Raw genomic sequence first — 271,378 nt, 5'->3', positions numbered from 1 at the left:
TCCCTTTAGTGTATAGAGTGTCCTTAATTGAATGCAAGACACGTCACAATATATCAATGTCTCCATTCAGGAAGCGAGTTCTAAAAGTCGTTAAAAGGGCATGCTCCAAAACCTGGCCTGAGCTAAGTGCTGCCTTTCCCAAAACCCAGCATCTTTACTTGCTCAAACTCTGGCTCAGCATTTGGTCTGGCATCACTTCTTGTTTCTCCTTTTTCTCCTCTAAATGATATGATTTTTTACATATATAAAAGTCTATTCTTTTTAAAATTATCTTTTTTTTTTAATTATCTTTACCTTTACAAAGCTCTAGTTTAAGTTATAATTCAATATTCAACATCTTTTCTTTTCATTGTTTTTCCCTTGCTTTGTGCAAAAGAAAACCAACGTTTATTTCCTGTTTGCAAAGATATTTCTAATTTGATTGATACCTATCTTCTTTCCAGTCCTTCGACAACATATGTACATTATATTTATCATTTCCTCTCATTGGCCATATTCTCCATAGTTGCTTCTCCGATGATCAATTTCTTTAGATCCAAGTATATATACAAAGTGACAGGTTTTTTTTTTCATGGTTTTACATTTCTTATTCTTATACATTAAATGCAGTGGAAGCACCGTGAGTGATAAACTACACGGAGACTGAATAGTCAGTGTAAGTATTGTTATTTGTTGAAAGACTCGGAGGAATAATAAAACTCATTTTTTTTTAAAAGACGGAGTCGTCACCCTATATATAGAGCGTGTCTTTGCAAGATATTTCATTAGGCCTACATCGTTTGAAAACATCTGCAGATAAATATCTCATCTATTTATTCCACACAGAAGGTAATGTGCTATATTTTACCATTAGTACAGCATTCGGGTCAATTACAAGATTACTGCTCATACTTTTTTTTTTAGCCTGAACAGAATATTCATATTTGGGGTTTTTTTTTCAAACTGTACAGCAGCGAAAGCAACACTTGTTTTAACAGACTCTCGATATATACATTCTTAGGAAGTGAGTAATAATGATTGGGTGCCATTTGTCCTCTGTCGTCATCCCAACAATGATGCACTGCTTCAGACACGTGACTGAAATTGAATCTATACACTTATGATATTTGTGATATGAATTCATGTGGTCTGGCTACTCGTGGAAACATTTCTTAAATAGATTTCCTAAATATTTTCATGTAAAACTTTGAATTCCCATTTTTGTCCCACCCTTGTCCCTGGATTCATAGGACGGAATATCCAGTTTAGATATTGTTATGTGTTTAAACGGGTCAGAAGCTCAGAAAAATATCATATTAATAAGTATAGGTCATTTACATATCAGATTTACATATCAGATCTCTTATGCCTTTGGTGTGGCAAGAGTCGTCACCTTATTTTAAAGGTCTGATCAAGATATTTCATTACACAGCTTGGAAAGAATTCTGATTGGATGTCTGCAGAAACAATAAATGACTCATCTAATTCATCGCTAAACTAATATCATGATCCCCATTCTCCCATTCGTACATTCGAGTCAACTGCAAGAATACTGTTCAAACTTGTTTTAGCAACGACTGAACAAAATATACATATATGGAAAATTCTTTAAACTGAGTTGCAGCAATAAAACATGTTGTACCTTCCAAATATATTATATATTTTTCGATATTTTTATATTCAGGGAATGTGTAATGTTGATTGGGTGTTATTTGTCCTCTTAAGTCATCCAGCACGATAGTGCAATATAATGTTCAGACACGTGCCAAAAAAAGCGTTTTCATCTTATAACAAAGATGCTCAAAGATAATGAGTCCATAAATAGAAAAAAATCTTAAAGATTAGACAAGATAAATATATACAAGAAGGCTTAAACGATGATTTGGTGCTTAACTTCAGATTTGTCAACTCAATATTCAAATTTATTTGTGGTCTTTAAAAGTTTTTAGGAGGCCTCTCTCATATATTTTTCTCCAATATCTTTTTATGCGAATTCTCACTTGAATTCAAATTAGGCTACTAACATGCTATGGATTTGTTTTCTTTGCTTTGTCTTTCTTTTCTCAATTGAATGAAATGTTTCATTTTTCTGATATCTTATATTTTCTTTTACATAAGCTTTGCATTAATAAAGTTACAGTAGCATAATACAATATGAAGCTTCTCTTCTTTGCTTTATGTAGAGGAAAACAAAGCCTATCTCATGGTTGTAAAGATAATCATTATTTGATTGATTCCGATGTTCTTTCAAGATAATATATACATAATATTCATCATTTCCTCTCTCTCCATGTTCACTTTATCGATGATCAATTGTTTTAAATATGTAAATATAATGACAGTTTTATTTCACTGTGTAGTATTTAGATACCAAATCAAATAAATATATATATTGTTTAATTATTTTGTTAAAATAATGATTGTACACACAAGTACTCTGAAGTTGATATTAAAAGATGCTTGAGTTTCTGATTGACAATATCATGTAGTTTTTGGAGACCAGGTATTCCAACAATCTGTTGGAATTCCCTTGGGTACCAATTGCGCCCCGTTATTAACAGACCTATTTTTGTATTCATATGATGCAGAATTTATTCAAAAACTTTTACATGAGAAGAAGAAAAACACTTACCGTGGCCTTAAACTCGACATTTCGATATATCGACGACGTATAATCAATTAACAATTAGTTACTTCCATTCATATGTCGACTCGATATATCCCAGTGAGCAGAGCTTGAAATAAAAGATACCACAGAGTCTTACACATCTTTCATATTTGGACATTTTACAAGAAAAAGACGTTAATGGTAACCTAGCAACAAAGCTTTATGATAAACGTGATGACTTCAACTTTTCAATCGTCAACTTTAATTACTTATGTAGCAATAAACCCTCATCATCTTGGGTTTATGTCTCTCGGTAGATTCGATACGCAAGAGCATGTTCTACGTACGAACAATTTCTTAAACGAGGCAAGCTATTGACAAACAAGTTGATGAAACAAGCATATCAACAATCTCGTTTGAATTTATCATTTCGCAAGTTTTATGGTTGATACAATGACCTTGTCAGCACACACAACCTATCATTGAGTCAAATGCAGACTGACGTTTTACATACTAATTGTTAGGTCATTATTTATACATTGAACTGTCTACAGATTTTCCCCGTTTATTTTTTTCGATCATGACAAGGAGCACACGGCGTGTGTGACCGGTCGGCAGGGGAGGCTCACTCCTCCATGGCACCTGATCCCACCTCTAAATTTGGATTTCCGTGTTTGCTCTGCTCCAAATTTGTATCGTTTCATTGGACTTTCGAGATTGAATACCGTTCGTTATCTTCATATTTCATATATATATATATATATATAGAGAGAGAGAGAGAGAGAGAGAGAGAGAGAGAGACAGTCAGACAGAAAGAGAGAGAGAGAGAGAGAGGGTGTTTCACAACTTGCAGCGAACTCTTAGTGGATGTCTGCGAATTGAATAGATGACCTATCGATATCATTTCTCTATTCCCCCATAAGTACAACATTCTTGTTTACTGCAAAAGTACTTTTCATACTCTTTTAGTTTGACTTTGCAAAACATCCATATTTGGAGATATTGGTAACGTGACTCTTCTCAAATGTGTTGCAGCAATATAATTTGCTGTACCAAACAATATTTACTATATATTCCCGATACCTTCATATTTAGGGAGCTTGTAACGATAATTGAGTCCCACTTGTCCCCTGACTTCATCCCACACAATGATGCACTATTCAGACACGTGATTGGTCGACAACACAATTACAAGTGCTACGATTTTACGATTAAGATGGGCAAAGATTATGGTTCCATCGTTTGTATAAACTTGAAAACGACACGACTTGGGAGTGTTTGCATATTAGTATAAATTAGTGTAGCCCTGTTCCTCTAGAGATTTTTTTTTCATTCCCTACATATTCTCATGTAAAACTTAAAGTTCCTACTTTTGTCCCAACCTAGCGCCTTGCACAATGATCTGAAGAAATATAATTCACACTTTATTAATTAAAATGTTTGCATATTTATATGATTTATCATAGTCTAGTGGCTCTTTGGTCCCCTACTGTGGCCTACCTTTCCCTCCCTCCTCCCTTATTCAAACTGTCTTGAATTTGCGTTATCTGAGGAAGGATGCTATCATATGATATACATTGCCCTGTTAATCTCGAGAAGAAAAGTTTTTAACATTTCTACCCATACTAAAAAGAATTGTGACCCATACTACAGTTCATGGACATGGTTTGAACAAATTTGAATCTTTACTACCTAAGGATGCTTGTTTAAAAATATACATGTAATTAATCATGGCCCTGCTCTTCTTCAGGAGAAAAATTTGGAAGAGTTTATTTCCCTACTAATCAGTTATCTTATGTAAAATTTGATCCCCTTTTGCAGTTCCACTTTATACCCCCACCCCCAGGCGATGATTTGAACAAAATTTAATCTGCCATACTTGAAGGTGCTTGCATATAAACATTATCAATCATAACTCTGCTCTCTTTGAGAATATATATTTTTTGAATCTTATATATTCCCAAGTAAAACACTTTGATCCCCCAATTGTCCCCTACCCTATCCCCGGTGGTCATGATTTGGAATTTAGAATAGCAAGTTAGAATTTAGACTCTATGAGGAAGCTTTCATATAAGTTTAGTTTTTCCTGGCTTAATTGGTCTTGAGAAGATTTGTAAATGATCCAACCCCATTCTGCCTGTTTCTTCATTTTTCTCTACTTGGAAAGGTGCATGACATTTCAGTTTAACAATTTTGGACCCACTTTATCCAAGAATTTGTTTTGCCAAATTCAGTTAAAATTGATCAAGTGACTCTGGAGAAGAGGTAAAAATTTTTTTAAAAAAATACCGACGATTGGAGAAACGGATGGACAATGGGTGATCAGGGAAAAGACTAGCTTTAGTTTATATACCATAGCTGAAGTTAGATAAAATGTTATTAAAACTTTAAATGCTTTCTATTATAGAGTATGGGGGAAACGAAACACTGAGGGAATGCAGCTTTATGAATGTTTTCTTTCAGACACAAACACTGAATTAAGCTATAAATTCCTGTCATAATAGTGTATATCTGAACTATATCAAATTCTTAATTACCAGTAATAACAGACAAGTTTGAAAATTTATACGCTGACATTTCACATTTTGTTTTAACAATTCTGATTAAGTAAGTCTTTTAAAGCTCTATAAAAGTTCTCTCTCATGGGGTTAAAACAGGGCTGTTTTCAATAGATCACATAGATACTAAGTATATAATTTATATTACGACCACCAGAAGTGTTTTCTAATCTGGTCATCCGACACCCTCTATCGCCCGATGTTGAAGTACATTCTCGAGCAAATCCACGTGTGTTCTTTCGTGTGTTCTTACGCACTTTTCTGTTCAGTGTATCGGAATAAGAAAAGAATATTTTTTCCAGATTTTTTGCTTATTTTCGGCAGTGAAATGACATTTCAGGTCTCACAGTGAGATTGCAAATAGCTAACTCATAATTAATATAGATGTATAGAAGATAAGATATCTGCATGTATATTGTGTGATTTTATCTTAGTTTTAATTTGCTTTTTTATTCAACACGTTCATGATCAAAATTTCTCAGGCAAGTTTTTTGATTTACACTGTTTTCATATTAGATTATTTTGACAATATAAATTTATAAATACATGGAATAAAAAGTAACAAAACAAAAATTTTCATTCAATCAAATTTTATTGAAGGCTTTATCACAAAATGCAAAAACGTTTAGGAACCCTAGAATTTAAATTTCTCAAAATTCAATGCAGCATTTATCCTCCATTCAAACGAATTAACAGCATGGCATCTGCTCCTTAAAAAGTAAAAAAAAATCAAAGAAAACATCTTTATTGAAGGTTATTCCAGCTATTGACTAGGTCTCATTCTCGTTCCGCTAGATTCTGCGGCTGGAAAAGCTGTCTCATTCTTCGGTCTATCTTGAACCACACATGCTCTGTAGGGTTGAGGTATAGATGACAAGGAAGCTAACCGAAATTGTCTGTGCCTTGCCGACAATATTAAGCCTACAGGACAAACGTCTCCTAACACGCATTCCCCACTCCTCCATTTTGTTCCGTACAGTTTGGTCATTGACTCCCATAAATTTTCAATGTGTATCGTGTAGTTGCACATGCCGTTAGGTTCCTTCCACAATAGTGAGTAATTCTTATGAAGCAGTCCTCTTGATGTATCGTTATACTACGTCTTGGCCAAGGAGGAAAGTCTACACTTCCGGTTCCAGTGAATTTCCAGAAAAACCCTGTGATGATTTGTTGTTTCTGTTAAAAATCTAGCGACTTTTAATAATTGTAAGTATTGTGACGGTATTTTTAAAGGTTGTAAGCAAAATAAACACATATAGTAAACTATACCCAGCTTGGACCATGTAAACTTCTCTTGCACATTATTGTGCGGACATGCACCGCATTTGACTCAATTTCATTTTTGTTTTCGTAAACAACTAAAGGTATAGAACACATGGAAACAAAAAAAATGAAAAATTCACCAAAAAAACAAATGGAACTCGCACTTTATGCTTTACAACAAAAACGGTCACGGTAGAGTAATCACACCTTGACAGGTTAGCATTGTAAATTTTAGATAAAATTTTAAGCTACTTATAAATTGATATAAAGGTTTTTAAATTTTGGGGAAAATGTGGGGACTTCGAAATATTGACAAGTATATATACTCTCCAGGCTTGTCCAATGAAATGTGAAAATCAAACTAATAAAAACGCCTTTTTCACTTACTGAATAAGGAAAATATAAAAGCACAGAATTATATATACAATGTATTATACATTATATTATACGAGTGTCATCCAAAATTAATGCCACAAAATCTATAAAATCCTTAATCAACAAAATTTATGATACTAATACCCATATTTTGATTTTTTGCCTTAAAATCTCAATCGATTATATAATATACTTTTTAAGATATGAAAATAAACACAACATTAGGTTTTTGTCTATCGCCGCACGGCAAGAATGTTACCGACGAAGTTATGGCGTTACTTTTCGGCACTCATTTTCAGTTCATTCGCATATCTTTTTCACCTCTCACATCCTTTGGTTTGAACATATTTTATTGTCTATAAACTTTACAACTGGGATTGGGCAAAAGTTCTTAAAACTTAATACGCCCTCTCCCTACATATGAATTATACCAAAACATATTTACATATATGGGTTTCAGCTTAAAATGAATAAAACACAGAAAAGCATAATAATCAGAGAAACATTATACAATATACAAGCTGTATAGAATTTGCAAGAAGTAATTATTGCATCAACCAAAACGACCTGACTTTTTAATAAATGTTTGTACAATAGAAAATAAGTATTCATTTTCAACATTGTTTTACTTTTCATCTCCCCAGAGTAATGTATGAGTATCGACAGTATGTAATTTTCCCATTCGCAGAAATTTATCGAAAAATTCTTTTCTGGCTTCTGTATATTTTTTGCACGAGAAGAAATAATGATGGGTGTCCTCTACTCTTCCACAGGAACATAAGGGACTCAAGATTATATTACATCGAAAAAGATCGCTATTAAGTACACAGTTGTGTTGAAGCCTTGTATGTAATATATTTAAGCGTCGATTTCCGTAACTGAAGTAAGAGGGTGGCATAGTTTTATTATAAGAAATAGACTTTTTAAAAATAGATAATGAGGAAGAATTTCTTACAACAAGAGGTAATGAGTTCCATTCATCAATAACAAGGGGAATGAAAGTTGACTTGTAGGTTTGTAATCTGCATTTGGGTATGTTATAGTTATGTGAATTTCTCGTACTGTAACTTGATGAGTTACAACGCAAATTTGGGATTATATCAGTCAGATACTCAGGAACTTGATTATTATAAATTTTGTACATTGTAGTTAATCTAGTATTTTTCCTTCTTTCATTTAATGGTTCCCATCCAGTTTCAAAGTAAAGTGCATCTTTAGAAGCTAACAGAGTTAAGCCTGTGACAATTCTAGCAGCACATAATTGTAATTTTTCTAATTTTTCGCTTTCACCTTCATTACACCCACCCCACACCAGTGAAGCATATTCTAATTGTGGCCTAATAAAGGTTGTGTACATGAGTGAAAGAGTTTTCCGATTTACTACAAATTTAAGTTTTTTTAATAAGCCCAATTTTTTATACGCATTAGTTAGAATAGTATCAATATGTGTAGACTAACTAAGATCATGTGAGAAAAAAATCCCTAAATGTTTATGCGAAGAGACAAATTCTAGCTGACTTTGCTGGAAGAAGAGTTTAGGATAATTAACACTTCCTCTCAAGTTGAAAAATATTGCTTTAGTTTTAGAAGAGTTGAATTTAAGAAGCCATTTTTTCGACCAAATTTCTAGCTTGTTAAGATCATAATTCAGTTTGTTTTCGATAGTATTGACATTTTTAGATGACTGCTGAAGGGAGTTATCATCTGCAAATAGTCTACAAAAACTTGTCATTTCTTCAGCAACATCATTTACATATATAAGAAATAATAGAGGTCCTAACACTGAGCCTTGAGAGACACCCGCATATAAAGGTTTTTTGTCAGATAATAAGTTTCTGTATAAAACTCGTTGTGATCTACCCTCTATGTAACTCTTTAACCATTGAAACAAATTTCCTTCTATACCATAAGTTCTGAGTTTAAACAAGAGACCCTTATGCCATACACGATCAAAAGCTTTAGAAAGATCACAAAATATCATGCAACAATGTTCACCGTTGTCAATAGCTTTAACAATAGTATCATATGTTTCAATTAATTGATATACAGTGGAGTGACCTGGTAGAAATCCAGCTTGGTATTTATAAAAAAGTTTGTTATCATGAAAGTGATTATACAAGTGTTTAAATATGATTCGTTCCATTACTTTACCAATACAACTTAGCAATGACACAGGTCTATAATTAGACATAATAGAAGGATCATCTTTCTTAAATAAAGGGAGAACATTAGCAACTTTCCATTTACAAGGAAAAATACAATCAACTAATGACCTGTTAAACAATAAACATAACGGTTTTACAATAGTATACATTGTGGATTTCAACATCTTGTGACTAATATTGTCTGGGCCTATTGCTTTATTTACAGGTAGAATTGAAATAATATCTATGATTTCTTGTTCACAAATACAGATGGTCTCAAATGTGCTATTGCAAGCAGAAAAAAAATCCGGTAACACAGCGTCGCTATCATCAATACAAGTAATAGAAGCAAAATAATCATTTAAAACATCTATTTTCTCTTCATTTGAAAAAGCAATAGATGCATCACCATTAATAGAAGTATACTGTAGAGGGGGAATGTCTGTAGTTGATTTAACTTTAAATATATCTCTCAATAATTTCCAGTACAGTTTCGAATTATTTTTACTTGCATCTGTAATGTGGTGTTCTATATTACTATAATAATTTTCGATCGCAATTTTTTTCATATTGTTAAAATTGTTCCTACATTTTTTATATTTTTTCCAGTCAGAGTTTCTTTTTGTCCTTTGAGCCCTATTAAATAATCTTTTTTTAGTTCTATGTGTTTTACGCAAAGCCGAATCAAACCAAGGTTTGTCTTTTGGACGAATTACAACCGATTTTTCAGGAATACATTCCTTCACAATATTCAAAAATGTTGATGTAAAATTATTTGTTGCTTGATCTATATCCGGTGCTTCACTAATAAGTGTGTTCCAGTCAGTATTTTCAATAAGAGAATTCAATTTATCCATATCTGCATGTTTATATAACCAAACTTTTCTTTCGTATGATTGATTTTGAATAACATCTGACTTAACATAAACATATGTTCCTTTATGATCACTTATAAAATTATCAACCTGAACAGTTCCGGAGTGAAGCACTCTGATGTCTGAGCTAACTAGAATTGGGTCAATAAGCGTGCTCGAACTACTCGTGACTCTCGTTGCTTCGTTGATGATATTACAAAGGCTATGTTGGGACAAAATTTCGTTAACTATGTGAGTGTGTGGAATATCTAAGAAATCTACATTTACGTCTCCAAGGATTATTATTTTGTTGGATATATCAGAAACTTTTTCAATGGACCACATTATGTTTTTCCAAAAGGATTTGTCAGAATTCGGAGGCCGATACAGACAGCAAAGGTAAATATTACTTGTAGGATCGCTTACTTCTATCCATATACATTCAGTGTTCAAAGGTTCAAGGTCGGCACGTCTTAAAGCTCTAAGTGAATCGGATACATAAATAAGTGTACCGCCCCCATATGAGTTTCGATCTTTGCGAAAAATTTTAGAAAACCCCTCAATTGAAATAGCGTTGTCGTCAATATTTGCATCTAAATGTGTTTCTGTAAAACACAAAATGTGATAATCACTGACAAATGATATTAAATTTTCAATTTTGTTTCTTATACTTCTTATGTTTATATGAAAAATATCTAAAGTACGGACTATGTTATTTGTAGGCCCAGGGTTTGATTCAATATCCCCAGACAACAGTAGTAAAATGCTTATAAGTTGAAAAAGAAAATTGACATGCTGAAAATATACTGCGTATTTCATGCAAACTTTGAATTTTTGTTTACAACATTGGTACACTTTTAACAACAAGGAGAATAAATGTATAAATCTGAAAAAACAATAAGTCATGGATTTGATTGTGCATCTATTTCGGAGGTAAAAAATTCCAACTGCGGCTCGATGTTGATCAAGAGTATTACCCATGATCGGTAATAACTAGTGTTTTGGGTTGAAGGAAAATAAAATAAAGCCGCAAAAAACAGCAACGTTGTAGCTTGCAAACATATAAATATTGATATTGTCTAGAAAAACTGAAACCCATTGTAGATGTAATCAAAATAAAAAACAGATTGTAAACAGAGAATAATGAACTAGGGCTTGTTACAAGAACAAGTACTTGTAAGTCAGTCATAACAAACATATATACAAGACTGACTAAGTATGTAAATAAACAAAGCGTGTCTAACAACATTGTTCAGAGAGCAAAACAATACACTGGTATTGGAGAGTATGGAAATTTTTAAATTAATATGTTTTGAGCATGTCCATAATATTAAAAATGTTGATTCTGTATTTTACATGTGACATAAATATATAGGCAGGTGCTTTATATATCTAACCAATTAGTTCGTAGAGGTCATCCACCGAGGTGATTTGAACTCTGTCTCCATCCCTTTCGGTTTTGACAAATATTCTACCGTCGTATGTCCAGAAACTATCCAGTTTTTTTGCTTTTTTTGCTTCTATAATTTTTTTGACCACAAATTGTCTGTACTTAGTTAAGTCTTCCGTAATGAAAATTTTGCTCGGGTTTTGTGGATTTTCCTTTAGATTTTTCTTGGCACTAAAGATTTTGTTTTTGATTTTCCAGTTGCGAAAGCGACAAATTATTTGTCTTAGATTTTGATTATTGGGGTTAGGGCGACCGATAGGATGGGACCTATTGATATCGTCAGCTACGATGTTAACCCCCATTGTCTTACAAATACCAATGACAACTTCGTCCGTATTCTGAGCTTGTTCGTTTGTTAGGTTGACGTTGTGGAAACGAAGGCAAGTTCTTCTGCCGTATTGTTCCAGGTCGTCAAGGCCACATTCGAGATCGCTCACTCTTTGTTCTAAGTCAGAGTTTATTTCTTTAACATTCTTGATTTCATCAGCTTGTTTTTTAATTGTTTCTTGTTGAGTTTTGATGGTCTCTGACATTGAATGTAAACAGCTTTGTATAATAACTTGGATATGGGGTGCTAAAGCTGTCGCAATAAGCGGAACAAGCGATCCAATGAATGCTTGGCTGCTGACAGTCTTTATTATAATATCATTAATAGCAGATGATGGTGCCAAATCATGATTGATAGATGAAGTGTCCTCAGATGTATCAAGAGACCCTACTGTACCAACAATAGGTGAGGAGGTAGCAAAGCCCTTGGATAGGGGATTGGTTTGTACAATGGGACTAGGTTGTTGTCTAGACTTGGAAACGTTATTAGAAGACATTTCTAACCCAATAGATGAAATGTTGGGTAGAGAAGATGAATTGTAACGTCTTCTTAAAGGTTTTTGTTCTTCAAAAGAACTACCAAGAGATCGCTTACGTTTATTTTCAACTTGACGACTCATATGTTGAACATCGCTCACCAAGCACCCAATAGCTGATCACACTTGTTTAAAAGAACAAAGTTTTTCAGAGTTTTTGAATGATAAGGAAGTTTATATTAAGAATATTCTAGGTCTTTAACTTACGAATCACATGTAGACATGTTTCAGACCACACACATGTAAATTATATGACGATTTTCCCTTTAACTCTCCGCCCCCAAATAATCACGTCATGGCGACAGGTGTCACCGGAAGTTCCCTCTCACATCCTTTCTTTTAATAATCTTTACTGCCATTTTGCTATAAACAGTCTTTTTTGATATAGTAGGAATAAAAGTATTTGAACTTTGTCCAAATGTTATTTCTAAATTCATTCCTATATACATGTACTTAAAGCTTATGTATCATAATTCAAAATGAGTGTATAAAGTATTGTATATATCTGAATGAAATTTTAGGACAAATGTCAAAATAAATAGAGTCTATAGTATATAAAGGTTTGTTTTCGATTATTCAAAATTTGATATCAGCTGTGACATTACTTGTTGATCAACCCTGGTGTATACGCAATCTAATTAAAATTAGATGTTAGATCCGCTCGCATACTCGCTACGTTAGTGTAGCCAGTATGCGAGCGGATCTAACATCTAATTTTAATTAGATTGGTGTATACGAGGGCTGTTCGAAAACTTCGAGAACAGTGTTTATCTTTGTTATAATTATAATCAAGAAATTCAAGATCAGCAAATTATCATGTAATGATATATGTTTTGTTGAAGTGCGAAGTTTCAATCCATTTAATTAAATGGAACTCCTGTCTTTAAATTCTATAATTATTATGTTTTGTTACTTCGAAGCACACTTAACAGCATTGAAACGTCAAATACATAACGTAATGAGGGTTTTCTTTTTCATAATTTCATAATTTTCATTTATATTTTGTAATTATATCTGGGTATTTTTACACAATTTAAAGCCTCTTTTCTGTATGAAAAATTTTATTGCTAAAAATATCGACTTAAAAAAGATTGATTTGAAAAATGTTGATTTAAGCATGAGAATTAAAGATAGCGATGTAGTTAGCTCGACACAAAACAATAAAAATATATGCATAATTGTTAAATTGATATAAATATGCTAGTATTTCTAAGGGGAAAGTTTGAAAATATTGTTCTCTAACTTCGCGGGAGCGGGAATTCTAATGAAACGTCATATTACGCAGATTTATTGACGGCATATACACAATGTACCATGTGTAAATGTGTCAGATATTAGTTGTATGACTATAGAGAAAAACTTATTGAAGAAGGGGGCGAGAGGGACATAGATTGTCCCCATTGAAGCAAATATCAATTTACATCATTCAATTAAAGAAGAAATATACATGCAAGTCTAGAGATAATTTTATTTTAAGACAGCTGACCCCCCCCCCCCCATTTCATTGTTTCAATGTTCGATTCATATATACATTTAGTATTAGTCCTAGTGGTAGAATCAAAAGTAACATTATTATAAAGCTGACACTGGCTATGTACTTTGTAAATGTTTTATGTTTTAACACCCTGTGGTAAACGTAGAATCTGCCACATAGACGTGAACCTTCGCAGTCTTGACTTAGCTTCCCTCCCCCTCCCCTTGAACTATATATGATATAAAATGTAAAAATATAGAATACATATGATATAAAATGTATAACTATCAGCACACAGATCTTACATATTATTACAAAGTATGATGAAAAAAATGTGCTTCACTGCGGCCAATCTGCATAAGCTTCACAAAGTTAAAAGGGGGAAAGAATGGGGGTCAGCCAAATAAAAGGGAAAAAAAAAAGATTTAATTATCTAACTGCGAGTATTCTTCTTTATTTTCGGGATATATCAGCGGATCTATACAATACTCAGGTAAAAAGAAAATGGAGGAAGGGCACAGATGCTCTTTCCTCTCCCACTCTTTAAAAGTGGTGATAGGGACAGTAACCCCTATGCCTATGATCTAACTGCTAATGCCTCTCCATCCCCCTTTTTCAAAACAAATTTGAATCTGTATCAGTCTATAATCGTATATGATAACAAATACAAGGTACGAGATCTTTCACTGAATCCCGAGTGAAGAGAAGATTCATTAGAATTCCCGCCACTGCGAAGTTAATTCAGTAATATTTTTTTCACTTTTACGGAAGCGTAAAGTACGAAAGCCGGATAGGCTCATTTTTGACAAGACAAAAAAAATATTTAACTCGTTATAACGAGATAATTATCTCGTAATAACGAGTTAGTATCTCGTTATAACGAGTTAGTATCTCGTTATAACGAGTTAATTATCTCGTTATAACGAGTTAGTTATCTCGTTATAACGAGTTATTTATCTGGTTATAACGAGTTGGTATCTCGTTATAATGAGTTAGTTATCTCGTTATAACGAGTTAGTTATCTCGTTATAACGAGTTGGTATCTCGTTATAACGAGTTAGTTATATCGTTATAACGAGTTAGTTATCTCGTTATAACGAGATAATTATCTCGTTATAACGAGTTAGTTATCTAGTTATAACGAGATAATTATCTCGTTATAACGAGTTAGTTATCTCGTTATAACGAGTTAGTTATCTCGTTATAACGAGATAATTATCTCGTTATAACGAGATAAAAATTGATCTAAAGGGTTGATATATCTAAGTAAAGAATAGACCATTATTTATAGGAAATATACAGAAGCGAGTCGATCAGATTTGTTTGAAGTGTGCCTGATAAAGATTTTATGGAACAACAGCATACTAGTTTTTTGTGTTATGCCTTTGATTAGTATTGTTTATTAGAAAGACCAAAGACAAATATACGGAAACTTGTGACCGCCTCATGTTGTTGTGTTATACCTTAAAATTGCAAAAATAGAATTAGTGACATCTTCAAATGGAATGTATTTAAAGTCAAAATTTTGTCAAGGAGATCAAAAAAAATGATATACTCTGGCTGTTTTAACTGCCCTGTTCACGCTGTCTTGACTTTGTTAAATTCATGATAATTTTTGCGTAATATTTGTCGCAGTAAAAAATGCATAGGAATAATCCCATAATTTTATATAATCCGAATAAATCATGTGGATATGAAATCATTTGTTAGGCTTTAACGATCATATTTTGATAATTCCTTGCCTGTTAACAAGGAATACCAGTTCAATTTTATCGTCTTTAAGGGGCAAGATCAAAATTCAATGTCTGACAAAAAACTAAATTCACGTTGTTTTTATCATCAATCCCCCCCCCCCCCTCCAAAATAAATATGATGAATATCAAGAACTAATAATGTACTTATCACTTAATAATTTATACATTTCTTTTGTTTATTAAAAGAAAGAAACATTTTAATTTACCAATTTGGCATGAAATCTCATGTACAATATGTACAATATGTATTTTTTGCGTTATTATCAATGTTGTAGAATAAAAAAAACTTTTGGAGCTCTTTATTCTACGGAAGCCACAACAAAAGGTGAAGGTCAACATTAGTAAAAACAGTTGACATGTGATCCTTTTGGGTATAGAATGAAAGTTTAATATCTAAAGTTTACAATATGATACGCATTAATTAAGGTGTATTTCAAGCATAAATTATGCCTAGAAATGTGTATTGATTTTTGATATTAGATATTTTCACTCGTGCTTCGCACTCATAAAAATATGAAAAAAATCCTGTCCCACTCGTGAAAAAAATTCCATATGAACTACAAAACATTGAATATCCTCTATTTATTACCACTCCCCTCCCCCCCCCCCAAATCATCAATCTCTTTTTGAAATAAATATAATATGCTTGCAAAGTATACATAATAAATATTGTGATGAGGAAAAAAATTAACGACATTGCTTCAATGTTGTATTAATAATATACATGAACATAGGTAGTATTAGGCCTATTCGTTGATCAATTCTAAGCAAAAAGATTAAAAAAAGTGAACTGGCTTTGTAAACTCTGTAAACTTTTTTTTTGCTTTTGTAAACTCTGGTTTGATGTTTTGTCACTATGTGGTAACACAGGATCCGCCAAATAGACGTGAATCTCAAAAAGGTCTCCAAAGAATCTCCACAGCTTGGACCCCCCCCCCCCCTGCAAAAAATATAAACAGTGAATCATGACAGAATATTAGATAAAATGTCAATATCAGCAGATCAGATGTAACGTCATATTACTTAGAAGGATGTAATATCATTTTTTATCATTAAACCAAGTAAAATATTTGACAAGCAAAAAGAAAAAAAAAGATTTGATATTCCTACTTCGAGTATTCACCATTATTTTTGGGAGATATTTACTCAGGTAGAGAAAATATGGAGGAAGGGGCACAAAGATACTCTTGACCGCCCCCTTTTCAAAAGTGTTGGTGTGGACATTAGCTCCTCTATTACTACGCCTATGATCTAACTGCTGATGTCTCACCATCCCCCTTCTTCAAAACATTTCTGAATCTCAAAAGAAACATATGTATCACACTGTAATCGTACATATTATATGTTGCGCATAAACGATATGTTGCACTGTTTCTCTGATATTTAATTTTAGCGGTATAGAAATTGATATATGAAAGTGTAAAAGTCGTCCAAAACATGTCGAAATAGTGTCATTCATCAGAAATAGTTGTAATAAATAAATTGCCAGATTTAAAGCAAGTGTGTTTGGCAGTATCATTTTAAGAAAAATATCGCGTCCTACTGCATCAATTTGAGGAGGCGTTCACGAATTTATGTGTAAATATGTTCTCCTTTGAGTTGCTATACTTATCAAAATATGATTATTGACAGCGAGATAGTTCAAGATTTAATCATAAGAAAACCCCGAGGCAAATTAAATTTTCAACCATTTATCAATTGTTCAAGCTGAATTTGACTGATAATTACTAGCTAAAATTCAATGGCATTAAAAACTACAGCCATTTTTATTCCTATATTGTTATTAAATCTCGAAATGACGAGAAAACTATCTCGTTATAACGAGATAACTAACTCGTTATAACAAGATAATTTTCTCGTAATAACGAGATAACTAACTCATTAAAACGAGATAACTAACTCGTTATAACGAGATACTAACTCGTTATAACGAGATAACTAACTCGTTATAACGAGATAATTATCTCGTTATAACGAGATACTAACTCGTTATAAAGAGATAGCTAACTCGTTATAACGAGATACTAACTCGTTATAACGAGATACTAACTCGTTATAACGAGATAATTAACTCGTTATAACGAGATAACTAACTCGCTATAACGAGATAACTAACTCGTTATAACGAGATAACTAACTCGTTATAACGAGATACTAACTCGTTATAACGAGATAACTAACTCGTTATAACGAGATAATTATCTCGTTATAACGAGATACTAACTCGTTATAACGAGATAGCTAACTCGTTATAACGAGATACTAACTCGTTATAACGAGATAACTATCTCGTTATAACGAGTTAATTTTTTTAATCTTGTCAAAAATGAGCCTATCCGGCTTTCGTAGTAAAGGGTCTCTACACTTGTTCTGTAATATTTTTGTACATTGTCTTACTTTTTATTGTCTTAATATGACATATGAACTGTTATGATTTCTTATTTTCATTTATATGGTGCATTGTATCTGGATATTTTCACATAATTTAAAGCGTCTTTTCTGTATGATGGATTTTATTGCTAAAAGATATATCGACTTAAAAAAATATTGATTTGAAAAACTGATTAGAGCATGAGAATTAAAGATATCGATGTAATTAGCTCGACACACAACAATAAAAATAGATGCATAATAGTTCAATTAATAAAAATATGCTAGTATTTCTATGGGAAAAGTTTGAAAATATTGTTCTCCAACTAATTTCGCGAGCGCGGGAATTCTAATGAAACCTCAAATCACTCAGATTTATTGACGGCACATGCAGAATGTGCCATGTTAAAGTGTCAAATATTTGTTGTATGATTATCAAGAAACACATTTTGAAGAAGAAGGGGTTGAGGGAAGCATGGTCAGTTAGATTGTCCCCATGGAAGTAATAATCAGTTTACATCATTCTAATTAATAAGAAATTAAATATATATGCAAGTCTAGTAATAATTATATATTTTTTCTTATGAATAAAATTCATCAATCTCTCTTTGAAATAAAAATTGTGTGCTTACAAAGTATGCAGAATTATAGAATTAAATATTGATGTGACTAAAATAATTAGTGACCCCCCCCCCCCCCATTGTTTCAATGTTCCATTCATAAATAAATTTAGTACTATAGTCGGGGATGAAGCGAAAGTAACAATATTATAAAAGTGACACTGGCTATGTACACTGTAAATATTTGATTTTTTTTCATTCTGTGGTAGACATAGGATCTGCCACATTGATGTGAACCTCAACAGTCGAAAAAAAAACCCTCCCCGAACTCAAAAACCACAAGCAGTGAATCATGGTAGAATATATATCAGATAATATATAGCTATCAGCATATCAGATCTAACTTCTTATTCCTTAGAATTATATAAAATAATTTGTGCTTCATTGCAGCCAATCTCCATTAGCTTATAGTCAGAAAGTTAAAAGGGGAAAAGGATGGGGGTCAGCCAAATAAAATATTTGAAAAGAAAAACAGAGGTTTAATTATCCAACTGCGAGTATTCATTTTTATTTTCTGAATATATTAGCGGATCTATAATACACTTCGGTAGCACAAAGATACTCTTGCCCCCCCCCCCCCCTCTTCAAAAGTAGTGATGGTGACAGTAGCCCCCTATGACTATGCATATGATCTACATGTAACTGCTAATATCTCTCCACCCCCTTTTTTCAAAACAGTTTTGAATCTATATCAGCCTATAATCGTATACGATAGAAATACATGGTACAGGAGCTTTCACTGAATCCCAAGTGAAGTGAAGATTCAATAGAATTCCCGTCCCTGCGAAGTCAATTCAATAATAATATTTTCTCACTTCTTTCTCGGAATTTTCATATATTTATATCGATACATCTATATATTTATTTTTACATATCAACATCACTATATTGATACGATTAAATATCTTGCTGTGATCAATATCTTAAAATCAATAATTTTTTAAGTCGATAATATACACGTTAAAACAACATGTGTAGAGACCTTTTCGCTTCCGTAGATATTCCTGTAAAAAAAAATTTAAAAACCGCATTTTTGCGCTTGGCTTCCAATGCGATTGAACTGTTGATCAACCAAGTTTTAAGTATGTAAACGATTTCTTTAGGGAGAGATGAGGGCTAAGTATCGAAAGTCATTAAACGTGTCACATAGATAAGCTTCGTCGTTTACTTTATCACTCCTAACTTAAGGAGATATTTTTTTTCTTTTTTTCCCTTAAACTAATTTCAAAACACAAGAACTTTCACTAAATTCACATAAGTTATATGTTTAAATTGGCGAGGGGCTGTGTCAAAGGAAGTTCTTATCGATAGTGTTTAATAAAATATTGCTTGCAAGTTTGAATTTGTTAGTTTTACAAATTGACAAAGACAAGTAAAATTACTTAATTTTTGTTCATATTTACAAATTTTATTGTCAGGTTCGACAAAAAATGAATTACATGCACATAGGATCTGCCATGGTTTGTGGTTGGATTTGATTTTTATTGAACTCGTTGTGCGTTTTCCATCCCAGAGCCCTAGCCGTAGATTTTGCCGCATCAAGGACACAGAATTTAGAAAATATTCCAGACATTATTCTGGATACTGAGTACTGATCAACGATCAGACGATATCATTATCTTTATTTCGAAAGAAAATTTTGGCGTAACACCCATGCAATAAGTAAATAGGGGTTTTCAAAGATTGTTGATGTGAACTTTCAATTAACTAAGAAATTTTCCTCCAATATAGCACAGTGAAATCATTTGATAAAACATCCTGTTTTTATTGGTATACATACACATTTATGTGAATGTCATAAACAATCCACAGTTTTAAAGATAAGTTCATATTTCTATGAACTAGATAAAGGTGTAAATTGTTTGATTTTTTTGTTTTCTTTCATCTAGAAATATGTCGATTATTAAGAAGGCTGTTGAAAATCACATCCTTTACTGAAAACGTATCTTGCATCTTTTATCAGTTTCAATAAAATTAAAACGTCTATGTGCTAATTTGCAGGAAAGGTTCAGCAAAAAATTACACCGAGATATGTACGGGCCAAAGCTGTAGCTCTTAAGTATGTCAGATAAGTGATTATTTCGAATTTAAAAAATTATTGATCTGATAATATTGATAAAACGAGAGTGTTTATGTACTGTGACTTGACAGTTTGATAGTGAAAGTGTAATTCGCTTCTCGTGACGGCATTCACGTAATGCACGCCCTTAAAAATCTAATTGAAATTTACATGCTTGTTTTGTAATTTAAGCAGGTCAAAAGAGATAGGATTTGTGCAATATTTCCTGTCATAGTACATTATTTAGAGGTTTTTCATTCAGAACAGCGATATGGCAAAAATCTTCCTTATAGTTGGCAGCAAACAAAAACGTTATGACGCCGAATTTCCCTGTGTACGTGAGAGAAAACATTATCAAAACATTTTCCATTCACTTTCATTCAGGAGGCTCATAAAATTATTATAGCCAAATTAGCTTTTCAAAATTTACATTTTATTTTCACCTTTGAAGCTTGGTTTTTATTGAATCACCGATGACAAGTTTGAAAGTTATTATAGCTATAATAATATGAAATTTACAGTGTTAGTATAAATGTCTGAACTCAAGCAAATATTAAGAGAAGTTTTGATCTCAGGAATTTGTTTTATATTTAATTTACCCTCTCACTGGAACAATCGATCTCATAAACCTTTTTAGCTTTTCCACAATGGGGACTTTATCAGCAGTCTCTAGAGAGATGATCAGAAATTTTTCATGATGCAATTTATGTAAAATTTCTCAAACTATCCTCAAAAACCATAAGATTTATCACTCATTATGATGAATACATTAAATTTCTATACTAAAACTGTAATTTTGTCTTCAGAAATAAGAAATCAGTCGGAGTATTTGTTCTCAAGTTAAATATATATATATATATATATATATATATATATATATATATATATATATATATATATATATATATATATATATATATATATATATATATATATATATATATATATATATCGATGCATCACAACGTACTTTGATATAAAAATGAAATAGGGAACTGAACGTCGATATTGAAAAAGAACATTTCTTGTGTAAAAATCTACTCAAAATGACAAAGATAGTATTGTTCTGCGCCTACCTTCAAGTCAATTTTCATAAGTTAGCATATTTAACATATTTGAATGATTTTTCATATTTAAATAGATATTTATATGGGTTTTCACAAAATATAACTTATTTTGGAAAATAAATAGAGATGACTCTAAAATTCTGGTAAAACTTGTGTTTTCACTATAGAAATCAATGAAAAGCGGAAAATATTTTTAAAACATCCCCCATCCCCGTGAAATAAAAATTCCTTTACATGTTTTAAGAATTGTTATTTAACAAACTCTTACCAAAGCTTTTGTTATTTCAAGGAGGGGGGGGGGGCATATGTCTACAGACAAAAAACAGCAAAAATGATCATTTTCTCACCAATTCCAAAGGGGTTTTCAACTAAAAACATAGTTTTATTTATCAATTATTAATGTTTAATTCTACATGAGTTAAACATAAGAAAAAGATTTAAGGGAAATTTATCCATATCCAAGAATATTTTAAAATCCGGTGACGCTTTAAATCCTGATTTCAATGGAAATCACCGTCTACCCCCCTTATAAAAAGAGCTGCAATTAAGAGTAATTAACTATTTAACACTGGCATTAAAATTATTAATCAATTAACATTAAACTCTTCTTTGCATTAAAATAAGATTTTTTGGCCAAATTTTCATTAATATTGAATTTAATCACATGGGCGTGAAATGTAGGCGGGAATCGAGAGTTAACGTGCGTAGTTCTTCTGCGATGTGGGGATTATAGGCGAAAAATGCCCAAAGAATTTTTATATCTTTTCTATACCAGCTTACAAAAGACAATAAATGTGAAAGATGTGTGATATTTTAACAATGAATCCATGCAAAATTCTCCCTTTATCCCCTAATTAGGTATCCTTGCACAAAACAAGTGCCACTAATAAAAGATCCAACAGCTTATAGACCAAGATTTGTTGATTTTTCAACCTGCAATTGTGTTTCGCTGCACATTTATACATTGATGTCTTCAACAGATTCTCAATTTTAAAATACTTAAGAAAGAGTATTGTGTATATGAGACCACCCAGAACAATAAACTTGGATGCCTTTAAATTGAAACATTCCAGCAGACATATAACAATTCTTATTGAGGAAGGTCGAAAAATTTTATATAAGACAAATATTAAATATTATATATATATATATATATATATATATATATATATATATATATATATATATATATATATATATATATATATATATATATATATATATATATATATATATATATATTACATTTCCAATGTCTTTGTCCGAGATAAAATTACAAATAGTAAAAATACTTTATTTCTACATAAATCTACTGGTTCATCGATAGGCGGTTAAAAAAAATCACGTGCGGGGCGGGACAAATAGAGACAAAAGCGGGGCTATTAGCACGGGAATTTGCAGAGTCAGGAGCATGTAAATATAAGGAATAACTGTCTTATTTTTTGAATTCATGACGATGATCAATCGATTGGCTTGCGTGATAATTTTATGCATAAACGCCTTCGGCGTTTATGCAAATTATCACTCAAGCCACTCGATTGATCACATCATGAATCCAAAAAATAAGACAGTTATTCCTTAAATATATATATATATATATATATATATATATATATATATATATATATATATATATATATATATATATATATATATGACATATGGCTTTAGGAGACCAAGGAGGATATATTTTCGGCTTAGGGAGACCACTGGATTAAGGCGACCTTTTTCGGTCTCCCTATTATTTTGACCTCATCAGTATTGCAAATGTCTTTTTATAGATAAATAAACAGTCTGCCATTAAATTTTATTAATCTTTAACTCTGTTATTTAACATTCAAAAGTTGTCTAATTTCTATCATCTTCCCTAAAAAAGAAAAGAATTTATAACCTACGTATAATTTCAAAGGATAATTTTTCTGCATTTTGGAGACCATGAAAAACATGCAATTAAACAAAAAATCTAGCATATATATTTTTTCCGCTTTTGATTTGTTCAAATGAGTGTTTCTTTAACTTAGTTTTCCATGTTTTATGTTAAAAACCTAAAAAGGAAAAATATTGTAAATTTATGAACCATGTTTTGAATTCTTAGCAAGTGCTTTCCGTCTTTTGTTCCGAATGCCATCGGAATGCCCCTTCAGTTTTCAGAAAATGACCTCTGAACACCATGGATGTTGAGAAATTTGGGTAAGTAACTAAAATGATACAGAAATAAGTTGTAATTAAGAATACACAAGACAAACATTCGTTTGTTTTTTGTTTTTTGTTTTTGTTTTTTTGCCTAGTAATTTAGCTTTCATGAGAAAAAGTATGATTTTAAATAATCGTTAGACTATAGTTCGGTATATAAAATCCTGAAGGAAATTCGAAATAAAGTTAAATGATAGGCCCCTATATTTTTTTAATTCTTTTATGCAAGTCCACAAACAAATTAAATATTTAAAGATTAGGCCGAACGTCGAAAAAATAGTCTCGCAAGTTGACGCAGCTATTTCGAGCTTAAAAATTTAAATTAAACTTTCTGTAAACATCATGCAGGACATGATCATCATGATATAGTATAAATGAAACAGACCCTGTAAGAAAAAAAATAGCTGTAATTTAATAATTGTTTATTAATATAATGTGGTCCTCTGCTAATAGAATATATATGCTGTAAAAAAAAATCTGAATCAGGGTGAAGCAGATTTGATACAATACATGGCTGAAGGAACGGGGGGAGGGGGGGGGGGGCAGGCCCCCTGTAATTTTGCTGAAATTTAGGTATACTATAGAAAACATTGCTCCTTTATGCTTGGGCCCCCTCAATAATAACCTCTGATGATCTATTTTCTTTTGCTTTTGGGCCCCCTCAATAATAACCTCTGATAATGTATTTTTCTTTTGCTTATTAAAAAATTTTTGGTTTGTAGCCTCCCCCAACCTGAAACTGAAAAATGTTGTTTGGTTGTGCTCACCCCCCCCCCCTCCAACTAAATTACGTACGGGCCTATTCTCCATCCTTTAGGTTTTCTTTCACCAAAGAAAGATTAATTGGTAACAGTTCAGATATAGTATTTACGGAAGGGAATATTCTCGTTTAATTATGAAGATGTGACAGTAACTCAGTCAAAGCCACAGTGAGTGTAACATTTATTTAATATTATTGTTAATGTTTACAAATAGTGAAATACTGATACTGTGAAATTTTAATGGATCAGTCTAGACGAACTCCAAAAACAGCGTTTCCGGAAGTAAGAAATTGAGACTGAAAAAGACTCCGAAAATCGAGTCCGCGCATGCGCACACACACAAAAAATGGCGATTTTTCGGCAAAAATGATGGGTCTACAAAAACTGTCCGTGCAAAGTTTTGGAAAGTATGGCAAATATATCAGTACTCAGAAATGCTAAATAAAAGACTTCGGAAGAGATCGTATTTGTCAGATTTTTGATTTTATTTGCAATAAAGGAGATATTTACTTCCAAAGTTAACGTTTCAAGTCAGATCAATTACAGAGAAAATGATACGTTTTGAGAAGTAAATATGCATAATAAAAGGGATATATATGCAAAATGGGACAATATATATTGTAACTGTTAAAAACTTGACTGAATTTTACACATAAATTAGCATTCTGGTTTTTTATTTGCATACGACATCTGAATTGAACGCGTAAGTTTTTACCATCGTCATTTACCGATATACGAACATATATTATTATGAAAACATTTTTAAAACTATTATCTATCAATATGAAGACTTTAAAAACCACTCTTCTGGATATATTAAGGGCACAACATGTCTTCTAAAAATGAACCCGTTAATATCTCTGCTCCGTGGTGAAAAAAGCACATTTTCTGATTAAAATGAATACAAGTTGCGTGTCTTCAAAAACAAATAAAATTAAGCACCTTTATTGTAGGAACGACATAAAATTTAAATCAAGGAGACAATAAATTAAATAAGAAAATATTTCTTACCGGCAGTATTAAATTCGATGTCGTATATCCAATTCACTATTATGCAAGAGTTTGAAGCAATAAATAAGTCAATTTTCACAAAATAATTTAATAAATGCAATTATCCATTCAACAAAAAATAAAATAAAGTAATAATGCACTAAATCCACAATTGTGCAGCCGTATATTTGGAGAAAGCGAACGACAATCCATCGTTTGTTTACATCGGACGCCATTTTGCCGCAATGCATGATGGAGCCAAAGACTTCGTTTTCGGAGTTCACGCTGTTTTTGGAGTTCGTCTAGACTGTGGATATATAGAAAATATACAAGTACAACCATTTATTGTAAATCACATACATGAAAAGCTTCTTTTTTTTCAAGCAATTGGAAATTCTTCATTTTTTCATGAAATTATTTTATTTCGTATGTATGATAATTTATTTCGTATTTTAATTCAGTCAACAAATCATTGTCGCAGCCTAGTTCCCTTCATTATTTTCAGCAGTTCAGTGACAGAGATAAAATGATCATTTGAGGTTTATACCCCCCCTCCCCACCAAATGAAACTGAAAAATGTTTGGTTTTGGTCCCCTTCAACTGAAATTGATTCCTACTTACCATGCTTACAGGCTTAACTATGAAGATGTGACAGGGAGTGTAATAACAATAATTGTTCGGACGGATACATATGAAGCTGATATGCGTATCAAATTTTAATGGATAGATAGAAATTAATAAACAATTACAACCATTTATTATAAACTACATAAAGATAATTTTTCAAGCAATTTGAAATTTTTCATTTTTTTATGATAATATTTTATTTCGTATCCATATGTTTATAGGTTTATTCGTATCAACAAATCTGTGTACGAGTTAATAACGCAGCCTGGTTCCCTGCATTTCAGTGACAGAGAACCAGAATAAGATTGTAGGGAAATGAGCCTTGTTACAAGGTTTGAGGTTTGTTTATTTTATATTTTAATTTACACTTTTTAAAAATTATTATTATTATGCAAAAATCTGTGTGCAGATGAATATTTACATTTTAATGTTATAAGTCGTTTTGTGGTGCATATTTGCGGTGACTGTCCCACGTGTGTTTACCTGTTTACATTCACCTACTGACCTAGAGTCTTCAAAATGTACCATCTGTAATCATGACTGTTGTAATCTTGTTTTTATGTTAGTTTACCGTATGTAACTTGACTGTTGTATAGATTTATAGCGATCACTGCAAGCTTTTAATATTTAGGTGAAGAGAAATTTCAGACTATCAGTATCAATCACAGGCACTTGTTTCATATACGGTGCACCCCTACTTATTTTTACCACAAGGTATCTAACTCAATTTCAGGCACCCCCGCTTCAAGCTCGTATTTTGTTCATGTATCATTATCAATCATTAACCTACTTTAAAATGACATCGTTCGCTTCAAAAGACTTTTTTCTTGTCAAATAAATCGTTTCAGACGTCTCTGGTCGAGTCTCTTTATTGTAAAGCACTCATTTATTCCACGAAAATTACCTCGATACATTTTAAGACTTTAGATGGGATACAACTTCCAGTTGGGGGTAGAATAAAACCAGAGACTTCCGAGTATTCCATTCCGAGGTCTCTGGTTTTATCCTTCATTTATAACCCCAACCACAAATTTGTATTGAAAATTACCTTGATACATTTTAAGACTTTAGATGGGATACAAATTTCATTTTTTTCACAGGTCACGAGGTTTCAACTTAAAAAATAAAAATTCTCACCGTTAGATATGTTGGAAATTTTAGCTTGATGTGTTGATAATTTGCCAAATTATTATGTAATAAAGGGGACTTTATATGATCACCCGGCGCTGTCGCTTTAGTTCAGTCTTCACAACAATTCTTTTTCAGCACATGCCCTTCGGGCATGTAGACCTATCATTTTTACCCAGCCCATTCAAATTTGTACATGTCCTACTCAAAATTCTTACATTTACCAGTATTGTGCAACAAAAAAAACCCATTAGGTATAAAGGTTTTATATTAATTTTTTCAGCATCGTAAACCAACCATGGCCTGTGATTGCCATTTTCTAAAGCGTTTTTGTTCATAAATAACTTTTGAGTTGCATGCTGGTCATTTGTTGGCCGGTTTAGCTGAACTGAATTTCAGAAATGGGATCATGACTGTAGTGCCACAGTATGTGGCATTGATGAACATCTCGTAATTTAGCAAGCAACTTCGAGAAAACAAATAAGTTAAACTAAACACTTCAATGATTAGATTGACAATCATTTGACAGGTCGTATCGAGAATGTAGACAGGCAATCCATCGACATTACATATAGCAACGTTTAAGCGAATAATGGGGGAAGGACAGAATAAATGGCAAGTAAAGATCGTACAATGAAAGAAGATTCACATATGCCCTCTTCGGACATGTAATTTGGCAATTTTTTCATGCCCGGCTGCAAATTTAACAGGTCCCTGGCATTGGACTCCCGGGTTATTTGGAAGACTGTTAGTTTAGTTTCACGAGGTCCGACAACATTGATTCTCAATGTCTGCTCCCTCTACCCCATACACTTATCTTGATAAAATTATATAAATTATATTATGATATAAATTATATAAACCGGTCTTGTTTATATAATTTTACAATGTCATAAACAGCTGCTTAAGTGCATATAATATTGTAAATGGATTTATATTTAGGATTAGGGAAAGATCCTCACTTGATTATGGCAGCATATTTAGCTTGTAGGAGTTTATTATCTACCACACATGATCAATGTCACTTTTGGACGTGAATGACTTTTGACACCCTAACTTCAGTTCAAATCAACGTTAACTTTATGTGACGTCTCTCTGAATCTTTTTTGGCATGTAACTTGGGTAAAAACAATTAAGTACTCTTGATGCATTTGATTTCTCTTAGCCCGTTTAAACATTTCCAAGGTCTATACCAGTTTTTGCAGGGGCGAAACTATGTAGAAGTTGGAAAAGAAACCCATCCCCTTTTTGACGTATTTGGTTTTCGAGGGGTGAAAATTTTCAATATTACACTCAACTACATGCAATATTTATTATATTATGCTGAATGTTTTATACAAATACAAATAATAGTGAACCTTGAGCGCATAAATCTGCGCAGTCACTATTTTTTGGAATATCACCCGTCGTCAAGCAATGTTGACTGTTGCGACACTGGGCGTGGCTTCATTATTCAGCGGATAATAGTGCTTTTTAATAAATGTTTCTTGACGAATCAGATTACTTCATCTAATATACCTGAAAGTACAATATTAATTAATTGTCATCATTTTCCTATATTAGCATTTTTACTGGTAATGGTTTTGAAACGATAGGAACATGCACTGTTCAAAAAGTCTTAAAATGTTGTTTTGGCTCAATTTCTTTGTTAGATTACTGTGTTGAACTAAGGCAGGTCAATTAAAGTAACATGATCCTATAGATTCCATGTACATTTAGTTCTGTAAAGTAGACAAATTTATTGTTCTCACAAGTAGTTCTCAAACATTGATTTAAGTTGGTCTCCTGAAGGATGTAATAATGCAATTGGTCTGCTTAAGGTACAGTGTATAATATAGACATGCATATTTTATTTTGAATTTGTATTATGTCAATCATTAGAAATATATGGATCTTAATTAAAAAACATTGTTTTCATTAAAATTTAAGATATGTATAATAGGCATATATTCTTCATGCTTTTCCTTAGTTAAGTCCTTTTTTACAGGGTCTCTGCTAGAATCATGTGGACCCCAGTGTAACAAATCTATGGAAAAAGAGAAAATCTCAGCTCAAGGGTCAACATGTCTTTATTCCAAGAAAGGTAAATTGATAATTTTTTCTGCTAAAATACTCTTTTATAAATTATAATATCAATGCAAAAGAGTGAACAAACAATGTACCTAACAACATTTTGAAAATGAAAGTGCAATAACAGTTAATAATTATGATCAATTGAATGGAATGTTAATAATCCAATCAAAGTCCTTGTTGAATATCATTTTTGCTAGGGCTGTGTATTGAGCAAAAAAAAAAAGAAAGACATTTTTTAATGCGATATGCAATATATTGAATTCTTTAACAATTCTGTCAAAAAAGTCTTATAAATCATTATGCATGAATTTTATAAAAATAATAATTGTTTTTTACTCATTTTTAATTTTTTGTCTCACCGTCTTTAAAAATAACACTTCAAATTCAAACTTTTCTTGACTGTAAAATCAACATGTTAAGTAAAGTTGTCTATGTATTTCTATGATTTTGTAATAATCATTAAGATGTGCTACCTCCTTAATGATTATGTCATTTTTGATCAGTTTTAATTCAAAACAGTTACCGGTAAATATAATCTTTGGTGATTGAAATTCCCAAGTTTTTCACAGAATTACAACCGCCTTCCCAAAATGTATTGGAATTAAGTTATTTTTAGCTCACCTGAGCCAAAGGCTCAAGTGAGCTTTTCTGATCAAAATTTGTCCGTTGTATGTTGTCGTTGTCGTCTTTGTCGTTGTTGTTGTTGTTGTAAACTTTTCACATTTTCATCTTCCTCTCAAGAATCACTGGGCCAATTTCAACCAAACTTGCCACAAAGCATCCTTGGGTAAAGGGGATTCAAGTTTGTTCAAATGAAGGGCCACACCCTCTTTCAAGGGGAGATAATTAAGAATTAGTGAAAATTTAGTGGTATCTTTTAAAAATCTTCTTCTCAAGAACCACTGGGCTGTAAAAGTTGAAACTTAGGTGAGACCTTCATTACATAGTGTAGATTCAAGTTTGTTCAAATCATGACCCCCTGGGGTAGGGTGGAGCCACAATGGGGGATCAAAGTTTTACATAGGAATATGTAGAAAAAAAATTGATATGGAATTATCCTCAGGTAGTGCAGATTCAAGTTTGTTCAAATCATGACCCCCAGGGGTAGGGTGGGGCCACAATGGGGGATCAAAGTTTTACATAGAAATATGTAGGACAAATCTTGAAATTGTTTTCAAGATGTTGTTAAAAACAACAAAGCCACAATTAGTCATAATTTATATGGAAGCATCCTCAGGTAGTGTAGATTCAAGTTTGTACAAAATCATGACCCCCGGGCCGGGGGGGGGGGGGGGGGGGGCACAATGGGGGATCAAAATTTTACATAGGAATTTATAGAAAAAAAATCTTTAAAAACCTTTCTCTCAAGAACAACAAAGCCACAATTAGTCATATTGATATGGAATCATTCTTAGGTAGTGTAGATTAAATTTTGTACAAATCATGACCCCCAGGGGTAGGGTGGGGCCACAATGGGGGATCAAAATTTTACATAGAAATACATGTATGTAGAAAAAAATCTTCTTCTCAAAAACAACAAAGTCACAATTAGTCATACTGATGTGGATTCATCCTCAGGTAGTGAAGATTCAAGTTTGTATCAAATCATGACCCCTCGGGGTAGGGTGGGGCTACAAGGGGCGATCAAAGTTTTACATAGGAATATACAGAAAAAAAAAAATGAAAAATCTTCTTCTCAAGAACAGCAAAGCCTTGTTAAGTCATATTGATATGGAAGCATTCTCAGATAGTGTAGATTTAAGTTTGTTCAAATCCTGACCCCCAGGGTTAGGGTGGTGCCACAATTGAGGATCAAAGTTTTACATAGGAATACATAGGAAAAAACTTCAAAAATCTTCTTCTCAAGAACAGCAAAGTCATGTTTTGTCATACTGATATGGAAGCTTCCTCAGGTAGTGTAGATTCAAGTTTTTTTCAAATCATGACCCCTGGGGGTAGGGTGGGGCCACAATGGGGGATCATAGTTTTACATAAGAATATATACGGGAAAAAAAACTTGAAAAATCTTCTTCTCAGGAACAGCAAAGCCATGTTTTGTCATATTGATATGGAAGCTTCCTCAGGTAGTGTAGATTCAAGTTTGTTCAAATCATGACCCGTGGGGGTAGGGTGGGGCCACAATGGGGGATCATAGTTTTCCATAGGAATATATTGGGAAAAAAACTTGAAAAATCTTCTTCTCAGGAATAGCAAAGCCATGTTTTGTCATATTGATATGGAAGCATCTTCAGGTAGTGTAGATTCAAGTTTGTTCAAATCATAAACCCCAGGGGTAGGGTGGGGCCACAATGTGTGATCAAATTTTTACATAGGAATATATAGGAAAAAATCTTTTCATCAACAGAAAAGCCATGTTTAATCATATTGATATGGAAGCATCCTCAGGTAGTGTCGATTCAAGTTTGTTCAAATGATAAATGATGGGGGGGGGGGGGGGGGGGGTAGTGAGGGTCCACAATGGTGGATCAAATTTTTAACAAGGGAATATATAGGAAAAAACTCTTTAAAAATCTTCTGCTCAAGAACAGTAAAGCCATTTATTATATTGATATGGAAGCATCCTCAGGTAGTTCAAAATCCAAGCCCCCTCCCCTTTAAACTTTTCAATACTGAAGTGATTTGTGCTTTTTCCTAGCCAATGTGCTCAGGTGAGCGTTGTGGCCCATGGGCCTCTTGTTTTTGATACGATATATTCATTAATCTAGATATGTATCGATATACAGGTAAACTTCGGTATCTCGAACACCAGTATGTCGAATACCACGGATATCTCGAAGTGAATCAATGGTCCCGGCCGTTTTTATTATATTTATGATTTTAAAAAACCCTGGTATCTCGAACACGGAAATCTCGAATACCTCGCTTATCTCGAAGTAGATTTACGGTCCCAAGTGCTATAAACACATGCGTTATCTCAAAGTCCAACAAATTCTCGCTCCGCTGAATTCACACCTTAGTACACAATAATCCCATTATGCTAATTTTACGTTCTGTTGAACGTTTCCGTTAGGTTTAGCACAGGCTTCATGGGACCATTGCTGATAATCACACCTTATTAGTCCCAACTGTTGTTTTTGGTAGTTAAATTTAATTACGCAGGCCAGGTGATTTGGAGGTGTTAATAAAATGCACTCTCAGAGGTACTATGACACGATAATGAAACAGCAGCTTGGGGACGATTACTGTGCTAGAAATTTAAATTATCGAAAATACACGCTTATACACATCATTACATATCAAAGTAAACACTGAACACATCAAAGTGATATTGACCTCAAGAAATTAAACAATTAAAGACATTATTTTGAGTATAAAAGTCAGTACCAAAAATCAAATCTTCAGTAAATATCATGTCCGATAAGGCAGTCTAACGAAGGACCCGGTAGCCAACCAGGGGGATAGTTAGATTATCTGACCGTGGTGTAAAAAGAAAACTTAAAGTTCATACAATCGAAACAAAGTTTGCTTTTGTTTATTCATATTGGCAATTTCAATAAATTATTGTAGAACGATAATTCCCGTTGTTACATTTAGGCATGTGGGTATATGTACATATCCTGTTAAAGTCTGTGTATCACATTATATCATGATATACTTCAGACAAATTAGTACACCCGTAGTTTTGAATACAATTCATACATTGATTTCATTTGCCACAATGGTCTCTTTAATATTGCAATAATGCATTTGGTCTTCCTAATGCATGTATAATGCAGGTACTGTATATACTCTATGTCCAGCTTATAGGTGAGTCATAAAAAGATTAGTATTTTGAAACCAGGTTAAAACATCAGAGCATTGATTTGAAATTGTCAATTGATTCTGGCAAAAAGTTGTACCGATTTATAAGCGGGTCAATAGCAAATCCCTCCAAAATAACCTCAAAAAATACAACCGACTTATAGGTGGACCACCTTATAGGCAAGTATATATATGGTGTAGTTTTTGTTGAATTTTGCTAACAGCAAAACACTATGAATAATGAATTTTGGAAAAAAAAAAGATTATTAAGTTTAATGATGCATGTATGTAGTATAGAAATATTGTTCATATGCCTGTACATGGTACAAATATGCATTTTACAGAGTGTACATATGCCAGAATCATATGGACCGCAGACTGGCCCTGGTGATTCCGTTAAGAAAAAAGAGGAAAAATCAGTGCTTGTGCTCATTGGTCATTGGACAAAGGTAAATAGATTTATTTCATGAAACTAAACATGTAAATTACTAGGATATTAAAATATCACAATTAAAATACATGTACTGATTTATATATATATGGATATCAGTTGGTCTCCTTGATGGAGTTAAATGCATTTGTTATCCCTTTTAAGTGGATCATTTAAATATTATGCAGTTTATTTAGAAGCTCTTTATTATCTGCACTGTTTACTTTTACAGGGTGTATGCCAGAATTTTTTCAAGAACAGTCTGAATCTGACATGGAAAAAATGAAGAAAAACAGCCTTCCTGTTTATAAATCTACATTCTGACAAAGGGTAATTTTGTTTAGTTCAATTAGAAGTGCACATTTAATTTCAGTTGCTTTCCTTAATGATATATTATAGCATTTTTATTCCCTTATGAACAATATTTATACTTGTAAAGCATGTATCACAAAATCTTCTGCAAACAAAGTTTTGGGTGTATAGTGTTTGTTGTTTAATGTCCCTCTTGAGAATTTTTCACTCATATAGAGACGCCACCACTTGTCGGTGGAGAGCTGCAAATTTTTGTCCTATACTCAGCACTTACAGCCATTGAGCATTGAGGGATCTTTATTGAGCCAGCACCTACTGTGACATGGGACCTCGGTTAATACCTCTGTCTCATTTGAAGAACGGGTCTCCACGTCCCACAGTGGGATTCAAACTCGCGATGTAAGGATCAGCTTCTTTCTCCGCGACTCTAGAGTAGATGCTCTAACCACTGCATCTGCTCTACTTTGGCAACTTTGGGTGTATATAAGCATAGGAATCATCATGTCCATCTGTCTGTTCATGTGTTTGGCCACTTTTATGATTAGTTTTTTTGTTCCAATTCTGGCTGAGATAAATTGATTTAAGTCATCTAGATACAAACAAATTAAGGGAAATTACTATGGTATTGGAATGAACATTTTGGAATACTGTCTAATTGTTCCATTGTAGTTGGTTTCTTTAATGTTGAAATAATGCATCTGGTCTTCCTAATGCATGGCATACACTGTATGCATGTGTAATGTTAAAGTTGGCTGAATGTAAAACAGTTCTTGCATTATGACAAAGGTAAATAGATTTAGTTCATGTAACTAAACATGTAAATTATTAGGGTATTAAAATCTCAAGTTTTGAATACTGATTTACATGTGGAGAGTAGTTGGTCTCCTTAATGCAGTAATAATACATTTGGTCTCCCTTATGCATACTGTATATTATATAAATTTAATGACTGACATGTACGAGGGTTGATCCAAAAGTTCATGGAATTTCTTCATATTTTATTTATTTATTAGTGAAAGTGGTTGAATACTGATTTACATGTGGATAGTAGTTGGTCTCCTTAATGCAGTAATAATACATTTGGTCTCCCTTATGCATACTGTATATTATATAGATTTAATGACTGACATGTACAGTCCCTGAAACGTTCTACTTTCCCATTTTTCCGTTCGCTCACCGTTCGTTCACCGTTCGTTCAGCGTGCGTTCACCGTTCGTTCACCGTGCGTTCACCGTTCGCTCTCCGTTCACAGTTTTGCGTTCACCGTTCACCGTGCGCTCGCGTTCACCGTTCACAAAGCGTTCAGCGTTCGCTCTTCGTTCCGTTCACTTTGCGTTCACCTTGCGTTCAGCGTTCACCTATCGTTCATTTTTCATTGCCATTCGGAACTCCCAAGTGAAAGGACTTATCTTTTTGTAGGTAAGGAGTTACAGATTTTTTTAATTTAATAACTATCATATCGTGTTTGAAGAATCATTATTTCATGGGGAAAAATATTTAAGATATATATTTTTATTATTCTAACTTAGCTATTAGGCTATTTATTAAATTACTCTGGAAAATAAATGTTGTTATAAGCACATTCTGTACCTATGTAGAACGATGCTGAAATATTAAATTTAACTTAGGGCAATGTGCAGATACTTCAAGCACTGCAACATTTTGTTGTTTTGTTAAAGACGACAAATCGTTAATGGAGATATAATTATCCAAGTCAAATAATTACGCAGCAAAATTACGAAAATATTTAATTCTAATGCGTTTTTTTTATTCAGTTACTACAGAAAATATGATAGAACTAGTTCTGAGAGTTATACATAGTACTGCGGATATCCTGTTAATTTATTATCTTTGGAGCGAATTAAATTGATAGTGTGTTTAAAGGAAATATTTATTTAAAATGTAATGCACTACAGAATTTTCGCTACTATAATACATGTATGTAAAGTCTATTGTTATAGAGAAAAAAAAATTCTTTCTTCATCGTAACTTTATATGTTTGCCATTCGATATGATTAATAACCCCCCCCCCCTTTCCCCTAAATCGGTTACTTAGTCAGTACTGTATTTCCAGAAAATTTTAATTAACCTGTTAAAAAAAAGTTAAGGTCTTTTTTAGAACAAAAATTTCAGTCTCAAAACAAACATGCATCTAAAAAAGTCACAAAACAATATTAGTTCACAATGTACACGTGTCGGCGGTGGTATTTGAAATTGGCAGAGAGTATGTTTCAAATTCAAGTGTTAATGCCCAATATATTTTATTCATTTATTATTCAAATGTTGGTATCAAATCTAGAAATGATAAAAATAAATGTTATAACTTGCTGGAAATACTCGCACTTCGTCTTCGATGTGACGAAACTTTCACACCTGCACACTGTCGAATGATTTTGATTGACAGGACAAGCACGTGGACTTCGTGTGAACTTGAAACAGGAAAATAAAAACTAGTAATACTGTCAAACAGATGGATATGATTTATTGATAAAAAAAAAAGTTACTTTCACTGTCTAATATATTTAGAAAAAAATTTCAGAGTTATTGTTTGATATAGGTACAAACATTTAGTGAAGCCTGAAAAGAAGGGGGGGGGGGCTAAAACGGAATATCTCTCTCTCTCTCTTGTCTGTTTAATAAAAATTATAACAGCATATTACTTAAATATCAAGTTCTGAAAATTGAATTTATAACAAATTATATGAATATGTATCTTTGTATTATCTTGTCCGAGTATAATCACGGCCATCTACAGATACATGTAGTAGTATGCTCAATAAATCATCATGAAAAATAGAAATGACACATAATATATTATTGTATTAAAAATTTTAAATACAAGCGTATAAATGCAAAACGTCCACTGACCTTTGTAATTAATTTTTTTGCATTACTTTACATGAAATCGCCTTGACACGGAGAAATATGAATGGATGTTACAATCGCTTTAATTCATTCTATAAGTCAGAAGTTTTCTCTGATTTGTTATCAAATAAGAATAAACATTTTTATTTTCCAACTAAAAAAATATCTTTTATACTTCAGCGTTCGGCAACAATTGCAATGTTTTAATGCTTAAAAATCGTTTGATTAAAAACTTAATGTGCATGAATCGTCTTTCTTACGACAATATTGGAGAATTTATTTTATTTACTTATTTATTCATTCATTTATTGGTTTACTTATTTATTTAATTTTTTTTGGCACCTGACATTATAATACAATAAAATAGTTTCAATGCAAGGAAAAGATCAGAGGCATTCCGAATATATCGTTCATCTTGCGTTCACCGTTCGTTCACCGTTCACTTTGCGTTCGCGTTTGCGCTCCGTTCGCGTTCTGCGTTCGCTCACCGTTCAGCGTTCACACATCGTTCACCAAGTTGCATTCAGCGTTCACACATCGTTCACTCACCGTTCGCTCTGCGTTCGTTCACCGTTCGTTCACCGTTCGTTCAGCGTTCGCTCACCGTTCAAGTGGGAAAGTAGAACGTTTCAGGGACTGTACGAGGGTTGATCCAAAAGTTCGTGGAATTTCTTCTAGTGTTGTACCGATAATCAGAAAACATTGATTGTCGACAAAAAAATGTTACCGATTCCGATGATTGATTATAGTTTTTCATAATCGATCATCGGAAACATACTTCTAATACAATACATTCCGGAATTATCCATTTCTGGTTTAAAATTTATTTCTTCTTAATGAAAGAAAATGGCATCTGCATCTGATACTAGCCAACTAGCACGAAGCAGAGGTGATTAAGAACCGAAGATGCATATAAAGGGCCTAAAAAAAATTATTTTTGTTTCCTGTAATCACCCGACCGACCAATTCAATTTACCCCCGGGTGAATTTTTTTTCTGCCAAATCTGTGTTTGCTCTTTGGTTTGATCAATCAGCTGATTCTTTTTATTTAAAAAATATTAATTGTATCTTTTATTTGAGATATAAAATATGCAACCTAGTCAACATTTACCTTAAATATAGATTGATCAATTCCCCCCACAACTTTCTGAAGTTCGTTTTCTGCCACTAGGCAGCCATGTTGGGTGTCCACTGTAAATATTTTTAGGTCTAGAAAGTGTAAAAGAAGCAAAACAACAAAGAAAATAATATATTATGTATTTTATATATTCATGTTAAAGAAATAAATGAAATTGTAATAGTCTGCTTTTTGTATACAAAACTATGAAGAAATCCGATTATAATCGGTGAAATCACATCAGAAGCAGTAACCGATTCCAACCGATGATTGATTATGAAAATTAACTGATATCTCATCACTAATTTCTTCATATTTTTTTTTATTTATTAGTGAAAGCGGTTGAATACTGATTTACATGTGGAGAGTAGTTGGTCTCCTTAATGCAGTAATAATACAATTGGTCTCCCTTCTGCATACTGTATATTATATAAATTTAATGACTGACATGTATGAGGGTTGATCCAAATGCTCATGGAATTTCTTCATTTTTTATTTTTTTATTAGTGAAAGTGGTTGAATACTGATTTACATGTGGATAGTGGTTGGTCTCCTTAATGCAGTAATAATACATTTGGTCTCCCTTATGCATACTGTATATTATATAAATTTAATGACTGACATGTACGAGGATTGATCCGAAAGTTCATGGAATTTCTTCTTATTTTATTTATTTATTAGTGAAAGTGGTTGAAAATTACAAATAAGAATATAGACACTTGTTGAATTTTTTTAATAAAAAAATATTTTAAATATTAATGATAGTAACTCTATGGCAGTTGCCATAGCAAAGGATGTTTTAAAATGCAGGGGAGACATTTACTCGTTCATTATCATTTTAATTCTTAATACGTGATATAAGAAAAAACCTGCACCAAGTGGCAAATAAAATGAGAATTTTGTCATTATTACGATTGCTTGACCACTAATATACCTGTATGTGAGAGTTTTACTGATTTAACTTGATATTTAGATTATTAGTTGATGATTTCTTGTTCATCTTTTAATTGTTACAGAACGTCACATTTCAGTCAAGTTATAAGTTTTGTTAAAATCTTAGGAACACTCTGACTTAAAGGGGTATACTACTGATACAGGCTGGAGAAAAATGCATTTAGCAACTGATTTTCCAGTGGCGTGAGAAATTTAAGAACAATAGAATTTCCATGGAGGTTGATTAAAGGTGTGGCTGCTTTTGGAGGGTCTGTTTTTCTCGTAGACAAATTAAGCGTTGATGGATGTTGACTGCTGACGTACTGTGCTTGACTTTGCTACTGAAATTGGAACATCATATGGAAAGATGGGGAGTATTTTTGAAATATGAGTGTAATATAAAGATAAGTCGATTGGTGGATACCCAGGCTTTTCTTGAGAGAAAAAAGGAGAAAAAGGCAGAATATTCTGTAGAATTACTTAGTTGAATTGAACATGAGGGTGAGATGCTCCTATAACATGACATGACATACTTAACTTGACGTTACGTCGAAGTCTCCCCCGGATTTTACAACTATCAGTGTTCAGAAAGCTCATGTGACCTTATTGGTAATTGGAACGTGGTGAAATTTTCCAGTATTGTTGCATAATGACTCTATATTATAAATATGCCTATTGTTTGCTTTCATCAAATCACAATAAAATTTTAGAAATAATTAAATTCCATGAACTTTTGGATCAACCCTCGTATTAAAAAAAAGATGGATCTAAGATTGAACAGGTTATAATTCACCTGAGTCATTTAAATTACTTATTGCTATCTGTTCTTGTTCAGTCATCATGTGTCAAGTATTGTCTGTAAACTATTGAACATTTTCAGCTTCTTTTGTGGAACCAGTTTCAACTAATTTCTCGGTTGAAGTACTGTATAGGGGATAATTTCAGGGGTTGTAATTTTCATGTTTTTCTCTCCTCTGACACGATCGCGGTTTGTTGAATTTGCGGAATCGGTATATAACTAAGGTTACATGTACCTCCCTTCAATGTCTATATCCATTTAATCCATAGCATAGCTAGAAGGCATTAATCAGCGTTATGTATTCACTTCACAAACAACAGGGTAGATTTATATATACATCAGCAAGTTCGATAGTTATTTAAATGATTTTTTAAAACCAAAATGTCGATAAAAACATGATAATGCAGGTAACAAATACACGTCATAACATAGTTACGTACGGGTATTCAAAACCCATGACCCTAGTGTTTTGATTGATGAAACATGTAGCGTTGGCTATTAAAACAGTTTTTTTTTTTTTTTTTTTTTTTTTTTACAAATACAGGTTATTATCTGCTGGGTGATCTAAATTAATGTCAAGCGTGATAATTAAAGTAATTGAATGACAGGTACGATTCGTAATTACTGAAATGACCATGCACTGCACGTATATTTACCTATCGTAGTCTATTCTCAAATTTCCAAATATAACATGTAGGTTATTGAGAACTTATTCACTGTTTCTTGAATTCACGGATTTATTCACACCGTGAATATAGCGAATATATACACCGCGAGTTATTTTCCCCCTATACAGTATACAGACTTAATATAGAAATGATTTTATCGACTTTCTCAATCTATCATGAATTTAAAAATGTAAATATAAGCATTTAATTGTAAATATTAAACATTTAGCATCTAAAAACCAGAGTTGGAAATTACTGACTGCCCGAGGCAGTCTGTTTTTCAGGTAGGCAGGGACAAACTTTAGATTAACCTCGGTGGTCGGTTCCTGTTTTCCTTTTTTTTCAGGGTATAGTAAGTCTATAGAAATTAAATAAAATATAGTATATCAAAGGAACACTTCTAGTTAAAAATATGACATGACCTATAGGACCAATATTGGTTTCAGTCTTTAGAAAAAGCTTACCGATATATGTTCCGGTCACTGACTTTAGGTCACATGTGTGTAGTTTCTTGTTTCTCATGTATTGCTTTAGTTCTACATTAATGGTGATCTAACAACCAAGCTTTATGATAAACGTGATGACTTTAACTTTTCAATCGTCAACTTCCCTTACTTATTCAGCAATATACCTTCATCACCTGCATACGGGGTTTATATCTCTCAGTTGATTTGATACGCAAGAGCATCCTCTATGTATGAACAATTTTTAAAAGGAGGTAAGTTATTGACAAACAAATTGCTGAAACAAGAATATCAGCAGTCTTGTTTAAAGTCATCATTTTGTAAGTTCTATGGTCGAGACAATGACCTTGTCAGCAAATACAATTTATCATTAAGTAAAATGCTGACTGACGTTTTTCATACTTATTGTTAGGCCATTATTTACACACTGAATTGTGTATGGATTTTTCTATTGTTTCCCAGTCGTGACGAGGAGCACACAGCGGGTGTGACTGGTCTGCAGGGGATGCTCACTCCTCCATGGCACCTGATCCCACCTCTGATGTTTTGGAGGTCCGTATTTGCTTTGCTCCTATTTTGTATTTTTTGATGGGCTTTTGAGCTTGAATACTGATTGTTATCTCGATATATTTCATTCTACTCAACTGTGTGTTCATGTGATCCTACCTCAGTATTTACAGAATGATACATCCTTTGTTTGAGGGTCATTCTTGATGTCTGACTGAGTAATGGCAATGGGACATAAAACCTTAATTGACCTTACCACATTCTTTTCTAATCTGAAAACCCTCATGCATTTTTAGCATAACATATCGCCAATGCACACATTTTTCCCGAGGAATGAACTGCATCTACTCTGCATAGAACAGTATCTCTCCCACTGGCACAACAGTACTATTACACGTCATTATGTTCTTGAAAGGCAAACACAGCAATTATTGCTCGGCATGATTTTTTTTCATGACACCTGCAGTATCGAGTAACACAAAGTGAATGATTCATGTCCTCGAACAAAGTGTGCTTACAATGAGGTTTAGTTCCGGTTGATTGCGTTTAGTTAAAGAGAATTTATGATCTGCATTTCCATAGATGTCTTTTATATCAACACCAAACATGCATTTAAGGAAGAAAATATATTAAGTAAAATGCAAAAGCCTGTATTAAAAAATCTTTAGTGTTTATACAGGTAAAAAGTTTGAAAAAATAAAAATGTGCCAACAAATGGTTTCGAACCAGGACACTAAAAATGTTCATGGTGAGAGTCTGCGGTCTATCATTCTGGGCTATGCTGACTAAGAGGACATTTGTAATAAAGATAAACCAGTATGATAGAAATAGGTTTTCACGTTTTTTGTAGGTTTTTTTCTATGAATTTCGACCCTAGGCACCTCTAAAAAAACCTTGTTTTAAATAATTGCTTACTAGATCAAAATCTATCAAAATTTCATAATTTAATTTAGGGGCAGGCAAAGGGTGATTATATTGCATCTATCGGGTATAATTTTCTTATCAGAAAATTGTAGAGATATGCAAGGTTAATTAATGACAACATTTATTTTTCCTTTTTGCCTAATACTTTTATGATTTTCACTAATAAATTGATTATTGAAAAAAAGCCTTTAATATGACTGCTGATTTTATCTCCATCTGTTAATTTTCAACACCTTTTCTCGTGATTATAGTAGATACAGAACAGATTATGATTTCTAACATTTACTGTTACAGATCATTTCCTTGAGATAGGTGGAACCAACAGTCAAATACAGACACTTTAAAGAAAAGTAAAAATCTGGCTCAGGTAAAAAAAAAATCATTTACAGTTTTAACAATTAGTAATTTTACCTTAATTAACTGGAAAAATCTTATTTGACGAAATACAGGTCAAGAATGAAGAGTTTAAAGCCTAGTAGGGATTTTGGTCAATCATTACAGGTAATCTGCAGTCCCTTTCAAGAATTTTACACTCATGGAGACGCCACCACTTGCCAGTGGAAAGCTGCAAATTCTGTCCTATACTCTGCACTCATGGCCATTGAGCAGTGAGGGGTCTTTTTCATGCCAGCACCTACTGTGACATGGGACCTTGGTTTATAAGGTCTCATCCGAAGTACTGGTCTCCATGTCCCACAGTGGGATTCAAACCTGCGACATAAGGATCAACTCCTTACTTCGCAACTCTAACCATGGCGCCACGCTTGTGACTAGCTCAGTTTTTAAGAAATCATTCAAGATATTTTTTATCAAACTTAATATGCTGATACATATATAATTAGTAAGACCTATTCAACTATTTCAAAAACTTTTGACCTTTCCTGTGACCTTGACCTCACTTTCCTTCAATTTGCATTTTGCATGGTTTTAAAACCATTTAAAATATTGATATCTAAGGCTATGCATCTATACATAATTTGGTGAGAATTTATCATCTATATCCATTTTTTAAGCGCTAAGCGCAGCGCAAAGCGCTTACTGGCATCTTAATACTACTTCCGTTCGCGATCCAGCGCCACTAAGCAAGTAAGATAACTCCACTGACTCTTCTAAAAATATGCAACTGGAAATCCCCGACTCTCTTTCGGCTATTTTGGTCAATTACTGCGTTACGCGCAGTTCTAATTATAGATGTCAATAAGAGAGATAGAGAGTACGAAATCCGCTCCTAGTGGATGGGCGGTTCTTATCTCTTTACATTGTAGTTCATTTAAAAATTATGTAGGCACACACCACTTGTGTAACATATAGCTAACAGTTACTATAGTGTTAATTCGAAAAAGTTATGAAAAAAACTTCTTTGGTGCAAATATCTTAAAAAAGGCTCATAATAGGTCATGTTATGCAGTGATTGAATACGTACATATTTTTAATATTTGAATACGTACATATTTTTAAAACTCAGAAATTGATTTACAGTGTACTTACGTTCTATATAATTTATATCCATATTAACTAATATTTCTTCTTCTAGACCCTTATTTCAGACAATGTAGCTAAAACATGTCTTTTTATTATCATCCTTGCTCAATGTACAGCGCTATCAATGATGTTGAATTTCGCATCTCAGTACCAATTAATAACAGACTGGAATGCAGTCATGGACTGTCTATACTCGTGTTGTAATATATACGTGTAACACAGATAAAAAAAAATATTATGAAATATGGGGAGATAACGAGCTGTATTCGAGCTCAAACGTCCATTAAACCTTACAAAATAGGAGCATAGCAAACACGGACCTCTAAAATTATGTAAATAATTCGCAAGGAAAGGCAGTTTGTGGCTGTACGTACATGTAGGGCGCAAAGACTTATAAATGAAAACTAATTTCTCGGAAATATTTATGACAAAAGTGTGCATTGCGCAAGATATAGCGAAAATGCAAAACCTTAATTATTTTCAGTATTCCGTTTCACCGAACACACCAGTGCAGTGGATATTTTATTCTATCAGGACGCCATTGAATGTACTTCTTATAAAATCCTTTCTATAGAATCGTAAATTTATAGCTCGCTTATGAATATGCAAAAAAAAAAAAAAATAATAATAATAATAATAAAAATGAAATATACTAAAAAACAATTCATACAAAATATATAGTTGTTTTACGATCTTTTATTCTTAACTTTAATAAATATGTTATCAATTAGGAATTATTTTATCGAAGCAGTAAAAAATAACGTCTATTTTTAAGTGCACTTCTTACAAATAAAATCACAGTCAACAGCCAATCTTCAGTCTGAAACACTCATGAGTTTCACGGAATGAATTTATTATTAACAATTATCAACAGAACATTTTTAGCTGTCAGTGTTGCACATAAATGAGAGGAATAAATCAGCCATTTTCATGTGTTCAAAATTGATCAAAATATACATTTTCTAGCTAATGTATAATGTATGGCTATGTGTATAGTCTGAATTTTGTTGGAAAACTCGTCGACCCCCCCACTGCTTGCAATTTATACGCAAAGCTAAATTTTATAGACTCTTAGGGCGATGGAGAATGGTAGATGTTGAATATAAGTGTAAACCGAGGCACCCCAGGAATCCAAGAAGACGAGCGTCGAACCTTTCAACTTTTTATATACAGAAATTTATATAATTTTAAAAGTCCTAATCACAACGGCTTTTTTGTTTTAAAAAATATATTCAGAACCCACCTAGGAAAACACATAATACACAAAATATACAATCCTGAAACCAAGCGCCTATGGTTGAATACACCGCAATATCCATCACTGTGGGATTTTTAAAAGCTTATCAAAGACTCTTTTAAGACACAGGAGAAAGAAGTGCTCTTGAAATATTTTGCCTAACATTGACCATGTTAACAAAATTTAAGAGAAACTATATGTGATTGTCATATTATATTTTTATACATACTTTACTGATACGAAGTATTGTGGATAAGCCATTTTAATTTGAAGTTTAGCAAATTACGATTGGCTCGAATTTTCTATAATTTTTTTTCTCTTTTTCTTGCGTAATGTCTTTTCGAGAATTTTTCACTCATATTGAAAATACACCACTTGACTGAATTTAGACCTATGGTCGGCACTTATGGCCTTTGAGCAGTGAGGATCTTTTTTGTACTAACACCTACTGTGACACGGAACCTCGATTTATACAGTCTCGTCCAAAGGACCGGTCTTTACTTCCCTTTGTGGGATTCGAACTTGCGTCGTATGGATAAATTCGCATAATTGCAATGAAGTTAAAAAAAAAAAAAGACTAGAAGCGAGTGTTGCTCATAACTGCAAACTAGCTCTTAAAGGAACGTCGGGGCGAAGAGTAAATTTGGATTGTGCAAATTGCTCCAAGTGAACGTTTTTCCATAATAACTTCAGGAAATGCCATTTAACACAAATAGACTTTTTCCATAACTGCAGTATTGCCATTTAAGGAGAAGAAGGACCTTTAGCTGAAAAAATACTTGTCATTCAATTTTTTTTTATATTTTGTATATTTCTTATTAAGTATGTCCCACATATCTTAAAGCAGTTATATCATTAGGTTTCTTACCTTATTTTAGAGATATTGATTGACAAATATTATGCCCTACAGTATCTAAGTGGAGTTTTAATTCTCCATGTGGAGTTTTAATTCTCCATGTTTCCGGGCTCATTACTCTGTCCATAATTGAATTTTTAAAGCATATATAAAAAATATGTAAGTGAACATGTATCTTTTAAAATATTTCAGAGTATGAATTGGTCTTAAAATTCGAAAAGGCAAGTTTCATCTATCACACTGCATCTGGATAGGGAAAATTACGAACTTTTTAAGACAACTTAAACAACAAAAAATGTAATTTACAAAAAATCCTATCATTTAATATTTTTAAATTTACGTTGAAATGCAAGTCCTTCAAATTATTGATTAACTGTAAAAATTTCGAAAGGTGAAGCTGACCTCAATATTGCACAGGGCATCATTAAAGACGACATAAGCAGGACAAAAACTTTGTCATGTTTACATTTCTCGAGTACGGGAAAAACCAACTATGACGTCACACGTAAGCTAAATAAGCGAAATACGATATACCTACATAAGATTTCCGTCATCAGCCATGCAAAAATAATTTTTGTGTTCCACGTTTCTCAAAATACTTCATCATATACTGATTATAACCTGTTTTTACATAATAATACCGCCCTTGTATTCACCGAGTATGATCTTGCTGTACTAGCAGATCGTGCATGAAGTCACCGACTTGTTGGACGCGCAGTTTAAAGAAACAGAGGAGTGGATCAATCTTTTTTCATAATTTGTTAATGTTTACAAGAATGTTAAACTTTTTATTTTTTTAATATAAGATGGTAATTAAGGAAAAAAAATTGTCAAAAATTTATACAAGAACTGATGCTTTACACGTTTTGCACTTATATAAATGGAGACTATGACGTAGTTTAACAAAGTCATGTGACCATGTGTCCTTCATCCCCTTAACACAATTAGACTTTTTTCCATAACTGCAGTATTGCTCTTTCGTGCGATAAACAAAGTAAACTTATAAAAATGAAAAAAAAAGTAACAGACTTGCTTTGATGAAAATGTATAATAAATTTCACTCTCTTTGTTAAATTACGACGTATAATGACGCCATGTGATGACACAGTCTCGAACCTTCAAATCTATCCTTGTGCGGTTAAAAGAGGTGGATACAAGTTTTATTTTAAAGTGAATATGTATCAACAGCAGTTGCACTGTCAACATATTACTTATTCCAATACAACAGACAATTTGAATTCAAAATAAATCTGATGAGTTTCAAATTGCAAACATTGCTTAGCGCTTCCCAGTACTTTCAGTACTTTGATTTTAGATTTCAATTTCAATTTTAAAGAAACTTTTCAAGATATTCTCATCAAACTTCATACACTAACACAAAATTTCATGTTGCATTACTATACACTCGGCGGGCATACATGTCCTATGGACATATTTCTAGTGTATTGCTATTTCTGTTGTTTGTTTACTTCCGGTCAGTAAGTGCCCCCTAGGGGCAAGCCCCAGTCCTGTTTTCTTTTCCAGGGTTGCAACAGTGCCCCCTAGAAAAACAAGTTGCACCATCCAATAAAATCGTATTTTGTGCTGCTTTATGCCAATGAAATTAAGGCTGGACAGCATATGTATTATATTCTGACCAATGGGGTTGCCGTATTTTCAAATAATTAGGATAGACTTACGACTTCAGCATTCCTTTCATCACTGAAGTGATATACATGGTCAAAATTTGACTAACTTTCATTTTTGTGTCAACTGCAGAGCAGAACGACACTTAGAGATCACTTTACCTGGTGTCTGTCTGTCCGTCTGTCACACCTTATATCTCCATAATTTTGAGAGGCAGGGTTTTGATAATTAGCATTTATATATGTTTTTGAGCTCATGATACTATACTTTGAAACTGTATGAAATTCAGTTACCACACAAACTTATATTTAAATACTATGAAAATACATTGGGATCAGTATTCCACAATGAATCGTGTTGACTGACAAAGTGACAATTAAAGTAAAGATAGTCTGAAATTCCTTTCCTCCGAGGATTGTTGGAAGCACCTACATGTGTATTAATAAAATGATAAATAGTTATTCCTCATAATTTCAATTAAATTATTCATTTGAGGACTGGGGAACCATATTTTCTTTGACTGTCAGATTCTATCCCAGTCTTTTAAATACTTTTGGATCTTTTTTTTCCTTGCAGGCAAATGCTTGAACCTCCATGCTAATATTAAATTAATAGCTGACCACTCTTAGATTTATTTACCTCTTTAATGACGATACCTAGCAGGTGACATATACATTCCTTGAAACACTCTAGTTCCTATTTGATTTTCACTAATATAAAGATTATTGAAAAAAGACTAAGGTGCTCTATAGTGATCAGTCTATTCATTCATCTGTCTGTCAAATACACATATCCCTTGTTCAGAATGCTGGTGACTCTAAATACTTCAAACTTTATATTTTTTAATTAGATACATGTAGCTGCTTTGGAACATCTGAAAGGTCTATTACATTATCACTAGTTTTACTAGTTTTCTTCATGTAAGTTGAATATATTTTAAACTTTTAAATTTTTATTTTTTCCAGGTAAGAAAGAAATTCAGGAGTTCTTAAATTGCCCTTGGAGTTCTTGGATTGCATCAAACTGCTAAAAGACCTCAACAAAAACAGCGTATTGAAAATAAAAATGAAAATATTCAGTGAAAAAAAAAATGATGAAAGAGCCACTAAAAAATCTTCAAGCCTTTGAGCTGAAATCTGGAAGTCAATCTGTGGACTTTACTAGTAAGTCATAATTACTAAGTCATCATTTGTGTATAATAAATACACTAAACTGTAAATACTTGTTAAAATGTGTATAATTTTTAGATATAATTTGTATCTCATAGACTTCAATAGTTTCATGTAATTTAAGTAATAATGAAAAATTCCTGTTGTCTAGCTAGATTAGAAACTATTATTGTCCAATTTTGGATATTGTGAAATAATTCATCTAGTATGCATACATGTGTGTACACTTACGTGTAAATTAATTGTTATAGCAAATTCAATCGATCATTAAGTTGAATGTTGACTAATGTTTTTCATCAAAATTGTTTTCACTGAATTGTTTGTGGATTTTTCCATTTGCCCAATCATGTCAAGGAGCACATGGCAGGAAATGCTTTCTCCTCCATTGCACCTGGTGTTTTTAGAGGTCTGTGTTTGCTCTGCTCTAATTATGTATTGTTTCAAATGAATGGACTTTAAAGCTTGATCACTGTTGGTAATCTTCATATTTCATATACTATTAGAGTACTTGAAGAAAACTGTAAAGATTTAACATACAGTATAATGCATGTATATCAGGGATGGGGTAATTGAAAAAAGTAATTGTAATTGACTGTAATTAATTACATTTTTTGAAGTAATTGGAAGTAATTTGTAATTTGAACATTTTTTCAATTACTTGTAATTGTAATTTAATTAATTACACTGACAAAAATACCATGTAATTTCAATTACTTTTTCAATTACATTCAATTACTTTATATAATACACATTCATGATATATTCATGATATATCGTTACCACTACCTCCCCATTTTACTGGTTTTTATTTTATTGTTAAACATATCCTCAATTCTTCAATTATACAACATCTTAGGTTAATGTTTACAAACAAATAATTAAATGATTGACTTGATAATAATAAACTAGTTTCTTTCTAATCATTATGTAAATTTTGAATTTTTTAGGGTCTTCCGTCTTCAGCGGAAGACCCTTCTATTATTCTTATGTTTCTTTTTCAATTTTCTTATTAGGGTCTTCCGTCTTCAGCGGAAGACCCTTCTATTATTCTTAGGTTTCTTTTTTACCTTTATTATTATTATTATTATTATTATTATTATTCTTTTTTCTCCTTACAAAATTTGTGCAGACGATTTCTCGGAGATGGCTCGTTCGATTTTATTCAAATTTTCAAGGTAGATGCATTGACATCTGAAGTTAATTCCGACAAGTCTGTTAAGGGATATTTACTTCCGGTCGAGAGTTATCGCCCTTTTATTAAAATTCAGAGGACCTCCTTGTCTGCGATGGAACTCAAAAACGGCTTAAGCTAGAGCGCTGAAATTTTCAGTGATGATAGAGGACATGTTGCCATTTTGCACCTGGGTTTTGATATTTTCCGGAAGTGCCTAGTATGGAAGCTCGGTAGGGGTCGAAATTTAGGACACGAATCATGAGTGAATTTTTGAAACATTTTATATCATATCTTTTAAAGTATAATTATTTTGTAAAAACATATTGAACAATATTTGTGCAGAATGACAAGATCTTTAACATGATATCAAGAAAAAAGGGCTGACTCGTCATATGAGGGGCCGAGAGGGGCCAAAAGTCTTTGATCGATAACTCTTTAACGATCAATATTTTGGTATACATTACTGAAGCAAAAATGTTTATCTTAACAATTTACAACCATATATTATGATATATACATCATATGTTACATAATTAAGGGCCATAAAGGGCCAGAATGCCAAATCTTTGGCACTCTATATTTCGAAAGTGGGAAATATTTTGATAAGCAATATTGAACAAAAGATGTTCAAAATAATGTTCTAAACAATATGCAACCTTTCAATTTTTGCTAAACTTCCCCATTAAGGAGTTGAAGGGCTGGCCCCGAAATATATCTTTTGCATATAGCTCGGAAACGAAAAAGAATTTCTGAATAGTTGTTGAACAAAAAGTGTTCATAATCATGAGAGCTTTAAAGTGATATGAAGGAAAAGGGGCTGGCCCCTCAAAATAGGGGCTGAGCGGGGCCGAAATTCTTTGAACAATAACTCTTTAACGATCAATATTTTGTAATGCATTACTGAAGCAAAAATGTTTATCTCAACAATTTACAACTGTATATTATGATATTCACATCATATGTTACATAATTAGGGGCCATAAAGGGCCAGAATGCAAAATCTTTGACGCTTTATATCTCAAAAGTAGGAAATATTTTGATAAGCAATATTGAACAAAAAATGTTCAAAATAATGTTCTAAACAATATGCAACCTTTCATATTCTGCTAAACGTCCCCATTTAGGAGTTGAAGGGCCGGTCCCTAAATACTTCCTTTGCAAATATCTCAGAAACAAAGAAAAATTTCTGAGTAGTTGTTGAACAAAGAATGTTCAAAATCAGGAGAGCGTTAAAGTGATATGAAGAAAAAGGGGCTGGCCCCTCAAAATAGGGGCTGAGAGGGGCCGAAAGTCTTTGAACAATAACTCTTTAACGATCAATATTTTGTAATGCATTACTGAAGCAAAAATGTTCATCTCAACAAATTACAACTATATATTATGATATTCACATAATATGTTACATAATTAGGGGTCATAAGGGGCCAGAATGCTAAATCTTTGACGCTTTATATCTCAAAAGTAGAAAATATTTTGATAAGCAATATTGAACAAAAAATGTTCAAAATAATGTTCTAAACAATATGCAACCTTTCATTTTTTGCTAAACGTCCCCATTTAGGAGTTGAAGGGCCGGCCCCTAAATACTTCCTTTGCAAATATCTCAGAAACGAAAAAGAATTTCTGAGTAGTTGCTGAACAAAAAGTGTTCAAAATCAGGAGAGCTTTAAAGTGATATGAAGGAAAAGGGTCTGACCCATTAAATAAGGGGCTGAGAGGGGCCGAAAGTATACAATCAATAACTCTTTAATGATCAATATTTTGTAATATATTACTGAAGCGAAATAGTACATCTTCATACACTTTATCTAAATAACATGATGTTGATATCATATATTACGCAGTAAGGGGTCTTTAGGGGGCCAGATTGCATAATCTATGGCGCAATATATCTCGAAAAGGAAGAATATTTTTATAAACAGTATTGAACAAAAGACGATCAAAATAATATTCTGAACAATATGCACTCTTTCCTTTTCTGCTAGACATCCCCATTTAGGACTTGAAGGGCTGGCCTTTAATATTTCTTTTGCATGCATCCCGAAAACAAAAAAGAATTTCTGACTAGTTGTTGAACAAAAAAGTTTTCAAAATCATGAGAGTTTTAAAATGATATCAAGAAAAAGGGGCTGATCTCTCACATTAGGGGCCAAGAAGGGGCGAAAGTCTTTAATCTATATTCCTTTAATGATCAATATTTTGTAAAACATTATTAAAGTAAAATTGTTCGTCTTAACAATTTATTTATATCATTATATTTGAACGAAAATCTCAGTCAAATTCTTATCTCATCTTATCAAAAATCGGACGGAAGACCCACTCGTTGCTCGCAACGAGATCTCATCTAGTTATTATTCTTTTTTTCTGCACAAATTTTGTGCAGACGATTTCTCAGAGATGGGTCGATGGATTTGCATCAAATTTTCAGGGTTGGTGCTAGGTTATCTGAAGTTAATTCCGGCTAAATATTTTTTTGACAATCACTTCCGGTCGAAAGTTATCGCCCTTTTAATAAAATTCAGAGGACCTCCTTGTCTGTGATGGAACTCAAAAACGGCTTAAGCTAGAGCGCTGAAATTTTCAGTGATGATAGAGGACATGTTGCCATATTGCACCTAGGTTTAGATATTTTCCGAAAGTGCATAGTATGGAAGCTCGGTAGGGGTCAAAATTTAGGACACGAATCATGAGTGAATTTTTGAAACATTTTGTATCATATCTTTTAAAGTATAATTATTTTGTTAAAACATATTGAACAATATTTGTGCAGAATAAAAAGATCTGTAACATGATATCAAGAAAAAAGGGCTGACTCATCACATTAGGGGCCGATAGGGGCCAAATGTCTGAAATCGATAACTCTTAAACAAGAAATATTTTGGTATGCATTACTGAAGCAAAAATATTTATCTTAAGAATTTACAACTATATATGATAATTTTTACGTCGTATGGCACATAATTAGGGGCCACAAGGGGCCAGAATGCTTAATCTTTGACGCTTTATATCTCGAAAAGGGGAAACATTTTGAAAAGCAATATTGAACAAAAGTTGTTTAAAATGATGATCTGAACAATGTGCATCCTTTGAATTTTTCCTAAACAGCCCCTATAAGGACTTAAAGGGACAGCCCCTAAATATTTCAAGTCTACATATCTCGAAAACGAAACGAAACTTCTGAATAGTTGTTGAACAGAAAGTCTTCAAAATTACAAGACCTTTCAAGTGATATCAAGAAAAAGGGGCTGACCCCTCAAATTAGGGGCTCAGAGGGGCCAAAAGTCTTTCATCTATAACTCCTTAACGTTAAATATTTTTATATTAAATATTGAAGCAAAAATGTTCATCTTCACAATCTGCAACTATATATCTTAAAATTTTCTTCAAATATTACGTAATTAGGGGCCATAAGGGGCCAGAATGCTTTATCTTTGAAGCTCTATATCTCGAAAAGGGGGAACATTTTGAAAAGCAATATTGAACAAAAGTTGTTTAGAATGATGATTTGAACAATGTGCATCCTTTGAATTTTTCCTAAACAGCCCCTATAAGGACTTAAAGGGACGGCCCCTAAATATTTCAGGTCTACATATCTCGAAAATGAAACGAAACTTCTGAATAGTCGTTGAACAAAAAGTCTTCAGAATCACAAGACCTTTCAAGTGATATCAAGAAAAAGGGGCTGACCCCTCACATTAGGGGCTAAGAGGGGCCAAAAGTCTTTCATCTATAACTCCTTAACGTTAAATATTTTGATATTAATTATTGAAGCAAAAATGTTCATTTCCCCAATCTGCATCTATATATCTTGAAATTTTATAAAAAATTTCGTAATTAGGGGCCATAAGGGGCCAGAATGCTAAATCTTTGACGCAAGCTCGTCTAGTAATTATTAATTTCTTTAACCTTTCTGAGCAGAAATCTCTTGAAATGCCTCTGTTTATTGGATCTTTCCACCTATCTGTATGACCTTGACCTTTGACCTTGAACTTTGTCCTTGATATATGACCTTGACATTAAGGTCAGAATGTTTACTGAGGAAGTGGAGAGTTGATTACAACTCCCAATGTGTAACAGGCTAAGGATTATTATATAACCCCCCCCCCCTTTTTTCGTGGAAAAAAATGACAGCAGTTGCAACATGCAATATCTCTCTAGGATTGAATTCACACATCGGATCGACACGAAACTTTAGAGAACTGTAGCTGAGACTCCAAAGTAACTTCCTGTAGAGTTTTATGGTCTTTCTCTGAAAAATGTAGAAATTACATTTTTTTTCCGGAAAAACTTCAAAGAAAAAAATCATCCCGAGAGCAATGTGAAATCTTTCTCTTAGTTTCAAATCACACTTCAGATAGATATAAGATTTCAGGGAGTTGTAGCTAAGAACCTACTGGAACTTTCTTAAGTTTTATTGTCCTTCTCTCCCTCTCTCCAAAAAAAAAAAAAAAAAGAATAATGAAAATTATCGGCAAACATAACTTTGGGTTAAATTTCAAACTAAGGACATGCATCCAGCTACAGTAGCAGGTTAAAACATAGAACGTAAAGAATTTTTTTTTTAAATGACCTTGACCTTTGACCTTGACCCAAAGGTCACAATCAAGATTAAGGATGTGGAAGTAGTTACAATTGTTAGTTAAAAAGAAACATAAAATAAATAACTCACCCCCCCCCTTTCTTAAAAAAAAAATCACATCAACAACAACGTAGAATATTTCTGTAAAATTCAAACCAGACTTCGGATCGACACCAAATTTGGTTCCAATTGCATGTAGACCTCAGAGAAACTTTCTGGAAAGTTTTACGGTGAGTTTTATAAGTATATAGAAGTCATGAAGCTTCACGGCAAAAACTACAAGTTCTGTTGTGTTTGAAATTAAAGTGCAGGTGAACGAAGAAATGATCTTAACCTTTTATTGGCTATTTCTTCAGATGTCGTTAATAGCATTCGATTCTCCTGATATGATATGACATTTTAATAACGAGCATTCTCTCTTTCTTTTACATGTGGAATTTATTTGATTTTTATTTAGAATTAATCAGTTTCCAGAAATAGCGATTTTCGATATATTAAAAACAATTCTCGCTTTCATTGTCCTGTTTCCCTTCTAAAAATGTATGTTGGGAGTTTAATTTGTGCTACATATATTTAATATAACCCAAAGAAATGCTTATTTAAATGTTTCATATTTATTTCAGGATATTCAGTCAGAAATGCTAAAATCCCAACCCGATCTTTAAAGCTTTCAACAAAGCTACATGTATTTACAAAAAATTCAGCATGCTCACAATATCGATGAATCGGGCCACAGTCCACTAATACATTTTCATTAGGGAACAGTGTTAACGTTTTCTCACGCAGCCCGTCCCTTCTTATTTTATATACTGCTTGCAAGTTCAGGAACTATTTCCTTTTACGGAACTTCTTTCTTCCCCTACCGATTCTAAAAATACGCTTGCATCTATTCTATAGTCCTAAACATTTTAACTTGCTACTGTTGTCGGAATGCGTGGCCTAATGGTTAGCGCACCTGCCTTTCAACCCAAGGGTTTTGAGTTCGATCCCTGCTTGAAGAGCAATTTTTTTTTTTAAATAGACTTTTACGGAAACATCCAAAAATGTTTAACGACTAGTAATTTGTCTAGGAGAAATGATTTCTCTTGTGTTTTATTAAGATCTTTCGTCTTCAGCGGAAGACCCTTCTATTATTCTTCGGTTTCCTTTTCATTTTTATTAGGGTCTTCCGTCTTCAGCGGAAGACCCTTCTATTATTCTTCGGTTTCTTTTTTACCTTTATTATTATTAGGGTCTTCCGTCTTCAGCGGAAGACCCTTCTATTATTCTTATGTTTCTTTTTCAATTTTCTTATTATTATTCTTTTTTTCTGCACAAATTTTGTGCAGACGATTTCTCAGAGATGGGTCGATGGATTTGCATCAAATTTTCAGGGTTGGTGCTAGGTTATCTGAAGTTAATTCCGGCTAAATATTTTTTTGACAATCACTTCCGGTCGAAAGTTATCGCCCTTTTAATAAAATTCAGAGGACCTCCTTGTCTGTGATGGAACTCAAAAACGGCTTAAGCTAGAGCGCTGAAATTTTCAGTGATGATAGAGGACATGTTGCCATATTGCACCTAGGTTTAGATATTTTCCGAAAGTGCATAGTATGGAAGCTCGGTAGGGGTCAAAATTTAGGACACGAATCATGAGTGAATTTTTGAAACATTTTGTATCATATCTTTTAAAGTATAATTATTTTGTTAAAACATATTGAACAATATTTGTGCAGAATAAAAAGATCTGTAACATGATATCAAGAAAAAAGGGCTGACTCATCACATTAGGGGCCGATAGGGGCCAAATGTCTGAAATCGATAACTCTTAAACAAGAAATATTTTGGTATGCATTACTGAAGCAAAAATATTTATCTTAAGAATTTACAACTATATATGATAATTTTTACGTCGTATGGCACATAATTAGGGGCCACAAGGGGCCAGAATGCTTAATCTTTGACGCTTTATATCTCGAAAAGGGGAAACATTTTGAAAAGCAATATTGAACAAAAGTTGTTTAAAATGATGATCTGAACAATGTGCATCCTTTGAATTTTTCCTAAACAGCCCCTATAAGGACTTAAAGGGACAGCCCCTAAATATTTCAAGTCTACATATCTCGAAAACGAAACGAAACTTCTGAATAGTTGTTGAACAGAAAGTCTTCAAAATTACAAGACCTTTCAAGTGATATCAAGAAAAAGGGGCTGACCCCTCAAATTAGGGGCTCAGAGGGGCCAAAAGTCTTTCATCTATAACTCCTTAACGTTAAATATTTTTATATTAAATATTGAAGCAAAAATGTTCATCTTCACAATCTGCAACTATATATCTTAAAATTTTCTTCAAATATTACGTAATTAGGGGCCATAAGGGGCCAGAATGCTTTATCTTTGAAGCTCTATATCTCGAAAAGGGGGAACATTTTGAAAAGCAATATTGAACAAAAGTTGTTTAGAATGATGATTTGAACAATGTGCATCCTTTGAATTTTTCCTAAACAGCCCCTATAAGGACTTAAAGGGACGGCCCCTAAATATTTCAGGTCTACATATCTCGAAAATGAAACGAAACTTCTGAATAGTCGTTGAACAAAAAGTCTTCAGAATCACAAGACCTTTCAAGTGATATCAAGAAAAAGGGGCTGACCCCTCACATTAGGGGCTAAGAGGGGCCAAAAGTCTTTCATCTATAACTCCTTAACGTTAAATATTTTGATATTAATTATTGAAGCAAAAATGTTCATTTCCCCAATCTGCATCTATATATCTTGAAATTTTATAAAAAATTTCGTAATTAGGGGCCATAAGGGGCCAGAATGCTAAATCTTTGACGCAAGCTCGTCTAGTAATTATTAATTTCTTTAACCTTTCTGAGCAGAAATCTCTTGAAATGCCTCTGTTTATTGGATCTTTCCACCTATCTGTATGACCTTGACCTTTGACCTTGAACTTTGTCCTTGATATATGACCTTGACATTAAGGTCAGAATGTTTACTGAGGAAGTGGAGAGTTGATTACAACTCCCAATGTGTAACAGGCTAAGGATTATTATATAACCCCCCCCCCTTTTTTCGTGGAAAAAAATGACAGCAGTTGCAACATGCAATATCTCTCTAGGATTGAATTCACACATCGGATCGACACGAAACTTTAGAGAACTGTAGCTGAGACTCCAAAGTAACTTCCTGTAGAGTTTTATGGTCTTTCTCTGAAAAATGTAGAAATTACATTTTTTTTCCGGAAAAACTTCAAAGAAAAAAATCATCCCGAGAGCAATGTGAAATCTTTCTCTTAGTTTCAAATCACACTTCAGATAGATATAAGATTTCAGGGAGTTGTAGCTAAGAACCTACTGGAACTTTCTTAAGTTTTATTGTCCTTCTCTCCCTCTCTCCAAAAAAAAAAAAAAAAAAGAATAATGAAAATTATCGGCAAACATAACTTTGGGTTAAATTTCAAACTAAGGACATGCATCCAGCTACAGTAGCAGGTTAAAACATAGAACGTAAAGAATTTTTTTTTTAAATGACCTTGACCTTTGACCTTGACCCAAAGGTCACAATCAAGATTAAGGATGTGGAAGTAGTTACAATTGTTAGTTAAAAAGAAACATAAAATAAATAACTCACCCCCCCCCCCTTTCTTAAAAAAAAAATCACATCAACAACAACGTAGAATATTTCTGTAAAATTCAAACCAGACCTCGGATCGACACCAAATTTGGTTCCAATTGCATGTAGACCTCAGAGAAACTTTCTGGAAAGTTTTACGGTGAGTTTTATAAGTATATAGAAGTCATGAAGCTTCACGGCAAAAACTACAAGTTCTGTTGTGTTTGAAATTAAAGTGCAGGTGAACGAAGAAATGATCTTAACCTTTTATTGGCTATTTCTTCAGATGTCGTTAATAGCATTCGATTCTCCTGATATGATATGACATTTTAATAACGAGCATTCTCTCTTTCTTTTACATGTGGAATTTATTTGATTTTTATTTAGAATTAATCAGTTTCCAGAAATAGCGATTTTCGATATATTAAAAACAATTCTCGCTTTCATTGTCCTGTTTCCCTTCTAAAAATGTATGTTGGGAGTTTAATTTGTGCTACATATATTTAATATAACCCAAAGAAATGCTTATTTAAATGTTTCATATTTATTTCAGGATATTCAGTCAGAAATGCTAAAATCCCAACCCGATCTTTAAAGCTTTCAACAAAGCTACATGTATTTACAAAAAATTCAGCATGCTCACAATATCGATGAATCGGGCCACAGTCCACTAATACATTTTCATTAGGGAACAGTGTTAACGTTTTCTCACGCAGCCCGTCCCTTCTTATTTTATATACTGCTTGCAAGTTCAGGAACTATTTCCTTTTACGGAACTTCTTTCTTCCCCTACCGATTCTAAAAATACGCTTGCATCTATTCTATAGTCCTAAACATTTTAACTTGCTACTGTTGTCGGAATGCGTGGCCTAATGGTTAGCGCACCTGCCTTTCAACCCAAGGGTTTTGAGTTCGATCCCTGCTTGAAGAGCAATTTTTTTTTTTAAATAGACTTTTACGGAAACATCCAAAAATGTTTAACGACTAGTAATTTGTCTAGGAGAAATGATTTCTCTTGTGTTTTATTAAGATCTTTCGTCTTCAGCGGAAGACCCTTCTATTATTCTTCGGTTTCCTTTTCATTTTTATTAGGGTCTTCCGTCTTCAGCGGAAGACCCTTCTATTATTCTTCGGTTTCTTTTTTACCTTTATTATTATTAGGGTCTTCCGTCTTCAGCGGAAGACCCTTCTATTATTCTTATGTTTCTTTTTCAATTTTCTTATTATTATTCTTTTTTTCTGCACAAATTTTGTGCAGACGATTTCTCAGAGATGGGTCGATGGATTTGCATCAAATTTTCAGGGTTGGTGCTAGGTTATCTGAAGTTAATTCCGGCTAAATATTTTTTTGACAATCACTTCCGGTCGAAAGTTATCGCCCTTTTAATAAAATTCAGAGGACCTCCTTGTCTGTGATGGAACTCAAAAACGGCTTAAGCTAGAGCGCTGAAATTTTCAGTGATGATAGAGGACATGTTGCCATATTGCACCTAGGTTTAGATATTTTCCGAAAGTGCATAGTATGGAAGCTCGGTAGGGGTCAAAATTTAGGACACGAATCATGAGTGAATTTTTGAAACATTTTGTATCATATCTTTTAAAGTATAATTATTTTGTTAAAACATATTGAACAATATTTGTGCAGAATAAAAAGATCTGTAACATGATATCAAGAAAAAAGGGCTGACTCATCACATTAGGGGCCGATAGGGGCCAAATGTCTGAAATCGATAACTCTTAAACAAGAAATATTTTGGTATGCATTACTGAAGCAAAAATATTTATCTTAAGAATTTACAACTATATATGATAATTTTTACGTCGTATGGCACATAATTAGGGGCCACAAGGGGCCAGAATGCTTAATCTTTGACGCTTTATATCTCGAAAAGGGGAAACATTTTGAAAAGCAATATTGAACAAAAGTTGTTTAAAATGATGATCTGAACAATGTGCATCCTTTGAATTTTTCCTAAACAGCCCCTATAAGGACTTAAAGGGACAGCCCCTAAATATTTCAAGTCTACATATCTCGAAAACGAAACGAAACTTCTGAATAGTTGTTGAACAGAAAGTCTTCAAAATTACAAGACCTTTCAAGTGATATCAAGAAAAAGGGGCTGACCCCTCAAATTAGGGGCTCAGAGGGGCCAAAAGTCTTTCATCTATAACTCCTTAACGTTAAATATTTTTATATTAAATATTGAAGCAAAAATGTTCATCTTCACAATCTGCAACTATATATCTTAAAATTTTCTTCAAATATTACGTAATTAGGGGCCATAAGGGGCCAGAATGCTTTATCTTTGAAGCTCTATATCTCGAAAAGGGGGAACATTTTGAAAAGCAATATTGAACAAAAGTTGTTTAGAATGATGATTTGAACAATGTGCATCCTTTGAATTTTTCCTAAACAGCCCCTATAAGGACTTAAAGGGACGGCCCCTAAATATTTCAGGTCTACATATCTCGAAAATGAAACGAAACTTCTGAATAGTCGTTGAACAAAAAGTCTTCAGAATCACAAGACCTTTCAAGTGATATCAAGAAAAAGGGGCTGACCCCTCACATTAGGGGCTAAGAGGGGCCAAAAGTCTTTCATCTATAACTCCTTAACGTTAAATATTTTGATATTAATTATTGAAGCAAAAATGTTCATTTCCCCAATCTGCATCTATATATCTTGAAATTTTATAAAAAATTTCGTAATTAGGGGCCATAAGGGGCCAGAATGCTAAATCTTTGACGCAAGCTCGTCTAGTAATTATTAATTTCTTTAACCTTTCTGAGCAGAAATCTCTTGAAATGCCTCTGTTTATTGGATCTTTCCACCTATCTGTATGACCTTGACCTTTGACCTTGAACTTTGTCCTTGATATATGACCTTGACATTAAGGTCAGAATGTTTACTGAGGAAGTGGAGAGTTGATTACAACTCCCAATGTGTAACAGGCTAAGGATTATTATATAACCCCCCCCCCCTTTTTTCGTGGAAAAAAATGACAGCAGTTGCAACATGCAATATCTCTCTAGGATTGAATTCACACATCGGATCGACACGAAACTTTAGAGAACTGTAGCTGAGACTCCAAAGTAACTTCCTGTAGAGTTTTATGGTCTTTCTCTGAAAAATGTAGAAATTACATTTTTTTTCCGGAAAAACTTCAAAGAAAAAAATCATCCCGAGAGCAATGTGAAATCTTTCTCTTAGTTTCAAATCACACTTCAGATAGATATAAGATTTCAGGGAGTTGTAGCTAAGAACCTACTGGAACTTTCTTAAGTTTTATTGTCCTTCTCTCCCTCTCTCCAAAAAAAAAAAAAAAAAAGAATAATGAAAATTATCGGCAAACATAACTTTGGGTTAAATTTCAAACTAAGGACATGCATCCAGCTACAGTAGCAGGTTAAAACATAGAACGTAAAGAATTTTTTTTTTAAATGACCTTGACCTTTGACCTTGACCCAAAGGTCACAATCAAGATTAAGGATGTGGAAGTAGTTACAATTGTTAGTTAAAAAGAAACATAAAATAAATAACTCACCCCCCCCCCTTTCTTAAAAAAAAAATCACATCAACAACAACGTAGAATATTTCTGTAAAATTCAAACCAGACCTCGGATCGACACCAAATTTGGTTCCAATTGCATGTAGACCTCAGAGAAACTTTCTGGAAAGTTTTACGGTGAGTTTTATAAGTATATAGAAGTCATGAAGCTTCACGGCAAAAACTACAAGTTCTGTTGTGTTTGAAATTAAAGTGCAGGTGAACGAAGAAATGATCTTAACCTTTTATTGGCTATTTCTTCAGATGTCGTTAATAGCATTCGATTCTCCTGATATGATATGACATTTTAATAACGAGCATTCTCTCTTTCTTTTACATGTGGAATTTATTTGATTTTTATTTAGAATTAATCAGTTTCCAGAAATAGCGATTTTCGATATATTAAAAACAATTCTCGCTTTCATTGTCCTGTTTCCCTTCTAAAAATGTATGTTGGGAGTTTAATTTGTGCTACATATATTTAATATAACCCAAAGAAATGCTTATTTAAATGTTTCATATTTATTTCAGGATATTCAGTCAGAAATGCTAAAATCCCAACCCGATCTTTAAAGCTTTCAACAAAGCTACATGTATTTACAAAAAATTCAGCATGCTCACAATATCGATGAATCGGGCCACAGTCCACTAATACATTTTCATTAGGGAACAGTGTTAACGTTTTCTCACGCAGCCCGTCCCTTCTTATTTTATATACTGCTTGCAAGTTCAGGAACTATTTCCTTTTACGGAACTTCTTTCTTCCCCTACCGATTCTAAAAATACGCTTGCATCTATTCTATAGTCCTAAACATTTTAACTTGCTACTGTTGTCGGAATGCGTGGCCTAATGGTTAGCGCACCTGCCTTTCAACCCAAGGGTTTTGAGTTCGATCCCTGCTTGAAGAGCAATTTTTTTTTTTAAATAGACTTTTACGGAAACATCCAAAAATGTTTAACGACTAGTAATTTGTCTAGGAGAAATGATTTCTCTTGTGTTTTATTAAGATCTTTCGTCTTCAGCGGAAGACCCTTCTATTATTCTTCGGTTTCCTTTTCATTTTTATTAGGGTCTTCCGTCTTCAGCGGAAGACCCTTCTATTATTCTTCGGTTTCTTTTTTACCTTTATTATTATTAGGGTCTTCCGTCTTCAGCGGAAGACCCTTCTATTATTCTTATGTTTCTTTTTCAATTTTCTTATTATTATTCTTTTTTTCTGCACAAATTTTGTGCAGACGATTTCTCAGAGATGGGTCGATGGATTTGCATCAAATTTTCAGGGTTGGTGCTAGGTTATCTGAAGTTAATTCCGGCTAAATATTTTTTTGACAATCACTTCCGGTCGAAAGTTATCGCCCTTTTAATAAAATTCAGAGGACCTCCTTGTCTGTGATGGAACTCAAAAACGGCTTAAGCTAGAGCGCTGAAATTTTCAGTGATGATAGAGGACATGTTGCCATATTGCACCTAGGTTTAGATATTTTCCGAAAGTGCATAGTATGGAAGCTCGGTAGGGGTCAAAATTTAGGACACGAATCATGAGTGAATTTTTGAAACATTTTGTATCATATCTTTTAAAGTATAATTATTTTGTTAAAACATATTGAACAATATTTGTGCAGAATAAAAAGATCTGTAACATGATATCAAGAAAAAAGGGCTGACTCATCACATTAGGGGCCGATAGGGGCCAAATGTCTGAAATCGATAACTCTTAAACAAGAAATATTTTGGTATGCATTACTGAAGCAAAAATATTTATCTTAAGAATTTACAACTATATATGATAATTTTTACGTCGTATGGCACATAATTAGGGGCCACAAGGGGCCAGAATGCTTAATCTTTGACGCTTTATATCTCGAAAAGGGGAAACATTTTGAAAAGCAATATTGAACAAAAGTTGTTTAAAATGATGATCTGAACAATGTGCATCCTTTGAATTTTTCCTAAACAGCCCCTATAAGGACTTAAAGGGACAGCCTCTAAATATTTCAAGTCTACATATCTCGAAAACGAAACGAAACTTCTGAATAGTTGTTGAACAGAAAGTCTTCAAAATTACAAGACCTTTCAAGTGATATCAAGAAAAAGGGGCTGACCCCTCAAATTAGGGGCTCAGAGGGGCCAAAAGTCTTTCATCTATAACTCCTTAACGTTAAATATTTTTATATTAAATATTGAAGCAAAAATGTTCATCTTCACAATCTGCAACTATATATCTTAAAATTTTCTTCAAATATTACGTAATTAGGGGCCATAAGGGGCCAGAATGCTTTATCTTTGAAGCTCTATATCTCGAAAAGGGGGAACATTTTGAAAAGCAATATTGAACAAAAGTTGTTTAGAATGATGATTTGAACAATGTGCATCCTTTGAATTTTTCCTAAACAGCCCCTATAAGGACTTAAAGGGACGGCCCCTAAATATTTCAGGTCTACATATCTCGAAAATGAAACGAAACTTCTGAATAGTCGTTGAACAAAAAGTCTTCAGAATCACAAGACCTTTCAAGTGATATCAAGAAAAAGGGGCTGACCCCTCACATTAGGGGCTAAGAGGGGCCAAAAGTCTTTCATCTATAACTCCTTAACGTTAAATATTTTGATATTAATTATTGAAGCAAAAATGTTCATTTCCCCAATCTGCATCTATATATCTTGAAATTTTATAAAAAATTTCGTAATTAGGGGCCATAAGGGGCCAGAATGCTAAATCTTTGACGCAAGCTCGTCTAGTAATTATTAATTTCTTTAACCTTTCTGAGCAGAAATCTCTTGAAATGCCTCTGTTTATTGGATCTTTCCACCTATCTGTATGACCTTGACCTTTGACCTTGAACTTTGTCCTTGATATATGACCTTGACATTAAGGTCAGAATGTTTACTGAGGAAGTGGAGAGTTGATTACAACTCCCAATGTGTAACAGGCTAAGGATTATTATATAACCCCCCCCCCTTTTTTCGTGGAAAAAAATGACAGCAGTTGCAACATGCAATATCTCTCTAGGATTGAATTCACACATCGGATCGACACGAAACTTTAGAGAACTGTAGCTGAGACTCCAAAGTAACTTCCTGTAGAGTTTTATGGTCTTTCTCTGAAAAATGTAGAAATTACATTTTTTTTCCGGAAAAACTTCAAAGAAAAAAATCATCCCGAGAGCAATGTGAAATCTTTCTCTTAGTTTCAAATCACACTTCAGATAGATATAAGATTTCAGGGAGTTGTAGCTAAGAACCTACTGGAACTTTCTTAAGTTTTATTGTCCTTCTCTCCCTCTCTCCAAAAAAAAAAAAAAAAGAATAATGAAAATTATCGGCAAACATAACTTTGGGTTAAATTTCAAACTAAGGACATGCATCCAGCTACAGTAGCAGGTTAAAACATAGAACGTAAAGAATTTTTTTTTTAAATGACCTTGACCTTTGACCTTGACCCAAAGGTCACAATCAAGATTAAGGATGTGGAAGTAGTTACAATTGTTAGTTAAAAAGAAACATAAAATAAATAACTCACCCCCCCCCCCTTTCTTAAAAAAAAAATCACATCAACAACAACGTAGAATATTTCTGTAAAATTCAAACCAGACCTCGGATCGACACCAAATTTGGTTCCAATTGCATGTAGACCTCAGAGAAACTTTCTGGAAAGTTTTACGGTGAGTTTTATAAGTATATAGAAGTCATGAAGCTTCACGGCAAAAACTACAAGTTCTGTTGTGTTTGAAATTAAAGTGCAGGTGAACGAAGAAATGATCTTAACCTTTTATTGGCTATTTCTTCAGATGTCGTTAATAGCATTCGATTCTCCTGATATGATATGACATTTTAATAACGAGCATTCTCTCTTTCTTTTACATGTGGAATTTATTTGATTTTTATTTAGAATTAATCAGTTTCCAGAAATAGCGATTTTCGATATATTAAAAACAATTCTCGCTTTCATTGTCCTGTTTCCCTTCTAAAAATGTATGTTGGGAGTTTAATTTGTGCTACATATATTTAATATAACCCAAAGAAATGCTTATTTAAATGTTTCATATTTATTTCAGGATATTCAGTCAGAAATGCTAAAATCCCAACCCGATCTTTAAAGCTTTCAACAAAGCTACATGTATTTACAAAAAATTCAGCATGCTCACAATATCGATGAATCGGGCCACAGTCCACTAATACATTTTCATTAGGGAACAGTGTTAACGTTTTCTCACGCAGCCCGTCCCTTCTTATTTTATATACTGCTTGCAAGTTCAGGAACTATTTCCTTTTACGGAACTTCTTTCTTCCCCTACCGATTCTAAAAATACGCTTGCATCTATTCTATAGTCCTAAACATTTTAACTTGCTACTGTTGTCGGAATGCGTGGCCTAATGGTTAGCGCACCTGCCTTTCAACCCAAGGGTTTTGAGTTCGATCCCTGCTTGAAGAGCAATTTTTTTTTTTAAATAGACTTTTACGGAAACATCCAAAAATGTTTAACGACTAGTAATTTGTCTAGGAGAAATGATTTCTCTTGTGTTTTATTAAGATCTTTCGTCTTCAGCGGAAGACCCTTCTATTATTCTTCGGTTTCCTTTTCATTTTTATTAGGGTCTTCCGTCTTCAGCGGAAGACCCTTCTATTATTCTTCGGTTTCTTTTTTACCTTTATTATTATTAGGGTCTTCCGTCTTCAGCGGAAGACCCTTCTATTATTCTTATGTTTCTTTTTCAATTTTCTTATTATTATTCTTTTTTTCTGCACAAATTTTGTGCAGACGATTTCTCAGAGATGGGTCGATGGATTTGCATCAAATTTTCAGGGTTGGTGCTAGGTTATCTGAAGTTAATTCCGGCTAAATATTTTTTTGACAATCACTTCCGGTCGAAAGTTATCGCCCTTTTAATAAAATTCAGAGGACCTCCTTGTCTGTGATGGAACTCAAAAACGGCTTAAGCTAGAACGCTGAAATTTTCAGTGATGATAGAGGACATGTTGCCATTATGCACCTGGGTTTAGATATTTTCCGAAAGTGCATAGTATGGAAGCTCGGTAGGGGTCAAAATTTAGGACACGAATCATGAGTGAATTTTTGAGACATTTTGTATCATATCATTAAAAGTATAAATATTTTGTTAAAACATACTGAACAATATTTGTGCAGAATGACAAGATCTTTAACAGGATATCAAGAAAAAAGGGCTGATTCATCAAATTAGGGGCCGAGAGGGTCTAAAAGTAATAAATAAATAACTCTTTAACAATCAATATTTTGGAATACATTACTGAAGCAAAAATGTTTATCTTAACAATTTACAACTATATATTATAATATTTATGTCATATGTTACATAATTAGGGGCCATAAGGGGCCAGAATGCCAAATCTTTGGCATTATATATCTCACAAGTGAGAAATATTTTGATAAGCAATATTGAACAAAAGATGTCCAAAATAAGGTTCTAAACAAGATGCAACCTTTCATTTTTTGCTAAACGTCCCCATTAAGGAGTTGAAGGGCCGGCCCCTAAATACTCCTTTTGAAAATATCTCAGAAACGAAAAAGAATTTCTGACTAGTTGTTGAACAAAAAGTGTTCAAAATCATGAGAGCTTTAAAGTGATATGAAGAAAAAGGGGCTGGACCCTCACAATAGGGGCTGAGAGGGGCCCAAAGTCTTTGAACAATAACTCTTTAACGATCAATATTTTGTAATGCATTACTGAAGCAAAAATGTTTATCTCAACAATGTACGACTATATATTATAATATTCACATCATATGTTACATAATTAGGGGCCATAAGGGGCCAGAATGCTAAATCTTTGACGCTTTATATCTCAAAAATGGGAAATATTTTGATAAGCAATATTGAATAAAAGATGTCCAAAATAAGGTTCTAAACAAGATGCAACCTTTCATTTTTTGCTAAACGTCCCCATTAAGGAGTTGAAGGGCCGGCCCCTAAATACTCCTTTTGAAAATATCTCAGAAACGAAAAAGAATTTCTGACTAGTTGTTGAAGAAAAAGTGTAAAAAAAAATTATGAGAGTTTTAAGGTGATATCAAGGAAAAGGGTTTGACCCCTTAAATAAGGGGCCGAGAGGCGCCGAAAGTATAAAATCAATAACTCTTTAATGATCAATATTTTGTAATATATTACTGAGGCGAAATAGTTCTTCTTCACACACTTTATCTAAATAACATGATGTTGATATCATATGTTACGAAATAAGGGGTCTTTAGGGGGCCAAATTGCATAATTTTTGGCGCAACATGTCTTGAAAAGGAAGAATATTTTGATAAACAGTATTGAACAAAAGACGTTCAAAATAATATTCTGAACAATATGCACTCTTTGAATTTTTGCTAGACGTCCCCATTTAGGACTTGAAGGGCCGGCCCTTAATATTTCTTTCGAAATATATATATTCCGAAAACAAAAAAGAATTTCTGAATAGTTGTTGAACAAAAAGTGTTCAAAATCATGAGAGCTTTAAGATGATATCAAGAAAAAGGGGCTGACCTCTCACATTAAGGGGCCAAGAAGGGCCGAAAAGTCTTTAATCTATAACCCTTTAATGATCAATATTTTGTTAAACATTATTAAAGCAAAATTGTTCGTCTTAACAATTTATTTATATCATTATATTTGAACGAAAATCCCAGTCAAATTTTATCTCATCTTATCAAAAATCGGACGGAAGACCCACTCGTTGCTCGCAACGAGATCTCATCTAGTTTTATCTATGTTTATAAATTTGAATTTTGAACCACCCTTCTTAGGTCTATTCAGCTATGAAACACACATTTATCATATTTCAATCTTTGTTGTTTGATCAATGATAAAGAAAAAGAAGGTGTGTGTCAATAATTAAGTTCTCTCTTGTTGGGAAGAGATAATTGCCCTCCAGATCACAGCTGTAAATTGCAATCAAAACAAATCAACTCCTCTAAAGAGATATTCATTTGATGATTTAGAAGACAAAGCCAATGGAGATAATTATTTCAATTTAAAATGCTCCGCTAGCTTTAGAAAAGAAAAGCTTTCAATTTGATAATTTTTTTAACATCCAAACAAATTTTTATGAATGAATTTTCTATCTGTACAATTCTAATTTATGAAGTAAAATTGTTCAACATAAATAGCAATCTAGGATGTTCAGGTTACCTTCAAAGGAAATATTTAATTTGAGGGGTTACAGTTGCGACTCATTTTACTCTATTAATCAAATATCATAAGCCATGCAATTTGTGTACATGTAGGTTTTGTGTGGTGGAAACTGCATCAATCTGATCTCGGATAGTTCTTTAAGAGATTCTTAATGTTTTGTAAAAAAAAATGTTATAAATTAAACCACAATGATACACAATGCCTATAGCATATTATTTCTTGTACTGTTTGTGCAGAGGCTGAGCTTATATACAAATAAATGATGTTCTGTATATTCATTGACAAGGATTATAAAAATTTTCAAAAAAATTGAAAATGTAATTTGTAATTTAATTAATTACTTTTGCAAAGTAATTGTAATTTAATTAATTATACGTCTTAGAAAGCCTGTAATTTAATTGTAATTTAATTGAAGAAAAAGTAAAAGTAATTGTAATTTAATTAATTACTTTTTAAAGTAATTGACCCCATCCCTGATGTATATTGCACTTTAAGTACAGTGTATGTGGTTAAGAAATGTTAAATCATCTCATCGTGCATTGAATTTGTTGAAAATTAGAAAATGTGTTGAAATTTTTTTTGAAATAATGTTAGACTGCAGATTTTTTTAAATCATGCAAGTAAGAAATTGCTAAATATTTTTTAGGTTTTCTGGACAGTCTAGATGAGTTCTTATTATATACCTAGCATTGTCATCTCAGTTAAAATTTAAGGAGCAAGGTTCATTCCTCAGCTCTACCTGGACAGACTTGCATGGATTAAAGCACATTAACAGATTTACTTCAGATGCTTGACCTGATTTACATTTTCCTCATGTGTTTTTTTGTTTTTGTTTGTTTGTTGTTTAACGTCCCTCTCAAAAATTTTTCATCCATATGGAGATGCCACTACTTGCTGGTGGAGAACTGCAAAATTTGACCTACACTTTGCACTCGGGGCCTTGAGCAGTAAGGGATCTTTTTTGTGCCCACATCAACTGCTAGGCGGGACCTCGGTTTATATGGTCTAATCTGAAGGACTGGTCCCCACATCCCCAGTGGATTTGAACCTGAGACTTAAGGATTAAATCCTTACTTGCGACTCTAGATTACAAACTCTATCCTTTGCGCCACATGGGGGACTCCACAAGATTAAGTGTTTTGAGCAGTCCTATTCTCATGTAATTATAAACTCTATGTTGAACAAACCTGCAAAGATGATGTATGTACATGTAAATGTTTCACGGTACCAATCCTTGATTTGACTTAGATTTTCTGGATTAATGACCAGTTTTTTAGAGAAGGTTCATTCAAAGTAACAATATACTCTTTGGTGATCAGTAAACTTAGATGATGTATCCTGCTTCTGATGCTGGATGTAACATACATTTTCAGGGTTATTGAGCAGTTAAATCTAACCCAGACCAACTTGCATAGATTTTGGATCCAGGTGATATACATTACCAAAGTGTTTGTTGAGTGAGACTTTGCCTTACTAGTAGATAACATTTATAGAAGTGAGCTTTGTATTCTTTGATTAGGTATGTTTTTTCTTTGCTCAGGATATATATACCATCAGTGCCAACTACCATACATTTTATATAATAGATGTAGCTGTTGTTCAACTGAATATGATAAAACTGTGGATGAAAATAATTTGATTTTTGTACCTTTGAATGTATTGAATTAATTTGTAAAAGCTGTTATGATACAATGTTTGATATTTTATAAAAGTTTTTAGCATATGCAATCAATAAATGTATCAACATTTTTATTTTATTATACTTTTTACCCTGCAAACTTCTTAAAAACAGAATAGTAATGATCCATTTAACTGATACTAGGTTAGTGTCACATTGTACTGGTATATCATGTATACTGAACTGTAAATAAGAAGCATCTAAATAGGTAAAATCACAGCATGAATCATTGGATTATGTAAGAAGTTCACTATCTTGTGCTTTGGTCTGGTATTAATAATAAATGTTAAACTATCATTTTTTTTTCAAATTAACAAAGGATATGCTTGAGTGACTGTATTTTGACTAGCAGTAAAAATAAAATGATTTTTAAGCATTTGAATTATTTTGATTCATGGTCTCTGCAAGTTTAATGATAGCAAATATGTATATTGAACATGGCATCCACATATTGCTATACTGGATGGGGCATGACTTTTACTGAATCTTAATCACAACCTTGAAATTTTATGTAGTACATGTACTCTTGGTTTCAACTGGTCAAATGTATTCTTCAATCAGAAAGAATTTAAACAAATAAACTTTAAGGCATAGGTCAGAACTTCATCAGTTAGTTGGAAAAGCGAATGCACTCGGTGACTATATGGTTTAAAAGAAGCTGGGTATAAATAGCAGGAAAAGCTACTTGATGTCCACTGTGAACTTTCTGTCCTCAACAAAACAATATGGAGTATACTGTACTTGGTCTAAAGAATAATCTGTGTCTGCATTCACTTTTAGGTTAAACTGTTTTGGGCGTTGAGAGTTTGTTTGTTGTTTAACGTCCCTCTGGAGAATTTTTCACTCATATGGAGATGCCAACACTTGCCGATGGAGAGCTGCAAATGACCTATGCTCGGCACTCAGGGCCAATGGGCAGTGAGGGATCTTTTTCATGCCAGCATCTACTGCGACACTGGACCTCTGTTTGTACGAAGGACCGGTCTCTACGTCCCACAGTGGGATTCAAACATGTGACAAAAGGATCAACTAACTCCACGACTCTAGGGCATAGGCTCTTTCCACTGCACCACGTGGGCGACAGCATTGAGAGTTAAATGTGGATATCAGAACAAGCTACTCTGGGCTTATACTTTCTATATATTGATTGATTGTATGTTGTTTAACATTCCTCTCAAGATTTTTTCACTCATATGGAGACACCACCACATGCCGGTGGAGATCTGCAAATTTTGTCCTATACTCGGCACTTACGGCCATTGAGCATCAAGGGATTTTTTTCATGCCAGCACCTACTGCGACACAGGACCTCGATTTATACGGTCTCATCTGAAGGACCGGTCTCCCCATCCCACAGTGGGATTTGAACCTGCGACGTAAGGATCAACTCCTTACTTCGCTACTCTAGAGCAGACGCTCTAACCACTGCGCCACTGGGGCAACTACTCTCTATTTAAGTCACTTGTGCAATGACTTTAGTTTAATTCAAAGTTTTGTACTGATCATGTTGAGTCACATTAGCACAAATATCTTTCTGCTGACCTTGACTAATGACCATCCGCAACTATTCTGGTTGGAAACAATATGTTAATTAATGCATAATAAGTGAAATTACTATGAAAGAAAAATGGTCTACTTAAACCACAAGTTATATTTATAAAAAATATACACTGGTCTCCTTTAGTCATATGAGAGAAACATAAAATATTAAGGAGACCATTTTTTTCATATATTTTTAGGAGGCATTTATTATGAAAAAATAAAGCAAGAGTCGACTAAATGGTGTTCTATAGATCTTTGATCTGGTATTTCTTTTTAGAAAAAAGCAAATTTAAAAAGTCTGTATATTGTCTCCTTAAGCCATATATATTGGTCTGGTCTCCCTAGTCCTTAAATCAGAGTTATATATATATATATATATATATATATATATATATATATATATATATATATATATATATATATATATATATATATATATATATATCACTTAATCACTTCAAATGATTGCTAAAATTCAAATGTATTTAAACTGCAGTGGGTGAGAAGAATTGCTTTTGTTCTGTTTTTGAAACACAATTAAAATCAACTTTATTTTAAATTTTGTTAAAACCAAAAACTAAAATCAAACTGACAAATAACAAATATCAAAATACAATATCGAGAAAATATATACCGATGTATCAATAGAATGCTAAAATAAAATGTGACGGTTCAATGAAATTTTCGCTTTTCAAGTGAGACCAGATTCCTGTCGAATCCAAAACAAATACTTAACGGGAGTGACAAATATATACGTAATTGTTCACAAGCATTCTGTAAAATACTAGTAATGTGATTTTCAGAGAAGAAGTTGATAGGGTCCTTTACAAGTCTCGTGTTGTTAACAAGTAGAAATAAAAAAAACAAATGTAAGTTTATCATGCCCCACTCCCCACTTCTTGTTGTAGTAAAGTAAAATCGTCACATGGTAATGTATTAAATAATTTGTTTAAGGAAAAGTTCGAGCTGGAATTTAGGTCATATTTTTTGTTTCTCCTTGTCAAAGATTTTTAGTAAGTTAAATTGTCGAATATATTTTTTTCTCAGCCCCACCCCACCCAACCACCATGCACGTACACAAACACACTTTCAAAAACCTGCCTGTTAGTATAATAAATTGTAAATCCTATGAGTATAAAAATATTTTTACTTTGTGCAGTTAGAGTTTTTTGTTAATTTGAGCAAGTCATTATTGATTTTTTAACTATCTTCTCTTCCTTGTTCTTAACACAAAAAAAGTTTTTTTCCGTGTGTAGATAATATCGGGTTGTTCTTGCAATCAAACAACAATTATTAGAATAATAATTGTATTTATGTATTTAATGCGGTAATTTATTTAGAGCTTTTTAGTAGGATTTTATGTTTGTAAATTGTGAAAATTCTTAGATCCACGCCCTGGCTGATGTATCAATAGCTTTTAGCCAATGATGGTGTAAGGTCACGTGGTCAGAACAGCGAGGCATACAGTTGTATTTTGATACCCGCACGCTGACCACCGCTTACACGAGGCACGTCTATTTTGAAGATGTATCTCATAAAAAGAAAATGTAACAATTTTGCGCACAGTCTCCGGTTTTTCTTATCATTTTGACCCCAACTTTATAATGATTTTAAATTGAATTAGGTGCCGGGTTACTTTTAATATGATTTTATATTAATTTTTTTTTTTTTTTTTTTTTTTTTTTACATAATTCTATATCGACACGATATACCCCAGTGAGCTTGAAATAATAGATACCACAGAGTCTGACACATCTGTTTCATATTTGGATATTTACTAGAATAAGACGTTAATGGTAATCTAACAACAAAGCTTTATGATAAACGTGATGACTTTAACTTTTCAATCGTCAACTTTCCTTCCTTAGGCAGCAATATATACCCTTATCACCTGCATTTGGGGTGTATATCTCTCATGCAGTTGATTCGATACGCAAGAGCATGTTCTACGTATGAACAATTTCTGAATCGAGGTCAGTTATTGACAAACAAGTTGATGAAACAAGAATATCAACAGTCTCGTTTAAAGTCATCATTTCGTAAGATCTATGGTCGATACAATAACCTTGTCAGCAAATACAATCTATCATTGAGTCATATGCTGACTGACGTTTTTCATACTAATTGTTAGGCCATTATTTACACACTGAATTGTCGACGGATTTTCCTGTTATTTCCCGATCATGACAAGGAGCACACGGCGGGTGTGACCGGTCGGCAGGGTATGCTCACTCCTCCATGGCATCTAATCCCACCACTGTTTTTGGAGGTCCGTGTTTGCTCTGCTCCCGATTTGTATTTTTTTAATGGACTTTGAGCTTGAATAATGTTCGTTATCTCTATATTTCACTGTAAAGTACGGAAAAAAATTAAGTTTAAATTAATTATGATATCATAATTGATCTAGCTCCAAAAAGACAATCTAAACCCATTTACTAGATCTTGACCTTGAGAAATTTACTTTAACCTGCAAATTTATGTAATATATTAAAAAAGAACAAACCATATGTCTGTGTACGTGCATATTAGCAGATTCCACGTTTTGAACTTTAAAGAAAACTTTTTTATGAAATGAATTTTCATGTCAAAGAATGTGCATAATAACTGGATAACATAATATAACTCTAGAATATACTTTTCTCTCCTGTAGGTAAGAAATATATTCTATACTAAAAACCACGTATTGCGTATTTCTTAATAAAGGTGTCAAGAAAATCCTGCTTTGCATACTGCTTAGTTTTATAACGTTTTTATTAGGTTTAATAGGCCACTGGGGACACATACTGGTAAGTTAATTAAACTTCGCGGACACTCTCATCTACATTGAATCTCGATTTATACATGTAGATGTGCAGCCGTTATTGACTATTTCACGGTTTGGGTAGGACAAAGAAATGTACAATTTATCCACAGTTCGGTTACTAGTATATTGTTGTAATCCGTCCGTCTGTCACACGATCTTCTTAAAAATACTCTTATATTTTGCGCAGTAGCCAATTCATCTTTTGAAATATGATTGGTGGTGCGTTGAACATGCGCAGAAAGATTTTGAAATTTTAATTTTCACTTTAGGTGTAAAAGGCTCTTTTCTACAAAAACTTGGTTCCCTGAACCCCTCTAACATTTTTTGCAGTAGCCCTTTAATTTTTTGGAATATGATTTTCCTGCAAAAATCTGATTCCCTAATCCTTCTTACATTGTTTGCAGCAGGTCATTCATATTTGAAATATGATTGCTAGTGTCTTGCGGATGTGCAATAAGATTTCGGAATTTCGATATTCATCCCGAGACAAAATGGGGGGAGGGACCTTTTTTTCTACAAAACCTGGTTCCTTGAACTCCTCTTACATTTACTGCAGTAGCCAACTTATCTTTTAGAATGTGATAGGAAGTGTCCTGTAGATGTGCAATAAAGTTCCAGAATTTAGATTTTTACCCTGGGGCCAAATGGGAGTAGAAAAACGACGTTTTACATTTTAATTACCTGGTTCCCTGAACCCCTTCTATACTTTTTGCAGCAGCCATTTCATCTTTTACAAGATGATTAAGGTTGTCCTGTAAATGTGCATTAAGGTTTTGAAATTTTCATTTTCACCCTAGGGGTCAAATGGGGTCAAAAATGTATTTTTCATTTTACAAAAACCAGGTTCCCAGGACTCTTCATACATTTTACACAATAGTCATTTCGAAATTATCTTTTGCAGAATAATTGGGTATGTTCTGTAGATGTGCAATAAAGTTTTTTTTCGAATTTTCATTTTTATCTTTGGGGCTGAATGAGTGTCAAAATGATTATTATCGTTTTACAAAAGCGCGGTTTCCTGAACTTCTCTTACATTTTATACAGTAGCCATTTCATCTTTTGCAAGATGATTGGGGCTCCTGTCCTCCATATGTGCAAAAATATTTTGAATTTTTTTTAATTTTCATCCTTATAGCCAAATGGGGGTCAAAAATTGACGTTTCATGTTCTTATTTGGGCCGATTTTTCTTCTTCTTTCTGTTCCTTTACAGAAAAACATTTTTCTTAAACTCCCTCTTTTAAAATCAGAATTAACCCCATTACTATCTTTAATTTCAGACTAGTAATCAATTTCTTATTTGAAATGCTAACATAATAGACCCGTGGTTATATGCTCACCTGTCCATTTTATGCTCAATTTGATTCATGTATACATATTTTAAGTTAATTTATACAGAATAACTATTGTGGCTTCTTCGCTACCAAGGTACAAAGGAGCTAGCATACATTTCGAGGCAAACACTTAATTGCAGGTATAACTGTATTATGATAGTGTCTAGTTTTATATTTGTCAATGCTTTCTCAATAATAACCACCAGTAAAATCCAGGGTTATACATGTCCCTTCATATTTACATTTCCACCTGTTTTCTCTTTTCTCTTTTAAATCTTTAAAAAGTCAAGTGTTTTGGTTTCTCGATAGTTATACATGAATGCAAATTTCGCCAAGTGAAAGGTCAAATACCTAATATGCATGTCAATTTCCCACGGCTGTCATATGTCTGACGTCAGATAGCGGGGAATATGGAAATTAATATTGAATGCCTCTTGTTTTTCATATTTAATAGACTGTCAGCATTTTTTTATCGATATTTACAATTTTATTTCACATATGAATGTAAATTTAACGACAGCTGGAAACCTTGGGTGATTTATGTATAACAGGCAAAGTCTGTCATCAAAATTATCCCACGTTTCCACGTGTCGTTAATGCCCTGGCATACCCAACAAATTAGACAGTGATTTCTTACCGCATCTCGTGTGCTCTCTGAACTTTTGTTTTGTATTGTTATTACGTCAGAAGACATGCATGGCCTATGTAGACAGATTAAGATTCCATAGGAGGGAAAAGGATGAAAAAAAGTTCAGTCTTTTTTTTGTAAGGTAAGCATGCTTCGCAAAATTTAAAAAAAAACAAAAAACAAATTTGACAAAATTTTATTCAAAAATAGTTACTTTATCAGAGATGTCCACAAAAAAGGAGGTCTGTCTGAAAATAAAAATATGAAAATGTTATACAATAAAACTAGAAAATGTTCGTCTTTTCTTCAGAGTTGAGAGTTCGCAAAAGTGTGAAAGTAACATTCTTTAGTTAAAGTCTGACGTCGGATTTATTGATGTTTAGAACAGAAAATGGTATAGTTACATTTTGACTGCTAGTAATGGAAGTATCCGTCGTCAAAAGTGCAAATATTACTTTAATTGAATTCTTACAAATATGCTTTCTTTTAGAGTCCAGAACATGTGGCACAGCAGTGGACTTGGTAGTACTCAGAGTCGCACATTTCCTTAAAATCCCCAAGAAACACAGTTCTGATGAAATCTGCGCAAGTGTATCCCAGAATCCCGAAGTCGGAGTCCTGGCAATTCTTGTGGTCATGGTAGTCTTTCTTCACTGCCATTTGGCGCTGTAACAGTGTTTTCAATAAGCTATCAAGCTTTTCATACTCTCGGCGAGTAAGTGCTGCAAAAAAAAAAGGTGAAATGGTCAGCTTTACTTTCAAAATTCATTGATGAATATAGAATCAGTTTAGTTTGCTGTGTCAGTGAGCAACAGAATCATGGAAATGGTTTAATACCATTATGAAATATTAATGTGATATGATTTGTGTTTCAACAAACTTTTTTTTTAAATAAAGAACATTTTTATACTCTCAGTTATGCAACAGTCAAGACTGGCAATAAGTTATTGTATACTGAGTAGTACATTTAATGCTCTTTCATTGCGTTAATTACCAAATAACGTAAACCAGCCAATACAGCTTCCCGAGCTCTGCGAATCACATGACCGTCATATGATTAGCAACAAGAGAAAATGTCATCTTTAAGTTTGTGGAATTTCAGTGCAACCAGTTAATATTTTTGCATATAACAACCGTTTTGGCTTAACTCATTGATACAATTAAAAGCGGCATCAAAAATGCCAAAAAAACTGGAGAGTGCACAAATATATATTTTGTGAAAGACTTAAGAATATACGAAGTCTCTTCACAGCTATAATTTCTGAAGCCCTGAAAACTAGTATGCTGGAATAAGAAGTTTATGCAATTCTTTCCAGGGTAAAGACAACATAATACTTTACTGAGAGAAGAAATGGGTTCAAGGTGGCATATCAGTATAAGTGATTTGGCGTTACCGGCTACTAGTTATCGCCTCATAAACACCTAAAAAACATTTATTCCTGAAATACTATCCTCATTTAATCGAGTGAGGAACTGCTACCTGATTCAGTTCGATTTAACGTGTAGGAGTATGTAATTAAGAAAGCGACAATAGCGCAAAAAGGACATTTGCGAGAAATACGTCTACAAAAATTTTCATTACCCCATAACCCTGGTTTCGATTGGTTGAATTCTGTCATGTTAAGGAAATGTAATACTTATACACGGTCTTGAAAAATGAAAATACGACAATACAGTTATAGTATTCTTAACCTATTTGTTCCTTAAACTTCAATTTGCCATCAAAGGAATAGACGCAGTATATATTAAAATATTCTTAATCAAAAAGGGTTGAAATTTCATATTAAGGGACTGAGGGGCAAAGTGAAAACCATCTATCCTTCTGTCTTCAATAATTCAGGAGTGAAAAAAAAATTAGATTATACACGATCAATATGTATTGGTCTCACCTGATAAAGCAGATAACAACATTGTTTTTGTTTGTAAAACTCATTGTTTTAATTGTACTTAAGAGGAACTTGGATTTAATTATGCAAGTGGTAATCCAACTTATATTCATAGTTCCCTTTCTAAGGAGGAAATTCTTCAAAATCATATGTCAGTTTTAAATATTTTTAATATTCCGGACAATCAAATGAATTTGAATTACTTTACCTGTACTGGATTCCCAAACTACATAAAAATCCTTACAAACAAAGATACATAGCGGGTTCTAGTAAATGTTCTACCAAGCCTCTTTCTTTACAGATCACTAAAATATTAACAACAGTGAAGAAGAAACTTCAGGGGTACTGTGCAACAATATATTCGAGAAGTGGTGTAAATCAGATGTAGATACTTAAAAACTCCAAGAAACTTTTAGAAAATTTGAAATCACAAAATTTTCCAAAACAGTAACATCAAAACATACAACACTTTATACAACCATTCCCCACATAAATTAAAATCAAGCTTTTTGACATCAAAGACAACTGCTTTTTCAATAAAAATGAATCTCGTCAATCTACTTACATTACTTTTCATTTGCAAAATTATTTTGTTATTAAAAACATTCTGATTGTACGAACAAGTACTTCGAAGTTGATATTAAAAAGATGCTTGAGTTTCTGACCGACAATATCTACGTACTTTTTGGAGGTTCCATAATGCGTACTCTTTACTGACGTAAGTTAACTTTTTAATAATTTATTGTCAACAGACACACTCAGCAAGCCTCGTATCTTTTGATAATTAAAAAAAATAAGGACTCTATTTGTTGAAATATGAAGATAACGAATAGTAATCAAGCTCAAAGGTCGATTGAAACGATACAACTTTGGAGCAGAGCAAACACAGACCTCTAAAAACATTTGAGGTATGATCAGGTGCCATAGAGGAGTGAGCATCCCCTGCCGACCGGTCACAACTGCAGTGTGCCCCTTGTCATGATCGGAAAAAACGGGGAAAACGCAGACAATTCAGTGTGAAAATAATGGCCTAAAAATTTTTATGAAACATGTCGACGTTATTCAACATTCAATTTAATTAATGATAGATTATATTTGCTCACAAGGCCACCGTATCGACAATAGAATTTGCGAAAAATGCCTTTAAAAGAGACTGTTGATATTACTGTTTCATCAACTTGTTTGTCGATAGCTTGCCTTGTTATTTGTTCGTACGTAGAGCACGCTTTTGCATATCAAATCAACTGGGAGACATAAACTCCATATGCAGGTGATAATGGTATTTTGCTGAATAATTTAGGGAAGTTGACGATAAACAAGTTGTTGAAGTCATCACGTTTATCATAAAGTGTAGTTGTTAGGTTGCGATCAATGTCTTTTTCTAGTAATATATCTAAATATGAGAGAGAGAGAGAGGAGCTGTTGTTCAATTTGGGACAAACAATTTCTGTAAATAGGCTATATCTAATTCCTCATTCTCTTCCGTCTCTATTTGTGATAAATATTATATACTCAGTCTGTTGCAAAGTATAAAATTACCAAAGAAAGAACTTACCTAAATCATACAAACTATTAAAAAACTTTGACCAAAAATTTGAAGTTTTCTTTGTGTACATGTAAAGATGACTTTATTCTGGGGACGACTTACTAGTATAGGGATGTCGAACTATCGTACTGAAAAGTATTGTGTAGTTTAGTATGGTGTACTAATAGGACAATTCCATCTAGCGAGAACGAGAAAGACATAAATCATGTAAATGCTATTTACAAATCAGGAAAGTTTTCTTAAGGACAGTTTATATAACTAAAATGAATAGGTTTAGGTGCATAGTTTTTAATTTTTCATAATTCAAAGTTTCACAATAATAGGATTTCAAGTGACAAAAATTTGTATAGATTAATAAAGATGATTGCAGAAAGATAGTATTTTTAATATCATAGAAAGTTAACAATTGTAAATGTTTTATAAATTTATTTTTTGCATCATTTACAACCAAAAAAGGTCCAAAGTTATATACTAATCCAGCATCTATTTTTGGTTTGTATCATCTATCCTTAAATTTTGCAAAAAAGCTATTACCTTAATCCTCAAAAAAAAAAAAAAAAAAAAAAAAAAAACCTCCTCAAATATTTACATTATGTTTTATAAACATAAGTGTATATCTACTTGGAGGAGAATACTTACTCGTTGAAAAAGCGCCCACCACAAAAATTAGAATAAGTAGTGCTGTTCTCATCTTGTCCGGTCTGTTTCTATCGCCCAGTCCTTAGGACTGAATTATTTTGTTTATGACACCCGTTTCTATCTCTTTCACGCGTGAATTCCGCTAGAAAGAATGGTCATTATCGGAGCATCTCCGAAAACTACGCGTGTAAGTAGCTTAAGGGTTCTTAAGAGATCAAATTTCTTATTAGTTTCAATCTTTTTAATTCCTATGTTAAAATCTTTCAACATTTTTCGAGAGAATGGTGAACAATTATTATCTTTCTTGACGTAGGTATGATTAAAGGTAGGGTTGGATGGTAATATTTTAATAAGTCTTTATTTCTCTTTTTCTAAGGAAATTTGGGTAAATTTTTGTCGTTATCCTGGTCCATCCGTCTGTCACAACATCTTACTTCTAAAACTCCTCTTACATTTTCATCTTTTGGAATACGATTGTAAAATCTTACAAAATTAATATGCTATTAAAAATGCTTGTATAAAAACATCTTTAGAAAATTCATAATAAAAAAAATAATAAATACTATTTTCAGAAGTTATTTGCGAAATTATAATTTGTCTTGGTCATAAGTTATTACGTAAAACGGAACAGGATCCAGCTCTTCTTTCATTTTACACAGTAGCCAAAACATCTTTTGGAATATGACTAGTAGTATAGGTCTTGTATAGATAGGCATAAGGTTACGGAATGTTAATTTTCATCCAAGACATGAAGCCAATCAGGGGTCGAAAACGACGTTTTTCTATTCGAAATTCTGTGTCCAAAACTCAAAAATAAAATTGACCAGAAGTTTAAATCATATTTTGGAATATGGTTGGTAGTGTTCTGTTGACGTGAAATAAGGTTTTTGAAAATTCAATCAAATCATGTGGATCAATTTGGGACCGAAAATTTTAATCTTTTTTTTCACAAAAAACCTTCAATATGATGCTCTGAATGGACCATTTGCTCCCTCTCTCCCTCATTAGAGGATGACTAAGCAATTAATGACATACAAAATCTGCGTCATTAATAAACTTTCGTCTTATCCATTAAAGAATTAACAGCATCCACTGATGATACAAATTATTCATAATGTTTTCGTGGATATTAACTTATGATACAAAAATTTCTCATCCAAAAATGATAGAAAAATACAAAAATGTAAAATGAATTCATCCACCAATGCTATGTAAATTAATAAGTTGATTCTGTGTCAAAATGGTTCCTACATGTTCATTCATCAAACTTCCGACAGAGAGTCTTTGGTACATTCATGCACCGCTTTCCGCCTGTAACCTAAAGTATTTAATGTACTTTGAGGTCAGATGTCGCTGTAAGGAACATAGATCAGTAATCTGATCCGCCACTGGATTGATATAACTATACCCAACAGGTCAAATCTCTCACATATGGTGTCCCTAAAAACTTCTGGGGCGATTATATATGATATATTTTTAGTACCAGTGGGTGTTGGACACTTGATAGGAAATGATGTCTCTTGAAAACATTTATTCCTATAAAATATTATATATTAAAGTAAGTGATTGACACATTATTTTTCTATAAAAATATTTTAACTCACAGGGATCAAGCCCCTGTGAGGCATATCACAGTATTACACGGAAAATCTACAGAGAACATGTTTTGTGCGGTTTCTGACCTATGTTGACTTTCCATGTATTTCCAGGATTCCTCTACATTTTACACAGTTAGAAATCGTCGCTTCCGTTGCTTTCAGTTTCAGTGGTATCGGGGACTTTTGGTTTACTGCATGTTTTATACGGCAAGTTCAAATTGGCAGACGATTGTTGGACTGTATTCAATCCTTTTTGAAACTAGATCTCACCCGACACCGGTAGGAAAAGTGTAGATATAGATTAAAATCAAGCGTGAACCGAGGAACCCACTGAAATCCAAGATGGCAACTGTCATACCATCACTCTGTTTATATATACAGTAATATAATATTTTCAAAACTTACAATAATTTCAGCATTTTTTTATTTTTACTTTAATGAGTGTATTCAGAAAGAAAACACCTAGAAAAAAACACAGTCTTAATACACCAAATACACCCTCCTGACACCAATTAAGCGCCTATGTCCGGAAGGGGACGGAAGATTACCATCTTATCATTAAAGAAACAGCATCCACTGATGATACAAATAATGTTTTCGTGGATATCAATTAATGATACAAAATTTCTCATCCAACAATAATTTAAAAAATACAAAAATATAAATGAATGCATCCACCAATACAATGTAAATTAATTAGTTGATTTTGTGTCATAATGGTTCTTACATGTACATTCATGTACCTGTAACCTTAAGTATTTAATGTACTTTGAGGTCAGATGTCGCTGTAAGGAACATAGATCATTAATCTGATCCGCCACTGAATTGATATAACTATACCCAACAGGTCAAATCTCACATATGGTGTCCCCAAAAACTTCCGGGGCGATTTGTGACACATTCAGGCCTTATTTTTAGTAGTGGGTGTTGGACACTTGATAGGAAATGATGTCTTTTGAACACATTGATTCCTATACCAAGGGGATTGCTCCCGGTGTGTAAAAAATATTTATTAAAAAATAATATATAAAAGTAAGTTGTTGACACATTATTCTTCTATAAAAAAAATTTTTAACACACAAGGAGCAAGCCCCTGTGAGGCATATCACAGAATTACACGGAAAATCTACAGAGAACAAGTTTGGCGCGGTTTCTGACCTACGTTAACTTTGCATGTAATTCCAGGATACCTCTACATTTTAAACAGAAATCGTCACTTCCGTTGCTTTCAGTTTCAGTGGTATCGAGGACTTTTGGTTTACTACATGTTTTATACGGCAAGTTCAAATTGGCAGACGATTGTTGGACTGTATTCAATCCTTTTTGAAACTAGATCTCACCCGACACCGGTAGGAAAAGTGTAGATATAGAATAAAATCAAGCGTGAACCGAGGAACCCCCTGAAATCCAAGATGGCAACTGTCGTGTACCATAACTCTTTTTATATACAGTACTAGTAATATAATATTTTCAAAACTTACAATAATTTCAGCATTTTTTTATTTTTATTTTAATGAGTGTATTCTGAAACACCTAAAAAAAACACATTCATAATACACCAAATACACCTTCCTGACACCAATTAAGCGCCAATGTCCGGAAGGGGACGGAAGATCATCGACTAAAACTTTATTAGGACTGTTAAGAACGTGATTTAGGGCGACAGGCGTCACACAATAATTCAGAAATCTCTGCAGTTTTGGGGTTTAAACAAACTAGAACATACTATACTAGTTTTAAAGTTGCACTAGAAATGATAAATGGATGCTTATGCTGAGTGAATAAGGTAACCCAAAATGTACAATATTAAACACTAAGGGAAAATGATGAGAAAATGAAAATTCTTATTTTTTATAATGTCCGTGACGTCGAAGATTTTAGTGCATCGTGCCTTCATGATAATTCCTGTTAAATCACCCTAAATTGATATCAGTTTACAACAATTTGATATGAAATTTTGATGACCATATAAGGTAAAGATTCTTTTATATTATGTGTGGCATTTTGCTTGATCATGTCGTCAAATATTTATTCTGTGCAACAAGTCCACTTGTTATAAATGTTAGTTTTTTCGCTGAGTTTGTACTAAGTGGCTAGATTAACAGCCAGCACCATGGCCAGAATCGCACCACCCACTATAAACACGGCCAACACTACAGTCACTATATAACAGTAACACTTCTGTCGTCTAACACTCTCTTCCTCTTCTTTTATTTTCACCTGAAAAACGAAATCATTAAGGTTCAGGGTGAAGTTAATTGTTTTATACCTATTGTCGCGACATTGAATGACGAAGATCATGATTCTCCCCTTATTATAATGATGTGTATTCTGCATCTACGCGAAAATAATTCTATAGAAAGCAAACTTCAAAAGAGAAAAAAAGCTTAATATTATACACATGTACTTATTGTCCTATTATCGCATGTTGCAGATTTTATTTAGGAAATAAAATTTGTCAGAAAGGACACTATTTAGACGTTCGTAGAGTTGTCGTTCGTTCCTCTCTCACACACCTCTGCAATGGGCTCGCGTCAAGATTTTTTACGAAACGCAAAAAACATAACATTTCAAGATTATTTCAAATTAAACCAATAGTTTTATATCTATTTCGTAAATATCTATCTTTAAGGACTATCATTAGCTCAGACATTTAATTATAATGAATTAAAACAAACGCACTATTTTTCGTGCTTATCACTGTGATATACGCGAGCCAACGACAGAGGTAAATGTATGAGCCGATGGTAGAGATCGGTCTTATGTATGTTTTGTAAGAATTTCGCATGAAACCCTGGTAGCGAAGGAATTCTGGGAATGTTGCACCAGAAAATTTGCATGACGTATGTACAGATTTCATTCCGAATTTTCTCTGTTCTTACACGTTAGTCTATTGAGTTCGCTTCGCGAGCGGCGTTTCGCACCGCTCGCTACGCTCGCTAATATGATTATGTTTAGTTTTGTTTTTTTATGTCTACTAAACTATACTCACATTTGGCAACTGAAGTCTGTAAGGAAATTTCGAATCGTTTGGAACGATTTTGTTCTGGGACAGTCCTTTTTCGAACACGTTCCCCAGAGAGACCCCCGACTTTCCTGATTCTGATGGAGTGGGAACACCGTTCCTGCTATTATTTAAGGAGGCGGAAGTTGGCGTTCGGAATCCCCCTAGTTCTGTATCCTCATCGGATGTGATTGATTCCTCCCGTCGATTAATGAGCTGTGAGATTGACCTGGGTTCCTGATCAACACCCAGTGGGGAACCTGGTGGGGGAGTGACGTAGTGTCTTTTTTCTGTGGCACGGTGATGAGTTGGCACTTCCCGCAGACTCTCTCGCTCGTATTCGGAGGAAGCAGATGTCACGAAAGTTGCTTCCCTGCATGGATTTATGGGAATTGCAGGGTTATTTGGTAGGATACCTTCTATGTCATCCATAATTCATTCGATACCATGATTCATTCTATCGAAGAAAAGTTGGCCTTCTATTGAAACAAAATGGAGATGTAATAGAAATTTGTTTTGTGGATGTTCCTCTAAATAATTAAAAGTCATGTAACTGTACACAAACTGCATTTGAATAACATGGTTATGAAAATTACGTAGATATTTTAATTATTTATCACAAATACCCCGTACCATTTGATTAACTTGTCAAACTTATATAACTTGTGTTATATGAATAAGCTATGCCAAATGTCCTTTAATTCCAAAGACTTGGTCATATTTATAATAATTGTGCTTCTGTACAGAAAAGAGGAATTTTTTATGAAGTATGATTATTTTTAAATATTGGTCTACATTTTTCAGCAGCACTTTTAAACAACTCAAGGTTGTTTAAGCTTTTCAAATGTTAAAAAATACCTGGTTTCGACTCGAACAAGGAATTTAAATTTTGTTACCGGGGTAATCATATTGGGTCATAAAATATAACGACGTGAAGATATTTATTTATAATACAAGGAAGACATTTCTTCATTCAGTTCATTATACGTCTAGCGTAAAACTAGAATAATCCATGACTTCTTGCCATTGAGGGTTTAATAACTGTAAGTATATTGTATAAATGCACAGGTTTTACATTGTTTTGTTTTTTTCATTTGCATTCAAAATTTAGAGACATAAATGAGACATTTCAAAATTTATTCGGTTGTGTATACTACATATTGTATATTACAATTCATTTTTCGAGTGTTCGATATGTGAACCTCTCCAACTCATGTACAACTTAGATTCCTAAATACTATTTTCAGACTCATATATACATGTACGTATTTAAGCTATCCAAGATTATATTCGAATGAATCACTCAACTCGTATTCAACAGGAGTAAAGAAAATCAACATATGTCTATTATTAGAGAAGTGCGAGAGATCACAGTCCCTGGAATTAAAGATGGATACCACATTTCTGTAGATAATTATGGGAACATCGCAGTAAGTGATGGATATGGGCACCTAGTACAACTGGATCCGTCGGGATATTTGATTCAGAGAATTCTAACTGCTGGCGTAAGTGAGGGCTACCACTCAGTAACCAAAGATGGCGATTTATTGTTCGTGGATAAACCAAACCATACAATTAATATGGCGGACAATGCAATAAAAGGGGCAAAACTCATAACATCCGGAAAATGGCTACAATTTATGGACACTGGCTCTTGGAAACCATTCAGTATTTATTCTTCCAAACTCAACGGAGACCTTCTTTTGGGTATGAGCAAATGTGGCGAGGTGAGGGTAACGAGGTTTGATGAAACAGGAAGAAAAGCCCTTCAGAATATAGACAGAGATTTTAATGGAGAGGACTTATTCCAGCTTCCCCATTACCTCACTGAAAACTTCAATGGAGACGTCTGCGTTTCAGATTATGATAAAAATGCAGTCATAATTGTGGATAGAAAGGGTGACCTTCGGTCCACCTATAAAGGTCATAGATCCTATTCTGACTTCCGACCTTACGGAATCTTTGCCGATTCTGACGGACACATCCTTGTTTGTGACATGGAAAATGACTCTGTCCACTGCCTTGATCAGGAAGGACAATTTCTCTGTTTTGTTCTAACGCCAGGACATGGAATTAGCGGCCCAAGTGGATTAGGCATCGATAATCAATCTGTTCTTTACTTGACACAGTATAACACTAACAAAGTCAAGATGTACAGGTTCAATGTAGGTTCCTAATGGCTAATTAACAAGGGAGACGGACTAGAAGACACTGTGTTGTGAAATTAATTTTGTTTCATCATCCATATATAGCATATTCTTTATTATCTATCTTTAAGACTGAGAAAAATATCAACTTATCCTTCGAATTTGTAATCAAGAAACTTTATCTAAATGAAAAGATAGAGGACTTATACTCGGGCATTCAATTTATATCCATTCTGCCCAGTGTTAGTATAAATTGTATAAATACAGTAATAAAATACCTGAATTAAAATAATCGAAAAAAACTTTATGTTTTGGTGACTAGAACAGGTTCACTGCAGAATATTGTTTTGTGTTCAGTGTTTAAACTTTATGTTTTGGTGACTAGAACAGGTTCACTGCAGAATATTGTTTTGTGTTCAGTGTTTTAACTTGTATTTGAATTGTAGAATACATTGCAACAAAATCACAAAGTAGTTGGGCGAACAAGGCATGCAAAATGTCTATAGCTTTAAAAGTATATAAAAAAAAAATCGTATTCAGTTTGTGAATTAATTGTATTTCGAGTAAAGCGCTTCTTATTGAAAAGTATGAAATTATGACAAGCAAAACTTTCTGCAAAAATTCTCTCTCTTTTTTAATGGTATTTTTGGGGCTTGAAGACAGACAATAAAAAAATCCAGAATTTTTTTTTCTTTGAGACTAAAATGCTAACCAACTTACGACAAATATCGGCATTTAAATATGTATTGTTTGTGATATGACCCTTGACTAGTCCCCCTCCTTGATGAAAAAATAGGGGGGAAATTATGTTTTGGAAATGAAAAAAAGTTGTGTTTGCTATTAATATTATGAATTTACACAAGTCAGTATGAGATGAAAACTTCGGTATTTGCCTTACAAATTTCTGTGAACTCGAAGACATCCATGTCATTTGACCAGTGAATATATAGAATGAGAATTATAAACATATTTTTTAGCAATCATAAAAATAGAATCGTCATTACCACTTCACAAAATTAAGAAAATTTTAATCCTGCTCACAGTGCTCGATCGGCCAAAAGGTAATATATCTATAGCTTCCTTTTTGAATAATCCAATCTTAGCAATACACCTGTACATTGTTTGAAGTTTTCCTCATAACAAAAAAATATATATATCCAGTAAACAGCTGAATAAGTAAAATGCAGTTTGCTAATGACACTTTTTTGCAATTGACGTCAAACAAAATATTGAGCTTTTTTGATCATCCTTTCCCTTTTTTTTCAACAATAATTCAGCATTTATATTTAATTTTTACACAGGTACTTTGAGAAAATAATGTGTAGGCTTCAGCCATTTTGCCTATCAGAAATATACGCCACTGAATATAAAAGAAATTTGTGTTATAATTGAGATTTTTTTATTTTCAAATTTCTTATATGTAGGCATTTTGCTCGCCTTGTTCACCCATCTCCTTTGCTACAGACCTATATACATGTATATGGGGAGGGAGCAATCCACCTTCCTCCACGTTCTACGGGCCTACAATAGCCGGATTAAAAGTGATGTCATGCAATGAGAGAGTGAGAGAGAGTGACGGAGTTGAATTCATTCAGATTATAGAATTGGAAGGAATCTCAATGAAAACTCTAATGAAATTAAACGTCATGATCTACCAACGAGATTACAGTCAAAAGGCCAAGAGACTTGCTATAACATTGAACTAATTAAAATACGAGTCAATGATTAAAGTTCAATTCATTCGAGAATCAAGTGCAAATAGACCGGAGACAAATAAAAGGATGGAACTTTATGAAATTGTACTTTTGAAACAAAAAGATTTCGCAGCTAGGTTAAGGACGCCCATGAAATATACGCATTTATATATTCAGGGAAAATGAATACAATTTTTAATATTTCTTTTAACAGCAGTAGTTTTGGTAAATGTGAATTGTGGTGATTGCATTTGTATATATCGGGTCTCTGCTGAGTTCAGCCAAAGTGACATCGCTTACATCAGCTGTTTGTCACGTGACAGGTTTAAAATTGGACCATATATGTACTACTACAAAGATCGTAAAAGTTCAACGATATACGGACATTCTTCCGCGATAAAATTTATTTTGTTTTCTTTGAGACAAATTCCTTAACCCGAAAAGTGCTGGGAGCAACTTCCTCATGCTTGAGAATTGTTTAAAATTTAGCCGTCTTTCTATAAACCCCAGACAAAAATGTAATACGCATAGGAATAATGTTAGATTACGGAATAAATAAACAATGTACAACCAGCTCCCAGCACTTTTCAAAACAGTAGGAATAATGGCTACACGTGTTTAAAAATTCAGAATTTATAGTGAAACGGATATCGTTGAACTTTTGATATTTTCGAGGGGCTTGACCCCTCATTCTAGCATGTTACTGTACAAATGTGCTCCATGCGGCTATATATATTGTCTACACATTATCAATTTAGTTTGACAATAAAATGTGGATTAATATATTTCAGAATATGTCTCTCTTTTTGTCTGACTACGCATGTTTCGTATTTATTTTTATTTTTACAAGCCACGATAAAAGTTTGATCCACGCCTCAAATACAGAGAAACTGCGTGTCAAACTAAGAAATGACGTCATCTCAGTAAGTACAGCGAGATCAAGCTGGCTTTCATTCTGCATACGCTAAGTGCTATTACGGCAAGATAAGTTGCACATCCATTTATTTTTATAACATTTATGAGAAACGAAAGTATTTCGTGTGTTTTAAAAAGAACATTATAGTATTTATTCATCGAGATTCATTTGTATTGTTTTAACGTGACGTCATAATAGCTCTCCCAAACCTCTGCATAGGCTGACGTAGATATGGGAGTCCTTAACCTAGCTGCGTTGTTAGAAAATTCAACAACAAAAAAATCATTAAAGAACAGGCTTTGTTTGATTAGTATATGAATATATTTTTTTATATTTCAATTTTGAATTTCATGCATTTTAATATCAATTTTAGTTTTGTCTTGAAATTTTACAATCGGGATCGGGCAAAAGTTCTTTTAAAAGCTTTAAAAATAGGCCCTTACCCTTTTCAATGCTACCAAAACTCAAAAAATAAACAAAACAAAAAAAATTGAAACATGATCAACCTGCTCAAAAAAAACCCTGTTCATTCAGAAAATGTAGGTCAGATGCAGCATCCAAAGCAAATCTGGAAGTTTGTATCCTTAGACAAATTAGATGCATCATCAAAACAAGTTTATGTCACGATGTGGCTAAAAGGTTGTTTGGAATGGACCTGTTCAAAATTTTTAACCAGATCACCCATCTGGAAAATGTATCCGAAGCAAGTATAGAAGTGTGGAAATCTAGATGTAACACTAAAGCGTAATCACTATAGGAATAACTTTTACAGTTACCATAAAATGGCACCTAATTCGAAAACATTTTTAGAGTCTATTCCAAATTACTATAATTATACAAGTCCTTTCTGGACTAATTTTGCAAGGATGATAGGGAAACACACTACCAGACTTGTTTTGGATGGTTTCTGGATAAATAATCAGGTTAATGTTTTTAGAGTTGGTTGATTCCAAGCTGACTTGCTCTGTATTGTTTAATGGACTTTTGAGCTTGAATACTGTTCGTTATCTCCATAAATTTCATGTATAATCCCTTTCGTGACAACTCTTACACTTAAAATGCAAACTTAACTCCCTTATTATATAGAGAATAATACATGGCAAAATCTGTATCACATCCCATATCAACCCGAGACTTCAATATCAGCCCGAGGGCCGAAGGCCAGATGGCTGAGGGTTTTTATGGGTCGAGGGTTGATATGGGGTGTGATACAGATTTTGGCATGCATGGTTGTTTTTATTATATATTTGAAAATAGTGTCAAAAAATCGTATTTAAAATTAATTACTGAATTTTTAAATAATTGAATGTGTACTGTTTTTGATGAATTTCCGTTTCTCATTTTTTTTTTCAAAGGCAATGCATTTAGCGATAAGAAATGAAATAATGTAATTATAAATTAAACAAATTATTACTTTGAATAATTACTTTTATTACGTACTTAGTAATAAATACAGGTTGTTTGCTTATGCGATATGCCTGACGTCACAATAGATACCGCCTGTATCAGCTTCCATAACTGATACAGATCATGCAGGGCTGATATGAATCTGAAGGGCTGATATGGATTTATATCACACCCCTAGTAGTTTAAACCTTAAAACAGTACTTGTGACAATACACCTTTTTTTGTTCACATTTTCTAATTCTAAATCACTGTTCTTTTATAATAAGCTACATGTCAGTAGTCAGTGCATGATTATTTATTTGTATTTTGCTCAAGGTGATGTTTGTAATAAACATAATGAAAATACCCTCTTCCAATCACATCCTGTATCAGCCCTTAACCAATACCAGCCCTTGGGCCTTCGGTCCTCTTTCTGATCTTGGTGTCCCGGGTTGATACAGGATGTGATAAATGTTATGTATTATTCTCTATACACGTTTATTTAATCGCTATATCAACCTTCTCAGTTTTGAATTGGGTCACCTTAAATTGCAGTTATACTTATAATTCATCGGAGAGGAACAAAATTACATAACATGCATACAATAGGGAAATGTTTCTCTGTCACAGTCGAGTCGTTGCTGACAAGGAAAGAGATTGCCAATTTGTTTCCATCCTTTGCTGTTATTTTTTTTCTAACATCCTTCCTTAAAATCTAGATAAATTTCATGTAATTTTTATCTCACAAATGTCCTTTGAGTTTCAGTATACTAGTTTCAGTATACTAGTATGTCGGAATTAATGGAGTTATTCTGACATTCCATTTTTCAGAATTTATTCCCAGAAAGAAATTTATCTCCAACTAGTCCTGTCTATGAAGTCAAGTGTTGCAGATAAGAATTCATCAAGTTATTCCAAGACAGACCTTTGGTTTTTCAAAACTTATTCCCACAATGTCATATGCACGACAATTTAAAAACTATTCTAGGAATATATATCTGACTTTCAATTAATGATTGTCATATAAGTAGGTGTAATGTTGGTTATTTTGAATATTTAGTGTTTTATTACTATAGTTGATTCATTATCAAATTTCAACCTTAAAAAAAGTGCTTTTTAACTTACCTTGTCATTTTTTTCAAGAGAACTTTAAATGGATTCCAGCGTAAAACAATGTGTGCAGAGTGGGTTTAATTTTTATTGTTTTTTAAAACAATGACACTATAGTTTCTGTTTTTTGTTTTTTTAATGAAAACAAATGATTTGAATTTTGAATGTTGTTAAAAGTTTTAAATCATTTGTGTAGAAAAATGGCAAAGTTTTGTTTTTGTTTCGATATTCGATAAAATATATGTGTATCTTCATCAAAATGAAAATGCTGTTAATTGAACATGATTATTAATCTCTTCTCTCTCTCTAATAATAATAGCCATATATCATTTAAACGTTCCACAGACTCCTAAGTGCTACAGAGGTGGATAATATACAATTAATTATCCCTTATGAGGTCAACATGATGAAATAAGGACCCGAGACCTGGCCCACGAGGTGACCTGACCTGACCGAGGCCGCGTAGCGGCCGAGGTCAGGTCAGGTCAGCGAGTGGGCCAGGTCGAGGGTCCTTATTTCACCATGTTGAACTCATAAGGGGTAATCAATTGTTTTATTATACCGATATAAGTCAAGACAATTTTTGTAGGCTTAATTACTAAAATAATCAACTGTGTATTAGATCTACGATCTGTTATTATCAGTGTTTCATCGGGATCGGGATTCGCTAGTGAAGTTGTTTACTTTTCGCCTGCAAGTCTTGTAAGTTTTTGCACCGCCGATTTATTAAAACACTCTGTGATTGTCAGTAACATGCATTTTTATAAATTCACAAATACCATTTCCGAGTACAATGACAATCTGGTGCAGACTTTTACTGTACAAAAGAGCCAAGTCTGCATTCGTTGAATTTGACATTGTAACGAAAGTTTCAATGAAAACGATAAATTTTATGACGCATCTAAAGGACAATCGTATTCCGTATCATAAAAAGAATATACATATTTTTATAACGGCATTTTTTGTAATGAACAGTCATTACTGTATGCATTAATTTTAAAATTTGAATGGAATTTGGATTAACAGGTCATTTTTAGCGGTCATTATTTTTATTGACCGGTCATTATTATCAGTCTAGACGAACTCCAAAAACAGCGTTTCCGGAAGTAAGAAATTGAGACTGAAAAAGACTCCGAAAATCGAGTCCGCGCATGCGCACACACACAAAAAATGGCGATTTTTCGGCAAAAATGATGGGTCTACAAAAACTGTCCGTGCAAAGTTTTGGAAAGTATGGCAAATATATCAGTACTCAGAAATGCTAAATAAAAGACTTCGGAAGAGATCGTATTTGTCAGATTTTTGATTTTATTTGCAATAAAGGAGATATTTACTTCCAAAGTTAACGTTTCAAGTCAGATCAATTACAGAGAAAATGATACGTTTTGAGAAGTAAATATGCATAATAAAAGGGATATATATGCAAAATGGGACAATATATATTGTAACTGTTAAAAACTTGACTGAATTTTACACATAAATTAGCATTCTGGTTTTTTATTTGCATACGACATCTGAATTGAACGCGTAAGTTTTTACCATCGTCATTTACCGATATACGAACATATATTATTATGAAAACATTTTTAAAACTATTATCTATCAATATGAAGACTTTAAAAACCACTCTTCTGGATATATTAAGGGCACAACATGTCTTCTAAAAATGAACCCGTTAATATCTCTGCTCCGTGGTGAAAAAAGCACATTTTCTGATTAAAATGAATACAAGTTGCGTGTCTTCAAAAACAAATAAAATTAAGCACCTTTATTGTAGGAACGACATAAAATTTAAATCAAGGAGACAATAAATTAAATAAGAAAATATTTCTTACCGGCAGTATTAAATTCGATGTCGTATATCCAATTCACTATTATGCAAGAGTTTGAAGCAATAAATAAGTCAATTTTCACAAAATAATTTAATAAATGCAATTATCCATTCAACAAAAAATAAAATAAAGTAATAATGCACTAAATCCACAATTGTGCAGCCGTATATTTGGAGAAAGCGAACGACAATCCATCGTTTGTTTACATCGGACGCCATTTTGCCGCAATGCATGATGGAGCCAAAGACTTCGTTTTCGGAGTTCACGCTGTTTTTGGAGTTCGTCTAGACTGATTATGAGGCGCCGTTTTGGTATTTACTGCCAAAAAGTGATATCACCTATTCGAATAGGTGATATCACCTATTCGAATAGGTGATATCACCTATTCGAATAAGTGATATCACCTATTCAAATTGAATAGGTGATATCACCTATTCGAATAGGTGATATCACTTATTCGAATTGGTGATATCACTTATTCGAATAGGTGATATCACTTATTCGAATAGGTGATATCACCTATTCGAAATGAATAGGTGATATCACCTATTCGAATAGGTGATATCACCTATTCGTGCTGAATAGGTGATATCACCCATTCGAATAAGTGATATCACCTATTCGAATAAGTGATATCACCTATTCAATTTGAATAGGTGATATCACCAATTCGAATAGGTGATATCACCTATTTGCATTTCTTACAACAATAAATAATGAATGCTCCCTTCCTCAAGATTATCTACATTTTCATTGGAACCAAGCAAATTCGGGCTGCATTAGGGTCTGTAAGTCTCGTCACGTGACTCGCGAGATTTTTTGATAATATTAACTTCCGGGTACCTCACACATGGAGATGCAAGATGTGTATTGGGTTATGCATGTTTATGGTTTACACAAAGCGTATAAGGAAAGTTTAAGCAGTTGTACAAAGCCGAAGGGTTCTCTGACTTACGATGGATAAATTGAGTGTCATAAAAGCTTGGGTGCGAGCAAGTAGGAGGAGAATTTCGATCGAAGTACAGGTAAACAAGTCAGAGAATGTCACCTGCTTCTTGGGTATTCTTGGGTGAAATAGAAGTCTTATATTATACATTTGTATCTGATTAGAATAGTTTTGTTATCATCATTACAACTAATTTATTAACAGATTTTTCTTGAATTCGAGGATAATGATGTTATTACCAGCTGATTAAGGAGGAGTAGTGTAAGTGTCAGATGGGTACGAACGTCATCTTGTGACAGCATCACCTTTGTTTGGGTAAATAATTTGTTCAGAATACGCTTCATTTATCAACAGAAATTAAGCTGTTGCATGTCAGTGGGTCTAGTTTTATAAGTATTCAATGTTTGAAAGCACTTATCAGGTCCAGTACAATCTTTTGATTTAGCTATATAGCTTTATTAAGCTGTTCAGAATAGATAGAACGTTCTATCGTTAAAATGATATTGTCCTACGGACCCGGTTTAACGATAGAATTTGTTCCGTGTATTCGCAGTGTAGCAAAATAAACATGGGCGATAACTCGAATTCTCTGCATTTTGTATGAAGAATCCAGAGAGTTCCGAATGTCAACATGGCGTTAAATTTGAAGCGAGGAAAAAAAGTTGAGAAAATGAGTTGAATTTTCGTATATATATGGATTAATTTGTAGGTTAAAAGGCATATACAATCTCAAAAATGTTTGTTATGATTAATTTGGTAGTTATTTTCAATGCAACGTACTCCTTTTGTATTCTTCAAAATCATTTCGGAGTGGATCCACTCCGATTTGCTACATTGCAAGTATATGGGACGTATTCTAACTGTGGTGAGGGCTTGTCCCGAGACACAGTTAGATTATTCTAACTATATTCAGAATAGCTTAATTTAGCTATTTTATATCAGTTTTTCTTAAATGTGTACTTTTCTCAGCATGCACAAAAAGTCGCACCTTGGTGCAGTGATGATACTCAACCTTGAACTCATCTGAAATTGATGCATTATAAAACTCACTCATTAAAATCTCCTTGCATTCATGTAATAATTTTTAGGCCCAAATACTGTACAGCAGTCCTCAAAATACTGGAATTTGGGTGAAAATACTGTACATTGTTCATAAAAAAACTGTAAAAAATATCAACCAAAAATCAATGTAAGAGGTTCATTTTTAGCTCTTCTGAGCCAAAGGCCCAAAGAGCTAATGCTATGGCCATTTGTGCGGTGTGCGTAAACTTTTTAGAATATGGGCCATAACTCAAGAACCCTTTGGCCAATTATTGTCAAATTTGTCACAGGGTATCCTTGGGCCAAGGGCTTCCGTTTATACTAAAAGTAGGGTTGTGACCCTTAAACAAGGGGAGATAATTAGGAAAATAGAAACAAAAGAGACTTTGTACTCAAAGTTCTAAAAGTTTTTAGGCTACGTGCGCAATTGATACAGTTACTTCTTCAATGATATTATAAAGGAGGCCAATTATGGTCAAGAAGATAATTGATTGGTAATAATTCAGTACAATGAGAAGCAATCATACTTATCCATGCCTCAATGCACACAAGGTAGTGGACAGTTACTCAAATAATAGAAATTTATCTTTTGCTTAAAAGTATTCAAAAGTTGGAGATATCTTTGATTTTGCTTGTTGTTTCGATAGCCCATAGCACATAATTATATGAATGGTCAAATACATGCAACTTTTTGTCTATTTCTTACCAAAATAATTTTTGTGAAAAAGTGCATATAAATAGCTAAATTAAGCTATTTTGAATAGCTTAATAAAGCTATATAGCTATTTCAAGCTATATAGCTAAATTAAGAGATTGTACTGGACCTGCTTATTTCCCAACGATAAGACTTTCTTCATGTATTCTGCAAATTCTCTCTGCATTTATCATTGAACAAAATTCATATGACTGCAATTATATGACCATACTCTTCAGTTTAGAGAGCATGTTATAGAGGATATTTTGGTTAAAGTTTTGGTCTGTTAAGGTTTCAGTCTGTTTCAGTGTTTGAAATATTCTTTCATCTTACACAATTGTATACATTAAAATTTATTTTATAGCTAAAGTACAAGAGAACTGCAGCATGTAAGACTACATGTACATCGACTTTGAATAATCTACCTGGTATATCCTCAAAAAGGCAACTCAAATACAGGTATGAAATTGATGTCACAAAATAAGTTTTTGGACTTACATTTACTCTTATAATTCATATACATATAAAGCATATAAAAAATAGAAAAGAATTAAAGGTTCATCAGGTGACAGCTCAATCATGTATGGAATATTATTAGGACAAATAAAAAAAATATGTGTGGTTCCCGTTACCCGACCGTCCCTATTTTAGATCCCCGACCCTTAACTTTTTTCTGGCAATTTTCATATTTATTTTCCGGAATTTTCCATGATTTCCGTCATCCACTTCGGTATTAGTTTTAGTTCCAGCAATGGCGACCTCCATGCAAAAATCATTTCAACACGTAGTGCAAGTGTTTGATGGTGTTAAATCTAAAGCAAGCTAGCATGGCGCAGCAGAATACCTTTTTCCAGCACCATGTTTTTTGTTTGTTTGTTTTTTGGTTGCCAAAATTAAATAAATATGCCCAAGAGTGGCGAGATTCAGTTAGTTGCTCTGTTTACAGCTGGTTTATAACAAGTGCATGCTGATTAGTCCCTTTATTATTAATGCACGCAAAGGTGTGAAGTCAGGATAGGAAATCACTTCTCGCTTGAAAGCACACAGACAGCTGGCCAGGTAACGTTTTTTGGAGTTAGAGGGAAGATAACATGAGAAAACATTTATTTGATTGCATTGATTACGCAAGAATTAACCCAATGTGTAAGATAGATTAACTTGTAAATTATTAAATAATTTATATCAGGATCATTTCTTTTAAACCGAAAGTAGAAAAAAAAAACAGTTCATGAGGAAACGTGAAAAAGAAGACTGCTGATTTCACCTGAATAAAGTCAACTTGCAAAACACCAATATATATGAGAAATGAGCTTGGAAGTATGAAGTCTTCAATGAGGCAAAAAGGTTTCATGAAAGGATTTAAAATTTTAATAATATTAAATATTTGTAATTCTGACGAATTTGAATCATTCTATGTCATCTTGCTTAGGTGATTTATTTTGTTTTAAACATTACTGTACAAAGTATAGGTGTCACATTCTTTTCCTCTGACAGCTCTTAAACGTTTATCGTTCAAAATTTATTATTAAGTAAAATAAGAACTATTCTGGATAAAAGTAATTAATTTCATTTATAAACACTGATTTTAAACAAAAGGATGTTCACCTTGGACTTTATTTTTTACAAAAAGAAAAGATTGTGTTTTCATTATTTTTATGCCCCTGGATTGAAAGATCCCGAGGGTATATTGTTTTTGTCCTGTCTGTCTGTTTGTCTGTTTATCTGTTTGTCTGTTTATCTGTTTGTCTATCTGTCTGTTGTCAATTTTAACCTTGCCCATAACTTTTGATTGGTTGGAGCTATGACTTTCATATTTCACATGTGTATTCTTTGTGACAAGACCTTTCTTTGGGTACCATCATATTTGACCTTTTGACCTTGACGTTGGAGTTTGACCCACTTTTGCAAAATTTTATGAGACTTTAACCTTGACCATAACTTCTGAACAGTTGGTGCTTGGGGTTTCGAACTTCACATGTGTATTCTTTGTGACAAGGCCTTTCTTTGAATACCAACAACTATGACCTTTTGACCTTGACCTTAGAGTTTGACCTACTTTTGAAAAACTTTAACCTTGGCCATAACTTTTGAACGGTTGGAGCTAGGGCTTTCATACTTCACATATGTAATCCTTGTAACAAGACCTTTCTTTGAATACCAACAAATTTGACCTTGACAGTGATGTTTTACTTACTTTTAAAAAACTTTAACCTTTGCCATAACTTTTGAACAGTTGCAGCTAGGGCTTTCAAATTTAACATTTTTTATCTTTTGGCCTGGATTTTGACTTGCATTTGAGAAACTTTAACCTTCGCCATAAGATGCCATACGGGGGCATCAGTGTTTCACAAACACATCTTGTTGATTTAAAAATATTTGTTTCATATTCATAACTAGGGTGCCCCCTATCAATGTTGACTAGTATATTTCACGCCACATCGAAATGCCACTTATTTTCTCCTTCACTCTGTTCATCCACAAATAAAACATTTCTTTTCTGAACCATAGTTGGAAAAGACTGAATTCAAAATAAACAAAACATTTATTAGTTATGATTTATATACTCAGCTCTTCACAAAATATTTCTGTTTTTTCGCATTCTATAATATACAATTTTAGATTTTATATACCTGTATAAAGACTTCCGCAGCAGATTCCGATGGAGAAATCATGATCTATATTTAAGATTTAATGTATAATGCTTAAGATATCCATTAATTTTACTTATAATATACAATTCTGAAATTAATATCATCCTTTAAAAACAAGGACAGCACTTATCATCTTTGTAAAAACTTAACATTCTAAAAAAAGAAAATATAATATCCAAATAACAGTTAAATAATTCAATTTGCTCATGCTGATTTTCTTCAAACATTGTATTTTCTGGATGAGTATGAACTCGAATGAATAGAATCAGCAAACAACTGTTTAAATACCCAAGACATTTTATTCACACATTAAAGCACATATCTAATCCATATGCTTAAGAGAAAACATATCTAACACTCTACACATAAAATAGTTCACTTATGCTAACGAAAAGAAATAGGTATTATTTGGAAAAATTTAGAAAATCATTTTGTTAAAAAAAAAAAAAAAAAAAAAAAAAACTACCCACCTTCCCTATTTTTTTTTGGAGGTGTAACCAGAACCACACATATTTTTTGTTTGGCCTTAATGCTGGGTTTCCAAATGTCAAAATTAAGGGTATTCGATATATTCCATACAAGTTGTCAATCATTTATAAGTGATTTGTACAGAGGTTCATTTGCATATAAATGTTGTTAACATTGTTTTATTGTCTTTATTAACTTGTAATACTAAATTTTATAAATTGACAAATTCATTCTTTTTAGAAAGTGCATATAATTTGGAAAAGAGACCATCAATCCACTGGGGGCTATCGCATGAAAGCAATGATTATAGAATATTGTAAGGTTGGAGGAGTTATAGTACAACAGGCAGGCGAGTAATGGTACTTTGTTCTGGAAATTTTTTGCCCCAGTTAAGTTTTATTTTTCTCATTCTGCCCTCCTTACAAGTAGGTGAATTTAAAACGGGACAAATTCGAAGAAGGCAGCATATATCTTTTAAACACAAATGTGTCTGATCAAATTTTAAAAGGGCAAAATTGTTTTCAAGGGTGAAAGAGTGAATATTTTAAAAATTAGAATGGGGTGAAAATATCCAATAATACAGGTTATATGTATTAAAACAGTACATATGCATTTCTCTTTTCTTTAAAATGAAAATAATTTGTTCTGTAAAAGGACAAATTTTGTTCTGATTTGTATCAAATAAATAAATATGTGCCAGATTTATTATTTTGCAGGCACCTAAGATACCATCAGTTGTGCGTCAAGCTGTGCAAAAATTCTATGTCATGTTACAGAATCTTTCTTAAATACAGGTATATGTCTGCTTATCTGGCAATCTTAGGACATCACTGGATGGTTTTGTTTAAAAAGATTACAGAGTTAACACACACTTCCAGCATGAAGACCAGCCAGTTGCCTCACCTGTCCTGACATTGTTAAAGGTAAATGGCCCTTTCAGAAAAGGATCTGACAATGCAAAGGCTTGCTAATCAATTAAAGATTTCTATTTACTAATTGGTAATTAATTTGAATTTCTGTAGCTTAAAAATTTAATGATGTGAATTAAAAGAAATATTTTAATCAAAATTATTTTTATTTCAGTACTTTGTGACAGTGAAAAGACATGGCTTTAAATTACTGCATCAGAGATCAATCCAGGTTATAAATCTGAGGAAAACAATAAAGCATCACTTCGAGCTACTTATATCACTGCCTTAATAAGTTGTCTGCATGTGTAACTAACAAAGGACAGTGACCAGTTGTACCTATGATATCAGAGGGCATCCTGAAAAACACTCATCACTAAGAATAGAAAACTTCAAATGACTTTTGTATCAATCCTTTTGAATTTCATCTGGCTTGGAATTTCAGTAGCCTTTAGCATCCTTCAAGCATTTCATGAAGTACATGTACCAATTTGCAGGTATAAAATGTTTGAAACAGATTGCTTGTCCCAAATAAAAAAAAATAAATTTTCTGCCAATTAATAGTGTCTTAAGCAGTTGATTGATATCACAGTTCCACTGGCATAGTATTTGTAGTTGAATGGTGCCATTTTAAGAAAATTTTCACAAAAACCTGGAAAACATCAGATGGAAAGGAGCATCTACAAGAAAAACAGTGAACACTTTCTTGAATATTAACAATGATATGTCATGTCCATTTACATCCTTTATATAAACTAATTAACCAAATCATAGAGAATTATGTACAAATTTGTCCTTTTGTGTATTCATAGTGTATTAAATTGATTTTACTAATTTATAAATATTTATGTTTTTCACAGTCATTAACATTTACAAATAGAAGTACATATAACATGAAAATATTACATGTTTAGTAGGATAACGTGAAATTGTTATACCACAAAAACCATCGCTGACCTCGCCTCGGTCAGCAATGGTTTTTAAGGGGTAAGAATTTCACATCACCCAAAATAAACAGGTAATATTTTTCTTGTTATAGAATGCATTTTAAAGAAAACAACAAGGTGAAACGAACGTGCAAACATTCTGCACAGTTAACATTTTTTATTACTGTATATACTGTTACCCGTAGTCATGCATTTTCAACCATTGGGATGTAATGTCTGGCATGCAGTATGGTAATAGTACTTGTTAACAAATGTTTTTTAAACCAATCAAATTTGACTATTTAACATGAAAGTGTATAACAAATTTATCTAGCATAATGGTGTTGTAAGTAACCATGGAATGTGAGCTTGTGTAAACTTGATCCTGAAGTATTAAGTTTTGAATATTGTAATAAAGAATTGTGCAGCCTAAACTTTAACTTGTACCTGATTTAAATGGAGTTCCGTCATTAACAAGTTGGAAGTTGTTACACTCTCCATGAGTATAATAACTGGGGGATCTGCTTCATTTGCAGACACATGGATAACACATTCACTCAAAGCGCTGTCTCTTTTTCAGTACCTTGTGCAGCCCTGTAATATGTTATGACAAATGGAGAAAAATGCCTATTTCAAGAAAAAAAAAGTCTGTCTCATAATTGTAGAAGTATTGGAAAAGGGGGGGGGGGGGTGGTCATGAAACTTAGCAGTTAATACAGTTTGTATGTGTAAATGAAAAAAATGCCTTCTTCTTTGTAGAATAAAAAATAATTATTTTTTGAGTGTATGTGACCATTTTTATTTCTGAATAGACAGGGTAGCCTACAGAATGACCAATTTTGAGCTGACCATTTTTATTTATTGTAGTAATTAAATTAAAAAAATGTGTTTTCTACAAAGATCATATGTTATCGACGTGGTATTCAACTTTGTATTCCCATGGTCGATGCATTTGGGTACATCTATTTTTTTATTTGCTTTCAATGACATCGCATTGAATATCCCAATCTCATGTATACCTGTCCAATACTCCAAATTATACCATATTGTAAGCTAAATCAATGCTTTAAATTTATGAAACCAATCTGTAGATAAGCGTACCTTTTGAATACAGACGATTTTAGAATAAAAACGATTTAATTTTCCCTTTATGCTTAAGTATGTTGGCTAATCTTGGCCCCCTCGGAATAGCTTGTGTTTACGTTATGTAATGAAAAAATAAAGCAATTAAACGCTATTTACCTGCATCTATCAATCCATTTTCTCCTCTTCTTTGCAACAATCGTGAATCAAAACAAACTACAAGTTTAATAATTCCACTGCGATGCTTACAACTTAAGTAATCCATTGTCTCCAAGAACGCTGAGGTACCCGGGAGTTATAAAACGAAAGTGAAAGTCAACGAGACTTACAGACCCTTTGAATTTTCTTATAGTATACATGATAGATAAGTGTAATAAATATAATTTGTGAGCAAAACAAACTACAAATTCTACTGGGCTGCTTAAAACTAAATGCGAAGCTGTAATCCATTGTCTGCAAGAATGGTAAGTTATAAAACGAAAGTGAAAGTAAATGAGAATTAAAGGCTATAGTCTTGGGAGCAGTTGTTATTTCATAAATAATTTGAATAGGTGATATCACCTATTGGAATAAGTGATATCACCTATTCAAAATGATTAAGTGATATCACCTATTCGAATAAGTGATATCACCTATTCGAATAGGTGATATCACCTATTTGATTTGAATAGGTGATATCACCTATTCGAATAAGTGATATCACCTATTCAAAAGGAATAAGTGATATCACCTATTCGAATAAGTGATATCACCTATTCGAATAGGTGATATCACCTATTCGAATAGGTGATATCACCTATTCGAATAGGTGATATCACTCATTCAAATTGAATAGGTGATATCACCTATTCGAATAGGTGATATCACTTATTCGAATAGGTGATATCACCTATTCGAATAGGTGATATCACCTATTCAGAAGCTGAATAGGTGATATCACTTATTCGAATAGGTGATATCACCAATTGAATAGGTGATATCACCTATTCGAATAGGTGATATCACTTTTTGGCAGTAAATACCAAAACGGCGCCTCATACATTATACCCCACGTGCAATGATTCCTAGGTCATTATTGCTGTAAATGGTACTTTTTGGAGTCATTATTGAGTTTAAAAGCCTTCTAACAAGCCAATCAAAATTGAGTATTCTTAATAGAGGTATACTAATAGCTAGTGGAAATCTCCTAAGACTGGGCAGTCATTTGAACAAAGAACAAAAACCCATTGCTATGACCAATATTTATGTGATGGATTGTCGTAAAAAATCGATTTTTTTACATAGCTGATATGACCTCTGTGATAATACCATGATACGTGTATGCAAATACTTATTTCTTCTTACGATTCCTATAGCTCTCTGATTGGCTGAATCTCAACATCCTAGAAATCACAAATACCCTGGCTACTGTAGTTCTAAGCACAAATTTTTGTGGAGAAAAAATTTCGAAGATTTATGAATTCAAATGATTTCATGGGGATTTAATTTGTTTAAAGAGCCAAATAAAAATTTCTTTTTGAATTTTTTTTCGTTGTAAATTGTTAACCACGAAATAAATGAAAGGTTCACTTCTATATAAATAGGGATCTGACCTATAGGGCCGGGCTTGGTTTTTTTTCTCTGCAAAAAGCTTGTCGATTTCCGTTCCGATTAATGACATTAGGCTGAATACATGTAAAAATTTGTTTTTCATAAATCTTTATTTCAGTGAGTAGAGGTAGGAGGAAAACTTTCATTGATATTCTGAGTTTGTTATCTCCAAATGTAATAATTGATATTTTTCTTTACTTCTCATTGTACATAATGGTAATGTCTACTGTCTCTGGAATTCTATTCTTTATGTCTAGGCTATTTATTTTACAACACATTTCCGTTGGATATAATAAAAACATGCCATTAATGTGTGCAAATTATATAGGCCTAAATGAAATCCAAGGGAGTACAGTTACTGATATATGAAGCCCTAATTTTTCAGAACTTAAGGTCTTAGAACATTGACGAAAAACAAAAGTACATGTATGTTATTCTAAATATACATGTATTAAGCTCAAAAAATTCAAGCAATACGTAACATACTACATGTAACCCAGACAAGCACTAGTAGCACATGCAGACAGAATACAAGCAATGTGATTAATTTCTAAGGAATATATACAATTGAAATTCATCGCAGCTCAATGCTGCCGAGAATACCTGTAGCGAGTAACACAGAGTGAGTTATTCTTGTCCTCGGAGAAAGTGTGCTTATAAATGTACTGAGATTTGTTCCGCCTGACTGACAACTGTGCATTGGATTGTTACGATTTGATCTCTCTCTAGTGTTTCTTATATCAAGAATGAGAATGCATAAAGGATAGATAATTGAAGGAAAATAAACAAGCCTATAAAAAATTTAAAATAGTCTTTGAAAAGACGAAAATTTAAAACTATAAAAGTGTGGCACCAGGTGGATTCGAACCCCCGACTTTAAAAAGAATATATCCACGATATAATGGTCAGCTCATATATCAACTGAGCTATTTTGACTATAGAGTTGAATGGTATAAATTAGAAGCAGATTGACAAAATCAAGTTTACTTATTTTTTTGTAGGTTTTTTGTGAATTTCGACCCTAGGGCAGGGGTGCCCCTAAAAAAATCCTATCTTGAATTATTCCTTACATCCCAACCTATCAAAATATCACAATTTTATTTAGGGGCAGGCCTGCCCTGAAGGACTTCTAGGCCAAAATTCATGCAAAAATCAACGCTTTAACGGACAAAATGGTGTTTCGGCCAACTTTGGAGGTTTATTCTAAAGTTGTAAATAGTAAATTTTAGTTGTAAAATACGAATGTGAAAAATTTAGACATATATACGGTAGAAAACAACAAATAAAGATTGATTTTTAAATGTCACTTTTTCCGGGAAATTGTTCTCTCCTATAGGTCAATTCTTTTGCAATAGTGAATACATCCTTTAATCCCAACAAATATTTCTGCTTTCACAGTATTCACCTGCACCGAACCTGCCAGGTGAATATAACTTTTGATTTTTGCTACCACGGTAAATGTGAAATTATTTTCTTTCTTCAAAACTAGCTTAAAAATGCATATCCACCACCAATACTTTCACATACATGTCATGCGCGTGTTTATTCTCTGATAAGCTGTCTATTACAAATCGATCTAACAACCCACCTTCCCCGATACAAAATAGGATTTGACAATGTGTAAAAACTTAACAAAAACAGCATCTGAAAATTCGAACTAATTTTAATTTCATTTATTTGTCAGATGTAAAATAAAAATTGTAAAGTACAAATTTTTTTTAACTTGTAACATAGAACTTGCACTGTCACATTTCATCTATGAAATAGGTAAGAAACGTGTAAACACCGAGATAAAGTTGATTTTTTTTTCTATGGATGTGATGAGATAATAAAAGTCACGATTTACAGCTGTACAACCAATGGCACTAAGAAACACAGAAGAAGAACAATAAACAAATATGTCTAACTTCAGCATTCACTGTGGTAGGTTTTGTTATAGGTATCCTTCTTCACGTATTTGTCTTGGAATTCTCTACTTAGATTCACTTTTACTCTTCTCGCCGTCAGTCTGAAAGAGATAGGTCACATATCATATTCTGTTTAATAGAAATAGTTTAACTTAAATGTATGAAATATTATACTCGTAAGTAACATCAATGCAATTTTTAACAATTTGGCATGTATCTTTCCACATTCACATATTCAGTTTTATGATGTAGGTAAAAAGTTTGATTATATATTATTCTTATGTACGGCAGCTTAGCGAGGGGGGCTAGTCTCAAACTTTTTACTGAAGTTTTAAAAATAAATGCATTTAAAAATTCATCCTGGGTCACAAAAACACAAGATGAATGAGTCTGACTGTCAAAGTTGAATACATTAGCTGGATTCCCTCAAAAATGTAAATTTCATTTGCAAGGATTATAATATTTACAAGTATTGTTAATTACAGTGTTCAAAGCATAGTTTAGTCATTAATTTTTTAGAGTATGAAGAAAACATGTTGGAAAATCTTACTGGAGCAAGAAAAAAATATTCCACTGACATATCTTTGGTATTAAATGTAGATCAAAATGTCAGAATTGCAACAATCTGGATGTAATATTTGGTGGGTCAAATGAAAACATTTTCCAACCTCAGAAATTACCTATTATATCTCCATGTTTTCACTCGATATTATTCCTATTGTTAATAATATCAAAATTTATTATTTTTAACACGTTGATCTACTATGGTTGTGTTATATCTTCTTCACCAAAGTAAATTCTATGTGTAATAGGTATCCTTGAACCTTAATTTGTTTGTGGTGATATAATCTGCTACACAGGCAGTATCAATAGGAGAGGTACATTTGATAGAAATATATTACATATAAGGAAACAACTGCAACAGGAATCTTTCCAATGACAAACATTACCCTAATACTCTTAAATATGTTCAAACTGGGGATCCTGAACCATGACTTTTTATAAGAAAGTAATCCGAAAACTTATAACACACATATTAAGATATTTATCTGCGGACAGATTGTATGGGATAGATGTTAGAAACAGATTTACCATAGAGAATTGGTCAATGTCGGACATATCCCCTGGGAAATGGGATCAGTCGTCCCCTGGGGGTTGGGGCACACTGCATCGCTCTGGCATCTTTTCTCCAAAAGCTTCACATTCTTGATCAAGGGGAAGCATGCCATGAGCCATTTTATTATCCCACTCTCCAATTTCCTCAAAACCATCAGAATAGAGATTTTGAGGCTGAAAAATGGTTGGTCAAGATTTGGCTTTGTGCAGACTTGGGATTAGTGGAAATGTTAATTTGATACAGGATCTCTCTTTCTCTCTTTTTGGGGTAAATTTGAAAATAATCCCCCAGAATAAGAAATAAGATAGGTGCTGTATGTTAAAAAATCCCAAAAGACACCCATTACATAGACAGACACAAATAGTTTTGAGTATTTTCTGTCACATCTGAGGAAAGAGAACAAAACTAATTATGCATAAATGGCAAACAAATGGTAAAAGAAAGTCCTGAAACAATTTCATCTTTAACTTAACTAATAAAATACCAATCTAATTAGATCTTGGATTCACTCCATTGTCTAATCCTGGGATTGTGACATACATGTAACAAAAGTTGAGAGTGGATACAATATCTAATTTTAATTGGATTCTAGTAAACACATGTACCATTTCAAATTTATACTAGTGCATGTGTATATACCGGTATATAAACATAACTGAACAAGGACACACACAAGTTAGCAGCTTCAGGACATTTAAATGGTTTAGCAATTACTCAATAGTCAAGAATTAAGAAAGATTAAAGCAGGAAAGCCAAGATTGTTCAACTTAAGGGTAAAATTAAAAATTCTGTACCTTTTTTGCGTCCTCGGCAGCAAATTTGTCGAACATTCCCTTATATTTATGAGCCTCCTTTTTGTCAAACTGCTTGATCTTCTGTTCACAAATTTTTGCCTGGTTCCTGGCAGCTTTATTGTCAGGCTCTAACTCTAAAACCTTCTCAAAATCCTTCTTTGCTAAGTCAAAATCATTTTCAGCAAAGTATGCCTGAAATTTTAAAAACGTTATCAAAGTTGATATGGCTCTTACTTTTATTTGATTGATTAAAACGGCAACAGGGATTTTACTTTTTTTTAGTATTAAATTGAACATTATCCCCAGAAATGATATTCAAATTATTTTTCCTTGGCATTTTACATTTACATATATAGCCAATTATTTCTTTGCCATAATGTACGCTTATGCGCTCACCCTCCCCAACCCTTTAAATATTGCCATTTCCATTAAATCTCTAAGCTTTCAGGTTGCCCTTCAGGCAAATTTTGTAATAAAATATATTGCATTTATAATGAATATATTTAATTTTTCACTTGTAACTTGTCAGTACTATTCTGCTTACCTGCCCCCTCCTGAAGTAGGCCTTAACACACTTAGCATCCAACTCCAGAGCTTTATTACAGTGGTCCCTAGCCTTAAAGTACTGCTCCATCTTCAGCTGACACATGGCCATGTTCAGATGAGCTAGCACAATGATTTCTTTCCTCTTTTCTTCATCATCACCTTTCAGTGTTGTTTCAAACTCCAAGTTCTTCTGACATTTATCATAGTATTTCATTGCAATTTTGTAGTTGCCTTCCTGTATATACAATAGGAACAGTCTGTTATTGCATTCAATTGTACACATTTGCTTCTGAAATGTGGTTTATTTCATTTTGGTTAAGTCCCTAAGATTTAATAATTCATCAAATAAAATAAGATGCAATGTTGAAAACATTAAGGCATATGTCTATCAACTGCCACGGCATAATTGTATCATAGCTAAATGTGCATGTAGTTGATATGTAACCACCTCTTAAACACTTTGATTTCCTTTTGATAAAATTATACACGATTATACATGTAATTGAATATTAAAAATTTTAGGTTAAGAATTGTGGATTTCAATGTACATTTTTGTCTGAGTACCAATCTTGGTATTTGATAATTTGTCCTTGATGAGTACCAAGTTAATTGGGTACTGGCTGACAACCCTGACTACAAATATTCAAATAATATGGCCATATTTATACAATAATTGCAAGTTTTACCTTGAAAAATTTTGTTCCCTTTGTTTTAGCCATGACAGACTGCTCCAGTTTCTCATGGGGCTCCATTTCCCAGCTCTCTTTTGCCTAATAAGACACATAAAAATATTCTTTTGTAGTTATATATAGAGAAAACATTGAGAAACAAATATTATTTATTGGCTACTTATGTTATTCACTTATTCACATACACTTCAAGTTTAGTATTAAAAACATCAATGTCTTGAATACCATGGATATGTAGCTGCAGAACTGTAGCGTTATGGTTTTATATTTTATTCTTTGATCATAATGCTACAAATCCCTTAATGCAAATATTATAAGATTTTCTGCACATGGTTGGGGAGAACTTCTCCACTTTCCAGAATTGGTCAATCAACTACCTTTCACTCCCTAATTCTAGACAAATTTTTAACAAACCTATATATTTTATCCACCTAAAAAATATAGGAATACAGTTTGGTTAGAAATATACATTATATCTAGAATTAGGGATCGAGTGAAACATAGTCGATTGATCAATGCTGGAAAGTGGAGAAATCTCCCCAACCGTGCGCAGAAAATATTGCACCATATTTGCAATACAGGATCTGTAGTGTTATGATCAAAGAATAAAATATAAAACCATAACGCTACAGTTCTGCAACTATATGGATATGCTGAAGTGAGTTGGAAGTCCCATCCACTTTTTCGTTATGTATTTTAACTTCTACATCTCAAAACCTTACATATCTCATTTTTTGGTCCAATTGAGGTTGAGATAATGAGGTTTGACTGCATCTCATTGTAAGCCACTATGATGATTTCAGATCTTACATTGCAGATATTAAGAAAAATATATATAATTATTTGACCACATACATTTTCAAAGCTTAGTAGTTCTACATCATACACAAGGTCTGCATTTGGAGGTACTCCTAGCTCCGAATTCCCTTTAGATCCATAAGCCATACTTGATTTGATGTCTAGACGACATTTTTCTCCCTCTTTCATTCTCTTAATAGCTATTTCTAATCCTTCTATGACATTAGACATGACTCCATCCCCGATACTAAATTCTACCTGTCGATCTTCAAATACATTCTCTCCATGTCTACCAACATAGTGTACTGTAATTTGAAGAAGATAATTAAAAAACATTTATTCTTAATCATCAGAATACACCAATTTTTTTTTTAGATCTGGTTACTGTATCTACCTTAATTCTTGAAAATACCAAGGTTTCAATGTCAAAAAACTATAAGTTATTCAGTATCAAAATTAAATCCTCTCTGCTTCAAAGGTAGAATGTTAAATGATTATAATTTACTTAGAAATATAATTTTTGAATCGGTTTACATGTACCTACCCTTAACCTGTGCTCCTTCATTTGGATTTTTCCAACCTTTTCCTTTTGTAGTTATATGTCGAATAATGGACCCATCAGCCTTCAGTGATAAATCTTCACCTAAATGACAGAGGTAGGAGTTACTAGCTGTGTCAGATATTATTGTATATATAGGAAGATACCCTACTATGAATAACTATGATTGTAAAAGGTCACCCATTTCTTTGCCAGTCCTGCTGCAAATCTATATAATTTTAAATTGCAACAGAACGAAAGGTTAAACAATATTTGCAAATTTGACACATGCAATCATAACAATTGTTTCTACCTTTCCAACTGAAGAGTTCCACTTCAAAAATCAGGGTAGCATTGCCTGGAATCTTTGGTAAAGACCCTGTTTCTCCATAGGCATACTTTGGTTTGCAGGTGAACTTTGCTAGTTCTCCTTTTTTCATGGTTGCAATTCCCAAATCCCATGCTTTGATAACACTCCCTAAAATTACAGACCATTAAAGGGTATAAACGTTGATAATCATAAAGTATCAGCAACTTATATAAATCAGTAAAACTTCATCTCTCATTATTACAGTATCAATTAAAATTTTTTATGATGGGAATTTTGATGCATTCACATTTTGCATATTTTGAATGTAAATCTTAACAAAATGCACACCATATGATGTTGAAAAATGTTTAATTACCATTTAATTTAAAAATATTATTTCATATAAGTTTTATTTGTAATTGTGTATTGTGTTTGTGCTACCTATTTTACGCATGAAGAAATATGCATGGTTTCAAAGTATCGATCTATTGAACTTACACAGTTGGTTATCAACTGTTGGAGACATTAAAGGACTTTTGTTTGTGATTGAATAAAAATTGAGTTGGTATTGATAAAATAGATTCTAAATTAGCAAAAAATAAAGACTCCATTAACGTACAGGATTAAAATATTAATGCAAGTACATGTTGATTAATCAAATGAGTAGTGAGTGTATAAAACTAAGAACAGCTGTATTAAACATATAGACTGGTACGTAAAATGAATTGACATCACAAGAATTGCTTTGGTTTCATTTTATTTCGCATGTATAATAACAATATATTTAATTAAAATGCTATCTAAAATATGATACACAAATGTATATATAAAGGTCAAGTCTCTGCCCCCTTTTAACACACTGCTCAACGCGTTATCGGCTATTCGGTTGTTATCGGACATTCGGTGCAAGGAAGGCAAAGTTTAGGAAACATAGGTGATTTTAAATTTCTTAATTCAATGATAATTGCGTACTTCAGCAAACAAAGTTTGTGATCTTAGGCAGATAAATGATTATACTTTCAGCAGCAAAAAGAACAAACCAAATCACTCTCTTTCTAGAGATATACAGCTCTTTCAAGTGATATTTTATTAAAATTTAGGAATATTTCTTCACATTTTGGCTTTTGTAGAAGTCAAAATCAGATTATTCTATAAAACAAAATGGTTTATTTATTCTATGGACAATCATATACCTGTAGATAAACAGACTGAGATCAAAAATCCAAATTAAGGGTTAGTTAACAGGCATCTAAAATGTCTTGTTAGGTTAAAACATGTTATCGTCAACAAGGTTGATGTTGCCGGATAATTCGGTTTTTACGGGTGTATGTTATCGGAAACTCAGGTTAAAAAGTTTCTTTCAGCTTTAGAAATAGATTGGGAAAAAAGTAATTTATAATCTGTTAATCCTTGAAAATAGCAGACGTAATGTGTTTTAAGGATATGTGATCCTCAGCCATGAAGGATAACTCTTAAAATTATTATTTAATTGAAAAAGTCTCAACATGAAGCTTGAAATTGAAAGCTATTCATGCAACAATTTCCATTTTATGCATCTTAATATGATTTAAGGTTTTTGAAGTCTTAGAAAGGGACTTGTAAAAAGTTGACATTTGTTTCTTATAAAAGTAAAAAATAAATACAGTTTTAGATGAATAGGATTTTCTTGAGTCTAACCTTAAACACCAATTGCTTTTTAGCATAATATGAAATTGGAATGGATTTGTGATGTCTTGCAATTATAGCACAAGCTTTTTACACTATGTATTATATAAATTTTGGAAGAAAATAGAAGACCTATACATGTAAAACCAAAGAAGTATTTAAAAAAAACATCCAAATTTCTCTAAATGCCTGCATGGATACCTATAATTTTTAAACTTAAAATATATTTGTTGATCAGTTTTCAATTACAAAATGCATAGTTGATGTTTCTATTCGTCTTCTGAATATATCGGAGATTTGATAATTTTCCATATGTAGTTTGATAAACTATAATGATTTACTTTGAAGAAATACAGTGGGTAAATATACATTAATTTGTGAATTCAGAGATATTTTTGTGAGCATTTTCAATTACATAACTGCTGAGGATCTGAATACCTTAAGTAATTTTTGAAAATTTTCCAGCTTTCTATTGCTATTTTGTTTTGATACTTGTACATGTATATAAATAAGAATAATTATTATAATTATGATTTTATAATATAATTCCCTATCTGTTCAATCATTTTTCTGTTATCCATTAAGGCCATTCCAAGTTTTTTCTATGTTTAGCGTCCTCCTTGATTTTTGGCACCCCATTCCAGAAAAAACAAACAAAATCAGGAGTCCTAAAATTGATTATTTTGGTCAAAATCTTGGAAATTTGTTAAGTTATTTAAATATATTTCTCTAGTATGTCATATTATGTATATTTCAAGCATTTAATACCTTGATTTTACAAAACAAAAGATATTTCTATCAGAAAAATAGATTCATGAAATCAAATCTTTTGAATGATATCATTTTTATTTCTGTAAACTCTGTTTTTTAATTTTTTGGCATGTGTGTTTTTTGCGAATAGATAGGTAGGTTTTTGAAAGATGGGTGGACGCTAAACAGAGAAAAAACTTGGAATGGCCTAAACATTATATATATTACATGTATATAACAAATCTATATTTGCTTTAGTCAGTCACATCTTCCGATCTAAGACTGTAGGTCGTTTAAATTCCACAAGCCTTAGGTTAAAATTTCACGATTTTTCAAAAAGTACCAATTGCCATGATTTTAATTTCACGCTGCAAGAAATTAATTTAAATTTCGTATAAGCATTTAAACGATTTTAAAAACTAATGATAGCATTCATGATGGTTTTAACTTCGTGGAAAAATGATGAATCGTGAACATAGTGAAATTAAAATCATCGTGATTATTTGCCAATCTACAGTAAGTCATTTAGTGCCCAAATGAGCATAGGAGGCTAAATGTTTTTATGTCCAATATGGAGCGATAGCATTGTTTGTGTCAAACTGTTTGATTTTAAGGTTTGAAATAGAGGAAAAAGAATGAGGAACATATCGCAAAGAAATATTTCCTTATAAATTAAATTAAAAAAATTTTCCTTAAAACATGAACATCACTTTTTTTTTGCGGGGGGGGGGGGGGGGGGGGGGGGCTGGTCGATTCATATGTTTAACTTTTTCTACAAACAGTGATCCGCGTTTTCAATGAAGGGGGGGGGGGGAGATGCCAAGGTTTTTTTTTATTTGCTTGAGTATAAAAGTTCAATAACTCTGCAAATTCCAGGTGAGGTTCGAACCTTCCCAACCCCCAACCCCCCTTTCCAAGCATGAGCTCCACCTACACATCGAATTATCTACGGGTTTTCCATTTGGCCGATAATGATACAGAGCACACTGTGGGTGTGACCGATCGACAGGGGGTGTTTATTCCTTCTTGGCCACTGAACCAACCTCTGATGTTTTTAGAGGTCCGTGTTTTCTCTGTTCCAAATGTGTATTGTTTCAGTGGACTTTTGAGCTTTATTACTGTTCGTTATCTTCATAATTTCCTTCCATCAGTAACGCTTTTTGAAAACTAGTAAAGTCAATCTCTTTTTTTTCCTCAAAAGTTAGAATTCTAGGTCATATTTGGCTTAACACCCTTTTGGGAAATTCATTAAACCACCCTTGAGTATAGATTCTTTAATTGCTTTATACCAAACTAAAACATGTATGTACTTTGTACTAACAAAAGGCGGTTAAGGGTAGATCAAAAATGCAAAGTCAACAAATAAAGACGAAGCATTGAGCAAAACAAAGATAAAAACGAAGAACAGCGCGTAACTGAATTCAAGCACAGAAAACTAAGAATAAATTACTGTGAATTCAGCAATTATTTCGAGTCTTTTATATTGCGAATAATGCAACGTAAAAATCGCAATAATTAAATCTGGAATCTGTATTTTGGTTACAATAGAGATGTATAATTCTAAGGTTTTAAAACTTATACCAAATTTTCGAACAGGTTAAGATCACACACATTTCAGTGATTATGAGAAATGCCAAAAACACTCATTTTTTTAAAGTTACATATTCTAAAAAGAGACAAATGATAGCCAAAAAATTCAACTTGTGTGCCTGCAATTTTAAATATTTAGATTTAATGAAGTTTTTCTGTTGTTTCTTTACATTTTCCTAATCTATGACAACCTTTGTTTCCGATAACAAAAACCGAAATTTCCGATAACAAAGTGAACCATTCAACCGCATTTCCGATAACATCCTAAAAGTTAAAAACGGGAAATTTTACCTTTTAATTGCATCTTTGCTAGATTCTGACAATGTCACATTGTTGACAATAACTAATGTTAGGTAAATATAAGGATTTTGAAGAAAGAAGCTATATGCAGCAATACTAATCGGACAAAAACTTGCAAAATATAACAAATTTGACTTTTAAAGTCTTCCTAAGACTTACAAATACTGTAATAAGATATATTGGGGCTTTATTTGGTATCTGTATTCATTCTTGTTCACAAGAAGCACAACCAACATTCTCTGTTTCTATTTTTACAATGTTTATTTGCAACAATTTACTAACCTGTCAAAAGTTGTTATCTACCGAATGCCCAATAACAACTGAATAGCCAATAACGCGTTGAGCAGTGTGTTTTAACGGCACTCCATAAAAACGGGGAAGATTTTCAACAGCAACTTTCACTATGCATATCAAAACTTTTAGTATATCTATGGACTAACATCCCAGGTACAAAATGGGCCCTAAGAGTTTGACGCTCACTTTGAACTCTTGAGGCCCAAGGATTCAATTCTCTTCCAAGTGAGCCTCAAAAACTAAAGCATATGACGCAGCTAGTGACTGTGCCCATGCTAAGTCTTCGGCATTAAAAGTAAAAGTCATGGGTCTTTTGGATATTACCTTAGAAAAGGAGGTCGCGTCAATAATGAAAACATGCATAAATCAGAACTGTGACATTTCACCTATGGCGGATAATCTCATTTTTGGATGAAAAATTCTAAAATAGCATAAAGCAACATTCAATTATCAATTGCATGTAACCATAGGGAACTCTGGTCCCCCTTGGCATTTCATTTTTTAAGACAGAACTGCTGTTCTTGTAGCTAATAATACTACCAAAGCTGTGTGTTGCTTCCTGAAATCCAAATAGATTGAGTCCTTTCAACACCCAGGTGACACAAAATATTTGGATCTTATATTACTCATACGGAAAAGGATGAGGGTCCTTCTGAAAGGTTGAAGCCAGAATTCCCATTATGAATCCATCCCATCAGTAATTCCCTATCTATAAAAGTTACATGTGTTCCTATAGAAAAATAGGTTAATAACACAAATAGCAAATGTATCTTCCCACTACAACAAAGATATCTTTTACCACTTCTAGTACAATAATCATGTACTTACAAATATGCGGTACTCCTAAGGAATAAATACAAAAATGTAGCATAAATAAACTATAATAATAAAAAAATAATAATTACATGTATAACATGTATAATAAAAACTTATATTCATGCCTGAGTATGTTAAAAAAATATTTTTTTTCTCTGTATTTCTAACAGACAGTTCAATGAAAGTTGTCTTCACATGTTATTTCATAACTTCCTGTCTTTAAAGTACTTTGATTTTAGATTTTTGGTAAAAAGTTGACATTTTTCGAGTAAAAATGAATGAATTATATTTTTTTTTGTTTATTCAGCAGAAACATATTCTCTAACTGAAAGTTTAGAATATGAAATTATCTACATAAGCTGAAAGCCTTCATTTTCAATTATTAGATTTTCCTGAAAATATCGTAAAAATCAAGTGAAAAGTTTTTATTAACATGTCATAACCACTTTAAACCCAAGTTCATAATCTGGTAGTCACTTTTTATGTTTATAAGAAGACTACATGTAAATGTTGGTGTTGGTATAAGGTGGTTATGACATGCGTAGGAGTTGCCTAACACACCCACACTCTTGAATTTTCCCATTACTTTAATGCTAATAGTAAATTATTTTGTAACCTCATTTCATAACAAATACTATAGCATCATAAACCAATCAACATTTATCATTAAATTGAATCATTAGCCTACTGATTCATGCAATTTTTAAAGGAAAAAATACTACTTGAAAATTTGAAGTCATTGTAGGCCGCAAAACGGCCTTATAGAGAATGGTCCTTTATATCTTGAATTATATGGTCAATACAATGAATGCTAAAATTCAAAATGATGTTCTATTTAAAACAAAAATAACATCTTCAAACTTTATTCTAATATCATGAAAATAGTTCCTGCTTTCTATTTATGCATGAGCATGTCATGAATTTGTCTGATTTCCCCAACATTTTCATCCTGTCTTTAAGAAAGAGAAAATTCACTCTACTTTTTGTGACAAAAGTTAAGTAATATCAAAACACCAAGAAATAATAGGCAAAAATCTGTTACAGTACCACATGAATGTTTTAGTAAGGAATCCATTTCTATAAATTAATTGACAATTGATGATATTTTGCAGTCTATGCAAAAGACATCGGACCGTCAGACCTGACCAATGTACAGTACCCCTGTTCTGATGTTTCATTTTTTTTACACCAGATCAGAATGTCAAATGTCTCTGTGGCAGGTTTTGAGTTTTATGATTTTGAATGGAGTCGTAAAAGTTTTTAGAAAAAATATCACAAAAATCCAAGTACATAAATGAGTGTGATTAAACCAGCATGGATTTCCTTGGTTCTGTGTTTTCTTTCTTTTCAATTTCTTACACATATTACATTAGATTTTTCAGTCTGACAAAATTTGGTTTGGTCCTGTGTGTTCCTTGAGTACACAGAATGGAAATGTCCTGTGCGACCCCCCCCCCCCCCCAAAAAAAAAAAAACTTTGGCACAGACTGTATTTTGCTCAACATCCTCTGACTAAATATGTTAAATTATACATCTTAATAGGAAAATTCAAGTCCCTTTGCTCTAACAAAACAGTGCGCCATATTTTTATTTTTCCATTTCATATTAATCTTCTCTCAGTGATTTACAATTTAATTAAGCTATATAACTCACCTTTTCCAAGATCGAATTCAAAGTATTCTCCTTTATCTCGACTGGAATCAAATTGTGTCCCATCTTCCAAAGTCCCCACATAATGAACAGACACTTTGTCCCCCGGTACAGGACTATCGTTCCCCTCTCCCGCACGTAAAATCTGTTTTATAACTCCCCCATCCTTGTCTGGAGTAATGTCTGTCGGCTCATAGACTTCTTGTGTCATATTTTAACTAAATGTTCTTATATATTTTGGGTTTATAAAGAGAAAAAACACTTAATTTGTGCACGTGCACCAAAAAATTTTGTTCTACTTTCTTTTTCGTCGGCTTCGAGAAAAATCCCCCCAATATAATAATGTCGATCCCGATTTTGATACCGGAAACACGTTCCAAAGGCAGTAATTGCTGTAACACATTTTATAAATCATCTTTAATATAAGTCAAATCATAGTAATTTAATTAAGCTCTATCTAAAACATACCATCTATTTCAGTCTTGTGCCATTAAAATCTCTGTGATTTTTTATTTCTAATTTGCATCGGGACCAAGATCATCAAAAATTGGAAACTGAGAGCCTGGAGAGGACACAGTGACAGTCAGCAAAATTGCAACCAAAGCTTACAGTCCACTACAAAAATGTCATTTAAGAGGGATGGCGACGATACCAACCAACTAGGGGTGTTGAGAGTATGTTTGATATAACGCAGTTGAAAGTATTTTGTCTGAAACTGTGTATATACATGTACAGGTCCTTGTTTTGGTTCTTCTGTTATCACCAGGGATCTGTATATTTTATATGTAAAATAGGCACTTGGGGCTTAATCTGTATGATTATGTATGAAACCTAATATACATATCAAAATGTGTAATATATCCATATCCGATGGTTCAACCATTTCTGGAGCCATCTAGCATTTCTGCAATTTATTGTTGTACAATGTAAAAGATTGGTTAAAGAAGTACCATGAAAACCATCACTGTATCTGATGAAAACTAGTTTTCTTCTCTTTCTAGTGTTAGTCAGTGAGTACAGTGCCACATGTGCTGGTTTTGATTTTATACTGAAAAAACACATAACCAAGTATTTCAAATTGTGAGTTGTTTTGGATGGGCACCTCTTCAGCGCTCAAATGTAAATGTAGCAAGAAGGGAGAAAGTGCATAATACCATACCAGGATTATACTAACCAAATTAAGTCCCTGAACTCAACAGGTGCTCTTAGCTATCTGTCCGGTTTTGAACTAATCTACTTGAATGAACATCACATTCCGAACCTTAATTAAATGACCTCATCTTTGGAGATACCATATCCCTCCAAGTAGTCTGCTAGGTATCATATATATTCAAATACGTACGTGACTAAGTATGGATAAAAAGTCCCTGTTATGAGCATTTAAATTGATTCTTTGATATCAAAATTTGTTTGTTGCATACTGCTGATTAAATAATAAATATTTTTGGTAGGTAAGGACTAAGTTGCTAACAAAAGGTACATGTATATACATGCATGTTTAATTTATTGTTGGCAGAAAAGACGAGTAAAGGAGTTGTTTGCAGAAGACATTCCAGAGGACGAGGCTTTACTAACAAGTAATGGAAGGTAATAAAGATTAGAATCCTGTTACTTTAATTCCATTACTTTTTTTTAATTGTAAGGGACATAACTTTGCAAACAAATTACAAACAAGACATATTGTATTGATCAAGTACATGTATCATTATTTAGGCTTTTGTGCAATTAGGAAATGTAAAATGTACAGAATTTAAGTAGTAAAGATAACATATCGAAAAAGGGAAACATTTAGAAAAGTGTGATTTATTGACCAAATTATTTCTTTTACCAGTAATACATTTGAATTTTCAGGTTTGCTTGCCTTGTGTGTACCTACAGACCAGTGTTTGATACTGTGATAATGCTGTCACAGCATCGCAAAGGAAAGAAACACGAGGCTTGTAAGTTTGCTGAATAGTTGTAAATATCCCCAAAAAACTAAAATTCTTTTGAAGATTGTTGTTAATTCTGTATAATTTAATTTTGTTCGTATTCTAGCCTCTGATTGGTTAATATCAAAAAAGGAACACAAATTATTTCTGTATAACCTGGTTTGGTATGGGGACACACCCCCCTGACAACCAGCTGAATCATCTGTATCCATGCAATCCTCTCATTTCCAGTCCTCGGGATTCATGGAAAATTCCAGATTTAGTAAATGTACCTTTAACTTCAAACAGTAACTCGGATCTTACCACATGTAAACAAACAACATGGCTGCTAGGACTATATATCAGTTTTTACCTCCCCTTGCTTCCCATCACTTCCGTTACTACGGTTGTATTATTGAGTGGCAAATTTGAACTAATAAAAAGCAACGAGATTTTACACCCACAGTTGTTTAATGATTTTAGAATTAAATTATAAGGAATGACTCTAATTCTTCGCGGATTATAAAGCGTAAACTGACCCAAACCAGGTTATACTCGAATAATTTGGCCAAGAATTAGAGTCATTCCTAAAATTTTTAACTGTTTATTCATGACTTTTAAAGAACTACCAGTACTTCAAAGTTCTGGTTTCCAAAAATAGTAAACAAGGTTAAACAAGGTTAAGTAGTTATTTGTTGTAACCAAATTCATCCCAAGAGAACTTGACACTTAACGTGCTATGATTTCCTTATTTCAGATATGGAACAGTTTCAAGAAAAGAAAGATGAGCTAGAAATGCTTATAAAGCAGAGAAAACACGAACAGTACTTAAAAGATGGAACTACAAATATCAAACAGGTATAGCTTATGTAACAGGAAAGGAGAAAATGTATGGCTGGCCTGGGAATCAAACCCGGGACCCCTGCGTCACTAGTCAGGTGCTCTTGACAGGGGTTAATAAGAACTTGGGTCGTTACTTTAAGGACGAAGACAATTTAAAAGGGAAGAATGTAATGGTTTGGGCCGTCGATATTGGCCTGGATAGCTCAGTCAGTAGAGCACCTGACTAGTGATGCAGGAGTCCTGGTTTTGATTCCCAGTCCAGCCATACACTTTCTCCCTTCCTGTTACACTCACTGTATAGGGGGAAAATAACTCGCGGTGTAAATATTCCCTGTATTCACGGTGTCAATAAATCTTTGAATTCAAGAAACAGTGAATAAGTTTTCAATAAACTTTTTTTTTTGAAATTTGAGTATAGATTACGACAGGTTTATAGATACGTACAGTAGATAGTAATTCAGTTATTACGAGTGGTATTTGTCATTCAATTATTCAATTATCATGCTTTTCTTAAATTCAAATCAGCAAATAATGACCTGTATTTTTTGTTAAAAAAGCTGTTTTAATAGCCAACGCTACGTTTGATCAATCAAAACACATGGGTCGTGGGTTTTGATTACCCGTGCGTTACTAACATTACCACATGAATTTGTTACCTGATATGTTAGTTTTTATCGATATTTGGGCTAAAAAAAATTATTCAAATAACTCTCGCACTTGATATAGATATGGAAGGATATTATTTCATTGACGTATATTAACACATTATCGTCCATTGATTTTCGCTGCGATGTGTTATCCCTTCGGAAAGAATATTTTGGGGTGTACATATGCACTCATCGTAATAGCTTACAGGAAAGTCATTCGATGTTTATAGTCAAGGACATTTAATGGCACTTGTTTTGATGAATCATAAATTAATAACAAAATCTAACCACTTCATTAAAACCTCCCCAAGTATTGTTCATGAAGTGAATACATAACGCTAATGAATGTCGTTTTGGCTACACTGGATGCAGACAAGGGAGGTAACTTTTATCATATATGGATACAAATTCTGTGAATTCATCAAACTGTGATCGTGTCAGGGGAGAGAAAAACGTGAAAATTACAACCCCTGAAATTAATCCCCTATACAGTATAGCAATTTAAATTTTCATATCTTATTATTTATAAGAATAGAATGAATGATGATTGACCAAAATGATAAGGTGTTTGAATGCATTTGGGTTTAGTAGAATTATGCATACTTTTCCTTGCATATGTTTTCAGTAAAATTGTGAAATATTGTAGGCAACAATATCACACAAAGGACTAGGTTGTGGACACAAGTATGACCCCAGAGTGAAGAAAAAGTTTCATTCCCGAAAAACAAGGGTAAGCCTGGGGGAATCCAGCAATGACAGTGTGTCAAGCCAGTGTGAATTTCCAATGGCTACAGACATATCTTCACTCCCAGGAGAAAGAGTTTCATCAAATTCATCTCCAGTTGTATCTGGAATACTGAAGAAAGATGTTTCAGCTAATGATACAAGTATGAAAAATGAAGACAGTATAGGAGCTAATGTTTCTGATCAGTTCAAAAGCAACAAAAACTTCAGGGAACATTTTCTTGGCCAGAAAGGACCCTTTCTCCATGAAAAACAACTAAAAAATATTTTCTCAGTGCCAAAATCAAACCACTTTAACCCTGTGCCATACAAAAGGAAAGCAACAGAAAATTCTGAATGTGACACTGGGATGGTGAATTGTGCTAAACAGTGTAGAGGCAATGAGACTAAAATATCAGCAGGAACTGTAGTCCCTAATCACACTCCAGATAACTCTCAGCAATCTTCAAATACGTCCACAAACAACCTTAAAATTGTATCAAAATCCAAAAATAAAAAGACAGTACCACAAAGAAGTGAAGAGGATGAAAGGAAACTAAGAGAAAAACAGAAGTTAGCAGACAAATACCTGTATTACAGAGGGTACGTGCTGTTGCATGCATTATGTTTCTCACATCATACTCTTGAGCCTGTATTTTTGAAACATCTTGTGCATCTGTCATTTGCTTATAAAACACTGACTCCTTTCTCATGTTAATCCTATCTCTAAATATTTACGTTGATTTTATGATTTTTGTAGAGGAGGATGGAAGAAGAATTGGAAAGGGGAGTGGGTCAAAGATGAAGATGTGGAATTTGATTCTGATGAAGAACCTCCAGATCTGCCATAAACTGACATTATTAACAATATATTTAGTATTGATAACGCAACAGAAGATTAAATGAATTCATTAGATTTTGTAGTGTTTCTTTATCACTATTTCATTTGTTATCCAATAAAGTAGAGATCAAAGAGTTATTTTGAAAGGGAGATAATTCAGGATATGCACTATTTGAAAAAATGATACTGGAATACATGTATCATTTTGCCACTGAATACTTATGGATAAAAGGTAGATTTTTTTTTTTTTGAAAAATTTTGCTAATGCAAAGTGCATTTTATTTAATACAAGTATGTACTTAAAGTATCTCTTACTTGGAAAACTGTTCTGTCAAACATTTTTTGTCACCTTCATAACTCTGGTTTGCTGGGATAAAACTCTCAGGCCACAACAATTCAGAACATTAACAAAGATGGTCTAGATATTTTAGCTTCAAGAAATCTTAAACTAGAGTACAATTTACAGACATTTTATTCAACAGAACTTGTTGCTGGAATAAATAAATTAACAAAGTACACAAAATGACAACTAAATCAACAGGAACAAATATAGTTATCACAGGTTTGTCCTTCACAGATATACATGTATATGTTTAAATTACATGTGCATTGAAATTACATGCACAAAATAAAAAGCTTGAATGGAAAGTCATTACACCAGATTACAAAATCATTTTACCAAATCAGTTCTGTTTATATCATACTCCTCTCCATCTATGGTAAATCAGTTCCTTGAAACAGGAGTATATTGATGTTGATCCTTTTTTTTTAAATAAATTTTCACCTAGAAATATTTTTGATTGCTTTAAGGAATGAGTGAGTGCTTTTTGAACAACTCCTCAGGAGGACTGGGTGTGTCTAAGCTGGGTTTCTTCAAACAGAAATGATACTCCTCTTGCGAGGCTCTGTGGGGGGATCTTTGCTCACTAATACTATCCCTGTTCATGGCATGGGTCCTGCTGGGGACCTCTATATCTGGGATAAGGTTGTCAATAATGTCTCTGCTAGATAACGTATTTGAAGTATACAGATATGTGTCCTGACTTGAAGGACCGCGTTGGGGTTTTACTTCATTGTTGTCAAGGATTTCCAGGATATCCAGTGATTTAATCTGAAAATATCACATTATATTTATGATTATAACATACCATTGTAATAATGTTGATAAATTTACAAGGTAACAGATTCACAATGACAGTTTGATACAAATAATTAGAGACTCAAGAAAGGAAACTAAAGAGTTTTGCAAGAAAATTTACTGATCACATAATACATGTAATGCAGATGTTATCCCTACTATAATAATGGGACATTTTCTGATCTAGCTGCATATTTAAATTTGATGCATACTTTACTGGACATTCCACTTGTGTGGTTTCCACTATAGTAGTCTTTGTCATGAAACTGAGGCATAAACTCTGGGTACTGGATTGTTGCTGCATATGCTGGTACCTAAAAGAAGATAATCAGTATATGCTACTTTAGAGGAAATGTTGAAGAGTTTCTGCAATATATTTTCAAGTATATACTATAAATTTTAGAGAACATTAAAGGTCCATATCCATGATCATATAATAAATAAGAAGTCATGAATTATGAACGGCTTTAACAATCCAACTAAATATTAAGCCTGTCCTTTGACGACCTACTGTTTCAGTCCTGCAGTTTCCTGTATCCCTGAGTATCTGACTGCCCTGGTAACCTGAGGACATTGAGGAGGTCTGTGATGAGGACCGGACCTCATTATGCTCTGTAAACAGGCTCCTCCAGCTGTCCTCGTCCTTACTCCTCCTCCATTCCTGCTCCTGTAGCTTCCTGGCATGCTCGTCCTGTTTCCTGAGGATGTCAAGACCATCTGCATTGCACAAATCCTCCAGGAAAATTTCTTCTCTCTTTGCTGTCACTTTTATCATATATTTATTGGCTTCTGCCATCATCTGGTCATGGCATTCCAAAAGAGTTTGTGCATCACTTTGAATGTCTGAGAGATCATGGAAGAAAGGTTCATGCTTCTCCTGTACTCCAGGTGGATCTGGTAGACTACTGGTTTTATGTAAATTGGACCTGTACACTTCTTTAGGGGTGATTGGTATCTTTACATATTGCTTTGGTTGGTTCACCTCTTTCGACTTTGGTTTTGAATTTACTACAGTGGGAGACACTGCATCTTTTTTCAGTTCTCTATTTTCCTTATTCTCATCTTAAAAAATGAATAAATAATGTATCTTAATGGTCTACGTCATCACCAGCTAAGTTTGCTGTGAGGTGAGATCACAGTCACTTACCGGTATTTAGGAAATGTAATTATGTTTGTAAATGATGAAAGCAATATGAGCTACAACTTTGATGTTGGAAATTTTTGTTGCAATATTGTAGTTAACTATTTAAATGACAGAAAAAAGAAAGGTTTATGAACTTCTACTGTTTATATTTGCGATGGAAGAACTATTTATATGCTTTGATTGAAGCAAAATAAATTATTGTCGTCCTGTACAATATTGATTTCTTACATAAAACTATACATTCCATTGTATAGAAATCTTTCTTCTGAAAAAAATTTAATACTTTACATTAGTCTAACTGATCATAAAGGTTTAAATTACATACAGATTTATCAGATCAGCACATTTTACCAACAAAATAAAATCCACAAAAATGCAGCTCATATTGCTTTAAGGAACTGACTGATAATACCTTTCCTTGGAGTCAGATATCTGTTTAATAGAGATCTCTTTATAGATGAATTTCTTTGCAGGGATGGAGTAGGGGTAGAAGACCGTAGTGCACTAAAGAGTGAAAAGTAGATTGCAAGTGCATAAATGTCATTTTTAACAAAAATACAAGTCTTATACATTGTCAAAATATTCCTTCAATATATACATTAATCGAAACTATATTCATGGAAAGACTGTCTCTTAAATTGAAAGGATTCTTTTTTTTATTTTGGACATTAATTTTTTTATGATGACTATTCAAATGAAGAAATGACTTGATCTAATACGGTAAATTAAAATACACAAGAACTTACTTTCTTCTCATTATACTTCTAAGCTCATCTGTGGTTTCTTGAACAAAATCTACATTTTTAATTTAAAAAAAGATATAGAACATACTTAATACATTTGCTACTGTACAAGTTTGTGAAACGCTCTCTTCATATATAAAAATTATAAAATCCAACTATATCAACTCACTTTTTTTTAAAGATTACTACAAAAAATAAGATATTATACCTCTTTCTGGGAAGAGTTTTTGTGGTTTAAGCCGAGAGAGAACTTTATCCACAATATCCTCAATAGATGATAACTTTAAACAGAAATGAAACGTCAGATATTTTTAAAAATCCTTTTTTAAATATTTTCTTAGATATGCATTGTATTATGAAATGCTAGGTAGTCTGCCATTAAATTCCAAACTTTTTTCAAAGATACTTAAGAACATATACTTGTATATGCATATACAATGGAACATAAATATCATGTAATCACATTCACACAGGAAAAATATTTTTGAAAGGATGACTTTAAGAAAAGCTATAGGATAAAACTGAATGTACATGTAACATTTACAACATTTATAATTTCCTACATAAGGTTGCGCCTGTACAAGTTACAAAGTTAAAATGGTTAAAGATCTGCTGACCTGGACATTGCCTTCTCTTAATGTTGATCCACAACTACTGGCAAGGCTCAAAATACTGAAAAAGAAACAAATAAGAAACAGTAAGTTCTTTAATAAAAGAAACTACAGTGAATGTCTCTATTCTGCATTTTATAGTCTTCTAAAATAGCACTTCATATTTTAGGGACTGTCTCATTTTTTATACATGCACACCTACTACCTGAGGTGAAAATTTGGAAAAAAGGAACAAAATTTTTATAAATATCATTATGCACAATTTATTTTTTCAGAGAAATGACTTGCATAATGAAACTCAAAAGTTGATATTCTCAGTCCCTGTATAAGAGTAATTTATCTTAATTTTATATAAATGTCAGATGAATAAAACACTGCTAAGTTTCTGTGAAAAATCAAAAAACTTTAACCTTTGCGGAAAATTAACAATCGAAATTTGATAGATATTGCACTTTTGCTTACAATCGGTAATGGATATAAAATTATAAAATATTTCATTTTGCACAATACTAAATGTATGTGTACCTGTGAGGAGCAGACATCCTTTGAATGGAGGCGGGGGTAGTGGTGTGAGAAGTTGAGCTGCTCCTGTATCCTGTCTCAGGTCTACTCAAGTCTGCTGAATTCACAGTCAATTTTTCCTTTCCATTTGTTTTATTGCTTTTTAAATAAAGCAATCATTTCAATATTTCAGAATTAAATAATTTGATTAGATTTATATCAAGTTTTAATACAAAAATTTTATGCTCTAGCTGCAGATTAAATAGATTACTAAGATGAATAATCTTCCTCTACATCTAATGTTTTAAGTGGTAATAATGATATTTAAGCGAGAACATCTAACCTTGATATTTTGTCATTATGCCTTTCTTGGTCACTGTATCTGTCTATCGAACTATTATGGAGAAATTCCTCTAAATCCTCTTCTGCAGTTCTTCGTTTTCCATTTAAAATATAAAAATCTGTCAAAATTCACAAGACCTGGCTTGTATTATAACACTCTCTATCAGCAGTGCTATGAAAAAAATGAAATGGAAATGTCACTAGTACCTTGAATATTAACAAACTTATGAATGATATACATACATGTATACAATCGAACCTTACTATCTCAAGCTTAATTGTACTCAACGGGACTGTGATTAAACTGAGATATCTGTTGATTTAAGGTCTGACGATACGTTCCTCAAATATCTGTTTTGTTTTTTTCTTGTAATATGTAAAAAAAAATATTCATGATATTAACATTATCTTGTGATTTCTAAATTGTGTTCAAAATGTCTTAGAAAATTAAAAAAAATTAATACTTCATAAATTAACAATTTTGCAAAGTAATCAATGCAAAATTGTCAATTTACGAAGTAATCATTTTTTGGCCAAAATTTTGTCGCATTCATCATCAGTGTGACTGTATCAAGAAATCTGGTACTCACCATGTTGCGCCGTTCGGCCGTTTGGCCAAAAAATGCAAATAATGCAAAAAGTAGGTAAAAATAACTACTTTGGGTAGGTTTAAATACCTAGGTAGCTATTAATAGCTACTTAGGTAGAAATAGTCTTTGGACTGGACCTGATTGACAATTCAAATGATTTCAAATAGGATTTTATAGGAAACACCACCCTCTGGTATCTTGCACAAATGCCTGGTAAGGTACCTCAATTTTTTGTGAGGAAACTATAGCAGAACTTCAATGACAAATTCTTGGGAAAAATTATATATTATTGTGGAATGTGTAGTCTGACCTTAAAATAAGGAGATTCAAAACATAAACAAGTGGCCCATGAGCCACAACGCTCACCTGACTTGTTCTTCATCAGCAGATTCTTTTTCCTATATATTCCTTTGTAAAACTTTGATCACCCATTGTAACCCTACCCTATGCCAGGGGGTCATGATTTGAACAAACTTGAATCTACATTACATGAATATGACTGATCATGGCTTTGCTGTTCTTAAGAAAAAGATTTTTAAAGATTTTTTCTTTGTATATCTATGTAAAACTCTGATTGCCCATTGTAGCCCCACCCTACTCCTGGGGGATATGATTTGAACAAACTTGAATTTACACTACCTGAGGATACTTCCATACAAATATGACTAATCAAGGCCTAGCTGTTCTAGAGAAGAAGATTTTTAAAGATTTTTTTCAATGTGTTTCTTTGTAAAACTTTGATTGCCCATTGTGGCCACACCCCACCTCTGGGGTAATAATCTGAACATTGTGCTGGGGAGAAGGGCAAACTGTACTATCTAGAGGAAGTAAAAGTCGTAACAAGGTTTAACTTGATTCTACACTACCTATGGATGCTTCCATATTAATATGACTGATCAAGGCTTTGCTGTTCTTAAAAAGATTTTAAAGACTTTTCTTATGTATTTCTATGTAAAATTTTGATTGCCCATTGTGGTCCCACCCTAATCCTGGGGTCATGATTTGAACAAGGTTGAATTTACACTACATAAGGATGCTTCCATATAAATATGACGACTGATCATGGCATTGCTGTTATTATGAAGATTTTTAAAGATTTTTCCTATGTATTCCTATGTAAAACTTTGCTTACCCATAGTGGCCCCATCCTAGCCCAGTCAGTCATGATTTGAACAAAATTAAATCTGCACTATGTCAGGAGCCTTTACATAAGTTTCATTTTTTCTAGCTCAGTGGTTCTGGGAAGAAGATTTTTAAATGACCCCACCCAATTTTTTACTACATGTATTTCTTAATTATCTCCCCTTGGAAGAGGTTATGGCCCTTCATTTGAACAAACTTGAGTTCCCTTTACCTAAGGATACTCTGTGCCAATTTGGTTGAAATTGGCCCAGTGGTTCTGGAGAAGAAGATGAAATTGTAAAAAGTTTATGACAACGATGTCAACAAAAACAATAAGGATGACAGACAACGGACAAATGTTGATCAGAAAAGCTCACTTGAGCCAGGTGAGCTAAAAAAGTAGTTGGCACTTCCACCTCACCTCAACTTGTCTCTGGTATTTAAGATATCAGTGTTCAAGATAACAAAGTTCAACTGTAGATAGTACAGTATGTTTTACCTCTTGAAACTGTTTCTGACTTTTTGCCTTGATTAAAAAGTCCAAGTCGTTTCTGAAAAAAAAATGTACTTTTAAGAGTATTTCAATTAAACAAGTATATGAGCAATGTATCCAGATGCTACTTGTATTACTAATTTAAATAATCTTTAATACAGAAAACACATGTTCAAATAATAATTGAGATGATAAAAAATAAAAGACTTGATACATATACTGGTACTCACTGTCATTCGGTTTCTGGCAATTCTTGAGATGGCATTTTTAGCATGCAGTTCTTGTTCTCGTGCAGATCTCAGAGCCTTCAACAGAAAACCTGTATAGCTTCAAATCTTGAAGAACAAGGTTTGAAATAAGTGTATTAACTTCAGATTATGAACAATATAAGTACTTGTAAACACTTACATGCCTGAGGTTTGAGTCAGAGTGTGCTTGTACTTGATCAAATTTTTCTTCTGACTGGTACAATATACATAAAGACAAACATTAAAAGTTACATATAATTAAACTTTACAAAATGAATAAATCTGATTTTAATTCTGCTTGATGCTGAGAACTTTAGTTTAAAACATATTTATTCATTACAAATGAAATGGATTGAATAGCAGGCATAATGCCTATAATTGTTCTCTCCACAGGTCAAGGTACATGTAACAATTATTGGTGCATTTAACATTGAAAAGCAGTATGTAAAATAAACCATTAATTGGTACATGTATAAAGTGAATCCACAGAAAGTGAGAGAGAGAGAGAGAGAGAGAGAGAGAGAGAGAGAGTAAATAGAGAGAGAGAAAAAAACATTAAAAAAACATAATAAAGTTGACTCAGAGTGGAAAAAATTCCTTAACATGCCTAAAATGAGATAATATTCTTCCTAGCATATCATGATAAACTATTAAGATTTCAATGAAAACCTCTTTGAGTTTCTTATAAAGGCATGTACATGATCAAAAAATGAAAAGTTGTCTTCTAAACATAAGGATTCATCACCATATAGTATATTATCTATATTAATTGGTATGCCATTCTCATTCATATATTTAATCAGTATCTGTCTTTGTAGAACATATTGTGGACAATATATGAAAAAATGTAACGAATCTTCAATTTGGTACATGTATCCACAATTTGTACATTATGGTGAATCATTAAGGTGGTCTTTAAAAGGATCAGCATTAAGGTTACTTCATTTATTTCTCAACTGGCAATGTAGTATATTTTCAATTCTATTCCCATAATTGTACAACTTGACTTTATTTTTCTTGATGGGATTGGTGTAGGTTAATCTTTTTTTGAAATTTTGCAATGTAGGGGAAGTTCTACAATCATCAGGTAAATTATTCCATAAGGATTTTGTGGATGGTACAAAACTATTATAGTAAGACACTGTTTGAGTGATTGGGATATGATATGAGTTTGTGTTGCGTAAATTATAATTATGCTGAATTGGCATACATCCCTCAAGCATGTTATACATGTAATCAGGGGTAAGGTTATTAAGAATTTTATACATCAGTGTGAGCTTATGATTTTCCCTTCTTGAACTTAAGGTTTCCCATCCCAACTCATTATATAGGTTAGTTTTGGATGTACTGCACCTAATGCCCGTAATTATTCTTGCAGCTTCCACCTGAACACTTTCCAGTAATTTGGATTGTTCTTCAGTGCTGAGAACTTTGATTTGTAATTGCATTATGAAGGAAAGAATCTCATTCCTCATTTTCTATATTAATCATATGTTTCTTAAACATCTTTAGTAATAAGGGTAAATTATAAATAAGAATCTTTTTTTTTCAATTCTTTAAAGTTCCTTGGGTATTCTACAAGCCAACAAACAGTACAAAGTTTGAAACCATTTTAAAATTCGGTTTCTTTAAATGTATGCCCTTTCTTTCCTTTTAACATCATAATCAAACTATCATAAGTATTTGAATCAACCAACTGGCAAGCACCTTATGCCTTTTCCTATCTTCTTTTGATTTGTTATTTTTTCTTTTCCTCCCCCTTGATTTTCTTTCTGTTGGACTCATGATGTCCTCTGTGGCACTTCTATCTTCTGCTGTATTTGTCTTTCCCTCGTCACTTTCACCATGTATCCCAGCAACAAGAAATGCACCATTTCCTCCAGGAGACTTGGATCTAGCCCTAAAGACTATCAGAAAGAATAAACATGAAGATTAATTTTTTTTTATGATTTCTCTTTCTTAAAAACAAAAAAAAAAAAAAAAAAAAATGTTTTCAATAGTTCATAGATAAATTAATTTACGTATATTATATTTCTTGTATTAAATGTTGAATAAAAATATTTCTATCAGCATCTTTAAAGTAATGAAATAAAATGGTAATCTTAGTAAATGACATATTTGAGCAATAGATTGAATCGACTGCCAACATTTTAACTTATATATATGTTACCCTCCAATACTGATTCTTTTATCTTTTTCTTTTCCTTATCTGCAGCTTTTCTTAGGTACTCATCAAATCCTCTGTGTCTTCCCATCTGGCTGTATATGTTTGACTTTAAATGAAAATTACAAATAAATATTACTAGTTAAGCACTACAAAAATACACCATGTCTCCATGTCCATTAATTGGGAATCAAACCCTAACGTGAGTATCAACTCCTAATCTTTCAACTTTAGAATGAAGTGAGACCATCACTCTTACATGTACCACTTGGGCAAGTAAAGTGATTACAATCAATCTTTCTAAGGACCAAAACTTTCTTCTCAGTATTTGGCCTTGAAAAAATTATTTTGTTGACATAAGCTATGAATCTTTGCACATGCAAATTTGTCTAAAGTACATATGATTGGTTATGTTGAGATTACAGTATCCCAAGTTATTCCCCTTTATGCAGCAATCCATTACGATGTATAAAACTGTGTAATTTTGATTTTCCCATGTTCAAACAATTTTCATAAAATGTTCTAAAAGTAAATTTTTATATAAATAGTAAAAAAAAAAATACATGTTCAATAAATATGCATTACCCCCTTTCCTTTCTTTTTTTCTGTCACCATCTGAAACTTGAAAAGGCCGCCATGACAGACTACAAGTGAAGGATATGCGAAACCAAAAAGGAATATGCCCGTATATTTTTCTTGTTATTCGTGCTTTTGCTATATGCTTTTTCTATATTCTTTTTAAATCACAAATTTTTTAAAGAATTAAATTAATATATACTAAAAAGCTATAACTAAACAAATACGAAAGTATCTACATAGCTTTACTCGTGCACTATCACCACTAGTAACGAGAGTAAATTATTGTCGACAGATTTCGTGTTTGTTAGCAGCATACAGTGATTGTTTACATCTAAGATTGACAAAATGGCACAAACAGTTATTTCTGCATTGTATCCACCGCATATAGATCCAACACGGACACCTCTGGCCTATGGAGATAGAGCACTTCCAAGACTGGTGAGATAAAATAGAACATAATTTTGTTCAGCAATGTGCCATTTCGAGGAAATGCGGGACAAGAATTAATATTGAATATATATATATCATTTATTGTCATTATGCAGCAGATACGTATATATGTAATTTGCTACATGTTTTATAGAATAGGGAATTGAAGGATTCCACACTTTTGATTCGCCAAAGAGCTGTGATGTCATTATGTGACCATTTACATGATCCTGAACACATTGCAGAGGCTCTAAGAGTTGGTAAGTACTAACTAATGTACATATAATATTCCATAGCGTAATAAATATCCAATCAAGTGTAAATTACTGTTCAGATCATTATATTAATGGTTTATCTTGGACTGGATTAGGGTATATAGATAGAACGTTCTATCGTTAAAATGATATTGTCCTATGGACCCGGTTTAACGATGTGGTGAGGGCTTGTCCTGAGACACAGTTAGATTATTCGAACTAGGATTAGGGAAGTGACAAAAATATAATATGATTTATTAAATATGATATGCTGATAGAATTATAGAAATTTAGCCATTACAAGCAGCATAATGGTTTGAATAATGAATTTTATGCTGCATTAAAAAGATAAAGCACACACTGCTGAAATTAAAGTATTGGTTAATGGTTACAATAATGTAAAATAGTCTGCTGCATGCCAGATTGATAAAAAATTTTTACAATCTTTAATTCAGATAAAATCAATTCCATCCAAAATTGAGCTGGTTAAAATGCTAGTGAGATTTTAATTCTTGTTAAAGCCTTTTAGGCTGAAAATGAAGTTTTTATTTACTCAAACTAAATGTATATTAATTGTACGTTATTCTTTCTCTTATATCAAGCATTGTTAAATTTTTTTCAGGAATAGCAGAAAGCTTGAAAACTTTACTCACTGATTCTGATTTAACAGTCAGACAGAAAGCCACTGAATGTTTATATGTAATTGGAGGTATGTTTTTTTTTATCTATAATGTTAGATGTTCTCTTGATTATTATTTGGTTATTATAATTATTGATGTTTTGTTAATTAACGAGATCATCATCTTATACCGTTTTACCTGAATTTACAAAAACATCATGTATATTTTACTCAATTACCCACTCTATTAAAAGGCCATGCAATAGGTAGAGATGCCTTTTTGGAAAATGGGATCATACCACCAGTGGCAAAATTGTTTGATGATAAAGAAGACATTGCCAGGAAGAATGCACATCAAGCAATAGAAATGATATCTGAAACACCTCCAGGTAGTAAAATACAGATGCTAATTCTTCTTCCAGTTGGGTACTTTACCACTTATAGTGTATTTTAGAACTATGGGTGTACATGAACAGCCTTCTCTCCGAAAATTAGTTCAGTATGCATTTTCAAAACAATGTTCATAGGTCTATAACTTAAACATCAAAAAATAAATATTGGTAAAGTAAATTGAATCAAAATCTTAAACAGTATGTACCTTTTTTTTGACTTCTTAAGTGTATAGACCAATACATTTAAATAACTTTAAACATATAGATCATGCAAGAAATAAGATTTATAAAAAAAAAAAAAAAAAAAAAAAAACAAGTTGATTCAACCAAATCAGGAACATTCTTGACAAAATCTAAGATAATACAGATTATTCTGCTTTTAATAAAGTGGTAATATTTATCCCTAGTCAATCAGATCCATAATTTCTGTAAAATTTTACATTTTCATTTTGTTGTCTTTATGCTTATTTTAAACCACTCTTAATTACATGATGGTTGTTAAAATTTCAGACTATAAAAGTTCACATTTTCTTTTCATTTGTTGGTAAAATTATCTTTTATATGTTTTCTTTAGGGGCTGAAGGAATTGTAGAAGCCAATTTAGTTTCTATTCTTGTGAAAAAATTGTCTTCAGAGAAAGATGAAATTAAGGCAAGACTCTAAGATTATATATATGTCATTAAAAAATCATATGATTACCAGTAATTGTTTTAAAGTAATTGTAATCCAACTATTATTTACAACAAATTTCATTTGCAATTCTTTAGTTTGAAATCCATCCATGACAATAATCTTCTGCAAATGAGGATACATTCCTTATTTGATAAGAATTAAAATTTGATTTGCAGCCAGAAATATTCATGAGTAAAAGAAGGTTTTGAAACTCAACAATATTTCTTATTCTAGAATAAAAGTTGGTTTACAGTATTTTAATGTCAATATTAATGTTCAGGAATTCTGCTGCTCAGTGCATACTTATAAATTACCTGACACCTTAAACTGATATTCAGTAGATTGTTGTTATTGTACTGAATATTCAATGTTATTTTTTCATCTTGCAGATTTTGATTTTAGACACTCTGCATTACTGTATGAGAGTGAATACCGTACAGGCGCTGGGCGCTGGAGCAATGGAGACATATACAAAGCTTCTAGACCATGCTTCTGATGTGATCAGAGCTAAAGCTGCCAGAGATATCATGGATCTTAGGTAACAAATCAAAACCAGTATCCAGTCTGTTTGTTAAAATATTTTTCAAAGAACTAAAAGCAAAAACCCAAAATTGAACAAAAATGGAATTGCTCTCTATTTCTTTTTTGGCATGTGACTTACTGAATTAAACAGAATCAAAAATTTATTGGACAGAGAACTAATCAAATTAATAGACATTCTTTATTTGTAATTATTGTCTTTTGTATTCCAGTGTTCCTCTGGATGGTAAGAATAAAGCTGTAGAAGTCAAATCTGTTCCATCCTTAGTCAGACTTCTTAAGGACAAAGAGCCAGATGTGCGGGCAAATGCAGCAGGTGCTCTCATGATGTAAGACACCATCGTCCACGTATAACATTATTTGAAAAATATATTCTGACATAGATTGTTTACAAGACAAAAAGTTAGCACATTATATGAATTTGTCTATAAAATGTATATCATGTTTTACAGTTATGTATTTCAGGAATGTGATTCAAAAAATGAGAAGAGAAAATTTTTCTACAATCATATGTTTATTCATACCTGTAGCATTTTTAATGTTCCTGCATACCACATAGGTCTTTGCATTCATATAAAATTATTAAAATGTGTAAAGGGAGATAACTCTGTGATTACACCATATTATTAATTTCCACAGGATTACAATAACAACAAAGGGTAAATACACAGCAATTAATGAAGGAAAAGCCATCCAGCCTCTGGTAGACTTAGTGGATGATCCTGTCAGTGAAGTCAGGCTAAATGCAATCAAGGTAAGATTTAGTAGATAATCCATCAATGAAGTTGGCATATAAATGCCATCAAGAAAGGGTGTGCATTAAAAATTTTCAAAACTTTAGAGCAATTTCCATTTCTATTCCCTTTCAATATCTGCTTTGGGTAATTCCATATTTATTACCACTGAGCACCAAATAATGAGTGCCAGTAAGGGCATGGATGCTGAATGAGTTGACTGCGATACTTTCAATTTAATTTAGCAAAATTTACAGTATTTTTAAGAATGCTAAAATATCAGAATTATTTCATTTTCAGGCTCTAACTTGTTTGTCAGAGGCACCTGAAGGGAGAGCTGTATTATTGAAACATGTAGATAAGGTAAGGATACAATACGCCTTGATTTTTTTTTTTAATGTAGATGTACGTTTATATGTTCCAGCTTGGTTTATACGAGATTCAGGTTATGCAGTTCAATTTCTTCAACTTAATTTACTGTAGATTCCTAAATATACGCGAGGAATAAATTATCGCGTAATTATGCGAGAAGCACCGCTCACGAAATAAAATAACTCGCTTTTATTTTTATGGTGCTTTAATGTATGTAAAATCTCTAGATAAATCACCCATTCGCGAATTATTATTCTCGCGATTTGATGCCCTTGGGTCATTTCGTGATAATAAGTACTCGCGTAAAATAAGGAATCTACAGTATTCCAGTGATTTCAATTTCTTTACTTTTTTCCACAACAGATTAAGGCCCATGAAACAGACTCCATTCCTGCTGTTGTTAAAGCTGCCACTATTGCTGTCCGAGTAATCACATGGAAGCCATGAGAGACAATTATGACATTTACAAAGTGTTGGGTGAATGTGTCTACTGTATGTATGTGGAGTGAATGTATCAAGTATGGAATGAATTGTTCATTTAAATCTGTGATATGTAAATAGTTATTTCATCATCTGTGTGCAATCATGAATGTATGAAAGTTATCCTTCAATGATAAATGTATAATTTCATTTGACAAAATTAATGTTATATAAATGTATGTTCAGTATCTACAGAAAAATATGATAATTGAAGAATTTTCACTCTGGACTGAATATTTTTTACACAAAGAAATGTGTTTATCTCAAGTTTGTAACTTTAATCCTGGTTAATATAGAATGTTTATTTCAAATACAATATCTATCTATGATAATTTTATTTTTATTTGTAACTTTAAAACACTCTAAACATTGCTTACTATAACCCATAGTTTTCTCTCTTGTATTGTAAATAATATAAAAGTAAAATGTAGATTATTGATTAACAAGAAAGTGTAAATGAGCTCCATTTCTTGTCCTAACAATTATAAAGAATTTAACGTCCATTAAATTAAAATACAGTCAAACCTTGTTATCTCGAACTTAATGGGACTGAGGAAAAACTTTGAGATATCCAAGAATTCGAGATATCCAGGTTAAAGTACTTAAAGAATAAGCGGTTGGGACTTCCAAATCACTTTGACATACCCATGGTATATGAGATACCAGAGTTCAAGGTACCAAAGTTATCTGTACTTTATTTCCAAAAAGAACTGTACAGACATGACAAATTGATTGGTACTAGTTCTGTAAGAAATTTTACTCGAGATGACATAACCTAGTGTGAAAGTTTGACAGGTCCGTGTAAGCTATGGATTTTAATCAAATAAGCTGTAAAGGTGAAGTAGTGTACAAAATTTTTCCATACATTTATGTATGTGATAAACTTGAACCAGTGCAGTGAAAGTTAATTATGTTTGCACCTACAGAAATACTTTGAACACAAATTTCTGAATAATGAATACATGGAATCATAATATTTTTGAGCCTTGGATAATAGTCTAGTGTGTATTTTCAAAATTTCAAATGCAATTCAATGCTATACACTGCAACCAGAAATTGCTCAGTGCCACATTCATCTCAAGCTATTGCTGAATTCACTGTGACTAATACAAAAATCTTTTTTCATTTACTTGTCTTTCTAGTATGAAAAGCAAGACATAATTACTTGTGAAACTCAAAAAAGTTTCAAATAAGGACTGACCTGAATGGGGTTTTTTTTTCAATATCCAAGGCATGGAGTATTCAATCTGTAAACTATATGTATCACAAGTTCATGAACTTGATGAATGCACAGAAAGATAAATTTTCATGTAAGCAATTTTCATTCCACATTTTATTCCAGAACTTACAGAATTTTAGTACATGTATATACTAGATTCTGAAGTTTTATTGCATATATATGCATGTATACATATATAATTCAAAAATGTGAAATATTACATACCTGCATGTAATAAATACAATGTAAACAAACATATTCCATACATCTCAAAGCACTAATTCTTAGATTTATAATAATAGCTGTATACAAGGAAATAGTCGCCCCATTCAATTTTCACACCTTTTGCTCTCGTCAGTGGGCAAATTCAACAAAGTTACCTCCCTTTACCACAACTTTGTCTGTGAATTTACAACAGGGCTAAGTAATTTGGGAGGGGGGAGAGAATAACCCTGCATACAGTAATGCTTATGGTTATATAAAGAAGAAGATTCTATTAAATACATGTATTAGTATACACTCTACAAATATCAATAAATGAAAATAAATTACTAATGGTTATGATTACATAAGAGAAGATCCTAATTGATATCAAGTAATACACACTCTTCAAATCTCAACAAAAATAAATACTAATGTTATGAGTATATACGAACAAGAGAAGACTCACTGGTTTTTTAAGTATCACTACTAGCTAAAAAATTCCCTCTGTCAAGCATTCTATAGGTTACATTTTAGCTGCCGTTAATAATTCTTAAAAGCTGGTTGTACTCTTAAAAGAAATAAAACTCTTGAGTGGTAAGCTCTAATCCTGGTCCTGGAAACAATTTTATTTAAAGGGAAGCAAATTGAATTATTTAAAAAATGTAATTCTTCAAGGATAAAATTTGGAAAATAAATTTTCAAAAATATTTATGCACTAGCATAGGAACATCCTTATTAATGATGTATATTTTGGAGATAATTCTATTTCAGAAAGAAAGAAGTTTACAGGTGTAATAAAGGATAATAATAGCAATATTTTAATAAAAATTACAATTAATGCCTTCATCCCTCCAAAAAAAAATGCCTCTATTCTCTATGAATTAAATGTATGTAGTACTACTTTCTTATCATGAAGATTCTGTTCTCATTTAATGAAGCACATTTGCTTGTTATGAATTAAATGTGTTATTAATCCTTTATCAATTGTGGATGACATAAATTATCCTTAAACTTCGTACACTGTTATGTAAGTCAATGACCAATCTGTAGAAATCTGTTTTGAGTCTTTTGTCTTTTGACAAACTACATCATATATCAGCCGAGCCTTAATTCCTTTCAGTTTAGCAAAGTTCTCAGCACATGTATAAACATATACACACTTCTTAAGAAAAAACTCTGGCATGTAAATGTAACTCAAGGAACCATAAAATAATCTAAAAGAACATAACTGAGTTACAGAAGTAGCTCTCACCATACATTGTCTTTCATTGCTAAATTGTATTGTAAATGTAAATAAATAAAATAAGTCATAACAACCCCTATTATACAAATCAAACCCTAATAAATATTACAAAATAAATATAAATATGAAATATACATTATTCATACATTTCTAACACCAGAATACTGTACTTGCATAAAATAAAGACAGAACAACATGTGTCCAATGTTTTTCTCACCGTTTTAGATGAACAGTAAAATACTTTTATAGCAAACATGCCTATATGATAAATTGACACTTACAGCAAAGTAATTTTCATTCCCGATGACTTAAAAAATACTGTCAACTTAACGGATATAATAAATTTCGCTTATAGCGATGCATAATCATCCATCCCAGACACTTCATTGTTAGCGTGTTTTACTTGTACTTTTGTTTTAAAACTCCTGTCAAACAGTGGGTTCATAAGTACTTAGGTACATTTGATTTCTTCAGTATCTCATAATTTAATTTACAAATACAAAAATGATCATTTCTAAAATTCCACATTCACTTGTATTATAATAAATCTAGATCATTATGAAACCCCTCTCTCGGGTTTTCTAAAAGAAATATATATATATATATATATCTCCTTTAAAATAAGTTTATAAAAGTAAGAGTCCTTATTTTCTACATTTGACAAAAGTGTCCTAGTATTAATTCTTTGTAAATCCATTCAAAATGTCATTTAGTGGTTTAAATTTAACAAAATAATTCTTCAACTCCTTTATAAGACATAAATCCAAAAATACAAACAACAAAAAAATTCTTCCACTTTTTTATCAGAATTAAAACAAAACAAAAAATACCCAAACAAACTAATATGAAACTCTTCCTGAGTTTACATCCCTTACAAAAATAAACACGAAAAGATTGTTATAAAATTCAAAAGATTACACGAGAATCTAGCTCATGAAGAAAAATTGCTCTCACACATAACAATGTTTACTTAGAAAATAAATACAGGAAGCAGTAAAAAATATATATATAATAATCATTACGATTCATTCAATGGTTTTGCAAATATAAATACATGTACCATGTAAGTATCAAAAAGATTATAATTATAATGAATTCTTATACAAAAGATTTCATGCTAAAATCAATGGAATTGAAAACAAATATTGGTCTTGTACATGTAAACAGCATATGAACCTGGATTGATTGTAAGTGAACAGGGACAGACAATAAAAAAAAAATTATTTCTGAACACATTTTCATTAAAGAAATGTATGAAAGACTGACAAAGAGATTTCAAATACTCATAATAATCAGTCTCTTTTCAAACACTGATCAGAAAATAGTCCCTAGAAAATACTATTTTTAATTGATTGCCAAGAAATGCATAAAATCCTCCTTGTTCTCTATGGGCGACCTAGTGGGCCGGCCCAGATCTTTACGACTTCCTGTCCTTGATTTTATCTCCAGAAGGACTGGTCCATCCATCCCCCTCATGTCCAGTACACATTGTGCCACCTCCTCTGGGGTAACAGCTACCATTGTCTGAAATTTAGGACATCATACAAAAATTTTATCTACTTAAGAAATATGTTAAGATAGCCTGGCTCTTCAATTGAACAAAATAGAATTTCCTTTACCAAGGGATGCTTTGTGGTATATTTGATTACAAATGGCCCAGGAAATCAAGACAAGAGGCCCAAGGGCCTTAACGGTCACCTGAGTATAATACAACAATTTAGAGGATCCATAGAGTATGAAATGAACTGAAAGGTGAAGCTTTATTGCCCAAAAGCAAGAAAAATAGGGTGATCAGGATCAACAAAATAATTAGTTTAGTATTCCTTAAAAGTTTCTAAATTAGGTTCTAATCTGCTCCCCATTTATCACTATCAATATACAGTATTAACAAACTATCATTGCTTCTGTACTATTTTAATTCCTTGTTGAAATCTCTTACATTGGCCTCTCTTGGTCTTTCATAAACATTTAATAAGACAAGTTATTTTTGTCTCATTTTTATTGATCTATTACTTACAAGTCTACCTGATCATTAAAACTATGAAAGTACTTTTTGTATAATTCAATAAAATATCTTGCATAATTCTCTTATTCTATTAACCTCTCAAGTACATTATTTACAGTGATTAATTATCAAAAGTAAATGGCAAAGGATAATAATAACTCCTTTCAGTAGAATACAAATTAATAGAGCCCTGGCCAGGACCAGAACACTTGACCAAATGGTCCAGATGTTCAAAAATCTGGTAAAAATACCCTTCCTCATTTTAAAAAACTTTTACCCTTTTTGCCTCTGATATGCCCAAGTGCAGAAAAGATTTTCAAAGAAATAATACATTTATACTACAGATTCACTATATTATCAATAGAGCCCCCCCCCCCCCCACCGAGCCTCTCACCCTGGGACCAGAAGTTTGCTCATCATATTAAGTAATTACTTTGTTTATCTGCTTAACACTAAGGAGCAGACAGGATTATTTAATAGAATTAATGCATTTTCACTATATTATCAAGAGCCCCACCCTAATGCCCTGTTCACACGGAGAGTTTAATTCGAATTAAACGTAAGTTACTGCGAATTAAATATGATCCGCATTCACACGGAGAATTTAATGCGAATTAGTTTAATTCGAATTAGTTTACTGCGCATTAAATTACTTCGCATGAGCTCCGTGTGAACGCTAGGCGAAGCTAATTCGAATTAAATTTTGACACATGCGTAAGTGCAGAATTAAGTCACAGGCCACATGTCGGTGGTCAGATATAGGTATTTGTGCTATTTTTGAGTGGAAAACAAAGGGAAATTATGATAATCACTAAAATGTGTACAGACACTATGACATTATGTCAAATCAGTGGTCAAATGTATCTGCTCGGCACAATGTGACGTGATTCGCAAAGTGACGTCATAATAGCCTTACTGAATAGCCTTATTGTAGAAATAAAAATTTAATTCACATTAGTTTACTGCGCATTAGTTGTCGTGTGAATGCAATTTAATTCGCATTAGTTTAATTCACATTAGTTTACTTCGCATTAATTTACTGCGAATTAAACTCTCCGTGTGAACAGGGCATTACATGAGCACATCTGACCCAGCTAGGGGTCATGCAATTCACTACTCTAGAAGAAGCACTCTTGCTCATCATAACTATACACTTAGCTTCTTTGCTTTTTAACTAGAAGCAGAAAAGAATATAAACAACTGAAAGAAATTTTGCCTTTTTACTATATAATCAATAGAGCCCCCTCCCTTTCACCAGAACCCTTGACCCTGAGGCCATGAATTTCACAATTTTAGTAGAGTCACTCTTGCTTATCATAACTATGTATTTAACTTGTTTAAATAATACCCAGGAGTAAAGAAGAAGATTTTCAAAGAAATAATGCACTTTCACTATGTAATCTACATGTATATAGCCCCACCCTAGCACCAGAACCCCTGACCCTGGGGCTATGAATATCACAATTTTGGAAGAGGCATCCTTGCTTATCATAACAATGTACTTAGTTTGTTTAAATAATACCCAGGAGTAAAGAAGAAGATTTTTAAAGCATTAATGCATTTTCACTATAGAATAAACAGAGCCCCGCCCTAACACTTTACCCCTGATCCACGGGCCATGAAATTCACAATTTTGGAAGAAACATCCTTGCTTATCATAACTATGTATTTAATTTGTTTAAATAATACCCATGCAGGAGTAAAGAAGAAGATTTTCAAAGAAATAATGCACTTTTACTATATGACCTATTTAGCCCCGCCCTAGCACCAGAACCCCTGACCCTGGGGTTATGAATTTCAAAATTTTGGTAGAGTCACTCTTGCTTATCATAACTATGTATTTAATTTGTTTAAATAATACCCAGGAGTAAAGAAGAAGATTTTCAAAGAAATAATGCACTTTTACTATATGATCTATATAGCCCCGCCCTAGCACCAGAATCCCTGACCCTGGAGTTATGAATTTCACAATTTTGGTAGAGTCAATTTTGCTTATCATAACTATGTATTTAATTTGTTTAAATAATACCCAGGAGTAGAGAAGAAGATTTTCAAAGAAATAATGCACTTTCACTATATGATCTATATAGCCCCGCCCTAGCACCAGAACCCCGACCCTGGGGCCATGAATTTCACAATTTTGGTAGAGGGCTCAACGCTTATTACAATCATGCCAACAGTTTGACTGCTTGATGTCCAGGAGTAAAGAAGAAGATTTTTAAAGATTGCATTAATTTTGGTGGTTTTAGCCCAATCCCTCAGGCCCCAGGGGGGCAGGGACCATGAAATTCACAAATTTTGTTCCCCTTCATACATAGATGCCATATGCTAATATTGGCTGAAATTGGTTTAGCAGTTTCAGAGAAGAAGCTGAAAATGTTCAAATGTTAACACACGATGGACGGCTGACGACGGACAACGATGGATGAAAACAGATAGCAATAGGTCACCTGAGTGACTCAGGTGACCTAAAAAGAGGAATAAAATATCAAAATTTTAGTCAGCACACAAAACATAACAAATTTAAGAACTTTTCAATAAACAAGAGGCCCAAGGGCCTTATCGGTCACCTGAACACAACAATTTAGAGGATCCATATACTGATAAATGAAACTTTGTTGCCCAATAGCAAGAAAAATACTACTATTATGATCAACAAAATAATTGGTTTAGTATCTTTCTATCTGTCCCCCATTTATCACTATTACCATGCAGACTTTTAATAAAATGTCTATATTATTACCTCTCACATTGGCCTCACTTGGCTTTTGAAGAACATTTAAGAAGATAAGTTATTTTTGTTTCATTTTTATTCACCTATTATTTCCAAGTCTACCTGATTATTAAAACTATGAAAGTACTTTTTGTATTATACAATAAATGTTCTTGCATAATTCTCTTATTCTATTAACCTTTCAAATACATTATCTACAGTGATTAATTATCAAAAGTGAATGGCAAAGGGGAATAACTTCACTCAATAGAATACAAATTAATAGAGCCCTGGCCAGGACCAGAACACTTGACTAAAAGATCCAGATGTTCAAAATTCTGGTAAAAATACCCTTGCTCATTAAAACTTTTACTCTGTTTGCTTCCAATATGCCCAGGAGCAGAGGAGATTTTCGAAGAAATAATGCATTTTCACTATTTAACACAGCCTTACCCTAACACCAGAACCCATGACCTTGGGTCATGAAAATTTACAAATTTGGAAGAGGTACTCTCTTCATCATAACTATGCAATTAGTTGAAGATTTTCAAAGAATTCACACATTTTAAATATATAATCAAAAAGAGACCCCCCCCCCCTTTTAGAGAAACAACAGAACCCCTGGGACCACAAGTTTGAAAATTTTTGTAAAAGCATCCTTGCTCATCATAACTATACACTTGTTTCTTTGCTTTATAACCAGGAGTAGAAAAATATTTTGAAAGAAATTATGAATTTTCACTATATAATCAATAGAGCCCCCCCCCCCTTCATCAGAACCCCTGACCTAGGGGCCATGGAATTCACAATTTTGGAAGAGGCAGCCATGCTCATCATAACAATGTACTTACTTAGTTTATTTCATACCCAGGAGCAGAGAAGAAGATTTTCAAAGATATAATGCATTTTCACTATATAAACAATAGAGCCCCACCCTAATGCCAGAACCCTTGTCCCAGGGGCCATGAAATTCACAAATTTGGAAGAGGCAGTCATGCTCATTATAACTATGTACTTAGTTAGTTTATTTCATACCCAGGAGCAGAGAAGAAGATTTTCAAAGATTAAATGCATGTTCACTATATAATCAATAGAGCCCCGCCCTAACACCAGAACCCCTAACCCAGGGGCCATGAAATTCACAATTTTGGAAGAGGCAGCTATGCTCAACATAACTATGTACTTAGTTAGTTTATCTAATACCCAGGAGCAAAGAAGAAGATTTTCAGAGAAATAATGCACTTTCACTATATGATCTATATAGCCCCGCCCTAGCACCAGAACCCCTGACCCTGGGGCCATGAATTTCACAATATTGGTAGAGGGCTCAATGCTTATTACAATCATGCCAACAGTTTGACTGCTTGATGTCCAGGAGTAAAGAAGAAGATTTTTAAAGATTGCATTAATTTTGGTGGTTTTAGCCCCACTCCTCAGGCCCCAGGGGGGCAGGGACCATGAAATTCACAATTTTTTCCCCTTTACCCATAGATGCTAATATTGGCTGAAATTTGGTTGAAATTGGTTGAGCGGTTTCGGAGAAGAAGCTGAAAATGTTTAAATGTTAACGCACGACGGACGACTGACGATGACAGACAAAAACAGAAAGCAATAGGTCACCTGAGTGACTCAGGTGACCTAAAAAAAAAAGCAGCTGAGCCGTTGGCCAAAGTGATCTAAAAATACACATGGAGTTACAGATACTAGTAGCTCCTATAAAGCTTAACACATTAAGCAGAACTCTGACAGATAAAAATGAATATATCTTTTAAATGATCTTATCCCTTAATGTGTATCTTTATGCTGTAATAGTGCCTACCCTTCTGTATCCACATCCTTCAGCAATTTTTGAAAATGAGAACTCGTCATGGTTGGCTGCATCTGTTGGTTGTCCTCCTACAGAATCATGGGCGCCATTGTTGATGATGATGTGTTTGAAATTGGTCTGATTTGACTGGCCAACTGTTGCCATGGCTCCCATGTGCATGATGACTGAGCCATCTCCGTCCAAACATAAGATCTGTCTCTTGGGTTTCTGCATGGCCACCCCTAGGGCTATTGTGGAGGTATGCCCCATAGATCCCACTGTTAAAAAGTCTTTCTCATGGCCCATGTCCTTGGCAACCCTTTATTTTTCAAAATATATATGTACCATCATGTTTAGTTAATGGTTTATTACCGTGATTTTGAACTGGTTACCTTTAACCAACAACTTCTCCCCTCTCCCCTCCCAATAAATCTGTTTGCAAAGAAAAAGTTGTTGAAAATCATTTCATTAGCAATTTTAATAATATGTATCTATCTTTTATTTTTCTCGTATTCTTGGTAAATTTCAAATCAGGGATAAGTTCTATGCACATGTACTTTATCTTTATGTATGATCTGTACCTAAATGCAAGGCTATAAGTACATTGTACCACATAGGTTTGAGTATTACCAGAGCATTGTTGTAGTTTACCTGTACTCAAACAGTTCCCTTGACAACATTCCAGTGGCACTAATTACCACATCCTTCTGACTCAGGTTATCTATTATAATCTTCATCGCTTCCTCTCTAGACAACTTGTACCTAAAACAATTCCAATAGTTAGAAAATGACTTCTTAAGTCAATCATCTCACATATTTTATTTCTCAAAGATAAAATAATACCTTTTCAGTTCTTTCTGATTCATTTTCTTAAATACAGAATATTTAACCTGATTGATCCATATCTATATACATACAGTGGAAATAAAATTATAGCAAAAGTGCCAGGGACAAACAATATTAATTTTTCATAAATGTAATTCATTATATATAATGAATTCATAATACATTTTAATTAAAATGTATTATGAACTCATTATATATAATGAATTACATTTATAAGACTACAAGAAATGAAAATCACTTCACTGTAAGCATAAATTTGTTATAAGCATACTACATATAGCTGTACCTCTGTTTTATTGTATAAACATGTACATGAATATACAGAGAGGGACACCATTTATTCAGTTCTATTAGTGTTTTAAAATTTTTATACACAAATCAGAATTTATTTTAAAATAATGAGTAAAAAAAGTCTTACTCCTCTGGTGTTGGTATCTTCTTCAGTTTGTATGGTGCAAATGTTTGTCTCTTGACAAGAAATGCATAGGGTGCATTAGACTTCTCCATGTAGTGTTTAGCAGTCAGCAAAGCCTAAAAACATAGCAGTGATACTCAGCTAACACTACATTCAACTTCCTGCAGTTTTTATGGTTTAGTTCTGTAAAGGTTTTTTTTTTTGTCTTTTATTGTTGGGTACTCAGAATAAAATACATTATTAACTTGAACAATCTTAACGAGGCCAAGTCCAATTTCGAAAGCGAATGTCTTTGCGAAGCTTTATAGTTTCATGCAGTCGTAGGTGCAACATTACACCGATCCTAAATACAAAATTAACATTATACATGTATTATATTATCTGTAACGTTTATGGGTCTTAAAATGTGCTTTTAAGACAATAATTAAAGAATAAATGCTGAAATGGTTTTCACAACATCACTGTTTTCCAGTTCTGTAAGCAATCATGACGCTGAAGAATGATGCATAACTCGCTTGAGTATTCAAATGTCGTATGGACATTTTATTAAAAACTATTGACAGAACATCAAAAGAAACATAACCTCTGGTTATTATTTTTTTTACCAAAATAATTCATCTGTGCTGATATATATACAAAATGTATGCCGTAATATGGCAAATTTAGAGGTATTGGGCATTGGAAAAAAATAAACTTTGTAACAATTCCTACACCAAACCAGATGGTCAACAACTTTTTTGAAATTTCACAATTTGGTGCCTTTTTACAATAACTTTCATGTATTTCATGACTGAAAAGGAAATCCTTAGGGCAGAAATACAAAAAATATGGGGAAAATATGATAAATTGACACTTTTCCAACAAATTTTTATAGGGTCCAATAGTAAAATTTAACAACTTTTGAGATGGCCCCTAAGAAATCGGGATGGTAAACATTTGATTTTTTAATCTTAAAATAACTAGTATATAAGTAAAAGTTCATTCAAGAAATTTTATCAAAATACAAAGGTTAGAAATAATTAGACTCGGTCTCGTTAAGCAATAAACACTCATTTTGAATCCCTATACACTTCTCCTGCTATGGCCAGAACAGAGAGAGAATGTTTGACTTAATATTTACCTTCTTAATGCTACAAATGTCCAATCAACTTGGTGTACTCTATTGTCAAAGTGGCAGATGATAAAATATCCATATAAACATGTAAATAAATACCTGATCAGCACCATCTTCATAGTCAGGAAGTGGTTGGAAAGGAATTCCTAGGGCAGCTAAAATATCGGAAAATGTACAATTCACAATGAAAAAGGATCTTTTATTCCAGCAATAGAGCTATTATTTAGAAAAGATGAGAAAAATGCAAATCTACTTGTATTCACACAGTCATACAGAATTAAGGATCCTTTCGAAAGAATGAAGCTTAAATATTGTTTCAGAATGTGAAAGATTGTCACTTGTCAGCCCTTAACATTAAATATACCAAGAAGTCCTGGAGTTGCCTGCCCCTGTACCAGATGTTGTGGTTCATCTCTCTTGCCTGGTTCCCCTCTCCAGCCAATTAGAAGGATCATAGGCACACTGTATACTGACGGGGAAGTCAGCGACATTACTGGGTTAATAATATTGCCCAAACCAGAATTCTATAACACAAAAAATTATTTTTTTATCATGGTTTTAAGAGAAAAAGTTTTATTCATTTACTTATTTTTAATTTTTTTTTGGGGGGGGGGGGGGATATCTTCTATCATTTTTTTGTGCTAGCAAGCTATTAATATTTCTTTCAGTTCAAAATTTAAGTGTATATTATATAATTCATGGCTGACTTTGTCACATCACTGCGGGAAGGTACATGTACCCTCATCATCGCCAATCAAGGTCACTATCACACCGTTTCACCTCAACCCAGATTAATTCTCAATGGCCAGGGATTACAGCAATTAAAATCTATTTGCAAGAATTTGAATATAACAAAATCACAGGTACTTGTGCACAGATCTCTCTTATAATGTATAGTGGGGTATTTTTGTATGGAACGATTATTTGGGGGTTATCTCGATTTTTTTCCTATGATACAAAAGATGAATAAGAGTAATAAATATAATTTGTGAAAAAAATGTCCCACACACATCGGGGTTGCATGGGGGGGGGGGGGGGGACCTGTCCACAAGTACCTGTGTAACAAAATGACACAAATACTGTGCTCTACATTTATAATATAACAGATATTAAGCCTAAGCCTAATGCCTAACATATTATCAAATAGCTCCTTAGAATTTTTCTTAGCTCCAAAACAATCAATCAACATACACCAAGGATATTAAATACAATTGTACATTTATAGTAATTTAAAAAATTTCATACCTGCAGATATACCATAGGGTGCTTGCCAGTTGCTAGGTGATAACCTGTTGCTACAGCTACAGCATTGCCCTCGTTTGCAGTGATAACATGCTTTTCTTTGGGTGCATTTTGTGTGACATAGGCACAAAAATCTGAAATAAGAAAAGGTACTAGTAAAATCTGAAATAAGAAAAGGTACCAATATCAGCATGAATGAAATGTTGCTGGTATATAATATACATTTATTGACTGAGTTTGAGGGCAACATGCATTTTGTCAGACCCAAGAACCAAACTGTTTGCCTGAGGTCGTTAGGTGAAAGGCGTTAGGTGAAAGAATCAGAACAAAATAGGCGTTAACATCGATTTATGATATAATTCTGAAAGAATAAGAACTACCTCAGCCATTCTTAGGCTACTTTAAGACTTGAATAAAATTCAATAGTTCCAAGTACTCCAAAAATTATCTCGACTTCTTCATAAATATATTATTAAATAATATTTTTTGTACATGTACATTATTTTGTAATCTATCCTGCAATCCTTCTACATTTCATATAAAACCAGACACATAACCATAAAGTTCACTCTAGAGAGCTACTAAAAGCTACAAAGGTTTAAATGGTGTACCTTTCAATAGTGAGTCTGGTACACCACAGAAGAAGTCCACGCCGATATTGAGACAGGATTTGTAGAACTCGTCTGGCAGTAAGAAGTCTCGCACTAACTCTGTCAACTCTCCTGCATCCTCGTTCCTTCTTTGCTGCTCCTCATATTGCTGAAAAAATGACAAATCTTTGTAAGTTAAGCAGTACTGGTACTTGTTTTTCACGGTGTCAAATTCAGAGGAATCACAATTTCTGTTCAATCCCTGGGTAGAAAATTACGCAGATTTCTGAGATTGCCACTATATGCCTTAAATTCACTTCAAATTTACAGGACAAATTTTTGTGGAAAATTCTTGACCACATAGATGGCGTAAATTAATACCACATGGTAAAAAGTACTTCTACAGTATTTTTAATTCAAAGGAGTTAGGACATATAACATCTTTGTTTATTTTCAAAACTTTTTTCAATCAGTAACTTTTCAAACAAATATCTAATATTAAAGGATACTTGCATATACCTGCATATCAAATATGTAAATTGTAATACTATAACATCTATTCAATAAAGAATTTTCCTGTATGTATACTATCTTGTAAATTCCAAAATCCTAGCATTCACAATCTTTCAATCCTGCTTCCATGGGCCAATTAGAAATTAAAGTTTACTTTAACCTTTGGCTCACATAAGCTAAGCACAATTCAAAACCAAGCACCCAAAAATTATAACCATCCTCCCCCCCCCCCCCAAAAAAAAAAAAAAAAAAATTATCTGTATAATTAAATAAGAACAGCTGAACTTGAATGTCAATATATAAAACATTAGAGATATATTGGCATGACTTCAGTTTTATCTCTGTATAGTTTGAGTTCAAGTTTCAAATTTTTTTCATGAAAACTCGGACTTTTTTTTTTCAAAGATATTGCTAATCAGCAAAGTTTGAGAAAACTGATGTTGAATAGTAGTTAACATATACAAATATAATCTAGAATATATCCAGATATTTTCATTTAATTTTATCAGTGTTATAGATCTATGAAAGCTCATTGAGTTCATTTCCTATGTAAAAAAAAAAAATTATTTTTTCGCGTAATAAAGCGTACCTTTCGCAAATAAATGTGAAACTTTCGCGTTATAACATGTAACTTTCATGTTATAAATGCATAACTTTTGCGAATAAATGAGCAACTTTCACATTATAACGCGTAACTTTTGCGTTTCCATTTCCTTTTAATTTAATAATCTAGTTTACTCATTATAATGAAAAACGAAAGACTATTTTGAATTTGGATTATCACAATTAAGCTGAAATTTTAAGTTTTCTTGCCACTGAATGTGTCTTTCCTCCTAAAATCTAAATCTCTTTTGCTGTCACATTTTGTCTTTCTCAACATTGTTCAAATATTTTGAAAGTTTATGCAAGTTTTTCCAAAGTGAAACTTTATAATTCTGAATTTTGGGAAAATGATCCCCTTTTCTGGTGTCATTTTTTAAAAACTTACAGTCTATTGAATTTGAAATAAAATTAAGATCTCAGAAAATTGACAAAAAAGTGGTAATTTTTTTTTCTTTAACCTATAAAAATGAGCTCAATGGGCTTTCATATATATCATATACATTCAGTGTACAAAATTCATGTTAGTCCATGTTACCAAAACTTTTCATCAGGATAGACAAATTTTTAATAAAGATCAAGGAATTTCTTACCTGGTAATTTTGAAAAATATGACATCTGGGTTAGACAATTTTTGTACACTGTATTATAGTGTGTGTGTGTATGTATATATATATATATATATATATATATATATATATATATATATATATATATATATATATATATATGATGGAACATGCTACATACATGCATATGCCACATACATTACTCTGACAGTGAAAAGAATATTAGATGCATGCATGTACAACAGAAAAGCTGACAGAAGGTGACCGTTGATCAATATGTGCATGCGTAGTTGATTAATATGTATAATATCTAGGGATGGCAATGAATATTCAAACATTCGAATATTCATTCGATGAGTTGATATTCGAAAATGAATTTAAGATTCGAATATTCAGTGTTTTTTAGATTTCATAAAAAGAAGTACTGTGATTAATAAATTTTGATTAGAACAGTGCTGGAATTATCTCTGTTTAATTTACTAGCAATTAATTTTGATGGCCTTATTTCTTTCACTACTTTTTTATCTTATAAATCTACTAAATTACATGTATTTTGTTTTGAGTAAGGTGTTAAAGAATTGTACAATAATGCTTTATGTATAATAAAAAACGTACTTTCATAGTTTTTATTAGTTAGATACAATCGGATCTAGAATTGAGGACAAATGAAATCTAAGAATGTCTAAAAGGCATGAAGAGTAACTATACTTACTAAAAAAAATTAATTGATCATTGAATGAATGTCCGATAGAATTAATCTGTAATTAATTCTGTAAAGGGCTTAATTTCAGAACAAATGTGTAAATCACTTGATTATCTCGGGTTGTACATAATCCTGAATTTTATATCCATTATTGAGAAATTAGTTAATTACCTATACGAAAATTGTCTATGGAAATATTTGTTTACTTTGTGCCAAAGATTATAATCATATCTCTTATATTAGGCAGATAATTGTAATTTATTACGACACGTATTAAAATCTGAACAGTATACCGTTAAGACTATCTTGCCTTTTGTAAGACGACTGGTTCCTCAGTTTGAGCTACTAAAAATACACATTTTGTTAAAATTATACTTTTCTACATTTAAATCAATTATTTATTTCAAAAATTGATAAATATCAAATGGAATTTCTTATTGTACACCTACAAAAGTCTTCATACAATTTTACTTCCAATATAAGTATATACCTACACTAACCCTTTCATGAGAGTAGGATGATGCATATTTAAAATAAAACAGATTTCATTTATTTTATCGAATATTCGAATATATTCGAATACTTTCATTGAATATTCGAATATGAATTATTGACAAAATTGACATCCCTAATAATATCAGAATTTTCACTTTATGAAAATTCTGTTGCCTTTTCTGAAAATCCTATTTATAGATTAAATAAGAAAATAATTATCCTTTTAAAATATATTCAGCCTTTTTCTCCATGCCTTTCATTTTAAAATCATTCTAAAGATGGTATTGATGTTGGCATACTCAAATATAGAGGTATCTTGACTATATCAATGATTTAATCTGTTACAGTATATTTTAAGTATAATATACAAAGATTACACTGTTTGCAAATTTTTTTTTTTTTTCATGCAAAATTTGAATTAATATTTACATCTAATAAATGCATTTGTTGCCAATTGTTGATTCTCAGTCTTGAAGATTTTTATTCAGAAAATTATCACAAAAGATGAAAATATTTCCAGAAGTCAGGTGACTCTTAAGGCGCAAAATGAATTTCACTCCTGCCTTAAGCTTTATTGCCCATAAAAAAATGTACTTTGCCTTTCTATTACATTTGCAAGAATAACCAATATATGGTTCACAGCACTTATTTCCTTTTTAATGCATGGTAGATAAAGAGTACAGCACATCAGCTTGACAATCACTCTGATTTTAAGACAGCTTTTTTTTTTAAATCTATAATTTTATAAGCACCTTTGTACAAACAGGTATATTTATAATATTTTGGACTTTATCTTAGAAATTTTCACCAAACTTATCTTCATTTAACAATTGCAAGTTACTCTATTCAATGGTATTACTCAGAAAGTTTTCTATTGTCCAAAAAAAATGGCCATTTTGCACTTATGGTTATACTGCTTGCAAGATCGCTTAAACTTTATTTCTCTGAAATAGAAAGAGTGTTCCACATGTCTTCTTACTTGTCAAATGATAGCATTAAGTCAGCTTAACTAAAGCATCACAAACACTATAGAGACAAGCAACACAATAAACTAGAGCTGACAATTATTTTAATATGAGCCTTACCTTCTCTTGTTTGCTCTAAAATTATGAGATATATACATATATATATATATATATACATAAAATATATATACATATAAAAGCTGTACACAGAAAGTCATCATGTTATACATGGCAAAACAAATATCAGTACAATATATAATATATATACAGGTGCATCTGCAGAGCTGTCAAAATTTTCAGAGAAGTGTCAGACTTTATAACTGACAAAGCATACCAAACAAATATCTATTACTTCAGAATCATGTTTTTGATTATTTACATATATCATTATGAGAATCCTGACTGATATATGTCAAATAAATTAATAAGTCCATGCAGGCAAATTTTATCTTAATTTAATTGCCAACAGTAAGAGTGATATTGAACAACTGATTTTTTTCTCCACTACATAGTCATTGTTACACATTTTGAAATGAAAATTTAATCAACATGTGGGTGGGAAGGTGAATTGAAGCTTTTTTTTCTTCTAGGAAGAAGAGCATAATTATCATAATTAAGAAATCATTTTTAAGATCATTCTAATTTCAAATTATTACCAGCAGCATTATTCCTCAGAATTTGAAACAGGGTAACACAATTACAAGTATGTTTCAAAACATTTTTTTTTTCAAACACTACCTTTTCTTGATCTTCTAAATTCAGAGACATAGTAACATAAGTTCAGATTTTTAAAAAAGAATTAACATTTACTTATACATGTAAATATATACTTTCTATCTTTAATTATTCTTCATACCATTTACATCAAATAACTTTCATCAAAATGAAAAAAAAATCCAACTCTACAGTAAAATAAACAAGCTAATTTGCATCCCCAGCTTAAGGAAAAATGAGGAGGGTGGAAAAACAAAAAACAAAAATTTGCAGTTGGAGAACTAAAAAAAGTCAACCTTGACCATTCAGCTTTTGTCCTTAAAGTCAATAGGGTTTATTTTTGGGTTTAAGAAATTCATGACCTTAAGCTTTGGTCTTCTTTGTTCTTTAGGCCCTACTCAGGGAGTTGTGATTTTAAATTCTATTGAAAACAAGAGGCCCATGGGCCACATAACTCACCTAGTACATGTAATTGGCTAGGAAAAAGCAGAAATCAGTTTAGTATGGAAAAGATTAAATAAGTGATCGCAAATAACCCCCAGGGGAGAGGGGAGGGGAGGAATGATTTGTTCACTTGAATCTACACTAACTGAGGATGCTTCCATATTTCTTTGACTACTCATGGTTTAGAAGATTTTTTTTCTATATGTTTGATCTTCTGTTGTTGCCCTGTCCTACCCCAAGGAAACATGATTTGAACAAACTTAAATCTACACTACCTGAGGATGCTTTTGAATTAATATGACTAATCATGGATTTGCTATTCATGAGAAGAAGATTTTTAACAATTTATTCTATGTATTCCCATGTAAAATTTTGATCACCAATTGTGCCCCCTCCCTACCCCTGGGGGTCATGATTTGAACAACTTGAATCTAAAATACCTAAGGATGCTTCCATATAAATATGACCAATCATAGCTTTGCTATTTTTGAGAATAAGATTTGATTTTCAAAGATTTTTTATTGAATGCAAACCATCTGAGGATGTCTTATCACGGCTTTGCTGTTCTTGAGAAGAAGATTTTTTAAATATCATGTTAATCGTGGCTTTGCTGTTCTTGAAAAGATGATTTTTACAGATTTTTCCTATGTATACCTATGTATGACTTCGATCTATCATTGTCGCCCCTCTCAATCCCCAGTAGTCATGATTTGAACAAACCTGAATCTACACTACCTAAGGATGCTTCCACATAAATATGACTAATCATGGCTTTGCTGTTCTTGAGAAAATTTGATTTTTAAAGATTTTTCCTATATATTCCTTATGCAAAACTTTGTTTGCTCATTGTGACCCCACCCTAACCCTAGGGATCATGATTTGAAAAAATTACACTACCTAAGGATGCTTTAATATAAATATCACTAATTATGACTTTATTGTTCTTGAGAAAAAGATTTTTAAAGATTTTCAGATTTTCCCCAATGTTTTCCTGTGTAAAACTTTGATCGCCCTTTGTGGCCCCATCCTACCCCCAGGGGTCATGATTTGAACAAACCGGAATCTACACTATGTCAGAAAGCTTTTTACATAATAAGTTTCATCTTTTCTGGCCTGATGGATCTTGAGAAGAAGATTTTTAAATGACCCCACCCAATTTTACTTTTTCTTAATTATCTCCCCTTGGAAGATGGTGTGGCCCTTCATTTGAACAAATTTGAATCCCCTTTACCAATGGATACTCTGTGCCAAGTTTGGTTGACATTGGCCCAGTGGAAGAAGATGAAAATGTGAAAAATTTACAACAACAATGACAGACAACAGACAAATTTTGATCAGAAAAACTCACTTCAGCCTTCATCTCAGGTGAGCTTAAAAGTCAAAAGAAAACTAAAGTTATAATCTGGAAAATGATATTTGCAATGTACAGTCAAACCTCATTATCTGAAACTCGATGGGACCAAGAAAATACTTCAAGATATCCGTGGGTTAAAGATACTGAGGGTAAAACATTGTATTCGAGATATCCATGTTTGAGATACTGAAGTTCAACTGTATATGATTTCTGACCTTGACTTTTGACGTATTGGCCTCAAAATCAATGAGTCTTAAGGCCATAAGAAGTTGTGAAATAAAATTTCATTGCAAAATCTCAAAGGCTTCTTAAGATATTGCCTGGAATTTCTGACCTTGACTTTTGACCTCAAAATCAATAGGGGTCTTCTATAAGTCATGCAGAATTATCATATAATATTTCATTGCAAAAGCTCAAAGGCTTTCTGATTGATTGTATGTTGTTTTACGTCCTGTTTGAGAATTTTTCATTCATACAAAGACATCACCATTTACCAGTGAAGGGCTTCAAATTTAGACCTTTACTCGGCACTCGGGCCACTGAACAGTGAGAGTTCTTTATTGTGCCAACGCCTTTCATGACACAGGGCCTCAGTTTTTGAGGTCTCATCCGAAAGACCCACAACTTTCACTTCAAAGTGCCGAGCTCTTGGTGAAGGGACAGTTGCTACCTATTTTTTATCAACTTAGGTCAATCGTGGCCATGATTCGAACACGTCCTTCACGGATTGAGTGCTCTACCGACAGAGCCTCTGTGACAGTCAAAGGCTTTTTGAGATATTAGTTGGAAACAGAAACTGTTACACACAGACAGACACACAGATATATGGATAGACAGACACAAATCAATATCCCCCATGTTCAGTGAAAATGGGGACAAAAATATAAAGAAGTTCCACTAAGGTATATCATCAAAACCGTACCCCTTCTGCCCACTAGGAGTACCCTGCTCCCTCCGAAAGCTTTGGGTTTGTTCTTTGTTCTCATGCAAAGACTAAGTGTTTGTTTGAAAAACTGCAGAGAATTAATCATGAGTTTGAAACATGTATCACTTACATTAACCTGTTTTCCAGCCTTCAGATAAGAAATTTTTTTTTTAGAAATACAAACCTTGTCTTGTTAATTAACATACAGCTTTATGAATAAGATGTACATTGTGCTTCTATATGTGCACAGTATATTGAATACATCAGATGAAATTAAATGACATAAAATGATGCATTAAATTTGTTTATGTTGTGAATACTGCATGGACATGTATTTTGCATACAAATTATATATGTGTTAAGTATGTGTTATGATGTGCATCTGGATCAGTAGAATACGGTGGGTATCAAAATGAAATCTTTCCAAGATACGATTACAAATATCAGTAGAAATGATTGTGTATCAAAAGCCTCTGTTGAGACTATAGCTCTACTGCTCTGTAGTGGTGCAACAATACCATATACCATTATACCGCAATACAAAAAAAGAAAAATTGTACCATAACAGGGCACATTAATGGTATACCCGTGTATCATGATGTGTAACATTTAAAGCAATTTATGCTATTTCTTTTAAGTTTAAACTAATGAAAATGATCTTACTTTTCCTGTTTTTATTCTGTTCAGAGCTTATCATATGTTACATAATGTATCTGGGGACTGAAAAAATAATCTACAAAGAAACTCAACTTAAATAAAAAATTATGAAAGGTGAAATATCACATTATGTATCATAATACAGTCCCCGTGTATCATGATATACCATGATACATATTAGCCACATTGTTACACACCTACTGGTTTGTACTTATATGGAAGAAAGAGGAAAAAAACACCTGAACTTGAATTATTTTTTTTCTAGCTTTTATATAATATTTATAGAATTATGTATTCTGATATTTTCTTAACTTAGGCTAAGTTTTCCTGCAATATCATGATACACTGGGACTGTATCATAATATTTCACCTTTAATAATTTTTTTTATATAATTTATATGTCTCTCTTCTGAAATGAGAAATTTTCCTATCTCACTGTGAAAGGATAAAAATTAAAGATTATTTCTTCAAGTTCAAAAACACATTAAGTAACATTTAGTAAGCTCTGAACACAATAAAAAAAACAGCATATTAAGTTAATAAAGAAAATCTCTTATATAAGGTTTATAAGGTTTAACTGAAGATAAATACCCAGTAATATATTTCTTAAATTGTTATATATTCCAGATATACAGGTACACAGTTTTTGTACTGTGGTATGGTACATTTTTTTTTGTATTGCAGTATACTTGAATATCATTACACACTTATCAGATGTATATTATAGACAAGGCTAAAATAATATGTGTTTCTAGTAACCCGACTGACCCCAATTATTACCACCAGGACCCAACCATACTACTCTATTCTAAATCTGGATTTTGAACTCTACTTTTCTTCACTAGTAGAGATTTCTCATGCTCCAGTCAATAAAATGCATGTCTCAGACACGTAAAAATGAGTCTATTCAAGTGTTTTAAAGAGTACACTTGTTTTGTTGTGTGTATATTTATAAATGCTTATGCATATATGACGAAAACAGTTTAATGATTAACTGATGCTTTCAAGATAAAAAGTAAAGTGAAAAGAAAAAATCTCACCTACCTACCTACCCTAATTATTTTTTGGCATGTTACCAGAAACACACATATTTTTTATTTGGCCCAATCACTGTACTAAATTTACATATGCAGATGTGTACATGTAGTACGTTTCACTGATTTTTCCTTTGGCACATAATCCTGATGATTTTATTGTGCAGTATTTTATTAATTTAATACTTCTGTCTTTTCTTATATATCAAATCTTTTTAATCTATAATTTTCCACTGTTTCTGTAACTGTTGACTACTGAGAGTGTGAACATACATGTAGCAAACAATAACACCACAAAGTATTTTTCCTCAATCAGTTTTTGATACAAGGGTCACCCATCCAAAAACAATGTTAATGTTCACCTGCAGCATCCTAAGCAAAGCAAAGCCAGTACTTTTTCATCCTATATCTGTACATTATCCATGCAATTTTTGTCTAAGAAGATTCATATCTTCTTAAGAAGAAATGTGACTTAAAATCTTAAGCTGTTAATTTATCCACAAAGATGGGTCTTATTGTGCAACTAAAGCAAGACTTGATTGGTCCTTAAATGACATATCATCCATGTGAATAAGTTACAGGAAGAGCCTATATTAGTTACCAATTTACTTGCTAATGTATTTGCTAAAAAAAAAAAAAAAAAGATTTGGCCTTTCAGCTGGAAAATCTATGTCAGATAAAGCATATATAGCAAGATTAATAGTGTGTATTCCTTGCAAATTTGGTTCAGGTAGGACTCTTAGCACTTGAATATACTCAAAAAACTTCAACCTTGGAAGTTGACACTGGATGTATAAAATAATTTCTTCTCAACTTAACAAGAGCTAAAATATCATAAAATTGTAAACAAATTGTATCTTACTTATCATTTAATGAACTTTAACACTTTCAACTTATTTGACAATCACATAAACAATCTGATCAATAAAGTATTATGAATTCTATTTTATAAGCTAAAGTAAAAAAGGGAAAAAAAGCAACATATAAATTGTTACCTTCTGATAGGTTTGACTTTTGCAGACTTTAGGTCCTGTGTGAAATTCTTGCTTGATCCCACAACATGAGCGACCAAGGCTAATGTAAATGTTATTTGTCTGCAAAAAGAATGTTGGTGAAAATCATTTTCTTAATACTATGGTCCCTAAAAAAATGACACATAAGTGTACAGATAAATATTGAATGTAGACCTAAAATTTATCTACTTTTTTTCAATCAATGGAATCATATAGTGAAAAAACATTAAACTTTTGACCACACTCATGAACTTCAATGGCAAAAATTTTTCCCACCCACTGTACATGTATTTGATTTTTAATCAACGTTTTGGCATTCAGAAAGAACACAATAGGGCTTAAAGTTTCACGATAAAGACTTTCCATTCACATTCTGGGTGTTAACTTTAAAATCACGCCTTATCTTCGTGTTCAGATCGATCTGACAGTGCTAAAGATACGTGTCAGCTTTTTACTATCGACAAAAAACATCTAATGAACTATATACTTTTCAAGAAATATGCAGACTAAATGAAGATAAACATTTCAAGGAAATTATTACCAGTAATCTAGAAAACCTTCTTAATGTTCCAGCTTTAGCCATTTTACTGCACAACCCTGTGGAAGATCCTGGATTGGATAGTCAACCGTGACAACGCTAACTTCTAGCAACGTGCCTAACGAATTCACAAACCGGAATAAGAATGATCACGGTAATGAGGAAAGAGGGAGTTGAACAGGAGATTTGCATTATCCGGAAAAACCCTGTTACCCGTCTTCTGCAACCAGTTCTGATTAAGAACTTGTGGAATTAAAGTAATATTTATAAAATTAAAAAAAAAAAAAGAAGATAGAATACAGCTCTTAAAGATTCCTCAATTTCCACAGCCTTGATTTTATTCCTTGAATTATGATAAATTTTATATCAAGTCTACAAAATCTACAAAAGAACTTACGACTAAGACCAAAATTTAATTCTGCTTATTACTTTCTAATTTACATTGATTTGAAAATGGTTTTAATCTTTTCAAAAAGAATTTAACAAGATATTTTAATGCTAGCAATTTCAAACAGAATAATTAATTGTGCAAAATTTTTAAATCAACTAAAGTTTTGGGTCTTAGTCGTAAGTTCTTTTGTAAAACGGGCCCCAGAAGACTTGAATCTCATTCATCTGTCAGTCTGTCACGAAAACTTTAACCTTGGTCATAACTATTGAATGAGAAGAGATAGGGCTTTCATATTTCACATGTACAGTGTACAATAACTGTGACAATACCTTTAACAAACTATGATTTCGACCCCGTGACTTGAAATTTGACCTACTTTTCAATATCTTAACAAACTTTAACCTTGGTCATAACATTTGAGTGACGAAAAATAGGGTTTTCATATTTCATATGTACATTACGTGTGACAAGACCTTTCAAAATATACTATGATTTTTTACCCTGTGACCCTGACCTTGAAGCTTTACCTACTTTTCAAAAAAAATAACATTGTTTATATATTATTGAATGAGAAAAGATGGGGCTTTCCTATCTGACTTAATATTTTTCTGAAATGGGAAATGTACTTGTAAAAATATGAAAGCCCTATCTTCTCTCATCCAAAAGTTATTACAAATGTTAAAAGTTTTGAAAATTATGTCAAACTTCAAGGTCAAGAGGTTAAATATCATATCACATTCGGAAACTTTTCAGTTGACACAGGTGATGCGCTAATCAAATATCAACACCATATCAATTCTCATTCAATAGCTTTAACCAATGAAAAATGTTTTGAAAATTAGGCAAAACTTGAAAGTCAAGGTCACAGGGTAAAAAAATAATAGCATGTTTGGAAACGTCTTGTCACTCATTTTTGACTTCATGACCATGAACTAAAATTTTGACATACTTATGAAAAAAGGAGATGGGTGAACATGACGAGCGATAAGCCTATAGTAGGACAAACTTGAAGATGAAAAATTAAATTTCAATTATATCAAAATTTTCCTTGATATTTCGGTTAATATTAAAATATACTTTATGTAAAATCTCTGCAATTTGCAAAAATCCTTCAAAGATTGAAATTATTTGCCTGTGAAATATTAGACGCACACTAGAGTGGGCAAAAAGAGTCATTTTCTCATACTATAACACTATTTTTCGATATGAGTGGGTCTTCGCTCCACCTTTTTGAAAGTTAGTCCTCAAAGTTTGCATAAAAATATACATTTTTTGGTTACCAAAAATATGGAGAAATGACCCACTATACCTTAAAAATATACTTTTATGACATAACATTCGCATCTTTTCGAGAAATACTTAAGTCCATTAAGTCAAGGGTCATATCACAAACATGATTTAAATGCCACTGTTCATCAACACTTGCGTAGTCTAGTGGTTAGCGTGCTAGTCTCGAAAGAAAATAATACTCAGGAATTTTATTGCTAGGGTTCGAACCCCACCAATACCACATTTAATTTTTTTAATAAAAGAAGAAATTTTGCCGAGAAAATTTTTCTCAGAAAAGTTTTGTTTATTACAATTTCATAAATTTCAATAATGAGAAGTTTACTCTAAATATTAAATTCACAAATTAAACATGATTTTTATATTTCTGAAGCTATAGGCTTTCTGCACGCTATGTTCGCCCATCTCCTTAACTTTGGCCTTGCGCTCCTGAAGAGATTAGGTTTTATATTTTTTCACATGTGCATTACTTGTGACAAGAGCTTTCTGATTTAATTATGATATTTGTCATCAAGAACTTGATCATAAAGCTTCATGCAGTTTTGAAAAGCTTTAATCTTTGCCATGACTGCTATCAATTCAATAATTTATGTTTTAATTTTAATGCACAGACAAGACAGGAAACAAACAACAATACAGTTACAACTAATATGCCATAAGTAAAATTGATGCAAAGCGTCAAATCGGCCGCAAACAAAATTAAGTATTTAAAAAAAGAGCGTCCAAGAAAAGTTTCAAACTGTCTTCAAAACTTAAAAGAGCACAAATTGCAAGATTGCTAATCGGATTGATGTATCGGTATGAAATTCAATAGAATAAATGCAAAGTGAAGAAAAATAATATGCATATTCAAGACAATTTTTGACTAGTTTTATCATTTCTTTTTCATTTTTTATTCCTCACTTTTGTCACTGTAATACTAGTATCCGGAAAATCTAATGATTTGCGTTCATATTTTACACACTCCCATGTTTGGGAGTATTTATTGTAAACTCTTTTCAAAAAGTCACGAATTAATATAATGATTATCTGATTAAAAAAAATAATATGAAAATAAAATGGACAAATATAACAGCAATTAAGACTAAGTTTAACGAAAGTTTTTAACATATTTTGCTCATAATTTTATACGTTATCATTAACGAATTATTTACCGAACTAATGAAAAATTACATTTATTTCCCCATGTGCACTTTCTAACACAACCACAAATAGATCCTGCGACCGATAATAAATAATTGCAACCTAACCACCAAGATACCGAAAGCGGGGGACCAGAATTCTTTGAATTTGCTTTTTTGGATGTTTTATCTAGACTTAAATACAGATGTATTATCGGGGGGGGGGGGGGGGATTCTTTTTCTAAACGTAACTTTTTATTGTTGAAAATATTAGTACATTGAAATTCTTTGAAAGTCTACGTGCACCCCCACCTCTTTTTGTGTCGGTATAGTATCAGCGTGGTTATGTATTATATGTATTAATAAAATTTGGTTGTGAAAAAAGTTGGAACCTAAACCCGACTCCATCCCCACCCCCTAGAAATAGGTTTTTGGAGTTTGGGCAATCCCCCCTTCCTTTTTTTTGGGGGGGGGGGGCTTAAAGTTTTTTTTTCGGATAAGTTGTCAAATATATTTTTGACTGGGCTCCCCACTTTCAAAAACGATACTACGTGTCAAGAATAGCAAACTACATGATTGTAACAACTAATCATATGAAAACTTGTATGGCATCAGCTTTTTCGTTCGTCGTCAGCTCTTCTGCTTTTGGGTGATTCACACAAGAGGATGTTCTGAGTATGATCAGACTTCTTACAAATGAGTTGGTGTTACAGGCACTTCAACAGTCTTTTAAAGTCAGTATTTCGCAAATTCTATGGTCCTAATATTGGCTTTTTTTGCAAATGCCCCAGCGCATCGACATGTTCTGGACAAACGACATGTTTCATACTTATTCTGAGGCCACGTATTTTTTTAACTGCAGATTTATCATTACTCCGTTTACCTCCCAAAGATCATAAACTGAGAAAAGTCAAAATTTAGATTTTGAATATCTTGATTCTCAATGAACAAACGTATATTAAAAAACAAAACAAACAAAAACATGTAAGTCTGTCTAATATCTACATACAAACACATAATGAAAATTTTGGTTTATTCTTTTAATTTTTAAAATTATACTGATTTGAAATTTTGCTTAAGTCTGTTCTCAGTTTATGGACAAAACAGGAGACTATAGCTCAAAGCAGATGTGGAAGGTTGATCTCTGATAGAAACCAAGTCCAATCTCTGGTGTTTCTAGGGGTCTGTATTTTTGCGATGTTCACAATTTGCATTGTTTACAGGACAAACGTTTTTCCTCCCTTCTTTCGCAATTCCATTTTTATGGAAATCATATTAAGTCAATGTTGTTCAAAATTTCCAATAGTACATGTATGTCACTGGACAATAAACCAAGGTTATTTGAACGCACATTTATTACAAACAGTATAAAGAACCCGGCCTCATATGAAAAAAAAAGAGTATTATCCTTTTTTATTAACTTGGTGTTTTACAAGATCATGAAAATATAAGATACCCTAAGAGAGAGAGAGGGGGGGGGGGGGTTACCGAAAAAAATGTACACTCAGAATATATTGCGTAACCTTTACAAAACAATTCAAACTTATTTTAAACAATATTTTACAATTCAGACAGAAGAAATTCAATGACAGTTCTAATTACTGCAACATTTTGGTTGCAATTAAGTGATTTGTTTTCTTTCAAAGTAAAGTTTTAAAGGTATTTAAAGACAAATATAATTGCAAATTATATTTAAAAAAACAAAAAACAAAAAAAAAAACTTTTATTAAGTTTTTGCCTTCGCACATATTTTGGACACTTCATGGAAAAGTGAAACGCCGATCAGAAGTACGATATATTCGCTTTGCAACTGCCACAGTTCTGTTTTTCACTAATTTACAATTTTCTATCGTTAATGAGTACATGGCTAATTATAGTTATAATACTGAAAGTTAGTTGTAATGATGAACTATAGAATGCTGATTTGCTTGTTGTAAAAGGTTTATCAATACTTTCTGAGTTTTAGATTAATTGTAGGGTTACATCATTAAGGAAAAAACTACCAGACATCTGTTTGTTTATTTTCTCTCAGACCATACAATGGTATATGAGGTACATGAACATATTTACATTTATACAAAATACAAAGTCAAGTAAGAAAGAGTAGTATCAAATGAAAGAGTATTACTGAAAACAGGCCAATATCTTTTTAACAAACAAAGACAGCTTTATCAGTGAGTCAACATTTGTGGTGGACATAAGATTCTCAAACTTATAAGTATTTACATGAAAACAATACTTCTTATCAATAAGTTTCATACGTAATGAGGAAAAGTAAGGACACTCCATTACATAATGGAATTCATCACCTAAAGTATTTTTATTACATAAATTACATACTCTTAAAGATCTGTAAGTATTAGTCCATCTACCAGCTTCGATTGGAAGTTTGTGGTTACAAATTCTAAATTTTGTTAATATAATTCATAAATCTTTTGGGAGTTTACTTAGGTACATTTCTATTCCAAAATTGTTTTTAATGTAATTTAAACATCTGGAAATTATCACGATCACAACCGTCTTCAAAAATAAAGGGAGTACTCAAGAAGTATCTAATTATAGACCAATATCCCTTACAAGTGTTCTGTGTAAAATTATGGAAAAAATACTGCTTAAACATTTACATAATTTTATGAATGATAATAATATAATATACAAATATCAGTCTAGTTTCGAACCTGGAGATTCAACTGTTAATCAACTACTGGCAGAAGTAAATAATACTATAATTTCAAGTATTGATAAAGGAAAATATCTAAGATTTATCTTTTGTGATATTTCAACGGCATTTGATAAAGTCTGGCACAAAGGCATCTAATCTAAGCTAAAAAAAAAATGTGGCATTAATGGCAGTGTATTACTATTGATAGACAAAAGTAAAGAGCTAAAGCCACGAACCATCATATTTGGCCCTGTGTTTTTCACAAAAATAAAGTTTCGGTTCAAAAAGAGTACTATACGTTAAATGTTAGAGGACAACATTCTTCTTTTCCATACATAACTTATATCGTTATATAATGCGCCATTAAACACGTGCGACGGTTGGAAAATGCGACGGTTTCATAAAAACGTTAAAAAACGCCGTTTTTTCGACAGATTTTCCCAAAGTTAGATGTCGCCACAGTCAAGAACAACTTTTATACTTCCCATAGATATAGATATTGCGGATACAAATCTTTATGTTTAATATCGTTGTTGTTCGTGGCTGTGGCCAATATGAAATTTGATTTTATATTTAAATTTTAATGGATCAAATAATCATTAATTTGTAGATCAATCGTTTACATTCAATTCATGTAATAATAAAAAAATATAAATTTCACAAAATATGCTAGAAAATCAGTAAATTGTTCATTTAAAACCCTAAAAGTGAAAAATAGTCAACTACATACATTTTCTGAAATAAATGTCTGGAAAAACTTAGTGGTTTTTACTTGACTAGGTCATTATGTATGACGTTACTAGTAATACGTCAGTTGTGACGTCATAAAGGCTCTAAATTATTTGGGATGTTGCTGAAAAGTTTTTAACGCTCTAGATAGTGCCCCTACATGTATTTACATGTATATGATTTAATTACATGTAAACCCAACTGGATGATACCATCAAATTATAAGTTATCAGAAATTCCCGCCACGGTGTCTTTCTTTACTACCCCTCCCCCCTCCCCTCCCTGAAATAATTAAGAAATAAATAACAAGTTTAAAAACTTCAATTAAGAAATAAATAACAAGTTTAAAAACTTCAATGGGAATTGAAGTGGGTCGGTCACGTGATCAAATCCTGTGAAGGCCGAAGGCCTTCTCAGAAGATTTGATCACTTACCGACCCACTTCAATTCCCATTGAAGTTTTTAAACTTGTTATTTATTACTTATATATACATTTGAGACGGACAATCGAATGTAATCGAATATAAATATTGCACTAACTGTACGTCGTAGATTTTGACAAATTACGCTAGGTGTAAATTGTGTAAATCGGCTTGAAAAGCGGTTACGCTTCAAATTCATCTGGCAAAGGATTCTGTTTTGAAGGGAATATTCTGTGAAAGGCTACTTGTGATCAATTATAGTGAGCATGTTGGTGTCTGGGAATTTTTGTATTCATGAGAACCCATATTCGATGTTAAAAAACACAAGAAACACGTCCGATGTTTGATAATAAAAAAGTTGGAGGAATTTCGGTCGGAAAGGGATGGATGGAGACACTTGTCCGGACCAGATAACTTGAAATCAAGTACACAATTTGATCAAAAACATAAAATCTACGATTTCAGTCAGGCATATTTATTAATTTATGATGTTGACATGGAGACACTGGCGACAGCTTACATTGTGAAGACAACGTCACAACGATCTCGATGATGGAGGTGTGCCTACCGAACTTCCAAAGTACAGTGTTTGTCAGCTGTTTGTGGCGTGATTGCATTACATTGATGCTTTTCAACAGATTTTCAAATTTATTGTGAGTAAAGTTTAATGAAAAAAAAATTTATAGCATTCAGAGGTCTGCGAGAAAAATAAGGGTAAACGTTGAGACTATGCAGCTCAGACATGAAACTTATAACACGTAGTTTTCTATTCTGTATGTAAAATTGATCAAGAACTGTATTAAATACTCGTTAACATTGTAAACAAGAGGCCCAAGGGCCTTAACGGTCACCTGAGTATGATACAACAATTTCAAGGATGCATAGAGTATTAAATGAACTGAAAGGTGAAGCTTTGTTGCCCAAAAGCAAGAAAAATATGGTGATCATGATCAACAAAATAATTGGTCTTAATATTCATTAACAGTTCATAAATTAGGTTCTAATCTGTTCCCCATTTTATCACTATCACTATACAGTATATTAACAAATTATCAATGCTTCTGTACTATTTTAATCCTTTGTTGAAATCTCTTACATTGGCATCTCTTGGTCTTTGATGAATATTTAATAAGACAAGTAATTTTTGTCTCATTTTTATTTATCTACTACTTACAAGTCTATCTGATCATTAAAACTATGAAAGTACTTTTTGTATTATACAATAAAAGTTTTTGCATAATTCTCTTGTTCTATTTACCTTTCAAGTACATTATTTACAGTGATAAATTATCAAAAGTAAATGGCAAAGGGGAATAACTCCTCTCAGTAGAATACAAACTAATAGAGCCCTGGCCAGGACCAGAACACTTGACCAAATGGTCCAGATGTTCAAAAATCTGGTAAAAATTCCCTTCCTTATAAAAACTTTTACTCTGTTTGCCTCAGATATGCCCAGGTGCGGAGAAGATTTTTAAATAAATAATGCATTTTTACTACAGATTCACTATATTATCAATAGAGCCCCAACCCCCAACCCCCCAACCCCCCACCCCCAAAACACCAGAGCTTCTGACCCTGGGACCATATGTTTGCTCATCATCACTTTGTTTATCTGCTTAACACTAAGGAGCAAACAGGATTATTTAATAGAATTAATGCATTTTCACTAAATTATCAAGAGCCCCACCCTCACACCAGCACATCTGACCCAGGGGTCATGAAATTCACTACTCTGGAAGAAGCACACTTGCTCATCATAACTATACACTTAGCTTCTTTGCTTTTTTAACCAGAAGAAGAAAAGAATATTTTCAAAGAAATTTTGCTTTTTCACTTTATAATCAATAGAAGCCCCCCCCCCTTCCCCCTCACCAGAACCCTTAAACCCGGGGTCATAAAATTCACAATTTTGGAAGAGGCATCCTTGTGTATCATAACAATGTACTTTAGTCTGTTTAAGCAATACCCAGGGGCAGAGAAGAAGATTTTCAAAGAAATAATTCACCTTCACTATAGGATCTATATAGCCCCGCCCTAGCACCAAAACTCCTGTCCCCGGGGCCATGAATTTCACAATTTTGGAAGAGGCATCCTTGCTTATCATAACAATGTACTTAGTTTGTTTAAATAATACCCAGGTGCTGAGAAAAAGATTTTTAAAGAATTAAAACATTTTCACTTCATAATCAATAGAGCCCCGCCCTAACACCAGAACCCCTGATCCAGGGGCCACGAATTTCACAATTTTGAAAGAGGCATCCTTGATTATCATAACTATGTATTTAATGTGTTTCAATAATACCCAGGAGTAGAGAAGAAGATTTTCAAAGAATTAATGCATTTTCACTATATAATCAATAGAGCCCCACCCTAACACCAGAACCCCTGACCCAGGGGCCATGAAATTCACAATTTTGAAAGAGGCACTCTTGCTCATCATAACTATGTACTTAGTTACTGAACTTAATACCCAGGAGCAGAGAAGAAGATTTTCAAAGGATTAATGCATTTTCACTATATAATCAATAGAGTCCCGCCCTAACACCAGAACCCCTGACCCAGGGGCCATGAAATTCACAATTTCATGGCCACAGAGAAGAAGATTTTTGAAGAAATAATGCACTTTTACTATATGATCTATATAGCCCCACCCTAGCCCCAGAACCCCTTACCCTGGGGCCATGAATTTCACAATTTTGGTAGAGGGCTCAATGCTTATTACAATCATGCTAACAGTTTGACTGCTTGATGTCCAGGAGTAAAGAAGAAGATTTTTAAAGATTGCCTTAATTTTAGTGGTTTTTGCCCCACCCCTCAGGCCCCAGGGGGGCAGGGACCATGAAATTCACAAATTTTGTCCCCCTTCACCCATAAATGTTATATAAATTTGGTTGAAATTGGTTGAGCGGTTTCAGAGAAGAAGCTGAAAATGTTCAAATGTTAACGCACAACGCACGACGCACGACGCACGCCGACGGACGAAAACGGATAGCAATAGGTCACCTGAGTGACTCAGGTGACCTAATAAAATGATGATTATTTTACTTGCGTATTTTGTACATTTTTATGCATGAAAAACATGCTATATTGCTTGGTGGAGTAAGTCTTTTTATGTAGATATTACTGCGCTGTGTGATTAGGTCACGTAATGACCTATGACCTTCGAAAAACTTCATACAGGTATGAAGATATTTGCTCTCTGCATGTTTATATAATAGAGAGATATCGCAAATGTATATATTGGGAATTGAAGTGGGTCGGTCACGTGATCAAATCCTGTGAAGGCCGAAGGCCTTCTCAGAAGATTTGATCACGTACCGACCCACTTCAATTCCCATTGAAGTTTTTAAACTTGTTATTTATTACTTATATATACATTTGAGACGGACAATAGAATGTAATCGAATATAAATATTGCACTAACTGTACGTCGTAGATTTTGACAAATTACGCTAGGTGTAAATCGGCTTGAAAAGCGGTTACGCTTCAAATTCATCAGGCAAAGGATTCTGTTTTGAAGGGAATATTCTGTGAAAGGCTACTTGTGATCAATTATAGTGAGCATATTGGTGTCTGGGAATTTTTGTATTCATGAGAACCCATAGTCGATGTTAAAAAACACAAGAAACACGTCCGATGTTTGATAATAAAAAGTTGGAGGAATTTCGGTCGGAAAGGGATGGATGGAGACACTTGTCCGGACCAGATAACTTGAAATCAAGTACAAAATTTGATCAAAAACATAAAATCTACGATTTCAGTAAGGCATATTTATTAATTTATGATGTTGACGTGGAGACACTGGTGACAGCTTACATTGTTAAGACAACGTCACAACGATCTCGATGATGGAGGTGTGCCTACCGAACTTCCAAAGTGCAGTGTTTGTCAGCTGTTTGTGGCGTGATTGCATTACATTGATATTTTTCAACAGATTTTCAAATTTATTGTGAGTAAAGTTTAATGAAAAAAAATTATAGCATTCAGAGGTCTGCGAGAAAAATAAGGTAAAATAAGGTAAAATCCAGCCGCTAAGAAGTAAACCGGCCCGTCGAGAAATATACTCATGGGATAAGGCAGATATGACATCTTTGCGAAGAGACATCAACAACTTTGTACAAGACTTTATCACCAGACCTTTCACTTCTGTTGACACTCTCTGGGAACTCTTTAGAGACTCCACACTTAGCATCATGAACCGACATGTTCCTCATAAACTCACACGATCCAGGACATCAAACCCTTGGATCAATACAGCTAGCAGACGTTTATCACGCAGGAAACTACGTGCATTCCACAAAGCCAAGGCAACAAAGAAGCAGTGTGACCAGCAAAGGTACCTGTCTCTTAAATCAGAATGCCAGCGCACTATTCGTCTTGCCTATCAACAATACATGAATGACATTATCACCCCCAGTGCCTCAGAAAATCCCAAGAAATTCTGGTCATTTATTAAGAGCAAAAAACAAGAAGCCTCTGGTGTAGCACCATTACGGAATACGGACGGGCTCATAACCAGCGACCCACAAGCCAAGGCGAATATATTAAACGAACAGTTTAAATCCGTATTTACAACGGAGGACACTAGCCGAGCTCCAGACAAGGGTCCCAGCCCATTCCTAACAATGGACAGCATAATCATCAATCCACGTGGTGTGTACAAGCTATTAAGTAACTTACAACCACACAAGGCTACAGGACCAGATGCCATTTCAGCACGTTTTCTGAAGGAATTGGCAGAGGAGATTACACCTGCATTGACCTTTCTATTCCAAACGTCTTTGAATTGTGGATGTGTACCAGATGACTGGAAGATGGCCCATGTAGTCCCCATCTTTAAGAAAGGCGACAAGAGTGCAGCGGCAAATTATCGTCCTGTATCACTTACAGCAATTTGCTCCAAGATCCTGGAACACATTCTCCATTCTAACATCATGGACCACTTTGAAAGGAACTCTATCCTTACACCAGCACAGCACGGATTTCGTAGTAAGCGATCATGTGAGACTCAACTTATTGCCACAGTACAAGATCTTGCTAGTAGCCTATCGAATGGAAACCAGATTGACGTCATCTTACTGGATTTCGCCAAAGCATTCGATAAGGTACCACACCAACGTCTCCTCCACAAACTGAATTATTATGGGATTCGTGGCTGCACTCTACAATGGATAGAAAGCTTCTTATCAGACAGAAAACAGCGAGTATTGGTTGAAGGGATGTCCTCCAACATAGCAGACGTGAACTCCGGAGTACCTCAAGGCACAGTAATGGGTCCCCTATTATTTCTTGCCTACATCAATGACCTCCCGGAGGTGGTAACATCAAATGTTAAATTATTTGCAGACGACTGCCTCATTTACAGGACAATTCAATCAATCAATGACACAGTCCAACTCCAACAGGACTTATGTGCACTTGAGAAATGGGAAAAGGACTGGCAGATGACCTTTCACCCTCAGAAGTGTACCATTATCCACATATCTAAGAAACGCCATCCAATTAAAGAATCATACCAACTGCATAACCATACCCTGGAAGATGTCCCAAGTGGTAAATACCTTGGTATCACAATTAGCAAAGATCTTTCATGGCGCGAGCATATTAACTCAACTTCTGCCAAGGCCACGAGAACAATTGGATTTTTAAGAAGGAACCTCAGAAGTTGCCCACAGGCCATCAGAAGCAAGGCATACACTACGCTAGTACGTCCAGTATTGGAGTACGCGTCAGTGGTTTGGGATCCTTTCCAACATCATTTAATCCAACATCTAGAAGATGCTCAGCGCCGGGCAGCAAGGTTCGCCACAGGTGATTACTCATCAAGGGACCCAGGAAGTGTGACCACCATGCTATACCAACTCGGCTGGGAACCACTGGAACATCGGAGGGCCCGGAACCGAGTGATCATGTTCTACAAGATCTACCATCACATTGTGGAAGTTCCGGTACATCATGTGCTACATGTCACCAATAGCAGAACCCGTGGTTCTATGGCAAACAAAATCCGCCAAATCAGCACCAGGGTTGAAGTCTACAAATACTCATTCATACCAGCAACTATCATAGCATGGAACAATATACCAGCCACAATTAGGAATTCACCATCAGTGGACACCTTCAGACATGCAATACAGTCCATCAGCGTGTCTGATATTCTACACCACTAAATTGTCCACTTTTAAATTTTTATCCCTTTTAATACGGTGTACATAGATTTTTAGCTGTTCACTACGGAATTACTGGAGTTTTAACACTCAAATTGAGTTTACTCCATCAAGGGAAGAAGAAGAAGAAGAAGAAACGTTGAGACTATGCAGCTCAGACATGGAACTTATAACATGTAGTTTTCTATTCTCTATGTAAAACTGATCAAAAACTGTATTAAATACTCGTTTACATTGTAAATAAAATGATTATTATTTTACTTGCGTATTTTGTACATTTTTATGCATGAAAAACATGCTATATTGCTTAGTGGAGTAAGTCTTTTTATGTAGATATTACTGCGCTGTGTGATTAGGTCACGTAATGACCTATGACCTTCGAAAAACTTCATACAGGTATGAAGATATTTGCTCTCTGCATGTTTATATAATAGAGAGATACCACAAATGTATATATTTAAGAAATAAACAACAATGTTAAAAAGTTCTCTGGGAAATGAACTTGGTTGGTCACGTGATCAAATCCTGTGAAGCCCGAAGGGCTTCTCAGAAGATTTGATCACGTACCAACCAAGTTCATTTCCCAGTGAACTTTTTAACATTGTTGTTTATTACTTTTATTTACATTTGAGACGAATATTCTGAGAAGAACTGCATTTATTACACAAACGGCCCGCCGTATTGCTATGTTGTGACGCGCAATGACCTAGAAGCTGTTTGTTCTTCAGAGTTCGCCTCGCTCCAACATTTGAATATTTACATGGATGTTAAGCCGTCCAGTTCAGGAAATAACTGTTCGTAATGAAAAAACAATGATCGCTACTGAGAATAATCTTACTATTATTGTACTAGTTCTTTATATATGAAGTCAAAAGCGGTGCTATATCGTCTTCAGTTTACATACCTTCAAAGGAATTTCGGGTTAAAAAGGTAAGCGTGATTTTAGGCTAATTAGAAACATTCTTCACACCAAAGAAAGATCTAACAATCATTTGTTGAACGAAAAAAAAATATATGTTTCAATAATTTTATCTTTTTCATCGCTTTGACGGTTCAGAAGTTTTGAAACCAGTGTCACTGTGACAGAAATATGTAGACAAGATATCGTCTCGCTGTGTGATTCGGTCACGCCATGACCTCTGACCCCCTAATAAGTTCATACAGAATTGAACATATTTTCTCTTCTATAGGTTCATCTAAGAAAAATATTTGCAAATGTAAATAATTCAAAATACTGTTGTTTACCCTCTGGTTGCGACGTCAGTGTACAGAAAATATAACGTCACTGCGAGATTAAAACGACGTCACAATTTCTTTGACATTATTTTGCGGGATTTTTTTTCTGGTTTACGCTTAGTGCGCTCAAACACGGGAAAGCGTGTATGGAAATTTATTCAATTTTTACATCAACAAAACTATGTGGATTAAGAAATTCTTAATTTTTACATGTATTTTTGTCCCAATTTTAATCATTAATTATTATGATATTTTAAAGATATTTCCTATAAATACCGATAATCAATTATTAAAAATGAATTCATAAAAATCAGACGCGAAATTCAAATCAGCTGAATAATCCTAAACATTATCGATAGTTTGTTAAACATTTGCTAAATAATTAAGTAAAAATATAGTATATAGATCAACATTAGTATTTTTTCATTCTCCATCTTATTCTTCATTTGCATCAAATTTCTTACTATATGGTGTGATGCCTTCTAAAATATTTCGCTGTTTGTTTGTTTATTTACTCTCAAACCCATACAACGGTACATGAGGTATTGGACTCAAAGTCCGAATTTACATAAAGCGTACCACGTTCTATCAATTTTGCTTCTGCAGTCCGCGTAGATTTTTCTATTCCTAAATTAATAAAAAGCAAGCTAAATTCCTCCAAGAATTGTTCTCACTTAGAAAAAAATCATAATAAAACAACTTTGACCCATGAATTTGAATTAAATTTATTAGACTTAATTTTATAGAGGTTGTATAAATATTTCATTTTGGCATTAAAGTTGACTAAACGATTAAACGCATGTTAGGCTAATTGATTTATTTTTTAATTAATAAACTAGCAATTAGGAGAAAAGATCTACTATTAAGCTGTTCAATGCAATGCTTCTGTGTTAATTTGGCCAAAAGGCCGAGAGGGTAACTTCCGGTCTGATGTTTTAGATTGGCGGGAGTAAAAGTCTAAAGTTATGACTAATTTTTGTGCGTAGCCCATTCCTTGCCGATAAATGATATAGACATTGGCTATAAAATGTTAATCAAAAATAATTCTTGGTATAGGGAAACTTACAAAATAAAATCTTAAACTGATAAATATATAGACCAGTTGAAAAAATATAATTTATATATCAGAGGTAATGTTAAGTAACATTAATTCTGTAATTCCATATTTTATGGATGAGATCGATTAAAGGGGAAAAATATTTGCAGTTTATCGGAAGTAAAATTTGATAAACGAATTCAACTGTGTCAATATCGAATAAAATTCTGAAAAGAATAAATTGGGGTTGTATTCCATATTCTGTTGGATCGATCCGATATCGGGGTCATATAATTCCAACGATTTGTCGGACAAGTCGATACCGGCAATCTTGTTTTATACAAAATAGACATCAGGGAACTTTTGCATTTTGTATTGAAATTATGGTGTAAAATTAAAATACATACGAACAATGTTTTATTTTATAAGACAAAGTGAAAGGATAATGAGAATTTAAAATTTGATTCAAACCAATACAATCATGCTACATGTATTAGAATGTTAGGAAAATTTTTGCTCCGTTTCCACATCTTAGTATTCAGCTGTATTGTTCATGTAAGATGAGATTAAGATGTAATGTTCACCATGATATATGGGATATTCTATAAGCTAGCAAGAAGGGTGTTTTGTAAAAGAAGACTTCGATTGACAGGGGCATTGTTTTCTTTTTTACTAAAAACCAAATTGCTTTTGCTTTTAACATTGGGTAATAAATCCTAGTTTAAACCATGTCTTTTTTAGAATTACAAGCATAATGAATAAACATACACTTGACAAAGATTAAACGGGATTTGGAAACAAGTTAAAAGCATATTTATCCGTCTCCTTATTACTGAGTATTTGTTTTTGTAAATAACACTTCCTTTTTTGTTGTTCAGAACAAGGTTGAAACTATAAATAAAAGTTCTTCTTATTTTATAGGCCTATATGTAAGAATTTCTTTTGGGGTTTCAAGGGGAAAGGATACGATATATAAGTGTTTATGAAAATCTGAATTTTTTTTTTTTTTGGGGGGGGGGGGTACGAATTAAGATATTAAAAAATAAATACACTTAGTATAAACTAATACAGGATGAAAAGTATATCTCAAAATGGGTCCCAAAAGGTCGTGTGTGTTTGTTTGTAAACAAGGTGTTAATCGTTTTTCTGTATACTAATCTTGTGACTAAAATTGGAGAATGAAAGTCAAAATCATGAACACCTATATTTAGAACACGAGAGGAAAGCACCCACGACTATTTATCCGAATAAATGCAAACCGAGACCTCTCCCATTTTTACATATCTGCTGGTTGCATTTGTAATCTACGTATCAATGGCCTTAATTCATTTAACTGATAACGGGAGAGCGAGGGGATTACAAAATTATACACTTGTTTGGTTCTTATCTAATTATTCATAAAATGAAATTTTCACTCTTCATTTTTCGACAAATCCTGACTGTGTTCCTTTAAAATCGGGGTTAATTGTAATAGTTTTTGGTGAGAAAATGCATTCCTTAGGTTTTGAAAGCGAAGATATTAAAGATTTCTTAAATTTTTTAAGGTAATGTTAATAGACAGAGAATTCTTGTATCATTAATTAGACTCTGCTCAAACAAACAGTTTTCTATGCGACTTTTTGGCAGGCACATACACTACAGTACGATGTCACTGCGACTCTTAAAGGCCAAAATTACCAAATATATATTTGAGCTCGATGACATTTACATATAATTCCACAACAGAGTATTTGTGCATATATGTATTTACATGTGTTTGTAAAGTCTTTAAACACGATACCACGACAAAAAGTAAAATACGCATAGTAGCTCTCATTCTTCGTAATTTACAGATTTCATGTAAGCTCAGATGGTTAATTATAGAAAATCCAGGTAATGCAAGTGTTTACATGCCAAAAAAAACTAGCATTTTAAATCCAACCATATTTTATCAGTACATGTATATACAGAACATGTAAATCTCTTGCTAAATGTTATCCATTTATGTACACGTCAAGTTCAGTAATGGACGTGTGCGTTGGGTCATAACAAGCGGTCTCGCGCGAGGTATATGTTGCGATATCATTGTCATGGAGAAACATAGAGAGAAAGAATATAAAACCTGCCTATGGTCTTAACATCTTACATGTAATATGCAGCATGCTCGGGTGGATGGGTGGGGTGGGGTGTGGGGGTCCGAAACCCCACCCCATCTCTGGAATTTGCGGAATTCTGAGCTGGATACGCACTTATGCAGGTGTCCTAAAAAGCCAGAGATTCATGCCTGTAAGATTTCTTAATTTTAAGTGTTCGAAAAGTTCAACAATTATCTTGGACGCCATATCGCTAACAAATACAAAACAGCAGTGGATATTGGGAAAAAAATCACGAAGTCACTGTTTAATTATCTACTCACAATTATTTTTTAAAAAATAAAATTATCAACCAATATTATAATAACAGCGACATGATATTTTTGTAACCAGAGTGTATACAAAGCGACCATTCACGCGGTACATGAAAGCGTGTGACTTGTGACCAGGTAATTGTTTTCAAAACATGCAAACTCAGATGATCAGGTAACCCACGTAGCTGGCCCGTCAATCAAATCTGAAGCTATTGTTTTTTTAATGATTGACAGGCGGTATATTATTGATCTTGAATTAGGTGGATTTTGGGGGCGTTAACATAAAATTGGGTGTTTAAATAAATTGTATTTAGTATAATGTATCTGACAATATATATTTCCTCGAATAAGGTTTGGGGTCGTGTTGCGAAGATAGAACTTGCTCTGCACATCAATCTATTTAGAAGATTTAACAGGATCAGGTATGTGATAATTTCTTGAAACATTCGAGGGGGAGGGGGTTCGACCATGTCGCGGAAATGGTTTGATAGTGTCCGGATAATAAAAATCATTCACACACCCTACATTTGTTTATATTGATGGCAAGGAAACTTTACCTTTGCTTTCGGATTCAAATCAAAATCAAATTTTGAAGCAGAATTCTTTTTTGTTTTCCAATGTCGGATAGATTAAGTGATAATGAAAAAAATGACAAAACTTTGTAATTAAAAAAAAAAGAAAATTATATTACTAAAAGATAACGCTATTTTCTCTCTGAATGTGGGTTATTTTCATTTGATCTGTATAGGAAATGTTATAAAAACATTTTATTAGTATAACTTGACAATTTTTAAAATTATGTATATTTTATAATGGACTTTTGCGTATGTTCTAATTTCACAGTTATAATAATATGAAAAAGTATTTCGATTGCGCATTTAAGAATTAATCAAATGCATGGGGAAAAAATACATTTGCATATAATGTAATGATTAAATAAATGTGTTACTGGCTTATATAACTTACATTTAAATGCAAATTTTTTAAAATTATTCAATATTTTTATCAAAAAATGCTGTGAAAATGTAATAATACTAAAGAAAATCTAAATAAAATAGAGAGAAATCACGCAACATTTATGACGTCGCCAGGGACATATATGTCCCTCCCGCAGCGAGCGGTAAAAGGACATATATTTCTCGCATAATCAACGGTGTTAGATAGACCTGTCCAGTGTGAGACAGCAGTGTGAGATTTTTCTGTCTTACACTGTGTATTACTACGCTGCGAACGGCAACGTAAACATTCCTTCTTATATAATACTTGTAACAATGTCTTAAAAAAAGTAACATATTCTTAAAATGTTGTTGTTTTATTTATTTAATCAAACTTATTTTCATTCAAAAGATTGTCGTATTTTCACTTTCTAAATGGCACTATTTGTAGGTCGCGGAAGGATTCTTCTAAAATGTTACACTATCGTTTTTTTTTTTTAAATCCAGTTTATTTAATTCAGAATGATTTAAGTGGACTGAAATTCATTTTCTGAGTTTACACATACTGTGTAAACCATTTTAAGGTACGATTTATTTGATGGTGTTTACAGATTTTTAATAGGATGCTAAATTAAAAATATAATTTTTTCAATGGTGATGGCAAGCCGTTATTTTGGATAAAATAATGCGAGAAAAATAATCATTCATTACATACTCGTGTGGGATAGTGAAATTCCACCGAGGGGCCAAGATTCACTGTCTAGGACTCGGCAAAGCCTCGTCCTAGACCGTGAATCTTGTCCCCTCGGTGGAATTTCACTATCCCACACTCGTAGTAATGAATGATTCTATTAGTCCTTCCCGCAGCCAGAGGGTTAATAGTGTTATCAGGCATGACTTAAATTGTAAACAAATTAATAGAGAGTGTAACAAAGATATCACGCTATAACTTTTTAAAACAAGCGAAATAATAATGATATGGGTTGCTGTCCAAAGTGAAAATTAAAAAAAAAATGAAAAAAAAGGAATGAAAAAAATACGCATTAAGATAATCATCTGCATTTCCGCACCAAAATCCACCCTTTTGTGTACATGCAGAAGAATCATCTCAGTTGATTAACAAAATTCAGTTATATCGATGGCTTATACATGCTGATACAAAATAACGTATAGTTATAGTATACAGTTATGTGTGCACCGATATCGGGTTTCATCAAAACACTTGCACATGACGATCCCGCGCCCGTGATCAAAAACAAAAGAATATATCGGTATATTTTTAATATGTCTGTATTTATTAAAATCGAAGTGAGGCTATTGATGCATATGTACATAAAACATATACCCGATCTTGTCATCCTTTGTGAAACATAATTCAAATATACCCCCAGTGAGTAAAATTGCATTAAATGCATGTCGTATGTCTTAGACATCAGGGGGTCGTAACATAAAGGGTACTTAAGTCTAAGACCATGCTTAAGTAGGACTTAAGTACAGTCTTAAACTTAAGACCGTAACTAGAAACGTGCTAAGATTTGACAATCTTAGCAAAACTTAGGAAGCCGGTAGAGGTGACTTAAATATGTCTTAACTTTCTTAAACATATAATTAGAACTGGTTAAGGTTGACTTTCTATGTTAAAACATTCCTCTATTTATATTATGCATTAAAAAATAATTTTCTATATTCAATATACTGGTATAAGAATTTTAGTTTTTCGTCGGGAGGGGGGGGGGGTGTATTCATCACTGATTCCAATATCACTCTCTAAACGACATATACATGTAAATGCAAAATATTATTTTTGGGATACATTTGAAATATTAGTGGGACCTAGGTTATAAACACTAATCATTATAAGTAAATTGTATACAGTGATCATGGATTTGTTTGTTCAATGTGAAAAAATGAAATGAAATGATTTTAAAAATTGTCGGTGAATTAAAGGATGATGACAAATAAAGATTTTCTGTAAATTAGATTGAATGTAGAACGCAACAAGCAAGGATTTAGACAGGGTTCACTACCGTTAACGTATGTGAGAGAGAGAGAGTTGTTGTTAAATGTAAGTTGGAGATATACGAAAAATTGTTTTCTGAACACAATTCTTTTCAATCCTGCATTAAATTGTAAATAAGTATACCATAAAACGTCTGCAGTCTCTGCTTGCTGATATGGGAGGAACAAAATTCAAATATCCCTTTTGTTTTTTATTTTTTTATTGAGAGTTTCAATTTCAAGTACATACGCTGGGTTATCGTGCCATGTCTGCGAGAAAGACAATTTGAAAGCAAGTGAACATTTGTCAAACGAAAGAATAACAACAAACGGTAAACTGAAAACATCGCAGTCTTAAGTGATAAACAATATTCACGCATTTACAATGAACCACTAGTGCCACTTTGTAAGCGTGCAATATTTGTTTTCAAATATTCAGAATTATTTAAACAGAATTAATTTTATTAAATTACGAAATCTAATCTAACCTAGCTAAAACCGATAGGTAAGGACGTCAACTTTAATTCACATGTAATAAAAAAACGTAACTAAATCATATTTACAAACACATATACAGGTATAAATAAATTGAAAAACTAGGATGATTCATAAAAATTATTTTGAGCATAAGTTTGACTTAGCTAAGACCTAGCTAAGTCCGTTTTATGTTACGGTTTAAGACATACTTAAGTAGTACTTAGGTAGGTCTTAAGATTGCACCTAAAACATACTTATGACCATACTTAAGTCAAAAACTTAGCAAGCTTTATGTTACGACCCCCAGTATAAAATGTTTATGCATTTTTTGTACTGTGCTCCAAATATTTCATTGTAACTAACACAATTTAATTATTAGTATAGTTATGCTTCAGATCGTCAGTCAGTGAAAGGGTAGTGATTATAGGTCTATTTAGACAAAACATAAATTAAATAAATAAGTACACTACATATAATTTACCCAAAGTTTTTATCCGTCATCATCTCTTCATTGCAACTTTATTAGTATACTGTTTTATCTAAGAATTCAGCGATGTGAAAACACATGGAGAGAGAGAGAGAGAGAGATCTTAGAATGTGTTTTAAAAAACAAATCAATAAAACGGGAATATGTTCTTTAAAACGTATGGCCGTAAGTTGTTTATAGCTAGATTTTTTTTAAACCCAAGGAAGTAGATTTTTTTTTTGGATAATAATTTTTACTCTTTTTTTAAATCTATTGTCAGCTTATTCTGGTTAGTACACTTGTACCTCCTCCCTCAGTATAAACTATTAGTATCATGATATGTAGAATGGTAGATCCAAGACTTCCAGTTAAGATTGAAAAAAAGAGGGGGGGGGGTGTTACAAACTAATGGCAACAAAATTTTCATTTAATGTAGTTATTTTTATTTTATTCTCTTAGGTTGTCTTGAATTTAACTTTCTTTATTGTTAATTAATAGAAATCAATCTAGAAATTGAAAATTGTTAAAGACTTTCCTACTCCTCTTATTTTTTCCTCAATGAGAAGGGGGGTGGGGACTGGTTTGGCAGCGCCTCTTTCACGAAAAAAAAAATCATAAAGAAAACTGAAAAAAATATGTACGGACAACTCTTATTGCTTCTCCGAGTAAAATATTTTTAAGCAAGCTTTTGTTGATTAAAATCAATCTTGTGCTGATTGTGAGACAATAAAACAAGGATAAATGAACACCTGTACATGTATTTCAATTAGGATAGTGACCCACATATCAGCAATATCAGTGTAGCTCTACTCTTTTTATAAACCATAAAAACCATAATGTGCAAATGAAATCGAAAGTGTGTATTTTACACAATGGTTACGTGTGATAATAACGAAAAATTCCTCATGCTTAATCTTTTGATACATTTACATGGAAAATAATCATAGAATTTTCGCAGACTCTACCTTTACAAAATCCCTGCAGATATTAAGGTATTTGGAGAAAAAAATTCGAATATTTTGCCAAAAAATGGGGGGTGGGGGGTTCCAGCAAATACTGTTAAATATATAATAATGGACAGTGACGATGATTTTTTAACAAATTTATTTTTCTTAAAAATATTTTTTGAAGTGTACTCTACTGTTTTCCATATTACTCCAAAGAAACTTACATTTAGGGCTAAAATGTTTTGATGAGTTCTGTTTACTAATTAAACCATTCTGATAAATTGCGAAATCCCTTTCCAATTAATCTAAAATTTCCCTGTTTCTGTATCGAAAACAAATGAATAAATGGATTAATTAGAAACAAGTCCTTCCAACTTTTTCCTTCTTCCCCTTAGTTGGTCGGACTATCGGCATTTGAAGCATGTCGTATATTGTTTATGATGATCTATACACAATACTTCACTAGGAGCGAAGCATCGCTCAAAAATGTGTTGAAGGGATATAAATAGAATGTTCCTTTTTTAATATTATCATAGGGACCAGGTAGAATGAAAATATTCCAAGACAGTCACACAGATTATTATACTACCGCTTGAAAAGTTGGGGTATATAGTGATGGGGGTGTCCTTTCCGTCCGTCTGCGCGTCCGTCCATTACGCTTTGGGGTACACATCCCTTAACCGCAACTCCTCCTATACCACTCAATAAAATTTAATGATACTTTCGCAGAATCTTTGTAGATAGTGCCATTAAGTCAGGCAAGTTAAACAACAGCGAGCCTGTATAACCCCTGGATGGGTGACCGCTTCACGTTACACTCTGTAATTTTGCTTATTTTTCTCTGTAAATTTTGCTTATTTTTATTTGTAATTTTGTTTCTTTTCCGCCTTTTTGGTACATGTTCTACTTTTTGATTTGTTTATTTAATATTCAAAATTATACAACCTTTCCCCACGATAAATTGAAGTCCAGGCTTTTTGACATTATAGACAGCTGCTTTTTCAATAAACATGGAACTCTTTAATATACATACCTTGTAACTGGTCACTTGCAGAATTATTTTGTTAAAAAGCATTCTGATTGTATACACAAGTACTCTGAAGTTGATATTAAACAGGTGCTTGAGTTTCTGATTGACAATGTCTATGTAGTTTTTGGAGATCAGGTCTTCCAACAATCTGTTGGAATTCCCATGTATGCCAATTCCACCCCGTTAATAGCAGACCTATTTTAAGATTCATATGAAACAGAATTTATTCAAAAAATTCTATATGAGAAGAAAACACCTGTTGTGGTCTTCAACTCGACATTTTGATATATCGACGACGTATTATCAATTAACAATAGTTATTTCCATTCATATGTCGACTCGATATATCCCAGTGAGCTTGAAATAAAAGATACACAGAGTACGACAGAGTCTGACACATCTGTTTCATATTTAGATATTTTACTATAAAAAGGCTTAAATGGTAACCTAACAAAAAAGCTTTATGATAAATGTGATGACTTCAATTTTTCAATCGTCAGCTTCCCATACTTGTGTAGTAATATATTAATATACAGGCGCGTAGGAAGCAATTTCAGTTGGGGGTGGGGTGGGGGGGGCACAGCCATACATTTTCAGTGGGTGGGGGCACTATCAACAAAAAAGAAAAAGAAAAAGGTCATCAGACGTTTTTATTGAGGGGGCACAAGCATGTAGTAGCTATGTTTTCTATAGTAATCTATATATCGGCAAAATAATGGGGGGGGGGGCACCCCCCCCCCCGAGCCCCCATCCCCTTTTCCTACGGCCATAATTTACTCTTATCACCTGCATATAGGGTTTATGTCTCTCAGTTGATTCGATACGCAATAGCATGCTCTACGTATGAACAATTTTTAAAATGAGGCAAGCTATTGACAAACAAGTTGATGAAAGAAGTATAACAACAGTCATCATTTCGCAAGTTTAATGGTCAATACAATGACCTTGTCAGCACATACAACCTAACATTGAGTCAAATGCTGACTGACGTTTTTCATACTAATTGTTAGGCCATTATTTATACACTGAACTGTCTACTGATTTTTCCTTCTTTTCCCGATCATGACAAGGAGCACACGGCGTGTGTGACCGGTCGGCAGGGGATGCTCACTCCTCCATGGCACCTGATCCTACCTCTAAATTTTGAGATCTGTGTTTGCTCCGCTCCAAATTTGTACTGTTTCATTGGACTTTCAAGATCGATTGAATACTGCTCATTATCTTCATATTGCATGCATTCACCTTAATTGACATTGGTGTAGGGAGAGGGCTAAAATCAGGCGCGGATCCAGGAAAGGAATTTTTCCAAGGGGGGGGGGGGGGTCCACCCCAGTCACAAAAAATTTGCAACCCAAGAATTTCTTCACAAGCAAAAAAAAAAAACCTAAATTCCTTTCCCTACGCAGAAAAGTTCTTGCCAAGCAAAAAAAAAAAAAAACAAACAAAAAAACAAAAACAAAAAAAAAAAAAAAAACAAAAAAAAAAAAAAAAAAAACAAACAAACAAAAACAAAACAAATCAAAAACAAAAAAAAAACCGTATAATTCATTTCCAAAACGTAAAAAACACCTATTTCGTGGTGGTGATGGTGGGATCCACGTTTTCTAGTGGGGTCCATAGTCATTTTTATTTGCTTCAGAACAAACTTTTAGTAACTCTGCAAATTCCGGGGGGGGGGGGATCCCCCCAGATCCGCGCACGATAGGCTGAGCCTGATGCCTAATCCCATTCACTTCTGTGAATAAAATATGGTTTTCAAAAATTTAATTTCTGTTTTCCTAATTTTTGACTTGATCCCTTTTCTCTCAAAATTAAGATAAAGAATACTGTAGCCTTAAAATATACTGGATTGCAATGTTTACGTAATATACGGGGAGAAATTGTTAAAAAATTTGTTAAAATTATTTAAATTCCTTATTTTATTTATTTATTTTTTTTTACTGGATTTTCCAGGAAACCTTCTCGCCCCGGGACGTAAAACAATGAATTAATTTACTGTGGCTTTATATATGGAGACAATATGAATTCAGCTGATTTTCTCCAAACGACTGATTTCTGGTTTGTGAATGAGTTTCTACAAATGAAACAGCTGCAAAAATTATTCTCCAATTAAATAAACCAAATCAGGATGATTAATCTGTATCTACTCAAACTTTTTGTATATTGTATAGAGGGGCGATCTGTTAAACTTAAACATACAAAAAAAAAAAAAAAAAAAAAAAAAAAAAAAAAAACACGAAAAAAACCAAAACAAAAACGGGAAATGATTTCAGATATTGTTATAAATGTACATGCCCCTTGATAATCTCAGAGATATTCGTAGGGACTAAAAATTTTGGTCTGGTGTCCCTACGAATCTCGCTGAGATTAGCCCCTTGAATGCCCTTCATTGGTGAATAAACATAAACGTAACTATAAAAAAAAAATCAGGCGCAGATCCGCGGGTACATGTATCCACATCAACCCTTAGGCTAACGGATGTCAGACTAAGAATTTTTTGACCAACGATATCAACTTCCTCAAACCCGGAAAACATTTCGGGAAGGGGGACACGTTTCCAAGTCTATTACTTCATATACATGACTCTTACCATTTTGAGAGGGGTCGTGTTTCCCAGATTCCCTCCTCTAGATCCGCGCATAAACAGTTTAAACGGAAAAATCTTTTTTTTAGCTATAATTAGTAAATTTACATGAGCTTGTCAAAGTGATTGCTTTAAATATATATTGGCCATTAATAAAAAGTCATTCTTAATCATAAAATTAGTGGTTTGCAGGCAAGTTTTTGAAAGGGAAAGCCAGAGAGAAATTTAATAATTGACAAACAAACAAAGAATATGAAAAAATTCCTTTAAAAAATTTTAGTAAGCAAAGGAAAAAAAGTCAAAAGTAAAAACTCATCTACAGGGGTGCAGGTAAGTGGGTTGTTCACATATTTATCATGTTTATTTTTTCTTTGTTGTTTTTTTGCCAGAAAATAAAAATTGTTATACTTCATATACAATGAGGTCGCCGATAACGAATCACTTAGTAAATTTGCTTTGATAGTTCGTACCCGAGTTCGAGTTAAATTCATAATACAACATTGTTTGGTGGTACCATGCTTGACTTATAACATCATATATTTTTTTCCCAACAACCACTGATTTAATAAAAATTATCGCGGTATTTGGATGGATGATGTTTTCTCCTTTAGCGGATCATTTTCTCCATTATCGAATCACGTAACATACAGCTGATTATTTTTGTTAGGGATAGCGTAAAAATACACTTTTTACGTTTTACTGGGCCTTAGAATATAAAGAAGAAAAAAAAGAAAGGCTTAGAATTTTTTTTTTTGTTTTTGAGCAGTGTTCATTTTATTGCACCCGACAATTGATGACAAAAAACAACACCAGTGAATTCATTAGGAAAAAAATGACTAGTTGATATAGAGCAACTGCCTCTGATCCACCGGGAAAAAATTAATTAGTTTCAAGTCATTCTAAGTCATCATTTTTGTTAATTTTATGAGATACATAAACAATTTTTCATATAATTACAAATTCAAAGACAGATAAATAAATACAGAAAACCCATATATACATAATAACCAATTATTGAATAAGACATGCAGCTCATTCTCCTTTTCTGCTTTCCTAATTGGTTGATTATTTTTACTCATCATAAAGTGCTCTTCGGACTTTCTCCCTTTTCCGTGGAGACAGTGGCGTATATTCCATATGATACAGGCAAAAAGGATGTAGCCTACATGTCATTTTCTCTATATGTGTAAAAATCAAATATGTATACTAGTATACGGTTGAAAAAGGGAGGGGGTCATAAAACTTTGTTTATAAATTATTCAGCTTGATGTCGAATTGAAAAGGTAATGTTAGCAAATGGCATTTTATGGTATACGAGCTTGATCTTGATCATGACAAGAAATAAAAATTGATAATTGGAAATATTTGTTATTAGGAAAACTGAAAACGGGGTATTGTTGGAAATCATATGATTCAGTAAGAAAGTTCCCATATTTATCTTAGCACTGTAAAGTCCCAGATAAATTGCATGGGGATATAAATAAACACATTTCTTAATTTCATTTTGTTTAGTAATCTGACGATATTTTTAATTTCACAATTACAGAAACTATGTTCACATTGTATTTTCATATTCACCGGTCAAATGACAATCATAGATCTCTTCAAGTTCGCAGAATATTATTTTTTAATTTTCTCACTTCTATATCATGAATGAATGCGATTTTTTTTTATCTTGCCCCCCCCCCCCCAACGAGAAGGGGTGATTGTTTCTTGCATCTACCCCCAATCTGGTGCTGCGCGCCATCGTCGATGTCTATGACTTCACATTAGCTTACAAATAATTATACACCACTAGGAGACATTCTCTTTCCACATGCTCTGCACTTCTTATAGTGATTTTGGCGGCTGACTTTTGATTTTGTGTATTTCCACCACCTTTACTGTGCATTTTTTTTTTTTTGGAGACATATCTTAATTAAAGTCCATATGATTATTTCATGTCAGTAAAAGAAAGAAAAGGAAAGAGATTATTTTGAACTAACGTTATATTTTAATGAATTACAGTATTATAGGGAAACCAAAATATCGTTTAAATAATAACTGAATGGAGAATTTTTCTACGAACGGGGAATGAAGTGCATTTTAACTTCTCTCTTTTTTTTTATTGTAACAGTTGTGCAAAAAACCGCACGCAAAAAATCATAATTTTGACAGGATCCCTGCATCTCATAATTCTTGAAGTAGTGATTCGTAATTGGAAACTTAACTACCTCTAACTTTATAGCTAATACAATTATTCTCTGATTAAAGAATCGTAAGGCGCTTTCTGTACTTTTAGACACATAATTTTATTAAACATCTGTACCAAATTTGCTTCCCTACAATGTACCCTTCACATTACAGCGCAACCGAAAAGTGAAAGTAGTCTGCTGCATGCACGCTTCTATAAAAATAGTCTGCGTCATGAAAAATCTTGTTCATGTTTGTTTAAAAATTACGACTTTGAACAAGTTGAATTTTAATAATTTCACGATAAATAATAAAAGCAAGAATAATTCTGCATGACAGGATAGGTTGAGCTAAGTATTGGACCTTGATCAGAAAAATACAGAATTTTTATCTGAAAGTGATTCGTTAACGGGGGCGATTCGTTATTGGCAACCTCACTGTAGTATAACGTATGAAGGTTCGATCATAGTGCAACAAAAGGGGGGGGGTCGGTCTTTTAATGTACACTTGTCATGCTTGTTTGTTTATTAGAATTTGTGACGTGAATAATGCGCATGCGTGAACACACCTGTCTCAGGTAAAGCGGAAGCTTGTGACTCATAATTTTTAACTGAACGTTGGGAATTGAACACACACAACACTTCAGAGGAAGGAAATAGTTATGTAAAGGTAATCATTTGTCTTATATTCTGTTAAATGTGTTTAAAATTTCTGTTAATAATTGCAAAACCGACAGGTAAGAAAGGGAAGGATGTATACGCGTTTATGGACAGTTTATTGATAAGCGGTTGATCACAAAGTAATGGATATGTGATGAAAAGATTGACAGCCGAAACGGAATATACATGTATACTGGCCATAAAAAGTAAATACATTATTGCGGAGTAATAAACTAATTGCTTAATTAGCGGTATTACAAAGAATTCCCTAGCTTGTTTTTGACTTATGATCTTGAGACAGTATATGCACCTTTTTCTACCTGTCTTAATATTCATTTCCGTTATAAAGTCAAACAATGTCGGTATTACTGGAGCTAGATGTTTATGGTAAGTAATGTTCTTTTAAAAAAAAGCCTTTTGGATCATTTTATGATGTAAAAGCACTGTTCAGATATTAATTGCTCTTCATGCTTAATTTATAAAGAAAATGAACATAGGAAAAAAAACTTATTATTTCTCAGGCGTACTAAGATATGATAGAAGTCTGTAGGGATACTACAGCACCTTGAAATTCTTAGGTAAATGCTTTCATATAGCATTACTGTAAAATTGATATATATATACATTTTGAATTAAGAATAAGGCTAAAAAAAAATGTGTGTTTCTGGGAACCCGACCAGCCCTATTTTTTACCGAATGACCCTAACTTCTTTTTATTCCAAATGTGCATGGATTTTGAACTTTTTTCACTAGTGCAGTTTTCTCATGCTGCAGTCAATAAAATGCATGTCTCAGACACCATATAAGTGTTTCTGTTCAAGCGTTTTAAAGAGTATGTATACTTCTTGTGTTGTATTTGTTTATTTATAAATGTGTACTCATATTTGACAAAAAAGTGTATTGAATAATTAATTGATGCATGTTTTCAAAATAAAAAGTAAAGTTTAAAAAAAGGTTATTACCTATACCTACCTACCCTAATTTTGGGGGGCATGTTACCGGAAACACAGTGGCACATATTTTTTATTTGGCCTAATTTCAGTTAAAAAATTAAATCTTCCTTTTTCTTTTTTCCAAACTCAATTTTTATTTTAAACATTTCAGGATTGAGGTTACACAAACAAGAGAAAATGAGTGCATTCCCTGGATCCACCACACCGAATATTGGGCCGGAGTACTTTGAAAGCTCATCCAAATGGTCTAAAGAAATCCTTGTGACAAAAGATCCCGTGTTTGTGAACCGCACAGTAATAAATGGACACTACATTGGAAGAAAACCCCATAATTATCTCCCCTTGGCTATAATAGCCTCCATCCTTAACCCTCTCATTGGACCCATTGCCATTGTCTTTGCTAGTAAGTCCATTAATTAGGATTTTTCAACTTTTACATCTGTTGTTTTTAATGACCTAAGTGTAAAGGTCACATGTTAATTTGAGCATTCCGCCCTATAAAGTAATTGTGATAAAAAGCAAGGTTAACCTTCTCTAATGCTAATTCATTCATCATATACAACAAATTGCGTCAATGTCCTTAAATTCATGTAATGTTTGACAGTGCATTTGTGATGTAAATGTTTCTAATTGCATTTGATGTTAGGTTCATTTCTCATACTGGTAATTGAATTTCTCAGACTTTTATCCAACCTATTCAATTTAATAATAACATGTGCTCTAATATAAATGCAGATAAATGCCTGCATGCATTACTTTTGAGATTTACATTGGTTTTATTTTATGACCCCCCCCCTTTTCCTCCATAAATTGTATGAAAACATGCAACCTTTAAAACTTTGTTTTATAAAGCAGACTCACTAAAGATTAGATTATTTTTCATTTCAGTTATGTCCTCTCGCTCTTACTATGATGGTGATATGAAGTATGCTGAGAAGTGGGCAGATTATGCTTTCATGATGTCAATGGCCACACTGGGCATTACGATAATTCTCGCAGTAGCCATTGGTTTCACCCTTAGTAATGTTGGGACAAAGGGTGGACATGCACCATGACCTCAATAGATCTGAGAAAAAAAGACCATAAATGGACAATACAACATTTTATGTATCAATGACAATTACTATTCAGGAAAGAGCATGTGAATTATCAGCCTTTTTAACACTGGAAATACAGATTCTGAATTATTTTTCCATTTTCTTTTTAATGGCACAATATTCACGCAAATAATATTTCTTTGAATTGGACAACTGTTAATTTTTTTTTTAATTCTTCAACATTTGCTATGATGAAACAAGTTTTAATAATGAAAAATTCAGTGACCTTTTATGTAATTTCTTAATAGCACAAGGACACTTGTGTCCATGATCAGGGACTCAATTTATAAAAATGACCAAACTTCCTTTTGTAAATACAGTATTCTAAAGTACTGCCATCTGCAGTGATTAGCAATGATGACTGACATTCCATGCAGTCAGTTATTGTATACTTGGTACATGTGTATATTCTTGTTTTTTACCCCTGACTTTTAGAATATCTTACACAAATATGTATAATGATTGTATAACAATGCCACATTATGTATTTTATCATTCTGTTTTACTTCATTGATTATATACTTGTACATAATTATATATGATTCAGATTAAATCATTACAAATACCATTTCTTATGAGTATCAATGATTCATAACCTCAAATTAAAGTGAATGATTATGAACAGCTACAGGTATGGACATCAAGAAGTAATATATCAAATTCTAATTATTAATAATCTAAAGAATTCTTTTTGGTAACTCATTCTCCAGTTATGAAGATGTCATAAATGGTGAAGAATTTACCAGCTTGGTAAAGCTCTCAAAAAAGTGTGTATTTTATATAAACAACTACCGGTATATAAATTCCATGTTTTAAACTTTCCCTTAGGTCATCTTGTCTACCCTGTGTTTACATGAAATAAATGGCCCAGACATAAAACGTGTACATGGTTCAATGAATCCACAACTATTGCATCTGCAACCTTTGAAGTGTAAAGATAAAATTTTGATTTTACAGTTGGTGGCATTCTATACATTGTTCTTAGTGTATGTGTATTTACTTTACACATATTAATTATCTCCCTTGAAGATAGTTCACTTGACCTCAGACAAAATTCTAGTAGACACAAATGAATAACAAAAACTCCAGCTTTTCATACTTCAAAATTTTAATCAGTATTATAATAATTCAACATAATCATTAAGTACCTGTATTGTTTCTGCACCTTAACATATCAGATCTCTATCATACCATGTATATTAATGTAAATGTTTTGTCTCTATATTTCATGCATTTTAAAAAAAAAAAAAAGGATGTACAGTTGTGTACTGATAAATATGGAGCACAATGTGGATTTACACATACACTAATGAAGTAAAATCACATACATGTATATGTTATATTATTCGATGATAAAAATGTACGATTATGTAATATTGCACTGTCATGGGAACAAAATACCAGAATATACATACATGTATTATGCACATTTTAAGTCTATTTGTTCCAAAAAGATTTCTTCTGTATTCTGTTTACAAAACTGTAATATCAAAATACAACACAATTCCACAAACTTAATACAGCCCTTATCAAGCTTTTAAATCCTTGTTCATAGAAATGCCAAATGGCATTTTAAAATATCCTAACACCCATTCCTCATACAATTGTACATGCATATATGCCATACACTATAGAAATTAACCAGCAGTAATATAGAAGTTCCATGGCTCATTATAAATTGATATTACAGTTGTTATACTATAGTACACAAAAGGTACATTTATCATTTTGATACATCTGTACTTAAAATGTATACTGTATACAGGGAAATTTTTGCCCCTGTTTTATTTTTGGCCCTTTCACCCTAATCACAAGAGGGTAATTTTAAAACTGGGCGAATTCAAAGAACACTGTATAATTTCTGAAACAGAACTGTGACTGGGCAAATTTAAAATGGGGCAAAATTGTTCGCAAGTGTGAAAGGGCAAAAATGACATGGGGCAGGAAATAACCCTGTTACAGTATTATATAACATGCACTGGTTCTGTGTTACAATTATTACTGCATCATTTCATCAAGTCATTTATCATAATGCTTCTATACCCCCAAATCAAATTTGTTCATAGGCAATTCCTCCATGGAAGGATTCGCTAGTTGGGATTCACATCACATAATATATACCAAATGGAATTTTCTAATAGAAAATTGTGTCTCTAGTGACCTTGACCTAGTTGTCTACTGCTGAGGCTTTATACACTGTGTGGTAAGCATTTCTCAATAGAGCATAGGGGAAGCAGGACTCCAACAGGTCCATAGTCAAGTAAGGGGACTCCTGCACAATCTGTCAAAGAAAACAAGAGACCAATGAATTTCTTGGGACATTTTTTAAGGTGTGTAACTATCAGCTCTTAATTGAAATTTACAAAGGAAGCATACACATACCGAGGTATACAGAATAATTCTAATGAATGACGATTATGCACAAAACTTCCAAGTCACCTAAATATTCTATGCATTAATATTTGTCAGGTTTCTTACCAGATCTAGCAGTATATACACAGATTCTCTATTTCTGACAGTTTCCTTATCTTGCTCCTGGGACTGTCCTAATCGTAGCAGACTTGATGAGGCAAGCTGTAATTGAGAGAAGGAGAAATTTTTTGGTGCTACATGTATATTTAACAAATTTTCCTTCTATTGGTCACATACAACAAGAAATCCATTAGCAAGTAAATATTTTCTATCTTGGTATATCTAACAATGCAAAACAATGGAGCCAGAATACCATATACCCTAAAGGTACATGAGAGACTTACAGCTAGGAATTCCTGTAACCTGTCAGACACATCACCAGGTCCATGGATGGTAAACAAAGCACCTGCTATTTGGTTCACAGCCTTAGCCAGACAGTGAGAGTTATTCAGATTTCCTAAAGAGAAAACAGAATTATTATGAACAAGATCCATCACATATATGCATCTATTTAGCATTCGAAGATACATGTATTTTTAAAACTTTCATATACAATATTTTTCTAATTGTGCTTTGAAAAACATGTATATATTTTTTGATTTTTGTATATACTCCCTGGTAAAAACTTTCCACATATCTGTATTAAGCATAGCATAGGTATGTCAACAAAAATATTTTAGTTGAAAATTGAATGAATTTAACTATAAAACTACCACAAGCATATAAAGCAAGAGTCATAACAGGCAAAAATGATCAATTTAAAGATAAGGATATTGGTAAAAACAATCTTTTACCTGCACACATACCAGATGTATTAACATCTTAACAGGTAATTCTCACATACCTTCTAGGGAAGCTTTGAATACGGAGAAATCTTTTTTGGCCAGTGTGGGAATGGACACAGCTACAAACACCATCAGTAGGCAGGCTAGCTCGTAGTCACTCTCATTGGCCACTGATAAAATAAGCCACACGGCTCATCTTAAGTATGTATAGCTCAGTCACAGAGAATCTATTTTGGTCATTTTGTAATTAAAACTACTCCAACCATTTCTCTTGTAAATAACAAACAATGAAACCAAACAAAATAAATAAATAAAATACTGTAAAATTAAAAAAAAAATAAAATAAAAAGGTTATGACAAAGAGATATTGAACAATATGAGTAAATATCAATGTTCAGAATTAAAAAACAAAAATAAAGTAAATTTAAACTGTATGAGAATTGAAAGGCAAATATATTTATTGTATTTCCACTAGGTAAGCTGAAATAAAATAATTTTGGGAGGACTGCCAAAAACATTTCACATGCATCAATGGTCATGCAAAGACTCAGTCTCATCCAAGTTATGGTAAATTTGATGAAGAACTATTCACATGGCATTCATATAATCAGATACAGCTCTATATGTACATAACATATAATATTAAGATCTATTTTATAGGGTGCCTTCAACAATGAATGTACATGTGTATGTGAGGAAAATGGAATATTTTGCAAACCTTTGAAATACAATATAAAACATCTTTCATAAGCTTAAAAGATTTTCAAAATAAACAAATATTGTATGCTATACATTGTAAGGAAGTATGTGTATAAAAGGAGATCGAATAATTCAAAAGCTATTGAATCTTCAAGGGATTGACATGTTTCTGGAAAAACTACATGTAAAGTTAAAGGCGCGTACTCTGTTCTGGGATACCTTCCGTGTCACTAGACTGACTAGAGGTTGATGTTCTTGGAGTGTCCTCTAAAACAAGATGTATCAGTAACACAAACCATAAATAGGTGTACAAACAACATAGAAATCCTTTTCTTCACACCGAATATGACTATGTACATGTTTTAAAGTTTAACAGTACATGCATTTTATCAAGTCTTAGTTGAGTGATTGTTAATTTCTGAGTAACAGATCATTATAAACACAAGAATATTTAGCAGAAAAATGAACATTTCAAATTAAGATCTCTGTACGACATTTTAAAATTTTTTTTAGTTATTTTGAAGTTCATGCTTTCATCACCATGCTTTGTTGTTTGTTTGACATCTCCACCATGACAGAACTTACAATGTTCCAAAATATTTTAAAAAATGCACTTGTACATCCATATTAAAAAGGAGATTCATCAATTCAGATATGGTGGGGTTTTTTTTCCTTTGAAGTACTTACTATAGTCTTTGTTACCCTCTGCTTGAATGTAAAATCACGATTTCTTTCAAAAGACAAAACCACAACATGCAATTACCTGCTACCATTACCATGACAACCCACAACAATAAAAAGCCTTATCATGCTGCCACTCAATGTTTACTGTAAGATATACTCCCTTTTTAAAGTCAAAAGTACCACCCTTGGAATCTTGAACTTTTCGTTATAATTCTCAAACAGAATCAGCTACATGTACAATTTAACTTCGGTATATCTAACACTGATATCTTGAATACCATGGATATGTCAAAGTGATTTGGAAGTCCCAACCGCTATTCTTTAAGTATTTTACCCTGATATCTCAAATCCTTGGATATCTCGACGTTTTTTCTCTGTCTCATTGAGTTCAAGATAACGAGGCTTGACTGTATATTAAAGGTGAACTCTGAATATTTACCCATTCCCGACATAAAACAATGTAAAGTCATTAATACATCTACAATCAAATATTGCATACATTATTTGACTGTATATTAAAGGTGAACTCTGAACATTTACCCATTCCCAACATAAAAAGACTTAAATAAGTCTACAATCAAATATTGCATGCATCCACTGGAAATCCTTGTTATCTGATTAAATGGTCCTGCTGAATAATTGTGACAAATGGTTTTACGAGCCACCTCCAAATACGGTTTCTTACCTTTCCCTTTATTGTCTTTCGTTTGAGTCGATTGTGACACTTCAAAATTAACAAATTTTAAAAAAAATATTCTTTTAATGATGTAGCATTAAAACTATCAGCAAATTTCACTTAACCCTATCATTAGAAATTCCATAGGCCATATTGCAATATAATTTCATAATTTCCACCCTTCCAACCCCTTCCCCCCCCCCTTCCCCCCAAAAAAAAAGACAAAAAAAAAAAAAAGAAAGACACAAAACAAAACAAATAAAAAAACATTCAAAAGAAAGTAGCATTTCACATGACATCAAACTACATGTAAATGAGCCACAGAGGTAAATAACACACAATACAATCTGCAGTAGGAGGTATACCCACCATTTTTCTGGGATCTCAGGGCACTTATAAGGAGGGGGTCAATATCACAGGAGAGTCCTGCTGCTGAGGCCATCTCATTGACCACCTACAGAACAAAATACATAGTTATAGAGAAAATGACAGCCTTCATCTTCCTCTTTAAATAATAATGTATCATCTTGGGATATGTCAATTAAGTTTTAATGTAAAAAGGGCAGACGAACTTTGACAAATGGAATCCTTTCCAAATACACATTGTACACGTACAATAACAAATGTGTGGGGTTAGGTGTATTCTATGTTAAATCTACAGAACATCTAGTCACTATATAATGCAGCTGTAAATAGAATTCTTGAAAATGGACTTTTTCTCACAAACTCTGTACTCTGAAGCCTCTATAAACTAATTCAAGCCACGCACAAATTCACATCAGGCAAAACCAGGCATTCAGTTCAAATTCAACTCCAAAAATTTTTTATTGTTCATCAAAATTATATATATGGGGACATTACAAAAGGGTACACACTTTATGATAACATAAATTTAACAAACATTAATTTACCTTACATTTAATATAAAATAACTCTATTCGGAACTTTGGTGGGTTAATTAAGTTTTGTGATAATTCTACAAACTATACACATGACAGCACATTGTGTATTAACACAACATAAAATGAAAATTGCCATGAAAAAAGATTTTTAAAAAAAATCTTCTGAGTTTATTATAAATATGAACATATTCTTTTCTTTTTTTTTTAAACTAAAAATAATACCTTTCTATAGAATCACTTGGAACATACAAAAAAATTACATTATGTTTTCTGGGGATGAATAAACACGACTTTTTTTTTTTTTTTTTTTTAAATTGAGCATCATAATTCATAAGATATTTTTTTGTTCTTTTTAAACAATTCAGCATTCAAGAATCATATTTTCTCATAATGACAAATGAATAAGTTCACATTTACAATATGCTAACAAAACACAAAAGCCAAAACAAGAGATAGACAAACCTGCTGCTTCATGTTGGAATACTGTTATGTGAAAAATATGCAGTGTCAGTCATATGCAGGTGCCCTTTTACTCTAATTATCTCACATGGTACAGAAATTATATTATAATGTGGAACTATGGATTTTCTCTAATTAATAATTTTGTGCACCAAGGAAATTCCTAAATTTGGAAAGATAAATCCTGGTCTTATGAAATAGCACTAAGGCTGAAAATTTAAAAAGCTCAGTGGATATATTTCCAAATCTAGTAATTTCCTTAACTACTTTTTCAAAGGAAATAAAATAATAATTGAGATCTACCAAATAAGTCTGATATGGGGACCTAGTGAGCCCATCAAAAGCATGAAAAGAGAGCTAAATTATACATGTATAAATACATTGTACATTAAATTAACAGACTACACCTGAAGCATAATTAGAGCATATTTACAAATATTAGTTAGCAGCATGTTTCCATGCAGCCAAATGTTCACTCCTTTTTTAAGTACATCAATCCATTTACATATGTAAAATAAAAAAAAAATAATCTACATTTATTTTTTATTAGAAAAACATTAATGTACAGCTACATTCTTTCTGTGTGGTTCCCTATATGTATTACCAGATAGGAATGGATTAATCTGAGATTAGTGGGACAGTTCTCACCTTGGTGTCTTTCATGTTGGGCACAAAATGCTGCAGGTCCTGAACTGATGCCATTAAGAAAGGAATTCTATCTTCCAATACCTAGATTAAAAAATCAAGATACTTAACTACAATATCAAATTTTTGTACAGGGTATATTACCTAAAAATCCCAGATTACTAAGAACTAACATGAATAATGAATATTCTTTCTGATATCCTTTCATATTGATATTATACCCCCCCCCCCCCCCCCAATAAAAAAAAATGAAGTTTATGATGCAATAACATTCAGTCAGTCATTTTGTTGTTTACAGATTTCTTTAATTCTTATATAATGAATCTGTGATGTCCAGAGTACAGGGTATAGATTATCTGATATCCATAGAATTCAGTATTTTATGGTGATGAATGTAGAGATGTTACTTACGTCCAGCAAGGCCTCTTGAGCCAATGACCGATAGGATAGAAGGATACCAATGATGGTCATTCTCATTAAGACACTGTCCACATCTGTCAAATAAACCAGAAATGGACATTACAGGAAGGAGTACTAGACAAATGTCATCACTAAGTTCAGGAGTTTAGAAATTAAACAAAACAAAACAAACAAAATCTGAATTCTTATTTTTTTCTGGCTTCCAATGTTCAATCATGGGAATTCTGAATGATTTTCATTAAATTCATTCCGACATCAGTGAATAATCTTATCCATTTCCCCCCTCCCCCATACCTTTGTTTGCCCTTAATTGATATAAAATAGCAACATGTTACATTCTACTTGACCAGGGGGCATATTATATCTTTCAAGAGTTAGTGCACCTGTTAAGTTACAGAAAATGAATACTTATTAAGTTCCTATTATTATGTAACATGACTATATTTCATAATCATAACAAAATTAAATCAATAATTAAGATAAATGCCTTTAACATATTCAAAAGAAAACATTAAACAATCCACCAGTACTAAACTAAAATATTTTAAAATAGCAAAAATATGCATTAAGAGCAATCTTTTGTCAAGCTGCAAAACTATTACTTTTCAAGCAGTTTAAAAACAGAGTGAAAATATTTCAGGGAAAGCATTAAACTAATTTTTGGTTCTTCATAAATTACCAAGAAAAAAAAACAAACAAACAAAAAAATGATCAAGTTAATATTCACCCACAGTGCATTATAAATAGATTGATAGCTTTAAAAATAGCTTGATCTCTCTTTTTTTCTCTACAGTTTACAGTTCACTTTGATGTCATATTTATTCTTAGATTTCTTTAACACATAAATGCGTGTCAAATATTATGCTGAGTTTATATGGAAAACAACTCAAGAATGTAAATACAAACCTTAGAAATAAATTTTTTATACCATTTTTTTTTGTACAAGTCATTTTGTGTTAACCCAACAGCACCACAAACAAATTCTTTCTTTACAAGCATGCAATGCACAAAACATTGCAACGTCATTCAGACAAATGTACACAATTACATACAGTTGTGTAACTGTATAAAATGCCAAGCAGCATGCAAACTAGCTGATGTCTACATTCATGTATACCATGCATATGTCATGTGATGAATACTAAAGACTGCATTCTCAGAGCAGGTTACTTAATAGTTCTGAATCTACACCTGTAGAACCTCTCTTTTGAAACATTTTGGGGAACAAAGAGAATTATTTTCTAAAAATCTACATAACTGTAGCTTTCATTCATTATGCTTCTAGTCCATTTTGATTTACATGTACGTCTAGCACCATATTCATTTCACAAAAGAAATATATTTGTAGCCTAACGTAGCTCTGCAAATAAAACTCGTAATCTTTGCTTCAATTGTATTAATCCTAAATTGTTATAACATATCACACTTAAGCTGTCAGTTTGTAAATTAAGAAAGGAATATGACCCCCTTCAATAATCAAGAGGCTACATCATTTTGACAGATGACAATCACTCCATCATTAAGATTTCATGCTTCTATGAAATTATGACACCTTGCATACATGACGTATGTAATGGTTTGATATGCAGAAGGAAGGATGTTAATCATGGCTATAAAAAGGAACCAATATTTGGACTTTCTGATTAAAATGTTATAGGGATCTATTTAATATGATATGCTGGAAATATTGCTCCATAGGGCACGAGAGTTTCCCAATATTTTGAGACCTGAGAAAAGTAAAATTTATCCAAAAACATCCTATATTAGAAATTGTAATATTTCTTTTTTAAAGCACTTTTAAAAGCCACTCCAATCTGTATTACAAAGTCAATAAGTTTGCTTCAGATTTCAATCACAATGCATTACAGTCATAGAGATATCCCCTCTAAAGAGTTAAAGATATGTACAATAGAGAATACAAGGGGGGTAACTGTGTAATATAAGGGAAGTAACTGTGTGTACATGGCTTACCTGACATCTGGTTTTTAGCATCTACAGATATATACAAGGACAAAAATAAACATTCCATTGCTCTAACTCACACATCTCGCATACCTCAAGCTTGTTCAAGTTTGTTAAATAAATAAATAAAGAAAAGTTTTAAAATAATGATTGAATTTTGAGTTCCACTAAAAGGTTTTCCTTTCATCTGATGATGTGTAGAATTAAGTATTTTAATGAAGATACTAATCAGACTTATATACTGCATTATATCTAGATTAGTGTTAATTTTAAACATTCTATTTTATTTTATTCTACTTTTTCACATTTTTTTAAGGTTTTACTCAATAATTTATGATTAAACATAATGAGGGATACCTAGGTATTGTGAAATATGATAAGAATGAATGAAAATGATAACAAGAGGCCCATGGGCCACATCGCTCACCTGAGTAACTTTGGCCATGCTGTTCATTACAGACTTCCCCCTTGTAATACCTATTGTGGCTCCGCCCTACCCCCGGGGGCCATGATTTGAACAATTTCGAATCTACACTCCCCCAGGATGCTTCCACATAAGTTTCAGTTTTTCTGGTCCAGTGGTTCTTGAGAAGATTTTTAAAGATTTTTCCTATATATTTCAAAGTTTCCCTATTGTGGCCCGCCCTACCCCCGGGGTCATGATTTTAACAATTTAGAATCTACACTACCCCAGGATGCTTCCACATAAGTTTCAACTTTTCTGGCTCAGTGGTTCTTGAGAAGAAGATTTTTAAAGATTTTTCCTATATATTTCAATGTAAAACTTGGATTCCCTATTGTGGCCCTGCCCTACCCCCGGGGGTCATGATTTGAACAATTTAGAATCTACACTACCCCAGGATGCTTCCACATAAGTTTCAGCTTTTCTGGCTCAGTGGTTCTTGAGAAGATTTTTAAAGATTTTTCCTATATATTTCAATGTAAAACTTGGATTCCCTATTGTGGCCCCGCCCTACCCCCGGGGGTCATGATTTTAACAATTTAGAATCTACACTATCCCAGGATGCTTCCACATAAGTTTCAGCTTTTCTGGCTCAGTGGTTCTTGAGAAGAAGATTTTTAAAGATTTTTCCTATATATTTCAATGTAAAACTTGGATTCCCTATTGTGGCCCCGCCCTACCCCCGGGGGTCATGATTTTACCAATTTAGAATCTACACTATCCCAGGATGCTTCCACATAAGTTTCAGCTTTTCTGGCTCAGTGGTTCTTGAGAAGAAGATTTTTAAAGATTTTTCCTATATATTTTAATGTAAAACTTGGATTCCCTATTGTGGCCCCGCCCTACCCCTGGGGGTCATGATTTTAACAATTTAGAATCTACACTATTCCAGGATGCTTCCACATAAGTTTCAGCTTTTCTGGCTCAGTGGTTCTTGAGAAGAAGATTTTTAAAGATTTTTTCCTATATATTTCAATGTAAAACTTGGATTCCCTATTGTGGCCCCGCCCTACCCCCGGGGGTCATGATTTTACCAATTTAGAATCTACACTACCCCAGGATGCTTCCACATAAGTTTCAGCTTTTCTGGCTCAGTGGTTCTTGAGAAGAAGATTTTTAAAGATTTTTCCTATATATTTCAATGTAAAACTTGGATTCCCTATTGTGACCCCGCCCTACCCCCGGGGGTCGTGATTTTAAGAATTTAGAATCTACACTATCCCAGGATGCTTCCACATAAGTTTCAGCTTTTCTGGCTCAGTGGTTCTTGAGAAGAAGATTTTTAAAGATTTTTCCTATATATTTCAATGTAAAACTTGGATTCCCTATTGTGACCCCGCCCTACCCCCGGGGGTCGTGATTTTAAGAATTTAGAATCTACACTATCCCAGGACGCTTCCACATAAGTTTCAGCTTTTCTGGCTTAGTGGTTCTTGAGAAGAAGATTTTTAAAGATTTTTCCTATATATTTCAATGTAAAACTTGGATTCCCTTTTGTGGCCCCGCCCTACCCCCGGGGGTCATGATTTTAACAATTTAAAATCTACACTATCCCAGGATGCTTCCACATAAGTTTCAGCTTTTCTGGCCCAGTGGTTCTTGAGAAGAAGATTTTTTAATGACCCCACCCTATTTTTGTCTTTTCTTGATTATCTCCCCTTGTAAGGGGACTTGGCCCTTTATTTTAACAATTTAAACTCCCCTTCACCCAAGGATACTTTGTACCAAGTTTGGTTAAAATTGGCCCAGTGGTTCTTGAGAAGAAGTTGAAAATGTGAAAAGTTTACAGACGGACAGACGGACGGACGGACGACGGACAATGGGTGATCAGAAAAGCTCACTTGAGCTTTCAGCTCAGGTGAGCTAAAAAGTTGAAACATGCTAAAAATAAAGATAATCTGACTGAAGAATAAACTGTAAAAAGTAAAAAAACCATGCATAAAACAGAGGTGATAAAAATGTGATCATATCAATGAATAATACATAATCCCTCATATAAAATTTCTGTGGTCAAAGCCCCTATTCTCCCATTGACATTTTGCCAATAACCATCACAATTTTACCTTTCTTGAACTGAACATAAGCTCCTGATTATAATAATTAAGAAAAAAAATAATAAATTCAAACAACATATTTCTCTTAAGCTCTACAAACTAAACAGAGAGGACAGACAGAAATTAATAAAGAATTGAAATGAAATCCCCCCTTTCTTGATGGTAAAGCGCAGTGATTCTGAATGAATTATAAATGATACAAAGCTTTCCAATGACCAATAATATTACTGAATATTGACAGATGAAGGTACAAATAAAATGCAGACGGTACATAAAATACACAGAGAATCTATGTCCTTACTTCCTTGCTGCTTAATGGGCCCTATATAACAGCAATAAGATTAATGAGTGTTAATGGCCATACCATCCAATATTTCTCTCTCTTTCTTTCTCTCTCTCTCTCTCTCTCTCAAATGAATTGAGAACATATGAAGCCTACTTACTCCCTCTCCCACTATTATTGGAAGTTCATTGATGGTGTTATCTGGTTTGTTAGTAATGTACATGTAAATACTGTAAAACAACTATTATTTGCATAATCTTTTATTCGCGATTCGTCAGTTTGAAATCAATCCGCGATGATTAATTTTTGTGACTGAGGAAACATTTTTTACAAATATATAGCAAAATATTTGGTTTGTGGTGATTAATATTCGCGAGTTAAAGAAGGTCGCGAAACTCACGGATGTTTCTCGCACACGAATAAAAGTTGGTTTACAGTATGTAAACCAAGCATTACAATGTCCTTTTTTAGTGACATCAAAAACTGTTTGGGACATCGGGGGAAAAAATCAAGTTTACTACACATAAAATAATTTGCAGCCATCTTTGGTGTATCATCATGCTTTAACAAGAAAATTACATGAAATGACAAAAAAGGCCAACTTCTCTTTCTACCGTGGTCTAAACTTGTACCATTTCAATAATTGAAAAAAAAAAAAACATTACACAACATGCAGCATCATACTCTTTAACTAAAGGTGTACCACACTTCTTATAATTTTCCTTATTCTTTCATAAAATAAGAGCAAATGTCACATCACTGAATGACTAGAGCACTGCGCATTGATTAAACTCTGCATCTTAAATGAACTGATATAATATTAAACACCTACATACATGTATATTATTTATTGTTATACATGTTCATGTATTTTTGGAAATTATTTATGATTTCTATGTATCCCTTTTCCCTCCCCCATACATACATGTATATTTAAGATATTCAGACTCAAATGTATCTGCAATTTATTTGTAGGAAGGACACAAAATACACAAATTTTATCTCATGTACACATTCATTTTTCAGACAGAAAAATCTATAAAAATGGCTGTGAATGGTTTCCTATCATGACCTTTCTCTATCTTTAAATATTTCATACCATGTTATCATTGCACAGACACTATCAGAAATCTCTATCCCAAAATTTCAACAAAAATAAAAGTACATCATATTTCAGTACAATGTACTAAATTCCCAATTAAGTGTATGGAGAATTAAATGTCTGACTGATTTTAACAAATGATAATTACAGTACATCTGTTGGTTGACTTACTTCCTAACCGACGGAACAGATCCCTCATCACCTCTGGTTTATCAAAACTTGTTCTCATGTTAAACAGCACTTCTTTATTCTGTATCACCAGTTTCTGTAAAGTTTGAATTAAGATTAAAATACACAGACCTTCAGATTTGTATAATGACATTTCAGAAATGTAATATACCCTAAAAAATTGACACACGTACCCAACTAGACATAAACCAGTGGTGGTAAGATATGTTAAATTGGTGGTAAATATGAGTAGCCTCAGAGGTGTTGTTCACCTGAAAAGGGCCATTAATTCTTCGGAAACCTCAAATCCCCATAAAAAAAATGGTGAGGAAAATATTTGCCTTTTATCTATTTATTAATATACTGATATTTCACCTTTGACCTACCTTTAATTCTTCCACCTGACTTGCCACATGACCCATAAGTCTTTCTCCAAGATACCTCATTCCATACGGACCAATCAATTCAGCCAAAGCTCTCAGTTCTAAAATAAATTAAAGTCCATCCACGTAAATAAAACATAAAATTAGAAGCATATAGTATGTTCTTTAAAACTTGTCCAAATGATAATTAAGAGCCATTCTCTGTAACGACTTGAACTTTTATATAGGAGCTGTGGCACGCATAGTCTCAGAATTTCTCCAAACTCTCTATGATAAAAGTCTTTGATACCATAAACTGAAATCAGGCAGAAATTGGTTGCTACGTGTCATGGTTACCATGGCAACATGTCCTAAAGTTTGAAAAATGGCATTTTTCAACATGTTCAGAGTCCCACAGTTAACGTTTGCAGCAAAGCAAACAAGTGGCAATGATTGTTTCTGAAAGTTGTAGGCCTGATGTCTTAAATGCATGATAAACATGTTTGGTAAATCAACTATTACATATGTTACTATGGAAACAAAGTATTCAAAAGTAATAATTTTGCTCATTTAATTTTATAAAATCAAACACTTAAGAATAAAAAAAAATTATAGGTTGAAATGCAAGCAAATAATAGACAAAAGATCCTTGTAACATATACCAAGGAAGAAATATGATATTTCTTATAAGTTGGCAATGGTTGCCATGGTTTTAATACCAAGAAGGGATTTTAAATTTACTCTATTAGTGTTTAAATCTAATCCTATCTTTTTAAAAAGCATATTTTTATATAACTAATGATCAATTTTAAAAGACGTTCATGTGACCCTAATTTTCACATTTCAAAAAACTCAAATTCAATTCTTTAAATAGAGCGTTGCTATGGAAATAATCCGAAAAAATATGCATAAAAATCTGAAAAATATTCTGTTTCCTTGGATACGTACCCTTGTATGTAGATTCCCAAAACTTTTATGATTGATAATTATGAACAACTAACCTGACTTTCAATTTTGACTGCCACCTAATCTCTAACTGGATGCAAAAACCTGGCACATACGCTTTAATATTGATATAAAATTAACAAAATCGAACATTTTCCCTTCCTGGTTACCATAGCAACAGTGTTGTATTTTTCAACAAACGTTATCAATATATGATATTCAACTTTAGTTCTACCAGATAAGTACTATTCAAGGTGAGTCAAATAATACGTTTCTTGAATAAAAGGTAAGTAAATTCCTAATGCAGCAAAAAAATATCACTTTAAACAACTGGTACATTGTTTCCATGGTTACACTGCAAAGTAACAATTAATCCCATTTTTTCTTATGTTGTCGGTGTTGCAAGGTCCTAAGGATGTATATGTGCCAGTCATGAAATTTATTGTTTTTCCTGAAGATAGTAGCATTTACCCAATCTTAGCAACACATTTAGCATGGTAACACTGTGTTACCATGGCAACCATAAAAGTTATTTTTAGAATAATATTGCCAATACCTAATTACTTAAGGTCAAATATTTTTATTGTTTTTTCTTAGGTTGTTGATTGAGTTTGATCATTTAACACCTATCATTAGTGAATATTGAGCATTTTTCTGCATTTTTCAGCATCTAAAATGTATTCCAAATGTACCCATGGTTACCACTTACTTAGAGATAAATTCTAAATAGTTTCTTTATAGCATTAGTGGCAACAAGGTGTCAGGTTTTTGTGAGAATTGTTTGTTTGTTATTCTTAGTCTTTATTAAGGCTTAATAAAGATTCAAAGTAGCTGAAAATTTCAATTTTTCCAACTTTTCTGGCTGTTACCATGGCAACCAAGACACATAGCAACGAAATTTTATTTGATATATGTTTCTGGTGTCAAGTTGTAATAATGTGCAAAGTTTCATCAAAATCGGTGACCATGCGTGGCAAAGAAGTTTAAGTGGTTACAGAGAATCGCTATTAAAATTTGTTCACCTAACAGGAATTTGTAAATTCATGTTCATGTTAATGAAGGGTAAAATCTGCATGTAATTAACAGAGTGATCAAGGTACAATGTACATGTAAACGTGCCTGCAATAAAATAGATCCCCGAATGTCCTTGCTTAATGTGCATGAGTAGAGAAGACAATTTTCAAAGATGTAATGTATTTTCAACATATCAGCAACTAAGCACCTCCTATGACCTGAACCATGAAGCAAGGGAGTATAAATTTCACAATTTTAAGAAAAGGTTGAGCACTTATCATGCAAAAATTGAGCTTGCTTATTGTCCATCACTAAAGAAGATTTTCTAAGACTAAGGCATTTTCAATATATGACCAATTAAGCCCCACCTTGGAGTCTAAACCCTGAAGCCAGGGTATATGAATTTCACAATTTTGTAGGGGGCTCACCTATTTTATTCATGCTACCAACAGTTTGAATGTTTACTGTTCAGAAGTAAATAAGATTTTTGAAGACTGCATTGATTTGGATGGTTTTAGCCCCCTTACTCAGGCCCAAGGGAGGTAGAGATGGTGGAATTCACAATATTTGTTTCCCCTTTACCCATAAATTCCATTTAGTTGAAATTGGTTCAGTAGTTCCAGAGAAGAAACTGAAAATGTTCAAAAGTTTACAACCAACAGACAATGCACAACTCTGGATAAAAAAATATTAACAGATCACCTGAGTGACTCTGGTGACCTAAAATTTAATCTTTGACAGTTTAGACTCCTGTCATGACCCATACCTGTCAGATCAGCGTATTCCTCTGCGGCTAAATACAGGTTCTCTTTACTGTTGTTGTCTTGCGCCACTGTAACAAAAGCCTTGTGATTTGGGGAATATACAATGTGACCCATATTTACTGTCACTCTCCTCAGCAACACCTCCAAATACCTGTGCAAGTAAAACATTAAGAAAATCAAGGTTACATGTTTCATTTCATTAAAATTTATCAAATCTGTCAAATAATACTTCATTTATCAGTTAAGAATGAAAAAAAAATAATGAAAGGCATTACGAGTAACATTGGTACATGTACATTTACTTCTTGTAGAACATCTCTTCTTATAAATTTCTTGCACAGACATAAGTTGTGGGTTATAGATATTCAAGTAGATGAGTCATTTACTCAGTGAGGGGGGGGGGGGGGGCATTCTAGATCACATCCTTACCAGTTTGTGTAGTTTGCAGTGATAGTTTTCTCTCCATTAAAGCTGTCTGTGGCTTGTGTCTGCTGGGGTAATACACTATTGAACACTCTGGCAATATCAATCTGGACTGAAAGGGAAGAACAAAAACAAGAAATAATCTTTTTGCAAGGAAAAACAATTGTTTTTATAAAGTCTTCATGTTTTTGCAATACAATGGACTTGAAGCGTAATTTTGAAATTGAATTCATCATTAATGAGTTTCAAGGTTAATTAAACAATAGGATGCTTTCTTTGTTTGTTAGTATAGGAATTAATGTTGCAGCTGTTGCAGGAAAAATACATAACCCACGTAAGCGGGTAAGCATACTAACAAACAAAGAAAGACATTTTATTGTGTATATTTATATCTGTACAAAAAATCATTTAAAGTAGGATTAAGTAGATTAAATATTGTATTTATGATATGTACATCCTTGTTTGTTTCATTGATGGAAGAGCCACTGCTCAAAAAATCTGTAGAGGATCGAGATATGCTTAGCTGTGTTTATACTGACTGATAAATGATAATGGTTTTCTTAAGAAATAAAGGATATAATATTCAGTGGATGTAAATATTAGATATTAATAAAATTACCATAATTTTCTAGACCCTGTAGCACACTCATGATAGCCTTGACACTGCTCAGTAGCTCAGAAGGTTTGGCAATTTCACTTGTATCTGGGTTATACATCATCATTCCCACTAATGCTCTGTAAATAAAAACATTTACGGTGAAGTCCCTAGTAATCTGAATTTCATCAATCTGTTGATTCAGGTTCTGGACAATTTTTCTGGGGAACAATTTTTTTTAAAGTTATTTTGTCTCTATACATTCCTCAAATCGCTTCATTAATTTGTCAGATGACTTCATACAGATTGACAAAGACCCATAATCAGGCATTAAGCTGTGTAGTAATTCTAGGGTTACCATTATAAAAAGAATAAGAATTTATGCATTTACATGTTTTTGATCTTGCAAGTGTTAAAAAATAACTGTGTGTGTAATAAAAGCTGCTTAACAATATTAGTTGTATTAGATTTCAATGTGATAGATCACTTCAACTCTGGCTACCAAAATATGGCTACAAAGGCATGGTTTGCAGTTTTGACACTTAAGAAACTTGGCTTCTATGTAGAATCCTTAATTGATGTTAAGTCTTGGTCAAAGGTAATGTTGTTTACACATGTCACTAAACAGATACATGTATCACCTCTTTAGTGAGAGAGGCACCTAATTAGGCAAAGATCTTTGAATTTTGGAAGGAAAAATTTTGTTATTTATCCTTAAGCTGTATTGATAAGTGATAACAATATCATAAATTTTGAAAAAAATGGGATACACATTTATTTTCATGACAAAATGTTGCAAATTTAAAGCTTTGAAAATTGTCGTCACACACAAATTCCCCCATGGGAATTTTCAAGAGATGGCATGAATGTTAATGCTTGTATACATACATAATTGTGAATTTCATCCATGTTAGACAATCCCTAGGATTACTGAACACTCAAATACACTTAAAACCTGTGAATTTGATATATTGTGTGAAGCACATTTTTGCTCAACATATTTATTAAAAGATTGATTTGGTTGTTTAGTTATATAAATATTGCTAGCGTTTTGTTAGCGTTACAAACATATATTTATTCTACTTACTTGTCTTCTGCCAATGTTTTGTGTGAAGTCTTTTTAATTAATCTAACCAAATGATATGGAGATCAATGTTTTTTTTTTTTTTTTTTTTTTAAGAATCAGGATATAAATGAGATTTGAGCATGCTGAAAAAGGGAAATTTGTGGAGGGATTCATTATAAATTCTAATGTACATACATGTATCTTTTATTCAATTTGTATTAAAACCAACCTACCAGTTGAACACAATTTTGGAGGGAAAAGTCTTGAAAAACAACTAATAAAATGAAAATATTCATATAATTGACTATTGTTTATTTAACTGCTGTAATGCATAACCAATGGAATGGAAAATTTAATTTGCAAAATTGTGTATGTTTAAATTGATTGAGTTTTAGATTCAGTTATCTGGACAATTCATTTATCTGGAGAATATAGTCGAGAACTAAAGTGTAACAAGGCTCATCTGTCCATTACAAATCATACCCTTATAATGATGGAGAAGAAACTTCCCTGAAAATCAAACTGACCAAGGGAATTTTTTCTTGTATTTGATTACAAACCGTGTCCACAATTTTGAACATACTTGTTAAATCTAGTCTCCAGATGCTGAATAAAGAACTCTCTCGGTACAAAGCCATGCTCCCACACCTGAATCACGTTGCAGTAGTTGATAGCATAGCATAGTTCTGTCAAGGCCATGTGTAACTTGTCCATTCTGAAATAATTCAACAGCAATGGTAATGGCATTCAAAGACCAGTTTGATATGCATGAGATTTACTCATTAAATCTTCCCAAAACTCAATTTCTTAACCAAAGTCACTGTTCCTGATCTATTTTGCTAATTAATAATATTTTTTTTATTGTAATGAAGAAAACTATTATGCTAATTATCATAACATGTATTTTTTTGGTCACATAGATGTTGTCAGAGTGAAAAATATGCAAAGTAATGTTACTTCTAACTAAGCTGAAAGAAGATAACTTATATGTACATATATTTTTCAAATGTGATCCTTTTAGCCAAAATTCTATTAAAGGCATTGAATTAAAGAATGTTAATTTGACATATATTAATTAAAAGTTGCTGACATTGGCAATCAGAGAAATTTTGCTTTCATCTTTTGTTTTTTAAAGTTTATAAAGCCTCCTGTTTTAGTCGTCAAAGCTGTCAAATACAGACATTTATGTGTAGTCAGTTATTACTTACAGATTAAGCATTATTGACAATAAATTACAAGCTACTGTGTATCTCTTTTTTCTTGATTATGCATAATTATCAGAACTCCTAATGGAGACAATTTGCTTTTTAAAACTTATTTTGAAGTGCTTTATTAGTAGCAATTCTTACATACTTTGATGTCCTACAACAGATAAACTCAGGTTTAAACAAGAGACCTGAAGGTCATTGTGTTCAAGTAACTTTCATTAACATTCAGCAATTGGTACATGTAAATCTTTTATATACTGATATACAGTGTATGGTGTGTTCAAATATACATGTATGTATCTTGCAACACTCAGGTAGTTTTGTATATCTCAGACGAGATAATTAAATCTATGGTGTACATCTTGAATTTCAATCATGGCTTTTAGACCTTGTTACATGTACATACTGCACATGCATATACAATGCTAAAATGTGCGTAAAATGTTTCTTTTTTTTTTTTGGCACGAAACAATTTTGTGTTAAGTATGATGACCAAAGGTACAACTAAATAAAAACTAGAAATGTGTTTATAGGACACAAATGCAAAGTGGTGTTTAAGGTCATGGGAAGGTCAAAGTCATAAGGAAGGTCAGCATAAAAAAATTATGATGGTGTTTAATTGTTCTATCCAATATGCAACTACCATTAAGTTTGATTAAAATACGTTGAAAAGTGAGGTTATGGTCTGGGAAGGTCAAGGTCAAAAAATCATGCAAATTGAATAGTTCCAATCAATATGTATCAGTGTATGAGTTTTGATCTGTCTGATTAAAACCAGCCCCCCTTCTCCTTTCAGTCGACGGGTGAAAGGAGAAGGGGGGCTGGTTTTAATCAGACTGAGTTTTGATGAAAACATAATGAAAAATTTATTCTTACATCTTCTAAATGCAAAATAATTAATAGTGAGGTCAAGGTCAAAGGGAAAGTCAAGGTCAGAAAATTTTGACACAGTTGAATAGTACTCACCAATTTGTATCATTGTATGAAGTTTGATGAAAATATCTTAAACAATTTCTTTGAAACTAAGATAAATGCAAAATGAGGAATAGTGGGGTCAAGGTCATACAGAATGTCAGGGTCAAGAAAACAATGATACAGTTGAATAGGTCCAATAATGTATCAGTGTAAGTGACTTATAAATAATATCTTGAATATTTACAGAGAAAGTGAGCTAAATGCCAAATAAAGATTAGTTAGGTCAAGGTCACAGGAAGATCAAGGTCAGAAAATTATGAAACAGTTGAACAGCTCCCACCAGTATGTATCAGTGTATGGGTTTTTAATAAAAACATCTTGAATTATTAGTTACTTTGAGAACTGGGCTAAACATAAAATAGGGATTAGTATGGTCAAGGTCACAGGAAAGGTCAAGGTAAAAAAGTTATAGTGCAGTTCAATAGTTTGCAGCTATATGCATCAGTGTATGAATTTGGGTTTAAATATCTTGAACAGTTTCTTTGAAATTGAGCAAAATGCAAAGTGTGACAGATGGAGAGATGGACATGACAAACACTTTATGTCACAGCCATACATGTATTCATGGTAGGGCATAAAAAGCAAGCCACAGAGTGGCAATAATGTTTTTCCATACAAACAGCACTATCAGTTACATATTTAAATCTATATGGATTTCTTACAAATATTAATTCATAAATCATTTACACACATGCATACTGGTTTCAGGTGCACCTACATGTATTTACATATTATTTTAGTTCATGTTATGCCATATAGGTGTTTCTTTTCACTTTCTCCTGATGATAAAGAGACCATTTAGTCACACAAAGACAAAAGTTAAACAAAATGAAGCATCTCCAATCTAAGGGAATGTTTGCTGTACACACACTTTACAAAGATGATTAAACATGTGAATGAACAACTGTCAAGTACTTGCTCTCTAATATTATTCTGAGGATGATATGACTCAGAATTGTATGCATACCTTGTAGTTTTTCTCAGTTTATACAAGAAGCTAGATTTCAACCTTCTGTACACTGTACATTAAAATCAGAAAAGTACCCATACCTTGTAAAGTTTTCCCGGTTTTTACGAGCACTCTCCATCCCTGGTTTCTCCTCCTCTGGACCTTGGTTTTTCTTCTTATCCTGTTTTTTCTTATGTTTGTTGGAGCTCTGCAGGATACTGGCAGCACTGTGTTTTGGCAAAAGCTACAACAAACAAAATTGCATACTCCTATCATATCCATCACAGTCATCAATAACATTTTTTGGCACAACCCTTTGTTCTCCTTTATTATTTATGAAACTTCATTGGTTGCAAAATGTCCAAAGAAAACCAACTCCACACACAGGACAACATCTTTAAAATTCACTAATCAAAACTAATACACTGTACTGGTAAAATTAATGTACTTGTAATTCTACAACTTTACCCAAAGATATAACTTTATCATCAGAACATTGTTTACACCTAAGGTCCTGTTACCTTATAGTTCAGCATGCACTGTTCTTCACAGATAGCAGTAATGACCTGGTTAATTACCTTATAGTTCAGCATGCACTGTTCTTCACAGATAGCAGTAATGACCTGGTTAATTACCTTATAGTTCAGCATGCACTGTTCTTCACAGATAGTAGTAATGACCTGGTTAATTACCTTATAGTTCAGCATGCACTGTTCTTCACAGATAGCAGTAATGACCTGGTTAGTTACCTTATAGTTCAGCATGCACTGTTCTTCACAGATAGCAGTAATGACCTGGTTAATTACCTTATAGTTCAGCATGCACTGTTCCTCACAGATAGCAGTGATGACCTGGTTAACTTCATCAGACATTTCCTTCAGGAACCAGTGAGCATACTGAACACTGGTGGTGCCAATGGAATGGCGCTATTGAAAAAAAAAACAACAACAAGTGTTTAAATTCAAAACATCACATCATAAAGTCAAGACAATAGATTATGTAACAATTAGTTATGCCAATCTTCTTATCTCTATGTAGCTGATATTTTGTATCAGTTCTATAAATTATTCTGTTTGCCAAGTCAGCATCACTTCACTCACACAAGAGCACTATTTTTATATTTAGTTTAGAATTAACCTGAATTGATTTAATGCTGTAAATTATTTTATGTTCCTGAGAACTTATTTTCAGATAATTACTTGAAACTATCTGCTCGAGAAATTTTATTCTTGTGTATATTTGTATTCTCAAAGGCTATATGTACAATAATAACAATTCTTGCTTCAGTATCTCAAGAAAATAAGGTGTCGTGAAAATGTGGTGATATACAGTACATGTACCAACCTCTTCTGGGCAGAGTTCATGTGTGGCATTCATGAAATGTCCACATATGATAGGAAACACAATGCTGTAGCGGTGTTGTGCGGGGAACTCCATACACTGTTTAAACTGGTGCTCAAAAATCTGGGTGTAGAAGCTACAATAAGAAGAGCATAATTTAGTGATACTTAAAGAAATGTACTTATACTACAGTCAGTATTTTTGCTAGTTCTCACCAGTAGATTGAAAGATCTCCTGTCTCATTCAAGAGTTCATCCAGGTAGTCCACCATTTTAGTGTGATAGATGATCATGTTGAGGTGTTTTCCGAGGTCCTGATGGTCCCTCAGAACGAGGCCTGCACGGCTCACCCCAGTGTAAGCCTGTGTGGAGCAGAAATTTTTTTTAAAAAATGGTATTCAGAAACAAATGTTAAAACCCTGTGATTTGTTTTCAATCTAGTTTGATTATGTGTAAATATTATTTCCATGTCAGACACTTTTTTAAAACTTCCTAGCTAACCTGCAATCTGAACCAATCAAGTCTGATTCCACGCAAGTCAAAAACCTCATTAGCTTCAACTGAAAATTAAGAATCTTATATTTAATTCCTTATTTCTTCATAAAGAATATATAAGAATGATTTTATTTCTAAAAATTGTGCAATATCCTTGAAATGGAAATACACATACATGTAAGTATCTTAAAATAAAGGATATATTTTACAATCAGAAATTTATGACAGTTCCCTAATCAGACCTTGTTTGACAGATAATGCTGCTATGGTGTTGTACAGAGAAGATAAAATCACGGACTCATCCTCTGGGCAGTGGGCCAAGTTCTGTAACGAACACAAATAATTAGCTTACCTCATTATCAAGAGATAATTAATTAACAAAGATACATGTGAAAGATCATCACACAATGCATTCTGGAGGATGATGCTTATCAACCCTAGAAAGTAATATAATTATATAAACACAACATGTAAAAGAACCATTTTCAGCTAAGAGTTTTGATTGTGATTCTGATATTCTAATAAATACAAAAATAGAATGCATATCTTTACAAGGACTAAAGCCCTTGCAAAGTTTTGAGATAAATATACAGAAAGACTGATAAAAACACAACTCAAACATGCAGAGTTCCTTTGTGGAGTATGTCACTGAAAAAAAACATATCAATATAAAGTTCCTCTAAATTGTGGTATATCCAGAGAAAACCAGTAAACAGAGCACAGTACAACATGCTTATAGTGAAGTGACAGGGACCAACAATTTTGATTCATTATAAACATAATTCATCATCCATTCAGTTCACACCACATTTTAAAACTACAGGGAATGAAAATCACTTCACTGTAAGTGTAAATTCATTATAAGTGTATTTGCTATAACTGTATTTTACTGTATAATGAGCAATACAGATTTATTGAGTTTCTTTCTCTTTATATATACATGACTGTATAATTTAAAGCACCCAATATTTTTATACATTGTAATAATGACAAACTGCTAGAATATGGAGATATTCTGATTTTTTTTCTTTTGAAATCTGCAATATGATTTCATAAAATAAAATTACCAAAGTATCAGAGTAAACAGAAAGACAGTATATATATATGTATATGTATATTTGTAAATGGAATGCATTGCAAAAAAAAAATATGTTGTATTTCTTTAATAAACTCAGAATAACACATTAGTAAATGTTGGCAGCATGGATTAGTAAAACTGTAACATTTTCTGTAAAAATAAATAAATAATGCAGTGGCTAGATTCTTACTCCTTCTTTAGTTAGATCCTGTCATTCAAAAAAATAATGAATTAGTTTCATAGTGAGACCAGCATTTTATTCTACATTATATTGTGCATGTACAACAGCTGATTTAGAGAAATTAACAACTGAAATCAAACTAATTTGATCTACTTAAAACACAACATAAAAAACACTAATGTTCCTATTGAGTACAATTTTGTTTCGTTTTAGCTTTACCTGTATAAGTTGATTAAGCAGCACCGAGTCAAAACCAGCCAAATACTGTACATAATACCGCTGTACCACCTGGTTATATTTTCGAACCAAAGCTGCAAACAGGAAAAAAAAGACCTTTAGCTAGATTTACAAGTACTTTTTTTCAAACTAAAAATGCACATTCATGTATTAAAGGCATGGTCACAACTTAGTGTTTCTACATCGTATGCCACTTTTTCAGAAATTATAGCAAAATACTATATAAACATGTACATGTATATATACATGTATATATTCAAAATTTAGATGTAAGCCAGGGAGTCTTTGGAGCAATCAAGAAGCAGTCTGATCAATATTTCTAATTGTACATATTATACAACTTTTGCAAATTTTGACAGTTTGCATAAAGAATGTCACAACACCATGTTTTCCTTTCCCACTAAAGTAAGTATTTATAAATGTACCTTAATAATTATGAATTTGTACAGATTACAACTTTAAAGGTAAAACCTCACATTTCAATTCCTCCATGTTGAACAATAACTCTGGAAGTTGTCTGTCTACAAAGTCCTCTTGTGACAGTTTTACATTGTGTCTCTTAGATGGTGGATTATCAAAATGTCGCAGTAGCCAATGGATTTCATCTCGTGCCACGGCCAAACCTTGGAAGACATACAGTCCCTACAGTATCACAAACAAGAGAATTTAAATAGATCTTCCAGATAAAACACATTTGATTGTTTTTCCTTACATTTGATACTGTAAACATCTTTTTTTTTCCCAGAGTTATAATTCAGCGGAATCACAATTTCTGTTTTATACCCGGGTAGAAAATAACACAGAATTCTTGGATTGCCTTTGTAGGTCTTAAATGCAAGTAAAGTAGTGACAATTTTCTGTGGAAAATCTGTGACCACGAAAATAGCGTTAATTAATCCCATGCGGAAAAAGTACCTTTATAGTGCTTTACTGAGGTGTACTTTAACTTGAGATACCTTTGGTCCTAATAGTCCTGGCTGATCAGTGTAAATCAAGGCCAACTCTTTCAGAGCAGATCTCAGAAACTTTCTCCTTTCCCTGTGTATGCCAGGACTGAAAAGGAGACCAAACACAACACATGTACATTATCACTGCATTGTTTGTACAGTGTACATACAGTATAACCTGAAATGTGCTGAAAATTCGTTCCCTCTATATTAATTAAATTTATGTAAGTACATTTGGTATGATTGACATGTAATAATGCTGAAATACATAATATGGCATTTCTTTAGTAGTATGTCTTAAAATATGTCACAGCTTTGAAAACTCACTCCCACCCTACAGTATTAAATTTCTCCAGCCCAAAACTCTACACAGAACATAAAGCTTGAAAATTTCACCAACATAGATTTAAAATTAAAACAACTTAGAACTACTATTAACACAAAAACATGCAGTGTAGAATCTCGGTTGTAAAAGTTATTTGAAATCAACAGAAGACACTGCTCAGTTTATATTGGGGGCCATTAAAACACTTACGCTGACTGGAGAGCTTGATGTTGTAGATCTCTGACTTCTGTAATCCTCTTGGACATGTTGTGTCTAAAAATGTGTATACAACAGTCCCATCAAATCAATCCACTTAATAAAAGTGCTCAGTTAGTAGGTATATAAATCAGTTTTGTAATTGAAAAAGTACATTGGCATTAAGAAATCAATGTAACAACTGTCAGAAAATATGTACAATAGTCCAACGAATGAAAATACACTTTTACAAAAATCAGTCCCAAAATGTGTCCTGCACAATAAATAACTACAACTGGCCAGATAATAAATATTTAGTACATGTATATAGTGCATGTTATCAACATTAACAATTTCATTCATTTATTGTGTAATACAGATTATATAAATTATTTGTATGTACTATATTTATTCAATTAATATCAAGGTATAATTGATCACAGATGTCTTTTGCACGTGTAAAGTGCATACATGATTTTTCATTCCAGTTAGTATTTCTTGAAATGAAAAGTAGCACTGGTATGCCAAAAAATCTATAAATGAATTACCCCTTAAGACCCTCAAAGAATGAGGTGATATAACTGTGGATGTGTAGAACTTCATCTCGACAGAGCTGTACAATGTAGCCTGACTGTAGAGCTGTCTTCCAGAGGTCCCATAACTGAGCCTCCTGTAGGTACTGGTGACACAGCAGCATAGAGACTAAAAAACAGAGAGAAACAGTCTCAAATCACAGAGCAGCACAGAGACTGAAATAAAACATAGAGACATACATGTAGTCAAATCACACAGTAGCATAGAGACTGAAAAAATCCAAAACATAGAGACATAGTAAAATCACATAGCAGCATAGAAACTGGAAAAAAAAGAAAAAAGAGACACAATCATATCCCACGGCAGCATATAGACTGAAAAAACAAAACATAGAGACACAGTCAAGTCATACAGCAGCATAGAGACTAAGACTAACACATAGAGACACTGAGGTTGAAGTCACACTTCAGCATACAAAAAGAAAACAAAAACAAGAAAACCATACAGCACCACAGAGACTGGCAAATTTATTTTATGCATGTACTAGTTTTATTTCATGTAATTTAGACAATGTGATACTTACAAATAATCCATCTTTCCATGGCATCAACAGACAGATATTCACATTGCACCTAAGTAGTAAATAAAAACTTATGTTATTTCTGAGCAAAAACAGAATAAACTTTTTCACATTCATGTACATAGCTACAGCTATATTGCAATATGTAATATACCTGGTACAATTGTTCATTTATTTGAAGCTAATCATTTGTAATTCTACTAGTCAAGAAGGAAAAGTGTAAACAAACCTTAAGAAGTATTTGGAACCCAGACATATGTATCTGACCTTGAACAAGGCATTGAGATTCTTTTATTTTTATCTAATTATTGTATTCTATACATTTCAGTGACATATTTTTACTTTACTCCTTATATAAAAGTAAAACTAAGTATGGTCTTAAAGGTCGACAATTGAAATGTCACACCTACTGGTGCATAGGTGGACTTTGATTTTTCTCTGGACATCATCACTGCAACCATGAATATTAATTGTCAGTTGTAAAAAATAATTCCAGGGCTATGGAGAGATTTTATAATTTTTTTTTAAAAAAATATGGAACACCTTACCATGTCAGTGTTTGGAACATTCATGATTTTGGGTGGCTCTGCCAATAAACTGAGGAAACCTGTAGCTCTCATTTGGTCAGCTGGGAGATTCCTCTTTGGGTAAATCTTGTGTAGAGACATGATGGCTGGAACCAACACCTAACCATAACAGAGAATACAATAAAACTGGATATCTGTACCTTGAGTTTGAATGGAATATTTAAAAAGAGGCTCATGGACCACAAGAATCACCTGAATAATTTAGAAATAATTAAAATAGGGCTAAGTATCAAAAATTCTCAAGAACCACCAAAACAAAACAGTTACTTATGTAAAAGCTTCTTCATGAATTTTTAATCATTTTTTTTTCTTCAAAATATGGCCTTCTGGGCAAGAGTCTGCTCAGAATAGGGGGTCAAAATCTTTCATATTAACTTGTAAGAACAACACAATAATAATATTAGCACATAAAGTTGAACTTGGTGATTAAGTGAAAATTCAAATTTGTACAAGTCATGCTCTCTGGGGCTAGGGTTGGGTCACAATAAAGAACCAAAGCTTAACATACTGTAGGGATATACTAGGTAAACTAAGTAATTTTGACATCTGACATCTTTGAGACTATCGGAAAATGTCAAGATGTCAATGGTGTTGACAAACTTTGTATAGAAAGCTCACTTAAAGTTCAGATGAGCTTTGAAAAAAAAAAATGGAGCTAATACGCCAAAAACATATTTAGTCGACTGATTTGGCTTACCCTGGAGTGAGGAACAAACTCCTCAGACAGTTTTCTGAGGGGGATATCATAGTCAATCACCATCTGTCCCAAACGAGGAAATGAGGGATCACTGTAAATGATTAAGTCATAATTAACTTAATTTATACAATCAAAAAACGTATCAAGTTTCAAATAAATAAAGACACAAACTACAAGTATATAAAGCAGCAATAACAAAAACATGGAGATTTACTCCTTTTCCTAAAAAAACTAGAAATATGTCCATAGGACATGAATGCCCCGCCAAGGGTATATTAGTAATGCAACATTTTAACACAAATTAAGAAAAGTGAGGTCAAGGTCAAAGGAAAGGTCAAGGTAAAAAAATATTGATGCAGTTGAATAGCTTACATCAGTATGTATCAGCATATGAAGTTTGACACTAATTTAAGAAATGTGAGGTCAAGGTCAAAGGAAAGGTCAAGGTCAAAAATTGTTGCTGCAGTTGAAAAGACTACATCAGTATGTATCAGCATATGAAGTTTGATAAAAATATTATGAATAGTTTCTTTAAAACTGCTTAACACTAATTTAAGAAAAGTGAGGTCAAGGTCAAAGGAAAGGTCAAGGTAAAAAAATATTGATGCAGTTGAATAGCTCTCATCAGTATGTATCAGCATATGAAGTTTGACACTTATTTAAGAAAAGTGAGGTCAAAGGAAAGGTCAAGGTCAAAAAATGTTGATGCAGTTGAATAGCTCTCATCAGTATGTATCAGCATATGAAGTTCGATAACACCATCTTGAATGGTATCTTTAAAACTGAGCTAAAAACTTATTAAAGAAAAGAGAGGTCAAGGTCAAAGGAAAGGTCAAGGTCAAAAATATTGATGCAGTTGAATAGCTCTAATCACAATGTATCAGCATACGAAGTTTGTTAAAAATATCTTAAATGGTTTCATTAAAACTGAGCTAAACACTAATTTAAGAAAAGTGAGGTCAAGGTCAAAGGAAAGGTCAAGGTCAAAAAATGTTGATGCAGTTGAATAGCTTACATCAGTATGTATCAACATATGAAGTTTGATTACACTATCTTGAATGGTATCTTTAAAACTGAGCTAAACACTACTTTAAGAAAAGTGAGGTCAAGGTCAAAAGAAAGGTCAAGGTCAAAAAATGCTGATGCAGTTGAATAGCTTACATCAGTATGTATCAACATATGAAGTTTGATTAAACTATCTTGAATGGTATCTTTAAAACTGAGCTAAACACTACTTTAAGAAAAGTGAGGTCAAGGTCAAAGGAAAGGTCAAGGTCAAAAAATGTTGATGCAGTTGAATAGCTCTCATCAGTATGTATCAGCATATGAAGTTCGATAACACCATCATGAATGGTATCTTTAAAACTGAGCTAAAACTTATTTAAGAAAAGTGAGGTCAAGGTCAAAGGAAAGGTCAAGGTCAAAAATATTGATGCAGTTGAATAGCTCTAATCACGATGTATCAGCATACGAAGTTTGTTAAAAATATCTTAAATGGTTTCATTAAAACTGAGCTAAACACTAATTTAAGAAAAGTGAGGTCAAGGTCAAAGGAAAGGTCAAGGTCAAAAAATGTTGATGCAGTTGAATAGCTTACATCAGTATGTATCAACATATGAAGTTTGATTACACTATCTTGAATGGTATCTTTAAAACTGAGCTAAACACTACTTTAAGAAAAGTGAGGTCAAGGTCAAAAGAAAGGTCAAGGTCAAAAAATGCTGATGCAGTTGAATAGCTTACATCAGTATGTATCAACATATGAAGTTTGATTAAACTATCTTGAATGGTATCTTTAAAACTGAGCTAAACACTACTTTAAGAAAAGTGAGGTCAAGGTCAAAGGAAAGGTCAAGGTCAAAAAATGTTGATGCAGTTGAATAGCTCTCATCAGTATGTATCAGCATATGAAGTTCGATAACACCATCATGAATGGTATCTTTAAAACTGAGCTAAAACTTATTTAAGAAAAGTGAGGTCAAGGTCAAAGGAAAGGTCAAGGTCAAAAATATTGATGCAGTTGAATAGCTCTAATCACGATGTATCAGCATACGAAGTTTGTTAAAAATATCTTAAATGGTTTCATTAAAACTGAGCTAAACACTAATTTAAGAAAAGTGAGGTCAAGGTCAAAGGAAAGGTCAAGGTCAAAAAATGTTGATGCAGTTGAATAGCTTACATCAGTATGTATCAACATATGAAGTTTGATTAAACTATCTTGAATGGTATCTTTAAAACTGAGCCAAACACTACTTTAAGAAAAGTGAGGTCAAGGTCAAAAGAAAGGTCAAGGTCAAAAAATGTTGATGCAGTTGAATAGCTTACATCAGTATGTATCAACATATGAAGTTGAATAGCTTACATCAGTATGTATCAACATATGAAGTTTGATTAAACTATCTTGAATGGTATCTTAAAAAATTGAGCTAAACACTACTTTAAGAAAAGTGAGGTCAAGGTCAAAGGAAAGGTCAAGGTCAAAAAATGTTGATGCAGTTGCATAGCTCTCATCAATATCTATCAGCACATGAAGTTTGATAAAAATATCTTGTGTAGTTTCTTTGAAACTGAGCTTTGAACAGAGCTAAATGCAAAGTATGACGGAAGGACAGACAGAAGGACGGAAGGACGGAAGGACAGAAGGACGGAAGGACGGAAGACGGACATGACAAACACTATATGCCCCGGCCATATTCATGGCGGGGCATAAAAAAAATTAAGATCAAATTCTTACAAGAAATATGTTGTCAACTTCACTAGCCAAGGGTTTACGATCCCCTACCCTCCTTGTGGATCACAAAACCCTTGGCTAGTGAAGATGGTATGTGTGATTGAATACATGTACTATACCTTGTTATCTTTTACAAAAAATAAGCCTCACGACAAAAAAAAATGGGAAAAACTTTGAATCAAAATTTCACTTCAAAATATCTACTTCTACATGTACATGTATGTAAAGTACTAAAGTCCATTGTTGATTTCCATAATACAATGCTCTGCCCCTCCCCCCCTTCAATTTTTTCATAAACAATATACAACAGAATGAAACATATTTCTATTCCCTTCCCCTATTTTTTCTTATACAGAACACCATTCAATGACATGCAGCTGCCCCCCCCCCCCCCTTTACCTTGAGGCATGGAGATATTCATAAGCCACATTATACAAAGACAGCACCACTCTTCTATCCTCCACACGGGATACCAGGATCATGATGGAGACATAGGTCGAAATTAGGTTCAGATAGTTCAGGGTCAGGTCATAGTTCAAGGTCTACCAAAGCATAAATATATCACATAACACAATTTTGTATTTCAGGTACAATTTTAATTTTGTATTCATGTTCTACTGCAAAATGCTGCAACAATCCTCTGTCAGTAAAATCTTCATGATCATTGATAATATTTTACATTAATCTATACCGTATTCAATTTAAAGTAAATAATTTAGCCTGGATGTGATGGACAGCAGAATGTCCATTTGGGACCTATCCCATAATATACTTGTAACTTTATTTACTTACAAGTTTTGTTCATTTGGGAGCTATCCCAACATATACTTGTAACTTTATTTACTTACAATGTCCATATGAACTTGACAGGCATCAATTGTAGTCAGCAAATCAACGACATGATCCTGAAAAAATAAAATGGTATGTAGGGTAACTTCTGGAATTTTTTTTTGCTTTGATAAAAGGGAAAACAAATTTTAATTAACATTTACTCAATTCTCTGGTAGGAACTTAACTCTTTTGCATCACAGATTTTTACAGATCAATTAAAAGAAAATTTAATGCAATTTTCTCAAAATTGTGCCATAGTTTCTGTAACTGACCAATACCTACCTTAAAGTCCATGATGTCCACAAAGGTGAAGTAGTACAGAGACAGGGACTTCACAACGTCTTGCTTGATGTTGTTGATCACTTGAAGCTACATGAAAATGCAAAATCGTGACACAAGAGTTTGTACATGCACAAAATATCTGGTTTCACAAACAACTATGTTAACCTTCCACAACACTTAACACACCTTCCAAATTAAACTTTAAAAATAACTTATCATATCTGGATGTTGCATTTATGATCATTATCTTATAATACATGTACAAGCAAAATGAAGTGAATACATCATAATTGTCAAGACGAAACACCTGATAATTTAGCATCCAAGAACATTCAGTGTATCCATGCAAATGTTCAAGTGCAAATTAGAAACAAAGAATTTATAAATTCAACATTAAGGAAAATAAATAACATTTTTTAACCATGTGTATTTTTTATGCAACATTATGTATAATATATTTAAAATGTTTCAAGCAGAGCAGAAAATGTATCAGTGTCAAAAAATAAGCATTTTCGTTTAAAATTATATTCATCAACTTAAACCTTCCTAGATCTTCAAAGTCAAAACTCTCTAAATTGACATTTACTTTCAATATGTTATTTGAAAGTAATGTAAGAGCCCCAACATAATCATGCCATATATCTAACCAAAGATGCAGTAAGAATTACAAGCAGAGGTTTTAATATTTCTGTTGCTTAACTTCCATGACTTTTTGCATGCAGACTGTTTAAACAGTGTTAGTTTTACAATTAATGATCCAAACTGCTAGATAATTATGCATTCTGAATGCCAAGTTTGAAGAATTATGATAAGGTTTGTAATTAATCTATGGGCAGCAAGAGAACTGGTGAAAATACTTGTAATGGTGAGAAAGTTAAAAGAGAAACTGAAGATGTCATTTGTACTTGTAAGTGTACATTTTAAGACGAGGAAAATTAACAGATCTACAGAATGGAACATGCTGCAGGCATCTTCGCACTTACAGCCCCAGCGTGGTTGTCAATGTTCGGAAATTTCTTGAGTAGATATTTGAAGGCTGACTCCAAACTTTTATCAGAGAGAAACGGTGGTTTGCTGTCTGTGTTTGTAAGCATCTTTAAATCAAAAAGAAATGTAAAAACCAAGTTAAAACACACTCTGAAAACCTTGCCGACTTACTGTGGTAGATTTGCTGTCTGGGTGTGGAAAGCGCCTCATTAGGTATCTGTAAACTGGTTCATAAGTTTTATCAGTAAGAAAACCTGGCTTGTTAGCGGGATTTCCAAGCATCTTAAAAAGACGAAAATATTCCAAGGTTATTTATTCATTTACACTCTGATAAATTATTAATTACACAAAATATTCTTGGATACATAGAATGAGAATACATGTACTACACAAAATAGATCTAACATTGTGATATTCTTTCAGTACGGTACCAACTAGTCCATATTCTGTAATTCAGTGACATTTTGCAGCAACTAGATCATAAAAATATGCACATTCAGCAAATAAATATATTATTAGATCATATAAAAAGAAAACTATGTTAAATCAATTAAATTCATATGTACAAATGGAAAAAAAGAATTCAAATATAAAGCATAAACCTGGTAGATTAAAAAAATATTTAAATATGGGAAGAATTTTCAAGGAATAAGGATTTAAATGCAAACTTTTGATAATATTGAATCGGGAATTTGGAAGCACCATTTGTATGTATATTGAGCAAGGGTTCACCCTGGGTGATTTGTTAAGCTTGGTTTTTATATGCACATACAGGATTTGAAGGAAAAGGGATGTGCACTGTCTGAAAATGACTGCAAACTTTTTTTCATGTGTAGGATTAAATCAAGTTTTTATACTGAAGTTTTTACTGAACACTCTCTGTCCTAAAAAATGGGATCACATTATTTTACAATTTTCGGATTAAAATATGAGTACATAGTTTTATTCATATTCTTTAAATAACTTTGAACTACTGTCAAAATTTATCACTCATGTTAAATGATTTTGAGAAAAGTAACTTTTTCCCACTAATATTATTTCACCACTGTGAAATTAATCAACTCATATGCATGCTGCTGTGACTTAAATTAGCAAATTCTGCAGCTTGTGTGAAACTCAAGTGTCAGCATATTTTCTTCTTTTAAATATTTGAAAATCTGAAATGAAGAATTAAAAAGTTCCACAAAAAAAATCCAATTAGTTCATGCAAGTAAACCAAAATGAGAGATAGAACCTTCTTTTTGTTGGTAGAGTATATCTGAAAATAAAAACATCACACAGAATAATGTATGACTGGACATGGTCTTCTACAAATGCAAATTAAATATCTTATCAATAATTTACATGGATATTTTTTTTTTCAAGCAATAAAAGTAGTTTTCTTTATATGAAAAAAAAAAACATTCATCTCAATAAAAGCACTTTCAGATGAATAAATCAACATAAATGAATGTTTTAGAGCAGTTTTATACACTTTGATGTTTACATGAAGCAAAATTGAAGGAAAAAAAATCAAGTACATGAGAAAGGAATATCAATTTTAATGCATGAATAAATAATGATAAAATAAAAAATGTAAACAGTCACATAAAAATAACTCAAGAAACTAATCACTGACTGGACACAGGAAGGACTTGATGCTAGTTAATGCAGAGCCATCACGGAAACTAGGACAGTTGTACTTACCGACATCTGCAATAGCAGGGGAGATAAGTCAGTATTAATTCTTAGCAAGTACCAAAAAATGCTTTATTTTTTTTTAAATATATATTTAGCACAAATTTCATTTACAACTTCAACAAGTAATGATTTGAAACTTTTTTAAAATTAATCTACCACAATGAAATGTTCACTTTCACTCAAAAAATTAGTTTAAATTATGTCCCCACAAACCTGTCAATTTTAAACCTGCATCTACAAAAATTGCACCCCTTCAATGAATTATAAAAGGTAATTTCTGCAGTCCAATTTTTGTGGAATATTGTGGTCCTTTCAAAATTGCCATAACAAATTATTAAATCAAATAAAAATGCAGACATTCAAATCCCATATATCTTTGGAATTCCAAATACTGAAAACACAGAAATGTAGAATGCAATGCTTGAAGGACCAAGTTGAAAAAAAAATGTGGAGAAATTATATCCATTATCATGATTATACATAGAAACACATGATTTTTGCAACTACTCTTTCAAAGGAACAAGTTTGAAATTTAGCTACACATGAGAGTTGTTATAATCTAAGCCATCTTGTGCCAATATATAACAAGTTGGGACCAATTGCCCAAATGCAGTATAATAACCTCTTCTGGGATATTATGTCCCAAATGGGATATAAATTTACAATGCAAAAAATGAAAATTTCTATTTTCTCTATATATTTCAGTAATCCTCATCAAGATATTTATAAAGGAATAACTTTTGGTTCTCAAGTTTTTCTGTATGCAACAGTTTAGGAGACTGATCCCTCAGAAGTTCCTAAACTTCTTGGGGATCAATCTAACAATTAACAAACTGCATTATTGCTGAAAAACTTGCTTGCTAAAAGTTATTCCTTTTGAAGTATTTTGATGTAGATTTATGATATTTACAGCCAACATCAAAAAATTCATTTTTTGCACTGTAATTTTTTATTCCATTTGGGATATTATATCCTAGACGGGTTATTATATCCGCAATTGGGCAGTTGGTCCCAACCTGTATAAGACTAACGTACTACTGTATAATATATATGATTTCCATATATAACTGAGGTGCTTTACCTTTCTCACGCCTGACGAATATTATTGTTTTGTGTACGAAATGATTAATGAATGTGATAAAAAGATTTTCTTGAGTCCAATATACTATTTATATGTAATTTTAGTTTCAAGCATAAATCAAACCAACTATAAATGCAATGTTTCGTTTTCTGTGTTTATGAATATTGTAGTTTTCCCAGAGAGACACAAAACACGGATATCTCCAGACAATACTATAAAGCACAATTAAGAGGAAATTCGAGACCAACTGACCACACCTTTTTGATGTTGTATATTCTTGTTAACATGCCCCTTCCTCTGTCATTTAAGATCGTCAACTTCTCCGCCAACTTTTGTTGGCTGGGTACCATCGCACGAGACATCTTGCCTTTTCTTAGTGTGTAAAAACAAATAAAAAATGTCACAGTGTTTTCATCCTCATTCAGTCATTGTATACTTCCTGCAAATTTCACTTCCGGTTGTTGACAGTCGAGGTCGGTCTAAAATAAGCAAAGGAAAGGAATATAAATAGGGTAATCTACTTTTACAAATTTGTCACCAATATTTTATTGTAAAATGCTCTTCCAAAATTTTCCGTACTAAATACAATAAAATGACATAATGAAAGCATTAATACTAATATTACTATTCATAATAATAAAGGAGCATGAACCCGATCTAATTTAGCGAAGAATCTTAAAATCAAAAGGAGATGGGCGAATTTACAAGGAGTGCAAAATGCCTACAGATTCAAAGGTTTTTAAAATAATATTTCACATGTGTATTCCATGTGTCCAGACCTTTCTTTGGGTTCCAACATTTTTTACCTTTCGGTCTTGACCTTTGAGTTTGACCTGCTTAAAAAAAAAACTTATCCTTGACCATAACTTTTGAATGGTGAGTGGTAGGACTTTCATATATCATACATGTTGCGTATTCCTTACGACGATGGGTGTTAGGACTCTCTTATATTAGATGTATATTCCTTGTGACAAGACTTTTCTTCACGTTTCAACATTTTTTACCTCATTGCCTTGACCTTGGAGTTTTACCTACATTTGGGAAAAAAAACTTTAACCTTATAACTTTTGAAAGGTTATTGCTACGGCTTTCATATTTCACCTATGCATTCAAAGTGACAAAGCCTTTCACTTGGTACTATTAAATTTTGACCTCATGACATTGACCTTTGAGTATGACCTACTTTTGGAAAAACTTTTACCTTGGCCATATTTTCTGAAAAGTTGGTACTAGGGCTATTACATATGTATATTTCACATTAGTATTCCTTGTGACAAGACCTTTCTTTTAGTGTCAACATTTTTGAACTCTTGACCTTGGATTTTTTGAAAATGTGAAAAAACTTTAACTTTGGTCGTAAGCTGCCATAGGGGAGCTTCAGTGTTTCACAAACACATCTTGGGACGTACGACCGTATTTAATTATGCTACTTCACAGACGAATATATATAATTGATTTCAATCTTTGTGAGATTGTTTCGAATGGAGATTTTACATAAAGTGTACGTTAATGTTAATGAAAATTTTGTTATACGTATATGAGATTTAATTTTTCACTTATTTATTTATTTATTTATTTATTTTTTTTGGTCGCATCGTAGGCATTTTGCTCGCCTTGTTCGTCCATCTTCTTACTTCCCTTTCATCCCTTTCACCCATAGAGAAGAAAGGATAGGAATAATAAATATATAAAAATTGGATAAGAAAGTGTGGACCTGATTTGATTTTGAATGAATTTGTAAAGAGGATCGAGTTCTCGTACGTACTCTCTTACCGACGTTAAGATTAATTAATAAAATTATTAATGCTGATAAGATACCACAAGCATGGAATCAGTCATTTATTTCTGTTCTTCATAAGTCAGACGATCCAAATAATTATAAGAATTAGGGGACGAACATTTGATTCTGAGGAGGGGGGGGGGGCAAATTTTTTCGAGTATTAATTTTTTTCATGCCAGCCAAGGACTGATTATTTATTTTCAAGATGATCAAGGACAGATTATTTATTTTCTTCTTCACTGAAAAAAGAGGAAAGGAAAGAAAACACTTAAAATCCAAAACTCTATTTCGTGGGGTGGGGTGGGGGGTAAGTCGCACTAGTCAAGGACAGTTATTTATTTTCAACTATTTCGAGGACAGATTATTTATTTCCAAAATCTCCCAGCCCCCTCCCTCTCAGAATCAAATGGTCGTCCCCTTACAAGTTTAGCAGTAAGAGTTTGGTGTTCTTTCCATTATTTTCAGTATAAATTATTGTATAGATATTACAGATTACAATTTTTTTTTTTCAAATCAGGAGAACTCAAACTTGTCAATAACTCTACAACATGCATATTTAGAAGACGAAAAGCTAGAGGGAAATAGAATTTGTTGACAAAATACTTGATGGTGTTATTCGTTCAAACACTTACACAGTATCTATAAATGATTTGAAATTTGAAAACAATTTGAAAAATTTTGAGAATATATATGCTTTCAGAGACATTGAAAATATCGAGGAAAAGGGCAATGGAAAATTGTCATTTTACAGCCAATTAATAAGTTCGCAAAATCCAAACAAACTGGAAATTAATTCAACCGTATTTAAAAATTTTCCATCTCCAAAAAGTTTCTTTTTTTTTTTTTTTTTTTTTTTTTTGACTCAGTTAAGAAGTGCCCACAAATTACAGACAGAGGTTGGCAGATATTGTAATCCAATTACCCCAAGTGACGAAAGATATTATATTAACTGTCATACTGTAGATGAAGACTTAATATTTTTTTTAATTTGCATGTCCTCTTTATAACCAACTGCGAAGTGATATTGTACACTTTTAAACAATACATGTATTTATTTTAAAAATTCTTAATCCAGCAGTTGTTAAATCAACAAGAAATATTTGTAACTTCAAACGTGATGCATTAAACAAAAGAAAATCTATGTGTCCAGGAGACATTGTCTGGAAAATAAATGGGACAAACAGAAAGTTAGTGGCAAATTCTGTGATTGTATTTGTTCTACAAAAACAATCTTTTTTTTTACTCTAGAGTCTCATTCTTTTTTCCTAGAGAGCTGGCATTGTCTAGAAATCATTGTGTGACAAACAACGGGATAACTTTAAAACATACACATCCAACTTTAGAACACGAAGCAAACAACAAAAATGTAGTTTTATTTCATTCTATCACATATTCAGTACATATGGTTTTATCTTGCCAATATGAATTCATTCACTTCAATAAGTTTACAGGACTTGACATTGATTTTACAATGATTAGAGTTACATGTGCCAGAAAACACATCTTGTTAGTGAAGTCATGTTATTACAAGGTCATTTTTTGATACCATACAGTAGAAAATAATGATATATCAATAAAAGTATACAGAATTTATGTAGACTCTTTAACTATCATATCAGATGATTTTAGATGACCTGCAGTTATTATAATACTTGTTCTTAACACTGGTTTCAGTTTACATCAAAATGTATGTATTTGGAATCTTCACATACAGCATTCACACTTTCTATTGTCCTTTTACTTAATGACTTAACAGAATAAAGAAAAAAAAACCTGACCATGATTAAAGAAAAAAGATTAAATTAAAATTTTTAAAATAAAAAAAAAAAAATCCTACAAAAGAAGGAAAAAGACGATTTTTAAAAAAATCTATTCAGAATTGCCATAAATGCAGTAATATATGCAGAGTAAAATTGACAGAAGAGCTACAAAAAGTTTAACATACCCCAACCATACCTTTTCCTCACAAAAAAAAAAAAAAACACTAGTATATATATATTGTATGTATACATGTTTGTACATGTAAGTGCAAATCCTTTTTAGTGAATCAATTATCAATGCAGAATTACACAGCTCCCGTAGTAGACATACAAAGCATTAACAACTTTGTACATGACAATGAAATAACAAAACATTCATACTCAGCATCTTAAAGAACAATACGATGTGACCTTTTTATTTATAATAACAACCTTATATAGCTAACAAATTAACATAAATAATCTAAACAGCTCTAACATGAGCACAAGAGCTGTTTAATTTACTAGTATTAGAATACATGTACAGATGACCAAGATAATTTTCAGACAAAGCTACCTTCTCTATCATGCAGCCAGTTCAAAAGCATTGATATTAAACATTAATAAATTTAAAATTTTATGAAATTAAATCTAATAATATTTCATTTCTCACCATTGAATAAATTACAGATTATATAAATATATTGCAACACTGGGTTTTGCGGGGGAAAAAAACCCCATCCAATTTAGATATGGAGCATAGAAAACATGATGCTATTTTCCAGCCTTAATTCATGTTAATCAAAATTTTCTATCATTCATATTTACAGAATTTACTTAAATGACTTATTTAAACATGCATAAATTGTGAAAATATTAAACAATACACATACTTTTCTTTAAAAATGTACTGGTGAAAAGAAATTGTTTTTAAAAAAGCCATGTCCTGATGAAGAAAATTTTTTTCCAAATCCCAAGATAAAAATAATTTTTTTTTTTTTTAGTTAAAGGTTCCTAAAGAAGAAAAAATAAGAGAAAGTTAAGGTGACTGAAATTGAAAATGGCCACTTCCTTTCTAAAACCACATTTACAAATGTACTCCTGATAATACAAAAATAATGTGTGAGAAAATAAATGCAGAGATATTGCACAATTATTAAACAAACAACCATTTCTGTCATTCTGAGGAAACTTTTAGCAGTACATAATATTACATACTAAATTAAAAAAAATGTTAAAGCTAATGTGAATGAAATATGATAAACCACACAATATATAACATCCAGAGGATTGAATTAAAAAGTTGGTTAAAACTTCAATGTGCTTAATTTTTGTACCCTGCTAAGAAATTTTCAGCAAGTACATAGAAGGTATATACTTAAATTTTTGTACAACATTTATGCAAAATTCATACTCTCAATTGGCACAAACATTAAATGTGTCACTATCATGTAAAATAAGTAAATATACATGTATGTATATATATATTTTTTTTACATTATTTATACAAAATGCACCTTTGTTCATAAATTTGACTGATCTCCATTGAATAAGGACTGTGGTCCACAAAGCTCGCCTGACTCACAAACATTAGTCACAGACATTTATAAACTTCTGGATAATGTTCATAAACTGACACATGTAATAACCTGGACAATCAGCAAGTGATTTTTCACCTGCTGAGTGCTCTTCCCATTTCTAAAATGTTTTATCTATAATGACTTGCCAACAAATGAACACATTGAAAAATAAAAATTGCATGAAATTAAAGAAATCAATGTCCCTAAAAACCTTTGATATTGCAATGAGCCAGAATCAGAGGCCAAAGTTATTTTGTGAAACAGGAAAGGAGGAAATGTATGGCTGGACCAGAAATCAAAACCATGACCCATGAATCACTAGTCAAGTTCTCTACCAACTGAGCTATCAAGGCCAATATCTACTGCCCAAACCATTACATTCCTCCCTCCTTAAATTGTATTTGCCCTCAAAAACACAACCCAAGTTCTTTTTGCCCCTGGCGGGACTTAAACCTGCAACTCCAGGGGTGGTCAACAGCACCAAATTATTTAACAGGAAAGGACAAAATGTATGGCAGGACTAGAAATCGAACCTGGGACTCCTGCATCACTAGTCAGGTGCTCTGATGACTGAGCTATCCTGGCTGATATCCACAGCCCCAACCATTACACTTGGAACTTTCCATTTTTTGGTAAAAATATAATATCAGTTCTTCAACTTAACTTAGTGATTTATGTCACACTGGCGAAAATATACTAAAGCTGTCATTTTCAAAAAAGAGCATAAATACCTGGTACATGAAAAATTAAGTCTATTCCAGCTGAAAGGAAAAATCTTGATCAGAAGAGCTTTATACTAAAGTCTTTGGCTACTTCGAGCTAACAATGCTAGTTTTGGAATCTGCTCATAGAGATGATATTAATGTACCTACACAATAAATCTGATATGTGACAAAATTCTTTAAGTGTTCAAGTAAGTTTGAAGAAATTTATATATAAAATTAAATCTATATATTCCTACCCAGTACATGGCACAAAGCTCACTTAATTTTATGGATGTTTCTGAGATTCAATTAGTCAGCTTAATATTAAATATTGTTGTAAGTATTTAAATCCTTCATAGTACAGAAATTTGTTATATGAATTTCTGACACCTAAGAAATGTAAGACTGCTGCATTACTGGTAATAACCCCCCCCCCCCCCAAATCCATTGACTTTAAACAATTGAAAAACATTCTTAACCAGACACATTGCACACACATCAATAAATAGAGTAGCTGGAACACACATCAACCATTGCTTCTTAGCTCCCTGATTCTTCCTACAGTATCATGGTTTCTCTCTACTCAGGTCCAAAGGTCATTTGTCCTGGTCCACCTTTCTTCATATAACGTCTAAAACTCTTGTACCTGGCACTCTCTGCTAGTTTTGCTTTCATTTCATCCTCTTTTTCTTTTTTCCATACCTATTATCATGTAAACATTTGTATTTTACGTGAAGTAGGTAAGTTTGCATAAACATAGTTTCAAAATTTCCTCTTCACCTTTGTAAATTTTATGGCTTGGCTAAATTCATTCACGTTATCATTTTTATTACCAAGAACTACAGCATCTAAAAGATACTAATTTATCTAAGTTATCTTCAGTATAGTAGATAAATATGACCCCTATTCTCAAATTTCAGCGTATGAATACTTCATCAAATCTAAATGAGTTTAACAAATTTTAATTACATGTAAACAAGTAATTTTGTATAAATACAGGGCAAACTGAACTAATACAGTTTTGAAATCACTCTTTTTTACTTTACAAAAAATATTCTGCATTATGCACCATGATGATTTCTTACATCAAACTTTTCTCTTTTCCAGAGCTCTTTCCTCATGTATTCATCTATATCTTCCTCTTTAGCTAACTGTAAAAAATACAAAACATACATGAGATACTGATAAAATCATAGCTATGCATTTCAATATACTACATGTAAAAACCACAGGGTCTAAGCCAATTGTGTCCAAGTCCTACATACAGTGTAAGACAGTATTGTATATTCATAGCTTTCAATTAAAAAATGGGCTTAGTCCTGTTTTAGTAAGCAACAGTAGCTTTTCCACACTTTTCAAAACATTCTACAAATAAGTACATGCATAAACATCATGCACCATAGTTTATATCTTTAAAAAGATCAATATAAAATTATTATTTAAAATTTCTGATAACTCTTATGTACATGTTTAAATTTGACTTCATTTATTAAAATTAAAAAAAAAATCAAATACAGTCAAACCTCATTATCTCAAACTCATTGGGACTGAGAAAAAACTTCGACATATCCAAGGGTTTGAGATATCGATTGTCAAATACTTAAGAAATACATGTACGTGGTTAGGACTTCCCAGTCACTTGGACACATCCTGGTATTCGAGATATCTGTGTTCGAGATACCGAAGTTCAACTGTAGTATACAAAGTAATTGTTGATACATGTACTAGATTCTGTAAATTATGTACTTATTAGTACTAATGGTGACAATCAAAACTATAAAGAAAGTTACAGATACTAATACAACTGCTTGTCTTTTCTAAAATAAGTTGAACATCTGTAAATAAAATGCTGTTAGATTAAGAAGGAAATTCACATCTTAAATTGTCAATCTATAGAACTGTAAAAAAAATGAAAATGTTAGACCTGTGTTTGTTTCTTAATTAATTATTTTCATAATAGGTAATGCAAACACTTTCATGTTATAACATGGTTGCATTGAACCAAATGATAATCATGCAGTCAAACTAAATCATGCACAATAGATTCATGCAAAAAATAAAATACAGTTAGGGTGAGTCAATAACTGTACATGTAATACTGTATACTTGGTATTTTCTGCAGATGGAAATTTTTGTGATTAGACCCCTGAAAGGTCGCAGATTAATTTTTGCTTTTCTATTTTCTGCAGTTGCATTAGAGATGTTACAAATTTGGCAGAACACTGCCATGTTTTATGTATTTTTAGATTCAATAACATGTTGTTCTTGTTCTCAGTGCATAGGAATTGAATCTTAAGTCAGTGTTTGTAAATTATTTTCAAATTACTTTTATTTCACACCTATATGCTTATCTTACTTTTTTTTTTATAATACATAGTAAGCAGTTATAAAATTATGATTAAATCAGGATGAGTCAATATATGCACCACTTAATATGTTTGGAAAAAAAAGATGATACACTCCAAGAATGCCTGAATAAATATTTGATGAAAATTTTGTGATTGTAATTTTGTGCATTTGTTCTATCCACAAAATACCACAAAAATTGTACAACTGCAGAAAATACCTGTTATCCATTAGTATACTATGTATACTATATATATATATATATATATATATATATATATATATATATATATATATATATATATATATATATATATATACATGTATATATATATATATATATATATATAAACAGCAGTGACAAAATGGGGAGATAACCCACTTTTTCAAACATATTTCAAGCAAGATATAAACAAGAAAGTTAAAAAGCAGACTTCATAAAAAAAAGTTTCGATAAGCCAGTGACATGCTTTGTTAGTAAATAAAACTTAAAGACAGTATATAATTGCAGAATATACTTGGTGGGTATTCTTTGCACACTTAGCATACATGTTTATCATTAATAATCTATGAACTACTAAAGATCATTAAACAACTATACAAATTAAATGTTAGAACATTGAAGTATCCCTCATGACATCCATCTTAAATAATAAAACCGGCACAATGGATGGACATGCTGACACATTGACATACTTACTGGGAATAAAACAGGGCTGGCCTACATGTCATAAGGACAAAAGATGTCATCATTATATAAGTCATCAGAATAATATCAGATTGATTTCATCAAAATAAGCTGGCAATGCAACATGCTGCATTCATTTCTCCATGCATTTGAAGGTTAAGTGAGTATGTTTTCTAGCAGAGAAATATTATGAGAGAAACAACATATTGAGCTCTGTATCAAATGTACAAATAAAGATTTCTTATATACATATTATCAGACAGTCAGGAAATAATACATTTAATAATTCAATTGTACTGGTTCTCTGTATAGTGTTATGTTTTCATCAGCTTTAAATGAAAGATGGACTAAACATTTCCACTATTCAATGAAATAAAGAACTTAATATTCACTTTCACTCCTACATCACTTTGTTTACAGTTAAAGGATTTTTGTTTTATTGCAACTATTTAGAGTTACTTCCCTTGAGAGCACACTTTTTTTCATGGAAGTTTGATATTACCCGGTATTATAGTCCTAATCTCATGAGATTTTTGGGAGCAATTTGTGAGTGTAAACAAATAATACAAAATCATAAAAAACTCACAATTTGTCTTTATTTTTCAGAATGATTAATGCCCCATTTAAAAAAAAAATGTTCCAATATCTCATTCTTCTTTTTAACAAGGATATCCAATGTTTAAAGATATTGAGCTGCCATGTTTCTACCATTACCTGATTGTCCCCGACTAGTTATCTTAGACTTAACTTGCTTCTAATATCAAAGTGTTCCAATACAACTGACATCCACAATCATAATAGCTAATAGTAGCTATTGATAATATCCCTAGTAATAATTAAACTCTATATGCTACTTGAATTAGCCTCCCTTTTACTTCAAGTTGTGAATAAGCATAAATTAGAATTAAATACTGGAGTTCAAGTAAGCAATTCAGTAAAATACGAAAATGCAATCACACAACAGTTTAAAAGAGTTTTAGCATGACTGTCCTAATAAATTTTATAGTCAATCTCAAAGTGTACTATATTTTCTGGATACCTACCTCCCATTGAGATCTGCTGGCTTTAAGGTATTTCTTTATGAGATATGTTTTTTCCTCCTCCCCGTATTCCTCCCGACAAATCCAGAATTTCCATGCCCACCGACACCACCATATAATGTACTGGACTAGATAGTACGGACTCAGTATCAACTGAATCCACAGTACGTCCTTAATGTTTGGTTTACTGTAGCCCCCTCTGTTGATAAAAATGTTCATTTTTCAGACATATTTAAATTTCAATCTATAATATGTTTTACATTTTAAGCAATTCTAAATTTAAGGTTAAAAATTTGAGTTTAAGAAGAAATGAGTTGCTACTTCTTTATTAATTTAGAGCATTTCGCTATCCTTTGATATAAATTAACATTTGTTAAGGTATAAAATGTACTGAAGCATTCAGAACAAATTATTCCATGATTATGAAATCAACCCATTCAAACCTGATGTCCATTTTCTCTTCTATCACTTTTTTGATAATTTCTTCTTCTTCATTTCTTATTTCTTCCTGCAACCCATATTTTGTAAATCTTCATCAAACATTTACATGAATTCCATCACATTCTCCAAACAGTATAGCAATGTGAAAATTCAGTAAAAAAAGACTAGTATTAAAGTACATCAATTTTATTAGTGTAAACATCCCCTTTCTCAGAAAAATTAGAATTTATTTTGTAACTAAATTCTTTACAAAAAATGAAGCTGAAAATGATATTCAAAGAAATTTAGTTATTTATACACATGTACAGGAAAAAATTGATTTTTTTTCAAAAAAAAACAAAAAACAACCCAACAGTGATCTGTCAATTTTAGACTTATCGCCTATGTACAGGTACACATGTACTTGCCTTGCTTCTCTTGTCTTTGCGATCTTTCTTTGAACTGATAAGACCCTCAGCCTTAGCTATACCCATAGCCTGGATTCTGTACTTGGGTTCCTTGCACAAGTAATTAATAGCTGTCTGGTAATTGTTCCAGGAACCCCAATACTGTAACAAAACCATGTTATCATGAAAATCAGGAAAATGAGTACCCTGACATTTCCAGCTGGACAAACAATTGAGAGTACTGGTCAGTGTACATGTTTAATAGTGTAAATAATATAGTATAAAAAAATAGTGTTGCTCTGACTGTTTGAAACCATTTTGTTATTCAGTCATATAGAAAGAATGAAATTAGTAACTACACCAATCTAATTAAAATTAGATGTTCCAAATCCGCTACCGCTTCTCAAACATCTAACAACATCCCATTCGGGGTCACGTCAGAGCGACCTTTCGATTATGAATAAACAAAAACTTTGGCCAATCAGATTCAACCTTCTGTATACAATTCTAAAATTAGTTCCACTGCTACATCTTTACATTACTGATGCTCAGTAGACTGTTTTACGTTGAATTAAAGTAATTTTGGTATAAATTGAATGTATAGTCCGCCAATCTGACATTCTTGCCTGAATAAAGCAAACGAAAATGCACAAACTACTATATATCCCGCACGTCACATTCATATATATAGCACGGTCTTTACCATGCATATTTTGTTTACTACGAAACCCCTCGGGCGTTTAGGTTTGGCAGTAAAAAAAGAAATACATCCGAACTATAAGCCAAGATTTCCGCGACGGCGATTTCATTGGGTGATCGAAAGGTCGCTCTGACGTGACCCCGAATGGGATGTTGTTAGATGTTTGAGAAGCGGTAGTGGATTTGGAACATCTAATTTTAATTAGATTGGCAACTACATGTACCTTTGAATAGAATGGGTTACCTGTATGACAGATATAATGGTTAAGGACACTGCTATTACTATCCTGATGTCAACTTTAGGAGCATATCTTCTGTAATATCTGTAGTAATTAGCCAAGTGTTCATCTACAATAGCAAACAAACAGGAAATCTATGTAAGAAATCATTTACAATTGTGTAATCCTCATACCACTATTATGTTGGCAGACCCTATAAAATATCCATAGCAGAGGACATTGGGACTTAAACAGAAAGAATACCACTGTCCAGACTGCATTTTTATAAATTTTTGCTAGATGGCACATTATGGACTGATTGGCTTGTTGGTCAAAACCCAAGATTCATGCATCAGTTCTAAAACTTCCATCACATATGATTTTAAGTTAAATTCAAAATTTGAAAATAGTGTGGTATAAAGACCACAAGGTGCTAAACAATTCACATATTTTGTTCTAAATTATGAATAATAAGCATTGACCAGTTAATGATCTTGCCTTGATTAATGATCATCCAGACTTATTACATAACTTACCTGGATTATCTAACATGTAGTTATAATCTGATCTTTGTTCATCATCCTTCAAAATCTGCATAAAATAAGAGTAAGGTCAGTATAGTAACATACAAGTTATCATAGAAGATTCCACTCAGATGAATACAAAAAAGACGATTTCTTTCTGTTCTCAAGGTTAAGGAAAAATAGGTACTCAAAATGAAAGTAAAATGAAATTATCATTGAGAGTGGAGTAGTGTCCTGGATTTGAGATTGCAATTTGCATATACATGTATGTAGATACATTGTACTATTTAAGAGCAATTCTACTATGGTTATTGCAATTATTTAAGAGATGCCTCAGCCATCATTTTCCAATAAATCACAAACATCATTAACATATTATTAATAAATTTAAATCGGTTTCCTCTAATTTTGACTGTGTTAACTTGGAAAAGGATGGAGGTATCATTTGATTGTAACACAAATAGGTAGGAAAAAATTACTTTGGGTTCAGATTACATCTCACTTTTTCCCTAATGCATGGGATACAAATGAATGAGGAGTAGCATTTGATTGTGACATCATTAGATGCTTTTGATGACATCCAAATCTAACTTCTGCATTTCTCTATCTATAAGTTTAAATATTCACCATAGCAGAATAGAAATAGTTTCCTTGTCATTGGAATTGTTATACCCCTCAGTCTCAAGATTTTGTTGGCAAATGAAAACCTTACCCATAGGGCTTGGATTTTATTTGGAAACAAACTCTTTCAATTATTGGCGTATATTCTCCAACAATTGCTCCGACACAGGAATTATTCCTAATATATATATACACCATTGATATTTTTCTGATTTATGAACTCGTACACACCTCATATGCATTTGCTATTTTCTGAAACATCTCTGTATGTTCTTTCTTCTTTTCCTGTCATTGTAAAATAAGAAACAATGTGATAAATAAATGTTTTTTTTTCTGCAGAAAACAGTTCCACTTTTTAAAATTTTGATTTCCCACAAAAACATTCAACAACTCTACTGCATAATAAGTTGAAAAACAAACCTCCGTCTTGGCAGCCATATCTGGATGCCATTTCCTGGCAAGTTTTCTGTAATTTTTGGTAATCTCACTCTACAATCAAAGAATTATTTCATATTACACAAATACATGTGTCATGTAGACTTCTGCAGAAAATATTAATCCACTCTAGATCAAATGAATGAAATGCATTTTTTTGCTAAAAATCTTTAACATTTGAAAATTCCTGTCTGACTTGTCAACAGAAGAGTATATATGTTAGTACTTACTTTAATAAATGCACTGATGTATGCAATGTCAAATTGTATATGTAATAGCTTATCAACCATATGTTTGCAAAGCAATCCACAGGAAATATTTCCAAGATAAATTACTTACTTTTGAAGCATCTCTTGTGACACCCAGAACTATTTAGAGAAAAAGGCATATGTTAGTACAATTACCCAGTACTGTATTCAATTAAACTACAAGAGGAATTGGACAAACTTAAGTCATACACCTTCCATGATCAAAAATATAAATAGTAATTGTCTAATTTTATCATAGGGAACCTAGAAAAATGTTAATTAATTTTTTTAATATTATATAGTACTCCATAAATTGCATGAATTAATGTAATAAACCTAATGAGGATTTCTCAATCAAGAAATTTTTATCATCGGATATCTTGAAAAACGTTTATTTTTTTAAATACCACATCTAATGAGGATTATTCCATATAGAATTTTATTTTAAAAGTGATCTAACGCACACGTCAACAAGTCATTGACATGCAGAGCCATGCGACAGGTGGGCAAATTGAATATTCGCCGATTGGGTTGTAATTCACAAAATCTTTCAATGAATCAATTGTTTCATCGTTACTTACTTTCATAACAGTTCTCCAGACCACAATATAAACCATCTAAAAATCCATATGAGGGAGAAACCAACAACAGAAGGAAAATTATCATTTTTGTTTCACAGATGTGTGCCATGTTGTCGTTTTATTTACATTACTTATAAGAAAAGACGAAACGAAAATATAGACTTAACTGAACCCGATGGAAATTGCTAAATACATTTTCCTGTATATTTTATATTATTTATTGATTCAATCTTTCGTCTATTTATATGTTGTTTGTTTGTTTGTATTTTATTTTTAATTCTCTCCTCATATTCCTACCTGGATGGCGATGAATAATCATATACTCATATCAAAGGTACTAAAATATACTTAAACTTTTAATTAATGAATATTATATGTATTATTGATCGAATGTTACAATAATAAAAAAAAACAATGAAAACGACAATCATTCTCAAAAAATGAATTCATTTAGTTTATTCAAGTTAATGATTACACAAATTTCTGGAAAAAATGTAGAAACTGGTAGCAAATTAACACTTAAATCAGGATATGATATTGTTTGAATTGTACACTACCGTGTCAAATGTGCATGTCGAATCATGATTGATAATACGCATTTTAAACCTTTCGATTCTGGTAAACTAGAAATTATATATACATCTTTAATACACTTGTGCTATAGATTAGTTGAATCTAGATTAGCTAATCTAGATGAAAGACATTTAAAAAAACAAAAACAAAACTCCACATGATCCTTTTGAGCCCCATGGAACTGCTGAGACAGACATGGCAACGGTAATTATTGTGGGAGAGAGAAAAAACAAACAAATAAAAAGGCCCATATTTACTTTGACTTTCACCTGATGAGCATCAAGAACTTTACAGCTTACTCTATAGCTCTTAGACTTGATCCACTCGGTTGTCGTGTTGATACTACAAATTTAGAGATCCTTAGGATAGCGAAACTTTATTTTTATCAGCAATTAAAGAACTTTACATATATTACCACAAGTAGAATTTGGTAGTTTCCTTCAGTCCAAATGAGAGAAAGAGAGAGAGAGAGAGAGATTTTTTACCGGGTGGTAAATTCCAGGCGAGGAAGGGGCTTATTTTGTACAGGTGTGAATGCCTTGAGGGCTAGCAGTCTACCTTTGGTCGTTTGTCTCCAAAATTCCAATACACAGGAAGAGATTTAATACACAGTAGAATACAAAAGAAGTCAAACTTTACCTGTGTTGGGATTTTGAGATGATTTTGAATTAGAAATAAAAAGTTGTAAATAAAGTTTAATCTCAATAATTTTTATCAATTTGTAATTGAATGTGTGTCAAAGCATCCCCATCCATTAAAAATATTATTATTCAAAGTATTTGTTGAGCTTTGAAAAAAATTATACCTAACTTTGATAAATATTATCATAAAGAATATCAGAATTACTTCAAATACTAAAGGTATGTGTGTATACATATTATTGAGATAAACATTCCATAGTAATACAGCTTCTCTATTGTTTATACCATGTGTGGTAAATATCAAAGGATCAAAAATTAATTTGAAGGTCACCACGAGTGCCAAAAATGGTATACAGGGTATACACAGGGACTAGTAAGTAAATGTCAATCAAGTTCTAGCACCCAATGATGTACCTTAATGCACTTGATTGACAGGGGTACACAGACCATGTATTTTTGAAGGCGATGCTTAAAATCTCTGCCTTTAAATCATTCACAGTTTATTGTTTTAGATCAATTTATGAATTTTATGAAACTCAAACTGTCGATTTAAATATATCTTGCATCTAGAGAAATGCTCTGAATGTGATCATGCTGCCTTAAGCAACTAATTTATGGATGGGTAATAAAGTATTATACAGTTTTGAGGCTTGTCGAATCGGATCTAGTGCTCGTTAAGAGGCATTAAGAGGCTGAGTGGTCATCACCATTTTTAGACATCATGTACCAGTTTTAACACCTACTGGAAAGAACTCTGTATAAAAATATAGGACTTCCCTCAGTAAATTATCTTCAGATACATGACTTAATTTTCCATTTCAAGAGGGGTCCGTCGTGTCTCCTTGGGGGGTGGGTTCCAAGGTCATTTTCCGTACTTTTACAGAGAATTTTAATAACACTTAAATTCCGGGGGAGGGTGGGGGTCTGAAGGAAATGCATATATAGCTACAACAGGAGCATCTTCTCTAATAAATAAAAGTTTATGGCTACAAAGTTTATATTTCATATTTTAGGTGGATCTGTTGAGAAATTAGTTGACCACAGCCACTTGGGGCATGGACCCCTTAATTTTTTTTTTTAAATCTGGGATCGACACACTATTTTCCCATTCATATTTTCATATGTTATCATTAATGTAACTTCTTCCTCTCAATGATCTACATGTATTTGGAAATAAGTAAGAAAAATGCATTGATCCTATGTATAAGGTCAGACGATACGTTCCTCAAATATCTGTTTTGTATACCTTCGAATTATGTGGAAAATATTCAAAATTTTAATTACCTTCTGATTTCTAAACTGGTTTCTAATTGTCTTTAAAAAATGAAACACCAAAAAATGTTTTTTGGCTAATTAAATTTTTTCCAAATGGATTTTATAGGAAAAACATCGTCTGGTATCTTGCACAAATGCCTGGTAAGGTACCTCAATTTTTTGTGAGTTAACATGTTAAAGTAGCGATACTTCAATGACAAAATCTTAGAAAAAAGATGTGTTTGTGAAACACTGATGCCCCCGTATGGCAAATTATAGCAAAGGTTAATTGTCTGAAATGCAAATAAAATATGTTGGTACCCAAAGTAAGGCCTTGTCTACAGGAATATGCCTGTGAAATATGAAAGCCCTAGCAGCAACCATTGAGTAGATATGGAAAAGCTTAACGTTTTTTCAAAAGTATGTCAAACATCAAGGTCAAGGTCAAATGGTCAAAATTAATGGTACCCAAAGAAAGGCCTTCTCACAAGAAATATACAGTTGAAATACGAAAGCAGAAGCACCAATCGTTCAAAAGTTATGACCAAGGTTAAAGTTTTTCTAAAGTAGGTCAAACTCCTAGGTCAAGGTCAAAAGGTCAAAGTTGTTGGTATCCAAAGAAAAGTCTTGTCACAAGGACTACATATGTGAAGAATGAAAACATATGTGAAGTATGAAAGCCCTAGCACTAATTGTTCAAAAGTTATGGCCAAAGATAAAGTTTTTTAAAGCAGGTCAAACTCCAAAGTCAAGGTAAAAGGTCAAAGTTGTTGGTATCCAAAGAAAAGTCTTGTCACAAGGATTACATATGTGAAGAATGAAAGCCCTAGCATCAACCCTTCAAAAGTTATGGCCAAGGATAAAGTTTTTCAAAAGTAGGCCAAACTCTTAGGTCAAGGTCAAAAGGTCAAAGTTGTTGGTATCCAAAGAAAGGTCTTGTCACAAGAATTACAAATGTGAAGTATGAAAGCCCTAGCACTAATTGTTCAAAAGTTATGGCCAAACTTAAAGTTATTCAAAAGTAGGCCAAACTCCAAGGTCAAGGTCAGAAGGTCAAAATTGTTGGCATCCAAAGAAAGGTCCTGTCACAAGGATTACATATGTGAAGAATGAAAGCCCTAGCACAACCGTTCAGAAGTTATGGCCACACAGTTCTCACAAGAAATATACAGGTGAAATACGAAAGCAGAAGCACCAACAGTTCAAAAGTTTAGATCAAGGTTAAAGTTTTTCAAAAGTAGGTCAAACTCCAAGGTCAAGGTCAAAGGGTCAACGTTGTTGGTATCTAAAGGAAAGTCTTGTCACAAGGATTACATATGTGAAGTATGAAAGCACTAGCACTAATTTTTCAAAAGTTATGGCCAAGGTTAAAGTTCGGTAAAATTTTGCAAAACTGGGTCAAATTCCAAGGTCAAAAGGTCAAATATGGTGGTACCCAAAGAAAGGTCTTGTCACAAGGAATACACATGTGAAATATGAAAGCCATAGCTCCAACCAATCAAAAGTTATGGAATTATTTTTATTTCGGGTGGTGGATGTGATCCACATTTCACAGATGAAAGATAATGTTTAACTTCTAGCATCTCAGTTCTTGAAGGACTTTTTTTTTAGAGTAGAGTCTTTCATTTTTCTAATTTGAATCTACAGTACAAAAGCCTTTTAAATAGTGGACAATGACAAAAAACAATTTTGATTTTTCACACAAGCAATTTGAAGTTGATATTAAAAAGATGCTTGGATTTCTGATTGACAATATCTATATAGTTTTTGGAGACCAAGTCTTCCAACTATCTATTTCCATTGGAATTGCGCCCCTTTATTAGCAGACCTATTTTTGTATTCATATGAATCAGAATTTATTCGAAAACTTCTACAGGAAAAGAAGTCTCTTGCTGTGGACTTTAATTCAACATTTAGATATATCGTTCTATTAACAATATTCATTTTCATGCCTATGTTGTTACGATATATTCCTTTAAACTCGAAGAAGATACCAAAGAATCTAAAACATCTGTTTCATATTGTTCTAAAAAGATGTTAATTGTAACCTCACAACACGAATTTATGATAAACATGATGAATTCAACTTTTATACCATTTTAATACCATTATCATCTGCATATGGAGTTTATGTCTCCCAGTTGATTCGATAAGCAAGAGCATGCTCTACGTACGACCAATTTTTAAAATGAGGCAAGGTATTGAAAAATAAGTTGATGAAACAAGAATATCAACAGTCTCGTTTAAAGTCTACATTTTGCAAATTCTATTGTCGATACATTGACCTTGTTTTCAAATACAATCTGAAAATGCAATCTGTCGTTAAGTCGAATGTTGACTGACGTTTTTCAAACAAATTGATAGGCCATTAATTTACACTGAATTGTTTACGAATTTTTTCCGTTTGCCCGATCACGACAAGGAGTACAGAGGATACTTACTCCTCCATGGCACCTTATCCCACCTTTGATGTTTTTTAGACATCCGTGTTTTCTCTGTTCCAACTTTGTATTGTTTCAATGTACTTTTGAGGTTGATTATTGTTCGTTCATTTTTTCCCTGTTGTTTGATCCTAATATGCTTTCGTACAAAGCCAGTAGTACACTTGTTTGTGAATTACATTTAATTCTCTTTAAAGATGATCAAAGCTGCTATATGATAACTGTGGAGAAGACAATCTATACTTCTCTTCCAACTTATGTAAAGGAAAATACATGTATATCAAAACAATTAAATTTACCTCAGCAATTCGAATAATCATATTTTCCCATCTCACTGAATTGGCATAAAATTTTTCAGATATTGAGACTGAAGCAAAACAAGACCTTTTCTGGAACCCAAGTGCACTATTTCCAAATGTTTTATGAACATTTTAAGTTCTAAAACTACAAATTTTAAGGATTTTATTTTTACTACCAAAATACATTTAAAATTTAAAAATTAAATGCAACTCATTTATGTTGGGAAAAATTAAGTGTTAACTGAACAGGAGAATGCGAAGGCATATAGGTCTGAAATAAACAAGGAAAAGGGGGGAGGGGGGCGGGACATTAACATTTTTATAAACATTTCAATTTGATTCTATACTTTTGACGAGGGTTAGAATTTTGGAGAAAAAATTACTATCCAAAAAATAGTCCAAATTTGAGTACTCCATTTTGTAGAAAAAGAAGAATACGTGGTCAGAAAACTGGGCACTGCGTTCCTATATGGTTGCAACGACTGTATTAATCTTTCAAGCCCACACCGTGCCGGTGTATTTAACAATACATCAAGGCATTAGTGTACTTATGGACATTTTTCATACAATATTAATAGATCAAATGTACATAATGCCAATTGATTTGCTTTTACCTTGCGACAATAAACAATTAGGTCTAGATCATACTCGCACTAAACTTTACTCTGTTCCCTTGAAGCTATTAAATGGAATCATCCTTCGGTTCCCTAAACATAAAGTTAGTCGAGATAAAGATGCTCTAGAAATAAGTAATATTCTTAATCATAAAAAAAGTTCAGTCTTGCATTCCACCATATTTTAAGTTGAAGTTTACATCCTGCCTTTCTACATATATTATCCACCTGTTGCGTCCAGACTTTTCAATTATAAACAAGCCCTACAGCGCCAAGTTTGACCATCTTCAAACAAACCCTCCTAATTGCACTTTTTTCTTCTCCCTTCAACTATGTGTACATGTACAGTTCTGCAGGTCACACCAAGACTGACGACAAAAATGTAGTTGAAAATGAAGACCTGAAAGCAATCATTAAAAAAAAGTACGAACCATGCAGGGAGCCCAAATGATTCAAATGGTGACAGAATTCATTTCTATTATGAATTTTGCCAAATGATGGGATAAATATGAAGGGAAAGACTTTAACACTTTCTCAGAATGGATTAAGTGTTTAGAAGTATTAAAGAATCGTATCAAAAAATTAAAAATATACATGTCTTCCAGCTGACAAGGACTGTAAGAATATAGTCTTTGTAAGACTCATTTTTTCAACTGCATTTTAGAACTTGGTTTAAGTCCCCATCTGGAAATTCAATGTTTACTCACTCTTCTTTTTCAAAGGATGAACATTTTTTTCGATTTTAAATAACATTCCAGTCAACGGAAGTGAAATTGATTTACTGTACCTGTACTGGATTTTATACTTCGTCGCAAAAAAAACAAAACAAAACAACAACAACAACAACAACAAAAAAAAAAACAACAACAAAAAAACAAACAAAACAAAAACAAAACAAAGCAAAACAAAAAAAAAAAAACTGCTGTGAAGGAGAAACATAGGCGTAGCAACAACATATTTAGGGAGTGGTGTAAATCAAATTCTTAAAAACGCCAAAGAACTTTTAGAAAATTTGGTCAATAACATAAAAAGGTATGACTTTTTAACACTTTATACAACCATTCCTCAAGATTCATTAAAGATAAGATTTTTTGGCCGCATAGTACAACTGCTTCTTCAATAAAAATGCATAGAACTCGAAAATTTTCAAATCTTGTGATTGGTCATCATCAAAATTACTTTGTGTAAATCATTCTGGTTCTACACACAAGTACTCTGAAGTTGATATTAGAAAGATGCTGCATTATATGTGTATGCCAGTAAACTATGATTTCATGAATATTTTATGTTTAAAAATGCAAACTCGACACCATTTAAAAAAACACATGAAACTTGTGGAGGACTTTATAATCATATTGATTTAAATGTACATTGCAGTATACATGTATGTAGATTGTTAGTCTATCTATAATTTTATTGCATCAAGACTAAATACTTATTAGTAAGTGTTTTTGTGCTTTTCTCACATGTGCAAAGAAAAATAATATAACTCAGTATAACTCTTAATGAGTAATAAATATACAATATTTAAGGGGAAAAAAATTACAAATATGTCGCAGTTCTTAGACCTAATCTTTGAGGGAGCTTTAAAAACTTTCCTTGGAAGCTTGTTAGTCAATATAAGACAGTGCTTTTTAAATAGAATGCAAAAAATTTTGAGGAGCAAATGAAAATTGAAAAAAAGAAATATTCCTAAAAGTAGAAAAAAGCAAAACGTGGTTAAATGAAGTGGATGTTGACATAGTTGAAAACAAGTAAAATTTTAAAAAGTAAAAGAAGAGCAGGGGTGCATTGATTTATTCGCGCACTTAATACTATCTGAATGGTACTAGATGACTCCATTGCTTTGGAATGTCGGTCTCATATTTTTCAAATACACCAACATCATTTATATAGAATTTCATGGAAAATTTATTGGTGTTATTTTTCGTATAACGGCACCCTTTTAACATGTATAACTTGTAAATTGTACTTTTTGAGGTTGGGATGTTGCATGTGGACTATACTCTCTGGAGTATTTCGATCAGCCTCATTCTGAGAACGCGATTGGTTTACATGGTTACTGTATCTGACATATCAATTTATCCTTTGTTTTATAGGGTAACCAGTTGCTGTTTGGCGAATTTTAATCTCTTCTTTGACATTTTCATTTACTGTTTAAAATTGCCGACATACTCTCCATTCTCTGATTATTTTCAAATATAACCATTGAAGGGCTAAAATTAGGATTATTGTGTTTCTCCACAAGGAAGTTGATAGAAATGAAAAATGGCAAATAAAGGGTAATGTAGAAAAATTAATTCTCTTAATTACATTTTTTAAGTTGAAATGTAATGTAAGAGTTTTAGATAAGATAAGTTTAAGATAGGTTTATGATACATCTGCTGATTTTCAGATCTTTAAATGATTATCTTTTGTAACACATGCTTTTTTAAAATTCGGAAGGAAAGCATATGTTTTTTCATAATAATAATAAAAGGCCTAGATATTTTCTGTTTTCAGCAATGCAATCTTCCAATCAACTGTATAACAAAAGTAGTTAGAAAGATTCCAAAAGCTGGTGCCTGTTATATGTATATAATCACAGGAAATCGATCTTATGTTTGAAAATGGATACGAGAAGATAAGAGAGAATTTTGCTATGTGTAGATTGTATTTTGAAACTAAGTAAGTCAAGAACAAGTAATACTAAGTTACAGTGTTTCACAAAAAAAGTTACAACAAACGCAATCTAGCGCTTAATGGTAAAGTTAAGCTGTGCAAATCATGACATCCTCCCACCGCAAAATGTTTTTTACGTATTTAGCTCAAAAACGAGGAGTTACAAATATACATATACATTGAAAGTCAATAGTAAATAAAATGATTATGAAACAGTTAATTGTTTTCGTTGATTTCTTCGATAACAGAATATAGGTTCGGATCTGTGATTATGGATATTGCAAATCATAGGCTCTTTAAACGTTATAACTTCTTATATACTATGAATTCAGTAGCAAATTACGCCAGACGATGGGCCAAACATGAAAAAGAAGACCTTAACACTTTGTCAGAATGAATTAAATTTATGAGATGGATATTGAAATCTCGCATTAATCGATTGAGGGGCAATTTGTAAACCATCTATCCTTCTGTCTTCAATAATTCAGAAGTGAAAAAGAATTAGATTATACGATTATACTAGCTGGTCGCAGCTGAAGAGCAAGCAACAAAATTGTATTGTTTTTAAGGCTCATTATTTCATTGTATTTTAGAGGAACTTTGATTTAATTCTGCAAGAGGTAATCCAATTTATACTCATAGTTACCTTTCTAAGGTGGAAATGCTTCTAAATCATATGTCAATTTTAATAAATATTTTTAATATTCCCAACAATCAAATTGAATTTGAATTACCATACCTTTACTGGATTCCTAAACTACATAAAAATCCCTACAAACAAAGATACACAACTGGCTCTAGTAATTGTTCTACCGAGCCTCTTTCTTTACTCCTCACTGAAATATTTACAGGAATGAGGGAGAAACTTCAGGAAAGGGGAGAAACAATAGGAGTAATGTACAACAGTATGTTCGAGAAGTGGTGTAAATCTGTGGATACTTAAGAACTCCAAGGAACTTTTAGAAAATTTGAAATAATAAAATTTTAACAAAATCAAGATTTGCAAGGGCTGGGACGATTCAGGGTTCAATCGGTTCGGTTCGGTTTCGGTTCAGAATGATACGGTTCGGTTTTTTTCGATTCGGTTCGATTTAACCTACAACACCTAAAACAGTCTAAATATTTCTCATCATAAATGAAAAATGATACCCTCTGCTTTAAAAAGTGATTAAAATCCTTTACTCCAGTCTTCACAAAAACTTTTCTGAGACACTAACAAGTGAGGCTAGTGGATTTGACATTTTTACTAGCTAAAGTAAAATTTCTACTAGCCCAGAAAAATAATAAAGTTTGAAACCTTTTGTTGTATTATTTTATTCCATTTCATAATGAATTACTCTTCTTTTCATATTTCTTCTGCTTATTTTCTCATTTTGTATTTTTCTTCTGAGTCAATGATACATAAATAATCAGAGAAATTATTAAAGGCTGAATTAAACAGAATGAACAATCATGCTATAGATACCTTTTAACATGGTAGTATACATTCATCTTTTTTTCTGATCATTGGACTTCCTCTTCCAATATAAAGTGAAAGCTAGGTGATTTATTATTTTTTTAATTCAAATTTTCTGAACAATGTTAATATATTTTTGATAACCCTTGTTAATCTTCAGTTTAAGTTAATTAGTTGAGTAGCTGGAAATAATTGAATCAATTAATATGATATCTACATGTATTTTCCATAAAATCGGAATGAAGGAAATTCGGGTTAGTAGAAAAAAGACGATCGTTTTCATGGTTTTTAGAAATCAATAAATAATGTAGAAGTGCTAAAAGAATTAGATAGAAGAGATATGAACAAGAGAACCACACTTCTTTGATTTTTTTCATTGGTTGGGGATTTAAAAACAAAACTTGGAAAATACCTGCTACTTTTTCACTAGCCCGTCGGGCTATTTACTATATATATAGCAATTTAAACTAACCTCTATTGTAAAAGTAAAGGGTGTTTATGGAATAAAAAAAAATTAATCACTGACTTCAAACTGGCACAATCATTATAAAAAGTATCAAAATCATGAAAACAAACACTTCTGATCTCCAACTGGCAGCCATTTTTGTTTATACGTGTTATATAAATTCCGGAATTCTGGATCGGTGCACCGAATCGAACAGTATGAACCGCGGTGCACCGAAATTTTCGGTGCACCGCATAGCCCTAACATCAAAACGTACTACTTTTCAACACTTTAATATACAACCATTCCCCACGATGAATTAAAGTCCAGGCTTTTTGGCATGATAGACAGATGCTTGTTTGTAGACTCTTCAGGCACTTTGAAAAAAAAATCTTCAAAGTGATTGATTCTTTCCAATATTTAACAAACTTTGAAAAAAATTTCAAAGTGCGTTGATTTTGTCTCAGTTTTAACGCTCTTTGAAGAAATTTTTCAAAGTGCGAAATTTTTCAAAATGCGTTGCAACAGACGTTTAATCATGAAAATATCAACTCTTACTGTTTTTTTTTTCCTTACAGACCTGTGGATAACTTCTCAAAATGGTTATTGAGAGGTTTTGTTTTGATGTGGGTAGCCCTAACGCTGCACACTGCTGCTTTTTTGATACCTTACTGGGCGAAAGGCAGTGTTGAGATCAATAACAAAACAAAAACAGTCAGAATAGGGCTCTGGAATTATTGTGAAAATTATTACGATGAAGGATCTCCTACCCAATGTACAAGCGTACTTGACTATCCATTTTTGACGGAGGAACAAAGGGGTAATTGGCTATCCGTAATTAAATTTTCCAATTTATCAAAACACTATGAAAATCATATTCTTTTAAGTCTAAATTCATTATTCTTATATAGTAAAACGACTGCAAAGGAATTTACCAAAGACCCTATAAAACGTATTTTAAGAATACTTTGATAAAAATGTCTTCATTCTAAAATTTTCTTTATTATTACCTTCCATTTGCGACATGCATTAGCAAAAACGAAAAAGAACATATGCAGAAATACATTTAAATGCTTGTCTTTCAGGCTTGCTGTGGTGCATCTATGTGTTAATGTTTCTTGTGATACTTTTCCTGATACTCGCTGCCGTCATTCTTGGTATTAAAATGTTCCTTTTGAAAAGTAAAGACATTTTGTTGACAGTTAGTATGTTACTCAATGGTCTAACAGGTATGTAAAACGTATAGGTAATACTGTGTTTAAATTTCTTATAGAAAGGAGTTTGAGTCCTAAGATGCTGAGTAAAATTTTAAAATTTTGAAATTCGAGATATATATATATATATATATATATATATATATATATATATATATATATATATATATATATATATATATATATATATGCTCAAATGATTAAGTTTTAGTAAAGTCATAAAATACAAAACACGTGTCATCGTCACCATGTATTTGGAACTAATGGAAACTAATCAGAATTTCGTTGCGTCTATGTTCACGAGCATTTAATACTATTGCTGTGAACTATCTCTTTTTCAGGTATGTCTTTTCTTGTTGTTATATCTCTTTTCGCTGCAAATTTGGACCAGATTCAGATGAATGTCCCAGGAGCCTGCTTGGATTTTTCCTTTGGATTATGTGTGATTGCAATGGCAGCCTGTTTTGTTGCGGAAGTTATGATGGGAATAGAAAAGTTATTCTTTAAATAATGTTGACATGAATTCATGTAATCTTAGGATCTATAACATTGAACTACTATTTTCATCTTAAAACCCCCACAAGGGTTCAAGGCATCGTTCGCAAAGTTGTTTCAAACATTCAAATAATATTTTGAAGAGGAGATATATCTACATTAGACATGTTAGACGAGGAAAAAATCAAAACTTGAAGTGATTTTTGCGTGTAGTGACAGAATGAATGCTTGTATAAAACCGGGTGCAAATATCCATGACTAGATGCATCTGTGTCTCAAATCATTTTTGGGTGTTGATTTTATCAACTCTCCTATGCACTTACCCAGACCAGGACTTTATCACTTCTCGGAGAGAAAAATTATCGCCGCTGACAAGAAATAGTTCTTGAAAATGATCGCCGCTGACAAGAAATGATCGAAAAGTTTGATGAAATACATTCGGAACACATAAGTAAATATAATTTTTTTTTAATTTCAATACATTGAAAACATTTGAACTTTAATTGATGCTATGACTAACTCTCAATAATAGTATTTGCAGTTGTAAATTTTCCAACACTGGGCCACAGCGCGGCAGATTTCAATAATCTGGCTCAGTCTCGGATATGCGCGATATAAAGACAAGTCATGTGGCGATCAGTAATGAAAAGAGTCCTTTGCTGGCTGTGCTGTTTGGCTGATAGATACTCTCGCTGAGTTGACGTAGTTTTGTTAAAAATGTCCCATGGAAACCACACAGAATGCACAGAGAACTTCTAACGAATATCGTTATCTTTTGTCCATATTGCACAGGCAAAATAAACCCCGGAAGAATAACTTGTCTCTTTCATTCGATTTGTGGACAAACTTGCATGGGGACAATATATATATATATATATATATATATATATATATATATATATATATATATATATATATATATATATATATATATTAACTTATATATAGAAACTTATATATATATATCTGGTGGTCGCCAGATCTATTTATCTGGCGGTCGCCAGAAAGTTATATGGCGGCCGCCAGATAAGTTATCTGGCGGCCGCCATAAAATTATTTGGTGGCCGCCAGATAAGTTTCTGACGGCCGCCAGTTATTTGTGTGGCGGCGGCCGCCAGAAACTTATCTGGCGGCCGCCAGATAAAATATTTTTTCTACCTGGCACCTACCGGCTTCCGTAGAAAACTGACTCCTAGGTTCTTTTTCTACAAAAAATTACATTTTTTTCCCGGTGACCCCCGGGGGTCATTATTCGTCTTTACACCGGATTGTTAAAATCAACACTGGATTAGCATCATGTTGTTCGTTCGAATAAGATGGAGGAAGTAAATTATGTGTGTTATGTATTGCTCGTACTTTAATTATTACTTCCACCAAATAAATTCAAAATTTACATGATAGTAGTTGTGAAACAGACCTTGCATTGGTCTCGTTCTAGCATTGTTAATTTTGTGCTTGATTGCTTTGTCAAACAGGAGATCTTTGTTTGACTGCTATCTAAGTCTTTTATTGAATTATGATCTTTGATCGAGGTAATCTAACAATACGCAATTAAAATTGTTTATATACTTACCGCTCTCTAACCAAACATTGGAGGACATGGAAAAGGATTTTCGGTCTCTCAAAGAAAGAGGATAATAGAAAACATATATGGCGAATGAGAGGTAATGTCGATAAATTTCTTTGTTTTTTGGTTTTTTTGTTGTTGAAATTATAGAGTTTCTAAAAAGTGTTTGGAGCAATGCACTATATGTATGTATGTATGTATGTATGTATGTATGTATGTATGTATGTATGTATGTATGTGTGTGTGTATGTATGTATTATATATATATATATATATATATATATATATATATATATATATATATATATATATATATATATATATATATATATATATATATATATATATGCTGTACCTTTAATTATGTTAATCAAAATTTAAATTACATGAAAATGCTATTTGTTACAGTAATCGAGCGGAAAAAACAAAATTGTCAAAGGGAAGTCTCTGTTTGTTGTGCATTGCACTTACATTTTTCATCATCAGTTTGGCATCCCCGTACTGGGCTTACGGTGTTTTAGATAATATTGACGAAGAAGAAATATCAAACATTGGGATCTGGCTTTCCTGCAGAACTTTCCATGGGAAATCTGAAGTTGTGTGTAGAAATGTGGTCGATTATCGGCCATTGACAGAACTTCAGAAGGGTAAACATGAATATCAATTTACCTATAAAAAATGAATTATTAAAAATTGTAATCCAGAATTGATCAATCAATTAGAGATTAATTTGAATCATTGGGGTATCTTGCTTTCTCTGAAAAATTATCAAATTTAAATATTTTTCCAATTAAGTATTCATTTTGATATACTAGTACATTTAATGCAGATTTTTCTATAGCAGATAAGGCATACAATATGCGAAAACGTCTTCATACACTTTTCTTTTTTAGGCTTGCTCCGTGGCCTTCAGGCACTAATGGTCTTAGCCTTGCTCTTATTAATCATTGCAATTATTAGTCTTGGCTTCAAAATCTATCACAAAAATAAGCTTTTTTTGAAAGCTAGCATGGTCCTCAATGGTGTAACAGGTATGTAAAAATTAATTATAATTGGCTTTCTACAAGAACAATAAAACAATCCTAAAATGCTCAGTCAAGGTCGACAATTTGTGTTCTTTAAAAGGTTTAAAGTAATTTTAATTTACAATGCAAATCCCCGCTTTGATTGGTTTATTAGTTTTATTTAAAAAAAGTATGTCGCTCTTTGTGATTGTAGCACTTTTGTCATTCATTTGTATTGGTATTTGTTTTTTCTAAGGTTTCTTCTCTAAATTGTATTCATGCATTTAACAACCTAATTTTGATTTCCTAAGTAAACATTTTTTTTTTAATTCAAAGAAAGAGAGTTCAAATATCGCTGATAGCTTCCTCTATGAATAATCGTAGTTATAGGGCCGAATTCATGTGGTTTTAAACATATACCCGTTGAATACTTCATTTATTTCATATCTATTTTGGAATTATCAGAATTCTAACATGGCTCATTTAAATGCTACTTAATTATTCATCTATTTATTTGGACCGATCAAGACCTTTTAAGGAATCAAGAACTATGACTGCTACCTTTCTATTTCAGCCCTCCTTCTTCTTGCTGGTGTCTCTGTGTACGCTGCACATTTGGAACAAATCCGATTTCATCTTCCAGGTGCCCAGTTGCATTTTGCTTATGCATTCTGCGTCATTGCAGTATTTTTTTGTCTTGTTGCTGAAGTAGTGATGATCAGAGAAATTACTACCGTTCGAATAACTTCTTCATAATTATTCAGCCATATCATCTAGGATTTATATAATTTGTGTGAACTAGTTTCCTGTTATTGAATCAAGTATTCTCAATGAAAATGAGTTTAGTATCTTATATTTCAATTTTTTGAAATAAGAAATTTGTATATTATATACAAAATGTGCCTCAAGGGAACGTCAGGCCGAAAATAACTTTTTTATATTTCATTCATTTGATGTACATAATTATATAAATTTCACTTGATTCTATCATTTGTTTTCATTTAGTTATATCCTAATTAGACAGGAAAGTTATATGTGAAATGACTGCTGGTGCTGGAAGCTGTCATGTTATAAAGTTATCTTGCAACAATGTAGTTAAAGCAAGTTTGCTAGTTAAGCAAGTTAAACTTGCTAAAATTTTCCACAATCCTCATTTTCTATTACAACTTCCGGGCACATTGGCCCCAAAATGTAAACACTTTCTTGTCAGAAACAAATGGTCAAAATGTGCCAAGTAAGTGCTTGAGATTTTATTGTGAATCTAAACGAATTGAAGGGGATACAATTTCATATGCAAGTGATTCTAGTGGCATGGCTTTGAGGATAATAATAACATGCAGCTACATCTCTTGAAATAAAATGGGAAATTGAACTCTAAATAGCAAAGGTTGCACAGATTTACTTTATTCCAAATGTTTTTAAAAGATGAAATGTATCAATCATAGATGTTTTCTTTGCCTAATTACATTGTATTTAAATTATGCTTGTGTTTTATAAAGGGAAATTCACTACTCTTCAACTGTAGATGTATACGATTCATCTGGCATTTTAGTTGTAGCGCCTTACGGCTAAATTTCACCCAAATATTTCACTTTTGGAGACAAGCATGAAATTTGGCACACGTGTCTTTCAGATAATACTTTTTCTAAAATAATCATCTGGGGATGTGAATGCAAAAGGAGAACTTCTGGCTGAATTTCCTGAAATAAAATCACCTGTTATCAGAGACTCCATATTCCCACATATGAATATCTATAAATAAACATGGGCCTCGCCAGTTGATTTTATGAAAAACCAGACAGATCTTATCATGATAAGTCAGAGATGAAAAAGCTCCATTTATTTTATATACATATGAAAGAGTAAAACGAGGAGCAATCATAAACTCAGACCACCATCTACAAGATAAGACCAGCAAACTCAGAAAGAGGGGACATAAACGCATTGAGTACATTGTTGAAAACCTGAAAGACACAAATCGAGAAAATTCAAAATCCAACTAAAAATGAAATATGAGGGTAACAACCAGTCAAGTCCAAAAATCCATACAAATTGGAAGCAGAGCAAACACGGACTTCTGAAACATTAAGGTAGAATTAGGTGCCATGGAGGAGTAAACGTACCCTGTCAACCGGTCATACCCGCCGTGTGCTCCTTGTCATGATCTAGTAAACGGAAGAAAACTGTAGACAGAGTTAAAATAATGGCCTAACAATTTGTATTTAACACGTCAGTGTACATCGACTAAACCAAAATATTGTATTTGATAGCAAGGTTATTGTATCGATCATAGAACTTGCAAAATGTTGACTTTACACGAACCTGTTGATATTTTTGTATGACCAACTTACAAACCCATATCTTGTCTCGTTTTAGAAATTGTTAAACAAACTGCTTGAATTCCGATAAGCACTAATTGTGCCCCTTTATTAGTCGACCTGTTTTTATATTTCTATGAAACAGAATTTATTCAAAAACTTCTACAGGAAAAGAAGAAAATACTTGCTTTGGCCTTTATCTCGACATTCAGATATATCGACGATGTTAATCAATTAACAATAGCTACTTCCATTACATGTCTACTCTCTATATCCCATTGAACTTGAAATGAGAGACACCACAGAATTTGCCATTTCTGTTTCACGTTTGGATGTTTTGTTGACTATAAACTATAAAGGCCAACTAACAACTAAATTGTATGACAAATGAGATGACTTCAGCTTTTCCATCGTCACTTTCCACTTGGCAATATTCCGCCAGGTCATCCTTAAAAAAATTGTTTGTTCGGAATTGCCGAATGTGGCTTTCAAACCCAGGAGGAAGGGAGGGATTTTTTTTCTTTCAAAATTGAAGTTAAATTAAAAACTGTTGATAAGAATCTCAAAAAGCAGTGAATACGTTTTTTCTGACTTTTTGTAAAATGTATCTCCTAGTAACAAAGAACCAAGTATTTGCTAAGATTTGATGCTAATATTTGGGTTACACATGTGATAACAGGCCAAGAATTGATTAAATTTAAAAAAAATCTATTTTTGACCAATAAATTTTTTTTAGGAGGGGTCATTTCAATGAGGCGGGAGGCAATTCCAAACAAACAATAATTTTATTTTTGACCTATCATCTGCATATGGTGTTTACGTCTCCCAGCCTATTCGATATTCAAAAGCATGCTCTGAGTACGACCAATTTTTAAACCCAGGTACGCTACTTACAGATAAGTTGATGTTACAGGGATTTCATCAACCTCGTTTTAAGTCAGCATCTCGTAAATTCTTTGGTCGTTATAATGACATTGTTAACAAATACATGTATAACCTATCATTGGGCCTATTTTGGCTGACGTGTTTCATACCAATTGTAAGACCTTTGTTTTGTTTTTCCAAATTTGACAACAGAATGTTTCGTCTAACTGATCAATTCATAGGGCTCATGGTGGGTATGACTAATCAATAGGGGATGTTTGCTCCTTCTAGGCACCTGATCCCATCTCTGGAATAACGGGTAATCTGTGTTTTATGCCCTGTTCACAAATTTATATTTGTAGATATTTTAGATTAATCAATTTTTGTTGTCTTTACCTTTTTCATCGTATGTAGAGCATGCTCTCGCACATCGAATCAACTGGGAGATAAATTCCATATGCATGTGTTTATGACATACTGCTATGAATAAGCGAAGTTGACGATAGAAAATTGAAGTCATCACGTTTATCGTAAATTTTTGTTGTTTGCAATTATTGTCTTTCTGTAGTTGAATATCATGATATGAAACAGATTTGTCAGACTGTGTGGTGTCTTTTATTTCGAGTTCAAAGCGAAAAAAAATGAATAAAAATGAATATTATCAATTGATAAAACGTCGTCTTTATATGGATTCAGTCTAGGTAGCAAAGAAGACCTCGATAAAAGAACGGCATACAGGGAAAGATATTTTCAAAAACACAAGCGTTGAATTCCTAGCAAAAAGATTTTAAATAAAATGAAAGAATTGATGTTATTAAAAATTCGCGGGAAGCTAGAGAAAAAAGCAATTTAGGGATGCAAAAACAAAATTGCAAAGATGTAGACTCCAACCTAAGTAGCAGGAGCTTAACAAAGAGGTCCATCATAACTGCATGCAAGAAAAAAGAGACTTAATAAATGAGCTTACTTAGGAGTCTGATCTGGAAGTCCGTAGAGAAAATATATATATCACAAAAATTCTGAGGAAGAGAAACGAAAAAAAAATGTTGGTAAAGTTAGATCTAGATGAACAACTAAATACAAACACATCAAAGAAGTACAAACTCTAGAGTACAATAACATTTTACCCAGGGAAAGACCTGAATGCAAAAAAGATGGAAGAAGCGAGAAGGAAGTGACAACAGCTACCAGTGTTTTTTTTTTTCAATATGGAAAAGAAGCAGAAATCAACGAAATAATAAGCGAGAATTTGAGGACTAGAGGACAAGAAAAAGGCCTTTGGTATATGTAGTTTGATAATCCGTCCCTTTTCCCACTAATTTACGATTCTCTCTGCTTTTTATTGTTTGTTTAACAGTCTATACGTATAAAATATGTATAAGACCTTCCACTTCTATATCACAATCTAACAGACATGAGAAACAAGATAAAACAAACGAAAGAGAGAAAAAACGAAGCTTAAGAACGATACGGAGTTGTACTGCTCTATGTAGCTGTAATTGCTCTGAAAAATAGGTCTTAAGAGTACTATAAAACGACAACAACCTGTTCTTAAACACATGCTCAGTGCATATTGACGTGAAATAACACTTTAATCGTATGTTGGACCCAATTATGATTAAATGTTTCAAAGATTACTAAACTGCTTGAGAGAAAAAAGCAAAATATACAATAAAAGAAATTTTGAAAATCATAGCGGACATTTTTATAAAGGCTGAAACTTGATTGATCAAGGGTATTTCCTATTCAGACACTAGACAAGGAACCTTTATGCCAAATTTGGTGCTTTTATCACCAAGTAAAATATGTTTTTTAAAAAACTATCCGCTCCGCTATTTGAAGTATCCATGCTTCGTTAATCAGCGACCATGTTAATTACAAATCCTCAGTTTCTATACTATAATTAATTCGATACTCAAGAGCATGATCTTCGTACGAACAATTTCTAAAATCATTTTTTAATATAAAACATATAATACATATCCTTTCCTCCCAAAACTCTTAAATAAACAAAACCGTACAAATGTCTACATTTCAATTCGAAATTTATTCACATTAGAAAACAATAACATTTACATTACTTCATTAAAAAACTCTTCAAATCAGATAAATCGCCAAATTGCATGTAAATAGTTTCTCTCTCATTGTCTGGAACCAATCATGACAATCGTTCTGCCGTGCAAGAAACTTCTTTTATTTACGTTGCCCTAGCGTAATAATCAGCCAGTTTTGAACTTGACCAACCTATATGAGGCATTACACTATCAGTACGTACATTTGCCCCCCTCATGGCTAAATTGACAACACATTCCGCACGCAAGCTGTCTGGTGTTTTACTCTAATCTATTCTGAGTCTAAGTCTGGAGATAAAATTTTACAAGCTCAAATATAGCGGAATACTGTACGTAACCGGGACATCTAAAACTTATCTATCCTCTGTCTCCAAACGAAACAAAATCCCGCGGATAGGTTGAGCCCTTATTTTGAAGACAGGGTGAAATGTTGTTCTGAAGCATCTCTTAAGAATATAAAAAAGCCTTACTAAAACATAACCCGAATGATCCGGTAGTTCCCCAACTTTTTGCATTCAAAATATTAGAAATATCTGATGCCCTATCCCAAGCAAAAAGAAAAAAAAAAAAGAAAAAAAACTTAAAGTTTTGTCACGAACGAAAATGTAATGTGCATTGTTTAGCTTACAATTTGTTTCTAAATTTTCTAAGTTTTCAATCAATCTAATCTATGCCGAAACATTTCAAGTGATGTGCAAACTTTCTTTCAAATTCAATACAGAATATTATGCAGTGCATATATTAATAAAAGGGTGTTATGCTTTGCTTGTGCACAAACCAGATAGAGCTATTCCCACTCAAGAAGTATAAACTTTACTTGTATCAACACAACATGTCATCAAAATTAAAAATAATACATATATTGTCAAATTTTAAACAGCCATCAAGGTTTTAATTCAATGCAAATATGAATATAGCCACCACGGCTGAAAGATTTAGATTTTTAGCCACCAAGGTTTAATTCCTTTTTATATATGTTTATAGCCACCACGGCTTCCAAATGTTAAACAACAATAGCTTCCAAAGTTTCATTTCTTAAATTAAAAGTATTTATACCTCTCCTTTTAGAATCTTAAAGTTTCTTCAGTTTTCCTGCTTATAAAACATAACTGCACTTGCCTAATTCTGCCATAAAAAACCTGCTGTTTCCTTTTAGATGAAATATATGGAGATAACGAACAGTATTAAAACTGGAAAGTCCATTAAACATTACAAAATAGGTGCAGAGCAAACACGGACCTCCAAAACATCAGAGGTGGGATCAGGTGCCATGGAGGAGTGAGCATCCCCTGCCGACCGGTCACACCCGCCGTGTGCTCCTTGTCATGATATAACGGAAAAATCCGTCGACAATTCAGTGTGTAAATAATGGCCTAACAATTAGTATGAAAAACGTCAGTCAGCATTTGACTCAATGATGAATTGTATTTGCTGACAATGTCATTGTATCGACCATAGAACTTACGAAATGATGACTTTAAACGAGACTGCTGATATTCTTGTTTCATCAACTTGTTTGTCAATAATTTACCTCGTTTTAGAAATTGTACATACGTAGAGCATGCTCTTGCATATCGAATCAACTGAGAGATATAAACCCCGTATGAATGTATATTACTGCATAAGTAAGGGAAGTTGAGGATTGAAAAGTTAAAGTTATCACGTTTATCATAAAGCTTGGTTGTTAGATTACCATTAACGTCTTTTTCAAGTAAAATATCCAAATATGAAACAGAATCCGTCAGACTCTGTAGTATCTTTTATCTCAAGCTCACCGGGATATAGCGTACCGACATAAGAATGGAAATAACCATTGTTAATTGACAATACGTCGTCGATATATCTAAATGTCGAGTTGAAGGCCACAGCAAGTGTTTTCTTCTTATCACGTATAAGATTTTGGACAAATTCTGATTCATATGAATACAAAAAAAGGTCTGCTAATAACGGGGCGCAATTGTACCCATGGGAATTCCAATAGATTGTTGGAAGACCTGGTCTCCAAAAACCACATAGATATTGTTAATCAGAAACTCAAGCATCTTTTTAATGTCAACTTCAGAGTACTTGTGTGTATCACGTGATGACACTGAGAATGCTAGCTGCAAAAATGTAGTCTCTCATTTTTTTTTTGAGATGGTCAGAACTCCACTGGATCTCCATTATGGTGCAAGTGCAGGAGTGATTAACAGATTTCGGCTCAAATTATAAGTAAGTGGTTATTTTATAAACATTTCTCACCTGAACTCAAAAACTAGTTATGCAAGACATGAATTAATCCAAAAATATACCGAATAATCCATATATCGTTATATTATTTTTCGTGTATGTCAACATCACAATTAACTTGAATTTATCCGCCATGTTTACTGACCTTGATCGATTTTATTTTAGGTTACCCAATAAGAATTCGAGATCTAGGGAGCGGATCTTTTTATGAATTCCCTTACTTTTAACATAAATGGCGCTGTTTATAAAAAAGAAAATCACATGGGATGCTATTATTTATCGCTGTTTAGTATATTTTCCATACAACACAATCATTTATCAACACCGACATTTACTTTACCTAGTTATTCTAAATTTCAAGCACAAGTCTTAGTACATCACGCGAGAACTGTCATGGCTGCTGAGGAGAACGACTGGTAAACACGAAAATTTATTTTACCTGGTTTTCGCATATGGAGGGTTATGTTGTTGAAAGTGAATAAAAATTCTGTCTTATTGGAAGTAAGTTGAATGCAAAAGCAATTTATTTTGCTTGCATTCGCCTAAATCTAAAGTAAATATTTGCATCTTTAAGAGATCCTGTGGAATCATAGTACTCTCCTGAAAACATTAGATTAAGAAATTCGGAGAGAACTGTACCAACCCTTAATGATAAAACACCGCTTATGATAGAAATATCATTAAGCGTTGCAATTGCAACGCTTAATGCCATAAATTTTTGCATTAATAGTGTTGTCATTCTCAACCGCTAATGCAAAATCGCCACTTAATGAAAGAATTATATCATTAAGCGTTGAGAATGTCAACTGTTAACGCAATAATTTATGGCATTAAGCGTTGCGTTTATTTATATTTTATATCAAATGAAGCAGTTTGTGCATAAATAGATTTTCAAAAGATTATTTTATTGTTTCTCAGTAATATGTAATGAAAAAGGTGAAGATTACGAATAGTTATCCATCTCAAAACTCTACAAACAATACGAATTTGTGAACATGGCATAAAACACGGACCCCCGGAAATTCCAGAGATGGGATCAGGTAAAGGATTTTACGAAAGAACAATGTTATCTGTAACAATTTTAGCTGACTTTGTTATGTAATTATCCTGGGTACGATAGTATCAATACTACAGAGTGTTTATTTGCTTGACAAGTTGTCTTTTGTCAATAAGGTACCGGTTAAAATTCTTTTCCTAATGACATATGATGCTTGAAAGACGTATTCCTTTGCAATGAAATACTTCCGATTATATAATCTTCTCTTTCTGGTCGTAGGGCAAGGATTTGAAAAAGAGGATAAATGTAAATAACGATGGCAAAGAAAGGGTAATGTAACAAAATTAAAAAAAATCATTTCAAATTGGAAAAAAACCTAAATTTGATGTGATTCATCTAATGTTTATGTATTTCAAGCGTATAACAATATTTGTTAATTAATTTAAGTACTAGGGTATTCTCAAAATTAAAAATAGTTTGAAACTTTATTTGAATGTGTTTCCCCCATTGAATTAAGTAAGCAAAAGTACATGTTATTGATATAAATCAAGAAAATTGTGTCTGTGAAAATCGTCATTAAATATGTCAATAAATTGACGAAAAAAACATTATAAAAATATCATAAGGATAGAATTTAACACGTGCTACCAAAGTTATTGCTTTCAATTGTTTTGAGGTATTTTGTCCATTTCCAGTATTAGAGGAAATGGATGATCTCCATTGGACATGACCTATATTAAAGTATACTGGTTAATGTATCATGACACAGAGATGGAAATAAGATTGTATATATTTGTATATATGTATATATTTGTATATATTATATTTCTAATTGGTTTGGTAAAGCCTTAGTCTTTTTGAGATATTTGGTCAGTTTCAGTTGGGGTGGGGGTGACCTCTAGATGCCATATGCATGGCCTATATTATATTTCATGTGTCGTCACATAAAGAACAAGATTATATATGGTTAAGAGTCAAGCTTTAATATTTTTTAGATATTTGACCATTTCCAGTTTCAGCAGGTGGGAATGATCTCCAGGTGTCATGACTTATATATACCATTTTATGTGTCATGACACAAGTTTATATATCTGGTTTAGGGATTTCGTTTGAGATACATACCTGTATTCATTCTCCCATATAGAAATATCGTTCAAATATCTCTCAGACATACAGTGAATGTATGACCTGATGATAGAGTGTAATTGTCTCTTGTCTGCTAGTTTATTAATCCATTTAAAACATGATACAAGTTCCTAATTAACACCACAAAATAGCTTCTCAATATGAAATAATCCATCACAAATACCATGTGCAAAACAAAGAGCATGGTAAAACTAGTACCTACGCTGTAAATAGGGAAGGGTGCTTGTAACTTTGGGAGGTTGCAAAAACGTCTTCCAGATATTTTCCAAAGAGGGGTAGCCGAGGCAAATATGACGGAAAACAAATGAATTTTGAATATGTATTTCGAAGAAGTCAATTGGGGTCACAAGATGGGTTTAGAAAGTAACACCACCCCAATTGACCCCCCTCAATTATATGCTTTTTTTTTCAAAAACTAATACTAGCATCTAAAATTTTTAATTTTATCAAAATTTCATGCACTAGAAAGTATTATTTTCTGTTTTGCAACATCTTGAACAGATTCATCAACTTCCAAACATAAACCGATTTTTAAAAAGCAAAAACACATTCCCAAAAAATCTTTCTTAAAGAGAACTCTTAAATTTCAGAACGGTAAAATCTAACAAATTTATTATTGAAATACTAACACAAGAGGCCTATTGGCCACAGGCTAACCTGTGCATTTTCCTTCAATTTAATACATGAATACGAGGGACGATCAGAACATTCTGCAAGTATATCAATAAAATAAAAAGAACAATATGTATCAAAATGTAATTTAGTTAAATCCTTCAAAGTAACCTCCTGTTACATTCACATACTTTTGCAATCTGCATACCCATGATTTGAAAGCCCCTAGGTAGTCTTCCATTGGAATACTGTCTAAGCACTGATAAACAGCAGTACCACTGCGCGAAGTATATCGGCGTCCAGATAACATTTTTTAAGTTTAGGAAATAGAAAAAAGTCACAGGGACTAAGATCGGAGAATATGGGGGATGAGGAACCTGAGCAACCTTTTCATCATTTAAAAAACTCTGAACTATTTTACTCTTATGAGCTGGGGGATTGTCATGAATGAGCTTGATGTTCTTCAAATCTGATTTTTTTTTTTCATAGGCTTTTTTTTTTTAAATGTTTTACAGTATATTATTTTTGTAAAAATGTTCAGAGATACCTCGATCTTGCGGAGTTGGAATTTGCACAAATGGGCCACTAGAATTAAAGAAAATAGCATACAAAATTTTCTTAGCACTCTGACACCTTTTTGCAATGACATGACGCTCACTATTCTTTTTAACCCACTTCATGTTGTTAATTTTTCTTTGTGGTTCAAAAAAGTATATCCAAGTTTCATCACCTATTAGCAGGTCGGCAAACTTTCTCCTGTCACAGTTTTGATATATTTTTAAAAGTTTTTCTGGCAAATTTTAAATCGTTGACTTTTGTTCTGGTGTCAAGAGATGCGGTATCCATCGTGCACATATTTTACGTTTAGGTTGAGGTGCTTGGTCAAAATTTCATGTACCTTTGCTGATGAGATCCCAACAACACTAGCGATATATCTTAAAGTATATCTGCCATCCTCCTCTACCATTTGTTTAGCTGCATCCACGTTTCCATCAGTAATAGCTGTCTTTGGTCCCCCTGTCCTTGGGGAATCTTTAACGACCTCTACGCCGTTCTTGAACTTTTTCAACCAGCGACAAACTGTGCTTAAGGAAGCTCTAAACACTAATGTAAAATGCTTCTTGGACTTTGAGAAAAACATATCATATAAAGGTGCACATATTCAGTGTATCTAGTTCATTTTCAACATAGGGTACCTGCCTTATTTCTGCAGAAAAATGTTCAAAGACAATGAACTATTTGTGAAAAGAAATCACTGTTGTTTACTTGCATCAGAAAAGTAATGGAAATAATCTATTCAATTACTTAATCTTGGTCTAACATAACATTAAGAATACTTTAATTCATAAGAAATTGTGTAATTAATTGTAGATTTCCATTTATTCTATTATCTTCTAAGGGCAGGTCACTCTAACTCAATAAAAATACCCTACAAATAGAATTCTTTACTGTGCAGTGTTAAGAGATTCCTCAATGAAACGGCAGAATATCCATAAATCTGACAAATTTCATTTAAAATGACTTTTGCAGGTATATCAAGAATGCCTCTCATTTTCATATAGGCCTGATTTCAGCCCTCACCGTAGATTTCATATCACTGGGAGAAAATGGTCAGTATGTACGACTACCCCTCCTTCTTTTGTATATATCTTTTGAAACAGTGATTAAAACAATGAGAAATTTTTGACAGTTACAGGTTATGAATGTATCTACCCGTGCGTGACATTGATATTGATCACCTACTAAGGAAACCTATGGAATAACATTACTTGCATTATCTTCTGATCGTCCCTCGTATATTTTATAAAGGTTATAGAATAACTATTGTTGGTTATTCATTACCCAGGTCGAGGTAAGAGTTCAAAGGTAAACATGTGCGGGTATTACTGTCTTATGACAGCATCTAGTTAAAGCCCGAGATAATAAGCGCCCATTTTTCTTGCACACCTTCGGAGATCTCAAAATGGTTATTTAGAAGTTTTGTTTTGATGTGGGTAGCCCTTACGCTGCAGGCTATTGCTCTTTTAATACCGTACTGGGCGACTGGCAGTGTATATGAGGGTAATAAAACAAAAACAGTCAGAATCGGTCTCTGGAATTACTGTGAAAATTATTACAAAGAAGGATCCGAAACCCAATGTAAGAGAGTGCTTGACTATCCATTATTGACTGAGGAACAAGAGGGTATTTAACATCTTAACATAAATTTCTGATAAAAGAAAACGAAATAGTATTTTTGCTTATTTTTAAATAGCCTTATATACGTTCAAACTAAAATTACATAAAGTTCTAATAAACCCCAATTTAGGAATGCAGTGAAAAACCTATCTGTATTTCGACATTTCTATACTTTCACTTTCTTATTAAGGTATTAATTAGCAGGAAAAAAAAGAAAGACAAAGGAGTATACAAAGATACGTCTTAATGTTCTAAAGTTTGTTTTTCAGGTTGGCTGTGGAGCATTTATGCGTTGATGCTACTTGTGATATTTTCTCTCATTTTTGCTATCTTCACTCTCAGTCTCAAAATGTTCTTTTTAAAAAGTGACGATAATTTGGTGTCAGTTATTTTGGGACTCAGTGGTATTACAGGTATGTTTAAAGTGAAGTTATTTGGTGCTTCAATTCTTTTGGAGAAGGCCTTGAAAGAGTTCGAAAATATCAAAGTTAACTGTGAGATTGTATTCCGAAATGAAATGGAATAGTTTATCTTTAAGACTAATAATTAAATTTCCTAATAAAGGGTTTTCTAGTATAAAAATAGTTTTCAAAAGTGATACATGATGTATATAATTCCTTGTCAAAAGTCAAAACTTATCAGTCCGAGAGCAAGAAAAAATAAAAAGAGAGAAAAAAATACCGATATGGCTTGCAACCATTCCAACAAATACAAATACTTAAAATTCAATCTGTAAAAATATCTTTTTTTTCAGTTTTATCCCTTCTAGTTGCCATAGCTCTTGTCCCTGCAAATTTGGACCAAATTAGGATGAATGTCCCAGGAGCGAGTTTGCATTTTTCCTTTGGATTATGTGTTATTGCAATGGCAGCCTGTTTTGTGGCGGAAGTTTTAATAGGAATAGAAAAGATATTTTCTTAATAATGTTGACATATATATGCATATTACTTTAAGGTCTACGGTGAATTAAGTCCCTCGACTAATGACTTTTATCTTTAAATCACCACACGGCTCGACGAATTTGTTTTTAGTTAAGATGAACATTTTGATACAATTCTACATTATACGAGGCCGAAAATCAAAATATGGTGACATATGCATAAAAAATTCAAGTTCATATTCAATTTTATCGTTATTGTAATAATCATTGTTGAAATCTTACGAATTTATGAGCCTGTCTTTGAAAATGAATATTATTCACATGTATGCCATAAAAATGTCAAAATAAATAATTCATAAGGAAAAATTTGAAAAAAAAGATCTATAAATGTAAACATACGTATACTCTAAATGATATTCCAGCAAAATGACGGAAAGATATATGTTGTCACCAAGTATGATATGAACAAAATCAGCTACGGGTTTTTAATAAGCTGTGTAAAGTGGTGAAAAAATAAAGCTTCTGTAAAGATCAAGATCATTATATTTTT

General features: G+C 32.7%; 10 protein-coding genes and 2 long non-coding RNA genes across 29 annotated transcripts; 6 read left to right on the top strand and 6 right to left on the bottom strand.

Annotated features, from left to right (window-relative positions):
• Positions 1-29,130: 29,130 nt before the first annotated feature.
• LOC133175890 (uncharacterized) lies at positions 29,131-48,586 on the top strand. The gene is made up of 4 exons (XR_009719343.1): positions 29,131-29,220; positions 33,317-33,421; positions 33,635-33,732; positions 48,158-48,586. It is a non-coding gene; the product is annotated as an uncharacterized LOC133175890 (long non-coding RNA).
• Positions 48,587-84,139: 35,553 nt separating this feature from the next.
• On the bottom strand, positions 84,140-85,506 carry LOC133175952 (uncharacterized). The gene is made up of 2 exons (XM_061311106.1): positions 85,060-85,506; positions 84,140-84,287 (listed from the first exon to the last, which is right to left on the bottom strand). Exons 1-2 carry the CDS (start codon positions 85,501-85,503, stop codon positions 84,153-84,155), a joined length of 579 nt encoding a protein of 192 aa, XP_061167090.1. The 5' UTR covers positions 85,504-85,506; the 3' UTR covers positions 84,140-84,152.
• Positions 85,507-86,054: 548 nt separating this feature from the next.
• LOC133175839 (tripartite motif-containing protein 2-like) lies at positions 86,055-87,503 on the top strand. Its single transcript, XM_061310968.1, has 2 exons — positions 86,055-86,114; positions 86,426-87,503. The coding sequence occupies exon 2, from the start codon at positions 86,652-86,654 to the stop codon at positions 87,246-87,248; it is 597 nt and encodes a 198-aa protein (XP_061166952.1). The 5' UTR covers positions 86,055-86,114; positions 86,426-86,651; the 3' UTR covers positions 87,249-87,503.
• Positions 87,504-95,001: 7,498 nt separating this feature from the next.
• On the top strand, positions 95,002-100,284 carry LOC133175899 (uncharacterized). The gene is made up of 4 exons (XR_009719345.1): positions 95,002-95,181; positions 95,307-95,417; positions 97,202-97,296; positions 100,197-100,284. It is a non-coding gene; the product is annotated as an uncharacterized LOC133175899 (long non-coding RNA).
• Positions 100,285-106,108: 5,824 nt separating this feature from the next.
• On the bottom strand, positions 106,109-118,570 carry LOC133175987 (peptidyl-prolyl cis-trans isomerase FKBP4-like). 2 transcript variants are annotated; one of them, XM_061311164.1, is made up of 8 exons: positions 118,231-118,570; positions 111,166-111,330; positions 110,859-110,957; positions 110,372-110,619; positions 109,514-109,597; positions 108,826-109,062; positions 108,282-108,473; positions 106,109-106,471 (listed from the first exon to the last, which is right to left on the bottom strand). In XM_061311164.1, the coding sequence occupies exons 1-8, from the start codon at positions 118,436-118,438 to the stop codon at positions 106,436-106,438; spliced, it is 1,269 nt and encodes a 422-aa protein (XP_061167148.1). In that variant the 5' UTR covers positions 118,439-118,570; the 3' UTR covers positions 106,109-106,435. The 2 variants fall into 2 exon arrangements, with proteins under 2 accessions (XP_061167148.1, XP_061167147.1); XM_061311163.1 differs by lacking the exon at positions 106,109-106,471 and adding an exon at positions 107,469-107,660.
• Positions 118,571-118,817: 247 nt separating this feature from the next.
• Positions 118,818-123,266, top strand: LOC133175748 (sodium channel modifier 1-like). Its single transcript, XM_061310856.1, has 6 exons — positions 118,818-118,901; positions 119,744-119,814; positions 120,079-120,167; positions 120,895-120,995; positions 122,274-122,953; positions 123,111-123,266. Exons 1-6 carry the CDS (start codon positions 118,851-118,853, stop codon positions 123,199-123,201), a joined length of 1,083 nt encoding a protein of 360 aa, XP_061166840.1. The 5' UTR covers positions 118,818-118,850; the 3' UTR covers positions 123,202-123,266.
• Positions 123,267-123,660: 394 nt separating this feature from the next.
• On the bottom strand, positions 123,661-132,381 carry LOC133175785 (ankyrin repeat domain-containing protein 12-like). The gene is made up of 14 exons (XM_061310901.1): positions 132,294-132,381; positions 131,831-132,030; positions 130,284-130,337; positions 130,106-130,180; positions 129,882-129,933; positions 127,672-127,789; positions 127,353-127,487; positions 126,834-126,888; positions 126,425-126,497; positions 126,220-126,268; positions 125,886-125,977; positions 124,841-125,391; positions 124,542-124,643; positions 123,661-124,302 (listed from the first exon to the last, which is right to left on the bottom strand). The coding sequence occupies exons 1-14, from the start codon at positions 132,376-132,378 to the stop codon at positions 123,997-123,999; spliced, it is 1,947 nt and encodes a 648-aa protein (XP_061166885.1). The 5' UTR covers positions 132,379-132,381; the 3' UTR covers positions 123,661-123,996.
• A 745-nt stretch (positions 132,382-133,126) lies between these two features.
• LOC133175759 (radial spoke head 14 homolog) lies at positions 133,127-137,882 on the top strand. The gene is made up of 10 exons (XM_061310869.1): positions 133,127-133,304; positions 133,450-133,555; positions 134,172-134,258; positions 134,423-134,557; positions 135,135-135,211; positions 135,622-135,770; positions 135,985-136,101; positions 136,412-136,526; positions 136,807-136,869; positions 137,242-137,882. The coding sequence occupies exons 1-10, from the start codon at positions 133,212-133,214 to the stop codon at positions 137,323-137,325; spliced, it is 1,026 nt and encodes a 341-aa protein (XP_061166853.1). The 5' UTR covers positions 133,127-133,211; the 3' UTR covers positions 137,326-137,882.
• A 3,205-nt stretch (positions 137,883-141,087) lies between these two features.
• Positions 141,088-161,401, bottom strand: LOC133175822 (phosphonopyruvate decarboxylase-like). Of its 2 annotated transcripts, XM_061310946.1 has the most exons (11): positions 161,284-161,401; positions 160,725-160,823; positions 154,722-154,736; positions 150,778-150,925; positions 150,170-150,300; positions 149,289-149,448; positions 149,024-149,079; positions 147,814-147,926; positions 147,201-147,311; positions 146,562-146,868; positions 141,088-141,548 (listed from the first exon to the last, which is right to left on the bottom strand). In XM_061310946.1, exons 1-11 carry the CDS (start codon positions 161,323-161,325, stop codon positions 141,369-141,371), a joined length of 1,362 nt encoding a protein of 453 aa, XP_061166930.1. In that variant the 5' UTR covers positions 161,326-161,401; the 3' UTR covers positions 141,088-141,368. The 2 variants fall into 2 exon arrangements, with proteins under 2 accessions (XP_061166930.1, XP_061166931.1); XM_061310947.1 differs by lacking the exon at positions 154,722-154,736 and having other exon boundaries at positions 141,099-141,548; positions 161,284-161,395.
• Positions 161,402-189,876: 28,475 nt separating this feature from the next.
• On the top strand, positions 189,877-192,603 carry LOC133175747 (uncharacterized). Of its 2 annotated transcripts, none has more exons than XM_061310855.1 (3): positions 189,877-189,995; positions 191,090-191,341; positions 191,827-192,603. In XM_061310855.1, exons 2-3 carry the CDS (start codon positions 191,116-191,118, stop codon positions 191,991-191,993), a joined length of 393 nt encoding a protein of 130 aa, XP_061166839.1. In that variant the 5' UTR covers positions 189,877-189,995; positions 191,090-191,115; the 3' UTR covers positions 191,994-192,603. The 2 variants fall into 2 exon arrangements, with proteins under 2 accessions (XP_061166839.1, XP_061166838.1); XM_061310854.1 differs by lacking the exon at positions 189,877-189,995 and adding an exon at positions 190,327-190,372.
• Positions 192,604-193,125: 522 nt separating this feature from the next.
• LOC133175985 (nck-associated protein 1-like) lies at positions 193,126-229,290 on the bottom strand. Of its 14 annotated transcripts, none has more exons than XM_061311153.1 (37): positions 229,096-229,290; positions 227,312-227,335; positions 226,249-226,359; positions 225,091-225,177; positions 224,826-224,882; positions 224,377-224,519; positions 221,247-221,337; positions 220,511-220,648; positions 219,966-220,014; positions 219,397-219,550; positions 218,864-218,926; positions 218,338-218,434; positions 217,858-218,023; positions 217,364-217,455; positions 216,128-216,209; positions 215,892-215,950; positions 215,607-215,752; positions 215,395-215,527; positions 214,857-214,976; positions 214,152-214,294; positions 211,502-211,633; positions 209,877-209,992; positions 209,264-209,369; positions 208,837-208,985; positions 206,136-206,233; positions 205,753-205,846; positions 204,498-204,518; positions 201,689-201,709; positions 199,709-199,791; positions 199,301-199,381; positions 198,656-198,676; positions 197,661-197,745; positions 197,301-197,339; positions 195,292-195,402; positions 194,792-194,904; positions 194,514-194,609; positions 193,126-194,316 (listed from the first exon to the last, which is right to left on the bottom strand). In XM_061311153.1, the coding sequence occupies exons 1-37, from the start codon at positions 229,198-229,200 to the stop codon at positions 194,203-194,205; spliced, it is 3,540 nt and encodes a 1,179-aa protein (XP_061167137.1). In that variant the 5' UTR covers positions 229,201-229,290; the 3' UTR covers positions 193,126-194,202. The 14 variants fall into 14 exon arrangements, with proteins under 14 accessions (XP_061167137.1, XP_061167132.1, XP_061167140.1 ...); XM_061311148.1 differs by lacking the exon at positions 197,301-197,339 and adding an exon at positions 196,136-196,198; XM_061311156.1 differs by lacking the exon at positions 197,301-197,339.
• A 5,792-nt stretch (positions 229,291-235,082) lies between these two features.
• On the bottom strand, positions 235,083-242,994 carry LOC133175753 (dnaJ homolog subfamily C member 25 homolog). Of its 2 annotated transcripts, XM_061310862.1 has the most exons (12): positions 242,869-242,994; positions 242,379-242,407; positions 242,025-242,093; positions 241,836-241,889; positions 240,996-241,050; positions 240,486-240,589; positions 239,560-239,704; positions 239,159-239,219; positions 238,719-238,914; positions 237,688-237,708; positions 235,727-235,792; positions 235,083-235,343 (listed from the first exon to the last, which is right to left on the bottom strand). In XM_061310862.1, the coding sequence occupies exons 1-12, from the start codon at positions 242,975-242,977 to the stop codon at positions 235,221-235,223; spliced, it is 1,032 nt and encodes a 343-aa protein (XP_061166846.1). In that variant the 5' UTR covers positions 242,978-242,994; the 3' UTR covers positions 235,083-235,220. The 2 variants fall into 2 exon arrangements, with proteins under 2 accessions (XP_061166846.1, XP_061166847.1); XM_061310863.1 differs by lacking the exon at positions 237,688-237,708.
• Positions 242,995-271,378: the final 28,384 nt, after the last annotated feature.

This window comes from Saccostrea echinata, unplaced genomic scaffold (genome assembly GCF_033153115.1).
Source record: "Saccostrea echinata isolate AGI-Se365-2 ecotype Australia unplaced genomic scaffold, CSIRO_AGI_Sech_v1 ptg000064l, whole genome shotgun sequence".
NCBI classification, from domain to species: Eukaryota; Metazoa; Mollusca; class Bivalvia; order Ostreida; family Ostreidae; genus Saccostrea; species Saccostrea echinata.
This window is presented reverse-complemented; position numbering and strand designations above follow the sequence as displayed.

What these genes read in the sequence shown, in the direction of transcription:
- LOC133175952 (XM_061311106.1), bottom strand. Translation starts at nt 85,503, where the DNA reads ATGGATGACATAGAAGGTATCCTACCAAATAACCCTGCAATTCCCATA. An exon ending in ACAGACTTCAGTTGCCAAAT is followed by an intron (nt 84,288 to 85,059) that starts GTGAGTATAGTT and finishes TTCGTTTTTCAG; the next exon opens with GTGAAAATAAAAGAAGAGGA.
- LOC133175839 (XM_061310968.1), top strand. Translation starts at nt 86,652, where the DNA reads ATGGCGGACAATGCAATAAAAGGGGCAAAACTCATAACATCCGGAAAA.
- LOC133175987 (XM_061311163.1), bottom strand. Translation starts at nt 118,438, where the DNA reads ATGACACAAGAAGTCTATGAGCCGACAGACATTACTCCAGACAAGGAT. An exon ending in TGAATTCGATCTTGGAAAAG is followed by an intron (nt 111,331 to 118,230) that starts GTGAGTTATATA and finishes CTGTAATTTTAG; the next exon opens with GGAGTGTTATCAAAGCATGG. An exon ending in TGAAGGAGCACAGGTTAAGG is followed by an intron (nt 110,620 to 110,858) that starts GTAGGTACATGT and finishes TTCAAATTACAG; the next exon opens with TACACTATGTTGGTAGACAT.
- LOC133175748 (XM_061310856.1), top strand. Translation starts at nt 118,851, where the DNA reads ATGTCATTTAAGAGGGATGGCGACGATACCAACCAACTAGGGGTGTTG. An exon ending in TTACTAACAAGTAATGGAAG is followed by an intron (nt 119,815 to 120,078) that starts GTAATAAAGATT and finishes TTGAATTTTCAG; the next exon opens with GTTTGCTTGCCTTGTGTGTA. An exon ending in AAATACCTGTATTACAGAGG is followed by an intron (nt 122,954 to 123,110) that starts GTACGTGCTGTT and finishes TGATTTTTGTAG; the next exon opens with AGGAGGATGGAAGAAGAATT.
- LOC133175785 (XM_061310901.1), bottom strand. Translation starts at nt 132,378, where the DNA reads ATGGGAAGACACAGAGGATTTGATGAGTACCTAAGAAAAGCTGCAGAT. An exon ending in TAAGAGAAGGCAATGTCCAG is followed by an intron (nt 126,498 to 126,833) that starts GTCAGCAGATCT and finishes TTCTGTTTAAAG; the next exon opens with TTATCATCTATTGAGGATAT. An exon ending in GAAACTGCAGGACTGAAACA is followed by an intron (nt 124,644 to 124,840) that starts GTAGGTCGTCAA and finishes ATCTTCTTTTAG; the next exon opens with GTACCAGCATATGCAGCAAC.
- LOC133175759 (XM_061310869.1), top strand. Translation starts at nt 133,212, where the DNA reads ATGGCACAAACAGTTATTTCTGCATTGTATCCACCGCATATAGATCCA. An exon ending in TGCAGAGGCTCTAAGAGTTG is followed by an intron (nt 133,556 to 134,171) that starts GTAAGTACTAAC and finishes AATTTTTTTCAG; the next exon opens with GAATAGCAGAAAGCTTGAAA. An exon ending in GCAGCAGGTGCTCTCATGAT is followed by an intron (nt 136,102 to 136,411) that starts GTAAGACACCAT and finishes TAATTTCCACAG; the next exon opens with GATTACAATAACAACAAAGG.
- LOC133175822 (XM_061310946.1), bottom strand. Translation starts at nt 161,325, where the DNA reads ATGGCTAAAGCTGGAACATTAAGAAGGTTTTCTAGATTACTG. An exon ending in ACCAGACTCACTATTGAAAG is followed by an intron (nt 150,301 to 150,777) that starts GTACACCATTTA and finishes TTCTTATTTCAG; the next exon opens with ATTTTTGTGCCTATGTCACA. An exon ending in ACCCTATGGTATATCTGCAG is followed by an intron (nt 149,449 to 150,169) that starts GTATGAAATTTT and finishes TTTGTGTTATAG; the next exon opens with AATTCTGGTTTGGGCAATAT.
- LOC133175747 (XM_061310854.1), top strand. Translation starts at nt 190,342, where the DNA reads ATGTCGGTATTACTGGAGCTAGATGTTTATG. An exon ending in ACTGGAGCTAGATGTTTATG is followed by an intron (nt 190,373 to 191,089) that starts GTAAGTAATGTT and finishes TAAACATTTCAG; the next exon opens with GATTGAGGTTACACAAACAA. An exon ending in CATTGCCATTGTCTTTGCTA is followed by an intron (nt 191,342 to 191,826) that starts GTAAGTCCATTA and finishes TTTTCATTTCAG; the next exon opens with TTATGTCCTCTCGCTCTTAC.
- LOC133175985 (XM_061311148.1), bottom strand. Translation starts at nt 229,200, where the DNA reads ATGTCTCGTGCGATGGTACCCAGCCAACAAAAGTTGGCGGAGAAGTTG. An exon ending in AACCGGGAAAACTTTACAAG is followed by an intron (nt 211,634 to 214,151) that starts GTATGGGTACTT and finishes GAATTATTTCAG; the next exon opens with AATGGACAAGTTACACATGG. An exon ending in GCCCATTAAGCAGCAAGGAA is followed by an intron (nt 201,710 to 204,497) that starts GTAAGGACATAG and finishes ATATATCTGTAG; the next exon opens with ATGCTAAAAACCAGATGTCA.
- LOC133175753 (XM_061310862.1), bottom strand. Translation starts at nt 242,977, where the DNA reads ATGGCACACATCTGTGAAACAAAAATGATAATTTTCCTTCTGTTGTTG. An exon ending in CCATTATATCTGTCATACAG is followed by an intron (nt 239,705 to 240,485) that starts GTAACCCATTCT and finishes GTTTTGTTACAG; the next exon opens with TATTGGGGTTCCTGGAACAA. An exon ending in CCAGCAGATCTCAATGGGAG is followed by an intron (nt 237,709 to 238,718) that starts GTAGGTATCCAG and finishes TATGACATGTAG; the next exon opens with GCCAGCCCTGTTTTATTCCC.